Source organism: Nyctereutes procyonoides, unplaced genomic scaffold, assembly GCF_905146905.1.
Source record: "Nyctereutes procyonoides isolate TBG_1078 unplaced genomic scaffold, NYPRO_anot_genome, whole genome shotgun sequence".
Classification (NCBI taxonomy): domain Eukaryota; kingdom Metazoa; phylum Chordata; class Mammalia; order Carnivora; family Canidae; genus Nyctereutes; species Nyctereutes procyonoides.
Window position 1 is genome coordinate 42,893,044 of NW_026575146.1, and position 288,358 is coordinate 43,181,401.

The following is a 288,358-nucleotide window of genomic DNA, read 5'->3' on the forward strand; positions in this document are numbered from 1 at the left end:
TGCAAGCCCATCCAGAGGAAAGAGTTGGGAGGGTTCTATAGAAAAATACAAAATCTAGCCAGTTTTGACAGGAATTGTACGTGTGCTATCAGCCTCCTTTTTCATGTCTTCAGTGTGGTACTGAGTTCCTGAAACAAAAGGTTAAGGAAGGAGGAAGAGACGAAAAAGGTTATTTTAAAATCAGATTTCATGAAGTATTAGTGTAGCCATTTGGATTTTTGTTCAACTTTATGCTTTTAAGCAGTTTCATTATTATTCCCATTTTCCGCATGAGGAAATCTAAGGCATACAGAGGTTACATACATCTTCCCAGGGGTCATGCAGCTTGTGGCAGAGCTAGGACTTGAACCCTGGCAGCCTGACTCCAAGGAGCATGATATTAAGACTACATTATGCTGCTTCTTAAAGACATACTAGCAGAGAGCAAGTCCAACAGATCTGGCCATTATCGAGGGTTGACTGCTAAGGTCATGATGGTGGTGGAAGTATATGAAGGGGAGGGAATTTAAGACAATTCAGTGAAGATTTCTTACAAAGAGTTACCTCCACTTTAACATTCTGGTTCACCATATCATTCAGTATACTTGACACTTTCCATAGTGTAATTCTCTTCCACAGAGAAATTTTTATTATCTACCTCTAACATGAACTGCCCGGATAATCAGTACAGGGTGTTGAGTCACAACATGCTGTAGAGATTCATCACAACTCAAAAGAGGTGGCTATCCAGTGACCGTGCACATGAGATGGGAAATTTAGCAAAGCTTGACATGGTTTCCTACATAATTCAACAAACCAAAGCTCTTCCAGGCTTCCTTTGAGGTATTTTAAATAAAAACAAACAAACAAACAAACAAATAAATAAAACATACATACATACATACATATATACATACATAAATTAAAAAATCTGGCCACTCACCCTTATATGTTGTAAAATTCACACAAGAAGTGTCTAAGAATAACCTCTTAACTCTCAAATTGCTCCATTTGACTCTCTTCTTACTGGAGGAAGGATAGTTGTATACGATCCATTTTCAGAGGCTCACATACCTTGTGGGCCAGACAATTGTTGAAGGCCAGGAAGCACAGGCAAAATGATGCCTTTTACTTGTGTACTGTGTTGCAATTTATATATAAGCCATTTTCCACACGGAATTTCATTTACACCTAGGCCAATGCTAGGGTATAGGAAATATTTTCACCTGACCTATGGAGAGCTCAGGCTCAATGAGGTTTAGAGAATTAACAGTTGTTACTCATGCTCAGCTTGTCAGACTCTTAAACCCAGATCTGCTCATGATAAGCCCAGGACTGCATGGCTCCTCCCCTGATTCTTCCCTTTTTATTCCCAGGGAAAAGTGCCCTGTATCTCTAGCTGCCTGCAGGCAGAGCAAGCCAGCGTGTTGTGCCTTTAACCTCTATGGTCCTATTCTACACTCACACACCATACAGTAGATTATAAAGCTTTGGCTTTATAAAGCCAAAGAATCATGTTCAGGTTTCCTTTTGCAGTAGATGACTCATTCAAGATTTCGTCCCTATATGAAAATTGTATAAATCTCAAAAGTTGCATGCCATGCATTTTGATATCCATCTATTGCTATTCTTTTTATTTATTCATTCACTCATTCATTCGTTCATTCATTCGAGACACACAGAGAGAGAGAGAGAGGCAGAGACATAGATAAAGGGAGAAGCAGGGGATCTCTGGGTGGTGCAGCGGCCACCCAGATAAAGGGAGAAACGGGATCTCTGGGTGGCGCATGCCTTTGGCCCAGGGTGCGATCCTGGAGTCCTGGGATCGAGTCCGGCATCCGGTTCCTGGCATGGAGCCTGCTTCTCCCTCTGCCTGTGTCTCTGCCTCTCTCTCTCTCCCTCTCTCTCTCCCTCTATGTCTATCATAAATAAATAAATAAATCTTAAAAAAATAAATAAATAAAGGGAGAAGCAGGCTCCTCTCGGGTAGCCTGATGTGGGACTTGATCCCTGAACCGGGATCACAACCTGAGCCAAAGGCAGACCCTCAACCATTGAGCCAACCAGGCGTCCCCTATCTATTGCTATTAATATTAAAGGGGCAAGGTGGGCTTCCAAAGAACATACTATTGGGCCGGCGGGATCAAGGGGGATCGGGAGGCACCAACAAAATGACAGACGCCCCACCTTGTCACCTTGTTACCCCCTCCTCAGAACTTTCCCACCATCAGCAGACCGCCGGAGGACAGGTCATCAGGGGAGACTGGACCTACGCAGGAAACCTGAACCGCACCTTACCCAGACCCCATATAAGGGCATGGGCAGTTATCGCCCCAGGCCAATTTCCCCAGTAATATGCCTAATACCTATCACCCCGTACAGACACACAACCCCTTACCCGTCCCCCCCTTAAAAAAGCCTGCTTGCCCTCCCCTGGGCGCGACTTCCCGGCTCTCTCCCTCCCCTGCGGAACCTGGCCCGAGAGCGTGTCCCATTAAAAACTTGTTACGATCAACTTTGCCTGGCCTCTCTATTCCATTTCAGTACCGATCAGATTAAACCTGACACATACGAAAAAATTCTTTGTGGCATTTGAGCTTGACCACATCAATCTTATTTAATTGCCAGACACTTATATTCTCATGTTGCAACTTGTATCTTGCCTGTGCTAGATGCAGAGGAAAAAAATGATAAAGACATTGTTCTCATTTTCAAGTAGCTCATAATCTGAAACGAGAATATTACGGTCTTACAGTCTTACTCACATAGAATTGTTACCAAAATTGTAACCCAAAAGGTTAAACTCCTGTCTAAATTTCTTAACAGGATGATTAGGCTTTGCTGGATATTTTCTGTTTTTCTCTCTAGATCCACTCTCCATCCTCCCTCCACTCCCCCAATCACAGTCCTTGGGGCTGACATTTATTGACTGATCAATGGGCTCCCTTGCTTTCTGGCTTCTGGTTGGGTTTGCCATTGGGCAGAGACAGATAAAGCTATGTGTTCATTTTGCATTCCTCTTTGCTGGACTGTATCCCTTTTGATTGATATTGACTGTATCTTTCTACCTCAGCAGTATCCTTCTACCTCATTCTGGACGCACCTAGTTCTATAGCTATAGCAACTACTTTTCCTTTAGGTCTCTGAACCCCTCCATCCCCAGTCTCCTCCAGGGTGATAAGAACTCCCTCCTGTTGCTAGTCATAGAGTATTTCACTCTCTGTGAATTTCCCTTAATCCTGTCCACACCTCTGTTAATATCCCACCATTACACTTTCTTTGATTACCTTCTTTGAATTTGCAATCTGGCTCTTAAAAGAACCTCTAATCATTCAAGTGTCTCCATTATCTGGCTCTAAACTCTTTATCCAGCCACATTTGTCAGTATATCTCATTCACAATCTATATCCTCTCCTCAAAGGACTTCACAATGGAATCATATTCTGGAAGGGCCCTCTTATTAACAAATGTTACCCTGTTCATGAAGACTTACTATCCCATTCTACTGTCAAAATTTAACCCACCTTCCTCTCTGCTCTTAATACCAAATCAAATGCGGGACTATTGCTAATTTTATTCAACCTTCTCACCTCTTATTTGCATGCTTGTCATTTTTATCAGGCTGCATACTCCCTGACGTCAGGCAGGGCCTCCAAGTTTCTCATATCTGGAAATCGGTCCACAGTGAGTAGCAACTGTGTGTTCAATTGCTAAGAGTGGGCTTGCAGGAGGAATATGCAATTGTTGGTGGTTAATAGTATAATGTGGGAATAACTTAGATTCTTTGCTTTTATTTTCCTCACCACTCCTTTGCTGTAGAAGGAAGATTGGAAGAGAGGATTTGAAATGAATCAGTTGTGTTTATCATGAACAGTTTTGATTAAATCATATATTGAGAAGAGGGGATGAGACTTTTCAAGGATAACCATGGTTTGGGACTCTGTGTAGAAGATGAAGGACTCTTTCTTCAGCTGACAATGATTTTCAAGCCCTAACTCTTTTGCATAAATTCTATAATATTTGTGTTGTGAGGGGAAGTTTGGCTTATCTGGAATCGGTGGAAATGAAGAGTAAAAATGGAATTCTGGTTTGGGAGGACTTCTTTTACTAGGCAGTACCCAGTTTTCAGGAAAGACCTCTGGCATGTAAGACATAGGGTTAGGGGTATAGAATAGTTTGAAGGGGCCTCTTGTCTGTTGGGCCAACACAACTTGGTGTTTGGGTCAGTGTTACTTTCCTTTTCATTTCTCTTGCTTGCTTAGTCTGTGTTCCTTAGTCTGTGCTCCTAAGATAGGTGTCTGCTTTGTCCCAAAGTCAAATTTTTAGTAGTCAGATCTGTTCTTTCCTTTCATCCCAATGCTTTGCTTGGAGATTAACACTTAACTGTTTTATTGCCGGCACAGATTGCCCAACATGTGGGTTAGAAAGCAGCTGTTTACCCCTAGAGTCCATGGACATGAAGGCTCTCCTATTGGCTTTCTTTATTACTTGATCAGCACTGTCACTAATGCAAATCTATTCCCCCACATGAGGAGCGACATTAATTTTATGTTGTTTACGTACTCTTGCCATAAGGTTAAGCAATTCCTACTATTAAGCTTGATGAAATTGCATTACCTTAATGAAATGCACTTTACTGATAAAGAAGAATGTCACTTTCACAAGTGGAAGCACTGTTAGCAAATTTTTACGAGAGAATTCCCAAAATCATATCTTAATTGCTTGGACAGCTGTGTAGTTTACATAACGAGCAAACAATGCCAAGGTTTTTTATTTCCTTTGTCAGCTGTACTGGATGTTAGTATGCATGGTGGACCTTTTTTGGGCCTTTTATTACTTGATTGCAAATCATTCTTCATTGTTGCCCAAATTTATGGAAGGACATTGCTCCCTGAGGTGCCATTTCCTTTCAGGTCTGTAACTGAACATGACTGATGGCGCCACAGTAACAGTTGCTTATTACTGCGTTCACTGAGCTGTGATTGCTCCAATACTTTATGTTGGCAGATGTGTTTCCCTAGGAACAGCATCTCTGAGACAGAGGTCATTGATCAAACCCCCTCTGGCTGTTCCATTATGTGCAAATTATTGCTAAAAGCAGAGAGGTTGCGAGGGAGGTGGTGTGTACTCATTGCAGATATAGAGGAGGGAAGTACAAAAAAAGAAAGAAAGAAAAAAAGAAAAAGAGAGAGAGAAAAAAAAGAAAGACAGACAGGTGTAATGAAGTGAAAAGAATTCCACCTAAACTAGAACAATGTTTTTATAATGTGAATTAATAAGGAAAAGAAGGAAATTAAGGGGCTTTGAGAGACACAGAATGGGAAAGGAGTCAGATTTTATCATTCTGAGATAAACTCTGAATTTTGGGCTTGCTGACAACATCCTTGGCGGCTGTCCATGCCTAGAAGAGGGTATGTTTGTGGGTTGTACCCAGAGCACTGTTGTCCTAATAGGGTAAGGACTGAGGCGGTTAAGTGGCCAATGCACAGAACTCTCTTGTGTTCGTTTCTGGGCCAAATATTTAGGAAATGCTGGAGATGTACAGGGGACATATTCAGAGATCTCCTGGTCCCTCAGCTTCTCAGAGCTGGAATGGAAGCAATAATGGGTTGACTAATAAGTGGGAAGCACTTAAATTTAGACTGTCCTTTGCTCAGGCTTGACAGTGATACTTTCTCAGCTGCAGCAGTGGCTCTTCTCAGCAGATTTCCATTCCAGGAAAGACGGATGGCCCCCCATCCATGTCTGTCCCTTGCTAGCTTCAGTTAGACTATGGAATTGCTCAGGTAGAGCATGTGGCCTATACGTTCAGCAAGACTCCAGTGGCCTTCCTAGCCACACAGTGGTACCCCATTTCTCATACCAACTTGTCTTAAATTTAGTGTTTGCAAGATTCCCTTTCTTATTATTGCAATTCAGTTCTCTTTATTCATAAAATCTTTCCTCATATTGAATTAGATTTTCCCAGGGTCTAAGTCATTCCCTTGACACATATTAGAGGCTTCAGGAACAGTGTATGCTAATTCATGGAATATTGATGTAGTCTTTAGGGTATTGCTAGGGTCCTCCTAAATATTGTATTTACCCTCAGGGTAGCTTGATGTAATCCCTCCATAACCCCAGAGGAATGTTGAAGGGGAGTATAGGAGCTCCTTTACTTGCAAACAGAAGCCTAACTGAGGCTTAATGTTTGTAATTCCAGAGTGACTACTACTGTTCTCTGTGGGTGGCAGGCAGGTTTGACACCTTCTCTGATGGTAATTGCAGTCAGTGGTATAGGTACTTGTTAAAGAATGCTCTTCAAAAAGAAGTGAAAACATGACTCTCATATAAAATGAATATATCTTGAAGACTTTGTTTAGCTTACTAATTAAATGAGGGAACTAATAAGATGTTAGGACCAGTAAAAGGACAATCCAAAGAACAGATGTATTTACAGATCAGGTATATTGAAATGATTTGCAAATGGGTTCAAAATTGACTGAGGGGAGGAGGGATTTTAAGTGAATTTGCATGTCTATGGATAAGAATCCTTCACTTTGCTATTAATTTATAAAAGTTAAGAGTAATATTTTAGGGTTAGGAAGAGTTTAGTTTAGACTAAAAAGCTGTAATAATAAATACAATTTATTTGTTGCTGCTGTTAGAATTAAAAAAAAGTTAAGTTTCTTATATAACAACGTTTTGTTCAAATGCTAGTTAAGAACAAAGGGTGTTGGCTTTTTGAGAAATGTGTTTATCTATCTTCCTCTCCCATCCCAATCTACTCGCAGAACAACTAGAGATTAAAGATAAAATAGTTTACTAAGAATAGACAGACATTTAAGAGATAATTTAAGTAATAAAGTAAACCTTTGTAAGAAGGGAGTATAAAGGAGGATGAAAAAAGACATTTTTCCATTTTATGTCTCTATATTTTTCTTCTACCTTCATCAAATGATGAGCATGAGGAAAAGTAGAAGAGATGACTGGGAAATAGGCAGGGGCCTTATTGTAGAAGTCCTTGAATGACAGGTTGGAGAGTTTATAGTTAATTAGGATGACCCTGGGACACCTCTGACTCTTTAAATAGGAGAAATGGTATTATTAGAGCTGTACTTCAAAGAGATTAGTAGTCCAACAGAAGTATCTGGGATGACTTCGAGGAAAAAGGCTTGAGAAAGCAGAGGGCAGTTAGTTATTCCAGTAGTTACAATGTGAGGGAATAAGCATTTGAACTATAATATTAAGTGATCACAAGTATTACTTCAAATAGAGCTATAGAATTTGGAAGATATTGGCTGTTAGACTAGCCCAAATATGGAAGCAAAGGATGATGTATTGCTTGCCAACTACTTTGAGGTTTAGGATGATAAAGAATATTAACAAAGACAGAAAGTTCTGGAGAAAGGGGCAAATGGCAGGAATGAGGATATACTCAACTTTGCAACTAATGTTTTTGAGATACAAATGAATGTTCAAATGAAGATGCCTAGAAAACTAATGGAAATGTTAGGAGTGACACATGAATGAAGAAAAGGCTAGAAAGGGAGAGAATTTGTAGCTGCCTACACTTGGGGAGCAGGGGAAAATAGAGCTAAAAATGAGGCAGAGATTAATTAGAGTTTGATTGGTAGGAGGTGAGCCAGTATCAGTGGAAATGAGACAAGCTTCAATGAAGCTGGGGTTAGCAGTGCCAAATATTACAGAAAAGGGATTGAAAGTGGGCATTGAGATGTGGTCACTGAGAAGGGAAGGCTGGTAAGAGTTAAGTGGTTGGAGAACCAAAGATGAGAATGAAATTAGAATACTTGTTCCATAAATTGTTATTGAAAAGAGGGTAAAAAGGAGGAGGAGCGAGACTTGGAGGTAAGTGTTTTAGAACATGAGAAATTGAGAATGTTGCTTATTTTGGTTGAAAGAACCTGGAGAGAGAGATTGAAAATAAGAAACAAGGAGGGGAGAATTCTGAACCAAACCGGAGATGGAGTCAAGTGGCAAAATAGAGAAGTATTTTGAGAACAAGTAGAAGGAAGTTGAAAAAGTTCGTATCCTATTGAATTGATTTTGATAAGAATGAGTAAAATTGAGGGGTCCTGAGTAGGGCTGGAGGTAGGGGTTTAGGAGAATGAAGAAAAAAATCTGGTATCTGGTATCTCCCCAAACCTAGATAAGATTTTGTTTAAGAAATTTGAGAAATATTTAATAGGAAACAAAAGGATCCCCAGGCAGCATTAAGAGCTCACTTCAAGTTAATAAAATTGTTTTTATAGAAGTGTGCTTCATGAAGTATTTGGCAACTGATAATGGGGCCATATCATGAGGGAAAGCAAAAAGCTGGGGTATCTGTGAAGGTAAGGTAGTATAATGTGACCAGAGTAAAGGATTATTCTAAGGTTGTGATAAATGACTGGTCATTGGGTCCAGGCCTTTTAGAGGGTCAAATGAGGGTCCTTGCCTATCCAGCAGGCATGGGATTTAGGGGTCATAATGACTATAAAGAAGAGTTATGGGGAGTGTGGAAATTGGAAAAAAAATGGAAGAAGATGAGCTATGGTCAGAGAAAAGAAATGTCTGGAAGTCAGGACCTTGGAGGAGCACCATGTCTAGAAGTTATGGTGAATAATACCTGATCATGTAAGTAGGTGATATGTTGAAGTAGACCTGTGCCCTGGGAGCTGAGATGAGACAGGACTTTTGAGGTCTTTGCATTCCAAGATCCACCATCACATACAAGGGAAATGGCAAAGTTCTGAATGATTGATATGCGTGCTTGCAAAGGAAGAAGATAGCTAATTGCTTGGGAGGTCTATAAAGGATGAGAGGTCATTGTATGAAGGTAGAAGGCTTGGAAGTGGTTCCATCTATTGTATTTATGAGAAAAGTGTGGAAACATAGTTGGAAAAGGTTTTGGAGGCTGAGGATAATTCTTTAGATTAATCTCTGAGATTTTTAAAAATAGAAGTAGATGAATATAAATGAAAAATAGTTAAAGGCATGAATAATATTTTCCTTTTAAAGGTAAGAATGAACTTGATCTAAAACTATTAGTACAATAGAGTCTTTTTTTATAAATGGGAGGTGTATGCATGTGTGCATGCACGTGTGCTGGTACATATTCACATGTTTAAAACAAACGTATAGATGCAGATGGTTGTAAGGTATAGAGGTAAAGTTGTGTTAGGAGACCACGACCAGATATTTTCCCCTCATTTTCTTGCTAGTCTTGGGCCATTTCACTGCTAATCTACACATCCATCAAACAAACAGGAAGGCGAAATGGAGAGTTGAATTACAAATCTGTCAATTTTGTTTTTCTTGGCAGTTTAGTTTCAAGTTCTGGTGGGGGCCAAATTTGAAACAAATGACAAAAATTAGATTTCCTGATTGTGGGAACATTGTCATGGATTATGAGTCAACTTCTTGAAAAGCCACACACATATGCCAGATATATGGCTTCTCTGGGTGTTCTATGGAGTTGGAATGCATTTTTTTTTTCGGTGAAATCTAGTCACCAAACTTGCTTTTATTTAAGATTTTTATGCTTTTTTATAAGTTAGAAAGCAACAACAAAAAGCCATAGAGCATCTGAGAAAATAGTATAGTGAGCATGAATTTCATAGGCTGCAGACTCAGATGTGCAAAATATAAAACTTGGCTTCTGTTTCACACCTTTTTCGGGCTTAAAAGCAGAAAACGTAGTTTCCCTGATTCAAATAAAATCAACTTTATTTTTCAGGCATTTCAAGATAAACATGATCAAAACCAGTATTTTTACACTCTCACTCCTCCCCAGTGTAGCAGCTAAGTTCCCAGGGTCTTTTGGGCTGCATGATATTATCAAGGTAAGAGGGCACTTGATCCATGATTGCCCTCGGTCCCTTGCTGGGATCCACAGAGGTGTGTCTCATCTTGGCTAGTCATTTGCTCATTGTCCTCTATTACTAACTAGTATTCATTGTGACTCCCCATCTGCCATGGCCTCCGGTTAACATGTCAGGCCATATGTTTCCTTTTTGAACCACTCATGAGATCTTGCTGGGCAACGAGCCATCTGAGTCCCTCTTGTGGGGTCCTGCACATTTTCTGATGTATTGTTCACACTACCTGGGTTGCCTAAGACTTGAAAGTTTGCCCTCATCTGCCTGCCTGGACCTCCCACTTAACCTTTGACATTCTACAGTTTCAACACCCAGGACCTAGTGTTGCTCTACAGTAGGTAACAATGATGGGCTCAGGGTTCTTCCCTAAGGCCTGTAGTTACACTTTGCCTCTCCTCTGAGATAAGCACAGGAACCCTCTGATCTGGTATCTCCCCAAACCTAGATAAGATTTTTATTGTCCGGGGGGAGGGGCAAGATGGCGGAAGAGCAGGGTCCCCAAATCACCTGTCCCCACCAAATTACCTAGATAACCTTCAAATCATCCTGAAAATCTACGAATTCGGCCTGAGATTTAAAGAGAGACCAGCTGGAATGCTACAGTGAGGAGAGTCCGCGCTTCTATCAAGGTAGGAAGACGGGGAAAAAGAAATAAAGACACAAAAGGCCTCCGAGGGGGAGGGGCCCCACGAGGAGCCGGGCTGAGGCCGGGGCGAGTGTCCCCAGGACAGGAGAGCCCCGTCCCGGAGAAGCAGGAGCTGCACCAACCTTCCCGGGTGGAAAGGGGCTCGCAGGGAGTTAGAGCAAGACCCAGGAGAGCGGGGATGCCCTCGGGCTCCCGGGGACACTAACAGACACCTGCGAGCGCAGGAGAGTGCTCCGAGCTCCCTAAGGGCTGCAGCGCGCACGGCGGGGCCGGAGCAGCTCCGAGGGGCTCGGGCGGCTCCGCGGAGGGGGCTGCGGGGCGGGAGCGCGAATCCCACAGCGCAGGCCCCGGAGCACAGGGCGCCGGGACACAGCCCAGGATCCGGCCTCCCCCGGGACAGGCAGAGGCCGGGAGGGCCCAGGACAGCGAGGACGCTCCTGCCCGGAGCTAAGCAGATCAGCGGCCCCGCCCCGGAGCCTCCAGGCCCTGTAGACGGAGAACCGAGAGCCCCGAGCCCCGTAGTTCCTGCGGAGGCTGAATCCAGGCTTCCAGAGTTGCCATACCAACTGCGGCTGATCCTCCTGGGGCCCCACGGGGTAAACAACCCCCGCTGAGCCCTGCAGCAGGCAGGGGCAGAGCAGCTCCCCCAAGTGCTAACACCTGAAAATCAGCACAGCAGGCCCCTCCCCCAGAAGACCAGCTGGACGGACCAGTGATCCTGCCCCGTGTTCCAATACAGCTTGTTTTTGGCCACTCTGCACTGAGCAAAATGACTAGAAGGAAAACCTCACCTCAAAAGAAAGAATCAGAAACAGCCCTCTCTCCCACAGAGTTACAAAATCTGGATTACACTTCAATGTCAGAAAGCCAATTCAGAAGCACTATTCTACAGCTACTGGTGGCTCTAGAAAAAAGCATTAAGGATTCACGAGACTTCATGACTGCAGAATTTAGATCCAATCAGGCAGAAATTAAAAATCAATTGAATGAGATGCAATCCAAACTAGAAGTCCTAACGACGAGGGTTAACGAGGTGGAAGAACGAGTGAGTGACATAGAAGACAAGTTAATGGCAAAGAGGGAAACTGAGGAAAAAAGAGACAGTCAATTAAGGGACCATGAAAACAGATTAAGGCAAATAAATGACAGTCTAAGGAAGAAAAACCTACGTTTAATTGGGGTTCCCGAGGGCGCCGAAAGGGCCAGAGGGCCAGAATATGTATTTGAACAAATCCTAGCTGAAAACTTTCCCAATCTGGGAAGGGAAACAGGCATTCAGATCCAGGAAATAGAGAGATCCCCCCCTAAAATCAATAAAAACCGTTCAACACCTTGACATTTAATAGTGAAGCTTGCAAATTCCAAAGATAAAGAGAAGATCCTTAAAGCAGCAAGAGACAAGAAGTCCCTGACTTTCATGGGGAGGAATATTAGGGTAACAGCAGACCTCTCCACAGAGACGTGGCAGGCCAGAAAGGGCTGGCAGGATATATTCAGGGTCCTAAATGAGAAGAACATGCAACCAAGAATACTTTATCCAGCAAGGCTCTCATTCAAAATGGAAGGAGAGATAAAGAGCTTCCAAGACAGGCAGGAACTGAAAGAATATGTGACCTCCAAACCAGCTCTGCAAGAAATTTTAAGGGGGACTCTTAAAACTCCCCTTTAAGAAGAAGTCCAGTGGAACAATCCACAAAAACAAGGACTAAATAGATATCATGATGACACTAAACTCATATCTGTCAATAGTAACTCTGAACGTGAATGGGCTTAATGACCCCATCAAAGGCGCAGGGTTTCAGACTGGATAAAAAAGCAGGACCCATCTATTTGCTGTCTACAAGAGACTCATTTTAGACAGAAGGACACCTACAACCTGAAAATAAAAGGTTGGAGAACCATTTACCATTCAAATGGTTCTCAAAATATACCCTAAAAACTACAGAACACTTCTGAAAGAAATTGAGGAAGACACAAAGAGATGGAAAAATATTCCATGCTCATGGATTGGCAGAATTAATATTGTGAAAATGTCAATGTTACCCAGGGCAATTTACACGTATAATGCAATCAAAATACCATGGACTTTCTTCAGAGACTTAGAACAAATTATTTTAAGATTTGTGTGGAATCAGAAAAGACCCCGAACAGCCAGGGGAATTTTAAAAAAGAAAACCATATCTGGGGGCATCACAATGCCAGATTTCAGGTTGTACTACAAAGCTGTGGTCATCAAGACAGTGTGGTACTGGCACAAAAACAGACATATAGACCAATGGAACAGAACAGAGAACCCAGAAGTGGACCCTGAACTTTATGGTCAACTAATATTCGATAAAGGAGGAAAGACTATCCATTGGAAGAAAGACAGTCTCTTCAATAAATGGTGCTGGGAAAATTGGACATCCACATGCAGAAGAATGAAACTGGACCACTCTCTTGCACCATACACAGAGATAAACTCAAAATAGATGAAAGATCTAAATGTGAGACAAGATCCCATCAAAATCCCAGAGGAGAACTCAGGCAACACCCTTTTTGAACTTGGCCACAGTAACCGGAGAAGGACAAACAGTGTATGTTCTCATTCATTTGGGGAATATGAATAATAGTGAAAGGGAATATAAGGGAAGGGAGAAGAAATGTGTGAGAAATATCAGAAAGGGAGACAGAACATAAAGACTTCTAACTCTGGGAAATGAACTAGGGGTGGTGGAGGGGGAGGAGGGCGGGGGTGAATGGGTGACGGGCACTGAGGGGTACACTTGACGGGATGAGCACTGGGTGTTATTCTGTATGTTGGTAAATTGAACACCAATAAAAATTAATTTATATAAAAAAAAAGATTTTTATTGTCCTTAAACTAACTTTGGTCATGGTTTTGACTTTGTAGGTGGGGCTCAGCATCCTTTCTCAAAAATACCATTACACCCTCTTTCCCTCAACCCTCCTCCATTTTATCAGCTGCATTTTCTTCTGTGTCAGAAATCATGCTTTTATACCATCAAGTCTTCTTTCCAAATCCATTATATATTTGTACTACTAATTCTATATACTACAGTCATGTTAAAATCAGTATTTCAGGGTTTCAGATAATCTTTCTTACAGTGCCTACTTTGGGCAAACCGCACATCCATTGGCTTTACATATTTATTTATTTTCCTTATTATGAATGTAAAGATCAGAAATGAAGTGGACTTCTATGTTACTTTTTTCAGTTTCTTGCCTAGGTAACTGGGACATAAAAGATGAGCCATGGATAAGCCATAAAAAACTGCTTTCTCTTGGCTATAGCCTTCAAAGTCTAGATATAATAGTTAGATATTCCAGCTTAAACTAAAGATACCCTTTGACTAGGGTGATTATAAAATTTATCTTTCAAACCAGGGAAACTTTGAGAGTGAAACAGGAAGCTATTTATGATTATGCCAAGAAAATAGGCATAGGCTAGGATCATCCCCCCCAAAAAAAATGGATTATAGGATCATCTTACCTGTGATCCATGGAGACAAGCTAGGATCTAGTCAAAGATGTAATGGTCTATAGGGCATTTGATGTTTAAAATAACAGAATAGATTCAGATAATTAAATCTGAAACTGCATTATCTTTTTGTACATTCTTTTTTTCTTCAGAATCTTTAATGAAGCTGGGTTTAAGGATTTAAGCCTAGCCTTAGCTATTTTGAGTATGTGTGCATACACTTGTAGGGATGTGTGTGTGTGTGTGTGTGTGTGTGTGTTAGAGAGTGTGTGAGTGTGTGTGTGTGAGACAGAGAGAGAGAGAGAGAGAGAGAGAGAGAGAGAGAGAGAGAGAAAGAAAGAAAGAAAGAAAGAGAGAGATTGAAAGGGAGAGTAGACATAGAAATTCCACTTCAAGGCACTGCCTCCTAAGGGCTGGTGTAGAGGGGTGGCAGGAGCAAATACAAAAGGAAGGGAAGTTTTGAAAGATAGGAGTTGGAAATAAGATCCAGGCACTCTTTTGCATTGATGTCCTCCCTCCATTACCGACCAGAAAGGACCTGGGCCTGCTTAGATTAAGAAGGCATGACCTGCCATTGAGTTTCTGAGCAATGATTATTTCCTCTTGCTTCCTTTGATCTTGGGAAGCAAAGCTGTAATGAGATGGTAAGGCTGAGGTTGAGGTAAGGCTAAGGAAACCAGAGTCATTTCCAGCTATTTATATATAGCATTATGTTCAGCTTGCTTGCTGTTTATATTTTGAAAAATGTAACACCCAAAATATATAGCTAAATTGAAATTAGTTATAAATTAATGGTCAAAGTATAAATATCAATGTATTTCACATATAAATTTCTGCTTTCTTTTGACAAACAAGAACTGGCAGCTACCGGACAGCATCTCCCAGAAGCAAATATAGGCTAGAGCAATACCGATGGTTTCTACAAGACGTGGCATTCTCTCTGTAGTACATCACAGACCCCACCACTCCTTCCTATTGTATCCAGACCAGTTCACTGATTTATGTTGGTTATTGTCTACTGCAGACTTTCAGTGTTGTGATTTCTATATCATACCATACTGTATGTTGCTAATTTCCATAATAGGACTAAGTGTGGCAGATATATCAAGGTTCATGCTTTTCTAAGAAATCTCAACTGTGATTATTCAAACCAGTTAAAAGTATCTATTTTTAATATTTTGAGGTATAAGTAACATACAGTGAAATGCACAGGTATTAAACAGAGCATAATGAATTTTGACAAACATTATTCATTGCACTACTGACGCAGGAAGTAAGACTCTGAACATTCCCATTAGCCCAAATGATTTTCTTCCACTCCCTCCAGTCAGTACTCACTCCTTCCACCTATAGGTAAGCAGTGTGGCAAGTTCTATTGCCATAGATTAATTTGCCTATTTTAGAACTTTATATAATAATGTAGTAGGAACTTTTGTGTCCACCTATTTTCTTTTAGGATAATGTTTTCTAGATTCATTCATGTTATTGGAAGAAGCAATTATTTGTTCTTTTCTTTTATTTATTTTAGAGACAGAGAAAGAGAGGAAGTGGGGGGAGAGGCAGAGGGAAAGAGAAAGAGAGGCAGACTGACTGCTGAGTGAAGAGCCTGATGAGGGGCTTGATCCCAGGACCTTGAGACTACCATTTGAGCTGAAATCGAGAGTCAGATGCTTAACCAATTGAGCCACCTGGCGCCCCTATTTGTTCTTTCATATTACATAGTAGTTTTCCATGACACAAATTTATCATCGTTTGTTCATTCACCTCTTGATGGACATTTGGGTTTCTAGTTTTTGGTTATTTTGAATGAAGCAAGTAGAACAGTCTTGTATATGTCTTTTTGTGGATATATGTTTTAATTTCTTTAGGATAATCACCTGAGAGTAAAATAGTTCAATAACTGGGTAGATGTAAGTTTAACTTTATAAGAAATTGCCAACAGTTCCAGAGAGGTTGTACAATTTTATACTCTCACCAGCAATGAATGCAAATTCCAGTTACTTTACCTCCTTGGCAACAATCAATATTGCCAATCTTTTTAATTTTGTCTCTTCTAGTAGGTATGACTGGATATCATTATAGCTTTAATCTACATTTGCCTGATAATGATACTGAGCATTTTTCATGAACTTACTGGCTTTTCATTTTTTTTTTTTTTTGTTGTTGTTGAGTAACTACATTTTTTGGTCCACTTTTATTATAACATTTTTTTTTAGTTGTGTGATTTTTAAAATATTCTGTATATAAATCCTGTGCCTTAAATGTATAGTCTTATAGTCTAAACATCTAATTTAGATGATTCCATCTTAGACATTATTTAAAAAGCCATATGTAGAACCAGTGTGTAAATAAATCATGTCACTCTAAAATACCTAAAGTGATAGCAATGTGGCTATAAATTGCTGACTAGACTGAGGAAATGGCACAACTGCCTTCTGTAATGATGAGCATAAAGCTTAGAATTTGCCCCTTTAATAACAAGATAGTCATAGTAAAAGCCTTATGGTTTTGTGTCTCTGTGTGTGTGTTTGTATACATTTTCTTTTTCAAAGAGGGAGCCTCTAAAGTTTTGCCACTAAATACAAGGAGCAAGTTCCTTGTGATTGCATAGCCATGTGATTGTACCTGCCCCTGGGGGCAGGCTGTTCTCCTCTGAGAGCTCTCCATCACCTTCCTGCCAGGTACAACTATAATTCACCTGAAGTGGTGTCAGCAAGACTCTTCACCCTGTGCCAGATAATAGTTTCTTCTTTCAGTGTTAAAAGATCACATCCTTCTGTGGTTCTTAGAAGGGAGAACTGGTCTGAGAATCATGCAGTGGGCTCTGCTCTGCTGAGTAAGAAAGCATAAACTGGGTTGGTTTGGAGCAATAATTGAGAAGCAGGTCTCACAGCCTAGCAGCCCTTTGTCTACTTAGTGAATTCAGACTGCTGCTCAACCCATTGTGGTGTCATGTTCTTGCTCAAAACTACCGGTGGTTCCTGCTATCCTGAGCATGGAGTTAAAAGTCATTCAATATTAAGTATGAACTGACCTCATTAGCTCTTAACCCACAAGTACAACCTCCAGACTAAACAGCATAGTAATCAGTGCTATCTATCAAATATTCCCTCTTTCTGGACACTTGGTAGCTAGGTGTGGCCATGAAAATTGCTTTGGTGAATAAAACATGAGGGGAAATGGCACCTGTCACTTTTGGCAAAAGTGTGATTCACTGGGTCCCTTTCATGGCACTGTAGTTTGGGACACAGTGTTTCCCAGGCCTCCTAAAGAAATGCGTATGTGTGCTTGTAGATACAAAGATAGTGAGAAAGATCAGGGGCTCAGAGTCAGTCAGGCAGCTAGAGAGTGAAATCTGTTCTCTACTCCTCCAATCTCCTGCCTCAATATCATTGACTATTGAGTTCCACATCTGTAAAAGGAGATATTTATATTTACCTTGTGTCTTAGTCTGCTCAGGCTGCTGTAACAAAAATACCATAGACTGGTGGCTTGAACAACTAACATTTACCTCTCACAGTTCTGGAGGCTAGGAAGTCTGGCAGATTAATCAAGGCACAGGCAGATTCAATGTCTGGTGAGAACCAGCTTCTTGGTTTTAGGTGGCAGTCTTTTCATTGTTTCTCCCATGGCAGAAAAGAAAAAGAGAACTCCCTGGAGTCTCTTTTATAAGGGCACTAATCCCATTTATGAGAGCTTCTCCCTCATGACTTCATCATTGCTCTCCCCCCCCCCACCCCGACCTCATCTCCTAACGCCATCAAATTGGGAACTAATTTCAACATGAATTTTAGTGGGACACAAACATTCAATCCATAGCACCTTGAAAGCACTAGAAACAATGTTGAGGAACTCTGACATAGCAGTCTTTGTGACATGCCTGTTTTGTTAGGCAAACTAGTCAAACATTAAATTGAATTGTTAAAATGAACAATAGGAGAAGCAGGTTGAGAAAATGTGCCTTTCTGGTTTTAGATTTGGTTGTTAGTCATGATAAGAATATTTATGAACTATCTTTGCATTTGAACATGAGACCTTTTTTATAAGAAGAATCCAACAAAATATTTTATTTATTGAAACCTAAACAAAAGCAAACAACATAATATTTCCTAACAAGTCATTTTTGATGCCAATAAGCTGGTAACCAATATAAACTGGGTATCAGTAGGATTTATTTTTTTCTTATTTTTATTTTTTGAAAGATTTATTAATTTATTTGAGAGAGAGATGGAGAGAGTGAGTAGGGGGAGGGACAGAAAGAATTTTCAAGCAGACTCCCTGCTGAGTGAGGAGCCCTACAAGGGGCTCTATCTCAGGACCCATGAGATCATGACCTGAGCCAAAACCAAGAGTCAGACACTTAACTGACTGAGCCGCCCAGGCACCTCTGGATATCAGTAGGATTTAGTAACCAATGTCTAGGTTCTGTATACTCCCTAAATTGTCCCCTAGTGACTGGAGTTGCCACCTCTCCAAATCTAGGTTACATTGGGAGAGTCACATTTAGACCTACACCATTTACAACTATCTTATCTTCAGCAATTTTATTAATAAAGACCATTCTTTTTATAGATTTTTATCTAAGAACCTTCAGTTTTTTAGTGGGATTTGATCACTAGGAAAAAATTTCAGTTATTTTTTTTTGTGAAGTGAAGCAAACTTGTTCTATTTTCCTAATGTCAGCAAGCAAAAAGAGATATAAAGAAGTACTGTGAATTTTTAGACATTTCCAATGTAAAATATAATTATTTTATTATGAGTGTTAATTATCATGCTGCTCATTGAGTTGACTCCCTTTTAGTAGTTTACAGATTTAGATTGTCAGGGAAATTACATACAGTTTGTTTTCTAAGTTAAATTATTAGACAGTGGAATGGCTTGTGCATCCAAAATTTAACTTGGAAAAGCATTTAATAATTAAATGCCAAAAAGTAAAATAAAATAAAATAAAATAAAATAAAATAAAATAAAATAAAATAAAATGCCAAGTGTAGGGGAAAGGGAAAACATCTCCCCACATCTTCAAATTATACTTGCTGGAAAAGTCAAATTTAAAAAGTTTAAGCTTACCAAGAGATACAATGAAGGGAGGGAAATGTCATGGCTAAAGACTCTTTCAGAAGTTTGACTCAGTATAAATCACTTATTTTTAGTATATAATTCAATCTTTATTGTTTGAGTTGGTATGTCCTGAAGTCTGATGTATTCCCAAATTTGTCATAATATTTGCAAAAACTGCTGACCTTTCAAAAGAAGAGTGCTAACAGCAATCATCTCATCCAATTCATTTGGAGGACTGGAGGCCCACATGCTTCATTGTCTTGCTCTACGTTGGACAATGGCAGAGGAAAGAGGGAACACCAAGTCTTATATTCCTCATCTGGGTCTCTTTCGGCTGCACTAGACTTAGTCATATCCTAGGCTGTCATATTTCTATAGTCCCAATGTTACAGAAATGAATAACGTAGTGCTGTATTCAGGGATCAACTGAACAGCTGGTTTACATAGTCTATATAGTCTCTCCTAATTGTAGATGGCATAATTTCTAGAAGATTCCTAGGATGAAGGCTACATAGATTTAGCAATTTCCATCTTCTCCAAAAAAAAAAAAAAAACAAAGGGAAGCAACGAAGAAAAGTGAAAACAAAAATGCAAACATTGTTTGTGAAACTAGAAAAAAGAATGTGAAGTAATTTGTTAGGGGTTTCAAAATAAGTTTAGTTTCATGGAAGAGACATTGGGATTGAGCCAAGAGAAGCAGAGGTGAGAAATGTTAGAGCAAGGGATAGAAATAGGAATAAGTCTAAAGATGAAGAAGTAGGGCAAGTGAGAGAGTGCACACACTGGAGAAGCAATGATGTTGAGAGAAGCAGAAGACACTGCTACAAGCAGAGGTCCACATACCAGTTATATTTGCAACAACAACAACAACAACCACAAAACAAAAACAAAAAAAAAATAGCCCAAACCTGCCTTGTTTTGTGGAAGCTGAAGAAGTCAGAACCTGCTGCAGTGTAAAAATCAGTTAGCTTGGAAAGCTACCTTTCCTTCACCCACCTATGGAAAGTTCTGGAAAATAGTTGGTCCATAAAATTCCAACTCATTTAATAATAAGCAATGCAAAAGGAATTTGCACAGCATCTATAGGAAGACAGAAGTATAAAGGAGGAATTCATAGTTACATTTATTGACAAACAATATTCTCCAGGAAAAATGTTGCCCTGAGACAGATGGAAATTGTGAATAAGAATTTTAACATGAACTAAAAACCTTATGATCCTATTGCTTCTTTAAAGTAAAACCACAAATAATCAAAACAAAAACTCAGGGAAGAGATGATGAGGTAATAAGAGGAAATAAAACATGAGCTAATGTAGCTCAGGGAATAGCAGATGAAAACAATAAACTATCGTGAAAGAAGACAACACTGGAAGAAGGCTAGTCTTACATGCATTGTAGAAAACATAGCAAGATGTATATTAGAACTGAGAAAATGAAAATAAATGAAATATAAATTAAAGAGAGTTCTAAAGAATTTAAAAATATGTAGACCTAGAGGACAGGAACAGGAGACCCAAAACAAACCTACATGTCATTATTAAGAAAATGATAAAACAAACAAAAAAGATGTAATTTAAAAAGTATTGCCTAAAATAAATTTGCACCTACATATTTATGTCTGTCTTATCCCCCAACCAGACACAAATAACATACAAAGAACACAATCAATAGAATAGGTATGATGGACTGAATCCTGTCTCCTCTAAGTTTGTATAAACTTAAACCCCCAAGTTTGTATAGTTTGTATAAACTTAAACCCCCAAGTTTGTATAGTTTGTATAAACTAACCCCCAAGATAACCATATTTGGACATTAGGGACATTAGGAGGTAATTAAAGTTAAATGAGGTTATAAGTGTGGGGCCCTAATACAACAGGATTCTACCATTTTCTTTTGATTCTTTCTTAGAGTGTTTATCTCTCTACTTATATTACATATTTGTTATTCTATGTTTTCCACCAGAGCCCTTAGCATATTAAACAGTTATTTTTAAATTTAATTAATTAATTTTAACTAATCTCTATACCCAATGTTGGGCTTGAACAAGGTGGGGGAAAGGAGAGAGTGGGAGAGGAAAAGAGAGAATTCTAAGAGTGGGGAAGGAAAGACAATCCTAAGCAGGCTCTGCACTCAGCATGGAACCCAATGTGGAGCTTGATATCATGACCCTGAAATCATGACCTGAGCTGAAATCAAGGTTTGGATGCCCAAATGACTGAGCCACCCAGGTACCCCTAAATAATAATAATCTAGATTATTATTCCATCAGTTTTTGCTTGATGTATTTTGGTGCTATGTGAGATTCATATACATTAACAACTGTTCTATATTCTTGGAGAATGACCTCTTTATCATTATGTAATTCTCCTCTTTATCCACTGTCTTATTCATTGTAACATTGCTGTCATTCATTTTACTTATTCATAAGCCATAATGACTTAATGCATTGTTGCTATTACTATTTTGAGCAGTTGTCTATTAGATTAGATAACAATAATAATTTTTTATTTTATTATATCACTTATTTTATTTTATTCCTTCTCTAACACTTCTCTTTCTTTGTGTAGATACAGATTTTTGACCTATACCATTTTTCTCCTTTCTGAAGAACTCTTTTTAACATTTCTTTCAAGCTCAGTCTACTGGACACAAATTTCCTCAGTTTTTGTTTGTCTGAGAAAGCCTATTTCTCCTTCACTTTTGAAGGTTAATGTCATTGTATACATAGTTCTATTTTGGTGATTTTTTTTTCTTTCAATGCTTTTCTTTTCACTTGTATTATTTATGAAGTTCAGTGTAAGTTGTATCCCGATTCTTCTCTAGGTAAGATTTTTTTTTCCTGTGTTATCTTTCAAGATTTTCTCTTTGTCTTTTTTAATGCAATTTGAATATTGACATGCCTAATGCCTTTTTTTTGATACTTATCATGCTTGGTGTTATGTGAGCTTCCTGGTTCTGTTATTTGTTTTCTGCCATTAATTCTGAAAAAATCTCAGCTTCCTTACTTCAAATATTTTTTTCTGCTTCTTTCTTTCTTCTCTCTGTGGTATTACCATTATACATATGGTATACCTTTTGTAATTATCTTACAGTTCCAGGATATTTTTGGATATTCTGTTCCACGTTTTCCTCTTTGTATTTCATTTTCAGAAGTTTCTTTTGATATGTATTTGGTTTCACTGGCTCTTTCCTCAACCTTGTCCAGTGTACTGATGAGTCCAGCAAAGGCATTTTTCATCTCTGTTAATGTGGTTTTTATTTCTAGCATTTCCTTTTGATTCATTCCTAGAGTTTTAATCTCTTCACTTGCATTACCTATCTGTTCTTTCATGTTTTCCACTTTTTCCATAAGAGCCCTTAGCATATTAAACATAGTTAAATACCAGTCTAGTAATTCCAAAATCTCTGACATATCTGAATCTGGTTCTGATGATTGCCTTGTCTCTCTAGGCTGTTTAAAATATATATATTCATGAGAGACAGAGAGAGAGAGAGAGAGAGGCAGAGACAGAGACAGGCTCCATGCAAGGAGCCCGACATGGACTTGATCCCGGATCCTGGGATCACACCCTGAGCCGATGGCAAACGCTCAACCACTGAGCCACCCCCAGGCATCCCCCTGGGCTGTTTTTTTCTTGTATTTTAGCATGCTTTTGTTGTTGAAAGCTACACTTGATGTATCAGATAATAGGAATTGAGGTAAATAGGCTTTAAATGTGAAGTTTTTTTATTATCTGGCTAGGACTTAGGTTGCGTTTAGTGCTTGAGGTAGTTACAGCTACAATTACAGTTACTATCCTGGAGCTGTGTTGATGTGGGTCAAGGTCCTGGGGAGGGTAAGCACGCTATAATTTTATGTCTCAGTCTGTGATTTGGGTGGACCAGAGTGCCCGGGCTATGACCTTCAGAAAGCTTAACAAGAGAGTTTCTTTGCTGTTTCTTTTTTCTTAATGTGCAATAGGATGGCTAGAGAGTCCTGCAGTTGACTAATCACCCTTCCCACAGGTCAGATTAGGCTTTGGCAAAGTAGTTTCTCTTGAGAGCAGACGTTTATTGCAGAAAACAGAAGCAAGAAGAGAATACTGCAGGTGTATTTGAAAATGGTTACTTTTGTCTTCCCTGTTGGAAGCATGAAGGGATTTTTATTTTTATTTTGGCCCAGTCTTTACCATTAGTACCTGGTGGGACTCCTGGAGACAAAACTCCTGGAAGTGTGTCCCCTCTACTGGAATTTCAGAGTTTTTAATTCTCAAACTAGTCTATAAGAGCCTCCAGCCATTCCTCAATTACATTTTAAGAATTTTTACCAGCACTGGCTCTAGTAGCTTCTCTTGCTGGTAAGGTGTGATTCTCTATTAGTCCATCTCTCCAGTTTTAGAGAAAGAGCTTTGCACTGTGACTTCTAGTCTGATGGACCTAAGAAAGTTGTTGATTTTCAGTTTGTTCAGTTTTTCCTTATTGTGAGGGTGAGCAATAACTCTAAGCTCTTTACATATCAGAGAAGAAATTTGAAGTCCCATCTTACTTTTGACAAAGGTGAAAAACCAATTCATTCAGTGGATAGCCTTTTGAACAAAAGGAGTTAGAGCCCTCAGGCAAGAAAATGAACCTCAGCTTCAGTCTCATTATTAGATAAAAGCTCATTCAACATGGATCATGGACTTAAATGTGAAATGCGGAACTATAAACTTTTAGAAAAATGAGATAGGAGAAAGCCTTTGGGGTCTAGGACGAGGTAAAATGTTCTTAAACTTGGCATCAAAGGCATGATCCATGAAAGGAAAAAATGCTAAACTGAACTTCACAATTAAATCCTTTGCTCTGTGAAAAACTCTGTTGAGAGGAGGACAAAACCAGCTATAGACAGGAGAAAATGTTTACAAACCACATACTTGACAAAGGACTAGTATCCAGAATATATAAGGAATTTTCAAAACTCAGCAACGAACAATTTAAATAGAAAATTGAAAAAAGACATAAAAAATTCTACTCTAGAGGGTATACAGATGGGAAATGAGTACATGAAGATTTTCAACATCACTGGCAATCAGGAAAATGCAAATTAAAAGTACAATAAGATGTCATTATGTATTTATCAGAATGGCTAAAATTTAAAAAAATAATGACAACATCAAATTCTGACAAAGATGTGGAGAAATTGGTCATCCATTGCAGGTAGGAATGTAAAATGATATGACCACTCTGGAGTTTGTTTCTTAGACAACTCAACATGCAGCTACCTTATGATCCAGTGACCTCTGATCCTTTATGCTCCCAAGTGAAGACTTATGGTTCACACAGAAATGTTTATAGAAGATCTATTTGTAGTAGCCCCAAACTGGAAGCAACCCAGATGTCTTTCAATGGGCGACTAGTTAAATAAATTATGGTATAATCATTCTATGGAATCCTTTTCAGATATAAAAAAGAATAAGCTGTGAATATGAGCAACAGCCTCGATGAAGCTCTGGAGAATTATTCTGAGTGAAAAGAGTCAATTACAGAAGGATATATACTGTATAAGTTCACTCATAAAACATTCTTTAAATGACAAAATTATAGGGATATAGAACAGCTTAGTGGTTGCCAGGAGGTTATGGGGAGAATGAGGATGGGAAGGAAGTAGATATGGCCATTCAGGGTCAATGTGATGGATTCTTTATCTTGACTGTATCAATGTCAATATCCTCATTGTGATACTGTGATAGAGTTTGGCAAGATGTTACTATTGGGGAACTGGGTAACGGGGACATGAGATCTCCTTATATTATTTTTTACAATTGCATGTGCGTGTATAATTGCCTCAAGATAAAAAAAAGTTAGCTAAACAATACCTAGGAATAAGCTGAATGATAAATACCCATCATTGATGAGAAGACATAAAACACCCCTGCAGCACCCTCTCTCCCCTGACTTAAATCGGTTTATAGGCATACTGTGTTCTTAGACATAAAATCCCAACAACAAAAACATTAATTCTCCTTGATTTAATTTTGTCATAACACAAGTGGAAATACCAATATGCAGACATCAATAATAGAAGAGCTGATTCTTAAATTTAATAAGGAAAGAAAAATAAGAACAGCTGAAGACTATAGAAGAAAAGCAAGGAGGGGAACCAGTGTTATCGCATACAAAGTAGACCATATTGCCCCAGGTATTAAAAACATGGTGACACTGGAAAACAAATAGTGAGGCAGACCAGTACTGTGAAATAGAAATCAAGAACTGGTCTCCATATGTATGATAAAACCTTTTATCTCAAATCAGTGTGGAGAAGCTGGACTAGAAAGGAAGTGTTATTGGAATGGGTGAGCATCTCTAGTATATTTCATAACATGCAGCATGAAAGTGCAGAATTGCTAAAGTGGGTATCAAAAGTGAAACCTTGGAATGCCTGGGTGGCTCAGGGGTTGAGCACCTGCCTTTGGCCCAGGTGGTGATCCTGGAGACCCGGGATCGAGTCCCACATCAGGCTCCCTGTTTGGGGCCTGCTTCTCCCTCTGCCTGTGTCTCTGCCTCTCTCTCTGTGTCTCTCATTAATAAATAAATAAAATCTTAAAAAAAAAAAAGTGAAACCTCTAAGAGTAGAAATAAAGCAAGGGACAATTCTATTTAATTAAGAATGGGTAGGTCCTTCCTAGCTGGCACAAAATTAAAAAGCCATAAAAAATCTGTAAATAGGAGTGTATAAAACGGGACACCTGGTGGTTCAGCAGTTGAGCATCTGCCTTTGGCTTGGGGTATGATTCTAGCCCCGGGATCAAGTCCTGCATCAGGCTCCCTGCGAGGAGCCTGCTTTTCCCTCTGCCTATGTCTCTGCCTCTCTTCTCTCTTCTCTCTCTCTTTCTCTCTCTGTCTCTCATGAATAGATAAATAAAATCTTTAAAAAAATGGAGTATATAGAACTCACAACATGATATTATATCTCTTTCCCTTTTTCTAAGTGGAATGGCAAAAAATGCTGTAAATTAAAATACAAATGACAAACCAAGTAATATTTACAAATCACATCACTGAAAAGTGACTAATTTCCCAAATATAAAAAGGGTTTCTGGAAATTGGCAGAAAAAAGATCAAAAAGCCAAAAGAAAAACAAAGGAGAACAGAAAGTTCACAGAGGACAGCATTCAGATGGCTTTTATACATATGCAGTGACGCTCAATCTCATTCATAAAAACAAAAATAAAAAATAGGCATACTTTCTTTTCCTATATTATTGGCAAAATCTAAAAATTTAATATCACAAGGTGCTGGTGAGGAGTGGGTAAAACATACATTTGTTACTAGTGGAGATGTAAATTATTACAACTATGGTAGAGGCCAATTTGGCCATATATATCAAAATTACAAATGTATTTACCCTGTCACCCAGATTCCACTTCTCAGCGTATATCCCATGGATATATGCATGCAGTTTGAAGTGGCACATGTATAAGATTATTCACAGCAGTTTTATTTGTAAAGCAGAAAGGTAAAAATATCTTAATGCCATCAAAGAACTTATTAATCATGCTTCATACCTGTAATGGAATATTATGTTGCTATAACTGTATGAAAAAGCTCTCTACAAATTAATACAGAAAGATCACTAGTATATGTTGTCAAGGGAAAAAAGTATGGGAGAAAAATATACAAATATACATACATATATACATACATATATATGTCCATGTATATAGAATGCTATTTGTCTAAATCAGTACAAAAGCTATAAATATACAGGTGTGTGTGAAAATGTGTCTGTGTGGTATGTAGAAATTTTACATTCAAATATTAATTTAAAGCCTGTATGGAAATAGAAATAACACTGTGGTGAGGAGGGGAACTGAGTAAATGGAAAATGGGGGGAGGAAGGGATACGCTTTATTGAATAACATTTTATATTTTTGGTGTTTGAAATGTGAAATACATTACATCACAAAAAAATAGATTTTTTAAAAATCTTCAGAATAGAATTAAGTTATAGCATAAGCTTTCTGTCCTTCAGTTTACTCTTAGACTTTGGTATTGGCATTAATAGCAATGTTTTTCACATGGTTTTCTGTGAAGCCTTAGTGCTTTTGAGTCCATCAAGTGATCCGGGTAAGCTGGAACTCTAGACTTTTCCTTATCATTTTTGACAAAAGTAGCATAGTGTATGCTTCTGTTTAAAAAAATGGCTCTGACATAAGGCAACCTAAATTGACAACCTAAGTAGAATGAAAATTTTCCCAGATCAGTAGATCAATCCATCTATTGCCATAGACATATAGAAAATGTTTTTAAAGATGTACCATGTACAAAGGTATCTGAACCTGATTGTGTCTATATCTCTTAGGACACTTTCACCTCAGGTATTAGAAACCCTGACTCAAACAAGCTTAAATGATAGGGACATTTTTTATTTCATCTAACAGGAAATGCAAGGGTAGGAATGCCTTCAAGGTTGTTTCAGGCAGGATTTAATGGTGCCATGCTTCCTGTGTCTGCGTGTTGTGCCAGCCTCATGTTCAGTTTCACCCTAAGATTGGTGATCATCAGATCTTGAGAGAGCTATCAGCTGTGGTCAGGATGCTGTGCTTTGTTATTATGTCCAGCAGAAAAGGGACAGGCCTGCTCCCTAACCACAACAATGGCAGCAGTTGTGGTTGCAGTGAAGTTAGCTGCTGGCATGTGTATTGGGTGTAGTAATATTCCTTGGGCCAGGTCTGCAGCATGAGTTGGATATCCTTCCTTGAAACTCAGCCTTGAGTCTGTTTCACCCCCCACCCCAACCTCACAAATACATGAGACAGCTAACATTTATTAACATCTTTTCTGCTTAAATTAACCACAGTGGACACACAAAAGATAACAAGCAAAATTAACGACAAATTATAGATGAGAACTAACTTGGAACATACATAACAGGGCTAATATCTATCATGTGCAATGGGCTTTTACAAATTGGTGAAAACAAACAAAAGAGACAAACAGTATAATAGAAAAATAGATTAAAAATGAATAAGTAATCCACAGATGAACAAATACAAATGGCCAATAAATATATGAAAATATGCTCATGTTCACTAGCAGTGAGTAAAATATAAATTACAGCAGCCATTAACTTTCCCTTTATACCTATCAGATTGTCAAAAATTAAAATGAATGAGAATAATAATTTTAGGTAAGAAAGCAGGGAAAAAAATGTATTCTCATAAACTTCTGGTGAAATACAAATTGCTGTGGACTGTTTTGGAAAGTAACTTGACAGAATGTCCTAAAATTAAAGCCACAGTGTTAGAGTCTATTGCTGCTCACACAGTGGGTAACTTTTGCCAGTCCCTGTTGGCTCCTGAGAAGGCCAGGCTGGGAGGGTACAAGTGTTAGAGCAAAGTGGGGCAGGAAACCCAAGGAAATACCAGGATTAAAATTGGGGGATATGACCGCACCTTATATCCTTTCATAGTATGATGGTTGGTTATCATTTTGAGTGGGTCTGAACATTTATCAACCCTCTGCTCTGTGCCAGGTATCCTGCTCAGTTTTAGGGATAGAGGTCCAAGGAGAAACTGCCCTCCCCTCCCCCATCCCCAGAGTTGTGACACTTTGGAGCAATGACATCATTTGGAGTAACCCAAGTGAGCCTTCATTTTTATCATACCAAACTTGGTATCAGGTATTTGAGTTTAGTAAAACTTATTTAGAATGACATTCCTTTGTATTTCCCTCTTCTGCTCCTAAAACTGCTTATCATTTTTACTGACCCATCTTAAAAACATTTTTGAACTCTACCAGTAAAAAGATCCCATAAAATTATTTTTAAAATGCTTGCTTCCCAGTAGATTCTCACCCTCAGTATGTTACTCCTAATGACAAAATCGTTATCTTTTAGCATATATTTCTTTCTATAGCCAGTCCTGTCTTTCAAAAATATGTATCTCTGCAGAAGTATTGAACAAAATAGGTGCTGACCCATGGGTGGTTGCACCTGAGAAATAACTTGTTATTTTTATAGGTCCCCTGACAAGCATCTGTACTCTGAAGTAATTTCAGAGAGATGCAGGATCATATACCTTATTTTCTGGATATGGATGAAGAAAGGAGACTAGAAACTCAGCAGTAGACTAAGCACATTGTGCTGAAGTGACTTTTCCAGGTATCTTTGGGCTTTGCAGGTTGATATTGTCTTTAGGGAATGGTTTGGATTTGATTTAACATTTTCTAAATTGGTTCACCACCCTTGAGTTTGGAGGATGTATTGCTTCATGTTCCCTCAGATTAATGTACTGCCAGCAGGTCTGATGCTCACATCTCAGGAAATTCATTAACACGTTGGGAAATCCCGGACCAGGTGTGGCACTGAAAGGTTAATCTATCCTCCTTCCTTCTTCATAGCGACTTCATAGTGAATTACACTCCAGTCGTTTAAAGTGAACAAATGAAGGCAATATGCCTTCTCACTGGCCTTAAAGTGAGAGTCACACGCTTTTGGGTTTTGGTTAGGATGCACAAACATTGTGTGTGTTTATTTCTGTCTTGCACACATCCCTCAATCCCTAAACACCTTAATATGTTTGCATTGTGGTGTACTCTTCTGCTTCGGCTCATGAGTAAGAAGAAATCTGCAAGCACCGCTGCAGACGTACAGACTCTACAGGCCATTCCAATGTGCACAGAAAGAAAGAAACCCTCGGAGCTTGACAAAGACAATAGGCTTTGCTTCGATGCTTCTGTTTGGGGTCAACTTATAGCATCTTCACTTGGTCTTGAGTTTCTGGCTGCCCTACTTCTCATTCTCTTAAAGATGGTTACCACTTCCTTCTTGCTTTCTTTTTAGCATATTTTCCATCTGCACCTGCCTTCTTCCATCTAAGGAAGGGGTGAATCTCTTGACCATGGTTTTCTATGGTTTCTTGTTTCCTCCACTGAAGTAAACGTTGGTTCAGTACAACACAAAGCTCCTGGCTGACTTAAGCCCTCGCAGACTCAGACTTATTGCCAAGAAATTGGAATGCTTTACTTTCCCTCCCCTTTATCTATTCCCTTCCTTACCTCCTTCAAGCATGCTCTCCCCCAACCAATTCCCCCAGCCATGCCGCCCAGCCTAACTTTATCTCAGAGAATATCAGGTTTACTTTTCGATTTTACTGCTTTCCATTCAAATTTTGCCCATAAAACCACTTTACTATAACAGAATGAAATATTATTTTCATTACTTTCCTATCCTAAATATGCATAGCAATAACACACTTGTGATGTATAGCAAGTCCTGGATTAAATACATGATAATACATAATAAGAATGTATCATTTTAATGAAATATTTTATTTCTTCTTTTGTTACTTATTGTAATTTGGTTTAATTTGGCTCTACTAACCTTTTTCCCCACATCTAACTCTTACAACACGTTTTTATGAATATTGCATATTAAAAAAGAAAGAATGGAAGAAAGAAAAAAGCTACTCACCATCAACTAAATATCAAGGTGAACATAAGGTCAGGTTCAAGTTTGGGGAAAAAAAGTACAAAAGAATTTAATAGAAAAATCTCATTGAGGAAATGAGCACAGCATCTTTGGCAAAAATGTTTTCACTAAGAGTATTATCAGTGATCTCAGTATGCAACTTATGTTTCCAAATTCTGTTCTTGCTAAGGTTAGAGGAAGAAAGGAACATTCAAAGACCCATGAATGAGGTAATTTATCTATTATTTATTAATTAATTAGTTTATTGTCTTAGTTTGCACTGTGTCCTCATAACTTAACACCTATAGCATATTAAACTCCCAGTAGAGGACTAAATGACGAATGAACAAATGAATGAACCAGCAAACTGGGCATTCAATATGCCGCTGAATACACTGAATGTATAATTATGCACAAATGAAAACCTGTAACTTCGGAAGGACGTGTGGCAGTGTGAGTGTGAGCGGCAGCCATGCTGTGGGACAGAGATCACCAGGACAACAGGAGTCCAGAAACGGGGCTGGCCAATGAGAAGCAGTAACAATTGGTTGTACACAGCATTCCAAATGACCTCAGCAGCTATTAGTAATAACTTGTTCCCTATACTTTTCATATATTTTATTGTGAACACAATTAACAATATTATTCTTTTCCGCGGTTTTAGTTCTTCCATTATTTTTAGGTCTTAGGCTTTTGTCACAGCATGGGAGAAGCATCTGAGAAAAGACCTCTCAGCCAGCCTATCTGGACAGCCACGCTGGTTTCTTTTCTTCTCAGCCTAATCATTAAAGTGAAAAATGCTCATGTGGCAGACCAACTCCACAGGCCTGGCTTGTTTAATAGATTCTTAGTAAATTATATTAGCTCTTGAATTCCATCCAGGTTCTTAATGATGATATTTCTGAAAGTGACAAGCTTCAGTAGCTTGGAAAAGTTCATTGCAGTCTCTGGTGGTTGTGATTTTACCCTAATGAAATTATCATTTGTACATAGGTCTTTTAGCTGTGGTCTAATACTTTCAGACTCTGAAACCTGGGACTATAATAATGCAGTGCAGGGTAACCTGGGGACCAAGCCCTTGGCAAGTGCTGAGCTCTACAGTGCTGACTGCCAGACTTCAGTGTGGTCAGCAGCACCTGCACGGGGTGTTAAACATAGTTGTTGAAGATGTCTCTATTCTACCCCTTGGACGAAATGTGTGAATATGCATGCAAAGTGGATTTAAAGTTGCAGATGGAATTAAGGTTGCTAATCAGTTGACTTTAAAATAGGGAGATTATCTTGGGTTATCTGGGTGGGCCCAATCGAATCACAAGGGGCCTTAAAAGTAGAAGAGAGGAGGTCAGGGTGATGCCATGTCAGAAGGATCTAACTCGCTGCTGCTGGCTTTGAAGATGTGGAAGGGGCCAGATGTGAAAGAGAACAGGTGGCTTCTAGAAGATGAAGAAAGCAGGGAAATGAGTTCTGCCCTGGAGTCCCCAGAAAGGAACTCAGCTCTGCTAACAGCTTGATGTTAGCCAACTGAGACTTGTGTTGGACTTCTAACCTACAGAACTGTGAGATAACAAATCCGTGTTGTTTTATGACAAAAAAAAAAATTAAATTTTAAAACTCGTTTACTGAATGAATGTACCCTTGGGGTTTCTGAGTTTCTGGTCTGGGGTAGGCCCAAGAATGTGCATTTTTTTTAATTTTTTTTTTATTTATTTATGATAGTCACAAAGAGAGAGAGAGAGAGGCGCAGAGACATAGGCAGAGGGAGAAGCAGGCTCCATGCACCGGGAGCCCGACGTGGGATTCGATCCCGGGTCTCCGGGATCGCGCCCTGGGCCAAAGGCAGGCGCCAAACCGCTGCGCCACCCAGGGATCCCAAGAATGTGCATTTTTAACAGATTTCCAGGTGAATATGATGCTTATGCTGTCAATATGAGGCCATGTTTTAAGAACCTGGGGGAGAAAATATCCAGCTAGTCTGAAGATTGAAGAGTAAGGGATCTCACTGAAGATCTGTGCATACCAGCTAGTTAGCTACTTACTACTTACTGCTCCAAGAAGAAGCAGTTACCTCTTGCTAGAGTTTCTGTGTAGTTCTGTGCTAATAACAGAGCAACTGTCCACCCTCTTCCCGTAATGCAAGTTTTGGTCCATTTCTCTTTTCCATTCTGTGGCTTTCTCTTTTGGTTCTAATAGTTGTTTCTAAGTCATTCTGTCTTGAATTTTAATTCTGACTCAACGCAGCCATTTACGAGTTACATAGCTTCAGGAATCTATTAGAACTGTCTGAACATCAGTTTCCTTATTGATAAAACAGTAACACCTGTTCCTAAGGTGGTTGTTTAAGTACAAGAGTCCTTATGCCCTAAAGCCTTGGTGCAGTACCAGGTAAATTGTAGTTCTGGTGCAGTACCAGGTAGATTGTAGTTCGTACACAATAAATATTCCTCACCCTTGTTTTTTATTGCCTAAAAATATCTTTCTTCTCTCTGACTCTTTTTAATACTCTGGCACTGTGCTTCCATGCTTCTTCTTCTCTATCTATTCACCTTTTCCTCCAAGCTCCTTGAACTAGTGGTGATATTCATGGAATGTCATACGCTCCATCAGATCTAAGCTAAGCGCCTAGCAGAGGCCATGTGAAGTTCTGAAGGGGCAGATTTCTCCTTTAGGACTTTTGCTTTCAGCTTCCCCAAGATCACCTCATCAGGCTATGCAGGAATTTGCATAGTAATTCAGTGAAGGTGTGCAGCAATTTGCAATGGGAATTACAATGCAAGGGGTCAAGATTAAAGTTCTTGTTAAATATGCCTTACCAGGGAGTCCAAAGGGAGCTGCTTAAGAGATCAAGCCATTTGTTAACCTGCTTCTCTGATCCAAGGTTTTTGCCGTTGTCTTTAAAAGAGTTTTCTTCTCATCTCCTGACAATTTTAACACACCTTCCTGGGGTCCTAATGCCAAAACCCACAGGATACTAAATACTTGGAAATATTTCTTATTTAAATCTAGGTTAATTGGTCTAGACTTTGGGAGACAAGATCAATGGTGCCTATAAACTCTTAACTATTCACAGAGGAGGGGATGAGTGGAAGTAAGAGACACGTGATGCTGGACTGCAAGGGTCCCCAGATTAGAGATCCCCCAGGGGTCCAGGGCTCCTCCAGCCTGAGCTGCAAGAATATCTGTTTCTTTGAAATTAAATACATATGTTCACACCTCTCCTAAGAACAGATATTCATTCTCTATGACAATTCAGTCTAAACTCATATTGAAAAAAGGAAATATATCTATACAGCCCTATAACTCTTAAGCAGGAAATAACATTCTACTCCCATGAAACCAATGGGTCATATTAATGTTCTGAATAGTATTTGCTTCTCCTGTGCTTCCAGTTGGGTGCCTACTTATTCTAGTAGACGCTGTTACACTTTAGTATCTTCTTCCTTCTTTAAATTTAAAATGCCTATTCTACCGATGGCTGGATTGAGTTCTGGGAAATGGTCTTTATTCTCATCAGTCTTTATCTGGGAATGGAGATTCATTATTGTAGTAACAGAAACATTATCCTTTCCCTAAACAAAGAGAGATCAACTATGTTACATCCTATAGTATGTACCACATAATATTTCTCCTTCTACTCTTGCCCTCTATTTTTCATATAATTGCTAGAGTGATTCTTTTTAATTTTTAAAGTTTATTTTTTAACCATTATGGCATTAAAAACCACTGTGTTGTGTTAATGACAATATATTAAGTTCACACGTAGATTAAATTATGTATTTTAACCCATTGTGTGATAGTCAAAGTACAGAATACAGCATTCAGGAAGTATTCTTGTACTGATATAATGATCCAGGAGTAGTGATTTCCATAATTTTCAGGCCTGAGGTGATGTTGGCAGACTGAATCCGAGAACCCAGGGGAGGGTACCACAGGACCAGCCAAGATGGTCCTTGGCTTCATGCAGGCTAGATATATCAAATGTGACCTAGAGAAAGTGAAAACAAGTTTCTTGAATTGGGTGAATGACAGAGAATAGCAGAAGGGGTGTCTGGGAGGACTCAGAAAGGAAGGGAGAGTGAGTCTCCTGCCTAGCGGTAAGGGTTTATATTGACTGGGAAAGGGAGTAAGGTATGTTTTCCTTCAGTAATCCATGGTAGAGTCCAATCAAAGGCAAGTGTCAGGTGAACAATGGGTGTTATTTCATAAATTACTAAGGTAGGGGTATTGATGCCAGCATCAGCTGAGGTTTGTTTGAAGCTAATGTCCCGGAATGTGTTTGGGATCTGGCTCCTCCGAGATGTTATTAGGTGTTTGGGACCTAAAACAAAAGTCAGAGAATGATTAACTTCCTTGCTTCCCCCTTGAACAGAGAACAAAGTTTCTTTGGCTTGTTCAGAGGCAAAATACGGAAAATGAGTAATGGGGCCTACCAAAAAAACAGCAGAGATAGAGCCTTTCTAAAATGATGTCATTGGGATGCCCTAGTGGTTCAGCGGTTGAGCCTCTGCCGTTGGCTGGGGGCGTGATCCCGGATTCCTTGGTTCGAGTACCACATCAGGTTTCCTGCATGGAGCCTGCTTCTCCCTCTGCCTGTGTCTCTGCCTGTGTCTCTGCTTCTCATGAATAAATAAATAAAATATTTTTTAAAAAATAAAAAAAATGATGTCACTGCAGCTTTCCTGCTTCAGAGGTAATTAGTTAAAAATGTGGATGTAAAAAAAAATGTGGATGTACAATTTTATGCCTTTTTAGGGAAGTGTTAGCTATCTCTTTCTGATACCTGTGAAGATTTTTTCCATTTCAACCACATCAATTAATGCTATCTAACTATTGCTATTATAAAGATACATCAGTATTATACTGGACTGCCACCTCTTTTTCTTTAAAGACAAATTGGTAAAGCATTTTATTTATGAAATTAAGAACCTTATTTAGTCTTACTAAATGCAGGAGAATGATGCCCTAAATACCTACTTCATGTTATACAAACAGCATCTCCATTGAATTTTTTTCCATATACTATGTATTATCCTGTACTTAATCTTCCTTGAACAATTAAATATGCATGATTTTTACCTGGTGAAGAAGGGCATTTCATATTTTTGGTGCAGCAAAAATCAACCACATGATTTCCCACACTCACTAGGAATAAATGAATTTTCCAAAATGATTTGAGAGTAGAAATACATTAGTATTTGCTAATCACAAATCTCAATAAGGGTCATTGCAAAAAAGCATATGTTGAAATTAATTACACCTGTCCAAAAATCCATCCCCTTTATCTTTGGAAGCATACTAGCAAATTCCTTAAGTGTTTAATATTGCATTATTCCCTATAATAAATACTCTGATTTAAAGTAATGTCTGAAAAGAGATACTGACTTACTGCTTTCTACTATGAATTCTTCTGTGACATTTATTTACATTTGATTTTCAATTAAATACTTTCCTGTATTTTTATAACTTCAAAGTTACTTTCCTTTATGTACTGTCTGGTAGTTTCTAAGGTGTATATGTAAAGCAAAGGACTTTTCTCATTCATTACATTTGCAGGGTATGAATCCAGTGTGCGTTTTGGAATAACGAATAAGGCTTGAATACCAGTTAAAGGCTTTGACACTTTCTTTACATCTGTATGGTCTCTCTAGTATGAATTCTGTGATGTTAAATAAAGTGTGAGCACTGAATAAAGGACCTACCACATTCTTTACATTTGTAAGGTTTTTCTCCATCATGAATTCTGTGATGTTGAGTAAGGGAGTGATTTTTTTTTAAAATGAGCTTTCTTGAGCTATAATTTAAATACGTATATGTACTTTAAATGAATAGGTTGGTGAGTTTTGACAAATGTACAACACCTGGTTTATCACCGTGTTACTTGTGACATACATTTCTATTGTTCCAGAAAGTTCCCTTGTGTCCCTTTGCAGCCAGTCCCTATTAGCACCAAACAACCATTGATTCCTTTTGATCAACATATGTTTTAGAAAACCATCCATTTTCCTACGAAATAGTAATTTTTTTAATTGACTGTAATGCTAATAATGAATGACCATTTAATGATGTTTTTATTCATTCCCCTGTTAATGTACTTTTTAATTATTCTCAATTCTGGGTTTATTTTGTTTTTCTTTTATAAACAAAGCCTTTGGGATCCCTGGGTGGCGCAGCGGTTTGGCGCCTGCCTTTGGCCCAGGGCGTGATCCTGGAGACCCGGGATCGGGTCCCACGTCGGGCTCCCGGTGCATGGAGCCTGCTTCTCCCTCTGCCTGTGTCTCTGCCTCTCTCTCTCTCTCTCTCTCACTGTGTGCCTATCATAATAAATAAATAAATAAATAAATAAATAAATAAATAAATAATTGTTATATAAACAAAGCCGTTATGAACATTTTTGATCTTTTTTTTTTCTTTTGTAGACATATACTTTCATTCCTCTTGGGACATACCTGGAAGTGGAACTGTCAAATCATGTGATAAGTGTATTTTAACTTTATAAAAGCTTCCAAACTCCTTTCCAAAGGATTGCACCCTTTTACTTATTTATTTATTTTAATTTTTTAAAAAAGATTTTATATTCATTCATGGGAGACACACATAGAGAGGCAAAGACATAGGCAGAAGGATGAGCAGGCTCCCTGTGGGGAGCCTGATGTGATATTCAGTCTCAGGACCATGGGATCATGACCTGAGCCAAAGGCAGATGCTTCACCTCTGAGCCACCCAGATGCCCCGATTGCACCATTTTATAATCCTACCAGAAACATATGAAAGTTGAGTTGTTCTGTATCTTTGTAAACACATAGAATTTCATGCTTTTAATTGTTGTCACTCTAGGGAATGTGAAATGGTATCTCACTTGATTCTAATGTGCATCTCCATGAGGACTAATGATTGTGCATCATTTCATATGCTTATTATCTGTGTTGTATCTTCTTTTGTGAAATATCTGTAGGAGTCTCTTCTTTATATTTTATTGGGTTATTCCAGGGGGTATGGTATGACTTTTTATTTGCTCAATTTCTCTTGAAGATAAGAAGTCTTGAATTTTGATGATAATCAGTTGATAACTGATTTTCAGATACTGATCTTGTATCCTGTGATCTTGCTAGTGTCACTTATTAATTCCAGTAAATTTTTTTGTGAATACCTTGGCATCTTCAACAAGATAACTATGTCCTCTGACTTAACAGTGTTAATTCTTTTCAGTCTTTAAGATTTTCCTTCCTTCCTTCCTTTTTCCTTTTTTTTTTTTTTTGTCTCATTGCACTGGCTAGACCTCCAGTATAATATTAAGTAGAAACCACCAAAGCAGATATTCTTGCCTTACTTGTGCTCTTAGTCAATATCTGATCATTATGATTGGCTGTAAATTGTTTTATGTATGTCCTTTATTAGGAAATTTCTCTTCAGGTCATCTGGGTGGCATGTCCTGAGATCAGCTACGTGGGGCTCTGCGCTCCTCCTGGCATCTGCTTCTGATTGGGATTTTCTCCCTTCCTCTCCCCCACCACCAGGCCTCTCCCCACTCATTCTCTCTCTCTCTCTCTCTCTCTCTCAGATAAATAAATAAAATCTTTAAAAAAAATTTCTCTTATGTTCCTGGATTGCTGAGTTTTTATTATAAATAAGAGTTTGAATTTTGTTCATTGCCTTTTCTGAAAGTATTGAGATGTCCATTTGATTGTTCTCCTTGGTACTGATCATCACTGACTGATTTCTGAAGATTTAAATAACCTTGCATTCATGTGATAAAATTCACTAAGTTATGAAGTGTTATTTTTGGTATATATTGCTGAATTTTGTTTGCTAAGATTTTGTTGAGAATTTTTGCAAATATGTGTACAATGGATAGTAGCCTGTAATATTATTTTTTTGCATTAACTTTGGTTTTATTATCAGTTATGCTACCTTCATAAAATGAATTGAGAAGCATTCTCTTTTCTAGTATCTGAAAGATCTTATATAAAATTGGTACTATTTCCTCCTATTAAAGGATAATATTAAATATTAAATATTAATATTAAATTTGATATAATTCACTAGTAAAACCATCTAGCCCTGGAGATTTATTTATTGGAAGAATTTTTCATTTCATTATGAATATAATATCCTTAATAAATATATGACTATTTGCCATTCTATTTTTGAACTTACTATAATCAATAATACTTTTCAAAGAATTTACTCATTTCATCTAAGTTATCAAGTTTATTGGTATAAGTCGTTCACTTCATTTATTATTCTTTATTCTTTTAGTCAAATTAGGATCTACAGTGATATCTCATCTTTCATTACTGATACTGAAAATTTGTTTTCTTTTTTCTTGATTAGTATTTTAAAGTTTTTATCAATTTCCTTACCATTTTCAAAGAACTAGCTTTGCCTCTGTTATTTCCTCTATTTGTAGTTTTTTCATTTCACTGATTTCTGTTCTTATATTTACTATCTTCTTCCTTCTAATTATTTTTGGTTTAATTTGCTTTTATTTTTCCAGCTTCCTAAGGTATAAATGTAAATAATTTATTTTGAACTTCGTATTTCTAATATAGCCTTTAAGACTATAAGTATTCTCTTGCACAGTATTTTAGCTTCATTTCCACAAATTTTAATGTGTTTTATTCTCTTGCACAGTATTTTAGCTTCATTTCCACAAATTTTGATGTGTTTTATTGTTATTTTGTATGTAATATTTTCTAATTTCTCTAATGATTTCCTTTGTGATCCATGGTTTATTCTCAGACCTGTTTTTATGGACATCACTATGTACTTTGTTGTTGATTTTGAAATTCTATTGTGGTCATAAGACATTGCAAAATTTTCTTCTTTGGAGCTTACTGAGACTTATTTAATGAACTAGCATATGGAACATTCCATGGACACTTGATAATGATGTTTATTTTGTAGGTACTGGGGGTTATGTTCCATAAATGTTAGGTCAGGTTAGCTGATACTGTGGTTCAGATTGTCTACATCCTTACTGAATTTTTGTTTACTTGTTCTATCAATTACTAAAAATAAAGGTGTTAAATAGCTACAAGTATGATTTTGGATACTTTGATTTTTCCCTTTAGTTCTGTCAGGTATTTTCCCCATATATTTAGAAGCTCATTATTTAGGTGTGTACACATTTAGGACTGATAATTTGCCCTTTTCATGATTGTGAAATGTTCTTCCTTATCTAGTAATATTCTTGATCTTGGAGTTTAGTCCATCCTATATTAATATAACCATACCAGCCTTTTTTATACATCCTGATTTCATGTTAAATCTTTTTCCATCCTTTTACTTTTACCCTCTGTCTTTATATTTAAAATGTATTTTTCTGTAGGAAGCATGTAGTTGGGCCTTGCTTTGTTATCCAGTCTGGAAATTTCTCTAGCTCAAGTTTAGTACATTTACATTTAATGCCATTTTTGATATAGATGAGTTTAAGTGTACCATCTAACTAGTTGTTTTCCATTCATCCGTTTTGTTTTTGTTTCTCTGATCATCCTGACATATTTTGGGTTCATCAGAAAAATTTTTGGTATTCTGGTTTCTGTCCCCCTATGGTTTTATATGTATAACTCTGTAGGTATAATTTAGATTATTTTCTTTAGAGGTTACACCTAGTCCTAACAATATACATTTTTAACTTATCAAGACCTGTTTAGTGTTAATGTTGTAAACTTTTACATTTCACACCTCTCACTTTCCATTTCTACTTTTAAATTCACACTTCATGGTCTATAATGTAATATCCTAACATAGGGTAGGTTATGTTATACCTGATTCAGTTATTTGCCCCTCCTTTGTGTGCTTGTTGTCATATCTTTTATTTCCATAGGCAATATCAGTTATAACTTAAAATATTACTTTTGTTTTGGACAATCCTTTAAGGAAATTTCAAGAATGAAAGAAACACATTGTTTGTTTATTTATTTTTTTCACATTGTTTAAAAAAATTTTTTTAACCTCTTATTTATTAGCTTTTCTTGTTCTCTTCCTTAATTCCCATAGGTTAAGTTTCCTTCTGGAGTTTATTCTCTTAAACTAGAAGAATATAGAATATCCTTTGGCTTTGTTGTTATTGTTGTTGTTGTTGTTGCCATTGTGCTGGTGTTTTGGTAACAAATGAAGTATATTTTGTTCCTATGTAGTGCTCTGGGTTGACACATTCATTGTAATTGGAAGTAGTAGTCCATATACCACATTTCTATGTTTGTTGTTAGCCCACACCCAGTTTTAAATTATTGAAATAGAAAATGATTTTTTTGCAGCATACATAAAAAGATTCACACAGTCAGCCAACTAAGGTGCCTTAGTAATCGAAACCTTGGTGAAGCTGTTCCAGATAGAAGCTAGTTCTTAGAGAAAGTAAGTCACAAGTCATAGTTTTACTTGGCTGTACTGAAAAGTCCCAGACTGCATAAAATGGGATAGGAGAAAAGCAATATAATTTTTTTTTTTTCTAAAGGTCTGTGAGCAAATGATTAAGCTTTTGGCATTGCAGTTAGAAGACATTGTGCTCTCTCCTGTGTTTTGTCACCAGGAACAACTGGGTAGTAAGGCTTTTCTTTTTCTCAAGTTCTTAATTTAAATTCCACTCAGTTAATAATATACAATATAATATTAGTTTCAGGTGTAGAATTTAATGATTCTTAAATACATCACCTGGTGCTCATCACAAGTGCCCTCCTCAATCCCCATCACCTATTTAACCTATCCTCCCACCCACCTCCTCTCTGATAACCATCAGTTTGTTCTCTATAGTTAAGCATCTGTTTCCTGGTTTTCCTCCCCCACCCCTTGTTTTTTTGTTTGTTTGTTTGTTTCTTACATTCCACATATAATGAAATTATATGGTATTTGTCTTTCTCTGACTGATTTCTTTCGCTTAGCATAATACTCTCTAGCTCCCTAGTGGGGAGGGGCAAGATGGCGGAAGAGCAGGGTCCCCAAATCACCTGTCCCCACCAAATTACCTAGATAACCTTCAAATCATCCTGAAAATCTACGAATTCGGCCTGAGATTTAAAGAGAGACCAGCTGGAATGCTACAGTGAGAAGAGTTCACGCTTCTATCAAGGTAGGAAGACGGGGAAAAAGAAATAAAGGAACAAAAGGCCTCCGAGGGGGAGGGGCCCCGCGAGGAGCCGGGCTGAGGCCGGGGCGAGTGTCCCCAGGACAGGAGAGCCCCGTCCCGGAGGAGCAGGAGCTGCACCAACCTTCCCGGGCGGGCGGAAAGGGGCTCGCAGGGAGTTGGAGCAGGACCCAGGAGAGCGGGGATGCCCTCAGGCTCCCGGGGACACTAACAGACACCTGCGAGCGCAGGAGAGTGCTCCGAGCTCCCTAAGGGCTGCAGCGCGCACGGAGGGACCGACCGGAGCAGCTCGGAGGGGCTCGGGAGCGGCTCCAGGGAGGGAGCTGCGGGGCGGGAGCGCGAATCCAACAGCGCAGGCCCCGGAGCACAGGGCGCCGGGACACAGCCCAGGATCCGGCCTCCCCCGGGACAGGCAGAGGCCGGGAGGGCCCGAGACAGCGAGGACGCTCCTGCCCCGAGCTGAGCAGATCAGCGGCCCCGCCCCGGAGCCTCCAGGCCCTGCGGACGGAGAGCCGAGAGCCCCGAGCCCCATAGTTCCTGCGGAGGCTGAATCCAGGCTTCCAGAGTTGCAATAGCAACTGCGGCTGTTCCTCCTGGGGCCTGGCGGGGTAAACAACCCCCGCAGAGCCCTGCAGCAGGCAGGGGCAGAGCAGCTCCCCCAAGTGCTAACACCTGAAAATCAACGCAACAGGCCCCTCCCCCAGAAGACCAGCTAGAGGGGCCAGTGATACTCCCCCGTGTTCCAATACAACTTGTTTCTGGCCACTCTGCACTGAGCAAAATGACTAGAAGGAAAACCTCAACTCAAAAGAAAGAATCAGAAACAGCCCTCTCTCCCACAGAGTTACAAAATCTGGATTACACTTCAATGTCAGAAAGCCAATTCAGAAGCACTATTCTACAGCTACTGGTGGCTCTAGAAAAAAGCATTAAGGCCTCACGAGACTTCATGACTGCAGAATTTAGATCCAATCAGGCAGAAATTAAAAATCAATTGAATGAGATGCAATCCAAACTAGAAGTCCTAACGACGAGGGTTAACGAGGTGGAAGAACGAGTGAGTGACATAGAAGACAAGTTAATGGCAAAGAGGGAAACTGAGGAAAAAAGAGATAAACAATTGAAGGACCATGAAGACAGATTAAGGCAAATAAACGACAGCCTGAGGCAGAAAAACCTACGTTTAATTGGGGTTCCCGAGGGCGCCGAAAGGGACAGAGGGCCAGAATATGTATTTGAACAAATCCTAGCTGAAAACTTTCCCAATCTGGGAAGGGAAACAGGCATTCAGATCCAGGAAATAGAGAGATCCCCCCCTAAAATCAATAAAAACCGTTCAACACCTCGACATCTAATAGTGAAGCTTCCAAATTCCAAAGATAAAGAGAAGATCCTTAAAGCAGCAAGAGACAAGAAGTCCCTGACTTTCATGGGGAGGAATATTAGGGTAACAGCAGACCTCTCCACAGAGACCTGGCAGGCCAGAAAGGGCTGGCAGGATATATTCAGGGTCCTAAATGAGAAGAACATGCAACCAAGAATACTTTATCCAGCAAGGCTCTCATTCAAAATGGAAGGAGAGATAAAGAGCTTCCAAGACAGGCAGGAACTGAAAGAATATGTGACCTCCAAACCAGCTCTGCAAGAAATTTTAAGGGGGACTCTTAAAACTCCCCTTTAAGAAGAAGTTCAAGTAACTCTGAACGTGAATGGGCTTAATGACCCCATCAAAAGGCGCAGAGTTTCAGACTGGATAAAAAAACAGGACCCATCTATTTGCTGTCTACAAGAGACTCATTTTAGACAGAAGGACACCTACAACCTGAAAATAAAAGGTTGGAGAACCATTTACCATTCAAATGGTTCTCAAAATATACCCTAAAAACTACAGAACACTTCTGAAAGAAATTGAGGAAGACACAAAGAGATGGAAAAATATTCCATGCTCATGGATTGGCAGAATTAATATTGTGAAAATGTCAATGTTACCCAGGGCAATTTACACGTATAATGCAATCCCTATCAAAATACCATGGACTTTCTTCAGAGACTTAGAACAAATTATTTTAAGATTTGTGTGGAATCAGAAAAGACCCCAAACAGCCAGGGGAATTTTAAAAAAAGAAAACCATATCTGGGGGCATCGCAATGCCAGATTTCAGGTTGTACTACAAAGCTGTGTTCATCAAGGCAGTGTGGTACTGGCACAAAAACAGACATATAGATCAATGGAACAGAACAGAGAACCCAGAAGTGGACCCTGAACTTTATGCTCAACTAATATGCGATAAAGGAGGAAAGACGATCCACTAGAAGAAAGACAGTCTCTTCAATAAATGGTGCTGGGAAAATTGGACATCCACATGCAGAAGAATGAAACTGGACCACTCTCTTGCACCATACACAAAGATAAACTCAAAATAGATGAAAGATCTAAATGTGAGACAAGATTCCATCAAAATCCCAGAGGAGAACTCAGGCAACACCCTTTTTGAACTTGGCCACAGTAACCGGAGAAGGACAAACGGTGTATGTTCTCATTCATTTGGGGAATATGAATAATAGCGAAAGGGAATATAAGGGAAGGGAGAAGAAATGTGTGAGAAATATCAGAAAGGGAGACAGAACATAAAGACTTCTAACTCTGGGAAATGAACTAGGGGTGGTGGAGGGGGAGGAGGGTGGGGGGTGGGGGTGAATGGGTGACGGGCACTGGGGGGTACACTTGACGGGATGAGCACTGGGTGTTATTCTGTATGTTGGTAAATTGAACACCAATAAAAATTAATTTATAAAAAAAAAAAAATACTCTCTAGCTCCATCCATGTTATTGCAAATGGCAAGATTTCATTCTTTTTTGATGGCTGAGTAATATTCCATGCTGTGTGTGTGTGTGTGTGTGTGTGTGTGTGTGTATGTATCCATGTGGTGTATCCATACCACATCCATTCATCAGTGATGGACATTTTGGACTCTTTCCATAATTCGGCTATTGTTGATAATGTTGCTATAAACATCCTGGAACAGTATCCCTTTGAATTAGTATTTTTGTATCCTTTGGGCAAATACCTAGCAGTGCAATTGCTGGATCATAGGATAGTTTTATTTTTAACTTTACAAGGAATCTCCACATTGTTTTCCAGAATAGCTGCACCAGTCTGCATCCCACCAACAGTGTAAGAGGGTTCCTCTTTCTCTGCATCCTCACCAACACCTATGTTTCCTGTGTTGTTAATTTTAGTCATTCTGGCTGGTGTGAAGTGATATTTCATGGTAGTTTTGATTTGTATTTCTCTGATAATGAATGCTGTTAGCATCTTTTCATGGGTCTGTTGGCCATCTGTGTACCTTCTTTGGAAAAATGTCTATTCATGTCTTCTGCTGGTTTTTAAACTGGATTATTTGTTTTTTTTGGGTGTTAAGTTTGATAAGTTCTTTATAGATTTTGAGTACTAACCCTTTATCAGATATGTCATTTGCAAATATCTTTTCCCATTCTGTAGGTTGTGGATAGTAAGGCTTTTATTATCTGAGATAAAAGGACCAATCCATAAATTCATAAAATATACAGTGTCATTTTGAGGACTGCTGTAAGGATGTTGGTGTTGCTCAGTTTACAGTGATAAAAGCTCTTGCTGTGTTGATGATTAGAAGGAAATGCAATTGCATTCTTTTTTTTTTTTTTTTTTAGCTCAGAACTAATAAATACTACTCAGAATTTAATTGCACTGAACCATTTGTTTCTTCAACTAGATGCCTTTACCTTTTCTCCCTTGGAACACCCACAGTAATACATTCTGTCACAGTCCTAATAGCCTCTTTGGTTTGCAGCAACTTTATTAAAAAATTTTTTTTAAAAAATTTTTGGCTAGGTAACTGACTGGCAGGATTCTTTGAGGTTCTTCTAAATAATCTAATCTAATCCACATTTTCTATAATTTATTTACTAAAACAAACTGAAAATTAATTTACTTAAAGAACTGTATGAACTTTGCTGGATGAGAGATTCAAAGATTAATTAGACTAGGCCTTTACCTCAATATTTTAATGTCTAGTAGAGGAATTATATAATTTTATCAGGCATTTTCTATAGAATAATGCCATATAACAATCCACTACAAACATTTCAGTGGCAAAAACATTAAGCAATTGTGGTTTATGTATTTAGGATCAGTTGGTGGTTTGGCTAGGCAACTAGGCTGATCTTGACTGGGCTTGTTAACCTGTCTGGGTGATCCCTGGCTATCAGGTGATTCATGCTAGACTTAGCCAGGAAGTCTGAGGCAATGCAGTCCTGCTCCATGTGTTTCTCATGATAGCTAGCAGGCTAGCCGACACTTGTTTTTGTGCTTATAGTAGAGACACAAAACAGCAAACCTCAATTAGTAAGCTCTTTTCTAGCTGATTCAGCAAGTTAAATGATTGAGCCCACTGAAAAGGCAGATCACCCCATATATGGAGTTTAGGTACTGTAGATATTCAGCAAAATGTAAGACTACATGGTGGGTAAAGAATGAAAACCCCATCAATACAATCTATCACTGTCTGCTCCTGTGACCACAAATATTCTCTAACTCATCCAAATGCAAAATATCGTCATCCCTCAAAAGTATCCAAGGTATTGAGCTCAAAATCTAGGTAGGATATCATGATATACATATCATGTCCAGATGTGGCATGGATTCAGAAATCTTTGAGTTAAAAACATAAGTCATCTATCATCACACCTCCAACACAAAATAATAAAATAGGAAAAAGATAACTGGGTAAACCCTTACATTTGAAAAAGGGAAAATTGTGAGGAACCTAACAAACACTAATCCATAGCAATTTTGAAATTCCACTGGTCAAATATTGCCAGGTCTTTTGTTTTGGAATGAAGAATGCTTCTTAATTAGGCTCCTCTATTTCACTGGAACAGAACTCAACCTATTGGCAATCTTACCTCTCCAGAACTGAACTCAGAGCAATTAAAATAGATGACTCAAAACCCATACAATATCACTCTTTCACAAAATGTGTCAGTGTTTTTACTTAGAGCCTATTCACATTTACTTTACAAACATCTTTAGCAAGTCAGATTGCACAGTTACCACAGCCACACATGTTAATAGGAGTGAAATAGAGAGCAGGAAAAGGGCTGTTATAGATAGACACACTCCACAATAAGTAGGCTGAAAGTGAAAGGGGAAACAGCAAAATTTTAAGAAATATACACACACATACACACACAAATACAAATATCCTAGAGGTCTCGGGCTATTTAATTTAAAGCCACATAATAATGAATGCATTAATAAATCCTGAAAACATCACTTTATTTAAAACATGGCATATTTATAATAAGTTAACTAAAATTCTAAATTTTATTTTTATTTTAAAAGGGAAATGATCAAAGTTAACATATTTGTGAGCTTAAATAGGTAAAACTATAACCATCCTAAATGTCAAGAATGCTTTATTTCTCTAAGTATTTTTGTATAGCCAATCTTTACATTTTTTCTTCATATTGCTCACAATAATAATTCTTATTGTTCACTAATTGTAGATGACATTAAATAAATACTTACTGAATTGAATTCAATACATATATCAAATTACCTCCATGTCATCATCATCCCTTCCTCAAATTGTGCCTACTACTCTCATCTACACACAGGAAATTAAAACAAAAAACAAAAAAGAAATATCAACTGTTGGCTTATTTTTTCTGACAGCTTTGCAATGTCAGAGTTTTAAAAATAATCTTATTTTATGATTACTAATAAATTACATGTGTACAAACATCACTATTAAAGTATAACTATTTACATATATTAATATCTGAGAGAAGACTCCCACCAGATTTTCCTAAGTATAGGATTTTCTCATAAGTTGTACTATTCTCTCCAAATAGATTTCCTCAAATCACTTGGAATTAGGGGATCCCTGGGTGGCTCAGCAGTTTAGCACCTGCCTTTGGCCCAGGATGTGGTCCTGGAGTCCCCAGATCAAGTCCCACATCAGGCTCCCTGCATTGGGACTGCTTCTCCCTCTGCCTGTGTCTCTGCCTCTCTCTCTGTCTCTCATGAATAAATAAAGTCTTTTTTAAAAAATAACTTGGAACTAGGACAACAAATTTTGTTAAAAGTTCATGTTATGAAGGAATATGTCCCTCATTTTTATGGTAAGAAGACTGTTTCTTAATAAACAGATTAAAAATATTTGGTGGTAAATCTGTCTAAATTCATCAAGTTAAAATAGAATGCATTATAAGAAATAGAAAACCAGAAGTGACTTGTTCATCTCTCAAACAAAGTCAAAGAAGAAAACTTCCCAGGTGGGTGGGAATCATGTTTTGACCACTGAGTTTTCTATAATAGGAAAAGTGTAGCTTTATTTTTTCCAGGTCAACAAAGTTGGTTAAATCCATAGGAATCATCTCCAGATTTCATGAGACAATTTCACGTATCCAGAGAATCTAGTCAGATCCACTTCTTAGAAAATGATTCAGTCCACTGGATTTGGGTCTTTACCAAGGCATTAAAGATGTAAATTATCCAAATATAAATTAAGAGAAGAAATATGTACCCTTCTGATATTTAAAGGACATACTTATATATAAGTTGCAAACTTGAGTGCTATATCATCCTGTTTTATTTAAAAAGTTACTGTATCTGGGAAACTATTTTAGCTACTTCTTGGTATGAATATATAGACACTGAATTTTTCATTGATTTATATATATATATTTCCCCTCTATGAAATAAGCTATGAACAAGGTCCATCAAAGTGCAATTTACAAAGAACCAATTATCAAGTACAATTTTACTAAGCACTAGAGAATTTTATTAGTGAACTTCCAGATCTAGAGCAATTCTATTAGCTAATGAGTTTTTAAAACCTCATGAGATTCTATGAACTCATACAAAAATGAATACTCTAATATTCCAGCTTATGAAACTGTTTTCTAGTATTATTGGAATAAATTTAGAATAATGGGAGATCTGTTAAATATATTTCTGATTTTTATTAATATCATGAAGGTAAATAAATAGAATTGCCATCTCCATTGTTCCCATTGATTTTTTTCCCCATTGATTTTTAAAGTTAGAGTCCTCTCTCCCTGTTCTTCTCTGTCTCTACACATACGTTCATGTACACACACACACACACACACACACACACACACACACACTTAGAGATTAGATAAAATCTAGAAATCTGACTCTTACTTTAGCTGCGGAGAGCTTTTCATTTCCTTTGTCTCAGATACCCAGTTAGATAATTATTCACAACCTTAAGTGTCCAGGAAACTGTAGTGCATTCCTTATGAAAGTTATTGCAAAATGTGCTGAATGTGCTTATGATGAGGCCCAATAAATTTGATTTTCCTATCTTTAAGCATTACTAAAATGTTTCTAGTTTATAGTCACTTGCCCTGGGCCAGTATATATAATTTTTTTGGAAGTGGGTTTGGTGAAATTTAATTTGTAATTGGCTGCAATTCAACTTGCTTCATAATTTCTGTGGAACAATGAGCAATTATCTAACAGTTGAACAAATCAGAGTTCAAATAAAAAAATCAGAGTTCAAACTCTAAACTCTCTTTTCCCCTATGACTTAGTCAAAATATTGGCTCAACTTCATTCCACAAAAATGTTCAACAAGGAATCTTTGAGGACCTATACAGTTTCTCTAGTGTACATACTAGGCTGATAAATTGATATTTATCTCTGAAGAAGGAAATTGCATGGGATATAAGAGTCTGCTATGTTGTTTCTTAGATCACCTTTCCTTCATTTTTCTCTAAAATAGATTTTGACCCTTTCAAGTCATGCAATGAGAAAGACAGGTTTGCCAGAACCATGGTACTTGGTGTAATTTAAAAAACAAAAATATATAAAGTGTTTCAGTAATTTAAGGTGACTATAAAATGGTGCTTTCTCCTCTGTCTTTTGTTATTAATATATTACTAAGCACTTTTTAGAAATCAGTTGGTTTCAATGTGATGGATACACATGCTTTCTCTCCTTCCTCCCATTGTGGGCCAAACTTTCCCATATTTTTCACATTGTGAACATTTTATACATGTAATACTGGCATCTTCAACTTGCAGTGATGACTTGTTTGATATTTGTACTTGCTAACATTTATATTTGCCTTTGTATGTTCTATATTTATATTTGCTAGTATTTATTAATCATCTTAAATGCTTCTAGAACTTTGCAGTCTAATTTGTTGCCCTGTGATTATGTGTGATTGAGGTCTCTCTAGAATATATTCACTATAGTGTTAACTTTACTAAATTTCATTTGTAAATTGGGATTATCTACTCTACCTGCTTTGGTGGAGTTGTTACACTTGTTAATGAAATGATACGTGTAAAAGTGCCATAACGGTAATGCACATAAAGATAATGACATAAAGGGGATCAAATTGGAAAGGGGCATCAAGAGCTAAGTAGTTATGTCACAGACACAGCTTCTCATTTTCACTTGGTCTGCAGCTGGAGAGCCATTGTTCTTCCTTTTCTTCCTTGTGTTAGAGAGGGATGTGTAAATACTGAGTCAGGATGGGAGCAAAGAATTTGCTTTCTTCCTAGACTCACCCCCTTGAGACTTCCTATGGCATTTTGTTCATGAAGATTTCATACCTGATAATGCAGATAATTCAGTTTAGGTGGGACTATGAAGGGGATAAATTTGTCTTCTGCATTCTCCCTTTCATTCCTTGGTGTGCTCCTTTCCAGTGTTCTGCCTCTTGAGCTCCTAAAAGCCTCCCTGAAATGTTGCATTCGTGATTTTTCTATGCCATCCTCCGAACCTTCTCTTTCATTTTCCTTATCAAAGTCTGTCTGTACTTCATTCATACCATTCTTTGGGTAAGCATAGGCAAATAGTTTTTTGATCTATATAGAAATACTGAAGTAAAAAGATTAAATATGATGTGTTTTTCTGTCTTTTTAAAGGTAGAGGTTTAGGTCACACCGGGAGTATCTGAAGAGGATAAAGAAGATTTTCCTTAATGTATTTGACCACACATCTCTTTTTTTTCCCTTCCAAGAGCTCTATTAACATTTTTGCTGAACTTAGAACAAAGCCAAATTCTTAGCCTTGGCCTTCGTAGTCTCTCTGATCTGGAGGCAGGAAACCCCGTCTGCGTACTCCATGTGTAGGAAACTGAACTGCATGTGTTGTTGCCTGAACAGCTTTCAAACATTTATAGCTTTTCATTTCTCTTCCTTCTTTTTCCTCAAAACTACCCTCCTTGTCCATGCCTGAGCAGAACTTGCACGTACTTCAGGGTTCATTTCATGTGTGATACCCTCCCCGTAGCTATCTCTAATTCCTCCTAGCTGGAAACAATCTCTCCCACTTCTTAAAGCATATTATTTTTTTTTCTATGGCAGCAGTCACCTTTCTACATGTTTACAAAAACATGTCTACTCAGTTTGCAATACATAATATAATAATTGAAGGGAAACACCAAGAAAAAAAGCAAAGATCACTCATAAGTTTATCACCAGGAATAAATACTGTTAAACTATATTGCATCTTTCCTATTATTTTATACCTACATACATTTATTTAAGTTTTTTTTAAGAATTGAAGTCATGGGCAGCCTGGGTGGCTCAGCAGTTTAGCGCTGCCTTCGGCCCAGGGCCTGATCCTGGAGACCCAGGATCGAGTCCCGAGTCGGGCTCCCTGCATGGAGGCTGCTTCTCCCTCTGCCTGTGTCTCTGCCTCACTCTCATTCTCTCTGTGTCTCTCATGAATGAATAAATTAAAAAACAAAATAAAAAAAAAAGAATTGAAGTCATCCACTATATATTATTTCATTACTATTTTTTTCTGGTTTAACAATAAATTGTGAATATTTTCTTATAGCAAAATAGTTTTTTAATTAATTTATTTGAAAGAGAACGAGGGTGCACAGGTGGGGAGACGGGAGGTAGGAAGAGCAGAGGGAAAGAATCTCAAGCCGACTCCCTACTGATGTGGAGCCTAATGTGGGGCTCGATCCCATGACTCTGAGATCTGACCTGAACTGAAAGCAAGAGTGGTTGCCCAACCAACTGAGACTCCCAGGCGCCCTACAAAATATTATTTTACAACATGACTTTAATTCTTACATACTGTTTTATTGTTACAATACTATTTTATGATGAGTTCTTACTATTACACTCTGTGATACATAGTATTTCTAAATTACATGATTTGATTCAGTCATGTGTGTTTTTTTTTTATAAGTTAGGTGTTTTCTCCATTTTACAGTTGAGGAAATAGTGGTTAAGAAGTTAAGCATCTTGCCCATGATTGAGCAGCAAGTTAAGAATGGAGTTATAATTCTAATCCTGCTATTAATGGTTCCAAAGCCTTGCTCTTAACTCATCATTGACTCTGTTTTATAATGAAATTACTTTAAACAATTTCCTATTTTGGGAAATTGGGTTATAACCAATTTTTTTCTTTACTGATGTCATTCAAAAGGAACAAAACTGTGATTAATGTTCTGATAGAAAAAACTTTGTGGTACCTATGATTATTTCTTTTGAATAAGTTCCTAGTGGTGGAATTGTGTAGTTATCAGTGCTTCATGTCTATCGATACCTAATGAAAATTTGCCTTCTAAATGTTTTGTTTGTTTGTTTTTGCGATCCCCATAACAACTAGCTAGAGCCAGGCAAGTAGAGCTGCTGATACAATATGTGAGACCTTAACTTAGGTCTAGTGGTGGGGATCTTAGGAGAACTGAAGTTGATGGGTGAGTATTTCTGAACCTTGAAATTGCCCAAATAGTTGGGCAAAACAGTATTTGCCTTTGCTTACCCTAAGAATGGTATGAATGAAGTACAGACAGCCTTTGATAAGGTGAAATAGCAGTTGCTTGCTGGTCAAGCAGTTGGAAGCTGGAATCCTAATTCATTGTAGCCACTTTGGTAAAGAAGTGGTTAAACTTGAATAATGATATGTTTCTGGATAAATATATCTTGCATTAGCAATAAAATTTTTATGCAGAGAAACTTTTTTGTTTTTGTTTTTAAGTTTTTATTTTTATTTTTTTTATTTATGGTAGTCATACAGAGAGAGAGAGAGAGGCAGAGACATAGGCAGAGGGAGAAGCAGGCTCCATGCACCGGGAGCTTGATGTGGGATTCGATCCCGGGTCTCCAGGATCGCGCCCTGGGCCAAAGGCAGGCACCAAACCGCTGCGCCACCCAGGGATCCCTAGAGAAACTTTTTTGAATCTCTTTACTACTAAATTTTCTGTGTGCTATAAACAGAGGCAGGTAGTAATTTTCATAAGAATTAGTGTGTAGCATTGGCAGATTACAGAACTAAAAATTATCAAGATTCAACCAAACTGATACTTGGAGTTTCAAGACTTGCTTTCTTCTACATCCTCTCTTAGATTAGAGGCCTTTGTGGCAGCTTCTGCCCTGGGCATTCTTCAAAGAGCAATATTATAGAAACCAGAGTTCCCAAGGAGCCATTGCGACCATGGACTCACCTGTACATCTCCTTCCCAGTAACGCCCAATCTAAGGAATCCTCCTGGAGATTTAAGCAATCACTTACCATTTTAATTAAAAGTATTTTGGATCAGCATATTTCAAATAAGTTATTTTAAGATTTCTTTCATAAGTATTTAATAAAGATGACTTAGTGATAGATTTAAACTTTATCATGTTTAACAAGTGATACATACTATTTAACATAACCATGTTTGCCAGGGAATATAGAATAAACCTCAAGTCTCAGTGAATGCACCAAAGGTTTACTTATTGATAAGACTACATGGCTAAAAAAGGCCCACAGAAGGCTCTGCTAATCTTAAATTCTTGAAATTCATAGTTTTTCCAATTTTAGACTGATGATATAACATATCTTAACATAGCACCCCCAGAGAAGTCTGGGAAGCACCTGATTATCAAGCATATTGCTATTTCTTTATTGAAAGATAGTCACAAAAATAGATAATCAGAAATGAGGAAAAGAGCTTATGTAAATGAAATTAGAATTAAAAGTTTATGCTTTTGGAGGAGGAGCAGGAGTTGTTTCTGGATCAACCTCATTAAAAAAAAAAAAGTGAAATCTAGAAGGAAACAGTCTCCATAGATGAACTAAAGGCACAAAGGAACCTAGCATGTGTTTAAAGGGGGGTAATTTCCAGCAGTTTTTGTTGTCAGAAGGCTCCTGACGGGGCAGTTCAGGAGCTGTATTCTATAATTTTCAGAACTCATTGCCCCCAGCACCTAAGAAGTAAGTTTGTTTTTTATGAGAGAGGACACATTGGCTTTTACAGACCTCCAGATTCAACTGAAACAGTTACTGCCTGGGGTCAGTGAGTCCCCCCACTCATGCCATGATCTTTTACAGAAATGGTTGTTCCTTCCACCCTAGTGGCCTCTTGGTGGCCTTCTGGGTGGATGATATGCTCACCAACTTCTGTCCTGCAGCATTTGCTCAGCTAGGTACAATTTAAAGTGAAAAATGTTTCTCCTGAGAGTTTCCTGTTCACCTAAAGCTATATTTGGGAGCTGATGTCAATCTGAGGCTATGAACTAGGACTGTAGCATGACCAGAGACTTAGTGTTCTATAAAGGGTAAGAAGGATAATGTTATCTATTTCTATTAGTAGCCACCAGGAGTATTCAGTGTTTGCCATCAGTTTCTTCCAAATACATACACATGCAGATGTCCTTTATAAATAAAATAAGGAGCATATGTTAAGGGGGATTGAAATGAATGACACTATAAACACTTCTCTTTGAAGTTGTAGATAAAATCAATACATCTTTTTCTAACACAGTGAAGATTACTAGGCAAAAATTGGAGTTAAAGGGAAAGTATCACACCAGTATCAGGAACGTACTTTTTTTTTTTATTTTAAAGAATAGGTTTTGAGATCACTTATAAGTCAGATATGTTGATACCAAGACATTGGGGTTATTTTAGATGTGGGTCTCTTGAAAAAAGGAAATAATAACCAAGCTAAACAATGTACTATTATTATTATTTTCAGACTCCAAGAGCTCACTGGATGTCAGGCTCATAGCTTGTGCAGAAATTGAACTTAGTCTCTCTGAATAGAAATTGATATAATTGTGCTGTATATTATTGATGTGCCCAAATTCCAGCTCTGCCAAGAATTAATAAATACTCTACAAAGAAATAAATGATTTTAAAATGGTAGGGTAAACATATTACTGTCATGCTTTAATATACGTTTCATTTGACTTTCTATAGATACTTCATATAAAATGCTACATATAAGGCAACATACACACATGTTCTAAAATAATAGTTACTGATTGAAATAACCACATGAAATCTATTTACAGACTGTTATGAACATGTTGCTAGATATTTGTGGTACAACAAACCTGAAATGAATGAATTTGGCATGGGAAGATAAAAAAATATATATTGCAAGCTACATAGAAATTAAGTCTTGGAAGATACAATGACACAATTTCAAATCCTCAGCCTGTGGTTAAGGATTCATTAATTGAACAAGACAGAGGAATGAGTAAGTACCAGGAACTTGAATTTTGATTTCAGGAAAAGCCAGATTTTATATTGCAGCCACTTTTTCAAGCGTGATTTTAATCCATGCAAGCTGTTTCCATTTTCTAAAAGGGGTATTCAAATTCTGGGAAAACTCATTAGCCATTTTCTTGCCCCCTATATCCTGTCCTATTTAGTTAGAAATATTAAGTCTGATTTCCCACCAAGTCAGTGGAACTTGTTACATAAATTTCAAAATTGCCAACGTTGGTTGGAAATCTAAGAGGCCACACATTTGAAGTGAGATCTAAATTTGGCAATAACGCTTAATGAAATGAAAGAAGGCTGGATGAATATCATCCGTGCTGTTTTCATATTGCAGTAGGACCTAAAGGGGATCTGAGGAGCCCTTGAGAGCCACTGCTCAGAGCAGGTTCATTGATTGCGATGATCTTTTTTTTTGGTACTTCAGACCTTGGCCAGTCAGTTGAGATCAGGTAAGCAAATATTTTCTATCACTCTCTGATCTCTCTCAGGAACTTCTTGACAATACGGCACCTGATTTGACTGCTTTAATTTCTGCCACTTCATGTTGGGGTCTAGTCAACAGAGCAGTTTTGTTTATGAAGTTTCCCAGGTTGCAAGGAGCTTATGATACCCTAGAACTGAAATAGCAAAATTGCCTTCCCCGCAGCTGTATTTGATAACAGTTTAGCTTACTTGTATTGTGTGTGAATCTTTGGTGTTAATGAATCTCCCTTAATGACCTGTTATGTGTCCTTGAGTTGTAAAAATTATTTTCCATTCCTCCCTGCTGATTTTTGCTTTAGAGGCAATAGAAATATAACCCCCAATAACTGCAGGTTTATCAATTAACACAGGGACAAAGATAGATGAACGTTTTATATGAACAAATATTAAAAGAAAACTGCTACTGCTCTATTTTTCCTGAAAACACTTTATGCATTCAGGAGTTATTTGTTAAGTGCCTATTGTGGATTGACCTTCTAAGAAATGTATGGATATAGCAGTGAAGAAAACAGACAAGGTCCCTGCTCTAATAGAGCATCTAAAGGGGAATCTGGGCACAGGAGCTAAAAATCATCATGGACAGATCATAGAGAAGGAAATCAGTAAAATCAACACAATAATTCCAGTAAGTAATAAATTATTAAAAATATTTTAAAATGTAACATGTAGGGGTTTACTTCTGGGTAGGCCATTCTTTCCACTGTAATGCCTAGAAAGAAGTGTGTACATTTTAAAATATTTATTTAAAAAGACATTGTAGAGTTATGGAAGCATTCTTTCCCCTAAACTTCCCTAGGGGAAAGCACTCTCTGTTTTTTCTTTGTAGAGGTGAGATTCACAATAAATAAAAATGAACCATTTAAAAATGAACAGTTCAGTGGCATTTAGTACATTCTCACTCTTGCACAACCATCACCTATATTCAATTCCAACACATTTTTATCATCCCCCAAAGAACCCAAAGAAAACCCCATACCCATTAAGCAGTTGTTCCTCTTTCTTCTATTCCCTCAGCCCCTGGAAACCACCTATCTGTGTGTTCTGTCTCTATGGATAAACTTATTTTCAGTGTTTCATATAAATGGGTTATATACCATTTGTCCTTGTGTATTTGCCTTCTTTTACTTAGCATAATATTTTAATATTCACCTGCAGCATAGCATGTTAGTACTTAACTCTTTTTTAAGGCTGAATAATATGCCATTTTATGCATTTCCCATCATTTGTCTATCTATTCATCAGTTAATGGGGATTTGTGTTGATTCCATATTTTGTCTATTGTGAATAGTGCTACTCTGAACATGCATGTAAGTTATTTGAATGCCTGTTTTCAATTCTTGTGGATATATACTGAGGGGTGGAATTGCTGGTAATTCTATGTTTAATTTTTTGAGGAAACACCAAACTGTTTTTTACAGTGGTTAAGTCATTTTTCATCTCCACATGCCGTGTAAGAAGGCTCTAATTTCTCCACATCCTCACCACTTGTTATTTTCCCTTTTTAAAAAAAATTAGAACCATTTTAGGGGCATGAAGTAGTATCATACTATGATCTCAATTTGCAATTCTCTAATGACAAATGATATTGAGAATCTTTTCATGTGCCTGTTGGCTGTTTGTATATGTCTTTTTTGGAGATATGTCTATTGAAGTTCTTTGTCCCATTTTTTTAGTTGAAGTTCTCAAAGAACCCTTCTTTGATGAGCTGAGATGTGCATGCCTGGGGGCATTTACCAAGTGTGGGCAAAGGCTAAGGACTGGGCTTGCCATAAAGATAGAGATTCTTTTTTTTTTTTAATTTATTTATTTATGATAGTCACAGAGAGATAGAGAGAGGCACAGAGACAGAGGCAGAGGGAGAAGCAGGCTCCATGCACCGGGAGCCCGACGTGGGATTCGATCCGGATCTCCAGGATCGCGCCCTGGGCCAAAGGCAGGCGCCAAACCGCTGCGCCACCCAGGGATCCCAAAGATAGAGATTCTAATGGGAGAAAGAGAAACCAGCAAATATTTTAAAGTGGACTAGTATTATGAACTAGAATCTAAAGAATCCTTGAACATTTGACTTATTTTCTGTCTGGAAAATCTGCTTAGTTTTGAAGCATGATATGGTGCTGGATGGGAGACTAAATGGGCTGAGTCAAATATTCCACAGCCTTTTGGTCCTTTTTCAGCTCAGCATTTCACTAGATAAGCATCTTTTCATTCCATCTGCCCTTCTCTGGGGGAAGATAGCATCAACTCCAGTCTCCATGATTCCTTTATTCACAATTTCTTACATAGAAAAAAATGACTAGGTACAAAAAAGGGAGAAAAAATATGACTAAAAAAATCCAAGCAACAGAAGATGATTCAAGTCTTGGAGTTACCAGAAAAGTACTTAAAAATAACTATTAAATGTGTGTTAAAAAATAGAGGAAAACATGAACAAATGAACAAATATTTGGGAATTTGGAAAGAGAATTGGAATCTTTATTAAAAAATCAACTGTACATTAAAAACTGCAAAATATAATTTGTGAAATTAAGAACTTACTGGGTCAGTTTAAAAGCATACTGAACAGAGAAGACATTATTATCAAATTTAAAAAATAGGAGATATTCAAACTGAACTCCAGTAAGAAGAAAAGAATGGAAAGAATAGAACAAAATATAAGACTTGTGTACCACCCATACTAACAGAATGAGAAAAATCATAAAAGATAAAGAGATAGGTAAAATCATTTGTTAAAACATATAGCTAAAATCATATTGAATAATGAGAAATTGAACATATTCCCATGAGTTTATGAATAAGACAAGGATAGCCAATAATACCACATCTAATCAGTATTGTACTAGAGATCATAGCTAGTGCAATAAATTCAGAAAAGAAATAAAAACAAAATTTTGAAATAAAAATCAAATTATCATTATTCACAGATGATTAAAATATTAAAAATCTGAAATAAAGTAAAAATAACTATGATAGTGAATTTATTAGCAAGATTACTAGCTATAAAAATCAACTTACAAAAAAAGCTGTATTTTCCATACTTGCAATGAACAACTGGAAAATAAAATTTTAAAATGGTGTCATTAAAATAGCATCAATACCTAGAATACCTAGAAATCTAACAAAAATGTACAACAACTCTACACTGGAAAATACAAAACATCCAAGAGAAAACTTAAAAAATCTAAATAAATGGGGTTATATCCTATGTTTATTGGAAAACTCAATATTTTTTCATTAAACTTTTTGTTCTGAGATAACTATTGATTCATATGCAATTGTTTGAAATGATACAGATACCCTGTGTAACATTTACCTATGTTACCCCAATGGTGACGTCTTTTATGACTTGTAGTGCAACATCACAACCAGGAAATTGACATTAATACGACCTACTCACTCTATTCAGATTTCACCGGCTTTATATGCATTCATATGTGTGTTCCTATATTTAGTTCTGTGTAATTTTATGTATGTACATATGAATGTATGTATTTATGACTTTATTTTAGAGAGAGAGTATGGTGGAGAGGGGTAGAAGGAGGAGAGAGAATCCCAAGCAACTCCATGTTGAGTGTGGAGCCTGACCCAGGTCTTGATCTCATAACCCTGAGATCATAATCTAAGCTAAAACCAAGAATTGACCTTTACTACCCAGGCATCCCTAGTTCCATGTAATTTTACCACAAGAGAGAGTTATGTTATCACCCCCATAGTCAACATGTAGAATAGTTCCATTCCAACAAGGATTCTTTAGGCTTGTGCTAACTTTTTATAACACCCACCTCCTGCTCTTACTTCCCTTATATCTAATTCTTGGCAATCACTAACATGTTTTCCATCTTTATAATTTTGTAATTTCAAGGGTGTCATATTAATGGAACCATACATCATGTAACCTTTCAGATTGAGTTCTTTCACTCAGCATAATTTCCTTCATATCTATCCAAGTTATTGCATACATTAATAGCTCATTCCTTTTTGTTGCTTAAGTCCAATATTTTATTTTATTTATTTTATTTTATTATTTTATTTCCAATAAACTTTATTTACAAAAACAAGTGGAGAGCCAGTTTTGTCCTTTGGGCAATAGTTTGCTAACAGTGGAATAATAAAAAAAAATGTATATCTTTTGGTCTCAGCCACCGGTTTCTGGCACAGAGCTCATACAACCCTGGTAATGTCCTAAGTTATAATAGCACTAGGAGCATCTTCTGTTCTAATATCTGACCTTTGCCCTCAGTTCCTGACACAAAACCCCTAAATCCCTTGGAATTTCATGGGTGATAGGAAGGTATTTTGTTCTGTTTTTTCAATGGGAGTTCGATTTGCCAACATAAAGTATAACACCCAGTGCTCATCCCGTCAAGTGCTCCCCTCACCATCCCCCCGCCCACCTCCCCTTCCACTACCCCTTGTTCATTTCCCAGAGTTAAATGTCTCTCATGTTTTGTCACTCTCTCTGATTTTTCCCACTCATTTTCTCTCCTTTCCCCTATAATCCTTTTCACTATATTTTATATTCCCTGTATGAGTGAAACCATATAATGTTCATCCTTCTCTGATTGACTTACTTCACTCAGCATAATACCCTCCAGTTCCATCCACGTCGAAGCAAATGGTGGGTATTCATCATTTCTAAAGGCTGAGTAATACTCCATATTCTGCTGTGCAGAAATATATATATATATATATATATATATATATATATATATACCACATCTTTATCCATTCATCTTTTGATGGACACCAAGGCTCCTTCTGAAGTTTGGCTATTGTGGACATTGCTGCTATAAACATTGGGGTGCAGATGTCTCGGTCTTTCACTTCATCTGTATCTTTGGGGTAAATCCCCAGTAGTGCAGTTGCTAGGTTGTAGGGTAGCTCTATTTTTAACTCTTTGAGGAACCTCTACACTGTTTTCCAGAGTAGCTGTACCAGTTCACATTCCTACCAAGAGTGCAAGAGGGTTCCTCTTTCTCCACATCCTCTCCAACATTTGTTGTTTCCTGTCTTGTTAATTTTCACCATTCTTACTGGTGTGAGGTGGTATCTAATTGTGGTTTTGATTTGTATTTCCTAGATGGCAAGTGATGTGGAGCATTTTCTCATGTGCTTGTTGGCCATATGTATGTCTTCTTTGTTGAAATTTCTGTTCATCTCTTTTGCTCATTTCATGTTTGTGTCTTTGCTGTTGAGTTTAATAAGTTATTTATAGATCTTGGATACTAGCCCTTCAGCTGATAGGTCATTTGCAAATATCTTCTTCCATTCTGTAGGTTGTCTTTTAGTTTTGTTAACTGTTTCTTTTGCTGTGCAGAAGCTTTTTATCTTAAGTCCCAGTAGTTCATTTTTTGCTTTTGTTTCCCTTTCCTTCATAGATGTATTTTGCAAGAAGTTGCTTTGGCAAAGTTTGAAAAGGGTGTTGCCTGTGTTCTCCTCAAGGATTTTGATGGATTCTTGTCTCACATTTAGATCTTTCATCCATTTTGAGTTTATCCTTGTGTAAGATAAACACATTCTTCTGCATGTGGCTGTCCAATTTTGCAAGCACCACTTATTGAAGAGACTGTCCTTTCTGTGGATAGTCTTTCCTGCTTTGTCGAATATTAGTTGACCATAGAGTTGAGGGCCTATTTCTGGGTTCTCTATTCTGTTCCATTGATCTAGATGTTTGTTTTTGTGCCAGTACCACAGTGTCTTGATGATCACAGCTTTGTAGTACAACTTGAAATCCAGCATTGTGATGCCCCCAGCTCTGGTTTCTTTTTTCAATATTACCCTGGTTATTTGGGGTCTTTTCTGATTCCAGATAAATCTTAAGATTATTTGCTCCAACTCTCTGAAGAAAGTCCATGGTATTTTGATAGGGATTGTACTGAATGTGTAAATTGCCCTGGGTAGCATAGATATTTTATCAATATTAATCTTCCAATCCATGAGCATGGAATATTTTTTCCATCTCTGTGTCTTCCTCAATTTTGTTCAGAAGTGTTCTGTAGTTTTTAGGGTATAGATCCTTTACCTCTTTGGTTAGGTTTATTCCTAGGTATCTTATGCTTTTGGGTGCAATTGTAAATGGGATTGTAAAGTCCAATATTTTAAAGAACCACTATAAAGCTACAGTGTTTAAGATAGTGTGGGGTTGATATGGAGACAGAAAAGTAGACCAGTGGAACAGAATAGTGTGTCTAGAAATAGACCCACACATATATATGGGCACTTAAGGTAAGACATAGTTGAAACTGCTAAATACAGGATGGAGCAAGGACATATCCTTATGGAAAAAATGTGCCTTGACATTTGCCTCATGCTGCATATAAAAATTAATTTGAAATATATCATTGCCCTAAAATGGAAAGGCAAAAACATTTTTGGTAGAAAACATCAATTAAAATCCTTATGCCTTTAGATAGGCAAAGGTTTCTGAAACAAAATGTCAAAGTACTGACCTAAATAAATAAATAAAATGGCCTTTCTTATGAAAAGATACCAGTAGGAGAACAAAAAGGTAAATTAGGAGAAGAAATTTCCAATACATAGATTCAGCAAGGCATTCATATATAGAAATAGAAAGAACAGCAAGTTCATTAGAAGATGACAACTCAAAAATAAAATGGGCAAAAGACTTGCACAGGTTCCTAACCAAATAGTATATCCAAATGAGCAATAAGTATGTGAAAAGATGCTCACTGTCATTAAATGTAAGGGAAAAATCAAACTAGAACTAGAAAGAGATGTCTTCATTCTTAGAACTTCTGAGAAATAGAATTGTAATGGCAAAGTTCCTAAGACCAAAATGAACTTGATGTGTTTAAGAAACACAGAGGCCAGTGTGGGAGATGAGTGAAAGGGGACTGAAGGAGGTTGAGGGCACAAAGGAGGGCAAGGCCATTAGGGTTGTGGAATTTGATTTTTCAAATTATTACTAAAGGTAAATTAGAAGTTTTAGATTGCAACTCTGGTGATAGTTTTCTATGCAGTATGTAATAAATGGATAGTTCTATTCTATTCTATTCTATTCATTCTAATGTTGTGCTGGGCTGTGCCATGCTGTTCATTAAAATACAATGTCAGGGGATCCCTGGGTGGCACAGCGGTTTAGCGCCTGCCTTTGGCCCAGGGCGCGATCCTGGAGACCCGGGATCGAATCCCACGTTGGGCTCCCGGTGCTTCTCCCTCTGCCTATGTCTCTGCCTCTCTCTCTCTCTCTCTGTGTGACTATCATAAATAAATAAAAAAAATTTTAAAAAAATACAATGTCAGTTATAATTCACTAAGTTAATTTTATCTTCAGTCTGAAAAAAATGAATGTACTATCTTGTAGGGCATGGAAATCATTTTAAATTTTATTTTACTTTAATAGAAAATCACAGGAAGAGATGAACTGAATTAACATAAAACTTCCATAGTGATCTTGAACCAAGTTAACACACTTTTGGGGGATTTTAATTTGAATGATGCAAAAATGATTAGACAGATTATAAAAATGAGTGGGATTCCACCCCAGGGAATAAGGACACTCATAATTTGTCTAATGTTGTCTAGAAAGACTAAAAGCAAATAAGTTCTCCAAATAATCTTCAAGAAGAAGAGAAGATGCAGAAAGCAAACACATACTTTATTAAAGACCATGATCTTCTTTCATAGAAGAGAAATGAATATTTTAAGTCAAGAGCACAAAATCTCCTAAGAAGCCTCATCATTCTTTGCAGAAGTGATTACTGGAATCTACTGTGTACAAATACGAGAAGGTGCTTTGATTCTCTAGAATCAGTTATAAAAATATTGGTTACAGCCTGTGGCATGATTCAGGTATGTGATAAGGAAGACCATTGAATTAGGAATTAACCCACAAAGAAATACTTAGTGAGCATGTCTTCTTCAACTTTTACTAAATATTTCTAATCTTGGCTAAATATATAAAGTGAATGAACAATAGAGGATTGAGTTGATGCAATTGGCATATGGGATGATGATTTAATTTAGACAAGGGGCTCCTGAATCACTCTGGCCCTACTGCATCCTCTCTATGGGGCAAGGAGTCCAAGGGGCCACGAGGATGCATACCCAGTCAGAACCCATTTTCTTTCTTGGTGCAATAGGTTTCATATGAGAACGGCTAAATTTTCAGGAATTTTATGAACTGGGTATTCCACTAGTAGTTTAAAATTAATCATGGTGGAATATTTACATTATGGAAAATGGCAAATGCTACAAATCAGGGCTCCCTCCTCAAGAACTGGCTCTTAAGCATTTACCAGTACACCACCGATAATGATCTGAATCCTAATCTAAACTTAATTTTTTTTAAAAGCTTTGAATCAAAAAGTGGTAGAAATGACAATAAATTAATGCCCCATTAAAAAAATTATATTTAGATCTTTTTCTGTAGTACTGATCCAGCATGCTACACATAAGTAATATATCATTTCACTGAGACATATTATTCATGGGGTTATTAAAAAACTTATTATTGAAATAATTATGGGCTCATAGGGAGTTGCAAAAATAGTACACAGAGTCCCATGTGTCCTTTTCTCAAATGGTGACATCTTATATAACCGTAGTACAATATCAAATGAGGAAATTGACATTAAACCCTGTTAACTAGATTCCAGATCTTATTCATTTTCACTAGTCTTTATATGCACTCATTTACTGTGTGCTTGTGTGTACATGTGTTCATGGGCATATGTGTGTGTGTGTTTTGTTCTATGCAACTTGATCCATCAGTTACTTTTTATTTTTTTTTAAGGATTTTATTTATTTATTCATGAGAGACACAGAGAGAAAGAGAGGCACAGGCAGAGGGAGAAGCAGGCTCCATGTAGGAAGCCTGACGTGGGACTCGATCCCAGGACCCCAAGATTACACCCTGGCTGAAGGCGGCGCTAAACCGCTAAACTGCTGAGCCACCTGGGCTGCCCCATCAGTTACTTTTTAAATGCAATCTGTAGACAGCTCCAGGGCATCAGATCATTGCTAATTAGCTGATGCCTTTAGGACCTTGAACTCAGCTGACCCTATAATTTAAAGTTTTTGTGTTTTTTTTTTTTTTAAGAGGAAACCCATATCTTTGTCTAAATTACCTGAATTTTCTGGGTAAATAGTCCCCAAAGTATCAGGTAACTGTTTGATCTGATAAACTCTGACCTCTTAAGGGTGATCTGACATATCCCTATGTGAAATGCATTTATTCTTTTTGAAGTGCATTTATTCTTTTTGAAGAAATATGGGTATCCCTGCAGGTGATTGAACATGAAAACAAGTTATATAGTCAATATATGGTAATCATAATATATAGTATTAAAATAATATTGAATTGTGTTTTTTTTAAGTAAGCTTTATGCCCAAGGTGGAGTTTGAACTCACAAACCCAAGATAAAAGAGTTGCATGCTCTGCTAACTGAGCCAGCCATGTCCCCCAAATTGTTACTTTTATGATATAAGCATTGAACAAGCTGGCACTTTAATTATTAGAGGCAATTGTTGATGGCCAAAAATGGTTGAAAACCTTTTTTCATTAATATTTTATTTTTAACTAATAATATAAACCATAAGTCAATTTATCACAATCTAAATCTTGATAGAAAAGTTCAGTATTGTTAATAGATTTCACTCTGAGTAATTTAATGGCTCTATTTTTTTGTATTTTGTTACTATATTCCAGAAATATGGTTACTAAAACATAACACTGTGTTTATATGGGATGTATTATATTTAATTACAAAGCATTCTGTTATCAATTATCTGCTGGCATATAAATTACAGCATATCTGTTTTCAATGTATTTATATTGCCACTTGATCTGCTTTCTTTCTGTCTTTTCTGGGCATAAGTTTGATGATTCTTTGAGGACAGATCAAAGGGAGAACTGTTTAAATTAATCCACCTAGTTTTATATTGACTTCTGACCAGTAGAGAAGTGGTTACTAATCAATCTAGGAGAGAAGCCAGGTTCATTTTAGGCTAGTGCTATGGATTAGCCATACCATGTTTTCTGTCCTATTATAGAAGAGGATGCTGAGCAGTGAGCTGGGAAAAACAATACGAAATTGCATCTGTTTTACCAATTTTCCTTAATTGGACATTTTCAGCACATTTCATTATCTAGTTGTAATGTCATAAATATACCAAAATGAGTTGCTCCCAGAATTTACATTCAAATAAAGAGCAAAGTACTCATATATTTAATATAAATTGTTTTGATGATATATTCTTCTGAGTTACTCATGCCAATGCTTTCATCCATTAAAACAACTTTGACTTGATTGAAATGATAAACATTTACTGAATACTTAATGACTTTAATCTTACATTATTCAAATATATTGATTAGATATTATTTCATTACTTTATCTTTTCTTGGTGTAGCTTCTGAATTCCAGCATTTTTGACACTTAGGATCATAATATTAGTGTACTTTTGTTTTTATAAGAGAAAGTAACATTTATTTTTCACACTCCTCAGTGAGATTCCAAAATTATACAAATGAGTTCCCAATATATTTTTGTGGAAATTAAATACATGCAGCTTTTTGTATGTTTGTGGCTACTGACATTAACATTTTTAAAATGAGAAAATTAAATAAAACAGATTATTGGCTTTTCAAGGAGAGGTTTCTATTTACATTACTCATGACTGCACTGTTCATAGCTGATTTCTTCTAAAAGTGTACATTATATTTCACATGAAAAAGTTACTGCTTGGGAAGTAGTGGAAACTAATCAAAGTACAGTTATAGGAAGCAATACACCAATAAATTAAAATGTCAAACTTTTAAGTTGTTTCGTTAAAAGCCTTAAAATCATCTGTGATTTTTGGAATTGACAATGTCACTTTAGCACCCACTTTTAAAGATCATTTGGAAGCATGAGTTATTTGTCAGGTATGATTTATTTAAGACAATAGACTTAGATTATTGAGTTGAACAAATAACTATTTGGATGCCTGCCAAGCATTTAGAGCGAATGACTGAATATAATGAGACTGGATCACTCGGAGGGATGAATAATCAAAAGCCATAGAATGAAATTAACACTGTTCAAAAGATAGATCTCTTCCCTCCCTCTTTTGTGAATATTGAGCAATGGGAGAGTAAAAAGCATGATGGGAAGTACTGTCCTTGCATTCCAATACAACAGCAGTAAATATACCTTATATTTGCATAATGCATTCTAGCTCATATGTATTATTTCATATTCCATTAGAAATATGCTTCAAAGTAGTTATAATTGCAACATTACAAAGAATCTAGCAGATTAAGTGATTTGCTCAGGCTGCATAGACAGTCAAGAGCAGAGCTAGAATTTGAACCTTACAAACTATTCAGATGACCCAAAAGGGGTTAGAAGAAAAGTGAGGATGTAGAATCAGCTATATCCTCTTTGATCTCAGTTCTGCCACTGACTAGCTTCTCTTTGATAAGTTACTTAATATTCCTGACTTCAGTTACCTCACTTGTAAATTCTGAATGATAGTATCTACTTTCTTGGACCAGGAGATGGTATATACAGAAGACAGAGTTTTATAGTAGTCAGGGTCATTGGTTTTGGAAGTCAACTGCCTGGTTTCCAATCCTACCTCTAATTCTTGGTGTCTGATCCTGGGAGAATCACATAACCATAACCTCTTTTATCTTATTTTCATCATCTGCAAAATAATACCTATTTCATAGGGTTGTTGGGATGATTACATGAGCTGATACATGGGAAATGGTGCCCATGAGGGCTGGCACTTAGTAAAGCTCTCATTACTACTGTAAGAATCCCTTGGGAGCTTGGAACACCCATTGCTTCTGAACTAGAAAATGTGGTTCCAGTCCTCTTATGCCATAGCCTATGGAAGTCCAAATTCCCCATTCCTTCTTCTAAGAGTCTAATTTTCAAGATTCTTCATGCTCTCAAAATTCCTACTTATCCTCCAGTTTTTGTGGTTTTTTTTTTTGTTTGTTTGTTTGTTTGTTTTTGCATTAGTAGCTGCAATTCTGTGACATAGAGATCCGGAGTGGCACTCTACTTTTTTTTCTTGTGAGTTTCACAAACACCCAATTACACAGATCTTGTCAATAATCTTGAAGATTGAAAAAATAATCTTATTGTACACCTCAAAGTTTGTTTCCTGAATCTTCTCTCCCTTTTCTTCTTGCTCTATCCTTCCTGAATTACTCCTCACACATCAAATTCTTCTCCCCCTTCATGTAGTACGGTTGTGCTCATTTCAGATTTACGTTCAGTTTTGCTTCCTCAAACCCCCCAACTAGTCCACAAAAACAAAGAGCCATTCTGCTTTGTGGCTGGCCCTGAAAAGTAAGCCAGTCGCTAGTTCTCACAACTGACATGAAGAGAACAAAGACATTGTTCTCTTATGTAAAATAGAAATGTTGGCTAAATTATGGATGGAATGTCTAATTTGGCAATGGCTAAGGTGAGGATTGTGAAGACATTCACAAACACTAGATATAGAAATAAGAAATCAAGATAGGGAAACAGTTTCATCATATCTGTTCTAGAAATAGGTTTGGTAAAAGGCAGTGAAAAGCATTTTGATGTGGGTTTTCAATGGTCTCTCATCTTTTCCTCATGCATCTGAGTCTAGGCGGGGACCCTTCACTTTCATTTTGCACAAGACCCTGAGAGTTACATAGCCAGTCCTGAATGGAGGGATACTATACTTGAGCTTTATTTTTATTGAGGAGTATTCATTAAAAAAAGCAAAAATGCTTCTTAATTCTTAGGAATGGGTTTTATGTGCTATGAGTGGATTATAGGAAGACCTCATGTTTATTACATGGAATTTAGCCCTTCCTTGCTATTAGGACAAAGTCCCTTAATAACTAACATTTCCTTCAGCTAGCTTCCTGGAGATATTTGGCCAGGAAATTTATTTTTTTTCTTTTCCAACTGCCTCATTCGGTTTACAAGATAGTAAACGTGTAAACACTACAATTTTGGCTGCCACTACAAAGCCAACAGGATGTTTGTTTGCTGTTTGTGGCACAGGAAAATAGGATTTAAGACATAACATGTGACCTATAGGAGATTACAAAATATGTACTACAGTTTAGTCAGCAGATGGGCAACTAGAGTGTATGGTTTCTGAACCTGGCAAGGGCAACTTTTGAGAGGGCTCAGACAGCAAACATCTTCCTGCTGAGCAGAAGAGCTTTTTATCATTCAGATTTCCACTCAGCAGTTGGCCTATGATTATTTATATATCATTGGATCCAATTTAAGGCTATAAAAATCTCTTTATATATTATAATTCAGGGGCAGGAGACTGGTTCTCAGGTTCTCTCATGACCAGACTTTAGTAGCTCTAAGAAGATCAAAAGGAAAGGTAACTAAAAGTTGAACTTCTAGAGTGAGCATCTGTGTTGAGAAGTACTCTGTCTCCAACATGCTAGTCCCTGACTTGACTTCAGGGAACTCTTCACTGTGTTATGTGTGGCTCAGGTTATAGCTTCTATACTAAGTATGAAGGGAAAATTCGTTTTGTCAGGTGTAAAATGATTTGTACCACAAGCGTCTTGCTAAATATTTACCTAATCAGGAAAGGTGGTAGGAGATAGTAGGTTTAACCCACCATTTTAAAATAGAGAATTTCTTCAAACTTATGCTTTTATGGCAACTCAGTGTATTAAACAGAAGAGAGTTGAACTGCTCTTTCTGGAGCTGGGGTGAGGTTCCTGGAGTCTCCATCTTCTCACTCTAATTTCTCCAATTCCTACCTCCCAACCCCATGCCCTCCTGAACACAGTTTGTAAAGCTCATCTGAAAACTCTGGAAGGCTCCAGGTCTTCTAAGACCCCCAATAGGAAACTACTGGTATAACAAGGCATCCTTAGTCCATTAGTCAAAGTAATAAATAGTGGAAAGGAAATGGGATAAATCTGTATCATTTGTTCATACTTCAATGACAGGGCACAAAAGAAACAAGTACTAGAAGTATTGTTAATGTTAAAATACAATGGGAGTGGAGTGATACTGGATTCTTTAATGTGGAGGTCTCTAAGTGAACAGTGTCATCTCCTCTGTCCAGATTCTAAACAATCGAGAAATAAGATGGAGGTCAAAATATCATCTTTATTTTTCTTTTAAGATTTTTAAATATGTTTGAGAGAGAGGAGAGAGAGCATGAACAGGAAGGGGCAGAGGGAGAAAGTATCTTAAGGAGATTCCACACTGAGCACAGAGCCAATGTGTGGCTTGATCTCATGACCCTGAGATCATGACCTGACCTGAAACCAAGAGTCAGATGCTTAACCGACTGTGCCAGCCAGGTGCCCCACCCCCTGCCCCTGCCAAATATCATCTTTATTACCAATAATGACCAGACTAGTTTGGTCAGTAAACTCAGAATTAGGCAGCCTACCCCCAGTGGTTGCAGGTCTTCCTGGTAGAGGTGGCTGGCCAGGAGAGTTTCGTGGTACAAAGGAGCAGAAAGGAGTTTTGCTCTCTGCCAATCGGCTCACCAACATGAGGAAGAAGAAACAGTGCTGAGCTGAGAAGATTACCCAGATATTATTTCCAAATGCATCCATCATTGTAGTGACCTTCAACTTCTTCCAATGGTGGAATGAGGAAAGGACAGAGAAGGCAAGGAATTCCACTATGTGAACTTTTTTGTGTGTGGGGGAAACATAAGATAAGAACTATTTCCTCCCAACATACAGTTTTTAAGGGAGGATTTGGAAAATAAGGATATTCCTGTGTGCTCACCATCTACTCCCTCTGCCAAAAGGATAGTTTTATTTATTATGTAATACATTGTACTTACACTGTCTTTGTAAAAAAATTAGTTATTCCAATAATTGGAATAGAATTCCTTATATTTGGGAGTTGATTGTTACGATATATACTTTGGTTTTGCACTAATAAATTATACAATTCAGAAATTGTTTCATTTAATTGCCCACCTTTTAGGAAAACAAAATTATACAGCATGGGGACTTTTCTTCTCTTAATAGATCTGAAGCTAACAGACTCCCACACTGCAAAAAATGCCCCACAAGCATTTGTGTTTGAGAAGCAAGCTAATTTGTTAGTTTGAACACTGTTGAGCACTGTTCAAATTGCAAATGTGTTTATAGTCAGGGTAGAGAATTCAATAAAAAACAAATAATGGAGATAATCTGTATAATGTGGTATATTTTAAAAATATGCTTCTGGTATGATTTTTTCTTAGAAAATAATTATTCATATAATAAGGAACAGCTGCTTGAAAATAAACTTGGAATGCTAAATTTATTAATTGAAATACTATTGCCATCAACATCACATTTTAGGGATTTTATAAACAGCACTGAATTAATGAGTAAAATATCACTGATGACACTATAATGTTTACTCATGGGAACATGAGATTCCGTTTTTTTCCTGAGCTATGGGAGTCTCCATGAGGGGTCTATATACACATATCATCATAGACACCAAACTGGTGCCCAGGCAGGATTTTAAAATTTTAGAATCTTTTACTATTCCTCATGAGTTCAGAGTTAGCAGAATATTGGTGTTTGAGGATTTTATATGCCACTGTTATCTATATACTGTTTTATTAAATCTTTTGTGTCTTCATTTTGATGCTTTGACATCTTGGAGCCTTGCTTACCCTGGAGAGACTGCTATTCTCAGGATTAGCTAATTCCTAGAAATAGGGAAGAACTCACCTGAGAGTGTTTTTTTCATATGCAAACAAACATCTAGAGCCCATACCCCCAACCACTTCCTTTATTGGGTTCTCATGCTGTGGACCACTGTCCACTTGCCCTAATCACACCAGGGCCAGGTACCAGACAACTAGGGACAGACTCTATACCCCAGAGCCCACTGAAATGATTTAGACTAGCCAATCTCCTAAACTTGCTTACCCAACATCACTCATTTCTTCCTGGAGAAACCATCCTAAGGGCTCTTGCCCAGATTCTCCCTTCACTCCCTCTGCCACTTGATGGAACTTGGTGTTTCCCCATGCTATGTTGCTATGCCTTCAGTTTCTCAGAATCTGTGAATGTAAACAACTTCTTTTTCATGAAGCCATTTGTATGTGTGTGTTTCTTACCGTACCTGATAAAACAAATTCCAGTTTCCCTTAAAAATTGACCTCTTTATAGTTAATGAAGTGCTTTCACATATATTCATTTCCTTGACCATAATTCTATGAAACAGACATTATTATTCTCATCTGACAGGTCAAATAATTGAGGCTTAGTGATGGCAGAGCCAGTTCGGACTAAGCTCCACTGTGCCAAACAGAAGATGTATAGGTTTTGGAGCTAGAAAATACATGTCTAAGTCTTTTTATGTTTTTGTTCATTTATAAAATGAGGCCAAGAATATCTACCTCGGAGGTGTTTTAAAGATTAGGAAGAATGCTCTCAGAGTTTCAAATTTCCTTTCAATTTCTGCCATGACCACATTTGTCAGGGTCTGTTCCATCTTTCCCAGTTTATTTTCTTTTATCCTGTAGCAAATAACAAGTTTATTATAACATAACAGTCTCTTGCTTAGGGACCTATAGATCTGAGAATTCTATATCCAAGTAAAATATATTAGTTTTCTGTAAGCCAACAATCTTTTAAAGAATAAATAGAAGAGGCAAATAAAATGCAAAAATATTGGATATAAAGGCACCAGTGAGATTTTGAAGAAATTAGGCTAAAGAATCCAAGAGTCCAGAGAGAGGTGAATCGTGGAGAGGTGAGCAAACAATCTGTAACCAGTGTTACCAGAATTCATTATTAGGTTCTGACATGGCAAGAGGCCAAAAACAGATGAGCTTTGCCCAGGCAAAGGAACACTTTGGAGGACAGAGACATTATACCATTTGGCAATCTAAAATGACTGAAGACACAAAACTAGAATCTTGAGTATTTTCAAACACATACCAGTTTTGTTCCCAAGACATTTACCAAATACTGAAGCTACACTATGCTACAAATTAAATCTGAAAATAACTAAAATGTAGATTAGAAATTTCCAGTGTCACACAACACAGAGGTTAGATTTCAGGCCTGCCAGGGTTTGGGGGCCTGGTGAATCAATCAAGTTCTCAACGGAAAGTCTCAGCACACTAAACTTTAAGAATAACACAAGCCACAAATATACTGAGTATTGCTTAAGAGCAGTGCAACCTTAATTTGGCTCACTCCCTGATTGGATTAAGAGAAATCACCCTCACTCTGTCCAGCAAAGAAGAGATGGAACTCTGCTGGGAAAATGATAACATCATCCAGAACTTTTATAGTTGCTAATAATAATGCCTAGCACTCAATACAAAGCTACTAGGATTGTTAAATAATAGGGTTATACAGGGAAAATCCAAGACAAGAACAATAATGACAACAAAACAGACAATGTAAACAATCTCACAGGTGAACTAGATATTGGAATTATTAATGACGTGAGAATGAGTATGATTGGAATGTCCAAGAAAACAGAAGATGGATAATTTTATTGGAGAATTGGAATCTATGCAAAATAATCAAGTGGAACTTGCTGAATTGAAAAATACAATATCCTCAACTAAGATCTCAATAAATGGATTTAATAAGCAGATTAAATACCAGAAGGTAGGACTGGTAAACTAAAAGGTCATGACAAAAGATTTAAACTGAAGCACAGAGGAAAAACAGAAGGGAAAATAAAACAGTTAAATACCTGTGAGGCAGAGTAAAAAGTCCAATTTACATGTAATTAGAGTCCCAGAAGGAAAGGAGAAAGAAGTTTTGGCAGAAGTGGAGATAATGGTCAATAATTTTCCAAAACTGACTGAAGACTTCAACTGATATTTTAAAAAGTCTAAAAATATGCACCTGGGTGGCACAGTTAAACATCTGACTCTTGGTTTCGGCTCAGGTTATGGTCTTGGGTTGTGAGATCAAGCCCCCACTCTGTGCCAAGCGTGGAGCCTGCTTAAGATTCTCTCTCCCTCTCCCTCTGCCCCTCCCCCCATTGACACTCATGCTCTCCAAAATAAAATTTTAAAAAATACTAAGAAAAGCCCGTAAATATCAAGCTAGATAAATATGAAAAAACTACATTACCTCCAAAGCATCAAGGACAACATATTGATAACTTCCTAACAGAAAAACAGCAATTAGGATATAATGGAATAGTATGTTTAAACTACTGGAAGAAAAAAAAAAGCCAACCTAGAATTCAAAACCCAGTATTCTTCCCAAATAAAGGAGAAATAACGATCATATGATCTCCAAGTGTATGACTTGAATTCCTTAGTGTGACTGTTAGGAAACTTCACATCTAGTCCTGTGACAACTCTCAAAATATTATTTTTTGTTATAGCTAAGTTTATGTTTATGCCTGCCCCTGGATGTATCAGACTTGATCTCATTCTGGATATGTGCTTATAATCTTTGTCTTGCCTGGAACACTTTCACCTTTACTTCTGCTTTTTTTTTTTTTTTAAAGATTTTATTTATTCATGAGAGACACAGAGAGAGGCAGAGACATAGGCAGAGGGAGAAGCAGACTCCCTGTGGGGAGCCTGATGCGGGACTCGATCCCAGGACCTGGCGATCATGACCTGAGCCAAAGGCAGACACTCAACTGCTGAGCCACCCAGGCGTCCCTTACTTCTACTTTTAAATTCCAACTTGTCTTTATCACAAAACTCAGCTCCTGCTTTCATTTGAAAGCTTTCCTAGGCTTCCGTCAAAGTTCTGCACTCTCTAAACCATTCATTTTGGTTTTGATGCAAACTGCCTTGCATCACCATTTACAGTTTTCTAAGTACCATATTTCATCAGATTTCAGATAACATTGATTTCTGAGACAACATTATTTTATATGTCATGTAGAAAGAAGAAAATGCTTCCACTTAAACCATGCATTCTATAATTCTTTAACAATAGTCATGGTAGCATCCTGCTGTTTTGAAATTTCTCTCATCTATTTTAAGGGATTTGGCAATATCTCCTGCTCTTATTTGCATTGCCTGGTATAAAATAGGCAATCCTTTATACACACACACACAAATACATTACCTTTTTGGGCATATTTTCCTTTTTCAGAGGTGCCATAACATATTTATGTTTTCACTTTATAATAAAATATGGAATTGTAAAAAGGTATGAAAATTTCCCCCAAACAATTATTTGCTTAATTTCTGTAAAATTTATGTCTGGTTTCAGTGCATTTTTATGCATTGCAGAGATTTTTCATTTTAATGCTATAACACATGGTAATATTTTTAAGATATTCTAAGTGTAATTAGACTCACTCCATGTAGCACCAACCATGCATGTGATTTAACTGAAATGATGACAATATGAATAATGAGGACCAAGTGTTGAACACATTTAGGCAATGACAACTACATCCTGAGTTTAACCTGGTCGATAGCAACAACCGTACAACATATCTTAAAATTTGAGATGGCAACATTGAAAAATGTAATCTTAATTTGATTACAAAAAATGTAACCTTAGAATCAACAAAATATTGTATTACTTGCCTCCTGCAGTCAATTCTAAGGTTCCAGAGGGCCTGAAGAACTTCTTTCATATTGTCTCGTACAAGTCTAGCACACTGTACACATAGAAAACATGAATATAAACAATATAATAGTAAACAAATTTAATAAAAAATAGGGGAAAAAACTTGTTGAATTAAAGTGGAGAAGAATAATGCGTCATTTTACCAACTGAAATTTCCCTTTGTCAACATTAGATAAGATTTACTTTTAGGCATATCATATGCAATATTCTTTGGTCTTTTAAGAGGTCTGTGAATATTTATGAGAAGTTCATGTAAACCCAAAATACAGTATCCTGGAGCATAGTATGTTCAATTTATCTGGACAAATTTTCTCAACACCCTACTTTCTCCTATCAACAAACAAATCTTTATTTAATTTAATGAGAGTTAAGTCCAAGATCTTTCTGTCTGAAATCATAGTTTGCAAACTAGCAAAGTGATTGCAGAAATCAGAGAATTATGATTGTTACTAATCCTCTTCTATATTTGTGGATGTTGAAACTTATTTATGGGTCAGAAGCATTGTTGCCGTTACTCTATTCAGGGTCATATGCCTTGAATGGATTATATAAAGCACTATAATTCTTGTGGTTGATATGAATACCCTCACTAATTTGGATTGGATAATTCAGAAAATGTATTAATTTGAACCTTGTCAAATGCTTTTAAGTGTACCCTACATGTCTGGGGAATAGGAGAAGGAGAATATTTGAAAAGATAATTCATAGTGCATAAAACTTGTGGGAAAATGTCTTACTTAAGAAACAAATTGTTTTCAATATCCCCAAAGCATTTGTTTTATACTAAAATGTAATGTTTAATTCAAATAATTTTTATCTGTTAATCAAAACAAGTTCTTGAACTCTAGTGGCCATTAAAAGCATTCCTCCATGTTCTTTACAATAACAAAGCTGGTATGACACAGTGACAATCTTTTAGTTTTTGGAATCAAAGATAAACCAGCTTTAGTCATGGGGTGACATAGGGCAGTGTACTTAATTACTCCTTGTTCTAGTTCCTCATAGGAGAACAGGGGTGTGGAATACCCCCTAAGGTGTTTGTAAAAAGTAAATGAGCTGTGTGAACATTCCTTGCCACATTTTTGGATTTAAATAAATATTTATTGGATTAATCCATTATTTAATGAGTAAATTAAATTAAATTTAAACTTCTTCAATCCATACTTTTAACTCATCTTATTGTCAATTAGGATAGTTTTTTTTTTTTTTAGGATAGTTTTTATGTACATAGGTTGCACTAATATTTCCAGTTCCCCATTTCCTTTTTTTTTTTTTTTAAGATTTGTTTATTTATTTTAGAGGGAGGGAGGGAGAGAGAAAGAGAGAAAGCATAGAGGCATGAGCAGCGGAGGAGCAGAAGGAGAGGGAGAGAATCTCAAGCAGTCTCCCTGCTTATCATGGAACCTGAGCTGGGGTTTATCTCAGGACCCTGAGATCAGAACCCTGAGACCATGACCTGAGCTGAAATCAAGAGTTGGATGCTTAACCAACTAAGTCACCCAGGTGCCCCTCCAGTTCCTCATTTCTAAATGAGGGATTGGTATACCTTTTCATTTAAGGGCTAGATAGTAAATATTTCAGTTTGGTCCTCGTCTCATATTCTTCTGTGTTTTTTTTTTTTAAACAACTATTTAAAAATGTAAAAACCATTCCCAACTGATGGACTATATAGAAAGAAGCAGTACCACATTTGGCCTGTGACTATAGTTTGCTACCTCTTGATCTAAACTTTCTTCATTTAATCTATTTTATTTCTTCACTTACAATGCACATTACTGTGTTCCTGAGGTTTAGAAAGATAAGAAACCCAAATTTAGATTTCTTGGAAAAAATTTAGAGTACTCTTAATTACTATTTTTGAGAAAGTAAACTATGCTTCAGGGATAGTTTAGCAGTTTCCAGAAAACTACAAAGAAAATAAAAGAGACAGTAATTTTTTTTCCTTCTGTCTCTGAAACAAATCAGACTTTTATGAGCTTGTGCACATGTCAGGAAACAAGGGAGTTTGTATTTTTTTATTAGAAAATATGAATTCTTCAAAGGTACATCTGTTAGTCTCATAGGTATTCACATTGATTAAGATTTCTTATTAACATACAATCATCTCCAAATGTTTCCATTTAATTGCTTTTTATTTCAGTTAAGTACCAATGTTCTTTATTCTCATACGTAGTTTAATTAGCATGGAAGGTCACTGAGAGGTGGTAAGGCACAAACTTGCCCAGAGGAAGTAGTTGATGCCTGGCTGGCTTCTAATTATAGAGGATCCTAAAACTGCACAGTAAAGGGGAGTTTGGAGGCAAGAACAATAATGAAAGAACAAAAAAAAAAAAAAAAAAAAAGATCAAGAAGCGTCCCTGCTCACAGGAAGAACAAATGCCGAGCTCCTGTTCTTATGTTCAGGTCACAACTGCATATGTTACCAGTAGGACATAAAATACAATGTACAGTAGATTATAGATTATTTAACATTTGTTAAATGTCCATTATGTACAAACATTGGGGTGGATGCTTGTAGGGACTACTAATGTGTTGAGAAAAATACAAATATGTAATGACTAAATAACATAATTGTATGTGAAACTGGAAGATGATATTCCTTATTAAACAAAGTTTCATTACCAATAATATATTTGATTTTACTAAATTCTTGCCAAAATTACATTAAAATCAGGCTATTTGGGCACATAATCCATAGTATTAACCATGCAAAGACATTCCTAGAACTGTTGCTCTCAGCCAATAACAATGCACTCCTGTATGTAGGTTGAGTCTCTTAAAACTATTTGTTTATTTATTTATTTATTTATTTTTTATGATAGTCACACAGAGAGAGAGAGAGAGAGAGAGAGGCAGAGACATACACAGTGGGAGAAGCAGGGTCCATGCACCGGGAGCCCAACGTGGGATTCGATCCCAGGTCTCCGGGATCACGCCCTGGGCCAAAGGCAGGCGCCAAACCACTGCGCCACCCAGGGATCCCTATTTATTAAAATCCAGTAATAAATCAGAGGGTAGCTATAAGTGCTACAAAATTATTTTTTAATTCCATCAAGTAATTTATGCGTACTTTGCTGTAAACAAGAGGTGCCTTAATAGCATTAAAATAGAATTCAGCATATAACACTTTAGTTTAGTTACAGCTTTTGAGAATGGCACCCAAGGGATAAGTCCAGGTATCCCTGTATTTTGTATTAGTGCATTTCAAGATGATAACTCTTTTAAAAGCAAACTGTGTCTTAGACTAGCGTGGATGATAATAGTGCCAGGCAGTTTCAGGAGCTTGCTGAACATTATCCAATTTAATGCTATACCAATCCTAAGAGGAAAGTAGTATTGTCATCTCCACTTTACATGCAAGGAAGCTGAGGCAAGAAAAGGTGATTTGCCTGAGTCATGCTTGGAAGTCGGAAGGTTGGGCATTAAATCTGGTCCCTGCGATTCTAGCATCTTTTGCTAGTAATTCAGCCTAAATGTTAGTGTATGTATATCATAAAATATGGAGTAGTATGATTGATTCATCTCTCCACAGCATGAGTGAGTAAACAGCATCACATGTTCCTTTTGTACATTTAATAAGGAGGATTATTTTGGTGAGGAAAGTTGAGCGGATACTTCTCTGCTCCTCACTTCCACTTTCCTGGGCCTCAGTTCCTTCACATATGAAACATGGGGACTGAGGCTAGACTCTGTTTCAATATTATTCTTTAAAGTATTTTTTTAATTGTAAAATCATCTCTCTCATACAAATACAAAATGAACACGTGTCAAAGAATCTATTTAACTCATTAAGTAATGAGAGAACCAGTAAGATGTTAAAACTGGTTCAATGAAGATGAATTATCACACTTTGATTGTTGGATCAGGAATGTGGAAATTAATTTACAAAAAGATGCAAAACTGTCCTTTTTTAGGGGAGAGTGGATCAATTGTCCCTCCTGGACAGAATTTGCATGTCTGTGGACAAGGACCATTTGCAGTGCTCTCAACTATCTACAAATTATAAAGTAGATCAGAGACAAGGAAAGGCCCAAAGTCCTAATAGAATCAGATAGCTCAGAAAGTGTGTTAGACAACACCTTGTTTTTATTTAATTATTTTTCTAAAGATTTTATTTGAGAGAGAGAGTGAGAGAGAGCAAGAGCAGGGGTGGGTGGAGAAGGAGAAGCAAACTCTCCATTGAGCAGGAACCCCTGGGATCATGACCTGAGCTGAAGGCAGACCCTTAACTGTCTCAGCCACCTGGGTGCCCCAACATCCTGTTTTTAACTGAGGATGCCCAGTGATTTTTTTGGTCCACTTCAGTGTCTTTCAGTTTGCCTGCACACCTCAAACCAAGTCCTATGGGAAGTCCGACCTGTAGAACAGGTGCAGTATGTTTGCTTTGATGGAAGAAGTGGGAGCCCCAAGAGCTCCTGTCAGTTTGCTCACTCACTCACCCAAATTCCAAAAAGTTTCCCTGCAACTGCCCTTGAGGCAGCTCATAGGGCTGTGACGGCTGTGTGATCTCTGGTAGCTTCCAGGACTTCTGCAATTTCCTGATTCTCCTTGTTGGAGGCAAGAGCCTGAGCTGTCAGAGATAAATGCATTATTGCTATCATCTCACAGTAGCTGTGCATTCAGTCCCCATGAAACCAGAAGCATCCTTCTGGATCTGGAGGCTGGGATTCCATCTGATTAATTCTCAGATTCTCCTAGGCTCAAAAGCTTGAAATATGCAGAAAATGTCATGTCTGGTACAAAGTCTTCTCTGATGATTGTGTCTGTTAAACCCCGGGATGATCTTCAGGGAGGACCTGGAAGCCCTTCTTCCATCCTAAGGGGCCTTTAACCAGAGGCATTCATAACACTATTAGATATGTGTGGACATCCATTGGATATTTCATTAACAGAGTTCCCAGATATGGGCATAAGAAGGGGCTGGTCTGGCAGGGTTTGTCTAATTAGACTGGAAAAGTCCATAGTGAGTCAGAACGAATTTGTAGGCAACTCTATGAGACCAAGGCTATGTTGAAGAGCTTCATGTTGACACAAATTTAAATTAACATATGCAGTGTTTCTTCTGTGGTCATCATTATTGGAAATATTTTTGACCAAGAGCCTCAGATAAAGGGTACAAAGTGAGTTGCTGTTTTCTTTGGCCATTTTAGCTCTATATCAATGCTATTTTAAATATTCTGAGAAAGAAATTTTGCCATAGACTGATTTGGGGGTGTGGTTGAAGTTATACACTTCATAACTATACCATGTCTCTTCCAAATTGCCTGCAGTTTGCAACTCTCTTCTGGTCACTTTTCTTTCTCACCAACCAAACCAGTAGCACCTGCTATCAATCTGCCTTTCTTCCTTTATTTAGGTTTCACCTATTTTATTAATATACTTAAATTTAATTAAAATATATTTATTGAGCAAGTAGTGGAACAAAGCTGACATTTTTTATGAGAAAAATCGACTGTGTCACTTCAAAAACAGTCATTATTTACTCCTGTTTTTTTTAAAAAACTCTTTTCTATTCCTTGCCAGTAAACTCACATATTTTTAAGATACAATCATTGTGCAGATGTAACTCTGATTTTTTTCTCATCAGTATCATAAACATTTTTCCAGTTGCTATATGGCATTCATAATTGTCTTTGTTCTTATTTTTTATTTACATGAATGATTTTTATTATAACAGACAAAGATACGCCGTAAACTTTAATAAAATATGATCCAGGAAGGTACAAAAGAGACGTTAAAAATCATCTGAAATCCCACCAACTAGCGGTAATAATTGCTATTTCAATAAACATTCTTTCATTCATCTTTTTATGCATATATGTAACAGATAGCTTTCAATACGTAATTTTGCATGAATGGGTTCACATATACACGTAGATACAACCCAACTTTTTTATTTCCTCAGTAATATGACTTGGACCTTTTTTCCATGTCAATGAATATAGATATGCATCATCATTTTAGGTGCCTGGAAAGTACTGCATTGTAAGTCTTTTCCACCACCTTTTATCTAGCCTCCTCTTGCTGTACAGATGGAGTGGTTCCAGATTTCTGGTGGTATAAACAATGCTGCAGCACTCTTCTGGGATTATCTCCTTGCCATAAATTTCAAGTACTAATTGTTACATGAAATGCGAAGCTCTTTTAAACTTTAAGACATATTTGAAAAACTGTTTCCAAAGTTGTGACATCTGACACCTATCACCAGCATGACTGTCTTTTTCACCTCACTCTCTCTGGTCCCTGGGTTTTGGTCCTTCTTCTAAAATTTTAGTGTTATGGGAAAAGCTAGAAATACTGCCTTATCATTTTTAAGGTTCTAAAAAATATATATACATATTTGTATTTTTTATTAAAAAATGAAATGATAAACCATAAATATAGAGGTTGCCTATGGGGGAAGAAGAGAATAAGTAAAGGAGACAGGATACGAGCTCTCTGAGTATACCTTGCTGTAGCCTGCCTAACTTGGAGCCTTGTAAATGTTTACTAGTAAAAATACAAAATAAAATAAAGCCATCCCTAAAAATCAGAAGTAAAATAAAACAAATGAACTGCATACCTGGGTGGTGGCATAAGCAGACAGAGGGGAACTCTTCTAAGCGACCTTAAGACACAGCAACGTGATTGGACATCCCTGACGGGTTTTACATCCACACCCTGCCCTAAAGGTGAAAAGAACTCTAAACAAACAACCAAAGTGTCTTCAGTCATTACCTTGTGGGAACAGTGGTGACAGCATCATTCTGCATACTGTGGGATTCACCAAAGGAACAAATACAGTGGGCAGTGGTTCACGAGGACTTGCCATGCAGTTGAAAGCAGATAGGAGCAGAGACAGAGGAGGTCAATGCCCTGCAGCCCTGAATGGGTTCCATCCTTATCACCTCACGATGGATTTTACCTTTACAGAAACACAGCCTTCCCAACTGTCTCTGAAGAGGCCTAAAAACAATGGACAGCAAGCAGCTCTAGCACCCAGACTGTAGTCTCTAAACATCAGGGGTCCTTAGAGAAACGGTGCAACCAGATCGAGGTCAAGAAACGCACAAGATGAGCCTGGAACACCAGAAGGCCATCAACGTCCCAGGGTCATGTGAAAGGGGCTTGGCAGTCAACCTGGATTAATCCGCCCCCCCCACCCCCAGCACAAATAGATAGAAACGCACCATATATGTCTGCATCCATGATGCGTAAATGATATTTTGTAAAAAGTCGCTTCTGGAAGACCGAGGGATCATCTTATTGAAAACCTTCCCATTCTGCCTTTCTTATACAATGTACTTGGGAACAATGAAATGCGGTATAAGCTTCTCTTCACTGAAGCAGTCCAGTTAATGTACGAAGGAGCAAAGGACAGAAACAGAATGCTGCCATTTGGCAGTCCCCCATGATTCAAAGGGCTACTGACATCATAGAGAGAGAAAAAGAAATTACACAATCTCAATGGAAGTCTTCCACCGCCTATGAGGAAGTCTTGTTTCTTCCCAAACAAGCAAAAACAAAACAAAACCCTCACAAACCCCACACTAGAATCTGACAAAACCTGACATCCTAATTACCAGTTGGCAGGAATCATGAAGGTCAGCCTGACACAGTAAACAATAAAAGGGGATAAAATCATCAAAATTCAGGCCGTGGGAAGCTATAGGTGAAATGGTCCAACGCCTTCAACAAAAAATTAGGGAAAAATAAAAAAGAAGGAACCTTAAGAGGACTTATGGACCCAGAGAAGCTTAACAGATCCATCAACTGCAATGTATAGGCCACATGTCGGATCTGACCCAAATGACCTGGAAAATATGCAAATCCTTAGACATAAATGTATATGGATAGGTATTTGCATATGTTTCTCTGCATACGTGTGATAATAGGAGAAATATGGCATGCCTTCATATTTGATGATACTAAGGAATCACTGTTAAGGTTTTTTAAGGAATGCAATGGTATTGTGGTTTTCTTTCCTTTTTTTCCTAAGGAACTTCGAACTATACACTGAACAGTTTATAGGAGAAGTGCTACGATGCCCACGACGCTGTCATAAACGATAAATCAAACAACTGGCAAGAAACTAGTTACACCGGGAGCTGAGTGATGGATACATTTGAGTTCATTAGAATGTTCTCTTTATTTTATATATATATATATATATATATATATATATGTTTTCCGTAATACAAGCTTTTCATTAAAATTGGCAATTTTTGCTAAAGAAAAAGGCAGTTGGGGTAAAGATTTTTTTTTCCCAAAAGGTAAAAGTCTGAGCTATCAAGCCACGAAGAGATGTAGAGGAACCTTAAATGCAGCATGTTAGTAGGTGAAAGCTGTCAGTGTGAAAAGGTAGCATACGGTAGCATATGGTAGCATAGGGCATGACACTCTGGAAAGATCAGTGGTTGCCACAGGTTGAGGTGCAGGGGATGAACAGGAGGAACACTGAGGATTTTAAAGGCAGTAAACATACTCTATGGCACCATAATAATGGATACATGTCATTATACATTTGTCCAGATCCACAGAGTGTACAACTCCATGAGTGAACCCTGACATAAACCATAGACTTTGGGTGACTGTAATGTATCAACGTTGATTCAGCCTCGATCATGAATGTACCACTCTGGGGGGGTGGGGGGGGTGGAATGTGGTTAGTGCAGGAGGACCTGCATGCGTTTGGGGGTGGTGGGTATAGGGGAACTCGGACTTCTGCTCAACTGTGCTGCAAACCCAAAATTGCTTTGAAAATTAAAACCGATTTAAAAAAGTAAAAACCAGGACGACTGGGTGGCTCAGTGGATTAAGTGTCTGCCTTCAGCTCAGGTCACGATCCCAGGGTCCTGGGATGGAGCCCCACATCGGGCACCCTGCTCAGAGGGGGCCTGCTTCTCCCTCTCCCTCTGCTGTTCCCCCTGCTTGTGCTGTCAAATAAATAAAATCTAAAAAAAAAAAAAAAAAAGTAAAAACCAGTTAAGTGCACACCAACTATTTCATGACTTCAACTTATGTCATTACCAAAGTATGTTTGTACCCATCACTCTGAGATGAGATAGCAACACACAAACCACAGGTAAGGAGTACGGTGGTGAGGACTCACCCTCCCCAGAACGCACAGGTCACAAACACACGCGAGCCCTAATCTGAGCCATCGGCAACTGCAAGAAAGCACAAGTCGCCCACCGCGAGCAGCTCTGAGTCTTCCTTTCGAGAAGGCAGCACAGAGAATTCCCAAGGCGGGACGACAGGGCCAAAGAAAGGCCTTTCAGGAGGCTGCCGGGCAGGGAAGCGCGGTGGGATGGAGCCAGGCGCGGCGGGTGCAGTGATGGCCGCGACCCTGAGGTCTCCGCCCTCCGTGAGCTCCACTCGGACGGGCAGCGCAGCGGAGACGGAGAACGAGCAACTGGCAAGCCCGCCCACCTGAGACAATCTTCCAAGGAAGTCCTACAGATTTCTATTGTGCCGTTACTTGCTGGAAGGCACTGCCTGCCCGAAGCCGCCCCGGTTTGCTGCGCCGGTTTGCTGCGCCGGCCCTTCCGCCGGGGGCGAGCCAGGGGACCGGGGCCAACGCGGGCGAGGCCCTCTGCGGCCGCCGTGCCCCCCCAGCCTCGGCGCCGGCGGATGCCCTTCCCGGGCGTCCCCTTGCACAGCTGCATCCTCCCTGTCGGGCCAGGCCGAGGCTCACGCAGTCCTCCGGGGCCCGCCGGGGGAACTCCCGTCTCCGCGCCCTCGACGATGGGCCGCTTCTCCTCGCCCGCCGGGTCGTAGTTGTTGGGGGTGCACTGCGTGGTCGGGGCCGGGCCCAGGAGCGGCTGGTGGTCCTGCGCTTGACCGAGGTGATGCAGGCCGCCACGCAGAACGGGGCCCCGCTCACGCGGTTCTCGCCCAAGGCCCACGCCGCGGCCCTGAGACGCGTCACCGGCTGCCGGAGGCCCGGGTGTCGGCGCAGCAGCTCGCTGGCGGAGAACATGGCGGCCCCCGCGGGCAGCGCCTGCTCCTCCAACCGGAAGTGGTAAGCCACGGTGCCCACGTGCACGCGCTCCCTGGGCACCCGCCCCGCGCCGCCCGCCTGCGCCGCCTCCATTTTTAAGTTTTCATTTCCTCGATTGCCTGGGGGTTGGACACCTTGATGTGGATCTATGCATGTATGTGTCTGTGTATATGGAGAGAGAATATAGATATTCTCATCCTTCGTGTGTCTTTATGACGTGATGATTTGCCCAAATTTCTACTGAAGTGGTCATCTTTTTTTTTTTTTCTGAGTTTTCCTTACAAAATACTAGACTTTGTTACATTAAAAAAAAGGTACCTCATTTTTCATTCGGAATCACTTAGCTTTTATGCTAAAACGTATTGTGTGTTGAGGCAGTTTTTTGGTTGGTGCTTTTGCTAGTGCCATTCATGTATTTAATGGTTACACAGTCGAATTTGTCAGTATTTTCCTTTATTTTTAGTGTCTGTATCACAAAGGCCTTTCTCTAGATTATAAGAATATTATTTCCTTTATTCGTCTAATAACTGGCTTTTTGTTCTTTTTTAGTATTCAGATTGATATATCTAGCGCTTGTTTTAAGGTACCGAAGGATGTGAAAATCCAAAATCTTTCACTCAAAGGGTAGTCGTTTTGTTGGTCTCCGTAGAACATTGGAAAAATAAAGACAGGTGGACATTCAGGTATTATTTGGACTGAACAATATGATTAGACTGTGTGGATGATACTACATTTGAATAGAACATGCCAAAGGAAATTGAGGACCAACATCATCACTGAAATTGTAAGCATGATTTTCCCGGGTAGTGGGGACTCTATTAGTATATGATACTTATTATTATATTAGGTATATATGCTCATGAATAGAGGAATAGTCAGAGAGAAGAGATCAAATTTAGATATCATAAAATGTTAATGAGATTAATGAAATGCAGAACATGTTTTGTATGGAATATAATGACTATTTCAGCACTATGGGGAAGAAGTGAAGGACCACAGACAGAAGGATTCGGATGTATGAGGGTAAAATGTAAGTTTGTAAGTTTCATAGAGCATTGTGCCAAGTGAGGCATAAATTCCATCTTCATTCAAAATATATGAACTGTGAGGGTGATAAGAGGATTGGCCTTATGGGTAGGACTCTGAGGAATTGAAATGTTAACAGACAATAAGTTAGCAGAATGCCTCAGGCAATTACAATTAACGAGAAAACAGGGTGGAGACGAACTTCATTGAAGATGGGACCAAGGGATTATAAAATCATAAAGGCACATTGTGTTAGTGGACCTGCCTGCTAGATGGCTCTATATCAGGGGCAAGCCTTCTGAGAAAAACAGAGAAAGTGCCTCCACCTCAAACTCTAAGACCCTGGTTAGCACCACAGGGAGACCAGAGTGAACACAGGTAATTAGAAATGAGACCTTTATTTCACACTGTATTTTAATTTATTCTCACATCTATTCTCTTTCATCGATTGATCTGCCTATTCCTGCACTCTCTCAATTGTTGTAACTTTATAGTATATTTTAATATCTAAAATATCACAAGCTTGCTTTTTACCCGTCTTTTCCAAAATTTTACTAAATGATTCCTTATGCTTATTTTATATTTACATTCTATAATTACTTTGTCCGTAGCCCATCCTCATAATATCTGTCACTAGGACTTGCCTTAGTCATGAATGAGTAGTCTAACTAGGGTAGCAAACAACTTCCAGATCCCAGTGCGTTAACACGACACAAGTTTATTTCTTACTTCGAATATATATGCCCCACATGGGCTGGTGTGAGAGGGACAGGCGAAAGGATTTGCTCCATAGATTGACTTAGGCACCAAGCTACCTGAGGCTCTAACGCTTCATAGCTCCACTACCTCAGTTCCCTGGTCCCCTGAGTGAAAGGAGAGCAGCTGGAGAATTGTGGATGAGCTACAGAGACATGTTTTCCCCACTCACAATTCATTGTCTAGAACAACACTGTCCAACAGAACTTTCTATGATAGTGGAAATGTTCTATATTCTACACTATCCAATACGGTAACCATTAGCCACTTGTAGCTAATGAAATGTGAGCCCTTGAAGTGTTGTTAATATGACTGAGAAACTGAATTTTAAGTTTTAGGAAAAGATAAGTTAACTAGGTAATTTATACAATCACACGTGACTAGTAGCTATGACATGGGACAGCCCAGGTCTAGAATCAGTCACCTAGTCCTGCCTAAGTGTAGGAGCGTTGGATGTATAAAGGAGTATATGAAATACTCTGTTACTTTCTCTGTCTTCACTCACAAAGCAGAATACCACCAGGCACACACACACAAACACACACACACACACACACACACTTCCACTGGAAAGTTAAGTGTGACTATAGCAAAATGATATTTTAATCTTTTAAATAAATATTTAAATCTTTTAAATTACTTTTCAAGACCAAGGTGTAACTTTCCATCTGTTCTGGTAGTCTTTTGTTTTAAGATATTTTGTCTCTTGATTTTTTCTTCATATACAAATCCTGTATTTCTTTTAGGACTAACTTTTGAGCCAGACAGACTAGCATTAGAATTTTAGCTCTGCAACTTATCTTACACTAATGTAATCTCACTTATGTTAAAATAATTATGTAAATTCTTTAAGTGTCAGTTCCCTCACCAATATAATTAGTAGAATAACAGTACCTACCCACCCAATACTATCACTACCACCAGTATTGTTACCACTGTTATTCCTCATCCTATTACTATTCTTTCATGATGATAATAATAATTAATTTATTATTAGGTAACAAGCTCTTTAGTAGTATTTAGTTTACAAAGAACCAAATGAGCTTAATGCATTTAAACCTCATGAGGTGGGACGCCTGGGTGGCTCAGTGGTTGAGCATCTGCCTTTGGCTCAGGGTGTGATCCCAGGGTCCTGGGATTGAGTCCCCCATTGGGCTCCGAGCAGGGAGTCTGCTTCTCCCTCTGCCTATGTCTCTGCCTCTCTGTGTGTCTCTCAAGAATAAATAAAGTCTTCAGAAAAAAAATGAGGTTAGCAAAGTGACTGGTCCTTGCTAAATATGCAGTATATTTAGCTGTTGTTGGTACTGTCAATATCATCATCATCTCATTATCAGCATTATCATTATAGTATCATCATCAGTATATCATCGTCATCATCATCAACTGTGGGTCTCTTCTTTTTTTTCTTTATAGTTTATTTTTTTAGTAATCTTTACACCCAACGTGGAGCTTGAACTCATGACCCCAAGACCAAGAGTCACAGGCTCTTCTGACCTAATCAGCCAGGTGCCTCCTGTGGTTATCATTTTATTTTATTTTATTTTATTTTATTTTATTTTATTTTATTTTATTTTATTTTATTTATTTATTTTTTGGTTATCATTTTAATATCTCTTCCACCCTACCCCATTATGAATGAGCAGGTTTGGTTGGGATTTTGCCTGTCTCCAACTCCAAAGGTGAATAATTCCATCCCATTGCTACAATGACAGGTTCAGGATGGCCACATAATCTAGGCCAAAGCCAATTAATATATGGAATGCCCTTCATCGTAATGACTTGTTGATAGATTTGTGACCTAAGGTTAGCCAATTAGAAACAAACCCTGGTCATTCATTTGGTGGTTAGATGAGAGATGATCTCTCCTGCAGGACATAAAAGAAAAGGGGAGACTGACAGAAACGGGATATTTATTAACACTGTGTCATCATATTGAACAGCATATAAAGCCTGTTCTACCTCTGGACATTTTGGGTATGTGAGTCAAAAAATTCTCATTATTATTTAAAATTTTTAAAAATCTTTCACCTACTATTAAATTCTGATTGAAATAATGATCCTCCTCATAACTAATGGGTGTTTTCCATATTTTGGGAACCTATATATAGTGATTATATAATCTTTTTTGTAATTTTATATAATCTTATCAAATTCTTACTGTTTGTATAACTTTTTTGAATGATTCTTTTGGGGATTTCTATGCATTACACTATATAATCATGTAATTTGAAAATAATATAATCCTTGTGTTCTCTTCTAAAATTAACTAACTTTTTCTTTCTTAATTAATTGTATTGGCTAGCAATTCTAGAAATATGTGAAGTGATGATGATGATGATGATAGCTAACATCTTTCCCTTACTCTTGCTATTAATGGCCCTTTTTTGAGGTATATCAACTTGAAGAAATATTCTTATTTTCCTATTTGTTAGATTTTTGGTAGCAACTAGCAGGTCCAGCAAAAGTGTAATTCTTTCAAAGATGACTGATCAGAAAATAAGGACAGAGAAACATATGAAAGCTCCTACAGAGAAGAGACAACAGAATAAAATATAAAGGAACTGAAAGTAAGGGGAAATATCATCATCATAGAACTTAAAAATGAATTCGAGTATAAGTTAGAGGAGTATAAGGCTCTATATGACAGAAATCTAAATCAGCCAAGAAGGAACAAGCTTAAGAGACTCTGGAAGAAAAGCAGGAAGAAGATAAAGAAATACAAGAAATTTCAGAGGAAATTGTAGATTATAAGAAACAAAATGCAGAAATCCAACTTAGGTCTATTTGGTGTGTCTGAAAAAGAAAAGGACCAATGGTGGGCCAAAAATATTAGAGAAAAAGTGTTGGATTAATAATGGGAGAATGAATCTTCAGATAAAAATGCTTACAATTTATATAACAAATAATAACATATTTAAACAAGAAAAATAAACCTTGTGGAATGGTATGTTGAAATTTCATTCAAAGGAAAAAAAATTCTGTCATTCTCATTTACTTTGTTCCACTGCTCCGGAATTGGTTGGCAATTTTGGTAATGATTTGAGTTGGATTGAGGCCCGAAAGCTTTTGAGCTTTTCATTTTGTGCTTGAGCTTTTTAGTCACCTCTGGTATGCAGCTGCAAATTATATTCATTTCCGGGCCCTACCCTTCAGTTGAAAACCCAATTGTGAGGGCTGAAACAGGGCACGGGGCTGTCTGCTGTGGGTTTTTTCTTCTTCCCTCCCTGTCTTAACTACCACTGAGATGGGGTTGGCAGAAACGCCTAATTGGTTTTTCTCCATCAGGTTTGCAGCATCTACACAGCAATGGGCTCTGTCTCATCCCACCTGCAACTGAGAGGATCTCTGCCCTGGGGTATGAAGACATGAAGGCAAATGTGAAACACACATAAAGGACTTTCTTCTTCAATTTGTGTCCTGCTCCATTGCTTTCTACAACAAAGGGAGAAAGATCTGAGAAGTTTCTGGAGTTTCTTCTCTATTTTATTTAATTTGCATAGCAATAAGCCAATGGTTTCAAAAGTTGTAGCAGAAGGATGGGACCATTTTGAGTTTCTGCATGAATAGTTTTCCTCTGGGAAAGATAATTTATAAATATGTATTTATATTTATAATAGTTTCCTTGCATCTTAGTCCTTAAGCCCAGGACAAATTGTATCCTTTTAATTTTTTCCCTTGGTCCAATACCTAGTAAAGACTTTGAACAGACTCCTCAGTGTGCTCTTCCCTCTGATGTACCTCTCACTATGTTCCTGTGGTCCTATTATGATATACCCTTTATAGTGAATAGTAAATATTATAATGCTCTGTGTCCCCATTCGATAAGAAGAAGATAGCAAATGTGAACAGCTCAGCATCAGTCAGTGCCATGTTAGGAAAACAGAATCTCCACCAGATAATTCATCACGTAGACTTTAATATAGGGGAATTAGTAACAAAAGTGTTAAAATCGATGAAAGAGCCAATAGGAGGGATTAGCAACTACAGGGAGGGATTCCTGGATGGCTCAGCAGTTGGGCATCTGCTTTCGACTCAGGGTGTGATCCTGGAGTCCTGGAATCGAGTCTCACACCGGGCTCCCTGCATGGAGCCTGCTTCTCCCTCTGCCAGTATCTCTGCCTCTCTCTCTGTGTGAATAAATAAGTAAAACCTTAAAAAAAAAAAAAAAACTACAGGGAATTGCTCTTACTGCTAGAGATGGGAAGACAAAGAGAGGGGGAAGTGGTGTTATCCTAGTTGGTGCCCCGGGGGGCTCTCACCCCTGGAGAGCTGGAAACACCAAGGGGCACTGCTCAGGGAGAGCAAGGAATGTGGAGGAAATGCAGCTACCACTGGATACATTGCCCAAAGCAGAGAGGAAAAGAAAGGGAAATACCCTGGCATTTTCTTTCTCCCTTGCATATATCTTGCCCAAGTGCCTGCCATTGGCTGAACCCAATGGAAAATGTGGTTTCTTGGTATCAGCTTCCTAGAGTTCAGACCAGAGCAGGGGAAGACAGAGGATGGATCTGAGGGCAAAGAGGCAAATGTGACACACAGAAATGAGTTCATGCAAACACAAAGGCTCACCAGAAACTTGAGGAAACTTAAAAATGAAAGACCCAAGTCTTGCTTTGATCAAGGGACTGGAGTATTATACCTGGTGAGTATGGGGAAAGCGGAGAAGATGCTTCTTTCATGAAGCTACCCCACCCTCTCTTTGAAGCTTGAAATCCCTTTCATAGGAAGTGAAACTTTGGTTCCTCAGATACCAAGCAGAGTAACACTGACTCCTGGGAGAGAGAACACTTCTATCTTTCCTATTCTTTCTGTTCCTTTCTTTGTGGAAGAACAGGTCTCTGTTACTCAATGAACACTTTTCTAGGCTCCAGAGATAAAAACTTGCATTAAAACAAAGTTCCCACTATCAAGTAGCACCCAGCTTATTGGCACATTTATGTCAATAGCTATAATTCTGTGTATTTTGAGCCAAAATACACTTTATAAACTTCATAAAGAGGAAAGAATAACTGATGCAGGAGCATTTTTGCTGAGTCTTGAAGAGTGAACAGGAGTTGATCATTTAAGGGAAGATACTAGGAAGCAGAAAGACTCAGGTATCATCAGAGAATACTAAGGAATTCAGAGGGCCTAACATGTATATAGAAGAGGAAGAAAATCTAAACTGTGTTACTGCTGCAGTGGCCCTTCTGTGACCTCCCCGTCAAAGGCGCGTGCACACACAAACTCATGAAAGGCATTATTTGCAGTTCCCATACATTTTCCAAATGAGCCTAGACACAGCCTCAGAATCCTCCACACAGAGCTGCTGACATCTGTTAATAATTGGCCAATGATTGTACTATGCAATAAACCACTCCGTTCTCCTTATACCAGTTTGGCATTGATGGGTAGTGTGTTTTATATGGTGAGAGGAACAGATAAATAATGGAGAAGAGGAAGGCAGATCATGAAGCAGAGGAAAAGGACACAAACTGACAGCACTGCTATCTCACAATTTAGTGTGGCCTGAGAGCAACCTGTGATCGAAACAAAGATGATGCATTCCTTGTAGTGACTTCAGGTAGTGAACTTCCAGCTGACTGTATAACTTCTTCCATGACCCTTTCGAAGTTCTGTCTGAGTCTGTGAGTGCTGATGGCCTAGGGGAAATAGTGTCTGCCTGAAAGGTTAGTATGATATTTTAGATCTTTCCATTCTGAGGAATACTACTCCATGGGAATATCTACAACAAAATGGGGTGACTAGATATATTCTGGGTTTCCTCCTACTCTTACAACTGCCCCTTCTTGGGCTCCTTTGCTGCTATATTTTCTTCCAGGCTTCTAAATGTGGATATACTCCAATGAAGCAAATCAGAGTAGTGCTTTTGCACAGTAAAGAGAACAGGTTGAATTTTAGGGTGAATTTTTCTTAATTGCAAGTGGATTTTCTCCTGGGGTATAAGGCCACAGAAACTTTAGGTTGTGGCTTAGGTTGAGGTTTGCAGTACTTTTGTGCTTAATATATAGTCCTGCATCAGTAAATCAGTGTCTTGGCACTGAAAATATTAGACAGATATAATGAATAGAGCATTTCAAGTTACACATTTAGTACTGGTCTTTCAGAAGCTTTAATGTATATTTACATTAACTGGAAATTAGTTGAAAAATTCTTAACAGATACTATCACAAGAAAAATGGCTTATTGCCACCCCAAGCATTTCCAGCTGACTTCTAGCAGCTTCTAGTGCTAAACAAAAAGATGCATAAAGAACTCCAGTGAAAACAAGGAGATTCTAAATGTATAGTGATAACCATTTTATGAGCCATCCATTCCTTCCTATAGTGTTATGAAGAATTTCCCCAGGTGCCTTGTACTTCTTAGATGTTGAAATTTGTGTTAACTGTTTTTTTCCCACATGAGGGCATCAGCGCTCTAAGCAGCTTTGGAATTCACCCTCCTAAGTCTGACTTTAAGAGCTCTATTTGGAGAAAATGAAAACACTTTACAAGCCTCATACATCTTAGACTACATAAAATTAACATTTGGTTTATCTTCCTGGGCAAGTCATTCATTCTTTTCTTTCATTCATTTATCAGTATAATTGTACCTTCTTACGTGGGGGAGGAAAAGATGACACATCTGTGATTGCCACTCCCAGTGCCAATTTGTGCCTTCACAGTCAGCTGGGGTCAATTAGTTTCTGTTGTATTAAAATGACTTGTAGAATTTAGCTGAACAGTAATCCTGTAACACATATCCATTTGAAATGAAAATTAATCCATTTAAAAAACTTGAATGTAGGTTCATATTCTGCAGATTTATTTTCAAGGTTAGGATGCTGCCATCACACACTGCCCTTGGTGAATTCCAGATTTTACATTTTTGGTTGTGAGTTCAAGGTAATAATATAGATAAAACTAATATAGATGGGTCCCAGGTATATTACTCTCAGTCTAGTTATTGACATAAGGACTAGAGTTTGTCAGTGAGAACTTTCAATGGCTTGACTTTTCCTTACCAACTAAGAATAAATTAATCACTTCAGCATTGATATCATCCACAATAAGCCCTCGCCTGCTTTTCTAGCCTTATCTCTGCCTATTCCATTCACAGATGGCAAATGAGTTCCAAAAGAACTGATAATTCACACACTACTCTCAGCACAGGGCCAAGGTATCTACACTTTATTGCCTTTTCTCATTCTGTCCATTCTGCCTGAAATAGCATCCTTAGTCCCCATCTGCATCTATAGAATCCATGCCCCCTTTTGTGGCCTATGATGGATCCCAGGTCCTCTGACTCTCATTCTGATTTCATCTTGTCCATCACTCGGGGTATGAACTCTCTCTAACAAGAATGCCAGTGGCATATTGTGGCACATTGTCTTTGATTCAGTGCAACTAATTGTCCCCATTTTATTATGCACACATGTATCTGATGTCTCTTAACATCTTAGTGCAGAAATGATATCGGACTCAACTTTTTGTTTCTTTAAAGCAGAAGTACTTTGCCTTTCACTCAAAAGGGTAGAATAAGGAATTCCCTTCTGGTATTTTGTGAGGTCTTTCTTTTGCCTCTTCTGTGAGTTTGCCTCCCCCACACCCAATATTTTATGTGTGATGTGGCTTTATAACCTTTAACATCCTGACAGTCACAGTTGGCAGGTTTTACTTGGAGTGAATGTTGTAGACTCAGCTTGCTCAGCCCTGAGTTCTGAGCCCCCTTCCATCTAATTCCTTCTTTTGACATTTCTCTCATGTGGTTGGGGTGGAGATGAAGGGGGTGGGGGTCACCAATTTTACTTTACAGATGAGAAGTCAAGTTCAGGGAGGTTACATAGCTGGTCTAGTGCCAAGAGAAAGCAGAGGAGGAATGGAACAAAGAATATAGTTGCAGGCCTCAGAAATCACATCTCTGGGCTTTACTGATACTGGAGAGTTTTGAACCCGTGATTTTTCTCCTCTCCTTGCTGGGGTAGACTTTTCCCTTTTATTTATTTATTTTTTAAAGATTTTATTTATTTATTCATGAGAGACACACAAAGAGAGAGAGTGAGTCAGAGACACAGGCAGAGGGAGAAGCAGGCTCCATGCAGAGAGCCCGATGTGGGACTTGATCCCAGGACTCTAGGATCACACCCTGGGCTGAAGGCAGGCACCAAACCGCTGAGCCACCCAGGGATCCCAAGTTTTCCCTTTTAATCTAGAAATAGGACAGTTTTGTTTGTTTGTTTTTTTACTAGAAGATAATAAAAATAGCAAAGAAAGCTTCTGAAATCACTGTGGTTCTTTACTACACACACAGCTTACAACTACAATAATGAGTCCTTCCCTTTATAACTTTGTAGTTCAGTTATTCAGTTATTGTGTACCTATCAGATGCCAGGTCCCCAATTGTCCTTGCCTGCAGAAAGCTTACATTACCAAGCCAACTTTTATTCTAAATTTAACCTTTTCCAGAACGTTTCTTTCTAGTAAAATAAGTTATTCAAAGTCCTGGAAGAACAGTTCTTTGAACAGTTCTTTTCTATTTAAAAAAAGAAAACACACACACATGTATACACAAATCATACATATATGTATGCATGTATATATGTGTGTATACACACATATATACATGCACGAATCACACACGTGTGAATATATATGCACAGTATGTATACAGTATATGTATGTATTATGTGTGTACATACATACATATGTATGTGATTTATGTATGTATATGTATACTGTATATATTATGTATAAGTACTATTTTGAAAAAAGCAGCATTGAAAATTAGTCTTAACTTCTTGTTAAAAATGACAAATATGGATGGTTAAGCCAACCTAATCATTTACCATTTCTACCAGTTAGGGTCTGGGACCCGTTGTTCTGCTCAATACTTTCATCTCAACTACTTTTTGTGTGGCATGAAAGCCTTCCTCAGTTCTCACATTTTCTGACTCAATGTGACTGAGTTTTTCCTAGGAACTTTTCTTCCTTCTTTTTGAAGTTCTTTCAAAGATTTTGAAAAATGCTCTGGTCTATTTAGGAATAGTCATACATGAAGATGAGCTGTCTTTGTTCTATGGCTGAACAACTTCCCTTCTTGGAACACCTCAAGGGGAACATATTCAACTGATGCCATCATTGGCTTGGCTTGTTTCTCTTCATTTTCCTCACTTTCCTGGTGAGCTGCATGACTCAGTATTTCCCAAATACTCTGGTGGTATTATTTCCCTATAACTGCATGTGGATCTTTAAAAAGTGGCCAAAATCAAGAAAAAAAAAAGATAACAACCAAATGTTATGTGTGTGGTCTTCATTGTATCCTATTTTTTTTTCTTTATTTTCCTAATTGATCCTTCAGCTGAGCTAGAATTTAGGTCTGTCCACAAACAATGAGCTTCAAGAATTCCAAGATGCAGGCAAAGAACTTATTATACTCAGTAGAAAATAACAAAGATGGATTTTATAATTCCAGAACCCTGGGTGTTAAATGGTGGTAGTTGTGTTGGAGGGGTACTTAAAGCCTGGGGTTAGGTTTATACTGGTCAAACCAAATAATAAAGCAAATTCTCAACACAGCACATGCAAAATTATTTCCATCTTTGCCTTAACTACCATCCTGAGTGGGTTCTTAATATGAATTTTTATAATACTTCTCATCTCTTTCCTTTTTGTTCTGTCTTTGAGACCTGGCATTTAGGTCATATGGTTTTCTGTTCTATACTTTGTCAGTCTGATCTATTTGGTCATAATGAACTGATGCCTTCAACACAGTTCATTTTTAAGGGCTATGTCTCATTTCCTTCTCCATCTCACTGCTCACTTGTTTAATAATTTCATTACCAAATTTACTGCTATTTTGGTTTCTCAGAGCCAATACTTTTTTTAAGTATTATTTTCTCCTGAAGCTAATGTGTTCTCTCTCTCTTCCTGAACTTTTATTCATGTTTTCATTCCTTCTCTTCTTTTCTTCACTTTCTTCCCTTACCTGGCCATCCTCATAGGAGCACAGTCCAAGGTCTCTTGCATGGACGTAGTGCTTGATCTATCTACCCAACTATTGGCCTATAAAATCTTTGAAGCAAGAGTAAGAAAAAAAAATCACTGTTTCCATAATTAACAATAATATTATGCTCTTCAAAAACCTCAAGTACTCAAGGAGCTTAAAGACTCATGAGGGTCCTCGAATCAATAGGCAATAGAGAAAAAAAAATATTTATATACCTATGATAGGTTGGATTTTTGAAGAGATGCATTATTCAGCTCTTATTAATGACAGTAGTGAATTCATTTCTTAACTTTGGCCGGGAGGTCCCCTTTCACTAAATAGTGATTCGGAAATATTAGTTTATATCACCAGAGGCAGTTGGACATTCATCTACAACTGTCTTAGGCACAACTTCTTGTCTGATATGATTTGTTTCCACCAGACTGAAGGCAGGCCACAGAAGACATTTTCTACAGATAATGATTATTGGTGGCAAGGAAAACACAGATGCTGTATCACAAGCCTTGCTAATGAGAATATACCCTGGTTAGTAGCACTATGTTTGATGAAAAATGGTGTGTACTAAGAGTTTATGAAGAACCTACCATGGCTAGTTACTGTGTAAAGTACTAGGAGTACATCTGTGTACCAGTCAGGATGGACTGAGTAATGCAACAATAACAAATTGCCTCAAAATCAGGAGCATAAATCAACATAGGTTTATATGTCATTTATTCTGTGTGCCCATAAGGGACCAGTGGAGGGCCCTGCTCATTGTAGTCCGATAACCACTATCTTGAGTATTGCCATCTGCTAAAGGAAAAAAATGAATCAAACCAGCAACTAAATACTCTGTCCTAAAAGTTGACTCTTTTGATGATTCCTGATCAAATGATCACACAGGCCCGCTCTACTCACAAGGTGACAGTCAGGAAGTACAATCCCATCACGTGCCCAGAAGGGCAAGTAAATGGGAATATTTGGTGAGCAGCATCAATAAGTATCACAAGCTGTAAAAATCTAGATCTCCTCTCAGCAAGTTTATAGTCAGCAGTGTGCAGATCATGAGGGGAAGGAGAGGCAAAGTGGTGGGAAAATAGATTCAGACACGTGTACAGAAAATAAAGAGCCATGTAATAAAGGAAATAAAATATCTAATGGGAGTACATAGGTGGAGAACCTGGCCCAGGGTTGTGGATCATTAAAGGCTTCCTAGAAAAATCTGAGAACTGAGGAGGAGTATGAGTCAGGCTAGTGGCAAAGTCTAATACATTCAATCCTCTCGACAACCTTAAAATGTAGGAATGAATAATCCTCTTTTATAAACAGTGAACTTGAGGCCCAGACAGATCATGCAGAATGAGCTCAGAGTAGAATCTAAGTCCAGCTCCCTCCAAAGCCTCTGCTTTTAAACACTCAGCTAGATCTGAAGGAGGAGACTTTCCCTGTAGACTTTTTGAAAGGAAAAGGAATAGCAGTTATGTTTTACTTTAAAGAAACCAGGTTAAAAATATCTCAAAAGAACACCTGTGATCTCAATCTAGGTTAATTTTGTATTGCAGAAATTATAACACAATTCCAAAATACTAATTGCTACATGAGGCATTACATCTATCTTGGGGGGGATAATCCAGTGGTGCTAATTAAAGAGTATATTTCTCTAAAAGCAATCATTGAGGCTGGGAATGGAACAAACAATTCTGGGATTTTACTGTTCATAAACCTAAGTGAATGAATACAACAATGGTTTATTTATGTAGTGCTGAAGCTGTACGCTACACAGCACCTTACAAGGCTGGGAATAGACTGAATACAAATACAGGAAACTGACTGTATATTTCTTCAGTTGGCTGTGAGTTACTAGTGTTTATAAAAGGATAGTGTCACCAAAAAAAATTTACACAGGAAGGTTGATTCAAGTCCCCATATGCAGGAGTTTATGAACACAGAAAGCTCCGTACATCAATAAACGTATCCATCCCCCAAACAGCACTAAAAGATTGCTGGGTTGTGCAAGCAGGCCATAAAATCAAGGCAACACACAATTAAGGGTAAAAAATGTTATATATCCTCCAACACCTAAGAGGGCAGCCACATAACAACTTCCAAAACACGGTATTTGAAGTAGTAGATAGTGCTGGCAGGAATTCGTCATTTTAGCAGTTTGGGAGGAGGGGAGGAGGACAAAACAATATCTTTCCATTTTAATATTTTAAGAAATGTATGCAAATCTTTTGTTTTTGAAGCTTTCTGATGGTATTAAAAGCAGTTTTATTGCTTCTACATTGTTACCTACATTTTCACAGATCAATTTCATCTTTTCATTTCTCTTTGCAAATCTTCAGAGTCAGCCAGCCCAGAAGTGGGGCATCTGCTCAGTGCTTTGAGGCCTGAAGAGGATGCCTGTGTTGCCATTCAGATATTATAACTGGCAGCCTCAACTAAAGACCCCCAATTCCCCTGAGTCTCTGCAGAGGCAACCACCTATTGATTTCCTAATTTTTCATCACCAGAAGGCATGGATTTCCTTTTTTACTAATTATATACTTAATTTGAAATCAGGAAAGGGCAATGGGTAATGCAGATTGTGTGTGGGTTAACCTCCTTCAGTTAACCTTCTCAGGTCCCTCTTCATGTTGGATATAGGGATAGAAAATTAAAAAGTACACAGAGGGAGGCAATTTCTATCCCTAAGACCAACCAAGAAAAGACTCTGATGAGCTTCAGGAAGGAGCACAGAGGTCTTTTTTCCTCCTTTCAGTTTTGGGATTTGACCCTGATGGAATGTTTATGATTTCAGGACCTTTGCTCTGATCTATGCCCAAAGCCTCTGGATGGAACTGAATTATTCTCTTATGGAATCATGGAAGCATTAGGGTAGCATTAGGAATAAATGTTACTCTCTGGATCTAAAAATTGATTTTACAGTTGAACACTATGTCTTGAGCTAAGAGAATATGTTCATAGTAATGAAAGGGAGTATTCTAATCTGAAGGGGGGTGAAACGGCATTATTTCTCCTAAGAATTATTATTATATAGGATCCCATATAGTTTCTGGGCAAAATGTCAGAGCTATTAAAATCAAGGAGGAGGCCATTCCCGTGCCTGCACTCACATGTTTTCTTTTTGGGTTTTGTGAGTGAGAGGGAATGAAAGAAGTTTTATTCTATTGGGTAATTTGAATATTTCCTATTCAAAGGGAAAGGATATGGTGCAGAGGTTAAGTTTTCTGAGTTTTAGAGTTTTAGGAGCATTATTTGAATATACTCAAGACTGTGATAACAGAATCATTTTCATGACAGTCGTCTTACTACCTTTACTTGCTATAGTTTCAGACTTATTTTGTATTTGTTATTATTTTTGACTTAAGTCATTAGTTTCATGTAAAGTGAAACTAGAGTAAACTTTTTATTTTACTTGTGCTCCAAGAATTATTTGTCCCATTTTCCTTTCCATTTGGCTTTCTGTGGTTTTGAACTGCAGAATTTTGGCTATTACTTAAAAATTGTGTCAGGCATTCAAACTTTGAAATTTTTAACAAATTTACAGAACACAGCTCAAGCAAATGTCATAAGATGTTAAGTTTGAAAACTTTCAAGACTTTCCCATTCTTTTCTCTTTTTCATTTTCACTACTTCTTTCAATAGCTATCCAGATTTATCTCCTTAACACATTGTTAAGCTGGCCACCTGCCAGGATTTGGGTCATCTAGGGAAACATTAGTCATTCAGTCTCTTCTTTACTGGGATCTGCTGTCACTGGTCATAGATGAGACATATGAGAGTTTAGCACCAGTACTGGATTTGTGCCTACATGCAAGATTATTGTGCCTATTTAGTGGGGTTTTTGTTCCAACATTCTTCCATGTTGCCTGAAGGGTATCTTTAAAAATAAATTTGATTCAATTATGTTTAAATAGGTATTTAGAAATTGATGTCTCTCGGTTTTCTATGCCAAAACAAATTACAGATTCAGTGGTTTAAATAGTAGAAATTTATCATCTTCTGAAGGTCAAAGTTTGGCATGGGGCTCACTGGACTAAAATTCAAAGTGTTTGCAGGGCTCATTACTTTCTCTAAGGCTCTAGGTAAGATGATTTCCATGCCTTTTCCATCTTCAAGAGGTTTCTGTATTCCTTGACTTATGGTCCCTTCTTCCATCTTCAAAGAGAGTCCTGGCAAGCTGAGTCCTCAAATCCTATCACATCAGTTTGACCTCTCCTCTTCCTCCTGCCACGTTTAAGGACCATGGATTACATTTGGGTCCCATAAATAATCCAGGATATTATCCAACCCTGTATTGAAATCAGCTCACTAACAATCTTAATTCCATCTGCAATTGAAAACTCCTTTTGACAAGTAAGATAAGACATTCAAAGTTTCCAGGGATTGGGATGTTGACAGGTTGGGGAAATATTTTCCTGCCTACCACATCCAGCTAGTTTTTTTTTTTAAGATTAAAAAAAATATTAAGTTAAAACATAGACACTAAGATGCACATAAATGATAAGCAAACAGCTCAATGAATTTTTACAAAGTGAATATACTCGGGTAACTTTGTAACAAGGACTCAGCTCAAGAAACAAAGCATCCCTGTCTTCCCAGAGGCCTTCTTGAGTGACCTTCAAGCCACCTCTCTTGATTTTTAACATTATGGATTAGTTTAATCTATTTTAATAACAGATTTATTGAGATATAATTCACATACCATATAATCTATTGATTTGAAGTATACAATTCAGTGGCTTTTAGTATAAAGAGTTGTGTGACCATCACCTCAATCAATTTTAGAACATTTTCATTATTCCAAAAAGAAACCCCCTACTCTTTAACCATTACTTCCCAACATCCTCTTCTACTCCTACCCAGAACCCTAGGTAACCATTAATTTACTCTTTGTCTCTATAGATTTACTTTTTCTGGACATTTCATATAAAAGGAATCGTACAATATGTGTTCTTTGTGACTGGCTTCTTTTATTCAGCAGAATATTTTCAAGGTTTATCCATATTATAGCATGTATCAATGTTTCATTTATTTTTATTGCTTCATAATATTCCACCATATGGATAGATCACACTTTATTTATGTATTTATTTGCAAATGAATATTTGAGCTTTTTCCATATTTTGGATTTATAAATAATGCTGCTGTAAATATTCATGTACCAGTTTTTGTATAGACATACGTTTTCATTTCTCTTGGGTATATTCCTAGGAGTAGAAGTGCTAGATGATATGGTAACCTATTTGAGGAACTACCAAACTGTTTTCCAAAGCAGGGGCACCATTTTACTTTCCCACTGATGGTGTATAAGAATTCTGATTTCTCCACATCATTGTCTGCACTTATTATTGTCTGTTTTTTCAGTTATAGCCATCTTACTGGGTGTGAAATGGTAACTCATTGTGGTTTTGATTTGCATTTCCCTGATTCATAATGATGTTGAACATCTTTTCAAGCTCTTACTGGCCATCTGCTTTAGAGAATTGCCTATTCACTTTGACCATGTTTTATTTGGATTATCTTTTTATTATTGATTATGGAGTTGTAATAGTTCATTATGTATTCTATATACAAGTTGCTGTGCTTTTGATATCACACATAAAAATTGCCTAATCCAAGATCATGAATATTTATGCATGTATTTTGATCTTTAATTCATTTTAATGTAATTTTTACATATGGTATGAGGTAGGAGTCCAAATTTATTCTTTTGCATGTGGGTATCTAGTTGTTCTAGTATAATTTGTTGAAAAAATAATTCCCAAGTCACCCATTTTTAATGTACTCCTCTAGTATGTACATTTTTTTGCTGGCTTCTTTCTCTCAAAATTGTATTGGAGATTCATCCATATCTTTGCATGTAGGGTTTCTTTATTCTCATGTACTTCTAATGTCTTGCTACATGAATATATCATATTTTATTCATTAGTCTACCTTTATTGGAAAATTGGGTAGTGTCTAGCTTGGGGCTATTATGAGTAGTATTGACATGAACATTCTAACATGTCTTTTAGTGAGTATCTGGATGCACTTCCATTTGGATTTTTAGGTACTTGAAATCTTATGCTCCAACCTTAGCATAAGGACAATTATTGGTTATCACATACTACAAAAGAAAATCTTGAAGAATTCAACTAGAAATTTTGCAACTTAATCATTAATCTTGAAATCTTTCTTATCCTAGAGACGTGTTTTATGCCTTGCGCCATCCACATTACAGTTTTCTTGGAGAATATCTAGATTTGATAAAACAGAAAAGAATAATAATGAGCTAATGTTGGGTCTGCCTTGTTAGAATTTTTTTCCAAAAAATATTCTTTTGAGTCCTTGTGTATTCAAAGTTTTGTGCCAGGCACTGTGAAGATGCCAGTGTAGGTGATAAACATGTTTAACATGTTAATAGGAAATGATTATATGACTTGGTGAATTCTCTGGTATTCAGTGTGCAACTGGCATGCACAGTATTATAACCTTTCCCAGAACCTGGGAGTCAGTGCAGGATCCCAGAATAAATGGTGAATTATATAAGCTGAGATTTGAATGATGGGTAGGATTCCCCAGGTATGGGGTGCTGGTTGCTAGAGTCAGAAAATGATGGCTACTATCTAAACTAGGTAGATACATTCCATGCCATGGATGAGGTGAATCATGGGTAAAAGAAGTTTACTATTTTCTTAGCTGGGTGGATCATTAGCATTCTTCTGTACTGGCAGGTTTACTTCAAAGCTTCCTGGAATATAGAAAGATAGAGGCTATTGGCTTTAAATTTTGCTTTTTGGCTCTCCAACCTCTACTTATGCAGGGCTCCAAGAGGAGAAATGACAGACTTGAAAAAACAGAGAAAGAGAAGCAGAGACAGCAAAGTTCTTAAAAAAAAAAAAAAAAAAAAAAAAAAACCTTGACAATTTGGTTTCCTTTGCACACACATGTACTTTATTTATGTATTTTACTTTATGAGTGTAATAACCTCATTCTGATAAGTGATCTGTAGTCATAAGTAGACTGCCAAAAGAGTCCACAGCACAAAAAGGTTAAAAATCCCTAGCTTAGAATACAAATTCAAAACCTAATTATGCTAATAGAGTCAAATGCATTATTTCTGTCTAAAGTAAGCTACCCCTGAAAACTGCTTATGAGTGTGGGTTGATCTACAAAATCAATTCTTCCTTACCACTGTCTGGAAAAGATCATAAGCAGGACTGATGCCAATGAATTTCTACAAGTGGAAGCAGCTGCAGAGAGGAGCATCTCAGTGAGGGAATGTATCAATGGTTGGGTTTACTTCTGGGTAACTAAGTCTTCAAACACTACATTATCACTGGTCTGCAGTCCCTTGATAATAACTCTTACATGCACTCCAGTTCCTCTGAGTCATAGTTTAATTTTCTTCTCTTCAGGTGAAACTAAACCCTGAATAGAGAATAGATTTTTTTCCTTATAAGGTCGCATAGTAACCTCTATCCTGATTTCTCTGAAAACCATAACCTATAAACTTCTAATCAGTATAAATCCAGTTTCATCAAGAAATTGCCTGGACAAAAGAAAGTGGATGTGGGCAGATACATAATCTGCTAGTTGTGTGTTTTTCCAAGATCATCTTCTCCTTTAAGCAGATGTCAAATTGGAGCCTTCCAGCAGGATTACCAGGGAGTCTCTGACACAGGAAGTTTGTCTTTGTGTATCACATTAGGAAATCAAATTAGCTTTTTCCTGTTACTTTTAATCAAAATATACAGATTCTGATTATTGAACATAATTAGATTTCCTTACTTAGCATACACTTTGCTCTGAGTTACTGATTATTGCTGAAAACCAAATGAAACCTGGAGTTCAATCAGCAGCACTCTACAAAAGCTGCCTCAGTGCTACATTTTGGTGACCAACCTATCTTACTTAGAGAAGGAGTCAATTTTGTACTTTGGCTGTGATTAAAGAATTAGTCCATTATTGTCCAGATAAATAAGAGTTTAATTGTGGAAAGTAGTCTTCCTTTGAACTTTTTAGATTTTTGAGACTTCTACTTCTTTATCTAGACCAAGGATAGGCAGACTACAACCTATGGGCCAAATATGGCCCCCATCTGTTTTTACAGATAAAGTTTTATTAGAGCACGGCCCCTCCCATTTGTTTACATAGTGTCTGTGACAGCTTTTGCACAACAGTAGAGTTGAGTAGTTAAGACAGATCATATGGCTCACAAAGCCTAAAATATTTTATATTTGGTTCTTTTTTTTTTTTAAAAAAAGACTATATTTATTTAAGATAGAAAGCACAAGAGAGGGCATGACAGAGAGTACAAGTAGGAGGAGGGCAGAGGAAGAGGGGGAAACAGGCTCCCCACTGAGCAGGGAGCTGAATGTGGGGCTGGATCCCAGGACCCTGGGATTATGATCTGAGCCAAAAGCAGATGTTTAACTGACAGCCACCCAAGCACCCCTACAATTTTGTTCTTTAACAGAAAAACTTTGCTGACTTCTAGCCTAGACTACAGAATGTCTTTTGTATTCATTTGCTTATGAGAAAAGAATGTTTAATGACTTAAGAAAATCACTAGTATTCAGTGGTTCCAATTCTAGTCTGATTTGCTCAAGAACTCTTGAGGCCACTTGATACTTCCAGTTGCCCCCATAACTCATAAGGGACTACCTATAAACTATCTGAGATTAGGGACAGTTGTGCTAGGCAAGTCTCTGGCCTCTGTCTATACAGAAGAAGCATGAATTAACCAAAAACACAACTAAAAATATGGTACAATCAGAGCCCGGCATCAGACTGACACCTAGGAAGGCTAATCACTTTTTGTCCCTTCAAATTTATATTATTTTACCATTTTTTTTCAGTCTGTATTTATCAGAGAGATTGCATGCTGTGTGGTGGAAACAGGACAACCCCATGAAGAATCTTGACAGTGGTACTTAAATTTTTGCTGAGATTATGACTAAATAACTTGGTAAAAACAAAAAACAAACCCAGTATCATTATGTATATTTTTGTCTTTGTGCCATTGTACAAATAAAAAATTAATGTGACATGGCAAATACCCTTTGGCATTTATAATAAATACAATGAAATGCAATGTATAAAACAGATTGAGGAAGAAAGTGAATCAGCCTATTGGTGGATTTTTAGGGAAGGTCAGCAGGTTAAAAAAGAAGAAAGTGTTCTCTGGAAGTCAAAATTGAGGATTTGGGGATCTAAAGGAATCTTACATGATGAGGTCAGGCGGGGTTGAACTGAGAAAACAAATTTAGGCTGACAGAAAGAAGGATGTGTCAACAACTGTAAAGCTAGGAAGGGGGGGCAGAATTGAAATAATTTATTACCATGACGTGCTATACTGTTTAACTTCTTTCTGTGTTTGATATGTCTTCTTACACATGAACAACAGGTGATGTAGGCTTTCATATAGCTCTGCTTTCTGCGACTTATCAGAAACTTTAGTGAGAAGTAGCAGAGAAGTAGAGGTTATAGAGACATGGCACAGGAGGAGAACAATGACTCAGTTGGCGTCTGAAGACAGTGTAAGGGATATACTTATGTTTCATTTATATAACAAAGGCATATAGTTAACGCTTTGTTAAAAGAGTATCAATATCTGCTGCATTCATTCAACTGACATTTATCTATTAAGTGCCTACTATTGAAAGATCCTGCGTGGGTACAGAATACAGGTGGGAATACAGAAATGGAAGAAAAAAAATATCTGCTCCTTGCCCTTTGACACCCATAGTGGGAAAGAAGACTTAGTTATAACAGGCATGATGACAGGATGTGTGATCAATGCTATTTTTGTTAGAGGAGAGCGTTATGCTAAGGGTGCTTGGAATAGGGGTACCTAAGGTAGCTCTAGGAGTTTGGTATGGAGGGTGACCTGGGGAGTCTTTCTAGAGCAACTATGAAATGAATCTTGAATTGTAAACAGAAATAAATCAAAGGGATTCAGGGGGAGGAGAGGCAGCCCTAGTGTGTGTGCATTTTAGACATGTAAGGGAGTTAATGCCACTTAAGAATTGGGTAAGAATTGGGGAAATTCTTAACCAATAGAAGATGGAAGTTGATGGATAAATGCTCTTCATTGTTGTCCTCTGGGTAGAGAAATCTGGCAGATTTCTCAGGAGGTACCAGTGAATTGAATCCCTTGGCTCACACTAGTAACTGTAATAAGGCACCATACATTGCCTCTTCTTCCTTCCTTCTTTCACATTTTCTGCTTACCTACTCATATTCCCTTCCAACCACAACAAATAGCTGTCTGAAGGCATTGAGACCAGAGGTAATACTATGTACCCCCAAACTTCCAGGAAATCACTGTGGCTAGAGAGCAGGTACCTGTGGATACGACAAGAGGTCAGCTGTTGAGGAAAGCAAAAGCTGGATCAGAAAAGGCCTCTGTGCCATCCTAAGGGGTTAGAGCTTTATTCTGAAGGCACGGGTCAGGGGAGCTGTGGAATTTTCAGCCATGGAATGACATGATAACATTCCTATTTAAGTACTTTTGCCAATCAAATACTATATATAACATGCCCTATACAACCTTGTCCACCTATTGTAAAGTTTGCTAGCAAAAGGCTTCATGTGTCTCAGGGCAACTTCTAGTACACCTGCATTACACCCAAAATTGACCCACCATTATATATAAAATACACTTGGAAAATACAATTTAAAATATTTTAATAACTTTATACTAGTAAAGGAAATATATACTCATAATAGCAAATTTAGGAAATAAAGCAAAGCAATAAAATTAAAATTAGGCATAATTCTATTGCTAGCAGGCATATTGTTAAAATGTTGATATAGTGTTAATGTTTCAATATATTTTTCTCCAGTTGTTAATTTATGTATGTATATTTTGTTACATACTGTATTGCATATCAAATTTGTATCTTTTTTTCATTTAACATTATGCATGAACACTTCCTGAGGACATTAAATATTTTTGAAGGCATGAATTATGATAAACACAAAATAGTCCATTATATGGATGTGCCATAATTTAATGAATCTCCAATTGTTGGACATTCCGTTCACTTCCAATTGCATGCTATTATAAATAATGAGGCATTATTTCCTTGTGCCCTAAATCTTTGTCTGAATTTATGACTATTTCCTTAGGAAATGCTTTCTGGAAGTCTCAAAGTAGTAATTTGAATACTTTCCTGGGTACGGCAAGAACCAAATAAGTAAATTAATTAGAAGCTTTAGAATCTAAGAATGTAAACTTAGGGATTTTTAGAATATTCTTGATATGTATTATTGATACAAATTAATGAATAGGAAAGTTTACTGGTTTATACTTCCAATGATATTATTGCATAGAACTAATTTGTCACCCTTTCAATATTGTGAATATTATTATTCCTTAAAAATCTTGATTGTTCAAAAGATGAACATTTCAATCTAATTAAAATGTATATTGCACTTTCAACTTCTAATGAGGCTTAGGAAAATAATTTTTATTTTATCATGGTTTGTTTCTAATGTAGATGAATATCTATCACTGAGCTAATAATGATGATTAAACATCCATCATGGCTAAGACAAAATAAAAAAACTTTATAGGTTCTGGATTGTCTGCACTTCCATCAGTATTAATCAGGGTAACCTAGACACATCAGCAAAACAAAACAAAAGGCCTAAAATTCAGACACTTGCCACAATAAAAGCTTATTTTTCACTCATGTGTTCAGTGTTGGTGGGTTGGTAGGGGAGGGAGAGCTCTGCTCCACGTCTTTCAGCAGACACATCGTGGCCCCCAGCTACATCCTTTGGGCCTTGCTTCTTTTTGCCAACTATGACAAGTATGAACAATTCTTGCTGGCCGCATTTCACTTCTAGCATTATAGCATGTTCTTTGTCCTCGTTCTCTTCCTGGAGATTCTTGAACTCTGTGTCCTCAGGAAGATGTGGGAGCTCACTCAACCCCAGACTTGTGCAGCTTAGAACAGCAAGGGGGTTAATAACGTTGAAGGCAGCCCTTGGCTGATAGGAAGATGACAGATGACAGCTGATGCTCAGGTGCTCCTACCTCCCAAACTTTGGGCAGATAATCCTGGGGTGCAGTTTACAGGCCTCTCAGGAAATATCAGGAAATACACTCCTTTTGCTCATGTCAATGATCTGAATAATTCACACTTTAAATAACTTCCTTCATCCACCATCTCACTATCTCTGCCTCCTCATCCTGCTTTCTGGGATCACTGTTACAATAAATGATTTAAACCTGAGTCATTTGTTTTCAGGGGAACCCCAACTAATATATGCAAGGATATAAGTTCTTTCCATCTTATGGGTCTTGCAAGAAATCTTCCAAGAAAGTGCAAGAATGTGTAAGACTCTATGGAAGATGTCCATGGGTCGGACCTGGAAATGGTAGATACCCTGCTGCCCATATTCTGTTGGCCAGAATCCATTCAAAGAGGGTGCTGAGGCTGTGTTCCCATGAAGTAAAGGAAACCAAATTGAGGAACACATCACATTCTCTGCCACACTGTCTTAGTAAATTTTAAAACTCATTTCAGTGTCCCAAGAAGGGAAACAGAACTTGTCTCTTGTCGGTGATGGATAGAGGCCAAAGATAATTGCTTTGCCTCAGACATTTTGGGAATTAGGACTGCATTTTCTACTTTATTCTGGGAATATAAAACATGTTTTAATTCTTTCTCCTTGAAACTCTGGCTTCCAGTTTCTTTCAAAGAAGTTTGCATACATCAGTGACTTACACTGTTTATCTCTTGTGACTGTAGTTTTTCTTATTGTCCTTAAGTGCTCACTGAGTTACAGAAGTGATGGTCTTGATTGCAATACCCTGGGGCAGGTATAAATTCATCTGTATTGGGTATATATTTAGTCAGTTAATATTTTGAGCATCTACAGCGGACTTTGTGTCCAGCCATTCAGTTAGGAATAAGCAAAACTTATGTGGATTGGAGTCCTAACCTGGTTCTTCAACTTTATTAAGAACATGGACAAATCAATGGACTGCTCGGAGACTCAATTCCATCCTATGTAAAAATGAGAATAGTAACGTTAATCTTGAATTTTAATTTTCAGTTATTTACTTACATGAAAGCAATGAAATATATAGCATGCACTCCCAAAATATGAATGTTCCTTCTGGAGTGCCTTGACATTATCACTAACTTATGTGAGAGAGAAAAAAATCAAAATTATTATTTATTAGCTAACTCTCCTTTTAATGTGCCCTTTTTTATTTTTATTATTTATTTATCTATCTATCTACTTATTTGTTTGTTTTACTGAATTCGGTACTCAAACTGAGGGAAGAACTAAGTTGACAAAAGGGCATTTGAAGAGACTATAGAGAAAGAGGGAGAAGCAAGTCAGAATGGATGACAAAGGGGAAGGATCTCTGGGAAAACAAAGATATCTAATAAAATTGTTCTCGGTTATGGCCATCTGGTGTGTGATATGAATTCTCTCCAACAACATAAAAAATTAGTAAAATTAGCATCAGCTTGCCAGTGCTTTTAGAGTTGGATTTGTTTGTTCTGGGATGTTCTTGTTGTCTGGCCTCAAAATGGATTTGAGTAGTCTAAACGAAGACTACTCAAATGGGTTGGCACATTTGACATATTCTTTACTTCTCTGAAGAATTTTTTGCACTTTTGAGTTTGGAAAGTCTAAGTCATATAGACTCACTAAAATTCAGATGAGAGGTAAAACCTAGAACTTCACCTCTAGAGATGAGGTGTAGAGTGGTAGAACTGAATGGGATTTGTTACATCCTTTGGTCCAAAGACTTTACAGTTTGCAAATTCATATGAAGCTTGCTAGAAAAACTAACATTATTTTCTGGAAGCCAGTGCCATATAAGAGCCTGGGATTTGGAGGTAATATGACCTGGATTTGAACCCCAGTTCCAACACTTATTATCCTGAGTGACATTGGACAGGATATGTGAACTCTTATCTCAAATTCCTCATCTATAAAACATGGATAGAGAAACCTACATTACAGGGTTTAGAGTGAGGGTTAAGTAAATAAATATGTAGAGTGCACTTGTCACAGACTTTGGCATACAGTAAGTAAAGCTTATTATTAATAATAAGTGATAATAAGTTTAATACTACAGTACATCGAGTCCTACTATGTTGCATTAATATGATGCTGGACAATGGGTGGATTCTATCCCTACTTGCAAGAGTAACTGTAGTTATCTATTGACACTGAATTTATTCTACCACACAAATGTATAACAAGGCAATTCTGCAGATAAATCCTTTTTGCGTGGCAAACTTTGGTATCACAATTATTCTTGGAGGCATCAATCTGAAAAGCATATTCATTAACTATAAAAATGAGAAATCTGATGCATTCGCACCTACCCTGTGTGTGCACTTGTTGTCATGGTCAAGGTTCTGAGGAGACATAGGAGAAGGTTAGCATTAAACACACAGTGCCTTCATAAATGGACTGTAATTCATTATTTGGTCATCAAAGTGATGCAGTTCAATGGATCGCAGCACAGAAAAATGCCAGAGTGTTTTACATAATGTCAATGTGTGCTTGGTAATTATCTATCATTTACCTAGTGCTTTGTGTTTTCAATATGCATTGCACTCATTTAAAGTGGGCAGGTAATGTTCTTCCTCCTGGAAGGCTTTGGAAAATAAATACTGTAAGAACTAGGACTGATTCTTAGCTCTTCCTGTTTCATAGTTGAGGAGACCTGGCAAATAAGGTGTAGAAGTGATAACGTCTGATGATCAATATAAAGTTCTTGTCATCACAAAAGATGCCTTATTCTTATTTATCTCCTCTAATTAGAGAGATTTCTGTGGATCAGGGTTTCATGGCCCTTTGTGCTCTAATTCCCAAATGAAGATAGGGAATTGGCATCTGCAAAACTAGGTGGGAGTGAGCATACTTTCTTGATGAAGACTTAAATTTACATAATAGGGGATCCCTGGGTGGCTCAGTGATTTAGCTCCTGCCTTCAGCCCAGGGCGTGATCCTGGAGTCACAGGATCGAGTCCCACGTCGGGCTCCCTGCGTGGAGCCTGCTTCTTCCTCTGCCTGTGTCTCTGCCTTTCTCTCTGTGTCTCTCATGAATAAATAAATAAATAAATAATCTTTAAAAAATTTACATAATAGCCTGTATTTTCTATAGCAGTCTTACATGTATTATCACTTGACCCCTACCACACTGTGAGAGTCATAAAGGGCAAGAATTATTATCTCTATTCAGCAGATGAAGAAACTCCATCACAGAGAATTAAGTGTCTTGTCTAGGGCAACTTAGCTAGTAAGTATCAGGTGCCAGTCTCAAATAAAGGATTTCCAACTTTAAGGTCAACATACTTTTGATTCAAATACAAAATTTCTGTGCTAGCAATCTTGGTTTTTTTGAGTAATCATAGTAGAAGCTATAGTGCCAACTTCTGGTTCTGTTGGTAGACAAAGCTACCATTATTCCATAGGGAAAATGTGGAAAAAGCACCCTTTCCTTTGACTGGAAATAACCCTGTTCTAGACAAGGTAAGTGGTTTGGCAAGTGGAGCATGACCTGGATTTCAACCCTCATTTACCCACTTAGCCAGACATGCTTGTGAAACACTAATGGTAGATGGGATAAAAGGAGGAAAGCTGTGGTAACTGGCCTCCAAAGCTAGTTGTCAACATTTGCTCCCATTTCTGTATGCTCATGATATACTTCCATTGAGAACCAAAGTTTATTTCTCCTTCCTTTAAATATGAGTTGATCTTCTGACTTTTTTGACTGATAGAATTCTGTCAAATTTAGTCTAATATTTCTAAGGCCAGGCCTTCAAAGAACTGTACTTCAAAGAACTTTCCTCTTGAGATGCTCCTTGTTGGAATCAAGTCACCATGCTGTAAGGAAGCCCAAACAACTACAAGGAGAGGCTCACACAGTGGAGAACCATGGTCCCCAGCCAAAGCCCTATTTGAACTTCAGCCAATAGCCAGTACCAACTGGCAGCCATTAAAGTTATTCGGATTTTCCAATCATCCTAGTGCCCCAGCTGACATGAAGTAAAATCAAAACCCATGTAGTCAACTCCCAGAATCATTAGATAATATTATTTAAGACATTAAGTTGTGGGTTGATTTGTTACATATAGTAGACAACTAAAAAGAAATTCATATGGATTAGTGAGAACTGGGGCACACCAGAGCTGTTATTAGCCTCACAACTGAATCAGCTACAATAATGAGGTGATGACAGTGTAGTGGACTGGTTGGTGGCCCTGAAAAAGGTATGTTCATATCCTATTCTTCAGAACTTGTGAATGTCAAATTTGGAAAAGAGGTCTTTGCAAATATAATTAAGTAATTTGAGATGAGGGGATCATCGTAGTAGGCTCTAAATCTGATGACAGGTGTGACCATAGAGGCAGAGTTTGGAGTGATGTGACTACAAGTTAAGAAATGCTTGGAGCCACCAGAAACTGGAAGAGGCAAGAAATGGATTCTCCCCAAGATCCCCAGAGGAAGCACGACCCTGCTCGGTTTTAAATTTCTAGTGTCTAGAACTGTAAGAGAATAGAGAATATATTACTGTAGTTTTAAGCCATCTAGTTTGTGGTAAATTTGTTCAGCAGCTGCAGGAAATACAGATTTTGGTACTAGGAGTAGGATGTTATTGTAAATAAACCTAAAACACAGAAGTGGCTTTGGAATTGGGTAATGGGTAGAGATTAGGAAAATCTTGATAAAATAAATCAATTGCCTTGTATAGACTGTTGGAAGACATTTGGATGTTAAAGACTGTGAGGGCTAAGAAGAAATAGGAACATGTTATTGGAAATTGGAGGAAAGGCAATCCTGGTTATATATTGACAGAAAATGTACTGACCTGTGTTCTATACTTGTGTAGAACATAGACTTTTTCCCCCATCATGATAAGTGTATCTTTTAATCTTTATCACATATTTCCCTCATCCTCCCAGTCACCTCCTCTCTGGTTACTATTTTTATTCTCTATAGTTGAGTCTGTTTCTTGGGTTGTCTCTCTCTCTCTCTCTTTTTTTTCCTTGCTGCTTTCCTTTTTCTTTTTCTTAAATTCCACATATGAATGAGATCATATGGTATTTGACTTTCTCTGACTGACTTATTTTGCTTAACATTATGCTCTCTAGGTCTATTCATGTTGTTGTAGATGACAAGATGCCATTCTTTTTATAACTTAATAATATTCCAGTGTGTGTGTGTGTGTGTGTGTGTGCCACATCTTATCCATTCATCTATCAATAGACTCTCGAGCTGCTTCCATAGTTTGGTTATTGTAGTTTATGTTGCAATAAACATAGGAATGCATGTAACCCTTTGAATTAGTGTTTTTGTATTTGGGGGGTAAATATCCAGTAGTGTGATTTCTGGATTATGGGGTAGTTCTATTTTTAATTTTTTGAGGAATCTTCATACTGTTTTCCACAGTGGCTGTATCAGTTTGCATTCCTATCAACAGTGCAAGGGGATTCTTTTTTTTCTCCACATCCTTGTCAACACACCTTGTATTTTTTATTTCCTTGTATTTTTTATTTTAGCCATTCTGACAGGTATGAGGTGCTTATTGTAGTTTTGATTTGCATTTCCCTGATGATGAGAGATGTTGAGCATCTTTTTGAGTGTCTGTTGGCCATCTGTATGTCTTCTTTAGGTAAATGTCTATTCATGTCTTCTGTCCATTTTTATTTGGATTAGTTGTTTTCTGGCCTGATTGAGCTGTATCAGTTCTTTATATATTTTGGGTGCTAACCCTTTATTGGATTTGCCATTTGCAAATATCCTCTCCCATTCAGTAGATTTCCTCTTAGGTTTGTTGATTATTTCCTTTGCTGTGCAGAAACTTTTTATTTTGATGTAGTCCCAATAGCTTATTTTTGTTTTTGTTTCCCTTGCCTCAAAAGACATATCTAGAAAAATATTGCTATGGCTGATGTCAGAGAAATTATTGCCTATGCTCTCTGCATGGATGTTTATGGTTTCAGGTTTCACATTTAGGTCTCCAATCCATTTTGAGTTTATTTTTGTGTATGGTGTAAGAAGGTGGCCCCAGTTTCATTCTTTTGCATGGAGCTGTCCAGTTTTCCGAGCACCATTTGTTGAAGAGACTTTTTCTCTTTGCATATTCGTTCCTCCTTTATTGAAGAGTAATTGACTGTATAATTGTGGGTTTATTTCTGAGTTTTCTATTCTATTCCATTGATCTATGTGTCTGTTTTTAAACAGTACCATACTGTTTTAATTTTTAACAGTACCATACTGTTTCAATTACTACCACTTTGTAATGTAACTTGAAGTCTAGAATTGTGATACCTCCAGTTTTGTTTTTCTTTTTCAAGATTGCTTTAGCTGAAAAAAAAAAAGATTGCTTTGGCTGTTCAGGGTCTTTGTGATTCCATAAGACTTTTAAGATTATTCATTTTAGTTCTGTGAAAAATATTGTTAGCATTTTGATAGGGATTGCATTAAATCTGTAGAACATAGACTTTTAATCTATGAACTTGGATACTTTGCTGAGGAGTTTTCCAAGCAAGTGTGGAAGGTATGGCTCATTTTCTTCTTACTGCTTATAGTAAAATGAAAGGGGAAAGAGATAAGTTGAGGAAGAAACTCTTAAGCAAAAAGGAGGTAGATCTTGATTATTTGGGAAACTCTCAGCATATTCTGATTGCAAAAGATGCTAAACTTGGGGAGATTCACTGTTAGGAAAATGCATCCTGGAAAGAAGGCCAAGGATGTGTCTGAACAATCTTTTGCTGAGGAGATTGGGCATGTGACTCACAGATACAATCATCTCAGCAGAATCCAGTAATAGAAATGAGATTTTCCAGGAAAGATGTGTAGGGAACTCTCTTGTCTAATGGTGTGGATCCTTGTGACATACTCAGAAGACTCAAAAGATTTTTGAGAATGTTGTATCAGCAGAAACACTGCTAGGTTGGATGGAAGGGGACAGAGACAGGACAAAGTGAAAGTGGTCTGATGGGCTCACAAAAGTCTATAGCAAAGAAACAAGCTGATAGAACTACTTAGTTTATAGTGATTAGTCTGTGCTACTCTTCAAACAAAATAAAACAAAAATAAAAAGCAGAATGACTTGAAGACATTGATAGGTTAAGAGGCACAGGCCTACGGAGCTCTGCAGTTGCAGAAGTCAACTGAGCTGCCACAGGTCTATAGGGCAGAGCCTCTGGCCCAGAGCATAGAGCCTTGAGCTATAGATAATTATTTCCAGTCTTGAAACCTAATGGAATTTGCCCTTCTGGATTTTAAAATCTCTTGGGACTAGTGACTCCTTTATCTTTTTTATTCTTTTTGGAGTGGTAATGTTTATAAACTATTATATACTATGTCTGTCCTACCATTGGATTTTGGAAGCAGGTAACTTGTGGTCTCATTTCACAGATCCACAGATAGAGAGGAACTTTGTGCCAGCATGGATCATACTGAGTCTCACCCATACATGATTCAGATTATTTTTATGTAATTTTTAACTTTTGAGTTAATGATATACAATGAGAAATTAAATTTGAGTTGAGGGATGCCTGGGTGGCTCAGCAGTTGAGCGTCTGCCTTTGGCTCAGGACGTGATCCTGGAGTCCTGGGATCGAGTCCCACATCGGGCTCCCTGCATGGAGCCTGCTTCTCCCTCTGCCTGTGTCTCTGCCTCTCTCTCTGTATCTCTTATGAATAAATAAATAAAATCTTTAAAAAAATTTTGAGTTGATGCCTATAATGAATTGAGACTTTTGGGGATCTTGAGATGTGCTTACTTTGAGTAGGACCAGATGCTAGGTGGCAGTGGGCTGAATAGTGACCTCTGAAAAGATATGTCTATTCCTAATCCCAGAGCCTGTGAATCTTACTTTATTTTGCAGATATAATTAAGTTAAAGATTCTGGGATTAGAATATTATCCTGGATCCTCCAAGCGGGCCCTAAATTCAATGACAAATATAAGAGACAGAAGAGGAAGGTTTTAGGATTCTGTCCTCCAGAATTGTGGGAAAATAAATATATCTCTTTAAAATCCCCTGTGTTGATGGTATTTACTACAGCAGTCTTAAGAAATTAATATATCAAGGAAGTTCATTCTGTGGTTGGAAGGAACAAGTTTTCTCAGTTTTATTATAATCTATCGAGAGTGGTTTTTGGCATAAATAAGATACCTCCAACACTCCTATGATCCATAGAGCACAGGACATTCAGCTTTGTCCACACCCACAAATAGGAATTGAGTACCTCAGTTGTTTAACCCTGCCAGTTCTAAGCCCTTTGAATTATTACAGTGTAGCTCCTCCCATTAAAAGGTAGAATTCCCATCCTTTGATTCTAGAATTAATTTTTTGGCTACTAAAATGGGACAAAAGTGAGAGCATGCAAGTTCCAAGCCTATGCCTTAACCTCTTGTATATTTCCACTCTCTCCCACAACCCTGTCACCAGCCTGTGAACAAGCTTATGCTAGTCTACTGGAAGATCAGAGACCCTGGGAAGGGAAGCCTAATTATCTGAACTAAGGCCTTACCCAGCCAACTTAGGGCCAGCAGACACCCAAAAATGTGAGCAAACCTAGCCTACCCATTGATAGGTGACCGAAGCTCATGAGTAAGCTCAGCTGACATATAGATTTCTGAGTTTTAATTAAGCATCTAAATGAAGCAATCATTAACTAATGCAGTATGCAAGATGACTTTTCCTTTTTTTTTTTTAAAGTTCTTTTTTTTTATTATTTTTTTTTATTTTTTTTATTTTTTATTTACTTAGGATAGTCACAGAGAGAGAGAGGGAGGCAGAGACACAGGCAGAGGGAGAAGCAGGCTCCATGCACCGGGAGCCCGATGTGGGATTCGATCCCGGGTCTCCAGGATCGCGCCCCGGGCCAAAGGCAGGCGCCAAACCGCTGCGCCACCCAGGGATCCCCAAGATGACTTTTCCTAAAGGTTATTGAGAAGACTTTAATTTCCTTGTGATAAAATAAATTCCAGTTGGGAAACTCTAGTGTCAGGTATGGCTCCAATATTTCCATATAGGAAGATGTCATATAAATATTTGAAACTGTATGGAATAAGGAAGCAAGAGAATTTGCATTGAAGCTGTGTTGCGTAGCAAGCATACTTTTTTTTCTTTGATATACTTATCTGGGGATGGGAATAAGGGACAATTTTCTTGAGGAATTGACATTAACTACAAACTCCAAATGTGTTGGCCAAGGCAACAGGATATAGGAGGACAGGAGAACTATCAGCTTGAGCAAAGGCCCAGAGGCCTTTGTTGGTGCTCGGTATATTTTTAATAAATAAGCAAGTGTTCAGGTACCTCTAAGTGCTTTGCTTCATTACTGCCTTTGGAACAACCCCCAAGATGCCTACTATGCCAGCTGTCAGCCTCCCCCTCACTTCCTTTCCCCTTCCTTTCACCTACAAAAACACTGCCTGCTGATGAGTTGTAAGTCATTTTGCAGAGGAAATTGGGTGTGCAAATCCTGTGATTAGACAAACATCCCTCATTAAAAGTTGTAATCCACTGGCCCTTTGTGTTGACACCTTAATTCTGAACTCTTAACAGCCTGAGCACACTCAATGGCCTGAACAACTCCACCTTATTCATCTCTTTCCCAGCCCCCTCCCCTCCTTGCCTGAGTCTCCACTAGAAAATGACATAGTCTTCCAGATGGGGTAACATGGCCTTCTCTTACTTGCAGTGATAATAATGTTTTCTCAGTTTTATTACAGTCTCTTGAGAATGGGGCTGATTTGCATATTCCCTAACACTTAATTAACGATGTCACCTTCCCAGTGCCTTGAAAACAGTTTGCATTTTTTCTTCCTCCCCGGGCAGACCTCCAACAGTTACCTCCCACATTTTCTGCTGCAGTCCTAATGACAAATAATTGGACAGATTCTGAGTAATGAGGGTGAGAGCCAAAGGACTGTTGCAAGGGAGACGGCTGCGTGTTACAAGACACTTTTAGTGGTCTCTAAATCAGACAGACAAGTAGAGTAATGATCATCTTGCCGTAATGAGACACAATTAAGAATCACTGCGGCAAATGACAGAGCAGTTCATTGAACAGTAACCTCCTTCTTCACGTTCTCTCTCCCCCCTTTTTTTCCAAAGGAGATCGAAGCTTAATTATAGCATCGCCATTTGCAATGCTATCATTAAGATTGTGTCAGCACTTCCAATATAAATCGCATATTTTCAAGAGTTTATTACTTAAACATAAAAACTAGCTCCATTTTGAAATTTAGGGAGTCAGCTCTTCATTTAAGAGTATCAGAAAATATATAGATTCTCTGATAGAAAAGGTCGTACAGGTGCTTGATTTTTTTCTGATGTCTGAATGCTAGAATACATTTAATGCATCGGGTTCCTTTTGCAGATTTCTAAGGGATGACCCTTTTTTCCAATGTTTCTCAAATGTCAGCATGCATAATGACCACAGGCAGGACTTGTTAATAACAAATTGCCTTGCCCTACCTAAGTATTTATTCAATAGGTGGGGTAGGGACAACTTTACATTTCTAAAAACTCCCCAAGTGATTCTCTGCTGCTGGTCCAGGTAACCACACTTTGACAACCATGACATATTAAGGATCAATAACAAAACTCCAAATCAACAAACCACATATCTCAGAGGTTAGTAACATTGATTTGTACTTAAGACACTAATTCAAGTCATGCAGAAAACAAAGTGTCCTCTTCATAAATCCACTCCATGACTCCTCTCCACTCTAAGTGGCAGTTAGTCTTTTTCCAGTCAGTTCCTTCAAAATAAAAGAGAAATTTTTTTATTTTTTAATTTTTTTATTGGAGTTCAATTTTCCAACATATAGCATAACACCCAGTGCTCATCCTGCCAAGTGCCACCTTCAGTGCCCATCACCCAGTCACCCCAACCCCCCACCCACCTCCACTACCTCTACCCCTTGTTCATTTCCCAGAGTTAGGTGTCTTTCATATTTTGTCACCCTCACTGATATTTTCACTCATTTTCTTTCCTTTCCCTTTATTCCCTTTCACTAATTTTTAATTTCCCCAAATGAATGAGACCATATACTGTTTGTCCTTTCAGCATAATACCATCCAGTTCCATCCACGTCGAAGCAAATGGTGGGTATTTGTCGTTTCCAATGCCTGAGTAATATTCCATTGTATACATAGACTACATCTTCTTTATCCATTCATCTTTCGATGGACACCGAGGCTCCTTCTGAAGTTTGGCTATTGTGGACATTGCTGCTAGAAACATCGGGGTGCAGGTGTCCTGGCGTTTCATTGCATCTGAATCTTTGGGGTAAATCCCTAACAGTGCAATTGCTGGGTCGTAGGGCAGGTCTATTTTTAACTCTTTGAGGAACCTCCACACAGTTTTCCAGAGTGGCTGCACCAGTTCACATTCCCACCAACAGTGTAAGGGGTTTCCCTTTTCTCCGCATCCTCTCCAACATTTGTGGTTTCCTGCCTTGTTAATTTTCCCCATTCTCACTGGTGTGAGGTGGTATCTCATTGTGGTTTTGATTTGTATTTCCCTGATGTCCAGGGATGCGGAGCATTTTTTCATGTGCTTGTTGACCATGTCTATGTCTTCTTTGGTGAAATTTCTGTTCATGTCTTTTGCCCATTTCATGATTGGATTGTTTGTTTCTTTGCTGTTGAGTTTAATAAGTTCTTTATAGATCTTGGATACTAGCCCTTTAGCTGCTAGATCATTTGCAAATATCTTCTCCCATTCTGTAGGTTGTCTTTTAGTTTTGTTGACTGTTTCTTTGCTGTGCAGAAGCTTTTTATCTTGATGAATTCCCAATAATTCATTTTTGCTTTTGTTTCTTTTGCCTTGATGGATGTATCTTGCAAGAAGTTGCTGTGGCCAAGTTCAAAAAGGGTGTTGCCTGTGTTCTCCTCTAGGATTTTGATGGGATCTTGTCTCATATTTAGATCTTTCATCCATTTTAAGTTTATCTTTGTGTATGGTGTAAGAGAATGGTCTAGTTTCATTCTTCTGCATGTGGATGTCCAATTTTCCCAGCACCATTTATTGAAGAGACTGTCCTTTTTCCAGTGGATAGTCTTTCCTGCCTTGTCAAATATTAGTTGACCATAAAGTTCAGGGTCCACTTCTGGATTCTCTATTCTGATCCATTGATCTATGTGTTTTTGTGCCAGTACCACACTGTCTTGATGACCACAGCTTTGTAGTACAACCTGAAATCTGGCATTGTGATGCCCCCAGATATGGTTTTCTTTTTTAATATTCCCCTGGCTATTCGGGGTCTTTTCTGATTCCACACAAATTTTAAGATGATTTGTTCCAACTCTCTGAAGAATGTCTATGGTATTTTGATAGAGATTGCATTAAATGTGTAAATTGCCCTGGGTAACATTGATATTTTCACAATATTAATTCTTCCAATCCATGAGCATGGAATATTTTTCCATCTCTTTGTGTCTTCCTCAATTTCTTTCAGAAGTGTTCTGTAGTTTTTAGGGTATAGATCCTTTACCTCTTTGGTTAGGTTTATTCCTAGGTATCTTATGCTTTTAGGTGCAATTGTAAATGGGATTGACTCCTTAATTTCTCTTTCTTCAGTCTCATTGTTAGTGTATAGAAATGCCACTGATTTCTGGGCATTGATTTTGTATCCTGCCACGCTGCCGAATTGCTGTATGAGTTCTAGCAATCTTGGGGTGGAGTCTTTTGGGTTTTCTGCCTACAGTATCATGTCATCTGTGAAGAGAGAGAGTTTGACTTCTTCTTTGCCAATTTGAATGCCTTTTATTTCTTTTTGTTGCCTGATTTCTGAGGCTAGGACTTCTAGTACTATGTTGAATAGCAGTGGTAAGAGTGGACATCCCTGTCTTGTTCCTGATCTTAGGGGAAAGGCTCCCAGTGTTTCCCTATTGAGAATGATATTTGCTGTGGGCTTTTTGTAGATGGCTTTTAAGATACTGAGCAATGTTCCCTCTATCCCTACACTCTGAAGAGTTTTGATCAGGAACGGATGCTGTTCTGCATCTATTGAGAGGATCATATTCTTGTTTTTTCTCTTGCTGATATGATCAATCACATTGATTGCTTTATGAGTGTTGAACCAGCCTTGTATCCCAGGGATAAATCCCACTTGGTCATGGTGAATAATCTTCTTAATGTATTGTTGGATCCTATTGGCTAGTATCTTGTTGAGAATTTTTGCATCTGTGTTCATCAGGGATATTGGTCTATAATTCTCCTTTTTGGTGGGGTCTCTGTCTGGTTTTGGAATTAAGGTGATGCTGGCCTCATAGAACGAGTTTGGAAGTACTCCATTTTTTTCTATCTTTTCGAACAGCTTTAGTAGAATAGGTATGGTTTCTTCTTTAAACGTTTGATAGAATTCGCCTGGGAAGCCATCTGGCCCTGGAAGTTTGTGTCTTGGGAGGTTTTTGATGACTGCTTCAATTTCCTCCCAGGTTATCAGCCTGTTCAGGTTTTCTGTTTCTTCCTGTTCCAGTTTTGGTAGTTTGTGGTTTTCCAGAAATGCATCCATTTCTTCTAGATTGCCTAATTTATTGGTGTATAGCTGCTCATAAGAAGTTTTTAAAATCGTTCGTGTTTCCTTGGTATTGGTGGTGATCTCTCTTTTCTCATTCATGATTTTATTAATTTGAGTCTTCTCTCTCTTCTTTTTAATAAGGCTGGCTAATGGTTTATCTATTTTATTAATTCTTTCAAAGAACCAACTCCTGGTTTTGTTGATCTGTTCCACAGTTCTTCTGGTCTCTATTTCATTGAGTTCTGCTCAAATCTTTGTTAACTCTCTTCTTCTGCTGGGTGTAGGATCTATTTGCTGTTTATTTCTCCAGCTCCTTTAGGTGCAAGGTTAGCTTTTGTATTTGAGTTCTTTCCAGTTTTTGGATGGATGCTTGTATTGCGTTGTATTTCCCTCTCAGGACTGATTTTGCTGTATCCCAAAGATTTTGAACAGTTGTATCTTCATTCTCATTAGCTTCCATGAATCTTTTTAATTCTTCTTTAATTTCCTGGTTGACTCTTTCATCTTTTAGCAGGATGGTCCTTAACCTCCACGTGTTTGAAATCCTTCCAAACTTCTTCTTGTGATTCATTTCTAATTTCAAAGCATTATGGTCTGAAAATATGCAGGGGACGATCCCGATTTTTTGGTATCGGTTAAGACCTGATTTGTGACCCAGTATATGGTCTATTCTGGAGAAAGTTCCATGTGCACTTGAAAAGAATGTGTATTCAGTTGCGTTTGGATGTAAAGTTCTGTAAATATCTGTGAAATCCATCTGGTCCAGTGTATCATTTAAAGCTCTCGTTTCTTTGGAGATGTTGTGCTTAGAAGATCTGTCGATTGTAGAAAGCGCTACATTCAAGTCACCAAGTATAAGTGTATTATCTAAGTATGTCTTAACTTTGGTTATTAATTGATTGATATACTTGGCAGCTCCCACATTCGGGGCATAAATATTCATGATTGTTAGGTCCTTTTGTTGGATAGATCCTTTACGTATGATATAGTGTCCCTCTTCATCTCTTACTACAGTCTTTGGGATAAACTTTAATTTGTCTGATATGAGGATTGCTACCCCAGCTTTCTTTTGAGGACTATTTGAATGGTAAATTGTTCTCCAACCTTTTATTTTCAGGCTGTAGGTGTCTTTACGTCTAAAATGAGTCTCTTATAGACAGCAAATAGATGGGTCTTGCTTTTTTATTCAGTCTGAAACCCTGAGTCTTTTTTTTTAATTTTTATTTATTTATGATAGTCACAGAGAGAGAGAGAGAGAGAGAGGCAGAGACACAGGCAGAGGGAGAAGCAGGCTCCATGCACCGGGAGCCCAATGTGGGATTCGATCCCGGGTCTCCAGGATCGCGCCCTGGACCAAAGGCAGGCGCCAAACTGCTGCGCCACCCAGGGATCCCACCCTGAGTCTTTTGATGGGGTCATTGAGTCTCTTATAGACAGCAAATAGATGGGTCTTGCTTTTTTATTCAGTCTGAAACCCTGAGTCTTTTGATGGGGTCATTAAGCCCATTTACGTTCAGAGTTACTATTGAAAGATATGAATTTAGTGTCATCATGATACCTATTCAATTCCTGTTTTTGTGGATTGTTTCTTTGGACTTCCTCTTTCTTTTAAAGAGTCCCCTTAATATTTCTTGCAGAGCTGGTTTGGTGATCACATATTCTTTAAGTTTCTGCCTATCTTGGAAGCTCTTTATCTCTCCTTCTATTCTGAATGAGAGCCTTGCTGGATAAAGTATTCTTGGCTGCAGGTTCTTCTCATTTAGGAGCCTGAATATATCCTGCCAGCCCTTCTGGCCTGCCAGATCTCTGTGGAGAGGGCTGCTGTTAACCTAGTACTTCTCCCCATAAAGGTTAGGGATCCCTTGTCTCTTGCTGCTTTAAAGATCTTCTCTTTATCTTTGGAATTTGCAAGTTTCACTATTAAATGCTGAGGTGTTGAATGATTTTTATTGATTTTTAGGGGGGGGGGCGGAATCTTTCTATCTCCTGGATCTGAATGGCTGTTTCCCTTCCCAAGTTAGGGAAGCTCTCAGCTATGATTTGTTCAAATATACTTTCTGGTCCTCTGTCCCTTTCGGCACCCCCAGGAACCCCAATTAAAGGCAGATGTTTCCTTCTGAGGCTGTCATTTATTTCCCTTAACCTATCCTCATGATATTTTAATTGTTTGTCTCTTTTTTCCTCAGCTTCCTTCCTTGCCATCAACTTGTCTTCTATGTCACTCACTCGTTCTTCTACCTCGTTAACCCTTATCGTTAGGACCTCCAGTTTGGACTGCATCTCACTTAATTGATTTTTAATTTCAGCCTGATTAGATCTAAAATTTGCAGTCATGAAGTCTCTTGAATCCTTTATGCTTTTTTCTAGAGCCACCAGTAGCTTTATAATTGTGCTTCTTAACTGGCTTTCTGACACTAAATTGTAATCCAAATTTTTTAACTCTATGGGAGAGAGGACTGTTTCTGATTCTTTCTTTTGAGGTGAGTTTTTCCTTCTAGTCATTTCGCTCAGTGCAGAGTGGCCAAAAACAAGTTGTATTGGGAAAAGGAGAAAAAGAAAAAAAAAAAAGAAGAAGAAGAAAAAAGGGGGGGGAGGGACAAACAGAAAACAAAAAAAAAAAAAACAAAACAAAGGGAGTATCCTCTGATTCTATATACTGTAAATCCCTCGACTTCCCCTGGAACTTTCCAGTGCTGCTTGGTCAAGAACTTGCTCTTCTCCTGTCCTTCCAGCTGGTCTCCTGGGAGAGGGGCCTGCTGTGCTGATTCTCAGGTGTGTGCACCTAGGGGAGCTGCCCAGCACCCCTGCCAGGTGCACAGCTCTGTGGGAGCTGTTTATCCTGTGAGGCCCCTGCTCAGTCCGAGGCACAAGGTGACACCAAAGGAACAACAACAGTGGTGGCGGCCAGCTTCCCAGCCCTGGAGTCCACTCCGGCAATAACTGCTACAGTCTCCCAGTCCGCAGGGGCCTGGATGCTCCGGGGGCGGGGGCGCTGACCTGCACAGCTCGGCCACCCCGTGGCAGGAGTGTCCTCGCCGCCCTGTGTCCTCCCGGCCTCTGCCTGTCCCGGGGGGAGCGACGGATCCTGAGCTGTGTCACACGGTGCCCTGGGCTCCAGGGCCTGTGCCGCTGGAATCGTGCTCCCGGGCCACGCAGTCCCCTCCACGTGGAGCCGCTGCCCAAGCGGTCGCTTGGGCTCCTCCCGGGGCCCCGCCGGGTGGGCGCTCCAGCCCTTTCTGGTGCCAGCAGTGTGGCACGCTCTCCCCCGGGGAGCAGGTCCTCTGTTAGTTCCCCTGGGAGTCTGAGAGCATCCCTGTCCCTCCTGGGATCGTGCCCAAGCTCCCTGCGAGCACTAAAAGAGAAATTAAAAACCAACTATATACTTGATGAACCACTGCAATTTAAATTAAATACTCTTGGGGCACCTGGGTGGCTCAGTTGGGTAAAGCATCTAACTTTAGCTCAGGTCACAATCTCAGGGTCCTGAGATCCAGCCCTGCATCAGACTCCTCGCTCAGTGGAGTCTGCTTGTCCCTCTGCCCCTCCCCCTGTGCATGCTCTCTCTGTCTCTTTCTCAAATAAATATTTTTTTAAAAAAATAAAATAAATTAAATATTTATTTTTTAATTTTCCTTTGTAAGTCTCTTTTCTAATGAGCTGAGTGCCCTTTGGAATGTTTTCTTACTCTCAATAAACATTCCCTTTCCCCAAGTCTGTCTCTCCCAATATAGTATGTTTGGAATGGCCAACATTCCCAATTTCATAGACATGAAAATGGCAATAGACTATAAATAATTGCCCAAAGTTGTGGAGATTTTGTGGTAATGGGAGGTATATTTGTGGGTGCTCATTCTGTGGATTTATAATCCATATTTTATAATAAAAATGGACACACCCGTTCTTATACTTAATTCTGTCCCTTTTGTGAGTGGTTCATAGCAATGCAGTTTGCTATGGAATAAGACCAATTAAGGAAATGGAGAATAATTTGGCATTTGTGTCTCAAATCCTTTTAGAAGAATGTGGGATCATAAATAAATACAATGAAGTAATCTCCAGCTTCTTGTCTTAGAAAGTATATTGCAATTAGCCAGGTGCATTATAGTACATATTTTATAAACAATATAAACTAAATTTGGGATAGTGTAAAAATTCAGTAGTGACTCTAAACATGTCTGGGGAAGCATACTCCTGAGTGAAGGAAAGTTATTTTTTTCTGAATTTACTAAACCAATCAATTTTTCTAACATTGTTAAAATGCAGCTTAAAGACAAGTTAGTGAATTGAATGATTTGAATAATACCCAAAAAAAAGTTTTCTTGGTGAATAACATGTATGAGCTTCTGATACCTAAAGTTTAACATCAGCGGAACTCTGTGGTTGTGTCATACGTAGGAACATAGAAACCTCTGACAATTACCTCAGTGATTATACTAGTCAGGATAGGCTGAGTTATGCTGTGGTAACAAAAATCAATAAACAAACTCAAAGTGTCATAGATGTTTATTTTCTGTTCACAGAAAATCTATTGTGGGTCCCAGTGACTCTCCAGGACAATGTTCCTCATTTACTCACCTCATGTACCCAGGTGACTTGGATCTTTGTCTCCACCATCTCACCTGAGGCTTCCTCAGTCACACACTAGGTACTATGTGTACCTAGTTACACATAGGTAAAGGAAATGCAGGAGGGCTTTTCATTGGTTATTAGAGCCTTGGCCTCATAGAGTCAGATATCACTTCTGCTAACAGACAGTTGTCCCACAACTAGTTACATAGCTCTGCCAAGTTCCAAAGTGTTAGAAAATGGTAATCTTCTCACATTTCCAGGAGGAGAGAGAATAATAAATGTGAGGACTAGAAGGCCTACCTGCTGCTACGGTGATTCAGACAAAATTTCCTTTCTTTAGAGGTCTACACAAAATTACCATTACTACCTAGCATCCATCTTTTCTTTCTAATTGCATGGTGGGAGGTTTTAATTTGCTGTATCTGGTTAATTTTTTCTGTTCTGTATTTTTATCATTGAAACATAAACTAAGGCCTAATTGTGTTGAACATACATGGTTTACAAAGTACTTTTACATATATTATCTCAGTTAATATAATCCTGAAATAATGTGTATAGAAAGGTAGCATTGCTTTCAGGAAATAAGCTTAGCAAATCCTAGAAACTTCAGTTTTTTTCTAGTCAAGTAAATGCTGAAGATAAGACTAAAACCCAGATCTGACTAACATCTTATATTCATTCTACTATATCATATTACTGTCTTTGTTGGAGCTCTTTGTTCTTATTCCTCTCAAATAAGTAGATTAAAATTACTGTTGTGCCCTTAAACATGGAGGATTCTGTATCTGGTTTGCCTTAGAGTTCCAGACTTAGCTCAGTGTTTATGACATCTGGAGTTGTTTTGTCATAAGGTTGCTGCAGAAATCATTAGTCCATGATTTCCTTAAAAGTCTAAAATGAACTCTGCTTTTATTCCATTTTATTTGATTTTCACATGTGCTTTTAAAATTTTGAAGAAAAAAAATTTGGATTATTGGCCATTAAATTAATTTTATTAAATATCTGTAATTATAGGGTCTTGGCTAACAAAGCTCTGATATGTGCTATTTGTACTACTTTACCAGTAAATTGAGATCTGTCAACTTTTATGGTGTCATTTTATAGTTCCTCTTACCCCAGAACTTTAATACTTTTTACAGAAACTAAACTCCTTGAAATTAGGTGTTTTCCTTTTTACCAAGGGAGAAAGTGAAGCCCACTAGGAGCTGTAATGCAAATTCTCAACTCCAGCCCAGTTGTTCTCCTCATGGCTCTGGTGGTGTACATAGCAACATTCTGAATTGATTTTCCCATATCAAAGTGAACTATGAATGTAATTGTAAGGTATATAAATGTTCATCCACAAAATCCAGTCCACAAAATCCAGAAATGTAACTTTATTTCCCTTTAGGTAATGCTGGCTAAATATCTCTTGCAAGTCCCTGCTCCACTGAGTGCTAGAAACCTAATTTCATGATGTTTAGGATGCCTACTGGTAAATCCTACCATATCCCCTTGGCATTCACCATTCCCATATATACCGATAGTGTCTTACTACCAACTTCTGCAACTCTCTACCTGAGGACTCTCTCACCGACATAGAGGGGAAAATGGAGTAACCCTCAGCCAATTATAAATGAGAGTTGAAAACTAAGTACATTAGCTTCCTAGCCCCTCAGGTAGAAAACTCTGCGATGTGTTTCATAATCTCTCCATAGGTTCCTATTGGAATTGATCTAGAGTTGCCCACAGCAGTAACCTGTTCATTAGTCCATGTGTATTGATTTTCTTCTCTCTCTTGTTTCATTTCCCTGCTCCTCTATGAGGGCTTCCTATAATTACCACCCAAATAAGCCCTTACATTTGGACCCTTATCTCAAATTCTGTTTTGGAGGTATCAATCTAAGATCTTACTTCCCAGTTTCCCTTACATCTAAATAATGGCTAAATATTGACTCTTAGAATGTTGAGACACAAGTGGAGGGGTGACTATTATATGGTCCTGAGTCCCAAATAGGTAGATTACATGGATCTGGGAACCAAAAGGTAGAAGTAGAAAAGGTCCTGCTCTTCATTACTCCCAGAGACTTTATGGGGGGATTCTTGCTTTCCATCCTCACAATTTGAGATTGTCAGTCTAGTGGTTCCAGTTCCTGGATGGGGAGACACTTCCACTAGAAAACACAGAGTCTCACTCAATTTAAATTAAGGTTATCACTCTGTGCTTCTGTGCTAGTAGACTAGTAGGCACAGAAAAAGAGTTACCACACTGGCATAGGTAATTATATCTGAATATCATAAGTAGTAGGAATGCTGCCATATACTGGAATAGGAAAGAATATGTGTGGTATTAAGATAATCAACCAGGGCATGTCTTGGTATTCCAATGTTCAGTAAATTGGCAACCATGGCCTTATTAAGGCCTGAGATACCTTAGTGATGAGGATCTGGGTCATCCCATCAGACAAAACACTCAGAGTATCAGAATTATGAACTAAGAGTGAGAAAAATCTAGAATTGATAGTAAAGGATGGAAATAGTAATATCAACATGGGTTTTTTGTTTTGTTTTGTTTTTTTGAAATTCTTTTTTTTTTAGATTTATTTATTTATTCATAGAGATGCAGAGGGAGAGAGAGAGAGAGGCAGAGACACAGGCAGAGGGAGAAGCAGGCTTCATGCAGAGAGCCCGACATGGGACTCGATCCCGGGACTCCAGGATCATGCCCTGGGCTGCAGGTGGCACTAAACCACTGCACCACCAGGGCTGCCCTCAACATGGGTTTAAATGCAACACCACATATGGTAGTTTGACCCACAAATTCCCTTTTGTAAATCTCCCTAGGAACTATGGCCATAGAATTCTGGAGTAGCTGTACCTGGATGGTGGATTGAGTAAGCAGAATGTGAGAAAAAAGTGCATTTGAGTAATACAAGGGGTGGACTGTATTAGACATTGTTTTGTTGCCCCACTCAATCCTCTTTAGCAGGATGCTGTAAATGCTCACAGATGACTTTTTACTTTGTAGAAATTGCTTTTATTTGGTGGGTCCTTAACTTTCATCCAGCATCCCAAGGAAGGGCTATAGCCAAAGGATGACTGATAGGAGAGTACAAAAGGTAAGCTCCTGCTTCACAGTGCTGTGGTACAATTTATGCTCCAGAGCACTTATGGGTGTGAGACCACACCCTTGCTCAGTTCTTACCCCTTCTGTATCTTGATTCACTTCCTCCTTTATAAGACTTTTTCTCAAGAGCACTACCTCAGTTCATTGTGCAACTTCAAATCCCTGTCACTGAATATGCTTCAAGGGAATTTGACCTATGGCACTCAACTACACAAGGTAGGTTATTTCCTAAGATTTACATGGTTTTAGAGTAAAAAAGGCATTTTCTCATTTTCTTAAAGACTGGGCAAGTCAAAATTATGACTTACAGGAGTTTTTTCATACCATATTTTATAATCAGTCATATTCAAAATCATATTTGAGGATTCTTGTTTTCTTCTCTAACTGTAACCCTGCCATATGAAAACTTCAGCCAAAATAATTTTCCAGAATAATTTTACATCTGAAAGGTGGGCCTGAGCCTATCTTAGCTGAAGAATTGGAAATAGTCAAAGACTGTGGATGCACCCTGCAGGTGTTAGCAAATAAAGGAATACAAATTGAAGCATTTAAAAATCTTTCGAGTGCAAAAAAATGCCTTCAGTCTACCTATCTGTCTATCTATCTGTCTGTCATCTAGTTTAGTTTCTCTAGTTTTGCATGTATTTACACCCACAGAGGCTCTTTTTTTATTAGGCTAACATAACTATTGCTAGTGAGAAAGCAACACAATAATACACTGTGAAAAAAACACCAGGTTAGAAACTTTAAGAGAGTGCCTAAGTATCATAGTTTAGAGGTGGTGGTTAGGACAATATTGATTGAGTGGGCTGCTCCTTCTCAATTCTTATTCATAAACAATAACTTGGTGTTATTCTGTTGCACTTATTGGGCCAATTAATTCTTGGTCATAACAACCTCTCTAGTCCCATTCCTCGGCACTGTTCCTTTGTATGCCATGCTCCATTCATTTTTGAAAATTTGTCAATACAGTTCTCAGAAAGTGCCATACTATTTCATCTCTGTACCTCACACAGGTTCACAGGATCCCTCTGCCCCACCTCACATTTTTATATTGCCAAACTCTACTCACTCATCAAATATCCCACCCACTAGGAAATTGCTGATTCCCATTGCATCGTATTTGCCTAGATCTTTGCCTTTTATATGAATTGCTTTAAGTTGTTTGGTTGATATTAAACAATATATAGTCTGTTTTGTACCCATACTGTCTAAAAACCAGCTTAATGGATAGTCATTGTTCAAAAATGGCACATATTATTATTAAAAGTAGACATAGAGCACATACCTGAATTTTAATTAAGTTCTGACAGTTTCAAAAACTCGCGCATAAAACGCCTTTATTGCTCAATACTGATGTAAAACCACACCTATCACATCAATTTTTTTGTCTTTTATTCATCAGAACATATTCTGATGTGGATCAGGGGTTCACAATACAATGCAGATCAATGTAATTTACCACATGGGGAAATTGCGAATTACCTTGCAAACCATACAGGATTTCATAGAATTAATGAAAGTGATGTTGGAGGACTACTAGATTCTATGTGAAGCTGTTGGAAAGCATGGCTATCCAAATGAAGACTGAAGAAGATAAGAAGCAAAGACAGCTTGACTGATGCTTCAAATAGAAGTAATTAGTATACTAATAAGGATTAAGAGAACCCCTTGGGAAAATGGTTGAAACCTTTGAGTATTTTGCAAAAATTACCCACTTTGTAGTAATATTATAAAAATAAGATATGACATAATAAATGTTCTATCAATAGTTTATATCTGATTTTTTGCCCCTTAAGGGAACTAACTATAGAAATTAACATATAGATACATTTATTACCTAAATTCCATTAGTGGCACAATATAAACACACTTCTTTTCTATAGCGTTAAGCTTTATTTTCAAAGTACTGGCCCAATCAAACATTTTTTTCACTTTTCACCATGAAATTTGGTTCTCATTTAAAGTAGATTGACTTTAGGTGGGCTTCTTTTGGGAGTACTATGATTATCTTCATTTATTGGGAACTTTCTATACTTTCAGGGATGAAACTAGAACTAAAATATGACAGTTGTAGGCAGATGACCAGGAAACTTTTGAGAATGAAAGGGATGATACTTAATAGTTGTATTAGAATGATAGGTATAAACTGGAACTGCTCTGGGCAAACCAAAACACCTAGCCACCCTTATTTTAGGGTGTTGCATGTGTTGAAATATTTACGAAATATTTTCTGATGGTATGAGTAATCTACTACTATTGTGACTTCCCTGCCATTGGAAGTATTCAATCAGACTATCTGTCAGCAATGATATTGTTGACATCTGAGGACTAATTTCCAATCTCCAGGAGCACTGCCCTTTGATATACACCTAAAGTCATTACAGCATTCCAAAGTCTTGTTCGGGGATCCCTGGGTGGCGCAGCGGTTTGGCGCCTGCCTTTGGCCCAGGGCGCGATCCTGGAGACCCAGGATGGAATCCCACGTCAGGCTCCCGGTGCATGGAGCCTGCTTCTCCCTCTGCCTGTGTCTGTGCCTCTCTCTCTCTCTCTCTCTGTATGACTATCGTAAGAAAAAAAAAAAAAAAAAAAAAAAAAAAAGGTAGATTTCCTTAAAAAAACAAAACAAAACAAAACAAAACAAAAAAACAAAGTCTTGTTCGGAGGTAAGAAGCCCTTTCATTACAGCAACAACAAAGACATCACATTTTTGTGTTTTGTCTGCCCTATAAACCTACCTAATGGATATGTTTTTTGGTGCTTGATAATCTTATTCCTGGCCTTTTTCAGGTTTCATCACATTCCGTACCTGAAGCCCTATTCTGCCTTTGGTTGAGGCTTCAGTAGCCTCAGCTGTCCATCCCAAGCACACCCCAGCCTTATGGAATTAGAATCACAAAAGAGAGAGTAGCAGGGGGACCTTAAGATCAGAGATTAAAGGTAAAGTTTTAAGTATCATGTTATTTATATTTGAAAAAGTAGGATAATTTGCCAATTGGTTTATGCTTTAAAATCAGAGAAATGTTTCCTACTTTTGCTATAAAGAGAAAAAGTGAATGAAAACTCTATCATTCTCTTCAGGCATTGGGGTAAATCAATATTTCCTAAGAGAAATTTAATAACATATTCTACTAGACTTTGATTCAAAATAGCAACCTGAAAACATGAGTATATAACTAGGAGACAGCCATTTAATATCTGGATATCTATAAAACTATAATGAAGTAGAATTTTTTCTTGAATCTAGCTACTAAGCTGCTCTGAGTTCTGTCAATCATATTTTCACCTTACTTTGAGAAGATCTTATCTGAAAATAAAACAAAACAGAAAACAGTAAGGGAAGAGGTAGAAAAAGTGGATGACTGCAAATGTAGAACTTGAAATAATCCCTTGCTTTCATTACCACTTCTCACTGCTCCTTTCCATCTTACTTGCTGTGGCTCACACCTCTCACTTTCCTTCTGATCAGCAGATTTCCTCGTGTATACTCCAGGGGCAGCATCTCTGCTCCATTCTTTGAGTTTTAAAGTAGCCTTCTGTCCTTCGGAAAGTTGTTAGTAGTATTTCATGTACTGATGGTTTGCTCTTTGCCTATACATTATAAAGTGAAGTAGACAAGCCCCACTCACTTACATGGAGCTTCTTTTCAGGATGCCTGATACTCCATACTGAATATGAATAGAAAAGTAAGAATCACTACACAGCTAAGAAATCCTGAAGTACAGAAGAGGAAAGACAAAAATAAACAAGTAATTAGGAAAATTTATAAGTAACAGAATGGAACTTTAAACAATAAGATTGAAGACTTCCAGTCTGGACAGGATAGCACAGACCCCCTTACTCTAATACAAAAGCCAGAAACAGTACAAAACATGGTAAACTATAGACTGATATCCCTTCTGAATTTAAATGCAAATATCCTCAACAAATTTGAATCTATTAATATATAAAAAGAATTATACACCATGACTAAGTTGGGTATAGTTCAGGTATGGAAGACTGGTTCAACATTCAAAAATTAATCAATGTAATCCATCACACCAACAAGTTAAATGAGAATAAAAGCATATGATCACCTTAATTGTGGCAGAAAAAACATTTGACAAAATTCAACACACATTAAAGATGCAAAAATTTCAGCAAGTTAGGAGTTGAGGCAAATTAGCTCAACTTGATAAGGAGCATTTACCAAAAAATACACAGTTAGTATCATGGTGAGAGATGGAATGCCTTCCTTCCTTGTTCCAAGAACAAGGTGGACTTGATGGGATGAGCACTGGGTGTTATACTATATGCTGGCAAATCGAAGTTCAAAAAAAAAAAAAAAAAAAGAACAAGGTGGGACGCCTGGGTGGCTGAGTGGTTGAGCATCTGCCTTAGGCTCAGGTCTTGATCCCTGGGGTTTTGGGATTGACTTCTCATCAGGCTCCCTGCAGAGAGTCTGCTTCTCCTTCTGCCTGTGTCTCTGGCTCTTTCTCTGTGTCTCTCATGAATGAATAAATAAAATCTTAAAAAAAAAAATAACAAGGCAAGGATGTCCTTTCTCACCATTCTTACTCAACAATACTGAAAATTCTAGCTACTGAAATGAAGAAAATGAAGTAAAAAGCATACAGATTAGAAAGGAAGAGATAAAATTGTCTCTTTCACAGATTCTACCTATATATTAAATTTCAAAGAATCTGTAAAAGAACATCTAGAACAAATATGTTCAGCAAGGTCATAATATACAAGATAAACATGCAAAAATATCAATTCCATTTCTGTATACTACAATGAACATGTGGAAACCAAAATAGAAAGCACAATATCATTTATAATCACTCCAAAGAAATGGAAATACTTGGGTATACAGTTAACAAAACATATATAGGATCTGTATGCTGAAAATTACAAAATGCTGATGAAAGAAATCAAGGAAGGCCTAAATAAATGGAGAAACATGTAGTGTTCATGAATTGGAAGGTTCGACATGATAAAGATGTCAGTTTTCCCCAAACTGATCTGTTGACTTAATGCAATTCCTATCAAAATCCCAGCAAATATTTCTAGACACATAGATATAAGCTTGTTCTAAAATTTATATGGAAAGGCACAAGCCCTAGAACAGCTAACAACCTTGACAAAGAAGGATAAAGTAGAAAGAGTCACTCTATCACATAGTAATGCTTACTATATAGCAACTGTAATCAAGACAGTATGATATTGACAGAGGGATAGATACAAAGATCAATGGAACAGAAAAGAGCACCCAGAAATAGATCCACACAAATATGCCAAATTGATTTGGGCAAAGGTCCAAAAGTAATTCACTAAAGGAAGCACAGCCTTTTCAACAAGTGGTGTTGGAACAATTGGACATGCATACATTAAAAAACGAAATCTCACACTTATACAAAAATTAATTCAAAATAGATCATAGATTTAAATGTAAAATGTAAATTTATAAAAATTTTAGAAAATAAAATCATAGGAAAAAAATCTTTGGGACCTAAAGATAGGCAGACATTTCAAAGCCTTGACACTAAAAGCATGAAAAAATATGGGAGGGAAAAGGAAAAGTTGATAAATTGAACCTCATCAAAATTTAAAACTTTTGTACTATAAACACTTGTATAATAAAGAGGCTGACAAGGCAGGCTACAGACTGGAAGAAAATTTTCAAAAACTATCTACACAATAAAGTATGGATAATCTGTAATATATAAAGTACTCTCAAAACTGAGCAGGGAAGAACCCAAAGAACCCAGTTAGAAAATGGGCAAAATACATGTAATGACATTTCACTAAGGAGGATATACAGATAGCAAATAAGCATATGAAAAGATATTCATCATTAGTCATCAAGCTAATGAAAATTAAAAAAGCATAATGAGATATGACTATACAACTATCAGAGCAGCTAAAATAAGAAAAAATTGAAAACACAGAATTCTGGCAAAGATATGGAAAAACCAGCTCACTCATACATTATTGGTGGGAATGTTCAATGTGCAAAAGAGTTCAACAGTTTCTTATGAAACTAATGTGCAATTACCATATGACCCAGGGATCGTGCTCTTGTGTAATTTATACCAGAGGTATAAACAGGTATGTTCACACAAAACCTATACATGAAATACATGAATGTTTCATAGAAGTTTTACTCATAATGGCCCCCAATTGGAAACAGCCCAAATGTCCTTCAGCTGGTGAATGGTTAAACTGTGTTACATAAATGTCATAGAATACTACTCAAAAATTAAAAAAAAAACACAAGAGATAAATAAAAATACCACTTGGATGAATTTCTAGGTAATTCATGTTGAGTGGAAAAAGAAAAAAGTTACATATTATATGATTTAATTTATATAGCATTTTAAAATGACAACATTATTGAGATGGGAGAACAAATTATTGGTTATCTAGTAGATGAAGGGAGTAGGAAAGGAAGTGAAAGATAAAAAGGAGACATGATGGATCCTTGTGATAGAACTAGTCAATACCTTGACTGTGGTAACAGATTCACAAACCTGGTACATGTGATAAAATCATATAGAACTAAACACACACATGCACACACAAAGAAGTCTAAGCAAATCTGGAGAAATTGAATGGATTGTCATTATCGTGGTTGTGATATTATACTATAGTTTCACAAATGTTTTTAGGGGAAACTAAATAAGGTTTACTTGGGATCTCTGTATATTATTCTTACAACTGCATGTGAATCCCAAAGATCTCAACAAACATTTCAATTAACAAATAACTTTCTGAAAAGAATGTGATTGGGATTCTGAGTCAAAATGGAATGTTGCCTATAAAACAAGAACAGGTTGGATACAAATGATCAGAGAAGACATAATCCTCTTGGAAATTGAAAACATGGTTGTCAGAATAACAAATTTAGTAGAAAATTTGGAAGATTTTAGAATGTAGAGCAAAAAGACAAAGAAAATGCTAGGTGAATAATAAATAATAAAAGATTATGGAGGACCAGTCCAGAAGTTCAAACCTCTATCTAATAGGATATCCAGAGAGAGAGAAAGCAGAAACAATATAGAGGAGGCAAATATAAAAGAAATAAGAGAACAAAAAACCCAAAGCTATGGAGAACAAGAAATCTTTGTAATAAAAGAAATCAGTAACCAATAAGCAGGATGAGTTTAAAAAAAAAAAACAAAGCCCAACCAAACAAAAAACCCCAACCCACATCAAATCACAATCTGAGTAAAACAAAATCATTCCAAATATTCAAGAATTCAAGGAGTTTACTTCTTATTCACCATATCTGAGGAAATTATTGAGGATATATACTCCAGCACACAAAGGAGGGAACTTACTGACATTACACATCCAATAAAATAAAATTCTAAGAGAGTAGTTAAGTAGTAAGCTTACAAAAGTCCAAATTAGAACATAGATTAGTGGGATCCAAGGGAAATATCTTTAAAAGATAGGGATGTATATCAAGTGAAAGAGAATGAGAGCCTGCAAAACAGTTGGTGCATGATGAATGGATGTAATTCTTTCAACAAGAAAGAAAGAAAGAAAGAAAGAAAGAAAGAAAGAAAGAAAGAAAGAAAGAAAGAAAGAAAAAAGGGAAAGAAAGAAAAGGGAAGGGAAGGGAAGGGAAGGGAAGGGAAGGGAAAAGAGATACAATAAGAGATGCCCTCCAAAAAGAAAAAAATACAGCTCATGGCCCCAGTACAAAACAACTGGCATGGTTTTGGTTTATTGGTAGAGGGAAAGAAAGGAGAAATTTTACCAGTGACTTTGATTTTGACTACAGCCAGTGAGCCAGTGACTTTGTTACTAGGAATATTGTGATTTAAATGACGGAGGGAGGGGTGATGTCAGAAGGAACTGCAGACAATGGAGTTATATCTAGGTGCTCTGACTTCACAATAAGCAGTATTTATATAGTTACAGTCATGCTTGTAAACTTTTGTAACCAACCTGTAGTCAAAATGAGAGCTATAATTAAATTTTTAAAATAGATTAGGAGGGTGGCATGGATGGCATGGAGAGAGAGGGAAGGTTAGACACCTTTAAAATTATTTTTTTTTAAATTTTTATTATTATTTATTTATGATAGTCACACACACACACAGAAAGAGAGGCAGAGACACAGGCAGAGGGAGAAGCAGGCTCCATGCACCGGGAGCCCGACGTGGGACTCGGTCCCCGGTCTCCAGGATCGCGCCCCGGGCCAAAGGCAGGCGCCAAACCGCTGCGCCACCCAGGGATCCCCTAAAATTCTTATTTTACAAATTTGCTCTTGGGAAGATTCATTCTATATTTTCAAAATTGTAAGGAGCATGAAATCAGGGGCTATGTATTTCAGTTCCAGTTTCAAAGATAACTTTTAGAAGCACTGAAAATAGTGATATAACTATTTAAGAGTTGAGAAAAGTGGAAAAGGATGAGGAAGGTAATACTAAGAGGATCCTTTTCAATCATAGCAGGGAGTTAGACTGAAAATATACAAAGTTTGTACTTCAAAAATTAGCCCTAAAAACAAGTTACTCAGATCCATGTCTAAGTCTCAAAAGAAGGAGAAACAGAAATAAACATGATTGCACTTGGAGAGTGGAGTGGGAAGTTGGGAATTGACAGGCACTCCCTGTATTTTAAAAGCCAGTCTATTCTACTTGATTTTCTACTACATGCATACATTACATTGATCAAGGAAAAAATTTTTATACACGATTCACTAGCTGTAATCTCATGGGATGCCCCGGCCCAAAATCGTTCTGCAAAAGAATGTAAAGTAATACAAGGGGTGCACACTTAGGAAACATCTGCCACTGCCGTGAAATGTTGAGAAAGGAACAATAAAAGCCACAAATGAAAAATCACAACCCAAACACCACATGTAGGAACATCTGTGTTAATTCTGACAAATTCTGCTGGTCACAGTTTGACCTCATCCATCACTGAAAAACACATAACTCGATCAGGGGAAAAAACAACCTTGCCTTTGAGATATTAATTCCATCTTATCAATATAGGTTCACACATATATTGAAGGTGTGATGGAGATTAGATATTGCTGGGGTAATTTCGGTGTGATTGCTTTGACAATCCCAGAGCACTTTATGTTTATAATGGCTAGTTATCTGTTTACGTCCTATAATCAACTCTCATGAGAGCCTGGCTTCAATGATTTCTGCTCTGATGCATATACAAGTTGAATTAGATTTCCAGAACACAGTCATTTGTTCTTACTCATCTTTTAAGTGCATGCCTCTAGTTATATTTGCAGATTTGATCTCTATCCATTGCCTTCAACTCTCACTTCCTGTGAGAAGTTGTGAGAGAACCAGCCCGGTGAATCTGATCTTGGCAGCCTCTCTGATGGCTCTTTCGCTGAGTGCGGTTCACACAGCCTTGGGCCCCTGGGGAGCAGAGTGGCGCCTGGGTTCTGGGCTGGCTGGGCTCCGGGGTTTAAGGCAACCTCCCGAAGCACAGTAGGTGGAGCTCAGGTGCCACAGTGCATCCTGCCTTTGGAGAGATTTGCTGCCGCTTTGAACCAGTCTCCTCCATTGACCCTTTCCAAGCAGAGAGCCTGCTTCTGAGCTGAAATGCACACAGATTTGAATAATTATGAGGCGAGAATAATTCTTGGGGGAAGACTTTTGGCCCATCCTGTCAGAAGAAGATAGGCAAGGGCTTCTTTGGAAGCTTGTTCCTGGGAGGATTTTAGGGTCATCTGGGGGAAACTACATAAGTGAAAACGGGTTTCTGACAGCACTTGCCATACCCTCTTCTTTCTCAGGAATGGAAGTTTATACTGTATTTTGATTAATCTGCCAAGTTATAGATCTGCAAGCTTTGTGTCTTTAGGAAGGCCTTTTGTTTTAAATGCATTTGCTCTGGAGTCAAACTTCCCAGGCTTAACTGCTGGCTCAACCACTTATGAGATACATAACCTTTTACATCTGAGTTAACTTCTCTGTGTACCAGCTGCCACATCTGCTAAATGGGGAAAATGATAATAATGACCACCCTACAGGATTAATGCAAGTACCCGAGGTAACCTGTGTACTGGGTACTAGTAAATACTCAAGAATTAATAGTGATTATTATCTTTTCCCAAAACTCACACCAGGCACAGGAAGTGTGACAAGAATGGGGGCCTGAAAATGGGAGAATAGCGAGGAAATAGATTCTAACATGAATCCTTGGGGTTTTCTTTCTGGACTTTTCTATACATGACATTTTCCACTATCTACCATTTACATTCCTCAAGGTGAATTAGAGTGGTAGGATAATAAAAAGAGAGCAAAGCAGTTAACATTCCATCTTGAACTTCCACAATAAGTTTGTGCTGTCAGCCTCAGAAACCTATCTTTGATACTTACACTCTCATTTGCAAGAATTGATTTTGTGAAGGGGGCGGGGGGAAAGGCTCTTAAGAATCCAAGCTTAGGACCCCATAAGGAACAAGGAATTAGCTTTGTGCTGTAACAGCAGATTGCAAGGGAAGACTGGGGCCCCAGACAATGACCTCCTTTGCAAGCCTGGACAAGATTAGGGTGACATCATTACTAAATGCCCAAACAGGTCAAAGTTGAGGATGAAAGGAAGCATTATTATTTATTATGCTGGGACCAAATGAGCATATGAAGACATGACTCAGACAAATCAGGGCACGCGGCCACCCAGCCAAGGTATCCTGGTCTGGGAAGGGGGAATAGGAGCTGGATGAGGGAGGAAACTGAGATCTAGGGTACCATGCAGAGGAAAGCCAGATCAGTGGGAATAGCCCAACACCATCTCTTGCTGCCCTGGAGATCTGTGGGGACCAGTGAAGACACCATCTACCAGCATGAGAGCAGACCCCACTCATCACCTGCTTGAGGAGCCATGTGGCCTTCTGGGAAGAGCCTTCCATCTACATCTGCCAGCATAACCAGCAGAAGTGATGTCTTTTCCTCCCACATACTTTGCTGAGTCTCACCTAGACTCCCCTACAAGAACTCTTTTGCAATGCCCCAGGATATTCAGAAGCCTCCAGGAGCTGAGAGAAAGATGGGTGGGGGAGTTACCAGCATCCACAGTTTGTGGAATCAGTGTTGGAACCCACCTCTTGTTAACAATAGATTATAGCTAAATTTCTTCAGTGATGGAAAATAGCCTCTGGGGAGATGATGGTGGAGGACAGAAAGATACCAGCTTAAAGACCAGGAGGCTTTGAGATCTACTAGAAAAATCTTGATGCGAGCTTTCCCAGTAGCTAGCCTTAAAAACAAGTTTGTCTTGCAGATCCAAAGTAGACAAAGGAAAACAGACATATGAAAATAATCATGACAGGCTTTTAGGTTGTAGAGAAGGGCTTTTTTTGGAGGTTAATTTTCCTAGGTAATTTACTATCCTTCATAATTTCCCAGAGATGAACACAAAAGTTACATGTTGGTGGTTTTACTCTGGTATCAACATTGTGAAAGTCTTATTTGACCTTAAGGGTATTTCTTACTGGCTTCAGACTGTTAATATTCACTGTCACCCACTCTTGTAGCTACCAGGAACCTTTTGGGAAACATTTCTTGGGGTGAATTATGTATTTATATGTAAAATACCAGCAAACATCCTTATGGCCATAACTTTTGGATATTTTCAAACCAGATTATAGTAAGACAATGTATTTTATTCAGCAGATTTGTTTTAATCTAATTATGTAGGTGAATAAAAATTACTGCATGCTGGTGCATCTAATGTAAGTTATCTATTATTCACACCACATTTACTTTTAATATTCATGCAGATTCCCTTTGACATAACCTACTGTGTCACAGTTAATCCAATAAAGATAAAATATAGCTCAGCAAAACACCAGTCGATTCCAGCTTTCTGGTAATTATTAAAGACTATTTCACACTGGTTCTTTCAATCAATGTATTTCCCCTTGGATATGATGGTGCTCCTCTTTGAAGCTTTCAATCCTCCCAATGGATTCAGAGGAACACTCAGGCCCCTTTTCAGTCTCTGGGTCTCAGAGGTAGTTCAAAGAGCACAACAAGGCTTCACAGGTTTATCCTCAAAGGCTGACACTGTCTGTTTGATGTATGGTGACTTAAAAAGTCATCTCTGGCAAAGCATGTGTTTGCTACCAGTCTATCGAATCAGCCATTTATCAACTTATCTGTATTCACCCAGTGCACCTGCTAACCGCTCAAAGGAGAACACTCACTGTCTCCTGCTGGACTGACTATTGATTTGATTCCCTCCTCTAATTTTATATTGTTTTGCTGCCCTGTGGATGAGGCAACTCCTTTACTGGATGAAATGAACATGGAACCCATGAACTGATGGCCTTTTGTTGTTGTGTTCAAGAGCCCAGAGGGCAACAGACTCTTCACAGGTTGAGGACAGCTTGGCTGGCAGAGTGGCTTTCCTGTCCCAGCATGCCTTGCTTTTCACTTTTATCCACATTGCAGGCATTTCATGATAGGGATCCTGCTAGGAAACTACAGGGAGATCACTCAGAACTCCTAACATCATCATCAAAAGCTGGAAATAACCAGTGTTTACCAATTCATGCAGATAGAACCCTGGATTGAAGATAGGGATACCCCAGTTGCCTCTCAGTCTAACCATCTCACCTTAACCACCTCTATGCACCAAGGAAAGTCTCCTTTACTCTTTGTAAGTCCTGAGCACATGATTCCAGCTGAAAATTTTTCCTTCCCACTTCTCTGTCATTATTGGTTTTTAATTAAAATGAGGCTATCTTACTGCATCATGAAAATTATTATCACTTAGGAGTGCCTTCCTCATCAATTAATCTCTGGTGTGATCATATAATTTGATTAACATCATAGATAATGCTTCAACTATAGAAAACACTATTTTAATGAATTCTTTTAGGAAAGAACAAAGACAAGGTCAATATTTTTTTCTATGCAACATTATGTATTTTAAGTAGAGCAGCTGTTATGTAGAGATGGCAATTGTTCTATTATTGTAGAGTAAGTTGTAATGTGAGGTGGATCTAAGATTATTGTTTGTTCTCGATTCCCTCTTCACTTCTAAAATAAGTCATTCTCTTTCTCTCTCTCATCTCTCATTTCACAAATGTTGAAATTCACCAAGATTCTACCACAGTACTCTTTTCTTCTTGCTTTGTACACATTTGCTGGATGATCTGATTTAATCATAGCTCCAATTATTATCTAAATGTAGAAAACTCCCCAAAACCTATTTCTTTTTTTTTAAGATTTTATTTATTTATTCATGAGACACACACAGAGAGAGAGAGAGAGAGAGAGAGAGAGAGAGAGGTAGAGACACAGGCAGAGAGAGCAGCAGGCTCCATGCAGGGAGCCTGACATGGGACTCAACCCTGAGTCTCCAGGATCACACCCTGGGCTGAAGGCAGCACTAAACTGCTGAGTCACCCGGGCTGCCCACTAGCTTTGATTTCTCTGCTGAGCACCAACCCTTCTTTCTCTCTGATAAATGTTCCCATTTAGATAGGTTGCAGGCAACTTTATCTCAACTTACTCAATACTCATCCCATTATCTTTATACATAACTTCTCCTGAATTCTTTGTCAGTAGTATTGGCTAGGTACCATGTCCCTCATTATTGGAGTCAACACTCCAGGTATAATTAATCTCCAGTAGCATCCATTAAGTCTTTTTTAACTCTGCCACCTTAGCTAGACCACCATTGTCACAGGTCCATCTCAGGGTCCTAACCACTTCAATAAACTCCAGATTCACCACCCATATTCTTTATGATTATTAGTATATTTATTTAAAATAAAACTTAACCATGTTGTTCTCACCTAACTTCTTTATTAGAAATCAATTAAAAAATCTAATTGCTTGCCTAAATTGTTTTACTGACTCCTATTTGCCTTCAGGATAAAGTTCAAAATTACCTAGCAATGCATAGCAAACTAATTAATTCATATAGTGAATCCTAGGTTCTTTAAAGTGAGGCATTGGTAGTTTCAGTGGTTAGAGGCAGATGGAAGCCACCCTTACAACCTCCCTACCAGGTGGCACATGCCAATCAAAATCAGACTGAGGTCAAACTCTGCCAGACTCACAATCTCAAAGAACAAAATTCAAGGACTTACACTATCAGATAGTTATAATAAAGCTGTAGTCATTAGCAGCGTAAGGATAGAGAACTAGACCCCGTGGAACAAGTAGTCCAAACATAAACTCACATACATATGGCTGCTGACTGATTAAAATTTGACACTGCAGAGCCGTGGAGAAAGGACAGTCTTACCAATAAACAATGCTGGGTCAGTTGGATATCCAGACAGAAAAAAAAGAGTGATTCTTCATCACTCCTTCATACCATAACCTAAACCAATTGAGGAAGATTATACAATTTAAATGTGAAACATTTTTTTTAAAAATGAAGCCTCTGGAAGAGAAATTCCACTTGTGAAAAGGATTTGCTGTGTTATTTCCGGTTCTGAGATGGTGGGGGCCATGTAGACAATTAAAGAGAGATCTCAGGGGCTAAAGACAACTTCCAGTTGACAGCCAACAAGGAAACAGGGACTTCAGTCGTATGATGACAATGAACCAACTTCTACCAACTACCAGAGTGAGCTGGGAAGCAATTTCTTTCCCAGAGCTTCTGGATAAGATCCCAGGCCCAGTGATACTTTGGTTTCAGCCTTGTGAGACCTGGAGGAGAGGAATTAATCCAACCCACCCAGACTTTGATCTATAGAAGTGAGAGATAGTAAATTTGTGTTGCTTTAGGCTGCTTAATTTGTGATAATTTGTTACATCAGCAATAGAAAACTAATATATTCATTAAGAAGGAAATAGATAAATAAATTGTAATAAATACTTACAATGGATTGCAATACAGAAGGACTTAGTAAACTATCACCTTGCTTTTGCAAATAAAGTTTAATTGGAACACAGCCAGGTCTATTTGTGTCTTGATTGTCTAGGGCTGTCTTGATGCTGCTTCAGCAGCAGTGTTGGGTAGTTTCGATAGAGTCTATGTAGTCAAAACGGAAACTATTTACTATTTGGCTCTTTAAAGAAAATTTTGCCGAACCCTAGTACAGAGGAACAAAACATAATCAACTACATACTATAATGTGGCTGAATATCACAAACATAATGGTGAATGAAGCCGGAAACAAGAGTACTTACCACACAACTTTGTTTTCTAAAGTTTACAAGAGGTAAACCCAATCTTGCTTACAGGAGTCAGGATGGTGGTTGCCTTTGAGAAGGGGGAGGAGAAGAGTAGTGATTTAGATGTAGGTGTGAGGAGGCTTCAGGGATGCTGGTAATATGCTCTTTTTTTTTTCAGTCTGGACGGTGGTTAAATGGCTTTGTAAAAAATCCATAAAGCATGATTTCCTCATTTTTTACATATGCAATTTACTTCCACAAAAAACTCTGAAACTTTTTGATTTTATCCAGATGTTTAAAAAATATATACTTTTGAGGTCCTTAGTAACACTGAACTAAAACTCAAACTATCTTGTATTTAGAATGTCTTCTAGAGTCCATATGAGGACTTCCACTTGTTTCTAACGTCTTGGACCAGCAACATTGACATCACCTAGGAGCTTGTTAGAAATGCAGACTCTTGACTCCATCCTGGATCTGATGAACCAGAAACTATATTTTCAGATCCCAGCTAATTCCTTTATACATTAGAGTTTGAGAAGTAGTACTGCTATAGACTTACTATTCCATTGCTGCTTATTTTTCACAAAACATATTTCTATGCAGTCAAAAATATGTTCTGAGCAAGTCATACTTCCCAGACTTCACACATGCATTGGGTAGGACTGTTCTGGAAGGAAGCATGGTTGCTCATGCTTCTTGGGTTAGAGCTCTCTGGTTTCTGCAGTACTCAGGCATCAGAAGACAGAGGGGCCCACCCACATTTCCCTCATTTGCATCTGGATAGGCAAATGGACCTCAGATTTATCTTTTTTATAGTATAGGGAATAAACATGAGAAATTTATTCGTAATACATATGCCGCCTCTTTCTGCACCTTACAATCTAGACCCCAGGGGAAATAAAAACGTACCTGTGGATTATTTTTATAATCTCAAAGGGTTAATTTTTCATCTTCAGAGAGTTGAATAGAATGAGAAAGGCTGTCTCTGCGAGAATAAGATCTCCATCATGTAGGTAATAAAATAATCTTTTCTTAGAAAATCAAAGAAAGGTCATGTATCACAAAATTAGATGTGGAAAAAATACTAATGTACTGTTCCAACATAAGAAGAAAAGAATATTGAAATGACCCTTCTTGGATAATAGTTCTTAATGTAAAAGACTCAGAGATTGAAAGTTAGAAAATGTGTATTAGGGATTTCTAGATAATCGTCCTGTGATCTGAACGCCCCTGGTACTGCTTTCTCACACATAATCTGGCTTTAAAATAGCCATTGTATTGAATATATTTGCTGTTTGTTGTTCCTTCCAATTGTGAAAAGTCTTGTGTTACTGGAAAAACCAAACCACCCAATGGTGCAAAATTTGAAAGCACCGAGGTTGAAGGAAGAGAGACTTTGAAGGACAGTATTGAACTGTGGCTCTACAAAATAATGTAATTAATATGTAATAACTCCACTGTGGGAGAGGACCAATAAGCAACCAGATGTGAGACCTCAGTCTGCGTGGCAGAATGGCCAAAATAAGTAGTTTTCTTTTTAAATTTTAAAGTTTTGTTTTGGGAAGTATAAACATCTCAATTTTGCCAAACCTTCAGTAAACATATTGAATGAGTGAGTGAATGAGTGAATGAATAAGTGAATGAGTGAGTGAGTGAATGAATGAGTGACTAAGAAAATGCAGGTGGGCATATTCTGAAAATTAGTGAAAGGAGCTGACTTCCATATTAGGATCAGGTGATGAGAAAAGTTTTGGGACGCAGGGGAGGGTGAGACCTATAAGTTGAACCACAGTGAGTCCAGGAATACAGCTTCATGTACCAGCAAGAGCCTAAAGGGACATAAAACTGTAAGTCCCTTTGGGAGTTTACAGCAGTTTTATGGAGGACAACAGAGTTTCCTTGGCCTTTGGAATTGGGAATTGAGCCACAACTAGAAATTAGGAATCAAAGTGACTCTTATTGACTTCTGTTCCCTGATTCCCTGAACGGAAAAGACAAGCATGAATACTGATGCTCAAAACATTGTATAGGTCATATCACAGGGTATGAAATTTCTTGGAGTTACTGGGTTGGGTTTATATGAAAAATAGGCAATTATGTCTTTTATATTCTCTCCCACTCAAGAAGAAGAAAATATTAAATATATTTAATGTATGTATTGGAATGCATGTTGCTTGCCAATTATTAAAATAATTATTTTTAAAGAGAAAAGGAGAGTATTTTAATATGGTTCATCATTTATGTTATGTTGTTTGTTACATACTATAAAATACTCAACACAAAGCTAGTATAGCATAAACATGTGTGCTGATTTTACTGCCCAAGGGGCAGTCAATTATTATAAATAGGAATCCACACCTCAGGGGTGGTCATCAAACATTATCAATGAAAGCTACACTTCAGAGCTATTAAAGGCATAGTTTTTATCCCTATGTCTTATCCACACCACTAGTTTTGTTAACTGGCATAATGAATATTAGAAATAAATGCTTTTTGAAGAAACTGGCAACTTCTAGTCAGCATACTGGATATTAAAAATGGACTCTCATTAGTGAAATGAATAGTAATTAAGATACGTGAACTGGCTAAAGTATTCAGGAATCCTTGGAAGAACAGGGTTAGGACTTCTTCAAGTTTACAGGGCAAGTTGTATGAGCTTAGTGCCAGCTTGCTAATGTATGTTTGTTTACAGAGGCCTTGAACTATTTTGCTGACGTGTGTTTGTTTAGTAGTTGTGTGTGTGTATGGCAGTTTTGGCGGACATTGGTTTGAGGATGATGAGGAGGAAGTACCCATCACCTTCCTTCAGCATTTGGCAGCTGCCATCTTTCAGAAACTAAGAGTTTTTTATAACTAAGAGTTGTTCATGACCAACTTGCTAAAATCAGTTTTCAATAATTTGTTAAAACTTTATTTATATACATTTTTCATTTTGATCAGCATTCTTTCACCAGTCTATTTGTATCTGCAGGGAAAAAAGTGTTCAGACATTGGAGCTGGGGGCCATGAGTGACATCCATTTTTGGCAATTCCCTGGGTGACAATAGCTATCATTTCCCAATTTGGTCTCCTGATGCACTTCTGCCTACTTAGGCCTATCCCATTAGTCTCCATCTGTGGGGATATGAAGATTAACCTTGCTCAGTGTTATGTTGGAGATTTGAATTGGAGATCAATTTTCTTTAGGGAAGAGACTATCAATCAATGACAACCTTTTATTTATTCAACGCCCACTGTATGCACCGTATTGTTCTAAGTCCTTGGAGAATTATCAAAATTGTATATGTATTGTAGACCACGATCCCCAGAACTCATGATCTACAGGGGCACAGAAGATAAAAGGTGCATTTAATTTCAGTATCTGAAAATAACCTTCAGTGGCAGCTGTTTATAGACTCACTGCTGAGGGCTCTAACTTGTGGTGGGTTTCATGTCCTTTAACATTTCTGTCTTTTTCTTTCATTCTTTTCTCCCTCCTTCCTTTTTTCTATCTCTCTGTCTTTTCCTTTTCTCCTTCATTTTACCCCTTTCTTCCTCCCTTTCACTGTTGCTTTTCTCTTTCTTTTTTACATCTTCCTTTCTTTCCTTCCTTCTTCCCCCCTCCCTTTTTTTTCTTTTTTGCTTGAATAGTTTGAGCATTTCCTCCAAGATTGTAAGGCTTTTAATCTACTGTTTTGTTCTCCTTGTCTTCCTATCCTGAAATTTAAGTGGCTTTATTTAAAAACAAGTGCTCTCTCCTCTCCCAGAATGTGACTGTAGGATGCTGGATTTGAGTATTTCCTTTTGACAGCCATGCTAAGGGAGACTGGCCCTATGCCTTCACTGTGCTTTAGTAAATTTCCCAATAGCCTAGATTCACCTGAACTGTCCTGCTTATGAAGGCTCCTTGCCTTTATCTTGCTAGCTGAGGACCCAGACATTTGAAGTTTGGATCTTCGTTCTGCCACATTCTGACTCTGGTATTGGGTGACTTGTCTAAATTTTCTCAACCTCAATTTCTTCATCCACAAAGTAGAATACAAAATGTTTACAGAATAATACTCAGAACATTCTCTCCAACTTTGGTTATGGTCATAAATTTTTACCCTAATTCTTGACATCTGATCTTACCGGACCTTGGACCTTCTCCACTGCACTAGGTTGACTTGCTTGTGTTTATCCAACAGTTATCAGACCCAGGTGTGTCTTCTGACCTCAGCACCCCTGTTTCCACCAGAGCACTTCAACTCCCTTCCTACACCTACACACACACACACACACACACACACATACACACACAATGTTGGAATGCTCACAGAGGCTCCTGCTTGGTTCTTCCCTTAAACTATACCTGCATACTTGGCAGCTGCATATCCCAGGAAGATTCATTTTAATTAGGAATACTAATAATTCTTCCTTTATTTTCTGTCAACAGTTATACATGTATATAATTCACTTTCCAGGATATATTTAAGCTCCAGATTGATATCTACCTATGTGGAAAGATTTAGAAATCCTAGTCATCAAAGTGCTTAAGAATTTAGGGCCTGGAGTCAGAAAAACAGGCTTCAAATCCTGGCTTTGCTATTTAGTAGCAATTTCAGCAAATGTCTTAACAGCTGTAGGCCTTTGTTCCATCCCCACCTATTTATCTAAAGATGGCAGATTCATACAGTGGAAGAAGCACGGTCTGGGGCAGCAGAGACATAGTTTTAAATCTTGTTTCTATCATTTAAGGAATGAACAATTTGAGAAAAATCTCTTTTTGCTTCTGTTTCTCATGTATAAAAAGAGATAATGATGTATAGTAAAGGACTGTGGTAAAGATGAAATGAGGTCATCTCTTTTTCAGGGCATCTTGAAGATGATCAGCTCTTTCAGGATTAAGTTGTAAATCTCCTTCCCAGTTACCAGCTGCCAGAAATTCACTAAAGTGGGGGATGAATGCAAACTTCATACCTTTATGAGAAAAGTATGGACACAGAATTTGCTGCTGGTGCTCTGGTGAAGAGTGGAAAGAATGTATGGTCCAGATCAGCAAACCTGGTTTCCCCATAAAGTAGGCCATCTTGACCATAGCTATATCTGCTTGTCACTATTATAGACCAAGGAGAACTGGAGAAAGCATAAATCTGTTCAAGGTTTCATTGTAGATACCAATCTGAGTGTTCTCAACTTGGTTATAGTGTTTAAAAGAAAAAAAAAGGAGAAAAAATATCCCTGGACTGACCTATACTATGATATACTGAGCCTCTCACTGGGGGCCCAAAAGAACAAGCAGAATTTGCAAATTCTCAATCTTTCTAAAGAAGATGATGCCCTTTGGTGTGTTGTAAGAAAGCTCCTAAATAATGAAGGTAAGAAACTCAGAACTAAAGTGTTCAAGATTCAGTGTTTTGTTACTCCACTTGTCCTTACAACACAAACATCAGTGAATTGCCCTGAAGAAATGGTGTGCTAAGAAAAATAAGGATGGGGCTGCAGAACTTGATAAATTTTTGGACAAGAGAATGAAGGAGGGCAAAGAAAAATACCAGGAACAGATTGCCAAGAGACATAGCTATTCTTTTCAAGAGCTTTTATATCTGAGTCCAGCCAAAAATAGGATTTTCTCAAAGTAACAAAAAATAAGATCAGACATTTTAAAAAGGTTAAATGAGATAAAAATGTATGAATATATTTAACTACAAAAGACTTTGCAAATGTTATTTCAAGCCCCAGTAAGGATGCCCTCACCTAAGGGTACTTTTCAGTGTTCAAATGGGTCAAAGAAGGAAAGATGGATAGAATCTCTTTCTTTAGCAGTTTTTCATGGTTCTTCTGGCTTTCCTGGGTTTCTCACTTTCTATAGTTCTCATGCTCTCTTTTATGTATTCCTCTTGGGACTCTCTTTTTTTTCTCCTTTGTGTCTTCTAGGGCAGCTGCCCAGCCCAAACCAATAACAATAACAAAATAACCCATCTTTAAATCTCTCAACTTCTGCCACAGAATTCTTGTCTGCTGTTTTATTTCCATGTTCTGACAACTTTTCTCTGAGATACTCTTCTGAGAGATACCCCTCAAAGAGCTTTTTATCATTGTGGTAAAGTGTGCTGGAACAGAGCAGGCCTGAAAGCCCACTCGTCAATGTAGCTGGACCCAAAGACAAGCTGTTTTCAGTGGTAGGGTAGCTGGTTGGATATGATTCTTTTGATGAAACAACCAATGGATGGTGGAAGCTGCATGGGAAGAAAAGGAAGAAAAGCTGTGTTTCTATTCAGGATAAGTTCCCAAGTGGTCCCCAAACAGGGTGCTGTTAATGCCATACAACTTTCAACCCTGAAGAGAACATCCCTACATGGAAACCTGGGGCACTGGTGACTCAGAAGGCATTCCCTTCTGACTGTCAATAAAGAGTGTGAAGAATAGATTTAATATGCTAGACAAAAGTCATAGTAAGAAATTCTCCCCAAACTTAAACACTGCCAAACAGAGATGGTTTGAAGAGCAATACTGGGAGTGAGTTTGAATTGGGAGTATAACCTATCTCAATTTAGAATTTCAGAATGTTGTAGCTGGACACTCTAGTTTGGGGTTTCAAGCTCAGTTAGAAGGCAAGCACATAGCCTAAATGACAGAAGTTGCCTGGTGGGAAGTGTGGCCTTAGGAAAGGGTAGACATCTAATGGGGGAAATGCCGCTCTACTCCTCGTAATTGTTGTCTTGATGTGTGTTGTTGTCAGAGTCTCCCGTTTACTGAGAGAAACTGAATTTTAATGTGAAATCCTTTAAAATATTTGCAACTAATTAAACAAATAAAACACTATTTGGGGCAGGTGGTTGCTATAATTGCCAATCTAGTTAGAAGATTTATTTTTTTATGGAAACTAAGGCTCACTATAAAGTGACTGCTTCATAGTATGTTGTCTAGACAATTATTCCAAATATGCTTGTTGGTAAGTCCCTAGCCTGAAGTACATTTATTAAGACAAAGTGCATGGCCAGTCAACCCCTAAAAATATACTGATAGAACTTAAGTGGGGTAGATCAAATAATTAATGTAATTTTCACTGCCCTTTAAATAGTATTGTATATTCACACCATTACCATGGCTGTGGTTGGTAGAGTATATTTAATCATCATTGACTTTGTGCTTGATTTTGTGGCTCGATTTTGTTAATGGGATGTTAGTAGACATGACTCAAGAAGAGGCTTCAACACATGAATTTTAGAGGGACACAATTCAGCCTGTAACATGTAGGTTACCATTTGATGGGTGACCACTTCTTGTCCAAACCCAAACACAATGAGAGTGCTAAAATGTCAAGCTGTACCAGATGCTGGGACAATTTGTGTAAATTAGGACTGGATATATGGCTATGCCATTCTGGCGGTGCTGCTGATAGAAGTATTCAGCCTTCTTCACTGGGAATCAGGCTGTTTTTAGCAGTTCTTACTGCTGTTATAAAAGCTTGTTTCAGCTCTCAGGTGGACTAAGGAAGCCTTTGGCTGACCAAGATGAAGGAGATTTAATTAACCTCTTAACACCATGCCCCAGCTTTGTGTGCTTTTTCACTTCTACCTGTTGATCCCCCATTACCTGTCCTTAAAATTTTGTTTTGCACAGGGGAGCCCGGGTGGCTCAGCCCATTAAACATCTAACTCTTGATTTTGGCTCAGGTCATGATCTCAGGGTATTGAGATAAAATCCTCCATCAGGCTCTGTGCTTAGCACAGAGTCTGCTTGAAATTCTCTCTCTCCCTCTTCCTCTGCCCCTCTCCAGTTCATGTTCTCTCTGTCTCTCAAATAAATAAATGAATAAAATCTTTAAAAAAATTTTATGCATATATTCCTGGTTCTTTGTACAATCTTTCTTTTGGGGGCAGACCCGGTGTCACAGTGGTTTGGCGCCGCCTGCAGCCTGGGGTGTGATCCTGGAGAACCGGGATCGCGTCCCACGTTGGGCTCCCTGCATGGAGCCTGCTTCTCCCTCTGCCTGTCTCTCTCTCTCTGTGTGTGTGTGTGTGTCTCTATGAATAAATAAATAAAATTTTTAAAAAAATCTTTCTTTTTATGCAGCACAAGCCTTAAAGTCAGGCTTAGGAGCACATTGCTTTTGCCATTAATGCATTTGTGAGCTTTATCAATTCTACTAAATATTACCCTCACTCACCCCACTGGTGAACACAGCATAATAAAATTACTGTAAATTATTCTCTTTCCTCCTTTCTGACTAGTTTTACCTCTTACACTTTGACACCTTCCTAAATTGTATGTCCAGCAAGTGAATTTGCCCATTAGGTGCCACTCTCCCTGGGAGTCTAGCTAGTCTTTCTTCCTTCCCTACAGAGAGCCCACAAGGCCAGCCAGTCTTCTCTCTATGTGGGAAGCTAGGACACGGAAGAGAAAGGCAATTATTAATGGACCCTGGGCACAACTCAGGGAGAATGCTTGACATCACTAGGACACTTGTCAGTGTATTAGTGAGCACATAGCAATGGTAAGAGGAGAATGAATATTGGGTAGAAAGCTAAAACTAGAACATCAGGATTATCTAGGCACCTTTCTTGGTACTCCAGAACGACTCATTGGCAGGACTTTCTCTTGGTCAGTGTGGATACACTAGTGTTTATAGTTCTTGAGGGGAGGTATGTTTGGTTGCTGATCCTGCTGTTGAAGGTGATGCCCAGTGTAACCCTGCTCAGACTGTTGGATTGCCAGAAACAACCAACAACTGTTTGTGCCCTTTTTAGTAATGGCAGTTCTCACAATGGGCTGCACTTTAGAATGACGTAGGAAGCTTTTTTTTTTTTTTAAACATAGGAAGCTTTTAAAAACACTGAAGCTCACACTGCACCCCTGACTACTTAAATCAGAATCATTGGAGGTGAAACCCAAGTGTTAGTACTTTGTATAACTCTGCTGGATACCCCATTGTGTGGGCCAAGTTTGAGAACTAACTCTCTAGATCCTGTCTATTTAAAGTGTGGTCAGTGAGTCAACAGCATTGGTATCCCCCCAGAGAAATGCAGAAACCCGACCTCCATCTCAGACCTATGGAATCAGAATCTGTGTTTTAACAAGATCCCCAGGTGATACCTAGATATATTAATGTCTGAGGAACCCTGTGCTAGATCAGTTGTTCTCACCTTTGGCTGCATATTAGTAACATGTGGGGAGCTTTAAAATGCTCATGCTTTGGTGGCACATCCCAATTCAGTTACGAGCATGGGGGTGAGGACCAGCAACCAAGATCTTTTTCAGATCTCTGCCGGTGATTCAAATTGTGAACCACTGCTTTAGGATCTGTTATTTATCTCTGTTTGAAACAAATTTTCCCAACACTCATATGCCAAAGGCTTAATGGATCTGTGAGGCCTGGTGTCTCCCACTGCCACAGCATGGGTTAGAAGTGATACCTCATCAGAGGAGTTGTAGAATAGTTGCAATGTGGAATACTCAGCCGCATTGGTGCTGGCTCATTTGTAGGGTCACTGTGGCTGGTGGGCCTGGATGGCCTTGAAATGAATCTAAGAGGATCAGAATGAAGGTCCAGATATTTTATTAGGAACCTTGAGGAAAAGTTCTGCCAGAAAGAAATCCAGACCTATTCTCTCCCACAGTTAGCTTGAGGTGGGCTGGACTATGCCATATTTGTAAGCCGTCACCCCAAGCTGTGTAGGCATAAAACAGCTGGAAATGACATAAGGACACTCTCATGTTCTACAGCGCTGTTGAATTTTCTCAGTCATACTCTGCAAATATTATTATTATTGTTTTTTAACATTATATTACATTCATAACAATGCAAATGATATAGGTTGATTGTGTCCCCCCACAAAAGATACGCTGAAGTCCTAACTCCCTGTATCTCAGAATGCAACCTTATTTGGAAATAGGATCTTTATAGAGGTAATCAAGTCACTATGATTGGCCCTAATTCAATATGACTGGCACCCTTATAAAGAGGGAGATTTTGGATACAGAGATAGTGGTTCACAGAGAGAAGACCACATAAAGATACATAGGAGGAAGATGGCCATATGACCTACTGAGCTATCCACAAGTAAAGAAACGCCAAGGATTTCTGGAAAACACCAGAAGCCAGAAAATATAAGGAAGGGTCATCTCCTAGAGCCATCAAAGAGCATGGCCCTGCAGTTACCTTGGATTTTAAGCTTTTAGGACTGTGAGATGTAGTTTTCCATTGTTTTAAACCACGTAGTTTTTGGTACTTTGTTACAACAGCTTGGGATTAATCTTACAAAAAGTAAGATTAAAAATGAATTAAAATGACATTCTCCAAAATGAACCTAAAGGAAAAAAACTGGAAGAGGAAATTCTAAAACCGAGTAGCTCTTTTGGAAGATTCTTTTTGCTGATAAATGTAAGTACACAGATGCCTAAAATAAAAAGCTGAAGAGCTCTTTGCTTAAAGATGTCATATTTTCCAGAATGCAATGAATGGAACTTAACTTAGAGCCATTTGTGGAAATGTGTTTTCCCCTTTGAAATCATTAAAACATACATTGTTGCTCTTTATGTTAGTTTTATGATGCATGTCGGAATTCCAAATTAAATATTGTTTAGATGCTTATGCACCAAGAATTGTTTCTCAAGGAGACATAAGGCCGTGTGGAAGAATATCTTTTTATACCGAGGCAATGAATCCTTAGGCAATGGTCAAAATGAACTTTACAGTAGGATTTTATTACAATATCAAAATATTTTGATAGGCAAAAGACTATGAATACAGAAAGACCTCTGTGTTCCACAAACCCTAATAGCAAGCACATTTGCCAAGAAATTAGACACCGTCTTTTAAAATAGGCTCATGTCTTTTGTTTCTTTTTTTGCTCTTACGGCCATAGACCTGGCAGTGCTAAATCCAAGGGACCTGAAAACGTTTTCATATTTCCCCTCCCAGTAGCCCCAGATGAAAGTACACATGCTAACTTTGCTGAGCTTTTTCATCAGCTCCTGAAGTTTCTACAAAAGCGTGTTGCTGACCAGGAAACTGGGTCAGGCAATTGTTCTGCAATAAAGATGATCTTTTGAAGTGTCTCAGCAGCTGCCTACCTTGAACAGGAGTCCCGTGGATCATGCTCTTCACAAATTGAGCCTCAGGCCTCAGATATTATTTCTCCTACTTTAATAACAATAAAAAAAAATTGAAAAAAAAATGCCCTTTTTTTTTTCACCTGCCTTTGGGCTTTCTGATTGATGAACCTATTCACTTAAACAGAGAATTTTAAAAGTTGCTTTAAAAAATACAACCACTTTCTGAAATATATTTGCAAAGCTTGAAACTCTATGAAGCTAGTACACAAGAAATACTGCCATATTACCATAGGACACTCGCCACTGACTTGGGCATAATCTCTAAGAGGCAGTTTGATTGTGATTTGTACAAGATTTGATCTTTCAGAGTCAGAGGTATTTTCCAGGCCTTGGGATTTCCCACCCACCTCCAACAGAGGCATTTTCTCTCTTAATTCCCTAGTCAAGAAAGAAATAAGTTGTAGTTTTATTTTGATATAAACTGATATCATTAGCATATTCAGAGTGAAATATATATGACTCATCAGATCAGATACCCTTTAACGGGGACATGAATTATGAATCAATGAAAGAAGCTGTCACCAGCTATGTTACCTTGATATTAATAGCACAAACAGTCAATGTTGGAAGTATCTGGGGCACATTTGCCATTAAACCCATCTTGTCTTTCAAGACTGAGATAGAGGAGGGAGAGTGGGAAGAAGAATCCCCAGGTCATGCAGGTTCACTCAGATCCTGCAACCAGAGCAATGAGACATCACCACTAGATTGTCTACAACAATGGCCTGAGAGCAAAATAGGCTTTTATATTTTTAAATAGTTGAAAAAAAAATCAAAAGAGGAATATTATTGTGCAACACATGAAAATTATATGAAATCCAGATTTCAGTGTCCATAAATAAAGCTTTATTAGAACACAGCCATGACTCTTTCTTCGGATAATGTCTATGGATGGTTTCCCACTATGATGGTGGAGTTGACTAATTGTGATGAATACTGTATGACCTAGAAAGCCTAAAATATTGACTGTTTGTCCCTATGTAGAAAAAAAGCTCACTGACTCCCTGTATATTCAAATACATGCAATTATATATGCACATATATGTGTATATATAAGTATAAATATCTATCTATCTAACCATCTATCATCTTAAATCTCCTTCCAAACAAAAACAAACCTTTCCTGGCAGCTTTTCTGTCTTCTAATCAAAGTAATACAAGCCCTGAAGAATACTAGCTGTACATCTCTGTCCTCATTCCATTTTCATTGATAAAAACAATGCAAAGAAATGTTTTATTCTACTATGTGCTTATGTTGATAAAACTCAAAGTGCTTGATACTTACTCTGGCCATCAGGGTTGTATATTCACCCAGAATCTGACCGTAAAGGTATCTGGTATCCTTACAACAGCAACTTCAGAGGTGATATAAAAATGTTAGTAGTAAATATACTAAAGCCTTAAACGCCCATCTGGGGTGGCAGGATTCATGTCCTATCATCTCAGTCAAAAAGGGACTTAAATTCAGGCTTTCAACTGGGGGTTATTTAAACTGTGTTTTAAATGAATATTCAAAGAAGAGCTTAAAAACCATTACTTCCAATGGGAGCTTTAATCCTAGAATTGAAGACCCTTTCATTTAATCTTTGTAAAGCGACTAACAGGAACTTGGAAGTAGCCAACCCAGCTCAGTTTGGCAAATGTGTCTCAGAGGGTGTGAAATAATGAAGAAGATATCAGTCTTTGTCTCTGCTTCCTGTTACAGAGTTTCAAAAACTCTTGGAATTTTTCTGATAGGAGTGCCTTACATTATTCCTAAGCAGCCCCTTCCCACCACACTTGAGTTTATGCTAACAAGGTGACTGAAGGTGAGCCCAGGGATCTTTCAAGGGAGGGCGTAGCCATTCCTGAAAGACTAAGCACTGGTTTAGGGGATTGAAATTTTTAGCTCCATACCTTGAGGGAGAGAAGAGGGACTGGAGATTGAATTCAAATAGTTGGCCAGTGATTTTTATTAGTCATGCCCATCTAGTGAAACCTCAATAAAAACTCAAACAGGAGATCTCAGAGAACTTCCAGATTGGTGAACATGTTGATCAATATACCAGGAAAAGTGGCACACTCCAAGTCCACAGAGGTGGAAGCTCTGTACTCCTCTTTGCCAGACCTTGTCCTGTTCATCTCTACAATTTGGCTGTTCTTAAGTTTATAACAAATGCTAATTTTAAGGGTAATACCTTCACTGAGCTCCATAAATCACTAGTGAATTATTAAACCTGAAGGGTGTTGTGAGAACACTCGAATTTGTACCGGATGGGAAGCAGTGCAGGTATGTTATAGACACCAGAGACTTGACTGGCACCTGAGATTGGGGCAGTCTTATGGGATGGAGCTCTTAACCTGTGGGGTCTGTATGAACCCTGAGTAGCTAGTGTCAGAATTTAATTAAATTGTAGAACATCCCATGGGTGTCAGAGATTTGTTGCTGGAATGCACGTGACTGCCATGGTGTAGGTTCAATGCCCGGTGCTGAGGATAGAAAGATGGTTAAGACAGTTCTTGTTCCCAAAGTACTAACAATCTGGCTGGGTAACTTTTTAACATTCTCACAATGTGATCTTAGCATTAGGGAGTAAACCTTGTCCCTTAGGAAGGAAGTGGGGAGGTAAAATGTGAGGAGGAAGCAGAAGGCCCTTGATGTTTGCCTGTATGAATAAACACATTGTAAATTGTGAAAAGCTGTGTCTGTATTCCTCTGGTCACCCGCAGTTTTATGTGTGGCAGTCATCACTAGCTATCTGTGATTGAGTTTGTTTTCTTGGAATATCCTTTAGGTTCATATTTTTGGTGTGTTCTTCTCTAAGGGATTTGTAGTGGGTGAAATTATTTCACACTGTGAAAGGGGGATAATTTTTCCCAAAGTGAGTATATCCAAAAGCCCTCCCTGGGGTAAGGTATTCATTCCCCAGGGGCTCAGTGAATGTATGCAAACTGTTTGTAAAGAGCAGTGTCCTTCCTAATGAGAAGCTGAACCTTTGGGCTAGAAAGCAAATTGAGTGCCATGGGTTATAGCCTTGAGGAGAGAACTGAGAGCCTAGAGGTATGGCCCTGGACTCCTATCTGGAGAAATACAACGTCATTAAGTCAGTTTCTCGTACAGGATGCATAGGGTTGAGGAGAAAAGAAGGGGATCCAGGAAGGGGGAAGATGTTGGCTAGAAAACAAGACCACAGCAACAATAAAGCTGCAAGGAAAAGCTGCCAAGGGGATTGTATTGTACTATTCTAGTTATTTTAAGCAGAAAAGAATTTAATCTGGGGAATTAGATGCTTACAAAAATATAGTTGGGCTGAAGGAAGTGGGTTTCCTACAGGGCCCCTAGTAATGACTCTCAACAAAATGTTGCAGAAATAACACTGTTTTGCTGCCATTAGAGAGCCAGGGACTTAGAACACCACTGGCCCCAGTGCTGGCTTCTTGGCCTGAGTCAGCTTTAACCTTTCAGACAAAATGGACACTGGCCAAGCCATTCCCTCTGTCTACCCTTTCTCCACTGAATTCAATGGGAGTGGTTGGAGAACCCAAGTCTTATCTGTAACCCAGAGGCAACAGCATTTGGGAAACATAATTCATATCTTCCTAACTTCTGCAGTGTATATACAAATTAGAGCAGATACTGAATGAAATAACCAATTGATCACAGCTTCCATGGGATGGAAAAGGGTACTAGGACATTAGGACTTCTTAGTTCTATTATCATAAATCTGTGCTTGAGAAACTTGGGCATTTTCATGTTCTTTGTAGTTTTGGACAGCTGTTATGAGTGTGCAAAGAATGATATTTCTTTTTTTTTTAAGAATGATATTTCAGTGTATATCTGAGGTCAGCATTTACAAGAGATAGTGGGGTAGTGGGGTTTTGAGGTTGGGGAGCCCTTACATGCTAGTTGGTAGCAACAGAAACAATCTCACATAGAGCAGGGAAAAGGGGAAAAGAATTGGGGATCAGGATCATAATGACCTCTTTTTGTCTAGAGACTCTAATCTAAAGCTGTTTTCTGCTTCTAATCAGATAGATATATACTGTTTTGATAAAGAGACCACTTTCTCATGATCACTTGTTATGGATGTGATCTATATATAGCTTATCAAGTCAAAGTTCCACCAGGTAAGCACTCCTTTGGAGAATTTTAAAGACTCCTATACACGTTTAACACAATAGTTAACTGATTGGCATATTTAAGCATGGGCATCTTATTCATTCATTGGTCACCTTCATTACTTTAATTTTCACTCATTTAATAGGCATTTATGGAGCACCTACTATGTGCTAAGCACAAGGGAAAACTGAGACAAAAGATTAGTGACCTCAAATTGCTCACAGTTTAATGAGAGATAGGACAATAAATATGCTAAAATAATGTAGTGTTACTGATCTGGGATTATTAGTATTTATGGAGAACTTATAATGAGTCAGGTGTTGTGCTAAGTTCTTTATGTTATCATTTAATCTTTTACAATAATCTTTGAGTATGGCCCTATTAATATCCATCTTCTAGACAAGAAAACTGAGGTACAGAGACGTCAATAACTTGCTTTAGGTTGACTCAGGAATTGAGGGGTAAGGGTTCAAACCCTGCTGTATGACTGCAGAATGAGTTATTGACCACCTGCTGGGCTGTAGACCCTGATGAGAACACTAGCCCATGAATTTCATTGAGTCTGAGTAAGACCATTCAGAGACTTGACCCAGGAAATACAAATTGATATTTTAGGTTGAGTTGGTGGAATTGGCCAGGTAAACAAATAGGGAACCATTTTGGGAGCAGAAGGATCAGTATGGCTGCACGCCCACAAGGGGCAGAGGGTGAGGCATGTTTTGGGACTTGCAAATACTTTTACATGGTACAAAGTGTAAAGGATTGGGGAGAGGCAGGCTTTGTGGACTTCACAAGGACTTTAAAGTCAGAAGGCATGAAGGATTTTAAGCAAATGAGAGGTAAGACCCTTTAGAAGGGACTCTGGTAAAATATGCAGGACCCTGATCTTAGGACAAGAACTCCCAAAACAAAAGTAAAATCATTACCTTCCTTGACAAGGATTCAATACCATGAATTTTAAATGAATTGAATGTTAATACAACACACCCTGATTTTGAAAACTCATTAAAGAACTCAATCTCCCATTGACTACTTCTAGCACTCATCAAAAATTAACTGAGATCCAGGAAAATCTGAGAAGGGTGATATAACAAGCGTGTCTCTCCAGTCTCCAATATCTACCCACTCCTATATCAATTAAATAAGGCTGGCTGTTAGGATTTCTCTCTCGTATGGAAATTGAGGTTTGCCGATCTGGGATAGGCTATACTCTGCACCCATTCTCAGTACCTGTTGTGTCCAAGTCTGCTAGTGTGATAGCCTCTGTCTTCTAAAATCCATAGATTGAGAAAACCCTCCTGCCAGGCATATTGATTCCAGATGGCTGTTAAGGCAGCTTTGGAAGTAAACAGTCCTCTCTTGTAGTCTCTGTTCCACTTCTGCAGATAAAGCAAATAAAGCACATGAAATCTGGGATTTAAACAATGGAGGAGGAGGGCCTATTAAAAGGCAGTTCTGGGGGGGATCCCTGGGTGGCGCAGCGGTTTGGCGCCTGCCTTTGGCCCAGAGCGCGATCCTGGAGACCTGGGATCGAATCCCACGTCGGGCTCCCGGTGCATGGAGCCTGCTTCTCCCTCTGCCTGTGTCTCTGCCTCTCTCTCTCTCTCTCTCTTCTCTCTCTCTCTCTCTGTGACTATCATAAATAAAAAATAAAAAAATAAAAAAAAATAAAAGGCAGTTCTATGCAGAGATTAAGCATGTAACCTCTGGATTCAGCAGTACATGAATTCAAATATTGGCTTCAGCAGTTAGTAGCTGTGTGACATACTTACCTTACCTCTAAAACTCAGTTTCTTTCTTTCGTTTTTTTTTTTTAGATGTTATTTATTTATTCATGAGAGACACACACACACGCAGAGGCAGAGACATAGGCAAAGGGAGAAGTAGGCTCCATGCAGGGACCCCAATGTGGGACTCCATTCCGGGACTCCAGAATCATGCCCTGAGCCAAAGGCAGACATTCAACCGCTGAGCCACCCAGGTGTCCCATAAAGTTCAGTTTCTTTATCTGTATGAGGTAAAAATGCTTCCTCTTTCACAACATTTGGGAAAGTAAAGGGATAATCCACATAAATGTTATCATAGTTCTGATCACAAAGTAACTTCTCAATAAAAGATTTTTTTATTATTGTTGTTGTGGACAGAATAGGAAATGACACAAAGTGGCCAAATTTCTGTTCTCTTACAGGAAGGATTTTAAGCAGATGAGATGACCTCAGTATCCTGGCATTCTCTTCCCTAGAACAAATGTGGATAGCAATGGGACTACTTTGGGGGATATCCCTCCAGCCATTTCTTGACTAGCTTTGTCTAATTCCACTCCTGTCTATTTAAAGAAAAATGAGTTACAAAGAGATCTATCTACAGATTAAATGCAATCCCTATGAAAACTCCAATGGCAGTTTTCACAAAAATAGGAAAAACTGTCCTAAGATTTATATGGAATCACACAAGACCCTGAATAACCAAGGCAATATTGAGAAAGAAGAATATAGTCAGGGGCTTAATACTTCTTAGTCTCAAACTATATTACAAAGTTGTGATAATCAAAACAGTACAGCACTGTAATAAGCACAGGCTCACAGATCAATGGAACATAATAGAGATCCCAGAAATAAACCCAGATATATATGGTTAACTCATCTCTGGCAAGGGAGCTAAGAACACACAATGAGGAGAGAATCATATGTTCAGTAAATGGTGCTAGAAAAACTGGATATCCATATGCAAAATAATAGAATCAGAAACCTATCTTACACCATACAAAAATCAACTCAGAATGGTTTAAAAACTTAAACATAAGACCTGAAGCATAAAATGCCTAGAAAAAAACATAGGAGTAAATATTCTTTGACACTGGTCTTGGCACTGATTTTTTTGGGAGTGACACCAAAGTATAGGCAACAAAAGCAAAAATAGCCAAGTGGGACTACACAAACTAAAGATTTATATACAGCAAAGGAAACCAACAAAATGAAAAGTCAACCTATTAAATGGGAGAAAATATTTGCAAACCACACATCGAATAAGTGGTTAATATTCAAAATATGCAAGGAACTCATACAATTCAACAGCAAAAACACAATCTGATTAAAAAATGGGCAAGGACTTGAATAAACATTTTTCTAAAGAAGACATACAAATGGTCAACAGTACGTGAAAAGATGTTCAGTATCACTAATCATCAGATAAATGCAAATCAAACCCACAATGACATATCAGTTCATACCTGTTTAGATATTTATAGTAAAAAAAAAAAGATGAGGTAACAAACGCTGGTAAAAGTATGGAGAAAAGAGAACCCTGGTGCACTGTTGGTGGAAATGTAAACTGATACAGCTACTATGGAAAACAAATAAATAATAGAACTACCTGATGATCCAGCAATACCAGTTCTGAGTACATATTCAAAGGAAATGGGGAATCCCTGGGTGGCTTAGTGGTTTTAGCACCTGCCTTTGGCCCAGGGTGTGATCCTGGGGTCCCGGGATAAAGTCCCACATCGGGCTCCCTGCATGGAGCCTGCTTCTCCCTCTGCCTGTGTCTCTGCCTCTCTCTCTCTCTCTGTGTCTCTCACCAATAAATAAATAAAATCTTAAAAAAAAATAAAAAGAAAAGAAAAGAAAACAAAGGAAATGGAAAAAAAAAACCCACAAAGGAAATGGAATCATTATCTCAAAGAGATATATGTACTCCAGTGTTCATTGCCGAACTACTCACAGTAACCAAGATATGGAAGCAAGATAGGTGTCAGTCACTAGGTGAATGGATATATATAAACATATACATGTACACACACAGGTATACTATTCAACTTTAAAAAGGAAAGAAATCCTGCCATTCGTGACAACATGGATGAATCTGGAAGGCATTATGCTAAGTGAACTAAACCAGAAAGATAACAAATAATGCATGGTATCATTTATATGAGGAATATAAAAAAATCAAACTCATATAAAAAATTGTAGATTGGTGGTTGTCAGGCCTAGTGGCTGGGGAAAATGGGGAGAGGTTGTAAAGGGGTTTAAACATTCAGTTACAAGATGAATAAGCTCAGGATCTAATGTATCACATGGTGACTATAGTTGATATTTTACTGTATAAATGAAATTTGCTAAGAGTAGATGGTAACTGTCTAATTACATGAAAAAAATAGGTCACTGTGAACTGATTAACTTGATTGTTATCGTTTCACAAGGCATAATATTATATCAAACCATCATGTTGCCCACCTTAAATATATACATTTTTTGTTTGTCAATAATACCTCAATGAACCTGGGGGGGGGAAGTAACCAGAGTTAAAGAAAAATAAACAATTACAATGGTGGCAGAAAAACACCACCAACAAACAAACAAACAAAAATAAAAAGACAAATGGATAGTGGGGTCTCAGCACATCCTCTGAGAGGGGGTTGCTGCATACAGCAATTCCTCTCACCCCCTAATATAAGGTGTGTTTCTTTAAAAAAAAAAAGATTTAAAAAAATTTATTCATGAGAGACAGAGAGAGAGAGAGAGAGAGAGAGGCAGAGACACAGGCAGAGGGAGAAGCAGGCTCCACACAGGGAACCCGAAGCGGAACTCGACCCTGGGACTCCAGGATCAGACCCCGGGCTGAAGGTGGCACTAAACCGCTGAGCCACCCGGGCTACCCTAAGGTGTGTTTCTTAATTAATGTCAGGAAGTGTCCTCTTCTCTCCCCTTCTGCACCTGCTCCCCACCTGTCCCGATCAAAACACAGTTAGCTCCCCATTGATGCATTGGAAATGATGCTTTATTGTATTGGTTTATCTACTCCTAAAGCCCCTGAAAGAAGATGGCACCTAATTAATGGACCACCTTCTTTAACTTGATTAAATCATATTAGATTAAATAGTAAAGATTAAATTGTATTAGATTTTTTTTGAAAATGCCAAACTGGCATGTGCTGATCTGAATCAAATTATTTTTACCTCTAATAAGTACTATACACACTAAATAAAATATACTCAATGTCTAAACCTACACATATTATGAGTAACCTCTACTTCCCTTTTGAAGGTGAGATGATCATAAATAATATTTCTAGAACTCCCTCCTCCCCACCAGCACCATCACAAACACACCGAGGCTCATATCTGTACTTCTTTCTTTTCTCAAGGATAAGATGGTCAGAAATAAAACTTTAGGAAATCTAAACTCACCCATGTAGAACACAGAGGAAGAAATGTCAAGGAAATAAGCTAGCACACGAGAGGGCAGTAAGCGGAGATCAGTTAACAGTTCTATCAGCAAAAGCTAAGGTAAGGAGAGCCAGCTTTCTACAAGTACACTACATTATTTGTTTCCTTCTTGTGCTCTATCAAGTTCAGCAAGTATAAAGACCAATGATATGCTAGGTATGTTGGGAATTTCAAAGACATGAATTCATTTCTTTAAAGAGTTTACCAACCGACATTTTGTGCCTTCACACACTATTAAAATTGACCAGTCCTGTTCTTCTGTATCTCAAGGTGACAATAAGCTAATCCAAAAACATCCTAATACGTGGGTGATCTGACATCTTCACAATTTGCAGTATAATTAAAAACTGAATAAACTGTGATAATGTCTTAGTTCCAAAGAATGCCTCTAAAGGATGGTGTCAGGCTTGTGGGCAGACATTTTTGAGTAAATCCTGACTTGGAGCTGCAGGTTAGGATGACTGGGGCTTAGGGAAGTGGTGGGGTTAGCTCTTTCTGATCAGTGCACGAAAGCCCAATTTCAGACACTGCACAGATCTATAAATGTTAAGTTCTTTTGGGTATTTATGAATTCCTGGGAACTAAAACACTGAATTATGCTAACTTAAAAATTGACAGAAGTGACTCTTTAGCAGTAGTGTTGAAGGCTGATGGTGAAAGTCAGTCACTAAGCCTCTTTTTGGGCGGAACTTTATTACTACAATCAACAATTGTTCTTTTTATTTTCAAAAAAAAAAAACAGAAAGAAGCAAACAACAATAAGATGCAGTGGAAAGGGAGTGGATTACAGATTGCAAAGCAAGTGAACACTTGAATTTGCAGAAGATGATAGTAAAAAAAAACTATATCATAGACTTTGTGATGCTAATCTGAGTCAGGAATTACAATGTGTGATTTTAACATGAAATGAAACCCAGGGCATGTGTTTTTTTTTTTTTTTTTAAAGATTTTATTTATTTATTTGACAGAGAGAGAGAGAGAGAGAACAAGCAGAGGGAGTGGCAGGCAAGAGGAGAGGGAGAAGAAGGCTACCTGCTGAGCAGGGAGCCCAATGCAGGACTCCATCCCAGGACCCTGGGATTATGACCTGAGCCAAAGGCAGATGCCTAACCCACTGAGCCACCCAGACACCCAGGGCATGTGCCTTTTGATAAACTGCATTTTGAGATCTTTTAAGGGAAGTCACTGACATCTACATTGTTATCTGCATGGCAGCCTGCATGGGGACTTGAAGACGTGTATATGAGAGGAGTGGAGATAAATCATTTCCTGAAATATTGGGTATAAAATGTAGAGCAGGAAAGATTTAGTAGATTACCAATTCTATAAAGGGAGTTGTATGGCTGGAATTACATGGTGATATTTTATATCGTGTCACATGTTGGAAGGCTTGGGTTTTTTTTTTTTTTTTTTTTTTTAGCAAATTCCTTCTCAAATACATCTGAGTAAACTTAGTCATTTGCATTTTTAAACAAACTCCCACAGTAAAATGGGTGCAGACTCTTTGGGCCACATTCTGAGAAGCAGACATGAGATTTGCGACAACGTTCGTGATAATCAGCGTTGCCTGCTGTCACATTACTGAGTAGGTCAGTAGTGTAGAAATGTTTCTAAACTCTGCACACTTTCCTTCTGATCAATAGGCAAGGAGAAAAAAAATAGGCAAGGAGAGTTCTGCCTTTCTCAAGTACCTTCTGTGAGGTTGAAATTTGATACGGTTTCCTTCCAGCTTAAAAATTAAACCAAATTGGAATTTGACAATTACTTAGAATGTGATTGTGATAGAATGGACACAAACACACACAGATGACGATTTGGGAATAATAAAATTTTAGAGTTTAATTTAGTCGTAGCAAGAAAGACATCAATGTCGCTTTTCAATTTGACTCCCACTTTTGGTTTAGTCCAAGATTTCTGTGAGTGCTCACACATTCTTTCTCACCCATTTTAACGACCTGTCCTGTACGCTTTCAGTTTTGAAAGGCTGAGTCGCTTTCAACAAAATAAGAAATGAAAGTTCAAGGAATAACTGATTTTCCGTATAATCCTCTGCATTCTCTAAAACTTCTGAGACCTGAAATTTGAATCCCCTACTTTAAAATGTCCTCAATGGAAGACCATAAATTTTGGAAAGCTAGAAGTTGTAAAAGCAAAGATTTTGACAGTTTTCACACTGATTATCTGCAAGGTAAAGATAATGATATAAGCTGAGTAAAAAATATAATTGCATGGAACTCTTAAACTCAGTTTTCTATGAGCACTCAAAATATTGTTCTTATTTCAATGAGAAATCCCTTTGCCTTGAAGTGATAAGAGTAGTTTAATGAAAGCCAGCTATTAATAAAATAACGGAGGGAAAACATATTAATAAGACCCCTGGCCTAGTGCAGTTGCAAGGGTGTAAGACAGGGGACAAAGGTCATGTTGCTGATGTCAGTATCACTGCCAAAGCCTGAGGAATAGACATTGAAGGTCAACAACTGCATCTGTGCAGAATAAAAATGAGCAAGAATACATGGTATTCTTATACAATATAACTAAGTCACGCAACAAGGGAAATAAAAACCAAGCTACCACAATGGCGAAGATTAAAAAAAAAAGAAGAAGAAGGTGTAAACAGAGCCTTTCTTTTCTACCTCTTGCTGCTGTAGGTCCTGTATCCCTAGCTCTGGAGGGTGATTCAGAGCTGCTGTGATGTAGGACATAAAAATTAGCTCCATCTTCCTTAACACCAGTATAAGTGGAAGAATGGTATATGTTTTCTTGAGTTTGTTCCAAACCCTTGACCTTGAAAATCATTTTTTTACATTAGAATTTCCTTCCAAAAACGAATGTTCAAATAGAACATTCCTTCTATTACCAGCATGTTCAATAGAACTTCCTTCTATTACCAGCATTTTTATGTTAGGTTTTCTAGGTCCTTCCATGTTTCTGTTTAAAATTTGACTTAAAGTAACTGAGATTCCTGAAGACAGAAATGCCATAGTAATTATGGGAGGACATATAATGGGTGTGGTTTCTAAGGGCAGGCTCCAGTACTAGAGGGAGTTTCACATCCTTTCTATTGGAGGAAAGAGAAGACAAAAACTATTCTTCAAATGTCTGGAAGTCTCTCATAGGAAATGAGTATTGCATTCATTCTGGATGGCCTTAAAGGATCATACCGATCCATTGAAGTTATACATAGAGATTTTTTAACTCAGTGTTAGGGAAAATTTTCTAAATGTTAGAATGTTTTAGAGTCGTCACGACTCTTCTTAGGAGAGAATATTTAGCCATGCAGGATACCTATTCATTGGTATGTTTTAGCAGGAAGTTGAAAGGCACTGGATGGAAAATCGGAAAAATGACTATGGTCTCTTCAACCCTGGGATTATATGATTACATACTATGGGTCTAATAGACAACAAATATCCTGATTGCATAGACATTTCTCTGGATTTACAGATGATTAAAACTTTATCACTTTTTTCTCAGCCACTTACTGTTTTAAAAAATGACAAGAATCCCAATAATTTTATTTTGATTTCATACTATTCTATAGTAAACCATGGATAATCATTAAGATATCTTCAAAAGTTCTATAACATTATTATTATTATCATCATCATCATTATTATTAGCATTGGATGTTCACCTGGAAACATCCTCATGGCCTAAGACACCAACATGTTTAGGCTGTTACTACATGGAAGATCATATATTAATTCCTGTATCTTTATGATATATTCTTGCAATATTTATTCAATGAAAAAATAGGACAATATCCATTGTTATAAGTTGTTTACAACAATGGACTTCTTCAGAGAGTGTGAAAAATAAATAAAAATTAAATTATAAACAAAACTTATTTGAGTTAGAAATGATAACCTCCAATCTTCACTAATCAGTCAACAAATATTAGTATATACTACATAGAGCATATTGTACGATGTCATGAGAAGTATAAAGTATGTATGTGATATGAGTCTGGTGTCAAGAACCTTATAATTTAATTCAGAAAATATATTTAGAATTATAAAGCAAAGGATGCTAAGTGTGAAATTAGTGACTGAATATGAAGCAGAGTTATTAGCAAATGAATAGGAGAGATTTTTCTTTTTTCATAAAAATATACAAGTACGTTAATAAAATACAGAAAGACTTAGAATAGTCATTTAAAAGGACCCCAAGAGAGGCAGCCGCAGTGGCGCAGCGGTTTAGCGCCGCCTACAGCCCAGGGCATGATCCTGGAGACCCTGGATCGAGTCCCACGTCAGGTTCTCTGTATGATGCCTGCTTCTCCCTCTGCCTGTGTCTCTGCCTCTCTCTCTGTCTCTATGAATAAATAAATAAAATCTTTAAAAAAAAAAAAGGACCCCAAGATCCATTCTCCAGAGTCAACTATTTCTGCTTCTTTAAAATAAACTTTTTAATGGGTGACGGGCACGGAGGGGGACACTTGACGGGATGAGCACTGGGTGTTATTCTGTATGTTGGTAAATTGAACACCAATAAAAATTAATTTATAAAAAAAAAATAAAGTCCTCCAGTGAAACAGAACAAGAAGATATCCGGTTGTTAAGAGAAAAAAAAATAAACTTTTTAAAGATTTATTATTTTTATTTATTTATTTATTTATTTATTTATTTATTTTAGAGAGAGAAAGAGAGAGAGAGAGCATGACTGAGCAAGAGTGGAGGACAAGGAGGGACAGGGGTAGAGAATCTCAGGCAGACTTCCTGCTGAGCACCAAGTCCAACAGAGGGCTCTATCTCAGGACCCATGAGATAATGACCTAAGCTGAAACCAAGAGTCAGATGCTTAACCAGCTGAGTCTCCCAGGCGCCTCTTCTTATTTTTTTAAGTGTTAATAGTATAACCTAAATTCATGCGTATACACAATTGATTTATTAGCTTTAGACTTTAAAAAAAATTACATCCTGCTATACAGATGATAATCTACCTCAATTACAATACCAGGTCTCAGCAGTTGTATAAAGAACAAGTATAGACTTGATATTGGAGCACTTTATATTGAAAAGTGAGTGAGATACTCTATGCATTGATTTCTATCATTCCATATGTATGGGCTTGTGGTCTATTTCCCAACATATCCTTTCTAGTAAAGCATTACTGATGAACATGAAATATAACCTCTTCATTCTTGCATTTATTTATTCATTCACTCAATAAATCTTTACTCAGTGCCTACTACATGCCAGGAACTAGGCTAGGTATTGGGAATAAAGTCCAGACCCATATTTTCCCTCATAGAGCTTATTTTTATTCTGAGCTGACAGCCTCTTTACTTTTATCTGTAGTCTAGTCATTGAGGCAGGTATTGAATAGTGCTATGTGTTATGTAGAAGCTTGGGTAACTTGCAAATCTAACAAAGGTGCACCTACAAGTTACCCTGAAGGTCACAGTATTTATAGATGATGAAACCTTTATTGCTTTCTCTCAGCGTCATGCTTAAAGGACTGTGAGGTACATGTCCTAGCTCCCCCTTCATGGACAGCCATACTTCTGCACCCACTCCACAAATGGATTTGTTATTTTATTGTAGATTAATCCAAATATCTAAATAATGAAAGTCATCTAACTTGAGAGCTGAAACAAGGCTGCTCTCAGAACGTGTGCTGGAGCAGAAACAATCATGTGCCATTCGGAATTCAATCAATGCTTTTTCACGTCCTTCTGCATGTCATATGTGGGATCCAAGAACTGGGAGAGCACTGAGTGAGCATGAAAGGAGCACTTTTAAAGACTGGGTCCCTGCCTTGCCCTGCATCCCCCAGCATTGTGGAAGCACAGATGAGAGAGGAGACTGGTTTGAGCGTGAGTACCAATATAGCACTTTTAAGTGTTATTTCCCCTTTTAAGCATCAGTGAATCTAAGAGCTGAGAAAAAGGAGAGAGTGCAGGTGTGTAACTCTCCACTTGTTCTCTCTCCAAAAACCCTCTGCAGTGCCTTCTTCTCCCTCCTTCCTTCTGATTTCATATTTAATGTATGACGAGGTAGAAAGAAGAGAAAAGGCTGTCAGCCTGGGATAAAAATAAGCTAGTTCTATCTGCCTACTTCTATTTTCTTGGGAAAATTCTGGCATTTGTTATTAGATCAAGCATCCACATGGAGAAAGACGCATACCAAGGAGTTGATGGGACTGTGTGGCATGATGGTTATGGGCAAAATGGGGCCGTGTGGTTATAAGGCATAGGATATCATACAAAAACAGGGACTTGTGCTATATGTTTACAGTTAAAATGCTTTATTTCCCTATATTGCTTCACTAAATCCATATATCAGCTGATGGTTATTTGGTATTAGTCAATAGTTAATCATATTTATGCAGGTGAATTTCTTAAATTTTTATCTAATATGAATTTAATGAAATAGAGTGAAAGGAGGTTTACTCATAATGTCTGAGAAATGCTTAATCTCCCAGTTAATGACATTTCTGGAGTTCAGCTATCGTAAGTCTAAAGCCTAATTTAAAATTTTTGTAGTCACATTAAAAATGTAAAAATAAATAAAGTTAATTTTAAGAATATGTTTTATTTCTTTCCGTTAAGCCAAACCATGTCATTATCATTTCAACCATTCAAACCATTATTTCAACATGTCATCAGTATTAAAAAAATGATTGAGATATTTTACATTTTTTTCATACTAAGTGTTCAAAATCTGATCTGTCTTTTACAATTAATATATATCTCAGATTAAATGCTAAACTTTCATTGAAATATTTTATCTGTTTTTAAACTTCATAGAATTTAGAGTTGAAAAAGTAGATTCATATGGACAAAGGACAAAGATCAGTGGTTGCCGGGGGTTGAAGGGAAGGGAGGATACATAAGCAGAGCAGAGAGAATTTTTAAGGTGTGAAACTATTCTGTATGCTACTAGAATGGTGGGTACATGTCATTATACATTTGTCAGAACCCCCAGAATACAGAAAACCAAGAGTGAACCATGATGTAAATGATAAAATTTGGGTAATAATCAAATATCATGTAGGTTCAACTGGTAGGTAACAAATGTCCTGCTCTGGTGTGGGATGTTGATGGCTAGGGAGGTTGTGTGGGTATGGAGGATGGGTAGGGGCAAGAAGTATATGGGAACTCCCTGTAATTGGTGTTCACTTTTCCTCACAACAAAACCTAAAACTGCTCTAAAAAAAAAGGTCTATTAAAAATTAAATAATGAATTTACCAGTGAATTTTCCGCCTCAGACTTTCATTTTAACTTAATATCTCTTCTGAGAAATTTGATAATTGTTCTATTTGATACAGCATACAGTTCAGCATTTTCACAGTATTTTGTAATTTTAAAAATTCTTTCTCCCCTTTTAGTCTTATCAACTACTATGCAGTAGAACTTTGCAAATGCCAGAATTTTGTTTCATATACCTGTGTTCATATATTATACTTATTACACTGCAATTTACCTTCCAATCTACTATTGTTAGAACTAAGTGAACATATACATACACACATGAAACCATCACTACATCAAGGAATAAACATCACAGTTCCTAGCTCCTGAACCTAAGAAGAGTAGCAGTAAAAGTTATTTTCTCTTTTATACTTGCTTTTGTGATTACAAAGGCATATACTTTAAAATGGATCACCTAAAAATATCCCTTAATAAAAAATTTTGGCTTTTAGGAGCTTATGGTATTGAGATTCCTGAGTAGAATCCTATTGCTGTAACATAAAGTGGTATTGCTCCTTTATCTGAGCTCATCACCTCTCAGAGTCTGTAGAGTGTAAGCAGGGATAGATTTTCCATAGCATTCCTTAGAGAATTAACATTTGTAATTCCTCATAGTTTTACTTGGGGAAGTAGGTGAGAAAACGTAAGTTTAAGAGAAGAAAATGCTTTGCAAAATAAGTGCATTATTACACACTTGCCTCAGGGATTAGCAATACCCCACTACAGACAAATTGGATACCTGGATCGATAGCATAAACACTGTGAAGCCAAGTGCTAAGTGAGGGCTGCTTTCTGGATCCTTCTGTTCTGTTACAGTGATTTCAAATACCATGGCATCTCCTATCAGGATTCCTCAGACTTGGGCTGGACAGAGCAATAAATATCAGGTTCATTCAGTTCATTTCAGAGAGCACTGATTGGAAACACAAGACATTGATTTGTGGGCAGTACAGAATAAAAAGTAGTCCTTAACTTCAAAGAGCATTGCTCGTCTGGCAGTTGAGTCCCCTAATGAAGATAGGACATTACCAGTATACTTTTATATTAATAGCTTCAAATCCTAGGCCCCGGGGAGAATTCCTTTTTGTACTTCTCTTCCTTAAAATGAGAAATGGAAAGTAAAATACTACCTGATGTTCTAGCACATTATCTTCCATTTCTCATGTCCTAGAAATTCTAGGCAGAATTGGATTGGAAAAGCCCTTTCAACATCCATTATCTCTTGAGTTTAAATCCTGTCTTTGCTGGCGTGTCTAAGGGAACTAACTAGATCTCCCCTGTGTATCTTGCCAGCTTCATCTCTCCTTGGCTGTATTTCTCTCCAGCCACATCGATCTCTTACACTTCTTCAAACACACCAAAGGGCTCAGGACCTTTGGACTTGCTCTTCTCCCTGTCTAGAATGTTCTCTTCAGTTACTCCTCATCAGTCAGTTTTGTTCTGATATGACATTTCTTCAAGGAGGCTTTCTCTTACTAACTTGTCCAAAATAACCTTCCTCATGCTGTTTCTCTCTAAACTCTTTCCTTTAAAAATTTTCTTTACAGGGCTTATCACTGTCTTTATTCATTTATTTCTTGTCTCCCCTACTGGAATATAAGGCCTGTGATGGAAAAGGCTTAGATTTATCCAGTCAACAACAAGTAGTAGGTATCTGATATTGGATGCTCAACAAATATTTGTTGAGTTAATGAATGTTTAGCTTATCCTTTCACTTCTCATGGGGCCCTGGACATCTTGTAATAGTTTCTTTATTCATGGAATTTAATAAGATAATACCTATGAAAAAATAATGAAAATCATTAAATATAATACAAATGTAAATAAGTATTGTTATTTTTCCTACTGAGATTGCCTGGACTTCCAAAGAGCTGTCAAACCCCCCAAGATTCAAAGCAGAAAACCTGAGCATCTGCTTTGCGCAGCAAAATGAGCTGGTCGTTGTCTTCACTTCAGCCAGCAAGTGGAAGTATTTGTGGGGGCATGCCATGAGGGTTTCCACCTCCATATAACCACAGCAAATGAGTTCTTTGAAGAAGAAGCGACTAGAATGTTGTAGGATGGTGATTTATCCACAGGGATGTCATGTGAGTGTTTGTGAGTGTTTCTGTTGGGAAGGCTAAAAAAAAACCCAAAACCTAAAACCCAAAAAATTTGTTGGCATTCCTATATGCCATTCTCAAGTACTTTCTGTCCACAAAATTATTCTGTATTTAGCCACTACATTTTTGTCAGCTGGGCATTTTCAGCTTCTGAAAGGTACATGTAAGAAAATTGAAAATGAATGGGCAGCCAGCTACCACTTTTTAGATAATGATAGTAATGATGTGGTAAATTGGTATATTCTTCAAGGAAATATGCAGGGAGAATCATTTCAAACAAGCCATCTTGTATTAAATAGGATCTACTTAAAATAATCATGCAGCTCAGGTGGACGTGCATTAGGGCAAACTAATAGCTCTGTAGAAACACTCCAGAGTCAGGATGGCTAAATTCTACCTTTGAATCTCCACAATGTTCATATTATATACAGGAAAGAAAATAAGGGAGTAGATTATTAGATGACAGTGCGTATTAATCGCAGTCACTAAATACCTTTTCATGCACTTGAACTGATGGTGGTACAAAGCCACATGCTAATAAACAGAGGAGAAGCAGCTTGCTGTGTATAGTTACTCCTTAGGTTAACAAACTACATTAACCATTCACTCATCTGGAACTCATAATTAATCACTCCTTGAAAATTACATTGTATAATAAATGAGGACAGACATGATTCATTAAAACTTCTAATTAATTCTATTTAATACTATTTCATAGTTCATTGATAAGTGCTGAGAGAAGGATTACACTGTAGGATATTTGATGCATTGCTGCTGAAGAAGTAAATAGAGGGAATATTATCTAAAATGAAACATGAATACTTGCAAATGAAAATGTCAGATGTTTATCACCACAGTTCCTGATTCTGCACTCGAGGGTCTCTTGGCATCACCAGTGGGAAACTCCATTTTCTGGGCTGTATCAATTTGTTATAAAAGCCTTTCTGAGTTCAACCTTGATGCTCAGCATCTCAGGATGGAAATGAGCTGAGTCCACTTTGTTTTTCTAATAAATGTTCATGCTTGTTTTGTGGGCTAATTATAAGACTATTGTGAAGCAGGTATTTCCACATTTGAAGAGCTATCCATTTACATAAGACAAACATTTAACTGGCAATTATGGTTTGGGGTCATTGAACTGCATTGTGTGTGTATGCTTGTGTTTATGTGTGTGCGCATGTGTTTATTAAATTAGACATTAAAATAGCAGGGATATTAGTGTCAAGAAAAACCCTCTGTGTTAACTGTAATATACTATTTTTCAGAGAAGAAGAATCAGACTACGAAGTGCATAACTTATAGCCTAGAATGAAGAGAAGATAATCATTACTAATAAGTGTATAATGCATATTTTAAAATTAAATTGTGGAATAATACATTGTAACCTTTTTTGTTGGCCCATTTGCCATCTACATACTATGCCTCAAAAACAGGCTCTAGGGACAATTAATGGTTCCATGGGGCAAATGATGAGAACTCAGAATGGGAGAAAATATTCACAAAACACATACCTAAAAAAGAACTTGTATCATGAATTTATAAAAGAAAATCTTACAACTCTATAAGAAGACAACCAACTCAGCAATAGATTTGAACACATGCTTCAAAAAAGAAGTACAATGACCAACAAACACAGGAAAAGTTAATCATTGAGGAAATGATAATTAAGACCAGAAGGTACTAATATACAATCATTAAATTTGTTAAAAAATTAATAAGACTGGGGATCCCTGGGTGGCTCAGTGGTTTGGCACCTGCCTTTGGCCCAGGGTGTGATCCTGGAGTCCCAGGATTGAGTCCCGCGTCGGGCTCCTGGCATGGAACCTGCTTCTCCCTCTGCCTGTGTCTCTGCCTCTCTCTCTCTCTATGTCTATCATAAATGAATAAATAAATAAATCGTTAAAAAAATTAATAAGACTGGTAATAGCAAGTGTTAGCAAAGATGTGGAGCAATTGAAATGCTCATATATCACTGATAGAATATAAAATGGAAAACCACTTTGGAAAACATTTTGCTAGTTTTCTTCAATAGTAAGCATATGTCTACCACACAACCCTTCAACTCCTAGATATTTACAGAAGAGTAATGAAACACTTGTCCGTATAAATCCTTGTATGTGAATGTTCAGGGAAGCTATGTTAATAATGGCCCCAAATTATAAACAAACCAATGCCCATCAATAATTGATTGGATAAGCCAAAGGTGGTATATTCATATAATGGGATACCACTCAGCACACACACACACACACACACACACACACACGCACACAAAAGAACTGTCAACATGGATGAAAAAAATTAGACACAAAAGACTTCAGAGTATATGAAAATCTAGAAAAAAATTAATCTACAGAGCAAACCAAACCTTGCCTGGAGCTATGAGGTAAGGGAAGGATAAATTACAAAGGAGTCTGAGGAATTTTTTGAAGGTAATGAATATGTTGAATGAATATCATGATAATGGTGGTGGTTTATTGGTTTATCACTGTCAAAACTCATCAAATTTTATTCTTTAAATGGAGGCAGTTTATTATAAGCAAATTTAATGAAGCTGAATATTTATTTATTTAAAGATTTTATTTATTTATTCAAGAGAGAGAGAAATAACGACAGAGAGCACAAGTGGGGAGGAGAGGGAGAAATAGGCTCCCCACTGAGCCCCACATGCAGGGCTCATTCCAGGACCCTGAAATCATAACCTCAGCCAAAGGCAGATGCTCAACTAACTGAGCCATCCAGTTGCCCCTGAAGCTGAATTTTTAAAATAAATTATAAATTTGGTTGATTCATCTCCTAATCAAAATAAATGGGACTCTTTCATGAAACAAGTTCTTTGAAGCTTCGACTAAATTATATCTACCTAAGAAGCAGATAGGATGGAGGAGGATAGTGATATAGGAGACAAAGAAAGTTCTGAAGAGTAGTACATAGCTCCTTTCTGGTCCTGAACTGGTGGGTACCTAGTCAACATGTTTTATTCTTCAGGGAAAATAATTCTGCAACTTTTCCTAAAAATCAATGACTTTTGAAAATGTTGAAGTAAATCATGGCCCCTGAACATTAGTCTTTCCCACATTTAAAGAGGAAGTGGTTGAAGGATTCCCTGCAGTCCAAGCCAAAGCATGGCAGTTTAAGCATAAGACCTGTGTACTATACCACTTCTGCCTGGGGAAAACTTGTGTGATTTCAGGCTTTGACATGCTTGGGTACATTTCCCCATCTGAAGAAAAAGGATTGGACTAGTTAATGATTATGACCTGTTTCTTGAAACCTGAAGATTATGTGGAGGTGTGTGTGTATAAACTCATCGGGGTCTGTGCATGGGGATGAGAACAGGGGCTTGCAGAGTGTCATTTAAGGTACTAGGACTCCAAATTCTGCTTTTTAAGGTGTCTACTGTTGGGAAATAAATTTTTTAAAGTAGAAAATCATAGGACTTGATTCTCTCTAGCCCAACATCATGCAACTCAAAAAGGGGAGAGATTCATTAATATTTTTTATTATATGTTGGGATTATGTTTGACTATGCACTATTTCAACTAATACCATTTTTAATAATACAAAATTCAATTAACATTTTTATAGAAGAAAAGTAGATAGCCTCAGAGTTCTTCAGTGGTTTACTTCACAGAATACTTTATAGGTAAGATCTTTCCAATTCTCAAACCAGAGCCAGTACTCACAAAAGACTAGTATAAATGTGTAGAAAATAAGAAAGGTAGTAAATCTTACATGAGGCTAAATTATTAACTTGACCTATTTTTCTCTTCGTACAGGATTGACATTTTAGTGAACTGGATTATCCACTCATTTTCAATTAAGTTTCCATATGGCAAATTGAAGCTGACCCTGTTACAATTAGAAAGCTACATGGAAGAAAGGAGGCCATAAATAATGTGAGAGAAATTATATTTCATGCATTATGTACTTAGACTCACTGAAAAAGAAGGGAAGAAAGGGAGAGTTGTTATAATACACTGGACAAAATAGGCAGTTTATTATCTAAATAATTATTAACTCCTCTCCTACCATAGGTCTTGTTTATTCCACTTGCCTGGATAATTGAGGTAATTTCCCTGTGTAGGCTGTGAAGATATTTTATTTAGATGTTAAATAAGTATTTCAACAAGTTTTAATTATTATTATGAGGCAACAAAACAGAAAAAATAGGAGCCTCAAAGGAGATAAACCAACCTGTCTGATGGGTTCTGAGACTTACTAATGTGGGCAAGTCATTATCCTTCTTAGACTCAGTTTTCTTATCTTTAAAATGGGAATGATAACACCTCTGTTTCTGGAGAGTCGTCAGGATTAAAGGATACAGTATATGTGATAGCCCCTGAAACTAATATGATACTATTAATTTTGGCATCTGTGATGAAATAATTTCTCATATACCCCTTCCTATATTTCTACTCCTTTAAAGTATTTGAGATAGCCTGGGGGGGATCCAGACCAGATGGTGACATAGGAGGCTCCTCAATTTCCTCCCCTCCTGATTGCACTGACTACAACCACACAAAGCATTTCCCTGCAAGAGAAATCCAAAAATGAGTTGAGGGACTCCTACACATCAGATAACAAGAAATGCATATTTTAAAACAGGAAAGACTGAGACACTCTCACCATAAACTACCTCTGGTACAGTGCCATACAGTCAGGAGGAAATCCCCAATTCCCAGCTTCTCCTTCAGGAGTCAAGGGTTTAGACCACAGTTTCTTTTGTGCCCCAATGTGGGCTCCCTCTCATAGGACAGGTGTCCAAACCATCTAGCTCTGAAAGGGAAAGGGGTTTGCATTTATAAGTCCCACAGAACTATAGCAAACAAAGAAGCACTTGTTGAAAGGCTCATAAACACTTGCCACAGCTATCCTATCAGGGTTTAGCACAGAATTAGCAGGCAAAAGCTCCAGTCTCCCAGTCTTTCCCTACAAGGGATTTGACTATATACCTCACAAACTGCTGCCTGAGGGTACCAGATGGACCTATCGGAAATGTATAGAACATTCCATCCACCAGCAGCAGAATATACATTCTTTGTAAGTGCACATGCAATATTTTCCAAGATAGATCATATGTTAGGCCACAGAGCAAATCTTAGAAATTTAAGAAGACTGAAATCATATCAAACATTTTTTTCTAACCACAATGGTATTAAACTAAAAAGCAATTATGAGAGGAAAACTAGAAAATTAGCAAGTATGTGGAGACTAAGCAATCAATGAATCAAATAAAAAAAGATTTAAGAAAATATCTTGGGACAAATGAAAATAAATACACAACATTCCAGAATTTCTGGGCTGTAGCAAAAGCAGTTCTACAAGGGAACTTTATAGTGATGTATGTATACATTAGGAAAAAAAAAACTCAAATAAACAACCTAATTTTATACCTCAAGGGATTGGAAAAAGAGCAAACTAACCCCCAAATTAGAAGAAAGTAAATAAAATGAAATGAATGAAATAGAGACTATAAAGACAATGGAAAGATCAATGAAAGTAAGAGCTAGTGGTTTGAAAAGATAAATAAATTAGACAATCCTTTAGCTAGACTAAGAAAAAAAAGAAAAATATCAGAAACGAGAGATAAAATATTGCAACTGATACTATAGAAATACCAAGAAGCCTATGAAACTACTATGAAAATTGTATGTTAACAAAGTGGATAACCTTTAAGAAATGGGTAAGTTCCTAGAGACACACAACCTACGAAGACTGAATTGTGAAGAAATGGAAAATCTGAACAAAGTAGTTACTACTAAGGAGATTTAATTAACTATCAAAAACTTCCCAACAAAGAAAAGTCCAGAACCAAATGGGCTTCACTGGTGAATTCAACTAAACATTTAAATAAAAATTGATACCAATCCTTCTCAAATTCCTCCAAAAAAGAGAAGTGGAGGGAACACTTCCAAATTCATTTTACAAGTTCAGCATTACTTTGAAACCTCAGCCAGACAAGTATACCACAAGAAAACTACAGGCCAATGTCCCTGATGAACATAGATGCAAAACTCCTGGGGAAAATATCAGCAAGCCAAGTTCAACAGTACATTCAAAGGAAAATACACCACGATCAAGTGGGATTTATTCCTGGGATGCGAGGATGGTTCAATATATGCCAACCAATAAATGTAATATACCATATGAACAAAATAAAGGACAAAAACCACATGGCCACCTCAATAGATGCAGAAGAAGCATTTGACAAAATTTAACATTATTTCATGATAAAAAACCTTTGGACACAATAGATATAGAAGGAATGTACCTCAACATAATAAAGGCCACATGTAATAAGCCCATAGCTGACATCGTACTCAATTATGAAAAGGTGAAACCTTTTCCTTTAAGATCAGGAAAAAGATAAGAATGTGCACCCTCACCAGTTTTATTCAATATAATAATGGAAATTGTAGCCTGAACGATTAGGGAGGAAAAAGAAATAAAAGGCATCCAAATCCGAGAGGAAGAAGTAAAATTGTTTGCTGAAGACCTTATATTATATATAGAAAACCCCAATGATTCCACCAGAAACTGTTAGAACTAAAATTCAGTAGAGTTGCAGGATCTAAAATAAATATTCAAAAATCCGCTGTGTTTCTATACACTAACAACAAACTACTTAGAAAAAGAAATTAAGAAAAAAGTTCTATTTACAATAGCATCAAAAGAATAAAATATTTAGGAATAAATTTAAGAAAATGAAAGATCTGTATACTGAAACTGCAAAACATTGATGAAAGAAACTGAAGACACAAAACAAATGGAAAGATATTCATGTTCATGGATTGGAAAATTAATATGGTCAAATGTCCATACTACCCAAAGCTACAGATTCAATGCACTCCCTATCAAATTTCCAATGTTATTTTTCACCGATAGAAAAATGAATCCTAAAATTCATATAGAATCATGAAAGACCTCAAATAGCCAAAACAATGTGGAGAAAGAAGAACAAAGCTATAGGCATCACACTTCCTTCTTTCAAACTATATTACCAAGCTATAGGAAGCAATACAGTATGGTACTGGCTTAGAAACAGACATTTGGACCAATGAAACAGAATAGAGAACCCAGAAATAAACCCATACACACACAGTCAATTGATTTTTGACGAGGTTCTACGAATACATAATGGGAAAAGGAGAGTTTCTTCAATAAGTGATTCTGCAAAAACTGGATATCCATATGTAAAACAATGAAATTGGAGCCTTATTTTATATCATAAACAAAAATCAACTCAAAATAGATTAAAGATTTGAACATAGACCTGACACCATAAGAGTCCTAGAAGAAAACATAGGGAGTAAGCTCCCTAACACTGGTCTTGGCAATGATTTTTTTGGGTTTGACACCAAAAGCATAGGCAACAAAAGCAAAAATAGAAAGTGGGACTATATCAAACTAAAAGCTTCTGTACACAAGGGAAACCATCAGCAAAATGAAAAGGCAACCTATAGAGTGAGAGAAAATATTTGCAAATCATGCATTTGATAAGGGTTTAATATCTAAAATATACAAGGAACTCATGTAACTCAATAGCAAAAAAACAAACAACCCAGTTGAAAAATGGACAAAGGACCTGAAGAGAAATTTTTTTCCAAAGAAAACATATAAATGGCCAATAGGAAATGTATTCAACATCATTAATCATCAGGGAAATGAGAATTGAAACCACAAGAAGGTAGCACCTCACACTCGTTAGGTTGTCTATTATAAAAAATATAAGAGATGACAAATGCTGCTAAGGATGTGGAGAAAAGGAAACCTTGCACACTGTTGGTGGGAATGTTAAGCTGATACAGCCACAATGAAAAACATTATGGAGTTTCCTCAAGAAATTTAAAATAGAATTACCATCTGATCTAGCAATGCCACTTCTGAGTACATATCCCAAAGAAACAAAATCATTATCTTGAAGAGATATCTGTATTCCCATGCTCACTGCATCATTATTCATAATAACCAGGTATGGAAACAACCTATGTGTTGATCAATGGATGAATGAATAAAGAATATATGGTGTGTATACACAACAGAGTATTATTCAGGCTTAAAAAAGGAGATCTTGCCACTTGCAACAACCAATATGGATGAAATGGGGGGCACTGTTCTAAGTGAATTAAGCCAGACAGAAAAAGACAAATACTGCATGGTATCACTTATGTGTGAAATTAAAAAAAAAAAAAAGTGAGCTCCTAGAAACAGAGTAGAATGGGGGTTACCAGGGGCTGGAGGATGGGATAAATAGAAAGAGGTTGTTAAAAGGGTATACTCTATCTAAAATAAGATGAATAATCTTTGAGTATCTCATGTGTAACATGGTGACTACAGTAGATAATACTATATTGTGTGATTGAAATTTGCTGAGAGACTAAACTTGAGAGTTTTCACCACCACCATCAACAAAAAGGTAAAAGCAATAAAAAATAAAGAGTTTGAGAAGTATCTGATAAAGACAGATATGGAGAGCAGGGTATTTCCTAAGGGTAATGCCTTGGATGTGCATCTGGTAAAATGGTATGTATCTTGGCCTAGTCACCCTCTCCAGCCTGTGGCAGGATTAGACCAAATCTATACAGCTCTCAACTTCATCCTGTCCTTTAATAAATTAGGGGAATAGCCCCAGGGAAAAGGTTTTCTCCTTTCCCCTAAACATCTCCTTCACTAGTAAGTCATAAAAAATTCATTTCCCATCATTTTGTGAAATGCTTTGTGTGTCACTATACACGTGAAGTTGAAAGACAATATGGTATATTGATACAGGTGTCCTGAAACAACAGGGGTCAGCAAGTGACCAGACTATACTGATAACTAGCCTTAATCAGAAGTTTCATTGTCTGTAATCAGGCCCTCTTGCTTCTCTGTGTGAAATGCATGGGTTTATACTCATACAAAAAACCCTTTGGATGGCATAGTGTCACAACATAAGAAATAGAATATTGTGACAAGTGTTTTGAAATGCAGACAATTTCTTAAAAAACAAAGAAAAAGAACACTTATCTGGCTTTCTATTTCATTGGCTGATTTTTTACAAGTAGAATTTTGGAAATAGCTTTGTTATAAAATTTGAGAGGATTTGGGGTTTAACTTCTCTGGGTTACATTTCACGTATTTCCTTGAATTAAACAATTAGGATTATTATTCTTCTTTTCAGTAAATCATATAAAACTAGCTGGACCACTTACTAGTTTACTGCCTCTCAACTTCAAATACACTCTTTGGATGTAATGTGTTAGCTCATGCAGCTGTAGGTAGCTCTCAGAGCTTATTGGTTGGTGGACAGAAACTCAGATTCCATGGTGGTCTACAGTTTAAGAGATTGAGATTCCTGAGCTTCTTGTGTCATGTAATGAAGGAGAGAATCCAAAGGCTCTGGAGAGAATCCAAATGGTAGATTGGATTTGTCATTGGTGATCTGCACACTCATCCCCCAACTTTGACCCATAACAAAGCCCAGAAGGCCTTCCCTTCACTAAAGCATTTAGAAATGCACTAGTGGAGGGACATCTGGATCCTTGAAAAGTCTTATGGCTACTCTTTTGGAGAACAAATATAACCATATACAGGAAGATTAGACTCTGAAAATTATTGACATTCCCTAATCATTATCATAGAACAATTTAAGTCAATGTAGGACAAGGTTTAAACTAATTAAGATGTTTAAGTAAATGTTGAATTGATTTTACTACTAATGTGTACCTTATCAATTGCTGCTTAGCTTGACTTAGACTTCCTTACTGTCGAGCAAACTTTTGCTATTTAGAATCTTTTTAGCTATGGGGGATTCATGAAAACCAACCAGCTAACCTTAGAACTCCATCTGTGTTTACTTCCTGGTAAACAGGTATAGCAAAGATCCAAAGCCCCTAGTGGGATACAGACCAGCTGCTGGTATTGTGAAGTTTTTAACGGCTTCCTCAAGCCAGTGCATGGTGATTAAGCCACAAAGGCTGCCTGCCAAGGCTGAAATCACAAGACTGGCTCACATATATAGGGTCATTTTATAGCCTTGGACCCTAGAGAAAGCTGCTTAATCTCTCAGCCCTTCAGTTTCCTTATCAATGAAGAAATGGGAAAATAATAGTAATTACCTCATAGAGTTGTTGAGAATAAGAAATGGAAATTACAGGTAAAGCAGTTAAAGTGGTACCTGTTGTATATTAAGCACCCAGTAAATGATACTTAAGTTACTTTCCCTTTAATTTTTAGCTGATTTTTTAACACTGGTAAACCTTAAATTACCCCCCCCCATCACTCCCTAGTCCCATAGCTTTTTCCTATTCCTGTAGAAATAGAAACATTGAAGAACCACACAATTTTCAGCTCCTTCTTGTGTATTCTGGAAGGATGTGATCCTTCAAGCACCTGAAGAAATTTATTTCTAATCAGAAAAAAATTATAATGGCAATCAACTACCAAATTTAGCTAACTCAATGACCACTACATCATTTCTTTGTTAAATACGGAGTTTTGCTTCAAAATTTGTGCCAGCCCTCCAACCACTACTTGCACACATAAAGATCAATTTCAATATAATAAGATATGCACCTTAAAAACTGTTAATGGTAGCTGCCTCATGGAATATCAGCTACTGCTGGAGGAGGGAAATAATGGAATGGAGCACAATCTAGAGGGGGGGCTTGTAGGGAAACAAGGGGATAAGGGGCAACCAAAAAGGGCTGAAAGGCTAAAAATTTGGTCTATTTATTAATTTCTGTACAGTCACCCCTTGAAGCTTTCCTTTGAAAAAGTTAGTACACAAGGAAGAAATATTGTGAAGCTGAAAAACCTCTGTGTCTCTTATTTATACTGGAAGCTTTTGGGGGTGGGAGAGAGCAGGCCTTGTAATCATGGATAAAGCATATCCAAGGAAGGTACTTCATCGAAAACATGCATCCTCAAATCAGAGCATTTATGCTCCTGCTGTCGACTAGAACTTTTTGTGATGATAGAAATTTCTATAATCTGCATTGTCCTGTATGGTAGCACCAGCCATGTGTGGTTATTAAGCACCTGAAATACGGCTAACAAAACTGAAAACCAGTTTTAATTGTACCTAACTGTAATTAATTAAAATTTAAACGTGAATGGCCACACATGATTAGTGACTACTCTACTTGCACAGTGCTGTTCTAAATCCCGCAGATAAGTTGAACAAAAAGATCTCTTTACAAAGTTTATAAAGGCTGTGAAAGTAGTAGGGCATGTTGTATGTTGTGTTTGCCCCCCGCAAACACATTCTGCCTTTCTCTCACTGTACAACAGTTTGTGGTTTGGGTAGAATTGCCCCCACCCACGCATTCTCTGTTTCCTGCAGATAATCCATGTCCAGACTAATTAGCACATGGCATCCTGGCCTTGAGAATTGGCTCAGGGATGGTCCCATGAACATAAACCTCAGTTTGGGACTCCACCCCCACTCTCCTCTTCCTCAATTAGAAACAAGAAACATGGGGGGATCCCTGGGTGGTGCAGCGGTTTGGCGCCTGCCTTTGGCCCAGGGCGCGATCCTGGAGACACGGGATGGAATCCCACGTCGGGCTCCCGGTGCATGGAGCCTGCTTCTCCCTCTGCCTTTGTCTCTGCCTCTCTCTCTCTCTCTCTCTCTCTCTCTATCATAAATAAATAAATAAAGAAAAAAAAAAGAAACAAGAAACATGAAGCTCTGTTGATACAGGCAGCCGTCTTGCAGATGAAGAGGAAGCCAGCCTTAAAGTTCAGCTCACAGAGTCAGGGAAAGTAGCAGGAATTATAGCAAAGTAAGAGACGTGTTCTGGTCACCTTGAAGCTCATTCCCACTGCTTTTCTGCATTTCCAACTGTGTGCTGTCATCAAATTTCCTTCTCTGAATGGTCCAGTGCCACCCCGTCCCTCATTCAACCAAGAATGTTCTTTATGTGAAGATCAAATGGATTTTCTTTTTTTTTTAACTGTACACATTGCTCAGAATCATGCTGAAATTCAGATTCATATTGGCACTACACTTTTCTTGTACAGCATTTTCCTCCCCTGGAGTTTCTGAGTGCTTTGCTTTTTTTTTTTCAGGAGATCATACATATACCTTTCTCATCATATCCCTCATAACCTCATTTCTTATTCATTTTGTATTTTCTTAAAATCCTTTAGTTTTTATTGAAGATATTTCAGTTGGAGCCTACTGACTTACTCATCTAATGTCATGATTAACTTGCCAAATATTTAAATCATTGAATAGTTGATTTTTTTTGTTCCCTTTATGAAAGATTAATATTTGGTCTTTTTTTTTTTTTGTCACCACTATCCTGCCCCTGGTTTCACTTATCATCTTATAAAGGAACAAGTAAATGGGCTTCCCTTAACACTTTTTACTGGCCTATTTGTTTGAACTCATGTCCTGTCCGTGCCCCTACTGTGGCAAAACTGCCGTGACAAAGTATTTCAGACCAAGGCAGTAGGAGGGGAAGAGCATAAGTCATCAAAACACCCCAGGGGACAGCATTTAAAGGAAAGCTTCTCCAACCAAAGCTTTGTGGTGGTTGGAGTGAAACAAAAGCTTCAAAAGAAGAAATCCTAACTTTTGCAACAACATGAATGGGCTGGGAAAATATTATGCTAAATGAAATAAGTCAGTCACAGAAGGACAAATACTCAAATACTGCCTGATTTATTTCTCTCTGTCTCCTTTTTTTTTTTTTTTAAGATTTCATTTATTTATTTGAGGAAGAGACAGCAATAGAGAGAGAACATGAGCTGGCAATAGGACAGACGGAAAGGGAGAAGCAGACTCCTCACTGAACAGGGAGCCTAATATGGAGCTTGATCCAAGAACCTGGGGATCTTGACCTGAGCTGAAGACAAGACAATTGACTGAGGTACCCAGGCACCCTGTTTTTTGTTTGTTTGTTTAAAAATACTGCCTGATTTCACATATAGAAGATACCTAAAATAGTCAAGAAGCAGAGAATAGCCTGGTGGCTTCCAGGGGATGAGGAGAGAAGGAATTGGGGCATTGTTGTTTAGTGGATGTAAAGTTATAGCTGTACAAGATGAATGAGTTCTAGAGATCTGCTGTGTAACACCGTGTCTGTAGTTGACAATATGGTGTTTTTGTGTTGTACACTAAGAAACCTAAGAGGGTAGATCTCATGGGAAGTGTTCTTACCTCACACACACATGGACACATACAAACCATCACAAAGCAATGGGACACGAGAAATCCTTGGGAGGTGATGGATATGTTCATTACTTTTTTGTGGTAATGATATCACAGGAATGTGCATCAAAATGTAAACACTAAATGTGTAACTTTTTGCATATTAAGTACACCTACAAAAAGTTGACAAAAATGTTAAAAAACTGAGAGTTAAAAGAAAAAAAACCCTTTTGACAATTCAACTCTTTGGTGATTTTGTCTGTTTCTACTTTCAACTGGACTGATTATCGCCAGGCCACCCTTCTTGGGCTTTCTCTTCATGAGACTCCTTGTCTCATCTGCTTCTTGATCACATTTCCTCCTTGGAATGTTCATACCCAGGGCCCCCTGGAGTTCAAGAACTCTGACGTGTCTTCCTCAAAAAGCAGTTCATAAGAAGTAACTTTTTAAGATACTGTCTTACCGAAAAAAACTTCATTCTGCCCTCTCAATCACCTTAAAAATTGTCCAGGTTTGGAATTATAGGTTTGAAATCATTTTACTTTCAAAGGGTGAAGGACAGAACTGCTGCCTTTTAACATTCTCATTCCGATGAAAAATCTGATGCCAGTCTGATTCAAGTTTCTAGTGGTCCCTTTCTCCAAAATTTCTTTAGTCTCTCATCTGCTGACATCTCCATCCTGGCTCCTGTAACTCTCAGGAGTTGCTGTGGCAGATTCAGGGGAAAGACAGAAGACAATGCATGGGCTTAGCCTACGTTCTTTTTTTTTTTTTTTTTTTAAGGCAACTTCTCCTGATTTTCCATAATTAAGTCAAGTCCTTTGGTTTAAATACTGTATAATCGTGTATACATGTTTGTGTTCAACAATAGATTATGTGACATAGGAGGGAAAATTAGGTGGCTTTGGATCAATTTTAAGTTAGATTGTCTTGAGAGAAAAACTGAAGCAAAAAGGAACTCCGAAATGAAGCAGATTAGCTGGTGCATCAGGAGAGAGACTAAGGACCAGGAAGTTGAAGAGAGGCCAAGCCAAGCAGTCATCTTGCGGGGTTCCTGTTTGATCAATATTTATGTTAGTCTTTGGCTGAGAGATAATTGTATTGGCCCATAAGGGGAAGAGAAAGAGAAATAAGGAAGAAGTGGAAGTCTACTCTAAGTTATTTCTTTTTTCATAAATGGCTCCATCCGGAAAATCGGCTTGGTTTGAGCTCCTGCCAGACTGAATGCAAATGAATTGTAGCGCAAGTAAACTGAGAAAGACAAGTCCTGAGTTTACGAAAAAGCACCTGTTCGGCAATAATTTGTGAACTCTCTCTCAGCAGTCCAGACCTGGTGTCTCTGCATTATTTAAAAATTTTCCACTTCAAAATAAAAAGAGGGTACAGTATCCCCTGATGCAACATTATATCCTGAGTTCTAGAAACACTTCCCTTCTATTTTCCAGTAAAGGCCCATCTGCATTGATTAATTAAAAGAGAGACGTTTCTTTTGGCAATGGAAACCCTGGATCACTCTTTATTTAGTGTCTTATTAATAAGAAATACTAGGCATGAGATACACATTAGCAGAACAACATTTCAGCATTAGGGCAAGGCTTTTGGCCTCATGCCTTCCAACTGCTGCCTTCTACGTTCTAACTGGCTCTCTTCCTATGACTCAGGGGCATCTCTGAGATTCTGGAGGAATCAGTGGCAAGGGAAGGACCTTCCTTCGTGGTTAATACACTAGAAGATTGAAGAGTATCTGATGGGAAGAAAAAGAGAACCTGAGACTATGTTGGGAAGGTTAGGCCAGAAATGAACCATCAGCTGGAAAGTTGCATGAGAAAAAAATGTTAAGTAAAGCGAGAAGGGAAAAAGGATACCTGAAAAAGCTTTTGCAGCATAGGAGAAAAAACAAAATCAACTACCAACTCCCACAGCTTCCCAAGTATAACAGCCATGAGAACCATTGTTCAGACAGAAGACATGGTTGAAGTCTCTTCTCAAAGAAATCAAAGAGGCAGTGACCTTTCAACAAGAATTGGGCAGGCTGAAAGAAGCACAAATGTCTGGGCCAGAGCCGTAATGATTGCACCGGAATCTAGCTGGAAACAGTAAAGCGTGGAATGGACAGAACAGAAAGAGAGACTATTTATGAGCTCCAAGGCCAGGAACAGCATGTGTTGTTGGAGCTGGAGCCTCTTCTCACCCCTGGGTCATTGCTATTGTTTACAGCAGAAGGAACACGGTTTTTGTTTTGCTTGTTCTGACCAGGGTCATATGTGAGGCACAGACATACATATTCAAAAGGTACAACTGCCATGCCTTGAAACTAGCACCATCCTGCCTGCCTTCCATCCAGTATTTTTGTGGAAAGAACACTAAAACTGCATTAAGTACTTTTTATCACCACTTTAAAAAGATACTTAGATTTTACAGTTGACACTATCAAATATCACCTCATATTAACATAGTTTTACTTAGTAAAAAAATAATTACAAGTAATTTGAATATTCAATGTGTTATAATCCACGTCAATCATGGTTTTACAATAATACAATAAGGAATTTACTTTGTCACCTAGAAGAATCTTTAGAGAGAGAGCTTATAGACTCAGTCTTTTAAATGATACATTAAAAAAACAGTATAACAAAGTGCATGTAAATCACACTCTCAAATATATGAAAACATGTAGAAAAATGTACCAATGTTACTGTAAAAACAGATGGCTTTAAATTTTTAAAACTTCTCAATTTCCTGTGGTGAGCTTCTAATACTTTTATGGTTAAAAAAAAACAAAAAAAAAACAAAACAACTTCATTTCATCTATAACCCTAGGATTCTAGCACAAATTATACTGGTTCTATTTTGCCTATTTCTTTTCAGAAGAACACGTAGTTCTTATTCATCAGCTCTGCCTCATCAGATATTCTTAGGCCTTAGAAAGCAGATAACTCAGTAGATAAGAATCATTAATTCTGAATGCCAGTTCTGAGTTCATAATGGGCTGGTTAGTTTCATTCCATGCCACAGACACAGAATTCATCCTTAATTCTGACCAGATATTCCAAACAAGGGAAGAAAGCAAAAATGTGTGAGAATTCAAACAAATCTTTCCCATTCTGTCAGCATCTTCGTTTTTGTACATGGTGAAAATTTTATAAGCATAAAGACTTTGATGCCAGAATTGACATGATGCAGAATCACCTTGAGAAACTAACTGGACAGTATCTTTGATCCTTCAGATGAAATGTGATCAGTTTAAAGGCAATAGGGTAGCATTCAGTACTGATAACATCAGAGGGCAAATGTATCTGATGGGGTCATGAATCTTCTGAAAGGGTTAATTTACTTTTCTTTTTGTATAAAAGCAGAATAAGTAAAAGAGAATATGAAAAGAAATTTGGGGAGGAAAATTTCTTCCTTTGAGTATTTGTTTCATAATCAACCCAAAAACTCCCCTCTTCCAGATGTTTGTGGGAATGCTAGCAGGACTTAACGGAAGGTCACAGATACTCTGGCTGTACCCAGTCACTACAGATGGGATGGTGCTGCTCAGGTAAGAGTCATAGGAGTGAGAATTACCTTAAAAATGCTAATCTGAGCGATACTTGGGTGGCTTAGTCATTAAGCATCTGGGTCCTGGGATCCAGCCCTAAGTTGGGCTCCCTGCTCAGCAGTGAGTCTGCTTCTCCCTCTTCCTCTGCCCCTCCCCCCTCCTTGTGGAGTCTCTCTTTTAAATAATAAATAAATAAATAAATAAATAAATAAATAAATAAATAAATAAATGCAAGATTTAAAAAATGGTAATCTCTAATTCCACACTCTAATTCCCACCTAGGTAAAGACAGAATATCTTCTCCTGCTTCTGTTCACCTTCCCCAGGTGAGCACCACCATTGTGTCACCTCACTGCCAAACTCTCCTTGATGCCATTTCCCCCAAGATTGTGGCTTTTTGTTTGACATCATGGAAAACAAAAGCTCCAAGCCTTCTTCATTTTTCTTCCTGAACCACAGTGTTAAGCTCTTCTTGGTCCCATGAGGGGATAGAAAGATGTAAGATGGGGATGGTAAGATGTACTTTAGAGAAGAATTTCTGTAAGATTTGAGAGTGGAGTATCTCCAAGTTGTCTGAGGTCTTCTTGTGCTTTTGGACCTAAAAACAAGTGCCATGCTTTCGTTCCTTGTTATATGTGAAGCATAAAGCCTTCTTTAAGATTCTTGGGAGCCCCATGAGGTACTACTATCCCCTATCAGTTCTAATTATTGTGTCTGATGTCTGTCTTCTACACTGACTCCATTCTGACTTGTAGAACTTGAACCCTTCAGCTCCTGGGTTGGGAAGTTGATGAGGCTTTATACCTCCCTATGGCTTGGTAAACTCTGGTTCCTTATATTTCCCTCTCACTCCATTTTTCTGAGCCTCTCAAACTTGGCTCCTCTGGGAAGATATTTAGCTAAGATTAAGATAATTAGCTAAGATTATCTTAGCTTATTATCCTTCCTTAACCACTTAAGTGGAGGCCTATAGTACTTACTCAAGGATTCACTAAACAAGTCTTAATTTTTTGCCACTCTAGAAGAGAATTTGAAATGTCAGTCTTTCCATGTCCTCTCCATTACCAGTATTTGAAAGAAGAAAGCAAAAGTAGAGATTCACCCACCTTCCCATAATATGAAATAAGCCACCCCTCTGAGAAGGCAGAGATGGTAAATTGATATGTGTTTTGAATAATGGTCTATTGGCTCCATTAGACCAATAAAGCCCATGGAAGGAAGGCCCTTGGAGAATCTCATAGTCCGTGGGAAGTGCTCAGTAAATGGCATTTATGATGATTATTTCTCTTTACCACACTTCATAATCACCCTTCTGTGGTTAGTGCTTAACACTGATACCAAATTTCTCTTCTTAAATTTTTACTTAAAATCACCTCCTGCTACAGGGAACTTTCTGGTTTATTACAGACATGGTCAATGAAAAAAATAGATGTTGCAACATGAATGAATCCCTTTGGATTCTAAGCCCCACATTTTGTAGATTAGGAAACCTTAAGACCAAAAAATGTCCAACCTGTCCAGATGCATGAGTAGTTGATGACCATTTCAATGAGAGGCTTGGACTTTTAGCTGACCCTATTTGGGTCTGCTAGTCAAAGCATAAGACACAGTGGATATTTTGAATCAAGATGCATGAGTTGTGTGATTTCTGTTAATAAGATCATCATGTATCAAAGCCCCTCCTATTATCTAATATACTCCCATTTACAAATAAATTGGGTTATTATGTTTTGGTGAAATCTATAAAAATTTCCCATTTTGCCAGGATCATATGCCTCTGCACACAAATTAATTATATAGGAGTTTTAAAGTTTTAAAATTTTATGTTTGTAAGATGCCAGTCAACTTTGTTTGTGGGAAGGGAAAAATGATGAACAAAATATTGAAATTTAAAAAAAATTCAGCTTATGTAGAGAACAAGGTAACTAGCATAAGACCGTTTAACATGAGGACAGGCCAGCTGGTTTGTGGCTTCAGCTTCAGACTTCAGATCATAGACTTTAAGAGGGTGTCTATCTAAGGTATAAGCTATAGTTTGCACCTCTCTTCACTGTAAGCCAGCGTTAGTGGTTTGGAAAACTGCCTGGAATTTCTCCATCTTAGGGAGCTTGCAAGTGCACTCATAGCCACTTCTATGCATCTGGAGATCCCTGGGGCCAACTCTCCTTGTTTCTCGGGTTGTTTTCTGTCAAATGGTGTTCACAAGTCTGGTTGTCTGGCCACACAGCTCAATCAGTTTACCTTCCATTCCTTGACTATTTCAAGTAGAGGCTCATGGGATCCAATTATTATTGTTTCTTCTACCCTGATAGAGTTGTTAGACCTATGAGCTGTGGGCATCCTCCCTCCACAGGATGCTTAGGGAATGTTTGAGTTCAAAGACTAGAATTCAGTTTCCCATCCAGGAATGAGGTAAAAGGACATTATTGGAAGAGAAAGGCTTGAGCTGCCTCTTAAAGTGTCAGAACCCCTAGCTAACATTGGTGAAGAGAGATAGCGCACTCTAGATTTTTGTTCTAGAATTTCCCACTTAAACCAATCATTTCCTTCCTCATTTACTCTAGGGCTAATCCCTTTTAAAATCATTTAGATAACTGCTTTTTAAAACTTTGAAACATAAATGTTACATCCTTTTTCTTTTTGATATACAGTATATGAAAAAATGAACATGCCACTGTGTTGTAGTTTATTTGTTTCTGCATGAAAGGACAGTTGGTGTTTGTCCAATGAAAACATCTGTTGTAATCTCTGAAGCCTCTTCTCTACCTGAGCATGACTTGGAGCTTGGGAACTGGGCATTCCTAAGTTGTTAGGCCCCACTTGTTCTAAGGCTAGACTTGGAAATGTAAGGAACTGACCATACTTAAAATAGAATCATACCAAAGCATGAATTTCTCTATGTAAATTAGGACCTGAGATACTGATTCACTTTATTATTTCTAGTTAGGCTGCCCTAGTTTAAGTTGGCTAACTGGTTATGTGAGCTTTATGCAGGGTCCTGGAACTTGAATTAATTCCTAGCAGTTGCAAGTGGGAATTGGATGATACCCACTAAAATAATGACAAAATGGTCCAATCAAGGACTTCTTGAGGCTTTCACTGGTAATTTTAATGCTTTTTTCAGTAAGAAAGGCCCTGCCAGTTAGCCACCTAATTAAGCAAAATGACTTGTCTGATAAATTCAATCCTCTTAATGACGACCAGATGCCCACCAAGGCCACTTGAGATTTTATGAGTAATGATTATTAAAAACTCTTATTAACTATTTCACACTAGGATTTTCTGTTCTCTGTGATAACTAGGATTACATTTTAAAATAAAAGGAGCAAATAGAAAAATAATCTTTTAAAAAACTGCAGACTTGCATGATAGAGGAGATAACCTCCCCCCCCCCCCACCTGCCCCAAACAGAAAACCTTTGGGTTTCCCATGAGGCTCAGTTGGTGAAACTGCTGGCTATTGGTTTCAGCTCAGGTCATGATCTCATGGTCCTGGGATAAAGTCCTACATCCTACATCTGGCTGAAGTAGCAGAGGAGTCTGCTGGAGATTCTTTCTCTCCCTCAGCCCCTCCCCATTCTCTCTCTCTCTCTAAGAGAAATAAATAAATCTTTAAAACAAAATAAAACAAAACCAAAAAAAAAAAAAACACCCTCAAAACCTGGTGAGCACTGTGTGTGTGGTGAAACGTGGATGTTTTGATGCAGCAAAAGGCAATACCTCCAAGTCCTCATATTCAATGCTAGTCTCCCTGCAAAGAGGTATTGTTTCAAAGCAGGAGATTCCTCTAAGAGGACTTGCCACATAAATGGTGCCTCAGCTTCCCAGTGTGTACAGTAGAGTAATAATTCTTACATTATCTATGGACATTTTGCAGAAGGGGAAGCACTCGGAGTTCTGTAGCACATTAGGATCTCATGGAAATGATGCAGGACTAGAAAGAGATTCTCTCAATCTGACATGGTTTCCTATGGCATGAATGACTTAGGTGATTAAATAGATAGTTTTGCATTATGTGTGGTCTGAATTCACATCCAGAAAACCTGGTGCAATCTCTTTGCTGAGCAAACCTAAAGAGTAGTGTAACTATCCACTTATACTTATTCACTTAGCTAATTACATTCAAGCGTACTGGCCATGTACTTTTTATTTTTTCTTAGGGTGGTAGAAGGGTGGGTGCAGAAAACAGTCAGTTACCATGATGCTTTATAACACAAAAGGCTCCACATGCACAGGCTCCCTGTAGAGGGGGACACACCGTGTCCTCTCCAAGTGATCATCCCCTTCCTTCACAGTCAGGTTAGCACAGGCCAAGGTATCCACTCTGTGTGCTCTTTCTCTGTCTCTGTTTCTGCCTATGTTTGTCTGTCTCTGTCTCTCTGAAATAGGGCTGGGTATTTTTACCTGGAAGGATTATTTTCTTATTTTCTAGATTTTCATATTAGTTCCCTAATATGCCTCCATTAGGCCAGGAAGATAATAGACAAATCATGTTAGTTTTTCTGAGAAAAGCTAAGTCACCCTTGGCTAACCTGGGTGAATACTGGTTCTCAGTAAACATGATTTGTGACATGTAGTCCATACTGTTGCTGCATCCTTTTTCCCAGCTCTGTGCACCCATTGACCTCTTCTCCAGGCTCTGCTGCTAATGATCGGCACCTGTGACTTCCAGAGGTGGCGTTGGAACCAAACCCCCATTGCAGAGGTCAAAATGCCTGGGACTTTAGCTCCTATCCCCCATCACTAATGTCTGTGTCTGTGTCTGTGTCTGTGTGTCTGGGGTGAGGGGTGTGTAACAGCCCAGCTCCCTTGACCTGAGGAAGGACAACTGGGGTGTAATGTATGCTCCTGAGCCTCTAGGGCTTTCTCCTGAAATCACGTCTTTGTTTGGCTTCTTCCTCATCCCTATCTTGCTTCCCATGGTTTCTTGGGGAGAACTTCCATAACAAATCACTTGCATTCAGTTCCTTGTCTCAGAATCTACTTCACAGGGAAATTTACCAAAAAGGTGAGGGGAACAGGGATTAGAGGAGGACAGCTGGAAAGAGGAAAGTCCTGTCTTTAATTCTACTAAGTGAACATAGTGGGGGTGGTGATCAACAAAAATCAGAACTCTTGTCCTTGCCAACCAAGAATATACTGATAGTGCCTTTAAATATTTCTTCATACTTCATTATTTAAAGATTCAGGAACTGCATGCTATACATGATGATATGCTGGGTACACACATGGATGGGTTTGCTTAATTAAGGACAAAATTCCATGGCAAAGTGAGAACTAGGACAAATACCCCCTGACTTTTTGGCCAGTGATTTCCACTTGACTTGGAGTTAGAGCAGAGTTTAAAACTCAAAATCAGCTACTCATTGTTTTTGTAAACAGTGGTGTTCGGGTAAATGTTTACCAACCAGCTTTTGGGGGAGTAGTGTTTTTGATCTGTAGTGTTTGCTAATTTTCATGGTATAAATACTTTCATGGTGGCAGATGCCAAGCTTCCATGTGGTGTCCCTGACTACAAAGTTGGGAGAGATGTATATATAACTAGCTCTCTGAGGCTGCTCCAATTCAGCTCCTAAACAATCCTCTCTGCAACCTCTTTCTAAACCCCCCTTTTTTCTCCTATGCCTTCATCTACTAAATTGATACAATTATAACTATTCAATCATATCTTATGAGGATTAATGTTGGGATATATCATTGCCCAAACTGGTTATTATAATCACGCATACTAAAAATGATATAAAATCGGACAAATGTTTATCATTGTTTGTCAGATTTTATTGTACATTTGTTAGATTGTGATCACAAATTACACAGCCAATGCTTCATTCTTACATATTTGAGGGAAAAAAATGTAGAGGAAGGAAAGGGAGAAACAAATGATACTAAACAAAAACAGCAATGCCTTCCATGGTTTTACACTCAGTCACTTGAGAGACTTGAGAATATTACATAAACTGGCCTTTCGTTTCAGGGGTCACACTTGGCTTAAGTCTCTGTGTCTCTGGAATACGCAATTGTCATTTTGGTAAGCTGTGCATTGACACAGACGTATAAAGCAGTATTCTTCTTCCTGAGAGCAAATGGTAGCAACTACCAGCTTGTCACTATTAGTGGGATTTCCAATGTAGCCAAATCAGTTTGTATTACAGCCCCTGGGAATAATTACCTCAAAATATCAAGGAAGATATGGGATTCTTTTTCATCACTGTCAAGAGACAGAAATACCAAGAGGCAGGAAACAAATGTAGGGCACTGTAGTGAAACTTGTTTGTTGCGTTAATAGAAGCCATTATGTGAACATCATACCAGTGATTAGAAAATTGTTAACACATATAAAGTGCATAAGAGCGGCTCATGGAGATATGCTTGTATTTCGTAAGCGTATTTGCCAGAGAAGAGAATAAGACAGTAGGTCTTTAAGAGCTGGGCACACCTGATAGGAATCCTATTCATCTTCCCTTCCACATGAGCTGGATCAGAGTTGCTGATTAAATACTTAGCTGTATTTGCACGAGTGTTATCTCTTTCTCTAGTGCTGTGGAATTTGGCTTTATGCATTTCCAAGGAACCTTCTTCCATCTTGATTTACTGCATATAAACTTTGATTAAAGTTTGCCCTCAAGTTAGGCAGCAAAAAGAAGGGAGCCTAGCAGAGCTGAGAAGATGATACAAAGAATGTGAGAGTAATGGTGGCCCAAGAAGGCATCTATTCATCAAAATATTTGCTGAGAGGAAAGAAATGTTTTGCCTGAATCGTGTCCACTGCTATTTATTTTTTGGTGCAATCATGTTCCATGATCACCATCCTACTCACAACTGGTTGTCCATACTTTGGACATGATTTCAATAAGAGTTCAAAGAAGAAAAGGTAGAAAAGGCAAAAAGAAGATAATGAGGTAGTGTGGTGATTCGAAGAAAGTCAGTAGCGCTTATCAGAAGTAATGTGTAAAGGCAGCCTCTCCCTTTAGGCAGAAAAATCTTGTTGAAATCCCATTCAGTAATAGAAATTGGTTGCTGAGGAAAAGTGACCTTTCTCTTCTTAATGAAAATGTGTATTTTTAAGGTATACCACATGATGTTTTGATATACATAGAAACAGTGAAGTGATTCCTATAGACAAACCAATTAACATATTCATCCCCTCACATAGTTCCATTTTCCTGTGTATGTGTGGTGAAAGCACCTGAGGTCCAGTCTCTTTGCAAACTTCTAGTATTCAATGCTAGAAGTATTAAATTATCTATAGTCATCATGCTATTCTTTAGGTTTCCACACTTTTCATCTCATACAACTGAAATTTTGTACCCTTTGACCAACATCTTCCCATTTTCTCCAACCCCCAGCTCCTGGTAACCATTATTCTATCCTCTAGTTCTATGAGTTGGACTTTTTAAGATTCTGAATACAAGTGAGATCATGCAGTATTTTTCTATGACTGGCTTATTTCACTTCCAGGTTCATCCACGTTGTTGCAAATGATAGTATCTCCTTTGTTAATGCTGAATAGTATCCCACTGTGTGTACATATCTATACAGAGACCTATAAATATATATCTATAAATATATAATATTATATATATTTAACACATTTCCTTTATCTATTCACTTATCAACAGACACAATAGGAACTCTTATACATTGAAGGTAGAAATGTAAATTGGTATAGAGGATTAGGTTCCTCAAAAAAAAAAAAATCAAAAATAGAACTACCAGGTGATCCAGCATTCTCACTTCTGGGTATATATCCAGGTAAATAAAATCAGTGCCTCAAGGAGATTATCTGTGCTCCCATGTTCATTTCAGCATTATTCACAATAGATAAGATGTGGAAAAGTGGCCTTTTGATTGGTCTCTTCAAAGTGCTTCATAAATGAAAACAACTATTTATATCAACTCTTTCTAAGAGTTGGAGGTAGCTGTTATTATATGAAAATAAAGAGAAAGGAGCCAGGCATCGGTGCCTCAGCCTACATTTCCATCCACTGGGGTCCATATACATACAGAGGGATGGCTGTTGTCAGTTTTCTTAGGAGTAGATGCTATAAACAAAACCAAAGTAAAAAATCTTTACTTGTTCTCTCTCTCTTACCCTCTTGTCCCTGTTTGGGTGCTGGAATGTTTTCCTTCCACTTTTCATGGGTATAGTGAGGGATTCAGACTCCCTCGGGCATCCTCCAATGGGCAGAGCAGTGAGCCAGGCTGTCTGTCTCTCTGTCATGGCCCATCTCTTCCAGTGGCAGGAGGCTGCTGTCTGCTTCTCAGTGGTATATCTCCTCACAGACTGTCCAGAGGCTCTCATCTCTGCAAAGAAGGAGTGGGGCCAGTGACCTCAGTTCACAGCTGACTCATCTTCACCCAGCAAGGTTGAGAAAACAAGAAGCATTTTTCCTTAGTAGCTCTGAGTTTTGGTGGAGGCCTGTCCCTTGAATTTGTAGGTCAAGAAACTTAGAGGTGAGCTCTTTAATCTACTACATGTATCCCCTGCATTGCATAACCAATGTGTATTGAATATGGAGCATAGCAGGCACTGCTAGGTGTCGGGGAGCAACATAGGGAAAGTCTGGCCCTGACTCCCAAGGAGCAACTTACAGACTAGAGAGGAAACAAGTCTGCTGTAGATGGTGTGGCAATATAAGTGCAGATTATGTAAAAATAGCATGCAAGGGCATTCAGGAAAGCCCCTGAATGATACTGATCGAATATAACAAGAGGTTGCCCAGGCCATGTATGGGCAGGGCACTTGGGCAGTATGTTTCCTACAAAGAGATCTCTCTTCTTTACCCAGCCTGCCCTAAGGACTATACCTTACACACAGGGTGCTTACTTGAGGTGAAAGAGAAAATGTGTTCTATAGCCTCTTCTCCTGGTCCCATCCCCATGGCCCATGCCCAGCTGTCATATTATGCCTATCTCCTTCTCTGGCCAGGACTTTGTCCTGGCCTTTTCTGTGTTAGTTTCAATCTCAGGCAGACCCTTTCCACATGAGAGCTTCAGCCTCAGCAGTACTAGAGCCCAAAGTCCCAGTGAAAAATTCCAAACTCTGATTAGACCCAGAGATCATAGAGCCATTCCTGAAATAAGCCTTGAAGCAAAGTAATATGTGGATTGGTCCATTCTAGGACAATCTTACCTGAACACAGAGACTGAGACAGTTCCCTGAAGGAGATTCAGATTTCTGTCAACAAAAGCAAGAGAAATAGATGATAGGCAGACCAAAGTCAAGACTGTATGCTACTTGTATTCACCTCTGTGCTTCTTTTTCTCTATCCATTAGTTTAGGTAAAAACACTCTTTTTAGAGAATATAGACAGAAGAAAAGGACAGGAACTGGAAAGAAAGCAAAAAGTTGGAGAAAAGGGAATAATCACATTGATAAAGCTCAATGAAGCCAGCAACCTTGTGACTGTTGAGATGTCTCAGACGTGTTCAAAACTTTCTTTTTAATTTGACTCACAAGTCAAAACTCATTTGTTCAGAGTCCCTAATATATGCTAGGCACAGTTCTAGATGCTGTCGAGGAGCAAGCTCCATGCTCTCAGGAAATGTCCACTCTAATGGGGAGAGATAGGTAGACAGAGGGGTAGATGGAAGGATGGATAGATAGGTAGGTAGGTAGGTAGAGAGATAGGTGCATATATAGATGTCACTAAATGTGGGAAGAGACCGAGGAAGACAAAGTAGAGGCATTATCCTTGGCCTTAGGGAATTTATACTTTTAGGGAGAAACTAAACACAGCATAGCACCTGGAGACATTAGCCCAACACTATATAAAAGTATATGAAAGTACACTAGATATACTTAGAGGCGGAAAAACTTTAGAAAAGAGCAGATTGAATTGAAAAAGGCTTAGTGGTATTATTCTCCAGCCTTGCAGCTTTGTTTGGTGAAGTTGAAAAACATCCAAGCATTTCAAGAAGAAGGGAACAAACATAGTCTAGTGTTTCCCAAACTTGCTTGACAATACGATTCATCTCTAGTGTTTTTTTTTTTTTAATCAAATTCCTGGGTTCTATCCGGACCTTCTGATTCATATCTTCCCCAGGCTAGAATGGGTAATCTGTATTTTAACCAACATCCTGATTGCTTATTATCATCATCAGGAAAAGCATGGGGATTCATGTCTAGAGGGCTGCAGGTGCCAAGGAGGTGGAGACCATCATGTGGGATGTCATAAGGCCCTCATTCATTCTTGAGCTACTTCTATTGTCTATTCCTGGCAAGGACTGCAGAACTATTGCTAAAGACCATCTTCTCTCCAGTTTACAGAAAGTGAGGATGCAAGGGGATAAGAGATGGCCACTGGATCTAGTAGAAGGTGCAGAGAATAAATCCCAAATGCTAGCAGATCATGTGAAAGTCGAGAGGTTTTCTCTGGCAAGCGGAAAGAGGGCTGTAAAGACTACAGACTGCAATATCCAGAGTGTATGCTTCTAATTCAATTAAATCCCTGAGTTTTGCAGGCAGCCCGGTTCCCCAGTGCTCTGCTAGCATATGCTGCTGCATTAACAATGCCTCGTGGACGTAAGGCCCTCCCCGCTGTGGGAGAGGACAGCTGCTTAACAGTCGCTGTGTGCCGCAGGGCAGAAGGTGAAGAACAAGCCCAGGGTACAGCGGGGGAGGCCCTAGGTAGACCGCAGGGATGATTCCTGACAAGACAGAAACCAGAGCGGAAATTCTACTAAGACTATTACTGTACTCCACATCCATAATCTGTCAGGAAATGGCTTGGGTGTTTGCAACTATAAATAGCTAAGACCTTAGGGCTTCCTAACTAAGCTTGTGGGAATTAATAGCATCACTACTTGCTGCTGCAGGTGGGGTCTTACTTTGAAACACGTTTCCTGATCTCTGCGTAGTTCATGAGATTCAAGGCAGCTAAAGGAAGATATCGCTGCTAACCATGAGCCATAATAGATGGGTAGACATTAGCGTTGTTCACAGAAAGATTTCTGGTTTTGACTGGACATGTGGTAGGACTACACTTCTCTACTCCCCAGAAATTGGGTGGAACCATATGATTTACTTTGGCCGATGAAATGCCACGTTCCACTCCAGATAGATTCTTTAGAAGCTGCTATATGGCTGGATGCTATCTCTTCCCCTCTACTAAGGTGAAAGGCAAGTGGTGGCAGGTGGTGGCTGTGATTTCAGCCTGATCCTGGGGCCAAGCTCTCGAGCAGTGCTGACCCTCAGCTGAACCACGAGAGACGCGTAGTATGAGTGACGTGTGGTTTTAAGTCACTGAGACTGGGGGCTGTTGCTGCCGCACGGTCTAATCTAGGGTGATCGGTGCTTCCCCCTCATTCAGATGTAGCAATCAGAGGATCACGCATCATCAGTTTGCTTTGTCAGATGGGTAGGAAGAATCTGCTCTAACAAGTCCATGGCATTGTAAATCTCACGTACATTTGGTTAAAAGCAGGGCAAATCTTTGTTCTTTGCCAGTGGAAATGTGACTTTTCATTAAAATTAAACTAATAAGTTTCTACTTATGTTAATATTTTCATTAGTTTCTCTAACTTAACGTTTGGCTCCTCTTGCCAGTTTTCTTTGCTGGTTTGCGGAGTCAGTTCACTATCATTTCTTGCCTAGTTACTATCCTAGCAACCTACCTCCTGGCCTCTGTGACTTTTCTCTTCGTACCATTTCCGGGGTGTTTCATTGTTAATTTCAATATCAGACTTGAACAGTTTTCATTTCTGCTTCAAACTTCACTATTGCTGCCCATTGCCTAGAAGATAAAATGTTTGTGATATACAAAGAATGAGATAGATTTAATTTCATTTTTTCTTATAAATGACCTGATTTTCTTGGTTGGCAACCAAACACACACACACACACAACCACATGGAGGGGCTGAACCATCTATCTGTAAAGTATTTCTCTAAAGACTCGTAACTTTCTCCCAAGTCCCTAAGAAATGTCTCAGAGCCAGAGGAACCTCAACCCAGACCCAAGCTCCAAGTACCCTGTACTGTGTGCCAGCCTGAAATTTGGGACAACTAAAAAGTCTAGCAACTTTAATGTCTTATGTGTTCTTACAATAAACTACCATACTTATAGCCTTAGGAAGCCTCTTTTTGTAGCTGGAAGAGCCTCAATAACACATCCAGTGACTTATACTTACTGTTTGGGGTACTGAAAAGCAGGGTGTTTTTTGAACTATATAACCTTGTTATGAGTAGACACTGGGTGCAAACTGATTAATTCAGCTCTTCAACAAATGGATGGCATGTTATGCCCTAGGGTATGTATGTAAGTCACCAAATACTCTGTACTCTTTAAATTTCCTGACTTTATTCAAAACAGAGTTTGTGATTTTTTTTACTATTTTTAACTATTTTTTATTACTAATCAAGTAAAAGATCAAATATATTTATTATAAAAATTGGAAATTATATAGCTATAGAGAAAAAGGAAAACATAAATCATATGCAGTCTGACTACCAAAAGAAAGCCTTTAGTATTTTTTTGGATGTGGAGTATTTCCTTTTCTTTCCTTCTATTCATGGGAAGCCCACCCCATCCTAATTTTCACCTTCCAGACTATGGACAAACTGCAAATCCAAGTCGCCTCCTGAAAAACTAGCAATCTTCACGGGTCTCAGTGAATGGTTTATAGGACCATTCCCTAATCTCCTTTACCTGCCAGGGTTCAGTCAAGGAATCCAAGCCTCATGAGTATTATGAGAATAGGAGATTTATTATGGAAATTAGACTCTATACAAATGTGGCCCCCTGCTGGGAATGTACAAGTTGAAGGATCAGGGAAAGAATTATTAATACAGCCTCTGGATGCCCACTGTCAAGCTTCTGAAGTCAGTGTGAAATACAAGCCCAGTGTATCCTACCAGCAAATTAGGACAAGAAAAGGGGAGCCTAAGGAGATATCAATGGAAGGCTGTTGTCCCTGTTAGCTACAGCCTCTGTGGATGCACAGTCGGCAACCGGTAGTGGACCTGGAGCAGGCGCTAGAGCCTTGTTGAGTGGAAATTCAAGTTTCTGAGTCCCTGCATAACCTCCATCCCCGCTGATGTGGCCACTAATTTATTAGCTTGATGGGTAAGGACAAGGGTTGCTCAGAAAAGAAACTGACCAATATCCACAGAATTGGTCATTTTACTCCCCTGATCATTCAGCTTCTCTTTTGTGAGACAAAAAAAAATCCTTTCCTATTTTGCTTCTTCTGAAAGGTCTATCCACAGGCTCCTCCCGGGACCTCTTTGCCACCAGTTTTTAAGTGGTGTTCTTCCAAGTCCCTGACCATCCAACCAAACCTTAGTCAGTGCCTTTGAATTGATGTAAGTCCATGTGCTGCACTCTGTCCTTCTAGACAAAAATGAATAACCAGGTGCACTGCTTAGAAGTTCTTCCTGATGGCAGGATGTCCTCTCACCAGACTGTCCTTTGGGCCACCTCCAAGTGGAGCTATGGCATAACAGCCACCTACTTTCAGATACTGCCGGCTTATTTATGTAGAACCATTTTTAAAGCAAGCTTGATTTTTTTATGTCTTAGTCAGCTGGTTTAAGGGAACTCCCAGTAAGTCCTAGAAGTGGGTTGAAATAAGGGAGGGAATGTAGCAAAAGTAGGAACCATGAAAATCTGAGACACGTGCTCATGGGGAGTCTCATATGTAGCATTCCCACTTGATGATGGGGTACTGCCCTGCTCGTCCAACTTTATGGCTTGGTGTGTCAGCACACCGTTTATGAGTTCCCTGTCAGAAGTACTGCTTTGTGGGATGCCATACTGGTGACCAGGTGTTCTCTAAGTCTACGGAGTGCAGCCTATCATCAAGCATTCAGTCTCAGGGCTGAGCCAGTAGTTGTTTCTCAAAACATTTGGTAACTGCAGAGGATGGCCTCACTTTGCTCTTTAAAAAAAAAAAAATTTTTTTTTAAAGATTTTATCTATTTATTAGAGAGAGACAGAGAGAGAGAGAGAGAGAGAGAGAGAGAGGCAGAGACACAGGCAGAGGGAGAAGCAGACTCCACGCAGGGAGCCCGATGTGGGACTTGATCTTACGACCGCAGGATCACGCCCTGGGCTGAAGGGGGCGCTAAACCGCTAAGTCACCAGGGCTCACCACCCGTGCCCCCACTTTGCTCTTAAACCTTAAAAGTTTGCATTGTGTTTACCTAGAGAAGAGCAAAGGCTCCATACACTTTCCCCATCTGCCACTGAAGCTCCAATTGTTTTCAAACTATATAAAAGAATGTACCTTTCCAAACTTTCTTCTTTGTGCAATACTATCTGTAGAACTTTATTGCTTTCATTGTGCCACCTACTTCCAAAGGGGAACTGTTTCCCATTCCTCTGCCATTACATAATGGGAAAACCACTCGGGAAAACCATGCAGTAGAGTGAAGCTGCAAGATCACACTTTGCTAGGATAGACAGGGGAGGAGGAAGCAGGGAAATAGTTTTTCTTAACATAGAGTCCTCTAGAATCCCTAAGGCCTCTGCCTATAAAAAAAGCAGCTTTGACTCCTGTGATTTGGTCCTCAAAAGCAGGAGTGGGAGGGATGGTATCTATAAATCCCGCCTTTAGACTGGCAGGCAAGACTCAAAAGAAAACATGATTCAGAAGCCAAGGTCACAAAGGACTTCTAAAGATCATCAAACATTCAATAAAGTGGAAAGAGTTTGAGCCCAGGGAGAAAAAAATCTATGTTTGTCCCAGGTCTGCTGTTAACCAGATGATAGAGATCTGGTGGATCTGACCTGATCATCTTGAAATGCACGTGAGGGAAGCTCACTCCTCCAACATCTTTTTGGGGGAGACATAGCAACAGAGTCCAGGAAGCTGGGCCCAGAACTCCACATTCCAAGGTGTTACCTCCCCATCACCTGTCTTAGTGAAGTGTGGCAATAATGCCCAATTTCTTTGCTCTGATTGAAATTCAACTTCCACTGAGCCCAGTCAAAAGGAATGGGGGGACATCTGGGTTTGGAGGAGATAAAGAGTGGTTTCTTACTAATGAAGTGATTCAGTCTCTGTGAAAATCCTGCGTTTAGCTCAAATGTTGACTCCTCTGGGAAACCTCTCTATGTGCCTTAGTTGGAAAGTGCAGTTCCTTTCTGAGTCCCCCACAATCCCTTGCTGTTTCTGCTAAACCCCCTTCACTCTGCTTTGGATTGCTGTTAATACCTGGATTGCTGTTAATACTAGGATGTTAGCATGCTCCTTTCACTAGGCCAGTTGTTCTCATCTGGGACATCAAAACCCAGGAGGTGGTGATCAGCAGTGAAGTGTGTTGTAAATTATTTATAACTAATGGTAGGTAAAATAACAACACACAAATGATTTAGGGTGACATCTACGATATGTCTCAAATTTGTTAGTGCTGCTTTGACTCACTAGCTTTCAAGTGCCATTTCTTGGGTATAGGAGACATGGGCAGAGAAGGAGCAAATTCACTAAGAATTGTTCATAACTCCAAATTTACTCTTGAGCACTGAGTGTTATACTATATGTTGGCAAATCAAACTTCAATTAAAAAAACAAAAAACAAAAAACAAATTTACTCTTCAGAGTGCCTTGCATATATTAATGTCATCCATTTAGTAAGTCTAGATAAAAGATACTGAGAACTGCTATGTTAGAATGAGAGTTTCCTAAGAGCAAGTTCTCTGGTTCATTCATCATTAACCATGCCATCCAGTGCAAGTGTTATGTACTTAATAATAATATGTGGGACAAAATAAAGAAACTTAAGAAAATTCAAAGATCAAAGTAAATAAAATATATCTGGGTGAGGAGTGGGATAAGGAAAAAAAAGTAGTCATAATTCCCTGATGGGATATGAGTCAGTTATTTATGTGACTTGTTTAACAGTAGACATGGATTGCTTATGTGCCTAGGGGCAGCTGGGTTTCGGCTAGGTGGCTCTGCTGATCTTGGCTGGGCTTTTCTTGTGTGTCTCAGGGTCATCTGGCTGTTAGCTAGTCTCTCTGGCCTTGACTGGGACAATTAGGGCAGCCTGGAGCTGCTTTACCTTCTAGCAGGCTAGCCTGACACATTCCCATGATGACAGCAAGAGTGTAAGAGAGGTCAAGTGATAACATGCAAAGACATTGGAGATGTGGGCTTAAAACTGGCTCACCATCACTCTGCACATTCTATGAGCCAAGGAAGTGATAAATACCAGCTTATTCCAAAAAATGAAGAAAGAGACTCTGCCTTTTTAATGAAGAGCCACAAATTCACATGAGAACAGCTGAATACAAGGACTAAGAAAAGCTGGGACCATAACTGTAACTGACTGTAGAATTCAAGAAGATTTTGTCCACACAGGAGGATGGGAGCCCAGGTCTGAGGACTCTTCATTTAATAAGATTTCCTCATTTCCAAAACTCTTCAGGCCCAACTTCTGGGATTGGAATGTTCCTCAGCTGTGGGTACACAGGGATACAAGTGCTCTGAACAGATTATATCACTGAGCAGCAAAAGATAGTCATTCTTCTATGTTAGACTTTATATCTGCAAGGACCTAACAAGCAAATCTTGTGATGAGAAAAGGACATGGTTCCTGGAGCCTGTCCCTTTTCTGAGCACAGACCACTGCCCATGACTACTCCTGCCTCTGGCAAAAGGACCGCAACCAGAGATCTGCTGCCATTTCTGGTTCATTGTTCCTCTTAAGGGCTCCTGGGGGGAGTCAGGGAAATAAATCAGGATATATAAGATAGTCAGTCCCTCCAGCAGCTCTTGGGTAGCAAATATGTATAGCAGTGGAAATGCTCCTGATTGCTCTCCATTTATTTCTGCAGCTACAAGTTTCCCCTCTTGCTTGTTGTAAAGTTTAAAACAACATCAATTTTTAAGGACTTGAAAGTGCTTTTCTATTTAAAATCAAACAAGACAAGCATCATTTTCATTCTGGGACCGTGCTTTGCTTCTTGAAGTGTGCGGAATATATAGACACCCACTGAAAAATAATAATAATAAAAAAGCTAAGTGATGGAAATGAGTAATTGCTTGGCAGTGAGTCTGCAGGGAGAGCACTGACACTGCACGGCACATATTTCATGAATAATGAGAGGAGTCGCAGAGCTCTGCAATCACTGCCTATTGGGTCAGAAATTTCACATTAGTGGATTCATCAGAGCAGATCAGTGTCATAAAGACACTCTTTCCTGTGGTAAACACACCTTTTCCTTCACTGAAGTGTCATCTCTCAGTTGTATAGTAGATGCAGCTAAGACCTTCCGAGAGAGAAGATGGACATAATTGGATTAGGAGTAGTTTATATCCATATCATTCTACTTGCTTATTTGGAAAGAAAGAAACTGTTTTTTTGTTTTGTTTTGTTTTGTTTGTTTGTTTGTTTTGTTTTGTTTTGTTTTGTTTTGTTTTTTTAGCACAGGTAAGCTAGTAAATCTGTGGTTAACCAAGAGTTTAATGAAGCATTAAAGAAATAGAATCAAAATGCATACCCAGTGCTATGAAATTTCACTTAGAAGTAATTGCAACTGAGAGAATTCAAATGCTGCAAAAGAGACTTTAGATCTTTTGTTCTGGGAATACCTTTGGTGTGGTAGTCACTAGTGCTTTTCACTAAACATTTCTGTTCTCCTTGGCTCATTGTACAATTTTACTTTCTGTCCTTTTGGACTTGAGTCGGGCAGTGGAATATGAACAGAAGTGTTGTGTTCTCTTCTGGATGAAGCTTTAAGAGCCAGCATAAAACACGCTACTCTTTCTTTTGTCAATACCCTGGGACTACAGTCCAGAGGGTAACTGCCCCATCAGCCCTGGTGTGTCGTGGAGAGAGAATAGCACAGAGCAGCACCCCCAGATAATTCCTCATGAACATGTAACATGATTGGGAAAGAAATGTTTTAAGCCAGTAAAACTGTGGATTATTTGTTGTTGGTGCATACCTTCGCCTATCCTGTCTGATCCACTAGTTACTTTCTTTACTGTTTTTGATGAACATATACTGGATATGGCATGATGGATACAAACATGGTACTCAGAATTAGATCTGAAATCTGGTTTTAAGTGACTCAGTACATGTAAAATAAAAACTGATAATTTTGTTAGGATTAAATAAGATAATGCTTTTAAGATCTTTAGTATAGTGTCTACAGAGTAATCTTCCAATCACCATTAATAAATGCTTTTAGATAAGACAAAGGCAGCATGAAACCAGGAGGTCAGTATGCCCCTCAAAAGTAAGTGATGTTCTTTAATTCAAGAGTATACATTCCATAATCCCCAAACCTCTACTTTTTCTTCTGGAACCACAGAATATTGAGATCAAGAGCACCATAGTTGCAATCTCATTTAAACTCTTGAAAAACTAAAGTTCAGATTGGTGAGGAATTTACCCAGGGACACATACACCGCTGAGTGAGGAAGCAGAGTTAAGGTTAATGCAACCATATAATTTATAATCCCAAAAGGACACTTTTGAAAGTGAAGGGAGAACATTGTTAGTAACTATGCCAGAAGAACAGGTGGAAACTTGGACTTTCCCAGGCGAATCAGAACATATGGTCATCCTAATTAGAATGTACTTTTCCTGACTCTATGCCTGGTGTCACTTTCCTTCCCAGCAGACATCTTAATCCTATTGGTGTAAGAAACTCTTCATCATTCTATCTAATGACATAAGGAAGGAAGGAAGAAACCAAAAAACCCAATGTGTTTTCTCTTTTGACATTCTTTATAAATCACCTCCTACTTTTATTCTTTTCCCTTCCTGCCTTCTTTGGTTTACCTTCTTTGTTACATAGAAATTTAACTATTTACCTCAGTAACTGCCTTACTCAAGCATTTAATGCTACTTGTTGTAATAATGATCCTGCATTTGAAAAATGTTTCCAATGCATGGCAGAGCCCAGAGGCTAGATTTACTGGGGAAAAAAAGAAAAAAACAAAAACAGATACCTTCAGATAATAAGCAACATAGAGGAGAACATAGCCTAAGCAAGAAATGATCAGTGGAACGTTTCCAGAAGCACTCACACTTATCCATATTCAGACAAGTTCCTAGAGGAAAACTGCTTTGCCCTTTTCTGTGTCCAGAAGACAAACCATGTTTTTAGAGGTATTGGAAATAAACTTATGAGAAAAACCAAAGGCCTAGAAAACATATACTGGTGTTCTATGTTAAATAACAAAATCCAATGAAGTAAATGTTAAAGATCCAATGACCTTATTCAGTGAACTCATGAATAGGGCAGCATCCCATTGGGCAAGAAGAGGGGAACTCTAAGGAGGTGGACAAAATGGAAGATTTTTACTGGGCAAGAAAGTTATTAGCAAAAGAAAAAGACTATTTCAGGAAAGGCCACTTTCTAAGGGGAAGAACAAGGGGTCTTATCATGCAGATTACCCTATCTTCTTTTGAGAGATGAGGAGGGCCCCGGAGGCAGACTCCTCAGGGCTGATTGAAAAATTCTTGACGGATCAATTAACAACACTTGGTGGGGGATGGTGGGGGCGGGGAGGTTGAAACTGCAATTAGATCTGGTATTAAGCATAGCTTGGGGACTTGGTCTAAGTGACACCACTTGGGGCCTGTGGTCTTCTTCTTAACGTTTCTCAGTTCCAACCTAAAGGTGAAAATACACCAGGGAGAAGAAAGAGAGCATGTGAGCAGTTTAGGTACCAGGGGTCCTTCTCCATTCCTGAACAACAGTGTACTTCCCTCCCCTTCATGTGCAGATGGGCTGCATATGCTTCTGGCCAATTAGTCTATTGTGTCCCTTTTGGAAATGTGACCTTCCTGTCCTATAGTGGAGCCTCAAGAGAATGCGTTGGTAAAACATGGCCTTTTAAGCCTTTCACTATCAAAACTGTAAGAAAAAATGCAAATATACTGGATAACAAAGAGAATGGCAGAGAAGGTGTACCCTGGGCAGCTTCACTGTGGCTTCACTGCATCCCTTCATATCACTTAATGAGCTTGCTCTGTCATTTCCATCTGTTGAATTATGATGCATGGTTAGCATGTGAAGACTGGCTTCAACAAGACGTTGAACTTTCCATGGCAATGTACTTTTTCTCATTATTTGGAGTCCGGAGATCTGGTAGTGAGTACCATCACAAAGCCCTGTGGCCTGCTCTGCTCCCTGCCTTCCTCTCCAGTCTCAGTCTTTGCCATCCACACTCGCCAACCTCCAGCCACACCACCCTTCTTCATGCTCCTCACACATACCACATGCCTCGTCAGGCTTCCAGGGCCTTTGCATTGGTTTTTGTCCCTGCCTGGGATGCCTTCTTTGCTAACCCTCTCATGGTTGGCTCTTCTTTATCATTTAAAATTCAGAGACTTTCCTTGACTGGGGTCTAAGTGAGCTATGGATATTTCTAGAAGACTTTCTGGAATCAAATAGGTACTCAGTAAATATTTCTTGAAAAACTGTATTAATGAATGAAAGAGAGAATGAGTGAATTACATATTAGTTCTGAAATCAAATACCTATAGAGCTTATTCTTCAAGGCCATTTGAGAGCTAGTAGAAGTCTTCCTTCTCTACCATGGTATATCCCTTATTTCTAAGGATTCTACACAGAATGCAGTAGACCCAAAAGCACTGAGAATGCTTTAAAAAGAAGATGATTCAGAGTTTCTTTTGCATCTACTCAAGGTCATCTCTGTCTCCTTCCAGCTCTGTTCACTTCCCTACCTGCTCTCTTCTCAGCCCTCAAGTTACCAAGTGCATCCTTACTTTTGATCTCTTTCTTGAGACCAAATGTTTTTGAAAATGCCCTTCATCTCTAAGCCACTTAACATGATTCTTTAAAGTGATGTTTTTCTAGAGCTGATTGACTCTCAAAACAAACAAACAAAAAATCTACAGTCTTTCTAGCTTTCTGGCCAGAGGCTTTTCTTTGCTTATCTTTTAGGAAAAGGACATCACATTTTTCTCTTCCCTCTTGACCAAAATAAAAAAGCTCCAACCCAGTGATGTTCAAATTGGGTTGAACACGTGGAATGAGTAGGCTCTGAATGATGTATACATTTCACCAAAAGTGTTTTAGTATAATGAGCTCTCAATCACGTTCAAGTTTAGGAAGAGATGTGTAACTCCGAGTTCCAAAGAATGGCAATCTTTGTCTTCTGTGCCATTACCTACTTGGAAAGGGTAGGGGAAAGATGATGGAGCTACTCTATTATCATGCTTTAGGTCATTAATTCCATGCTAGGAAAGGTCTATGATATCAAGAAGTTCAAAGTTTTCATTTTATGGGTGACCAAACCTGAGAGGTGATGAAGTGCGTTTAGTAAAGGATATGCAATGATTTAAAGGATGAGTTAAATTTTCTTGACCCCATTATACTATTCAAATTCTCCTCTTTTCCTTCTCTGTGTCCCCCTACCCCCAACTGGTCTAGTCTATAAGGTCCTAAAATGCATAGATGTGCTCTTTTGATTTGTCTTTACTTTGCTCTACACACATTGAAAGGCACCATAGATGGAGAAGTGCTGACTATCAGATCAGTCAGGAAATAGGCTGTTTTTCTTCTGTTTGCTCCTCCAGATTCAATTTCCACCTTTTTCTACCTTCATCTCTGCCACAGGCACCTGACCTTAAATCAACAGACCTCTTGCCTAGCATTTAATTGGTTTCAGAGAAAGGAACCCCTGACAAAGGGGGATATTTATCCTGTTTTCATCTTGCCAGGTCATCACGGATGGCTGGGACCTTCTATAGAAGGCTTCCGTCGGGGACACCTGGGTGGCTCAGTCAGTTAAGTGTCTGCCTTCTGCTCAGGTCATGATCCCGGGATCCTGGGATTGAGCCCCACACAGGCTCCCTGCTCAGTGGGGAGTCTGCTTCTCCCTTTGCCCTTCCCGCCTGCTCATGCTCTCTCTTTCTCTCAAATAAATAAATAAGAGAAGAAGAAGAAGAAGAAGAAGAAGAAGAAGAAGAAGAAGAAGAAGGAGGAGGAGGAGGAGGAGGAGGAGGAGGAGGAGGAGGAGGCCTCTGTCAGGCAGAAAACCACTGGTCCTAAATAGCTGGCTTCTTCCTATTATCCTTTCAATCTTAGAGAAGATAAGTGATCCTGCTGTTATTGGTACCAAGGCATATAACAGTCTCTTATTGGTTTGCTAAACCCTACCAGTACCTATGGAGCTGCTTCCTTGATTTAACTTTCTTAGAATTACCAAATTTGGCAAGTGCACTCAGTTTCCTGCCTTGTCTCTGGTCAAAAAATCAATGGGTAGATGGAGGCAGCTATTTGTCTCTAGCCTGAAGTGAGCATTTGCTGGGTGCCAGGCCTTTGTTAGGACCTCTCCACGCATACTGTTTTTAAAACTTGCAATAACAGTCCGACTCAGATATTATTGAATCTATTCTACAGATCAGAGAACTGAGTCCAGAAAGGTCATATATGACATTCAGGATCACACAGCTGATAGTTAGAGAATATCCTGAGATCCCCAGAGAAGCCCGTCTGACAGGCTGTTACAGTGATTCTATGTGCACTGCAAATATTGCCTCACAGATAGGGAGAGAGTAGAAATGGGGGCAAAATAATGAACCCAAGGAATGAGGGACATGTTGGGGAGACTGACCTATCCGTTCTTCCGGAAGCCAGCAGCAAAGTGAAGGAACAAAGGCTGTGGCCTCTTCCATTGACAATGGTGATAGACCAGTAAGTGCTGGGGGCCTGCACTGGGCACCAGCATTTCAGGATGGTTGGGAGTCTTTGAGATGGTTCCTGCTGCCTCTTTGGCCCTAAACCTCACTGGTCACCTTCTGGAGACAAGCCTCTATGTGCCTTTCTACCCCCCTGAAGGCTGCATAGTCTGGGACAGAAGCACATCTCCTCAGCCCCCCATCTAATCCTGGTAATCAGCGCCTTAGTGCTTTGCCTCCTCCCTGAGAGCGGACAGCCAGGCGCAGCCTGAAATTCCCGGCTCTGATGGAGAGCTCTGAATTATTCATCAAGCCGATAATGGCAGGTGATGAGATCTTTTCCCGATGTGTCCCTGTCAGTAGGTGTTTATTAATCTGTTTCACCAGGCGCCCCGCTCTGACTGTGGGGCCAGAAGAACCCCACGCGCTGCCTGACATGTATCGGCAGAGACAGCACTTTAAAGACTCCCTTTTGCCTGGGAGGTCATCTGAAGGTTATTAGGAACAAATTATTTCTTCATTTCCGCTGACTGAGTAGATAGCCTTAATGATCTGTCACCTAGCAATAGCCTGCCTGTTCAAACATAAAGAATGGCAGGCTGATGGGCTTATAACTGGAATCAGTTCATTTTAGCTATTCTCTTGTCAAGCATGTTTCCAAGATACATATAGTATTTACATATTCATGAGCCTCTGCCGACACTGATGCTGTGAGGGGGCCTGTCTGATAATGTGATACAAGTTTGTACTGTGTCCTCAGGCACTTAAAGTCTATTAAGTGAATAAAGTCTACCCAGGGCCTCTCTTCTCAGAGGTGTTCTCCATTTTAAACTCAGGGGATGCTATCCCAATTTCACGTGCTTATTTCCCTCTCTCTCCCCCTTTCTCTGCCCCCCAACACCCACCAGAATCTGTGCCCCCCTCACTGCTTCTTGAAAGGAAGCTTGGGTTTAAAGAAGACTAAGAGGACAATGGGAGTTTCTCCCTCCGCCCAGCCAGGCAAATCCATCCATGAGATGCTTGCTTTAGTTCCTTTAGGCTTTGTGTAGGTAGCTCAAATGACATTGCATAAAACAAAGTGAAGCTGTAGCTGGCTTTGCGAATTTTTGGACTTTGACAGCATTTCCCAGTCTCCTTGGGCTACTTGTAGCTAATTACTATTTCATGCCTTTGACTTCGTGATGGCCTATGGTCTTGTCTCAATCTATCTAGTTGAGGATGGTGCCCCAGGCATAAATCTTGCTATGAAACTAAATCACCTAGGGAGGACCTGAGATTTGTCATTTGGAGAGAGATACTTATTATTTCATTTCTAATCTCCCATCTCTTGCTCCACCCAGATCATTCCTCCTTCCCCTACTGTGATTCTTAAAAGGAAAAAATGCAATTAGTATATGTGTTGCTATGCCTATTTGGACATTGCTCTGCTTCATTAATTTATTAATTTATTAATTTAGCGCCCTGTGAGTTGTGCCACAAAACCCTGAGAAGTCTAGGAGCATCAACTGCCATATAATGCTAGGATGTTTGAGACCAGTTTGGGTTTGTCTCATTTCATATAGGGTCCAGTTTCATCCTCATGAATGGCTAATGCCAAAGAAAGCAAATTGCTTTTTAAAGTGCTGCTGAGGCATCCTTGACTGTAGAAATCTTAATGATTACAGAGAATATCAAGTGCTAACATTGATATTACCTCCCACAAGGGAGTTGTCTGCGGAGGCTTCAGCAAACCATTCACTTCCTTTGAGTCAGTTTTTCTGCAAGTGAAATGGGAATAATAACTGGAGTCCTTTTTTCCTGCTCACAAAGTCTTTATGAGGATTAATGAGATAATAAGTTGGTGAGTGTACTTGGAATCCCTTGAGAAGCTGGCATTAAATAGACTCAAAGCATAATTATTTGGAAGATATATAATGATTCCATCAAGCTAACTGTGTGCCATTCATCTGAAAATGTGTCAGAACACTTGAATTTATCTTTCTCAGGAGTTTTAGGGATGTCGCAATATGGACATGGATTCCAGTTGGCAGATAAATCATAATATCAAATGAAAGCTCAAGGTAATCGAGGGGATCTGCTTTGGTAGAAAAGGATGGGGTTCTAGGAACCTCATACTCTGGTCTCCCTGTCTTCTCCCCTACTGAAGGAATTCTAGTTTCAAGAAGGAAACATTGAAAATCTAGGCCTTTGAGGACTAATGTGGTACCTAATAACATGAATTACAATTTACCTGTAAGTTATAATTAATTAGAATAAAATAAGATAAAAAATTCAGTTTCTCAGGCAGAGTAGCCATGTCTCACATGCTCCATAGCCACATGTGCCTGATTGTTACTGTGCTGGACAGTACAGATATAGAACATTTCCATCATCTCAAAGAGTTCTACTAGACAGTGCTAGTCTAGATCATCCTCAAACTTGAGCATGCATAAGAATAGTTCAAGAAGCTGCTTCTAATTCAAATTTCTGAGACTCACTCAGAAATTCTGATTCAGTAGGTAGCAGGGGAATCATGGGAGTCTGAATATTTAAAAAGTTCCCTAGATAATTCTGATGGAGATGGTTGGTGACAAAATCTGGCTTTATTAATGCTACTCAAAGTGTGTTCCATAGACCAGCCATGTTAGCACCACTTGGGATCTTGTCTGAAAGGCAAATTCAAGAGTTTTGGAGTGGGACTCAGAAATCTATAAACAAGCCTTCTGCATGATTATTATGTATGTTTTACTTGGAGAACCACAAGTCTAGACAGTAGAGAAATGCAACTGTAGCCTAAAATTTTATTGAAATTTACATATAAATATTCACAGTTTAAGATGATATATTGCAATTTACTCACACTTACATAGAATCCACTTATTTAAAATTCATCCATCCATCCTTCCATCCTTTTATTCATTCACAGCTTTTAGGTTATCTATTATGTACCAGACATTGTGATAAGAATTGGTAATATATCAATGAACAAAATTGTCACAATCATTGCTTTTATGACATGTGTTGCTAACCCAATTTTCATTATTTTTCAACCAGTTTTTAGTGGGAAGGAGTAAAGATGAGGTTACTTATTCAAATAGGGGCTAGTTCATTGCACTGGTAAGACTTCCAATTGTTTGCATAGCACAGAGCAGTAGGTGGATTGTTCAAGTTAACACAGATAGATATTCAGAGGCATATAAGACCAGAAGTCAGTTTTCCAGGCTCCAAGACAATGCCAGCAGTATTTGAGGGAAAAAAATTGAGTAATAAAATTTGCTGACTCATTCATAGCAAAATGTTCCAAGTGCTACTTTAGTGGCTTTAGCTACTGAATATTTTCGGTAGCAATTTGTATTAAACAAAATTTTATCATAGCATTGTTAAATATCCTGATATTTGTAAATTTCTCTTTCATATTCAGTTTCCTCAAAGTACATTTTAACATATTTTATATAATTTTTTTTTTAATTCATTATGGAAAATTGTAAACACATAGGGAAGTACAAAAAATTATAATAAATTTACATGTACCACCACATAGATTTCATATTTCTTTTTAATTTATGGCTAATCTTTTTACATCTCTCTTCTTTCATCAAATTCCCCCCTCCACATTATTTTGAAGCAAATCCCAGATACTATTTCATCTCTCAATTGTTCCATATGTATCTCTAAAACAGAAAGACTGTGTTAAACATACACGTAGACATAATATCATTATGATCACAGTAAACTTAAAAACTTGAAAAAATTTGTAATTTTATCAAATATCCAGCCAGTGTTCCAATTTCCAAATTTTCATTTTTATAACATAAAAACTGTAACATTGAAAATTTGCATTGTCTATTTACCACCAACCATTTTATATTTCAGTAGCCTTTTTATATTGAGATAGAATTCACATACCATAAAATTCACCTCTTTAAATTCAGTGGCATTTAGATTTATATTTACAAGGTATATATTTATATTTAAGGTTTAATTATATTATTTAAGGTTTATATTTACTGTCTAATTTCAGAATATTTTCATCATCCTTCCCCCTAGAAAACCTATACCTAATAGCAGTTACTCCCTATTCCTTTTCCCCTTCCCCTGACAACTACTAATCTACCTTCTATCTCTATGGATTTGTCTATTCTGTACATTTCACATGAATCCTTACATTTATGGCCTGTGCATACAAAGCTTTTAAATTCAGAGCTATTTTTTCCACCAGAGTTTGGGAGTTATTTCTTCCCAGGCAATAATCTCTACCTGCATGTCTATTCTGTCTTGCAGAGAGCACAGTGGTCCATGTTGTATAGCTTTGGCTTTCATCTTTTGAATCAATGCTACTTAATAGCTAATATCTATCACTCTTCTCTCATTCTGCCTTCCTTTTCTACTGCTTGGATTATAAAGACATGAATTCCCTTTACTCACCTTGACTGATGAGAAAAATCATGTCTCTGCAGCCTGATCAAATAACTCTTCAATTGGTCAAACTCAGGGTGTTTCAATGTCCTCATGTTTGAGATACTTACAAAGTTTTCCTGGAAAGCTTTAATGCCTCTACTATCCATGTTATTGTTCATGTATTCTTTTATTAAAGAATGCTTGCATCCCTACTATGTACCGGGTAGTACGTTTTGGGGAAACAGTAATGCTGTTAAAGCAGTAGTTGACAGTCTAAAGAAGTCATACAAGAAAACAGGCAATTGCCAAAGAGCATGATAAGGGCTACAACAGAAAATAGCATGAGGTACTTTGAAAGCTCTTGAAGGACCTCCAGCTCAGAATCAGAGGGTTGCAGAAAGCTTTCTTGAAAAAATGTTATCTAAGCCCAAACCTTACAAGTGAGTGGGAGATAAGTGATAAGGGAGAATAAGGATAGAGGTGAAGATAATTCAACAAATATTTCCTTAGATTTTAGGTGTATTCACCTAATAAAGTTAATTTTCCACCACTCTGAGTAAAGTCCTATGAGGGCATAAAGATAAATGTTAGTATATGGAATTACATATAAAGTTAATATTAAAGATCTTTTTTTTTTTTTTTTTTACTTATTCAGGAGAGCCACAGAGAGAGAGACAGAGACATAGGCAGAGGGAGAAGCAGGCTCCCCACAGAGATCCTGATGCGGGACTCTATCCCAGGACCCCAGGAACATGACCTGAGCCAAAAGCAGATGCTCAACTACTGAGCCACCCAGGCATCCCTAAAGTTAATACTTTTTAATGAATAAATACATCTCAGCCTATGACATGAAGGATTTGGGGACCTAATACAGGAGATACAACATGTTGCCCCCTTTTACCCTCGGCGCTTAACAAAAAAACCAAAATAAATCAAGACTTCAGTATTAGTTTGGTAATAATTGTGACAGTGATAAAAATGAAAACTGGCTCTTGAAAAAAGAATCTGTAAACAAAGGAAGAGATTTATATATTTAGGGTGCGAGAAGATGAAGGCTCTACATTAGTCAGGCTAATGTCACCTAATGCTTCTAGAACAAATGAATTCTGAAATGTCAGGGATTTCATGCAACAGGAGTTTATTACTTGCTCATAACACAATCTGATGTGAATTGGGAAGATTTCCTTTACATCTTTCCAACTAGCGGAGAATTGTGAATCTTAGAAGACTGTTTCCAGTTTGTTTTTTTGTGGCATAATTGTTACATAAAATTGTGATATATTTAAAATGTACAATGTGCTTATTTGATACATGCATATATTGTGGAAGGACTCCCATCATTGACTTAACTAACACAGTCATCACCTCACACAGTTACCTTTTTGGAGAGGTAAGTAAGTTCTACTTTCTTAGCAAATTTCAATTATTCAATAAAATACTGTCAACTATAGTCACCATGTTGTACATTAGGTCCTCAGACATTATTCGTCTCATAACTGGACACATGTGCCCTTTTACCAGCCTCTCCCTATTTGTTATGCATACCCCCTCACCTAAGTTCAAACTTTTTTTTTTTTTAGATCTCACATATATGTAATACCATACAGTATTTGTCTCTGTCTGGCTTAATTTACTTTGTGTTATGTTCTCCATGTTCATCCACATTTCAAAGGCAGGATTTCCATTTATAAGGCTAATATTTCATTGCATATATGTATATGTGTAAAAAATGATATATATGTATATGTATTAGTTATATATTATATAGATACATATAATATATAACATATAATATGTATTACTCATGTATAATAAATACATAATATATTAGTTATACATAGTTATTTTATTTTTAATTTATGTATATAATATGTGTATTAGTTATAATATTATCTAAATACATATGTGTGTTACATATGTGTACACACATACGGAGTAGTTCTTTTTAAAAATTTAAAAATATATACATATATGTACACATGTATGTATACATGCATATGTATACGTATGTGTGTATACACATATATACTGTATATATACACATATATACTGTATATATATATATATACACACAGTAGTTCTTTTTAAAATTTTTTAAAAAATTTCTTGAGGAGCCTCCATACCATTTTCCATAGTGGCTATACCAGTTTTCATCCCCTCCAGCAGCATGCAGAGTTCCCTTTCTCCATCTCCTTGCCATCATTTTGTTATCTCTTTTTTTTTTTTCATTTTGTTATCTCTTATCTTTTTAACAGTACATATCCTAAAGTTGTGAGGTGATATCTCTTTGTAATTTTGATTTGCATTTCCCTGATGATTATTGATGTTGGGAACATTTTCTATTAGCCATTTGTATGTCTTTTCAGGAAAATGTCTATTCAGGTCCTTTGCCCATTTTAAATTAGATTGTTTCTTTGCTATTGATCTGTATGACTTCTTTTTATGTTTAGATATTAATCTCTTAACAGATGGGTGTTTTGAAAATATTTTCTCCCACTTCACAGATTGCCTTTCACTTTGTTGATGGTTTCCTTTACTATGCAGAAGCTTTTTAGCTTGATGTAGTTTCCTTTGTTACTTTTTGCTTTTATTGCCTTTGCTTTTGGTATTGTATCCAATGAATCTTTGCTGAGGTGTCTTCTAGGAGTCTATAGATTTTTTGTTTTTGTTTTTAAAGATTTTATTTATTTATGCATGAGAGACTCATGAGAGAGAGAGAGAGAGAGAGAGAGAGAGAGAGAGAGAGAGAGAGGCAAAGACACAGGCAGAGGGAGAAGCAGGCTCCATGCAGGGAGCCCGATGTGGGACTCGATCCCAGGACTCCAGGACCATGCCTCTGGCCGAAGGCAGGCGCTAAACTGCTGAGCCACCCAGGGATCCCCCAGTCTATAGTTTTAGGTTTTTACATTCAAGACTTTATTTTGAGTTGATTTTTATGTATGGTGTAAGATATAGGTCCAGTTTCATTCTTTTGCATGTAGATGTTCAGTTTTCCCAAAGCCCGTTTGTTGAAGAAGTTATTCTTTTTCCATTGTATACTCTAAACTCTATTGAAAGTTAATTTGAAGAAAGAAAAAAAAAGTTAATTTGATATATATATGCATGGGTTTGTTTTGGGGCTCTCTCTGTTCTATTCCATTGATCTATGTGTCTGTGTTTATGCCAATACCATACTGTTTTGATTACTCTAACTTTATAATATAGTTAATAATCAGGAAATGTGGTACCTACAGATTTGTTCTTCTTTTCAGTTTTATTTTTGCTATTTGGGTATTTTATGGTACTATATGAGATTTTGGGATAGTTTTAACTCTTCCTGTAAAAAATACCATTGGAGTTTGATAAAAAGTACACTGAATCTGTAGGTTCTTTGAGTAGTATGGACATTTTAACAATATTAATTTTTCCAATTCATGAGCACAGAGTATCTTTTCATTTATTTGTGACTTCCTTCATTTCTTTCAATATTTCAGTTTGCAAAGTACAGATCTTTTACCTCCTTGGTTAAATTTATTTCTAAGTTGTTTTTTTTTTTCATTTTGATGCTATTTTAAGTGGTATTCAACTATGTTTTCACTTATCTCTCTTAGTTATTTTAACACATATGTTGAATAGGAATAATCTTCACTTTTACATATAAGAAAACTTGTATAAAATATCAGTCATTCGATTCGGGTGATGAAAGTAAGTTTTCTATCTTCTTGGTGGGTATTTTTGCACCTGCACAGCCTTACCAGATGCTTTTTTTGGAGGAGGGATCTTCAAGGAGTTCAGGGATTCTCTTTCTGCAACCAAGTCCCTCGTGGAATGTTGATATTCTCAGTGTAAATGCGGTGTTTCATTCAGGCTGCTTCCATCTTGTAGTTGTACCATCTGGGACACATGACCTTGAGGATCACAATGTGTGGTAGACAGCCTCTAGAGCGGATTTCAATGATCCCCATATTGAGGTATTAACATCCTGTATTCCCCTTTCTTTGAGTGTGGAGTGCATCTAAGTACTCACTTCTGTTAACTAGAATATTGAAAATGATAGGAAGTCACTTGAGTGATTAGGTAATAAAAAAACTAACTTCTGTCTTGCTTATCCTCTTCTTTCCTTCTCTCCTTCTCTCTCCCTCTCACTGTTTCTCTCATTCTCTCTTCTCTTGGAATCCTCACTCTGACAGAATCAAGCTGTCATAATGTGGGTGGCAGCCCTGTAGAGAGGCCCACATAACAAAGAACTGATGTTTCCATCCAAAGTTCAAGGATCCGAGTCCTGCCAACAGGTACATGAATGAACTGGAAGCAGATCTTCCTCAAATTAAGAGTCTTAAAATTACAGCAGCCCCCTGAGATCTTGAACATAATCTGAGAGACTCTGTTCAAGAGGCAGCCAGCTAAGTTATACCTAGATTCCTGGTCCACAGAAACTAAGAATAAATCACTAAGTTCAGCAATAATCCTTTGTACAACATTCATAACCAATACACCAATTGGAAGATCAATCGAAAAAATTTTCTGAGTCCAGGCCTGGAAATGGCTTTCATCACTTTCGCTTACATCTATTGGCTTCAGCACAATTCCCTTGCCCCAATCTAACTGCAAGGGAGGCTAATAATTATAGAGCAAAGCATGGATATTTGATACTACATTTGCTGTGAAAGGTTTAGTAGTGATTTGTAATTGTAACCTTGTCTAATTGTAACCTTGAAACGGGATTCAGCGTTACAAGAAGTCATCAGACATTTAAGTGGGAATTTCTTGTTGCAACTGAATTCCTAAATGACATCAAGCAAGCGGTTGCTAATTCAAAACACCTTGGTATCAATCAATTGACCAAAGCAATAATACATTTAGAAAAAAATGAACTATGCTTGTACATTGCACAAGTGACTAAAAATCTTCATTTAGTAGGCAGCATTCAAACCACTGACTCTTCCAGTATGAAAACATTAGAGAAATCATCTACCTTAGCTTCCAGAATACAAAGAAATTGTTCTAATCTCCCTGCACCCTATTCTATCACACTTCAAACTCCTGGAAATTCACAAAGAAGAAAGATCTGAAATTGTCAAAATATTTTGTGCATGAAGCTGGCATGAAATGATGACTCAGAATTAGTGATGTAGTTTTAAAGTTTCAGTCCAACTAATATGTAATCCACATAAGACTAAATGTTAAGCATTGTAATGTTTTTTTAAAGATATATTTTATTTATTTTAGAGAAAGAGAGAGAGAAAAAGAGAGCTTGTTCATGAATAGGGGAGGGGCTGAAGGAGAGGGAGAAGAGAAGCAGAAGTCCCCCTGATTGTGGAGCCTGATACTGATGTGGGGCTGGATCCCACCACCCCAAAATCATGAGGGAAACCAACAGACCAATGCTTGACCAACTGAGCCAACCAGGCACCCATATTGTTTTAACTATAGAGAAAACTAAACAAGAATTCCTAGCTCTTAACTTTCTTGGCATACTGCAGACCTAATCTAGTTACCTCATTATGATAAAAAATATAGACTCATTTATAAAAAATTACTCTCTTTATTGAGTTTTGGAAAGATTAAACTTTGGATAGCAAAAGAGAAAGCCTGAGTTTCCAAACACTGTACTATAGCAATGATAATCTCTTTCAAATGTAGTTAAGTAACAATTCTGCTGAGTGATATGGTTTTGACATATACCAGCCATTTGTCACATTGGAGGAGATTAAAGGGTAAATGGGGCTAAGGATGGTTGATAATTTGGGAAATAAAAATGATTAATTATCCATAATACTCAGGATGAGAAACATTTGGACTGTGGTGTGTGTGTGTGTGTGTGTGTGTGTGTGTGTGTGTGCATATGTCAAATTGCCCCTAGGGATACTACAAGCACCAGTTAGCTTCTGAGGGCAGCAAGCTTTCTCCTCCCTCTTTTCCACCCTGCCATCCTAGAAAAACCGATGAATGGGCTATGCTTATAAAAACAGCAGCAGCTTGAGTTTCTAAGAAAAGTCTTTGATGTTATTAACTTTTGAGCTTTATGAAGGACTTTGAGGTTATGTTGGCAGATACTAAATGAAAGAAGAAAGTGAGGCAATTATCAGGTAATGCAAGTAATAAATCCAATATTTTTCCATAATTAACTAGATGTTTTCAAGAATAGAAGCTAATTTGCCTCAAATAACTAGATAATTGCTGAAATCCTCCACTTATCTTGAGAATATACATTTGGCCTTAATTAAAAATTCACACCATACAACAGATCAGTTAATTTAAATTCACATTGCAATAAGATGGTTGTCTTTTGGAAGATTCCTTTAATAAATATATTAGATTTTGAAATTTTCCCTTTTCCAATGGATTCTGTTATTTTGAGTGCTTTGATAGGAACAATATCTTAAAATAACTTTATATTTTATTCAAAACATATCCACTTCCTCCATTTTGTTGGTATACCCTTGATAGAAATATGACATTAACATAGAATTTTACATAACTGTGAAAGTAGAAATGAAATCACTCCAATCCCCTTGCCCCACATAATGTCCCTTTAGAAGAATTCTGACTTCAACCAACTTACTCATAATTAACCTAAAAATCTTTGGTAGCTATTTAGTAAGATGATTAGAAATCATGGTTTTGTAACCTGACTCAGCTCTCTCTTCTTTCTTCTCTCCCTCTCTCTCTCTCTCTCTCTCTCTCTCTCTCACTTTCTTTTTCTCTGGTAACACTAGTCTTGCCTCTCTATCATGCATCCTCTATATGATATAGTCTTTCTAAATCACCAACCTGACTTGTCTCTCTCATGCATATTACTCTTACATGGCTCTCCATTGCCCTCAGATAGGATGATAGAATACAAACTTCTTGCCAGAGCCCAGAAGGTAATTGGTGATCTGCCCCAGTTTCTCTCTCCAGGCTGTCTCTCACCTCTCTGCTTGCTGCACAGAGTGTTGGACATATATTGAACTACAGTCTCTCTTTCACAACTCCAGGCCTTTGAACATTTAGATCCTTCTCCCAGAAATCTTCCATTCTTACTTACATTTAATGTTCTACTTAAACTCTACTTCTTCAAGGGGGCCTTCCTTAACCTCTCAAATTGAGGTACAATGTTTTCTTAGAATTTTCTACTTAGACTTATAACACTTTGGAGCTGTATTAATTTTCTACCACCAAAATTTCATTTCCTGATGAGGCAGTTATTATTTTATCCATATGTTTTAAAAAGCATTACTGAGTGGATGTGTATTAAGTAGGAATATCCTGAGTGATTACTTTATAAACAACTAACTCCTTAGAAGTATAATATATCTAATAGACTGCTAGCTACCGCTTAGTAAACTTTGTCAGAGAGGCTATTACCCTTTTTTATTCCCCAGTACATCTCTTTTAAACAATTATTTTTTTATTCATGAGAGACACAGAGAGAGGCAGAGACATAGACATAGACATAGACATAAGGGAGAAGTAGGCTCCCTGTAGGGATCCTGATGCAGGACTCGATTCCAGGACCCCGGGATCACAACCTAAGTCAAAGGCAGACACTCAACCACTAAGCCACCCAGGTGCCCCTCCTCAGTACTTCTCTTACTTCTAGATTCCACACTCAACCATGATTTGGCTAGATTCCTGACTTCCCAGGTAGAGACTGTATTTCCCAGCCTCCTTTGCAACTAAGTTGCATGTAAATTCAGATTAATGAGATACAAGCAGATTCTGAGTAATGACTTTACAAATAAGGTTCACTCATAAGATAAATACAGTTTAACACTACATTGGGATACTATTTCTCACCTATCAGAGGTGTGTCTGTGGGAAAATAGGCACTCTTACACATTGCTGGTGGAAATAGAAATTGAAGGGAAATTTGGCAATTACTAAGAAAACTACATATGTGTTTGCTTTTTGACTCAGCAATCCATTTCTATGAATTTGCCCTGAAGATACCACTCCAACAATACAAAAATACATATGCGCAAGATCATTCATTGTGGCACCACTAATAGTTGCGAATTAGTGGGAATGTCTTAAACACCTAACATAGGAGATTAGTTCAATAAACTATGGTTTATCCAGAAAATGGAGTAATGTTCAGACATAAAAAAAAAATGACGTTCTCTCTGAACTGGTATGAAGTAATTTCCGGGATATATTGGTAAGTGAAAAAATTAATGAGCAAAAAAGATACATGCTTTTGTGTTAAAAATAAATAAATAAATAAACATCTATCTACTTATCTTTATAAAATGAAACAGATTAAGCATAAATTAACGTGACTGTTCGAAGGGACGTATATGAATGGGGTGAAAATGATATGGCGTGACATTTCCCTGAGTATAACTTTTGATAGAGAATTAATGGACTCACGTTAATGTTTCACACATTCATGGCAAACAAACAAACAACAAAAGAAACAAAACTAAATAAAGATGAAGGAAAACATAAAATATAAATGGCAAAAAATAAACCTAACTGTATTTCCTGTGATAACATAAGCATTCCAAAGGAAAAGAAAAATACTCAAGTAATTTTTAAGGACAAAGTTTTGAACTGCATATACCCAGCCCACAAATAAAAAAGAACTATAGAAACATATTTAACTCTATTGAATAAATTTGTTTTCGCACAAAGGAGAAACACAAATAAGTGGTATAGGCTAGCAATTCTGAAATTATTTTCTGCGTGTTGTAGCACTGGACCAGTGCTGAAAATAAAGTAGTTGTTCAGTAATCATATACTGTTTAACCATTAATTTTTCCTCTTTTTTTAAAGATTTATTTATGTTAGAGAGAGAGAGAGAGAGAGCATGTGAGTGAGTGGGGGTAGGGGCAGAGGGAGAGAGAGGGTGTGTGCTGAGTTAGGAACCAGATATGGGGCTCATCTTATGACCCTGAGATCATGACCTGAGCTGAAATCAAGAGTTGGATGCCTAACCGAGTGAGCCACCCAGGTATCCTAATCATTATTTCTTCTAAATATTGATCACATCATTATTCTGACACCCGTTTACATCTCATTGACAGATCTAGGATGATGGAAAAACTTGAGATCAAGTTAACCAGACTATTAGAATAACTAAAAAACCCTGCTAACTACAAAAAGGATTCTATTCCTTTCTTTCTCTTCAACATATCACAACTCAAATGGATTTAAATTTGTAATTTAATCACAATATATGGGTTGGTTAACCTCTAGTACTTTCCTGTCTGTGCTATTTTATGTGGAGATATTTAAAACAGATTTAAAACATGGAAAGAACCCAAACTAATGTATAAATTCTAATCAAATTCAAATACCAACAGGGTTGTTTTGTCAAAGTTGAAAAATCAATACTTAAATTCATGTAGGAGTGTGTGAGTCCAAGAACAGCTAAGACATTAAAAAAGAAAAAAAAAAGGAAGGTAATTGCCTTACATGATTTTCTTTTTTTTTTAAATTTTTATTTATTTATGATAGTCACACAGAGAGAGAGAGAGAGAAGCAGAGACACAGGCTGAGGGAGAAGCAGTCTCCATGCACCAGGAGCCCGATGTGGGATTCCATCCTGGATCTCCAGGATCGCGCCCTGGGCCAAAGGCAGGCGCTAAACCGCTGCGCCACCCAGGGATCCCTTACATGATTTTCAAGACTTGAAATGAAACAATAGTACTTAGGTAATGTGAAAATGACATAGTGTCATCAAGTTTGATTTAATTCAACAAGAAAGAAGCAAGACCTCAGAAAGACTCAGGGATATTTGAGAATTTTTAGATGGTGAAAATGGCATTTCAAATCAGAGCAAAGGAGAGCACTGTTCCATAACTAAAATTAGGACATGTTGCTTTCTATATGGAAGAAAAAAAATCGGATTACTATATCACTTCACACATAAAAATCAATTCCAGGTGGAATAAAGATCTAAATTGGAAAAATAAAATCACTGGGAATCAAATTTTGGAGATTATCTTCATGACCAAAACATAGGAAATAATTTCTTAAGCAACACGAATAAGCCATCACCCTTGAAAGTAAAACTGATAGATATGATTGTGTGAAAATAAGAGCCAGAGTAGAAGTAAAAACATTGCTTTAAGATGTTTAAAATGTAGATGATGTGCAAACAGGTTAGTATCCAGAGAAGACAGAAAAAGCTTACAAATCAACTAGAAAAGGACCAACATAAAATAATGCATGGGGAAAAACATGTGAAATGATGAATTAAAACAACCATGGAATTATATTTCACACCATTAGCTGGGCAAAAAATTTAAGGAGATTCACAATAGCAAGGGTTAGAGAGAAGGCGGTAATTTGAATTCTCATCTTCTCATGGAAGGCATGTTCATTAGTACAACCCCTTTGTGGGGCAACCTGGTAGTTTCTAGCGATATGAAAAACACTTATAATATGGCCTACTAATTTCCCATTGAAGTAAATACCCAAGAGATATTCTTTCCCTTATGGACAATGCTATATGCCCAAAGGTGTTCATTGTAGGGGTAGAAGAGTGAGTCAGTAAAGTTTGATGCAATTATATGATATACTATTATACAACTGTTAAGATAACTGAAAAAGTTTAGGTGTATCAATATTGTATGTTTTTTAAAAAGAAAATATTTACCTTTATTGTTTACTTTCATATATGAATGTAGATAAGCTAAAAATAGTAATAAAACAGTAAATAAAACATGAACAGGAAGATGGACACCAAATTCAGAAAGACTATAAACTTTGTGGGGAAAGGAAGTTGATTAGGGTTGAGAAGGGAACACTAGTGAACATCATTTTTTCTGTAACGATTTGTTTATTTAAAACCACATAAAATGTGAAACAGTATTAGTGTATTTAAAAATTGGGTAGTGATGATGGGGCAACTTTTGTTTATTTTATGTATTTATTTAAAAGATTTTATTTATGTATTTGAGATAGAAAGCAAGAGCAAGCAGTAGCATGGTGGGGGGGAGCAGAGGGAAAGGGAGAAGCAGACTCCCCACTGAGCAGGAAGCTCTGATGTGGGGTTCAATTTCAGAACCTTGGCATCATGACTTCAGCCAGAGGCAGACACTTAACTGGCTGAGCCCCCAGGCATTCTGGGGCAAATCTTATATTATTTACTTTACTTTTATGTGCCTAAAACTTCTCTAAAATATTAGAAAAGAAGTATATATATATTTTTAAGATTTTATTTATTTATTCATGAGAGACACACAGAGGGAGAGAGAGAGGCAGAGACACAGGCAGAGGGAGAAGTAGGCTCCATGCAGGGAGCCTGATGTGGGACTCGATCCCAGGTCTCCAGGATCAGACCCTGGGCTGAAGGTGGCGCTAAACCACTGAGCCATTGGGGCTGTCAATATATTCACAAATATATAAATAAAGTGGAGAAAATGTGGTGCTTTGGGAAAGATTATACATATATAATCTTATATATCAAGATTTACCAATTTGTCTTCATTAGAGTATTTCCGTAGAGTCAAGTTCCATGGATTAAACCATACTTCCTTAAGAGTTTTATTTAAAAAGTTCACAGAATTATGGGTAAACTACAGAAGAAAGGCAATCAAAATTGGTGGGTGGTAGTCCTGTCTTGACAACCTTGCTAAAACCTTGCCACTACATTTAAATGCCATGGAATTCCGGATTATAAACACCTTTGCCTTAGAAACATTGTGCCGAGTTACTGGGAAGTATCTTATGTTCTTTAAATTTTTTTCTTTATAAACTTAAAATATAAACCAGATCAGGATCACTCCTTGTGTTTGTTTGCCAATGTCTTTTAAAAATTGTTATTGTGGGATCCCTGGGTGGCGCAGAGGTTTAGCGCCTGCCTTTGGCCCAGGGCGCGATCCTGGAGACCCGGGATCGAGTCCCACGTCGGGCTCCCAGTGTATGAAGCCTGCTTCTCCCTCTGCCTGTGTCTCTGCCTCTCTCTCTCTAACTGTGTGCCTATCATAAATAAGTAAAAAAAAAAAAAAAAAAAAACAAAAAAAAAAAAACAAAAAAAAAAATTGTTATTGCTGTTTTGCCCCTTTCATTTTAAGCGTTTTGACTCTTTATCTTATGTCAGCCTCAAGTTTTTACTCTCCATGTATTTTCAGCCTTGAAAATTCTCTCCATCCAGTTAGGGAAGTTCCCTCCCATCCTACCTCTTAGATTCAAAGAACATCTGGGTTCATTTTGAGGATGCTTCTGCTTCTTCTTGGAAAAATGGTGGTAATTATGTTTGACAAACAGCTCCCTGTACCCCACAAAATGATCTCACCAAATGACAGTAACTTCTCTTATATTTCATGAAGTATTTATTGATTTATATTTGCATACTATATCTTCAGTTTATAGAGCACAAGAGTCCCGATAAATTCGCTTTATGCAATGCCCAATGGCTGCATCTGCACTGGTGTTCCGCTGCATGTAGAAGGCACTGAACTTAAAACACAGGAGAAACACAGTACCTGATCCAGGGTTCTATTAATGATGTCACAGACACAATTTCTTCTCATTGATTTTAGGCAGGACAGAGAAGACACAATGGCAGAGGCAGCTCAACAATGACTACATAGGAGGCACTTAGACTTGGCAATCAGTTTGGTAGTTGAAAATAGGCTAATGCTGTTTTTTGTGGACTTGCATAGGTTAAGCAAAGTCAAATATTTGTATCAAGAAGGGGAAGGCTGAGGTAAATGATCAAAGAGGTTAACGCCATCTCCCCACCACCGAAAGCCACCCCATGGCCTTCTGCTACCTGCCTGATTGCATAGCAGAGGTGCTGCAGTTGAATGCTTGGGAAAATATTTGTTGCAGAATCTGCTTAAATGGGAGAATTGAAAATGAGAGCTGGAAAAGTGCCCAAGAAAACTGTTGGCTTTTTAAAATGTTATAGGGTCTATCCACCCCTGTTAAGGAGAAAAACACCTTTTCTTGTCTTTCTCCCTATCCTTGTTCTCTCTAAGAAATGTGTTGGAACATTGCTTTTAACAGATGTTTAGTCACCAATTATATCAATCATGATCTGGGAAAGAAACAATAAACCAAGACAGCTCAAATGAAAAGACTCTAATGAGGCTTTAGTTACAGAAGGGTGGGCAGGCTTAAGGAAAAAAAGAAAAAAAGATGGTGAAGCATGCACAGACAAACATCACAGGAAGATGTTACCACCTTCTTACATTCAAGGGGCCCAAGAGGGAAATAGTGTTAATGAAATGCAGGTAAATTGGGACAGCAGAAGACAGTCTTCCAGACTGGGACTTAAGAAGGGAGGCACCTGCCCTGCAATGGAGGAGAAAAAAAAAAAAACCTCTCCCACAGCTTCCTTTGTCTCCTTTCTCTTGTCCTCTAATCTCAAATTTAGCTTAACTGCCCAAGAAATGGGCAATTGCCCCAGTACTGGGAGTTGGGCAGAAAAATGTAGAGAATGAATCTAGGGAGGCAGAGAACAATCAGCACACAAGTATAATAAAGTCCCATTGTATCTTAGTAAAATTTTGTGTTAAATTCAAATAACATATTTACTTACATTCATTTTATATCTTCGTAGGTGTTAATAAAAATATAACCATGTTTATTCTTAGCATATAAGGCAGATATCATTAAGAAAATAAGAAATTGAGACGGTCTGAGGTGTAAATAGTTCCCAATGTCTTCAGGACTAAAAGTGACTGGGTCAGGATTTAAACTAATGTCCATCTAACACAAAGCCCATGTTCTTGCTACTTCACCATAGTGATTTACATGAAAAAGGATGAGTCATGTACTATCACAGGCAGTGTGGAGGCAAGCACCCTAGTTTATGAGGAAATAATCTATGTGCAAAGGGATGATTTCTCAGCAGAGTTGGGATGAGATCTCTTGTCTCTTGAGCTCCCACTCGGGTGTTGTTGTTTATTTGTCTTTCCATCACATCAATTTTAACAGGTATCAGTAACTTCTCTTAACACTTTTTTTGGGGGAGCACATTTACACTTGTTGCAAAAGCTTCTGGTTTAAGATAGCAGACTGAGTAACTGCATTTATCCCTTCAACCTCACAAGATCTCAATAGAATAAAACTAAAAGAATAACACTGGTATAAACCAAAAATAATAAAAATAATAGGTCAGGTACTGGGCATAATATAAAATAAAAAACCCCATCAAATTTTTAGAAGATATAAAGAGGATGGAATTTTCAACTGATGAAGCTGAGAAGTGGAAACCAAAGCCTAAATTATACAGACAAAAGTCTGAGAATACGGCAGCTGATTTTTCCTAGCAGAACTTTGATAAAGCTTCTAACTCAAATTTGCAAGTCCAATGGAGCATGAGTGAAAGATGGATCTAAAACCATAGGGGATAATTAATCAGAAGTCTACACAGAACAATAAACCACCCCATATTGAGTTACAGTGGGCTGACAGCTAGATATTTAAATCTCAGACCAAATGAACCTCAGATATTTTTCCTCCCAAATGAGTTGAACAAATTGCCTTGAATGATTTTGGAGTAGCTGGTGTGGATGATTGTGCCCCCAGAATAAAATCCTTCATTTCTGATCACTTGCAGAGCCAATCCTACCTTCCTTATCTTAAAACTAGCACTGGCAGTTATAAAATCTCTCCAATAACACAAATCCCAGCCATTCTTTTTATTGTTTTATACTTATATATGACAGGATAACCAATTCTAATCAGACATTTGAGAACAGCCTAAATCTAGGAAAATACAGATCATAAACTAATAGAAGGACTGACCTTTGATGAAAACAGATTATCAACAAATAGAAAATTGACCCTTGGGCAGCCTGGGTGCCTCAGCGGTTTAGCGCTGCCTTCAGCCCAGGGCCTGATCGTGGAGACTGGGGGTTGAGTCCCTGCATGGAGCCTGCTTCTCCCTCTGCCTGTGTCTCTGCCTCTCTCTTTCTCTGTGTCTCTCATTAATAAATAAATAAAATCTGAAAAAAAAAAAAAAGAAAATTGACCCTTGATTTAGGACACAAAAAATGAACTTAAGCAGACAAACAAGAACAACAACTGAACATGAACACCCCTCTTATTACTGTACTCAAGAAAATGACAGTATATGAACCCTCAAAACAAGGAAATGATATGAAAATGGAACAATTAAGTGATAAGAGATCTTAAAAAATAAAAATATGGTTACTAAAATAAAGTGTCACTAAAGATAAAGTACATAAATTTCCCTAAAATGTAGAACACAAAGATAAAAGGTGAAAGAAGGTCAATACAAAAGATAGGACATCTGAATGACTTCTAGATTGTGAAAGAAAGCTCTGAGTGCTGAGTAGGATAATAAAACTTCATTATTTTACACATAATGTGACATTTCAATACAGAAAAAAAAAAAAAAAAAAAAAAAACAACTTCCAAACAGCAAAAACTGGTCACCTCAAAGAATCAAGACTGAAAGTATCAAAATTCTTCGTGGCAAAATTGGATCAATGGCTTTTAATTTATAACAGAAAAATGATTTTTAACTTTATTTCTCTACTTAAGCAAATCATCATCACCACCACCATCATCATCATCATCATCATCTTCCTCATTATTTTGAGATCAGAATAAAGGCAGTTTTCAGAAAAGGATAAAAATTTTACTCATATTCCTCCCAAAGCACACTTTTCTGTGAGGGTACTTAAGGAAGTGTTCCAGCAAAGCAGTAAGTAACCCTAGAAGGAGGAAGTTATAGGATCCAAGAAACAGGTTAATCCACATTAGGAGAGCAATAATAAATGCCCCAGTAGGCCTAGAAAAAAATCAATTCAAATTTGAGAACAGAAGGCTCTTAAAAAATGAATCAGTGGAATAAGTTTAAAATGTGATAAAGAGGGAACAAAAGAAAATAAGACAATTAGATACTTAAGAAAGAACAATATATTGTGCAAAAAAAGTCATAGTCAAAATTACTGTGGAAAGTTAGTGGGCTTTAATCAAAACAGCTCAATGGATTCTACCAGTAGGAAAATGTTTTAACTTTAGATAAGATAAAGGTATGGTGACTATTATGCATGTGTCATCTTCATGGAAAGAAATAATATCAGTAAGAAACATTGCAAATAAGGAATAAAATTGCTTGAGAAAAGTATGGTTCAAATACACAGCAAAATACAGCATCCTTTTGAGTACTTATTGACATATTAGAAATGGGAAACTTTTGGATATTTTTCTGTGAGTAGTGCAGAAGATTATGTATTTAACTGAGAAGAAGGAAATGTAATCATAGCACAATTTACAATTTTCCAATGAATAATATTACATAACCATTGTGTTGTAAATATAAAATTTAGATTCAATCTAGGCAAAGTATAGGACACTGTTTCAGAATTACAATTTTTGAGCACAAATGTTGTCATCATTATCAACATAAATAAATAGCTAACTTTACAAAAGAGGTAGAAAAAAGTATAAATAATCAACTAAGAGATGAAATTAAATGGAATCATAAAAATGCTCAACATAAAAAAAGCAAAAAACAGAAAAAAAGAACACATAAAAAACTGTTAGCTTGGTGATAGATGTTGATCCAACCATATAAAAAATGTTTTAATGTGCATGATCTAAATACATCACAAATTGTGAGAATGGATAAAAGCAAGACTGACCTAAATGTTATCTACAAAAATTCACTTAAATATGAAACCATAGATGTTTTAAAAGGTTGGAGAAAGGTATATTATACAAATACTAACTAAAAGAAAGGTGGAATCGCTAATTTTAGGCAAGGAACAATTTGGAACAAGGGACATGACATAATGATAAAAGGGCAATTTTTCAAAACACCTACAAATTCTAATTGTATTTGCATGTTACAACAGAGTTTCACAATACACAAAGCAAAAACTATTAGATTTGAAAGAAGAAATAGACAATCCAACTATAGTTGGAGACTTCAATAATCTCTTCTCGGTAATTGATGATAAAAGTAGAAAATAATTCATGCTATAGATGACTAGAACAATACTGTCAGCCAGTGTGATTTAATTGACACTTATGGAATCCTTAACCATATCAGAATACACATTATTTTTGAGTGCACATAAAACATTCACCAGGATGGACCATATCCTGACCCATAAAAGCAAATTTAACAAATATAAAAGAACTTAAGTAATATAAAGTGTCTTCTTGGTTCATAACCAAGTTAAATATAGGACAAACAACAGAAAGATATAGAGAAAAGTAAAAATTACTTTGCAACTAAGCAATATGTTTCTAAATTACTTTTTTAAAAATATATTTTGCACTTGATTAAAATATATTAAAAATATATTTTGCACTTGATTAAAATGGAAATAAAATGTCAAAATTGGTATGATACAACTGGAACTATGCCCAGAGAGAGATTTATGGCATTAAATGCTTATATTGGAAAATAAAAAGATCTAAAAACCAGTAATCTAAGTTACCAAATTAAGAAGCTAAAGAAAGAAGACAAACCTAAAACAGCAGAAGGAAATAATAATAATAAAGATTAGCATAGAAATCAATGAAATTAAGAACACAAAAAAAAAAAAACAGAGAAAAATCAATGAAACCCAGACCTAGTTTTTAAGAAAATCATTACAATGAATAAATCTCTACCAGATTGGTCAAGAAATAAAAAAGCACAAAAATCCAATATCAGGAGAGAAAAGGGACATGACCACTGACCCAATAAAGGTTAAAAGAATAATAAGAGATTGCTAAAAATACAACTCTGCCCATAAATTCTACATGCTTAGTGAAATGAACCAGTTTTGTGAAAGACACAAACTATGAAAACTCACTTAAAAAGAAATAGATAACCTGAATAGTCCTATATGTACTAAATAAATTGAATAAGTAATTAAAATCTTCCACAAAGGGATACTCTGTGCCTAGACAGCTTCATTGGGCATTTCTTTGGGGAAATACAAGTTAAAACTATAATAAAATACAACTACATGAGTCTTAGAATAGTTAAAAGTAAAAACAGACAAAAGAAATCCCACTGAAACCCTGACAATACCAACCACTAGAGACAATGAGGAACAACAGGAACTCTCATTCCATTGCTGATAGAAATGCAGAGTGGTACAGTCATTTTGGAAAAGTCTAGCAATTTGTTAAAAACATACACTTACCATATGACTCAGCAGTCATGCTCCCAAGTGAATTCTAATTTTACGTCCTCATAAAAACCCGTATTCATAATTGTCAAAAACCGGAAATAACCCAGATGTCCTTCTAGTGAGTGATGGATAAACAAATTGGGTACATCCATACATTGGAATATTGCTTAGCAATAAAAAGAAATGAACTATTAATTCACTCAACAACATGGACAAAATAGAAATGTATTTTGCTAAGTGAAAGAAACCAGACCCCAAGGTCTATATATATTATGATTTACTCTATAGAGCAATGTGGAAAAGGCAAAACTATATAGGGATGGAAAACAGATTAGTGGTTCCCAGGAATTGGGAAGAGAGGAGGAGTAGACTATAAATGCAACTTTTTAGAGCAATGTAACCGTTCTACATGGTACTGTGATGGTGGATATATGACTTTGCCACAATCTATAATACTCTACATTGTGCTATCACAAATGAATGCAGTAAACTTGTTGAAGGGGATAGGGGAGAAAGAAGCCAAATATTCTTGAAAAATAGTAAGAGTAGATTTTCTAAGCCTAAAGAAAGAAGAACTGTACACAAACATTGTATTTTAGTTTATAAACTTTTTTCTTATAGGAATATGATTTAGCAACACTGAAAGTAATTGTATCCATACAGTAGTTTCAGTAAATAAGTAAATACATTGTAGATTATAAGAGCCCAGTCATTTTCACTTTCAGAGAAAGAAGTTACAAATAAGCAAGGTTGGAAATGCTAGGTTGAAATCTACGCCAGATAGAGTCAGAGATACCAGTATGAACTCATGTTTACACACACAGAGACACATGTACAGAAATCAACATAGATATGGATGTACACATGGTTTAGTATGGGGTATTTGGGAGAGATACTGAAGACAGAATCATGGTGATGAGTTTAGCAATAAAAGGGCTTCAGAGTGGTAGGAACTCATCTGAGCCACCAGTTAGAGGGCTATAGATCAGTTTCTCAGTTATGGTTTTCTTTTACTCCTCAAGGATTCAGAATGCATTTCCCCAACTGCTTTCTACTTTTTGGTAGTTGCTCCTAATGTTTCTGCAGTCAAATTAAGTTTGAGGAATGCTGGTAAAAATAATTATACAGCCATTTTAAGAAGAGAAGTAGACAGAGTAGATGCATGGTATAGTTAACTAAAAATCCCAGCCCATCAATGCAGATGGTTGAAAGTTAATTTCAAAAGTTGATAACTCAGTAAATAACTCTTTAAGTGAGTGATAGAAAAAAATTAGGTAATGACCAGAAAATCTTAAAACAGACTTGGTTAAAGGAAATTTCTTGCTGGTGTAGGAATATAGTGGCCAGAAATGGAAGTCAGACGGTGATGGTCATTGCCATTTCATCTGGAAATCTGATTTTGTAACCATATGCACATGTGATTTCAATACCAATTACAGAATAGCGTCACTTCATAAAGGGGATTCCTCAGTCAATTGATTTGGAATATATTTAATCTTTCCTCTCTTCTGGAAGAGTCACAACGCACATCTCTATATTAAAAACTCAGAGAAATAGTGAATTAAAAATAAAAGAAACAAACTTATGAAAACCAGCATTCCTCAAACTTAATTTGTTTATAAATCTCCAGTATCTGTCCCCAAGCCCCCAATAGTGTGGCACAATTTTGGTTCTTAGTTGCAGTGTCCTCATTGCTACTTAATCTTTTTGCTGGTCTGTACCAATCTCATTCTGATTCTTGAAATATGTAAATGACCCTTGAAGCATACATAATTCTCATATTATTTCCTGTAGTGAGAGAGTAAGATGAGCTCTGGGATTCCTCTGTTGGATGTCACCTCTCCTATACGGGGACAAGGATCACACTCTTCCTTGAAACTCAGTAATCAAAAAGATAGGCTTCTGTTTGCTGGGTCCTTCAAAGCCTCTAGTGCTGTAGGGGAATATGAAGCTCTCTGCCTTCCCTGGATTTTGATCCTAATGGGATGATATCTGGGAGCCCAGGCAAAAATCTGACTGTAGCTGTTGTAACTTACATGATCCCAAATCAAGGCAGGTGGATTATGTATTCTCTTTGTTTTCACTCTGGATTTATGGGAAGGAAGTGTTATTTTTCCCCTTGTCCAAATATCTTAAATCATTCAAAGGCAGCATTAGACTTTAAGCAGAAAAATGCAAATGTAACTGGGACACTCACAATGACCTAAATGCATGCTGATTACCTTTTCTGTTATTTTCTGCCCTTAAATAAAGAAAATAAAATAAATGTCAGCAGTAAGAAAAATGAAAGTAGGTCAGACTACAGAACCATTAGATCAAAAGCAGTTAGAGCCAAACACACCTTTCCCAAGTGGGAAGCAAGAAATCAACATGTAAATGAAAAGCATTTGAAGAGCTGTAGCAGTTCCTCTATTAGCCTTGGCAATTAGCAGGAGGGCATTAAATTATTCTGGCGACTGCATCTTGTAACTGGAACAAAGTGAAAATGCTGGTAATGTTACTGAAAGAGATGAGTCACTCCAAAACAGGACTTCCATTGGGTGAGACTCATATTATTTAGAAAATGAGGAGAAGAATGGACAATGAAGGATGTTCCTTGCGGATATCATGGGAAAGGGATCTGATTTTGCATTTAGTGTGTGTTTGTAAAGATCTGCTGATTCTTTTCTTTTTAAAGCCCAACACTAACACCACCATGTGACAATATAAAATGTCTACTGCATGACCTTGGTCTTCTATTGAAGGCATACTGACTGTACTTGTTCCTGTAAATGATTGTTATTCTATTCCTTGCTGAAAATTTGCTTTTAATGTCTCATTATATGGGGTCAAGTTAACATAGCTATCATTGCCCTATAAAGTTTAACAGAGTTGACACAGGTATGAAGGAAAGAGAGACAGCTAAATAAATGTGGAATGTGCCTGTTAATGAAAAGCTGTTCACAAAGATGTTTTTAGGATGAGGTAATCCTCTGAAAGAAGGAATGGGAAGAATTCTGTCAATGTAAATAGGCTCTAGGAAAGCTCTAAGAACTAATGGAATTTTGTAGAGTTAACAATGAATGGTTTAATCCACCATTTGCATTAATTCTTCCAAGAATTTGAACCCATATCTGGGCTTAATACAGATAGTCCACATGATATGTTTGTTTTCTAAAGTTGCCCAAGTTCTTCAAATCTACAGAGAAACTGGAGTTTTTATCTGAGAAGCTAAAGGCATTAAATCAAGAAGACCCAAAAGATTTTGAGTTTTAGAGAAAGCTATATCTCAAATTTCCTTCTGCTTAATCTGTGGGAGGAAAAAAGTCCTATTTTTACTACTAGTTGTTAGCCTTTGAAATGTACTATTTTCCATATTGTTCAAGAAAAATGGAGGAAACATAGCAGGGCCCACAATTTTATATATTCTGTAGTATGACAGACATTGCTTCTGTGCTTCTTTGTCTTGGCCTGACAAATGACACTTGCAAGTAGCAAGGAGAACCTTATCTTTCTTTAGCAATATAGCTTATAATACAGGGGCTCTGAAAATGGTCATTTGAGTTTGTGACAAATGAATCATTTTTGTTTTTAAATGACCAACATGATGTTTACTCTTTTAAATGTAAAAGTGGAAATACATGCTCTCATGTTGGTTTAGTAATCTTTAGACTCTATAGGTTCTATCCTGAGTTTACACACACACACACACACACACACACACACACACACACACACACAAAACTCTTTGACAAGTTTATAGAGAAAGGAAAAGACCCAGGATAACCAAAATAAAAGGCAAAGACCCAGAATAACCAACATAATATTGAAGAAGAACAAAGTTAGAGAACTGACACTATCTGACTTCAAAACTTAATGTAAATCTACAGCAATCAAAACAGTGTAGTATTGGCTAAAGAATAGACAAATAGATCAATGTGAAGAAACCTCCCCCCTTGTAAGTAGGGCCAGCCCTAATCCAGAGGCAGCCCATCCAGTCTTCTTCCTGAAATTTTAGCAACTAAAAGCATTCTGTTTACAATAAGAAAACCGTTTTCCCCCCCCCACACCCTGATTGGAATGTCCCTGAATAGGTTCATGTTGACCCTCCCCAAAATCAACCTGGATGCTACGCGACTCCCGCGGTTCTTTTGTCTTTAGGCAGTTTCTTTCCTTTTGCCTTTTAAAAGATCCCTGTAATTGCTAATCGGGGCTCTTTTCCTCCTCGGAGGCGGAGAGCCCGTTTGCGCAAACGTTCAATAAACCCTCTTGCTAATTGCATCTGCCTGTCTGGGGTCTGGGTCTCTGGGGTGTCCACCGGGCCACGTTGGCACCCGTGAGCCAGGGTCCAACATTTGGGGGCTCGTCCGGGATCTGAGACGCCCCAGACTCAATCCTAAAACCGGTAGGAGGTAAGACCGAGCTCGCTAAATGTCATATCTGTCTCGTCCGTTTGTCTGACTGGCCGGGTCTGTTTTGTGCCGGGTCTGTATTGTGCCTGCAGGACGCTGTACTCTGTATTCTGTATTTGGACCAGCGGGGGAGGCAGACGTGCCCGAGACCCCTGGTCCCCCTCCGGAGTCGGACTCCGGAGTGGTCTGGAAGAGGAACGGAGCCCCGGCACTCCCTCCTCTTCGGGGAGGGTCGTGGTTCGCGACCGCTCCCATCTGAATCTGCCGCGCCAGTCCTGTCGTTCGTGTGCGTCTGTTCGTTCCGTGTTTTTCTTCCTCTCCTGTCCTCCTCCTCACCGCTCACCCCTTCTCTACACCCATGGGGCAGACTGTAACCACCCCTTTAAGCCTCACTCTAGATCACTGGAAAGAAGTCGCCGGCCGGGCACACAATCTCTCGGTCGAAGTCAGAAGACGAAGATGGGTCACCTTCTGCTCCTCAGAGTGGCCGGCTTTCAACGTCGGGTGGCCCAGGAACGGAACTTTTAATATTGACATTATCTTGCAGGTGAAGGCCCTGGTCTTCCAGCCAGGACCCAATGGACACCTCGATCAGGTGCCGTACATCATAGTATGGGAGGATCTCGCTAAGAATCCCCCCCCCCTGGATAAAATGCTTTATCCCTTCTCAAGGGGGACCGAGCCCGAGACCCTCACTCCCTCCCTGCCACACTCCCCCAATTCCCCGTCCCTCCTCTCCATCCACCCTTTGCCCCCTAAAATTTCCTGAATCAAAACCTAAGGAGCCGCCTGTGCTCCCAGGGGACCAGGACAGTCTCCTTCTCTTGGACTCCTCCCCTCCCCCTTATGCCCAACCCCCAACGCCCCGCTCGGAGGCCCCTACCTCTCCTTCCGCTCCCTCAGCTCCGTCCCCCGACTCTACGGGGGCAGAGGGGCAACCCCTCGCTTCACCCCCGCTCGCCAGTCGCCTCCGCTTGCGGCGAGAGCGCGGGGGAGAGTCGGAGGACGTCTGGACCTCCCAGGCATTTCCCCTCCGGTCAGCAGGCGGCCAGATGCAATATTGGCCGTTCTCTGCCTCTGACCTTTACAACTGGAAAACTCATAACCCCTCCTTCTCCCAAGACCCCCAGGCGCTAACCGGATTAATTGAGTCAATTCTGTTGACCCACCAGCCGACCTGGGATGACTGCCAACAGCTCCCGCAGACTCCCTCACCACGGAGGAGAGACAGCGTGCGTACCTCGAAGCTCAGAAAAACGTCCCGGGGGCGGATGGGAGGCGACCCAGCTGCCTAATGAGATTGCGGATGTTTTCCCCTTGGTTCGCCCGACCTGGGACTACGACACTGTTGCTGGTAGGGAGCGGCTCCGTCTCTATCGCCAGGTACTCCTAGCGGGTCTCAAAGGGGCAGGGCGTCGCCCCACCAATTTGGCAAAGGTACGTGCTATAGTGCAGGGAAAAGAGGAGACGCCGGCAGGTTTTCTGCAGAGGTTAATAGAAGGCTATACTGGCCACCGTAGTACAGGGCTCAGGGCAGAGTAAGTCAGGACAGAGTAGTGACCTGGGAGACAAAAGAGGACCACGGGTTGAACGAGACCAGTGTGCCTACTGCAAGGAAAAAGGACATTGGGTTAAAGATTGCCCAAGGAAGGGCCAAACGCAGGGACCTAAAAAGAAGCCCATTCCTGTTTTGTCCCTAGAAGATGAAGATTAGGGGTGTCAGGGCCAGGAACCCCCCCCCCCGAGCCTCGGATAACCCTTAAAGTGGGGGGACAGCCGGTGACCTTCCTGGTCGATACGGGAGCTCAACATTCAGTTTTAACTGAGGCAAAAGGACCCTTGAGCTCTAAAACGTCTTGGGTTCAGGGGGCAACTGGAGGCAAGTTATATCGATGGACAACCGAACGGAAGGTCCACCTGAGCACTGGGCAAGTAACGCATTCCTTCTTACTGGTCCCAGACGGCCCTTACCCTCTCCTAGGCAGAGACCTTCTTTCAAAAGTAGGGGCCCAGATACATTTTCAGCAAAAAGGGGCCACTATTACTGGCGCGGGAGGGCAGCCCCTCCAGGTACTGACCTTGCGCCTAGAGGATGAACACCGGCTGCACGAGGACTCTCCACCGGCCGTGCAGCCCCTAGATTCTGAATGGCTCACTAACTACCCTCAGGCCTGGGTGGAAACAGCCGGAATGGGACTAGCTGTAAACCAGCCGCCCATAATTATAAACTTAAAACCCTCGGCCACCCCCATATCGATCCGGCAATATTCAATGAGCAAAGAGGCCAAAGAAGGCATTCGGCCACATATACAGAGACTGTTACAATTGGGCATTTTAATACCTTGCCAGTCGCCCTGGAATACTCCTCTATTACCCGTAAAAAAACCCGGCACAGGAGATTACCGGCCGGTACAAGATTTACGAGAGGTTAACTGGAGGACAGAGGACATACATCCCACGGTGCCGAATCCCTACAACTTGCTCAGCACCTTACCCCCAAGCCATGTCTGGTATACGGTGTTAGATCTAAAAGATGCATTCTTTTGCCTAAGGTTAAGCTCTCAAAGCCAGCCTATTTTTGCTTTTGAATGGAAAGATCCTGAGACGGGATTCTCAGGACAACTCACTTGGACAAGGCTGCCGCAGGGATTCAAAAACTCCCCTACTTTGTTCGATGAGGCCTTGCATCGGGATTTGGCAGATTTCCGAGTTGGCCATCCGGACCTCGTCCTTCTGCAGTACGTGGATGATTTGCTCCTGGCGGCTAGGACAGAACAGGATTGTGTAAAAGGTACAGGGGCCCTGCTTGAGAGACTGGGAGAACTGGGGTATAGGGCCTCCACCAAAAAGGCCCAAGTAGGCCAGACAATATCTGACCTATCTGGGATATCTCCTGGAAGGAGGCCAGAGGTGGCTGACGGAGAGCCGCAAAAAGGCTGTAGCCCTGATCCCAGCACCCACTAATGCCAAAGGACTACGAGAGTTCCTCAGCAGTGCTGGGTTCTGCCGCCTCTGGATACCCGGGTTTGCGGAGATGGTGGCTCCCCTATATCCTCTCACGAAATCCAACACCCCCTACCACTGGGGAAAGGAGCAGCAATTGGCTTTTGACAAAATAAAAAGGGCCTTATTGACCGCCCCTGCCCTGAGCCTCCCAGATGTAACCAAGCCTTTTACGCTATATGTTGATGAACATAATGGAATAGCCAAAGGGGTCCTAACTCAAAAACTGGGACCCTGGAAAAGGCCCGTGGCATACTTTTCAAAAAATTAGACAGCGTGGCTGCAGGATGGCCCTCATGTCTCCGAATAATAGCGGCTGTGGCAGTCCTGGTAAAAGACTCAGACAAGTTGACTTTTGGCCAACCCCTCACTGTGGTGGCCCCCCACGCCGTAGAGACAGTCATCCGCCAGCCCCCTGATCGATGGCTCTCAAACGCCCGGGTCACCCATTATCAGGCCATGTTACTGAATTCTGAGCGGATACAGTTTGGAACGGCTACATCTCTAAACCCGGCCACCTTGCTTCCAGAAACCGAGTCCCCCTCCCTAGTAATGCATGATTGCCACCAGATCCTAGCTGAAGTCCATGGCACCAGAGGGGACTTGACGGACCAGCCTTTGCCAGATGCTGAAGCAACCTGGTACACCGATGGGAGTAGCTTTCTACGAAATGGCTGGACAGAAGCTTTCCCCACCAAGCGAGAAACCGCCCAGGTGGTTGTCAAGAAAATCCTGGAAGAAATTTTCCCCCGGTTTGGACTGCCCAAGGTAATAGCGTCGGACAACAGCCCCGCCTTCGTCTCCCAGGTAAGTCAGTTGGTGGCCAGATTACTGGGGATAAATTGGAAATTACATTGTGCATACAGACCCCAGAGCTCAGGTCAGGTAGAAAGAATGAATAGAACAATTAAAGAGACCCTAACTAAATTGACATTGGAGACTGGCACTAGAGACTGGGTCCAACTCCTCCCTATGGTCCTGGTCCGAGTCCGGAACACTCCCGCGCGCCATGGGCTAACTCCTTACGAGATTCCCTATGGAGGTCCCCCACCAGTAACGGACTTACTAGATTCTGCTATTGACCCTCTTGCTAACACTCCCGGTTTACAGGACAGGCTAAAGGCGCTCCAGATTATCCAGCACCAGATCTGGAAACCCCTTGCGGCTGTCTACCGCCCCGGAGACACAACCGGCCCACACCCGTTCCAGATCGGTGACTCCGTCTACTTCAGGAGACATCAGTCCAGGACGCTTGAGCCCCGCTGGAAGGGCCCATATACTGTACTACTGACCACCCCAACCGCCTTAAAGGTAGACGGCATTGCTGCTTGGGTCCACGCCTCACACGTCCAGCGCGCCCCATCAACGAGCACCGCTGACGCCAGCCAGGACGGACCGGACGAGCCACTCCAATGGAAGCTCCACCGCACCCAAAACCCGCTCAAGATAAGACTTTCAAAAATTATTCAATGACAGTTGTTATATTCCTACCTCTCCTAGCGCTCTTCACCTCCGCCAAAGGTGACCCTCATGCCCTCAAAAGGTTAACCTGGCAGGTACTAACGTCTGGGGGTGACGAGGTCTGGTCTATAAGACCGCCCCCGTGGGAACCTGGTGGCCTAACCTATATCCGGACCTATGCAAGCTAACCATAGGGGCCCCTAGCCCATGGGACCTAGAGGGATACTTCGACACCTAGAGCCCCTAACCAAGAAAGCCCTCCAGGGCGACTGGGATTAGACCCATGGGGAGGATGTGGCACGCCTGATAGAAGGGCCATGCTAAGCACTCTTCCCTTTTATGTCTGTCCCGGGCACCACAGAGATCCCAGGCTAAATCCCACCTGTGGAGGAGGGGAATATTTCTATTGTGAAAATTGGGGGTGCGAAACTACTGGGGATACAGAATGGAGGCCCTCCTCCTCCTGGGATTATATCACTGTCAAGGCTAACTATACTCACCCGACATTTAGCAAATGGAAAACCCTTAATTATGGGCCCTGCCAAGGGTGGTGTCATCCCCTACGGATATCCTTCACGGAGCCCGGAAAAAGGGCTACTTACTGGGCCAATGGATATACGTGGGGACTCAGGTTATACAAAGAAAGAACAGATGATGGTTTTATATTCAGAATTAAACTAAAAATAGAATCCCCAGACCCCGTGGCGATCGGGCCTAACGCGGTCCTCGGGGAACAAAGAGCTGCCCCGGCCCTAGCCGCAGGGAGTCCCGCACCCACTAACTTCGCGGTCACTCCAACCCCTGGGTCGTCACCCGAGACGGGACAACGACTGTTTAATCTTATCATAGGGGCATTCCTGGCCCTTAATCGAACCAGCCCCGATGTAACTAAATCCTGCTGGCTCTGCCTTGCTTCCCCCCCACCCCTTATTATGAGGGAATTGCTACTTCAGGGACCTATAATAACATCACTAGCACTCAGGGATGCACACCCGACTCCCAACCACAATTCACCCTTACAGAAGTTACAGGACAGGGAACCTGCATAGGAACACCCCCCCGGGGCTACCAGAGACTCTGCAACACTACCACCCCGATTTTGGGGACTGATTCTTACCTGGAGCCCCAGCCGGGAACTTGGTGGGCATGCAACAAAGGCCTCACCCCCTGTGTGTCAGCTAAGGTTCTAAATAGCTCAAACGACTTCTGTGTCATGGTGCAGATCATACCCAGGGTGTTCTATCACCCTGCTGAAACTCTAGAAAATCAGTATGATAAACCTCCCACCCGTTTTCGGCGCGAACCTGTCTCCCTAACCTTAGCCGTTATGTTGGGACTAGGGGTCGCTGCTGGGGTGGGTACTGGCGCAGCTGCTCCGATCCAGGGCTCACGACGTTATCTAGAACTCCAAACAGCTGTAGATGAGGATCTACGGACACTAGAGCAGTCCGTTTCTAAGCTAGAACAGTCCCTCCCCTCACTTTCAGAAGTAGCACTTCAAAACAGGAGAGGCTTGGATTGACTATTCCTGAAAGAGGGAGGACTGTGTGCGGCCCTGGGAGAGGAATGCGGTTTCTATGCAGACCATTCTGGAGTCATCAGAGACTCCATGGCCAAACTCAGGGAAAGGTTAAATAAAAGACAAAGGGACCGGGAGGCCCAGCAGGGCTGGTTTGAAAGCTGGTTTAATCAGTCTCCCTGGTTGACCACCCTAATCTCTACCATTCTGGGCCCTCTAGTTATCCTGCTCCTGCTGCTAACTTTCGGCCCCTGCGTCCTCAACCGGCTGCTCCAGTTCATCCGAGAAAGATTGTCTATTACCCAAGCTCTGGTATTAACTCAGCAATGTCGGGCCCTCCAAACTGAAAAAAATAAATGTTCCCTAAGATTTTAAGGTTAAAATCAGCCCAAACAAGAGGAGGGAATGAAGAAACCTCCCCCCTTGTAAGTAGGGCCAGCCCTAATCCAGAGGCAGCCCATCCAGTCTTCTTCCTGAAATTTTAGCAACTAAAAGCATTCTGTTTACAATAAGAAAACCGTTCCCCCCCCCACACACCCTGATTGGAATGTCCCTGAATAGGTTCATGTTGACCCTCCCCGAAATCAACCTGGATGCCATGCGACTCCCGCGGTTCTTTTGTCTTTAGGCAGTTTCTTTCCTTTTGCCTTTTAAAAGATCCCTGTAATTGCTAATCGGGGCTCTTTTCCTCCTCGGAGGCGGAGAGCCCGTTTGCGCAAACGTTCAATAAACCCTCTTGCTAATTGCATCTGCCTGTCTGGGGTCTGGGTCTCTGGGGCGTCCACCGGGCCACGTTGGCACCCGTGAGCCAGGGTCCAACAAATGAAACAGAGTCCAGAAACAGATTATGTAAACGTAGTCAACCAATCTTTGATGAACAAACAATGCAAACCAATGAAGAAACAATAGTGTTTTCAACAAATGGTGCTTAAATAGCTGGACATCCACAGGAAAAAAACAAAGCAACCAAACCAAACAACAACAACAAAGTTAAAAAGAAATGACTCTATACATACACTTTACATCTTTCACAAAAATTTCTTAGAATGAATCATAGACCTAAATGTAAAACACAAAACTGCAAAACTTCCAGAAGATTACACAGTAGAAAATCTAGGTGACCTTGGCTGTGAGTTCTTAAGTACAATGCCAAAAGAACTATCCATGAAAGAAAAACTGATAAGTTGAACTCTATTAAAACAGAAAACTTCCTCTCTGCACAAGACACTGTTAAGAGAATGAAAATTAAGCAGCTACATTGGATAAAATATTTGCAAAAACACATATCCAATAAAAGACTTGCATCAAAAATATACAAAGAACCAACTAGAACTTTGGGTTCTAACCTATATTCTCTAAATACTCATAAGGAGAATGGTTGCCCCTGTGTCCTGCCCCTCAGATTTGACATCCCATTCAAGATTAAAGTAGGCAAGTTTAGGGATTTCTCCTTGTGACAAGTCACTAGGACTTATATCTATATATCTATCTTGCCATGTACATGTAAACACATTAAGTTCTAACTTCTCAAGATGGCTGACACATAGACAAAGACATGAGAAATTCTTGGGGAAGGGAACAATTGACAGCAGCTCCAAAACTAATTAGACAAGGCAGCAAATGGAACCAGTACTATTCTTGCTCCAGGGCACCCAGTAGAGCCTAGAACTTGAGGCTCAATGAATGAATTTGATCCTGGCACCATGGAGTGTTGGTTTGCATTTATATGTTTTAAATAGGAATATGTGTGTTTACATTTGGTGTCTTTTTTCTTGCCGGACTAAACTTACTATATAATAGGCCATGTCATTGCTACTGTTTACCTTACATCTTTTTTCATTAGGTAGCTCATTCAGTTATAACCAGTCCCTAGCATACTTTGCAACCCAAATCACTCCCTGAAGTGTTTCCATAAGCTCCAATTTGGCAAAAATACAAAGCTAGACTTGCTTTTGGAATTTAAGAGCGCTAAAAAAATGGAAGCCCTCCCCCATGCATCAAGCTTATTTACATTGTCACCATACCTACCCAAGAAATCAAAATGCTCCCCAGTTAGAGTCTTGCTAGGCTTAAATTGATGTTTTACTTAAAAGAATGTGAGGAGGGAAATATTCTATATGAGCTGTTTGTGAAAGAAAACATGAGAAAAAAACCATTCTGAAATGTTCATTGCAGTAATGATGCTTTGAAAGCAATTTTTAGAATGTCATATATGCAAGCATCATTTTTATTCCTGTTAGTATGAAAGGAACTTGAAATGATGATACTTAGCCAAACTTTCCAAGTGCTTCCCAGTTAGGCAGAGACAGAATATAATAAGGAAGCCAATCATGGTTTAGTCAACTGGCAAAATTCCTATTTTCAATGGAAATCAATTTTTTTTTGTGATAGCAATTTTTTTCCATTACATCTCTATTAAGTCTTCCAAAAGAACAAAGAGTGATGATGGCTTACTATCTTGTATGATTTTCAAGTTTACCAGAAAGCACCTCTCCTGGAACATGTGGAACTTCTCCACATGTTTTACACAATGTGGGGCTCCCTTAGCCAATGGAGGGAGGGGGGTGAATTAAGTATCATAATATACATTTATTTTTTGAGCTTTTTCCCTGGCAATCAGAAATTTAGAAAAATTTGGCTGTCTTCTTCCTACTGCTCTAAATGATTTCAGTTATACTGAGTCCTTTTTTTCCCCCAGTTTATAAATGCTCTTACTGAAGACTTCTGGCAGGGGATTTCTTTAGAAGCATTGAGGAAATCTGTCTTGCCATCTAATTTGGCTACTTTAAGTGGCTCATGCTTTGTTTATGAAAAATTAATTCTGATTCCCAATCTGACAGGATCTATGATTTTTTTTTCTTATGTTTGCAAAACTGCATGAAACTTTCCTATATTGCTGCCTTTGAAGTTTAATTCCGTAGGAACCATGTAGTCCTATAGAAGCCAGAAAAGGTAACAGAATACTATGAGAAAATGGTATTCATAGACTTCCCAGGGGAAAAAAGATAGGAAAGGAAGAGGAAAGAAAAGAGAAATCCTGCTGGTTCAGTACTCCCAGCCCCATGTCAGGATTTTTGTTTCAGACAACAAAGATAATCTGTGAATCTGCGGGCACATATCTAAAGTCACTTAGCCCTACACATTCTCTGATTGTCTCCGTCTGATTAAACAAGCCTCAAAGACATAATGAATAATTAATGATAAATCAATGTCCACATAGAATAAAAACACATTTAAAAGGATTGTTTTATGTCTAATTCCCAAGTGAATGCTAAGCTTGTCCCCTTTTGTGAGCTCTTTCATTACTACTGTCGAAGTTTTTTAGATTTTCAATTTCAGAAATAATTAAAAATAAGAAATAAATATTGAATAGCTCTTTTACAAGCTGCAGAAAATGTGTTTTGTATATTATCCTATTGAATCTTCACAACACTGTGGATAAGTTGGTTATCAGCATTGTGGTATTAAAGGTTTGAGCTCTGCAGATGAGTAAATGGAGATTTGGGATCTCATGTGACTCCACCAAATCTGCAAATCTGCCTTAAGTAACACTATTGGTCTCATCTCAAGTATCTGATAATCCAGCTTTGGGCCTTTTCCATTATATAAAACCTCATTTTTAAGAGAAATTTCCCAGGCTTAGGACAGACTCATGAATGGGTTGAGGAAGCTCTGCAGTCTTGAAGAACAAGAAGGGATCCACAGAAACCTTCCATTGCATGTTAGGTGGACAGAAAGGACCTTCACTACCTTGATTGTATTCTCTTGATATGATATGCCTGGGTCCTCACTATTATTTCTTTAATTTACTCCCAGATAGATATTTAGAAGAGAGTAAGTCCTAAACATCTAATGGTATCATAAGAATCTGTTTTATTGCCTCCTTCTCCTTCTGTATAATTTCAAATAATTTCAAAATTTATAATTGAAATTGTTATATTATTATTATATTATATATTATAATTTCCAATAATTTCAAATATTTATTTGTGATGTTAACATTGCCTCCTTTCTTTCCCTTCTATATTTTATCAGAAAGGAAGGGTAGGAAGTACATACAGCAGAAGCACTCAGGTATCTAAGCCTCATCATGTATAAGGCTGGTGAACTATAGCCACGAATTTCTGAATGTATCTTTCATTTCTAGTCTTTCTTGCATCTAAACTTCAAGCCTCTTTTTGTGGAGTTAAAAGTACTACTTTTCCTTGGCCTTTTATTTTCAAGATTTTCAATAGTTCATATGAACATTAAGCAGTAGCAGTGGCACCAACATTTCTTGGGCATCTGCCTTGGACAAAGCACTTGCGAGACGTGATATAACACAAAGTTAGGCTGCTTCAAGCAAGAGGCAATCCCTTCATTACACCACATCTCCCTGCTTCCCCATTCTGCTACAGACTTTCTGGAGGGAAAAGATATGGTCTTCTGACCACCAATAGGATTGTGCAGAATATATCAAGTCATCTTGAATAGTTTTGGTCCAATCAGAATTTGTTTGGTTTTAGTTAAAGAGTAATAGTGATCCCCACTTTATGGGATATTTTAAGGAAAAAGTGACACAATGTATGTTTAACCAAATAGTGCTTGAAACAGCATTTGGGAAATGGCAACAATTATAGCTGTATATGTTATTTAGTAATAACCCTGAAGAATTTTAGTAATAATCCTAAAGTTGGAATGATGAAGGTGGGAAGTAGGTTCAATGCAGATACTCCTGTTGAGAGCTTGGACTTGGAGAAATACAGGCACTTCTTCTTGAGCATACTGGCAGTTGTTAAGGGCTTTGTGATCAAAGATAACTTGGGATCTTGCTTTAAGGTGTCACTGGTGGTTTCTGATGGACTACTTGATCTCATACATAGGAATTTAACTGAGTGACTTCCTCCTGAATCCTTAACAAATTCTTTCAAATATAACATTTCAGAGACATTGAGGATTATTTGACGTGCTAAGCAACATGCATTATCTCTTCAGATGTCCAACAGTTACATATTTTGCATCTTTCAAATCAAGATACCCAAGAAAGTCAAATGGGAAGAATTACAGCAATGATAAAATTAAAGAACTTCAACTCAATCCCCAAATTCAACAAGAATATTTTCCAGGCAGAATGGAAGATAGAAAAATAAGAAAGGTACTCTCTTCTTGGACTTGGAAGGAACATAACACAAATAACTACAATACATGTTTTAGAGTAGAGACAGGGATAACTAGAATTTACATAAAGAAAAGAGATATTAATTCTGAGAGCAAGGGTATGGAAAGTAGCCAAGGAATAGTTGGCTTTGGAGTCTGGGTCTTGAAGGTTGGTTAGGAGGCTGGTAAATGGAAGAAGGAAAAGAGTACTTGAGACAGAAAGAACACATGAATAAAGGCACATAAGTGGGAAAAGGAGAAAATTACTGAAGAGAACTCCAGTTTAAATAAATTAATATGCTATTTGAGAAGTGTGACCAAAAGTAGATTCATGGTAACATTTCCTAACTAGAGGTGTGCTGCTGTCTTGATAAATGAGTAGTGATGTCTGAGAGTGGAAAATACCAGCTTTGCTTTGCCCTGTAGGGGATGCAAGTAATGATCTGCCCACCCAGCTACTGTTGATTACTGCAGCTCAGGGAGCTCCAATAGTTACAACAACAGAGAAAGGAAGCTGTATAATTGATTGACAGGTTCCTGGAAACTGAGTGTCTGCTCCCTTCATTATTTGTTCTCTCTTCACCATCACTTGGCAATTTATGGTATTTCGGTGTGGATGAAAGGAATGAGTTTGAGTTGTTTTACTGAAAAGAAAGTGTAAAGATCCATAGATTCAAATGCAATATAATAACTATGTGTTAATCCTTTCCCTGAAAGTCTGATTTAAGCCAACTGGAGTCAGAATTTTTATTATTTTTGTAATGCCACTATCATGCCTTTCCTCTAAGAAATTTGTAGGATTTTGTCAATTTAGATTGCTTACAGGGTCAGTTTATCCATTAGGCACAGTAGGCATATGGCTGATGACCCTCAACATATTAGGGTGCCACAATTTTTTTTAATTTCTTTTAACATCAGGAGAGGAAGCAAACTTTTTGAATTAAAGAAAAAGTCTCATTTTTTTTTAAATGAAAATTTTAGGGTCCTTGAAAACTCTATTAAATTTTGCCTAAGGTAGGAAAACAGCTGAAATATTTAAAGTTACATCAAAAGCTGGGGTGCCTGGTTGGCTCAGTAGGTAGATCTTGGGATACTAGATCTCAGGATTATGGATTTGGGCCCCATATTGGGTTAGATCACTTAAAAAAGAAAATCTTAAAAAATAAAAAATATATATATCAAAAGTAAGGTTTAAAATTAATATTGTTATGGAAGAAGAGGCTCATAAAGGCAAAAGTGCCCAAGACCTATGAAAGTCATAATATGGCCCCTCCGACACCTCAACAGAAGTTCTCTAACAAAAGAGCTTTTTTCCCATCTCACTAAAATTAATGGAAAAGTCACAGAATTTAAAATAAATGACTCAGATTTGAATACACTTTTACCACTTATTCTCTATGTGACCCTGAGCAACTTGTTAGCCTATCCAAACTTCTTTTTGCTCATCAGTTTATCACAACTATTATCTCTTCCTGTCTTTGGCCCTGCCATATTCAATAGCTCAGGCCTTTATGTTTACTGTTTTAGGAAAGGAAAAACATGAGTGAATACCCAAGGCTGAAATATCTGGATCATATAATAAACACGTATTTAATTTTATGAGAAAGCATCAAGTTGTTTTGTGTAGTGGTTGTATCATTTTGAAAATTTTATTTATTTATTTACCATTTTAAAAAATTTTAGATATATATATAGAGAGAGAACAGGATGAGGAGCAGAGGGGAAGGGAGAAGGATAAGCAGACTCTGCTCTGAGGGAGGAGCCCGATGAGGAGCTCAATCTCTTAATCCTGAGATCAAAATCAAGAGTTGGATGCTCAGTAGACTGAACCACTGAAGCATCAAATGGTTGTACCATTTTGTATTACCAAGATCAATGGATGAAAGTTCTAGGTGCCTTTCATCCTTGATAGCATTTGGTATTATTAGTATTACTTACTTTAACCATGCCAATAGATATGTAGGAATGCATCATTCTGGTTTTAATTTCAATTTCCCTAATGACTAATGATGCTGAATATATTTTAATGTATTTATTTTTCATCCATATACTCCCTTTGTTATCCAAGTCTTGAATATTTTTTATTGGGTTGCTTGTTTTCTTACTGTTGAAGTTTAAGAGCTTTTTATATATTCTAGATACAAATCCTTTGTCAGGTATGTGAACTGCAAATATTTTATCCTTGTCTGTTGCTTGTCTTTCCATTCTTATAATAGTGTTTTTGATAGAGTATAAATCTTTAATTTTTATACATCCAATTTATAAACTTTCTCTTTTATAGATCGTGCTTTTGGTGCCACATCTAAGAGCTCTCTGCCCACCTCTAGATCATGAAAATTTCTTTCTTTGGAGACATTATAAATGATTTTAAAATTTCAGTTTCTAACTGTATATTGTCAGCATATAGAAATACAAATAAATTCTTGTGTCTGTATTGACTATATGTATAGTCACTAAACTCACCTTTAATTTTCGAGTTTTGTTTTGCCTTTGTGGAGATTCTGCTAGATTTTCCACATAATCATGTCATCTATACGTAGGAGGTTTTAATTTTTCCTTTCTGATATGTGTAGCTTTTAAATATATCTTTTGCCTTTTGCAATGGCAAGACCTTCCAATATGATGTTAAATAGGAATATCGAGTGGACATCCTCACCTTGTTCCTAATCTTGGGGGGAAGCAGTCTTTCACTTTTACAAAATCTTTCACAAGATCATTAAATGTATCTTGGCTGTAGGTTTTTTATAGATGCCTTTTATCAGGTTGTACAAGTTCTTATATATTCTTCGTTTGCTGAAAATTTTTTCCAGAATGAACATTGAATTATGTCAAATGTTTCTTTTACATCTATTGATAGGATCATGTGGATTTTATTATCCTTTAGAATATTAATGTAATGGATTACCTTGATTGATTTTCAAATATTAAGCCAGTCTTACACTCCTGGAATAAATTCGGCTTGGTTATAGATGATGATGATGATGATGATGATGATGATGATGATGATGATTTTATTCCTGAACTCAATTTAGTAATATATTGTTGAGGATTTTTTGCATTTATGATAAAGAGAAGTATTGGTCTACAGGATTCTTTTCTTGAACTGTTTTGTTCGATTTGGGTGTCAGGATAATGCTAGACTAAAAAAGATTGTTTGCAAAATTTTTCTGGGTCTTCTATTTTCTGAAATATATTATTTAGAATTGGTGTTAATTCCTTTTAAATGTTTAATAGTATCCCCTAGTAAGATAATATGGGAGCGCAGATTACTTTTTCAGAGATTTTAAACTACAAATTTAAATTCTTTAATAGTTAAAAACTCTTATCTATTTTATCTTCAGAGTTTTACTCCTGTATGATTTCTGAGGAGTTTGTCCAATTCATCTAAATTGTTGAATTATTTGCGTAGAGTTGATTGTAATATTCCCTTATTATTCTTTTAAAGCCATCATGGTCTACAGTGACATCTCCTACATCATTCATGTTACTGGTAATCTGTGTTTCTCTTTTTTTAATTTGACTGTAGTGCTAGAAGTTTATCAATTTTATTATTTTTAAACAAAACAAGATTTCAGTTTCATTGATTTTTCTCTAATATTTTATTGTTTTAAATTTTATCGATTTCGGCTGCTAACGTTTTGTTTCTTTCCTTGTATTTTATTTGGTTTAGTTTACTTTTTTTGTGTCCAGTTTCTTTGTGTGTGTGTGTGTGTGTGTGTGTCTAGTTTCTTAAGATAGAAGCTTAGATTGTTGATTCAGAATCTTTATTCTTTTGTAATAAAAGTATTTAATGCTATTTGAAAATATCTTCTATGCAGTAAAATAGCTGCATTCTAAAAATATTTTATGCACTGCATTTTTATTTGTTATATTGTATCTATTCAGTTCAAAATATTTTTTCAATTTCCCTTGATACTTCTTTGACTCACAGATTGTTTAGAAGCTTTGTTCAACCACCAGTATGGAGACTTTTCTGCTATCTTTCTTCCTTAATTTCCAGTTTAATTCTATTATGATCAGAAAACACACTTTTTATGATTTCAATTCTTTGAAATGTATTAATGTTTGCTTTGTGACACATAATATGATCTTGGTGAATATTCCATGGACACTTAAAAGAATGTATACTCTGCTATTGCTTGGTGCATTTTATACTTGTAAATTTATAAGCACAATGACAGATTACAATATAAATGTCAATTACATCTACGTGGTTGATAATATTAATCTATAGCTTTACTGGTTTTCTGTTGACTAGTTTTATCCTTTACTAAAAGTGTTGAAGTCTGCAACTATAATTGTGGATTGTCCATTTCTCTTTTTAGTTCTGTCAGTTTTACTTTATATATTTTGGATTTATATTAGTTTGCTAGTGCAGTGCCACAAACCGAGGGTTAAACAATAGGAAAGTATTTTCTCACAGTTCTCTAGGCTAAGAGGCCAAGATCAAATGGTTGGCAGAGTTTTTCTTTTTGGGGTAGGTCTCTCTCCTGGCTTATGAATGGTTTATGGTTGTCTTAATCTCCTCTTCTTGTAAAGGCACCCATCATATTGGATTAGAGTTCATCCTAACGACCTCATTTAACTTTAATTATCTCTTTAAGAACCCTATCTCTAAATACACATTCTGAAGTACTGCACGTTAGGAGGTAGGAATTTGCGGAGTTCACAAGCCATAACACTCCTCCTTCTGGTTTCCTTAAATACATGGACTTCTCATGTGCAAAATGCATTCAATAGCTCTAAACATCTTAACACATTCCAGCATCAACCCTAAGCCCAAAATTTCATTTAAGTATCATCTGAATCAAGTATGAGTGAGATTCCAGATTTGATTCATCATAAGGCAAAATTCCTCTTCAGGCCCACCAGGATGACAGCCCACCCTTTTAGCTCTTTTGAGTATATGCACATTTTGGCTTGCTTATGTTTTCTTGGTGAATTTACTCTTTATTATTATTATAAGTCCATTATTGCTCATAGTTCTCTAATTCCTATGAAAGATACACTATTTACTTACTAGGTCCTCTTATTTACTAATTCTAAGGAGGTAAACTCAAGCCATACTTAGACCAGTTTTTCTCAAGGAATTAGACTGGATTAAGACCTTTTAGAAGCCCTGAGCATTGGGAAGATTAAGGTGCCTCTAATATTTATTTCACATTTATTTCATGATAAAACTATGTAATAAAGTAATATTAGACATTAAAATAAAAAGTACATGTAAACTAAAATTAAAACTAGATTCTTTCTAGAAATGAACACATTCATTGAAGCCAAACTTTCTTATTTGCTGGTACCCTAAGTAAATTCTTGGTCTTCCATTAGGTAATTAACCATTGCCAATGAGTGTTCCATAGAATGTAGCCAAAATTGTCCTTTGATCCAATAAATTTGGGAAATGTCAAATATAATATCTCTCCAAAAGATATTAGGCTCTTAAATGTTTTCAGAGGTCCAAATTTAATAAAACAATTTAAAATTATTGAACTCCATATATTATAATTAATTTCACCATAGAACTGCTTTTCCCATAATGCCAAATAATATCCCATAAAATATGTTTTCCTCTTAGCACATTTTGGAAAATACTACATAGTACTACATCGTTTTCTAAGCAGTTATTATGTGTTGTGTAAATATTCTAAAATATTACACATTTTACATTATTTATAACATGTCATATTTGGGACATCACTACTGATGCTATAAAGTAAATATTATTATCTTTTTTGGCAGATGAGGAAATTGATACAGCGAGTTCACATAGCTTTCAACAGTGGAGCTAGAACAGACTTCATTCACTCCTTTTCATAATTTACTCAGCATGGAACAGCAGCCCTTCATTTTTTCTTTCCTAGGAACGGGTTCCCTTCTCATCAACCTTGACTCAAACTCCGGAGGGCCCCCTCCTTTATTTACATACACTATTCTAGTAGACTTCTGCCCTCTGATCCATCAAAGATCCTTAATTCCCATGTGGCTCTGACTTTAAATTTATTCGGTTTTTCAAATGAGACTGATACTAGAGAAAATCACAGGGTTGTATATTTCACCTTTGGCCTGCCACAGTCCTCTTTCAGTCTCGTTAAAACCAGGAGGCCCTGAAAGACTAAAAATAGTTGCTATGGTGTTAGATAGCAAGAGGAAGGAAAAAAAACTAAACAGATGAAGTAGATGTCAGGAGAGAATGATATGTCAGGGGGCAGCCATTGATGAGTTGGATATACCCTATCCTCAGTTCTCAGTCTCCAAATTGAAGGAGAAAAGAATTTGATGGTATCAGAAAGGCATACTGTTAACCAGAAATCCTGTGCATCTCAAAATATTCAAGGGACTCCCAGCAAGTCTTTTTTCAAGGAGTGAGATATAATAGGGTTTGTTGACAACCTTGTAATAGGACTTTCATCAAAAAAAGTATAAAAATTAAATAATGATTTGTAGGGTATCCCTGGGTGGTTCAGTGGTTTGGCGCCTGCCTTTGGCCCAGGGCTCAATCCTGGAGTCCCGGGATCGAGTCCTGCATCGGGCTCCCGGCATGGAGTCTCTGCCTCTCTCTCTCTCTCTCTCTCTCTCTCTCTCTCTGTGTGTGTCTATCATAAATAAATAAATAAATCTTAAAAAAATAATAATAATGATTGTAAACTTCTATGTCTATAATGTATGTGTTTATTTGTATCAATACATCAATAAAAATGTGGTTTGGCACCCTTTCCTTGGCAAATTCCACAAATAATAAGTATAATTTATTTAATCACAACATGATTAAAACCACTGAATGGTGTTCAGCTCTGCTGAAATCAAATGATCCACTAATTCATTTATCATAAAATGCATTGTATGTCTTCTAAGCTATTGCTTCTAGCCGCTTAGTCAGCCACTAATTATTTCAAGTGCTTGAATATATAATTTGGAAGATGTTACAATCATATCAGAATTTGAGCTACTTTTCGGCCTCATGTTCACAGCAGGTAGGCTTTCTGTCATAGTAACTCTTCAGACAGCTGGCAAAGGTATGGGTAAATTTAAAAGTGAGTAAGGGAATACTAGAAATAAACTCAGCCAACCAACCAACAAGCCACATTAAAGAGGTCTGAAAAGGTGAGAACTGGACATGCTGCCTGACTTAGAGCACTGTGGGCTGAGGTCTCTGAGAGGTTTGTTTTTTCCTGGTAGGCCCTAAAATGTACAGAATGCAGTCTTGCTTGATTCTTATTTACACTGCTAATAAACTCGGTTGAGCAAACTCTCATCTGTTTACCCTCTGACAAGCTTCCTTGGCTATGTCTGGTTGGGAATGCACAAGCCTAGGAGCCTGTAGTCTTGCCTGTATTATGAAGGGAAAGATCAATGCCATAAGAGTAAATGAAATACCCACAATCCTGGGCCAGCGGATTGACAATCACTTTTAACTGGTCATCATTTTGAAAGGAAGTAGGTTTTGTATTTGAAAATGTCTCTTTAACAGGGAGACATAGGTGGGTGAACATGCAGACAAGATTACAAAGGTGCTGATTTGTGTGAATGCAATACTAGGGGAAGAGTATACCATTGGATTTTCAAGGTGCTGAAATAAAATCGGTGATTTTACTTTTACTTTATTTATTTGGTGGAGGGCAAAGGGAGAGAGAGAGAGAAAGATCCTTAAGTGCACTCCCTGCTGAGTGGGGAGCCCCATGTGGGGCTCAATCCCATGACCTTGAGATCACCACCTGAGGTGAAAACAAGAGTCAGATGCTTAACAAACTGAGCCCCCAGAGGCCCACAAAATCAATGATTTTTAGGGTTGTTTAGCTGGACAAAGGTATTTTTTAACAGCTTTATTGAATTATAATCAGCATACAATAAACTACAGATATTTAGAGGATATATGTTTAAGTTTTCCTATTTACAACTGGACTCATCATTACAATCATGACAGTGAATGAGGCAAAGTTTCCTCATGTCCTTTTGTAATCTTTTGTGTGCTCCCACTCCTTCATGTCCCACCCACCCCCATTCCCAGGTAATCACTGATCTGCTTCCTTTCACTCTAGATTAGTTTGCATTTTCTAGATTTTGTATCAATTGAACACTACATGTACTTTTTTGGTCTGGCTTCTAATTTCTATTCATTCATTCATTCATTCATTCACTCATTCATTCATGAGAGACACACAGAGAGAGAGAGAGAGAGGCAGAGAAACAGGCAGGAGATGCAGGCTCCCTCTGGGGAGCCTGATATGGGACTCAATCCCAGGACCCTGGGACCATGACTTGAGCCAAAGGCAGACGCTCAACCACTGAGACACCCTGGTGCCCTATTACTTATTATTTTGAGACTCATCTATATTGCAGTTCAATGGTTCATTCTTTTTTATTGCTGAATTATGTTCTACTGAACGATTCTTACCAGTTTGTTTATCCATTCACCTATTGATAGACAGCTGTATTTGTATTGGTTTTCTATTGTTGTATAACAAATGACCCCAAAACTTAGAAGTTTAAAAGAGTAAAACCTGTATTATCTACTTATAATCAGGAATCTGAGTGCAACTTGGCTGGGTACCTCTGGCTCAGAGTCTCTCAATAGGCTACAATATAGGTGTTAGCCAGGGCTACAGTAATCTCAAGACTCAACTGGAGGATTATCTACTTCCAGTCTCATTCACATGGCAGGCCATGCTGGTAGGCCTCAGGTTCCCTTGAGAGATAGGCCAAACTCCACTGTGGTGGCTGACAAAATCTAAAACCTCAATGGCTCAACATGATGAAGTTTATTTTTGACTCCCACCACAGTCCGTTGCAGGTCAGGTAGTACTTATGTGTCCACTCTAGCTATACTATCTGGAACACATGGTCTCCACAATTACAATAGAAGGGAAGGAATGATCATGCAGGATGTTTTCTGAGGGCCAAGCCTAGAGGTGCCTCACATTGCATCAATCTACATCCCATTGTCAGGTCCCAGTCCCATACCCCTAACCTAATTGTGAGAGAAATTAGGTAAATTTGTATTATTGAGTACTAAATGCCACATGCCGTTACTCTAGGATAAGCTTCTGAACCTTATTCAGGCCAAGAATTTGCCTTCCTTTTTCTTGGTTGAATCAGCAGTTCATATTCAGTTCCAGGCACATAACAGGTCCTCAATATATATTTGTGTTATCATTTCAAAACTTCTATGGGGCAATTCTCATTATTCCCATTGCGCATGAATAACCCGAGGATCAGAGAAGTTACATAATAGACCTAAATCCACACAATGTTTAGTCACTTAGTTAAGCCCTGATTTGTGCTTCCATGTTCCATGTGATACCACCGGTTTTTCTTAGCTGCTTTGGGTCTCTTGCTCGGCCCTGTATTAGGTGGATTCTAACATGACTTTACCTAGCCAGGGGGCACTGATGGTGACAAAACCCATTCTATCTATCACAAATTCTCTGCTTATTGGCTGGGAGTCCCCCAAGTCCTTCCTTTAGCTTTTGTCACAGAAGTCAGTGAGCCTGGAATCTGCCACCACCTTCAATGATCTTTTGTTCTCCTAGTTGCCAAGGTGCTGAGGTGATGCCCAGCATTAGTCCTGGCTCTTTTGCCTCTGTGCTACCCCAGTTGGGACTGTGGGCCCCCACATGCAATTTCCTAAAGACGTGCCCTCTAGCTCCTGGGCAAGTAGCCTCCCCAGAGGCTAAGCCACTGGATTTTCCAAAGTCACAAACTTTCTTCTCAGAGAAGATTAAACTACTCCATCATTCTTTGGACTATTACTGGTTTTCATTCTTTTTCTTCTGTATCAATGCCCCCTTCCATGGAGAGGTGAGTGTCACGCCTCTTTCATTATTCTCCCAAAGGCTCCAATACAGAGCTTCTCCTTTAAATTCCATTCCTTCAGATATTGATCCCAAAAGTCACACCTTCCTCCATCCCACTTTAATACACACACACACACACACACACACACACACACACACTCATTCTTCCTTGGAGCTAAGTCTTATGTTTCACTTTAAACTTCAGGCTACAGGAATATTTTTTGCTGGTCCCATCTGCATCAAGATGGATAGATTCTAAAGATCTGGAGCAACATTGCCAGTATCCATCCTCAGACTCTCCTCTGCTCTTTCCTCTCCTTTTTCTCTTCTTCTCACTTCCTCCACCCACCGTGACTTCTTTCTGCTGATCCAGTAATATTTGATTGCCATGCTCCATTAATGATGGTCATGGTTATTTAGTATTTCTAAAACTTTCTATTTTATATCACTTTACAGTCATCATTCTCTTAATTCTCAGAAACTGGGTCAGTGAATTTTCCATGTTATCATGTAATATGCAAAGAGGAATAGTAGCTCAATCTAGGGTCACCAGAAGGTCGGGTCCCTCTATAAGATGGGAAATTCTGACAGCCTACTTTTTGCTTACTGGAGGCTGACTGAATATATTGCAGACATCGCCTCCCTCTCTTCACTGGGCTATTTGTAATCACTTACAAGATGATATCATTGTAATAGCAAGAGTACACAGGAACACAGCACTGAGATAATTACAAGCAAATGGAAACCTGAAGGATGGGTGGTAAATGTAGTAAGATTTCATCACCAGGAACCAACTTCCTCAGAATCCTCTGAGAAAAGGGTTAATTTGAAAGCCTTCCCAGTCAAGGACAAGTTAGGATGGCAGCCAGAGAAATAAATATCTACCTGTAGTCCCTCACCGCCCAAGTGAGCACTACTTTATCAAAAGCTGGATGTGTGGTTCATGTTTCATTACCTGGGTCAGGAAGAGTATAAATTTGGAGGCCATATATTACAATTTTCTCCTGTCTTGAGCTGTTAACAGCATACCTCTGGCTTGAGTTGCAGCCTTGAAAATCTATGAGCTCTTTTCTACTTCGTTGGAGCATCGGAAGTGTGCTGACCCAAGAAATGCAAATGCAATTATGGAAATAACCATGCTTTGTTATACCATTCTGCAGAGACCCTCCTAAGTTTATATTGGAGGAAGAATTTTGCATACACTACCCTGCTCACCATAATTCAATCTGTGTTCTGAGACTCTTCCTTATAGTTGATGAATTGCCCTATAATTGAAATCGCCTTGGGTTTTCACTTTGTTCACTATAAATTGTATAATTCAGGCATTTAAAATTTGCTGACAGATTCACCATCAAACAAGATGGCCCAACTCTTTAAAGCTAAGGCTGCATTATAGGACCAGGAATTCTAAAGCATTTGTGTGTTTGGGATGTCAGCCAATTTAAGAAATAACCATTTTTGACTTATTGATTCTTTTATTTCTTTTATCCTAAGGTGGTGCCTTCTATTTTTCCCAAAAGCTATATGCCCTAGGCTGAATAGTTTCTTCCCAAAATTTGTATGTTGAAGCCCTAATCAACACCCTCTAACCCCCATGTCTCAGAATGTGTTTGGAGATAGGGCCTCTGAAGAGGTGATTATGGTAAAATGAGGCTGTTACTAAGGACTCTGATCCAATCTGACTGGTGACCTTATAGGAAGCGGAAATTTAGATACACAAGAAGACACCAGAAATGTGCATGCACAAAGAAAAAAAAATCCTGTGAAGATACAACAAGTAAAGAGCCATCTGCTAGCCGAGCAGAGAGGCTTCAGAAGGCCTTAGAACATCTTGTACTTCTAGCCTCCAAAACTATAAGGAAATAAATTTCTCTTAAGCCACCTGGACTGCATTTTTATTATGGCAGCCTTAGCAAACTAACATACTATACAAAGATCAAAGTCAGATTAAAACTCAACTAGCTTAAAAATCTAAAATTTGGGGCACCTGGGTGACTCAGTTGGTTAAGTATCTGCCTTTGGCTCAGGTCATAATCTCATGGTCCTAGGATTGAGCCCCATGTTGGGCTCCCTGTTCAGCTGGGAGTCTGTTTCTCCTTATTCTTCTGTCTCTCCCCCTGCTTGTGCTCTCTCTCTCCCAAATAAATAAATGAAATCCTTTTTTTAAATATAAAATTTTGTTATAGAAATGATTTGCATATTCAGATATGGTTTATTTATTTATTCATAAATATTTATTTATTTATTTATGATATACATAGAAAGAGAGAGGCAGAGACACAGGAGGAGGGAGAAGCAGGCTCCATGCCGGGAGCCCGATGCGGGACTCGATCCGGGGACTCCAGGATTGCGTCCTGGGCCAAAGGCAGGCGCCAAACTGCTTAGCCACCCAGGGATCCTCTAGATATGGTTTAAACTGGACTTTGCCCACCATTTCTAAATGTGCAATCCCATTCACTACACATCTAGAAATAGCTTAAAATGGACTTTTTCCATCAGGAATCAGTTATTCCATAAAATGATATTGTTATGTATACTTTTTATTCACTCGTTTAGCAAACTTTAAATCAGAACTTACTGTGAACCTTGCATGGTGGTAGGCACCAAAAAGGATTCAAATATACAATAAAATATATGACACATTTAAATGATTATAATATAAAGAAACAAAGAGTTCTAAGGGTAGTAGAAAACAGTGAAGTAGAAGTTAGAAATAGTGACAAAGAACTGGCAAGGTCAGTTTGGGATGTGATATTTGCAATAGCAGAAGTAAAGTTGGAAAGGTGATAGGCATTAGTAAACCAAGTAGCAAAAGAGCATTTTGGTAGGAATCTAAGATTCACAGACCAATGACTAAAGATAACATTGGAAGAGTGGTTCACTAGGGATAGATTACAGAAAGTCTTGAGTTCTAGATTTGGATGTGTGAATTAACTCACATGATTACATCCATCTCAACAAATTAGGAGTCAGTAAGATTTATGATCATGAAACAGTAAGATAACTAAGAGCCCTACCTTCAAAGTAGACAGACTTGGTTCTATTCTTAGCCTCTTCAACTATGACCTCATTTTATAGCTATGGTTAGTGTTACTTAACCTCTTTAGGTCTCAATTTCCACTTCTGTAAAAAAAAATGAAGATAATAATACTAGCCTACCTCATGGAATAGTTGTTAGAAATATATATATTTAGCTTTTACTTAGTGCCTGGTCAGGAGTAAGTGCTTAATTCAATTTTTATGATGATGAGAAGCGTGATTTAAATGTTCCTTTCAGGAAGACTAATCTTGAAGTGACATTATTAGGGAATACAAGGGCTTTTTTACTTATTAAATCCTCTAACTCATTTTAGATATTTTTTCTCCTAATTTTTTTCTTAAGATTATTTTTTTCCTTTGAAAATAAGAAAAAAAAGAGATAGGAAACCTAATGACTTGGTTCACCAAATAAATACATTAGAATTGCATAAAAATGAAAAATACTATCTATACAGTGCTAAACATTCAAATGGAAAAAAATTAATATATTTTTGGTCAGGAACAGGCTGGGTATAAAATCTCACCACCAAACAAGGAGACATTTAAGGTATAGGCAATCTAAACCCTATTTTCAAAATTTTGTTTTATTTCTTTTAGTTGTTTTAATTAAATTAAGTTTGTTTTAATTCAGGATGTTCAGTTTTTTTGGGCACACAGCCAGAGTGTTGAGTGAGGAGACTCTGTCATAGGCAGAAAGAGGATTAACATTTATGTAATTTCATAAAAGCCATTGTTCTCAGATTCAAACAAAATTCCAGATTGGGGTACATGTCACCCTTCAATGGAACATTTGACTACTTCCTAAGCTTGGCATTATTATTGTGTGTGTGTGTGTGTCTCTCTCTCTCTCTTTTGCCTCTTCATTTGGTTCATTTGGCAGATCCTGGTGATGGGGTCATACATTTCCCTTATCACAAGTCCAATGGCAAAGTGGAGCCTGAGAGGTCACTGTGCCTAAGCTTTCGGTATCTTCTTTCCTGGGAGAAATTCTGGAATGAGCACATCCTCTCATGACTGAAGCTGTTACTTATTAAAGCAGAGATGAATTGATGGATTCAGCAGCAGTGGACCAAAGTCGAGTTCTGCCACACAATGCTGAAGACCCTGTCAGATGTGTGCAGCCAGTAGACAGCTGTAAGGCAACCCTTGACCTGAGAGTGCTGACATGGTAATTAGTATTGCAAATAAGTCAAGCTCACCATGTGGCATATGCTCAAATCTAAAATAGCACCCTCCTCCATCACTTACCCTTGTGTTATGATGATTATGACTGCTGTCAGAGTGTGCTAAATGCATTCTTAAAGGGTTAACAAAGCAATAACAAAGAAACTAGCAACTGTCTCCCCAGCCCCCCATTTCCCTACCCCAGATGATTTCCCAAACCCATTTAAAATAGAGATGGATTCAAGTGAGTCTTCTATACCACAGCCTGATCTTTGGCTGTATAAGATTACTTTTCAACAATATAAGATGCATAAGTGCCTTTTCATCGTATGAAGAAAGCATGCCCACTGGCAAATGAATCATATTATAAAAATTGATTGTATCCCAAAAGGGAAAAATGTTATTGAAGATCCAATGGCCTGGGATGATACACCATTGATCATTGTAAGAAATACTTCCAGAAACTGTTTTTAATCTTTCCGCCAGAGCATTAGCAATTATTCTTTAGCCCATGGTGAGTAATGACTTGAGTTTCCCAGCTTCTCAATCGATAAAACATTTACCCTACCGCTACAAATGTGCTCTTCGCTTAGACAAGCAGAATTTTTCTTCCAATTACTCTTTTTTTAGTGTGACCTCATAAAATATTTTAAAACATATTTCAAGGCATTTTTTTAAGGGAAAGGAACAATACTCTGCCGTGTGCTTATTTTTTCTCCTTTCTTTTCTTTCTTTTGAGAAATAAGTCATGAAGATTTCACAGTTATTTGGATAGCTAAGGCTGCTTTTTTATCATCTCTTTCAAATTTAAGACATGGCTTGAGTCCAGCCAACTGCTACACTTTGGGGCTGGCCAATAATAAAACACTCCCCTTTCCACTTCAACTGAACAAAAGTGATTGTCTGAATTTCTTTGAAAGCCGACAACAGCAAAATGACACTCCCAAGGAGGTTGAGCTCCTCCTTCACTTTCTCTGCATGGCTCATAAAACTATAGCACTGACTAATGGAGAGAAGCCATAAAACACTCTGTTATCAGGGTAACAAATAGCTGAGCAGAAAATTAGAGATAAAGACAAATGTCCAGAACTGCCTTTTGATGACTGAAAAGTTAAGATTCCAGCAAGTTTTCCTTTCCAAAGAATACAATGACATATTTCCATTTGAAATTACAACTTCAGCTCAAGCAAAAGTGACTGCTACTATTTCTTAACACAGTTGCTCTCCATCTAGAATGAAGTCTACTTTGTGTTAAAGTTCTCACACAAAGGAATTTGCAATTCCTAAAAGAAAATTGATTCTTGCTGCATTTTTGCATGAAGGTTTGGTTTATAATCACAGACATTTTTTTCATTGGGTTGGGAAAATCCAATCCAGCACCAACAAAGTACATTCTTAGTTTTTTTTCTGACTAAAAGTAGCTTTAAACAGTGCATGCCTGAGCTGAGTAAACAAGGTAGAAAAGAGTAGACTTTCATCTGTTTTCATGGGGTTAAGATGCTGTTGGTAAGTGGGTGAGAGTTCAGATCCTCATTGGCTTAATGATCCCAGTGGTGAAAGACCCAAAGTGCCTTTGACTCTAAAGTGGAAAAGGAATTACTGAGATATACACCTTTTTGGTATTAACCTTTTTGGAATATGAGGTTTCTAAGTTGCTACTGTTCTCATCAGATTTTGCTCAGAATGAAGTTCTGTTTTATAAATGAGACATATCCGGGGCTGGAGTAAACAATTAAAAAAATATGCATTACATAGTCACCTTCATCAGGCCTGGCAAATTGATCAAATCAAGCTAATGATAACTTTTGGGTTAAAGTGTCAGGAACAATTGTATTTGAAAAATGCCCAGAATAAATATATATTTCATAAGTTTCCCAACATGCCATTGATCAAACCCAGCATCACTGAATTTGATTATTTTATACTGACTCTTGGTTTCTTCACTTTATTAATTCATTAATCTGCAAACATTATATGAGCATCTACAAAGTGCTAGGTGTTTTACTATCCCTGCCCACTTGCGACTCATTGTCTAGGAGGAAAGAGAGCACGTAAAACACATACTCTCAATGACTTATAACATGGTGATCTATAATTGACACATTAGGAAACAGAACAGACAGTACTGTCTGGGAAGACCTCGTGGTGAGTATGGTATATGAACTTGGTCTTGAAGGACAAGTGGGATTTTGTTCAATGTATGGAAATGGAGCCAATCGCTAAGGGGCAATAGGTACAAAAGCACACTTTTCTTGAGAGATGAAAGAGCTGTCTCTGATTAGTCCATTGTTCTCTTTTAGTAGCATGCTGAATGCAGCATAGACTGCTGAGAATCAAAGGGAACCATTGGCCTGGGCCTCATATTCACCAAAATGTCAAATTTCGGCTTTTGACTTAACAGCTAAATAATGTTGCATTTAACAGTAGGATGAAAGCATTTTCATAACGTCGATAGATTTTTTTTTCTTATTGTACATGGAGCTGCAGAAATAGAAGTGATCTTGTACTTTCTTTGATTCATGTTTTCAGGAGGTGTCTTTCCAAACTGCATGGTTTTATCTATCCCCTAACTGACCCAACATCCCCCTTCCCCACCCAAAGGTGTTCATTGTTTGTACCTAAAGAAAATGTTAAAGAAAAGGCCAGGGCAAGAATAAAGTGTACTGACAGCTAATGGGGATTTTTTTTTTTCTTAAACTCAGAAATACTCTTCAATTCTAACTCATTGACACAAAGGATAGTGGTGAAGATCAAACAAGGTGGTGTCCTTGAAGCATTATACACCTTATAAAGCACCATAGACATAACAGATTATCTTATTATAACAAATATTTTGAAGAAAATGAATGCCCAGTTTGGTGATGTTATTCCTCCAAAGGCTCACTTGCTATTATATGGACACAATCTTCATTTGTTACACTAAGTCAACACCCTGTGCTGTGACTTTCCTTGGATCCCCCTAGGAACGCCATATTTTAAAACTACTATTATACCATGTCATGTAGCTGCAGACCCCTGGCTGTCTTTCTTTCTCTACCTGGAGGGTTAATCAAACGTAAGCATTTCCTCATTCTGTAGCAGGCATCCTGGGGGCATACAATTTGGGATTAGTGACTGACCCTGCTGTTCATTCTGACAGCACACACTCCAGACCGCATTCTCCTTTTAATAAGCAGAGCTGGTAGGAGAAAAGGCAAGAGTCATTAACTAAAAGTTAGCTGAGGATTGAAACACAGCACCCTCTGCTTCTAAGAAGCTCTTCTGAAAAGAAATCTTTTGTCCCCAGGAGCCATGTAACAGTATCTATAAGGATTTCATGATAATTTGTCTTGACCTTTAGCAAAATGAAATCTTATACAATGGTTGGGTCACATATATTTTCTTGGTCACTTACCTGTTATTTTATTTCTGGCATTGTTGGAGAGAATAAGCTTAGGAGAGTGAGAATGGCTTATGCAATAAGCTTTTTTTATGGAGTACCATGACATACTCAAAATGTGAAGGATTAAGTATAACAGCCTAGCAGGCAGTTGTCAGTGATTCATATTTGAAACCTTCCTCGTTGGGCTTCATGTGCAATGGAAAAATATTCCCGGGAGAGCTCCCTTCCCTTCTGTTTATTGCATTCCTTGCCTTCTTGCCCAAGTGCCATGGGCTAACATGCACCCTCCCTCTTGCAGTCTTGGGTTCTTGTGGAAATGACTTCGTGTATGGGCACAAAGTTGAATGACTGGAGTTTATTTTTAAGCTTTTTTGCTACTCAAGTGTCTTACTTACTCCTTAGCTATTAAGATATGTTTTCCTTCACTTTTTTAGGCTGATTTGAATTAATCAGTGATTAATTTTATCGCAAGACATTAATGTGGGCAAACAATTTCATGTACAGTGTGAGCTAAAGAAAATATTTCCAAAGAATTCAGTTTAATTATGATCAGTAGCTAGAGGTATAGACAAATTTTGGGTTACTGTGTATGCTTTGAGCTTTGCACATTGAGCAACTTCAGAACATCCTCTGGAGTTGTGCAGTGTACTACCTGCATACGGTGCATAGATGTACCTGCACTGATATATCCTTGGGTAGTGAGTCTGTATCCTTGTTTGGTGGGAAAAGAAGGACATAAAAGAGAAATCCTGTGACTATGTCTCTATGTGTTTCATGGTCTTTCTGTCTTATGGTTTCATCAAACACCTTTTCATCAGAATGCTAAGACAACCATGATAACATATTACTACTACAGAGAAATGATTGGAAAAGTGTCATTTTGAAGAATGTGCTTTGAGGTAGTATGATAGGCCGAGTCACCAAAGATGACCATACCCTAATTCTTGGAATCTCTAAATGTTATCTTTCATAGAAATATGATTAAGTTAAAGGCATAGAGATGGGGAGATTTAGCTGGATTATCTGACTCTGGGTTGGCCTAATGTGATCACATGGGTCCTTAAAAGAGAATACTTCCCCTAACTGTGGTCAGAGGGATATGTGATGACAGCAGAGGAGTCTCTTGGACTGGTTTTAGTATATGTGCTGCCGAAGCGAGCACTCTTGGACTGGTTTTAAAATGGAGGAAGGGCCTTGAGCCAAAGAATGCTGGTGGCTTCCCAGAGGTGGAAAAGGAAGGGAAATGGATTCTCCCCTAGAACCTCCAAAAGGGATGCAGCTCTGATGATGTCTTGATTTTAGCCCAGTGGGGCCCCTTGTCAGACTTCAAACCTACAGAGCAGCAAGACAATAAATATGTGTTTGGGGGCAATTTGTAATGGCAGCAATAGGAGGGTAATACAGGTAGCTACCCTCTGTCTTTCTTGCCCTCTCATACCTCTTCCAGCCCTCCATAAGCTTCTGCCAATGACTAACGTAGTTTATATGTCTGAAACAAGAAAGATAGTGGTTTAGAGCAGGGGTCAGTGAACTGTAGGGGGCAGATAGTAATTCAGCCATTGTAGCAGGAAAACAGCTTTAGACATTATGTAAATGAATGTGTGTAGCTATGTTGCAATAAAACTGTATTCACAAACATGTGGGATTCACCCATGGAAGGTATGTAGTTTGTCAACTCCTGGTGTAGAGTCTTGATACGCAAAATGTGATCCCCACACCAGTAGGATCCCCAGGGAGCTTGTTAGAAATGTAGACTCTCAGGCCTCACTCCAGACCTACTGAATCAGACCTACTGAATTTTAATAAAATTCCCAGATAATTTCACATGCACATTCACACTTGCGTAGCATTGATTTAGAGATTTATTGTTCTAGGAATGAAGCAAAATTCTCAGACCAAGATTATTACCAATATCCTGTTTCCACCTGCAGAATACCACTACCATAAAGAAAGCATATTCAAGACTACAGAAATCATACAAGCATTTATAAGAACCTACTATGTGCAGGACACTTTCAATGTCATTCTGTTTAATCCTCACAAAATAACTTTTCATGTCATTTCCCCCAATTTTTATAGATGAGCAAATTGAAACTTGCCCAGGGTCTCCAATAAGTAAAAGAGATTAAAAAAAAAAAAAAACCCTCAAGTTTTTTTATACCATACTATATCAAAGTGTCTGTTTCCAGACTGTATTTAATACTTCCAACAAAAGTAATTTGGGGCTTTAAAAATTCCCAAAATGTGAGGTCTCGCCAAAAATGACATCACTGGAACTTTGGATAGGTATGGTGCACTTCAACCTATATTTATAAAAAAAGTTTCCAGATAGTACATGTTTTTTTGGTCTCTCTCATCATGAACTGAAAGACTCCTGGATGACATTCTATTGGACAGACTCGACCATTTAATTAGCATCAGTAAAGTAGGAACTCTTGTGGCCTGTGATTTTGAGGTTAACGATAATAGTTGTTATTTTTGATTTATAAAACATTCCCGTAGCTGAACTTCTGGGCACAGTTAACCAAATGGATATGCAGTTAATTAATTCCCAGCCACTTCAGTCCCAGCTCTGGACCCCTCCAGCCAGCCTCTTCACATCCATCAAAGGACTGTCTGATGGAACAGATGGCCTTAGCACACAGCCCTGTAGGACAGCTCTGGGGGAAAAGGACGGGGGAGGGATTTCCAAACTATGCACTTCCCATGGAAACACTAGAAACAATATGATCATCACTCTAATCTAAAATCTAAAATCTTAGGGATGGCTGCTTCTTCTAAACTGCAGGCACAATAAGCAAAGATGGTATCACATGTGCCCAGGATATAGAAACTTTGTGCTCAAGCAGAAAAATGGAAGCCAGGTTTGATTTTTATGAGGACTACCGAGATTGAATTCTCACACAAATGAAAAAGTTTCACTGCCCTGTAGAGGACTCCTTCCCTCCTGGCTCACGTTACAAGTTGGAAAATCCTAATTGGCCTGGAGCAGAGCAACTGGGACTGTTGGGAACAGCAAGTTAAAGAAGCCTGGCTCTTGCACCCGGGGGCAGAATCCTGCCCGCCCGCCCATTGTCCTTCTTCTCTCCTGTGGTCGCTTGGCTTTAGTAACTGGAGGACTTTCAGAACTGGACCACCTCTACCTCCTCGGTCCGGAATCTCTCCTTTCTCGGTTCGGTGGGTGTCTCCCGCCTTGCCAAAGCAAACTCAAGCTTATTTGGCGGATTGCTACTTTTTGTTAAAGAGCAAGCTCACTGAGGACCAGGATGTTGGAAATCAAACTCTGGTCTCTAGATGGCAGTCTAGTCCTGCTAAACTTGACTACTCCCCACTCTTGAGTGAATTGCTGAAACCACAGCTGAAAATGAAAACTGACCAAGGAAAACCTATGGAAAGGGCATAACAAGATTCCGATATTAATTTTTGGTTGATGTAAATAAATGGTTGCGTTTGAGCACCAGGTTGAAAAAATATGTCTAGGAAAATGCTAAAAATAATGTTTGGCAGTTCTAATTTGTGCCAAATTCAAAAGTGATGTATATGGGTGGCTTTACCATGGAATGAGTAGCTTACATATAGAGAAATGTCGGAAATAGTGTTCTATACCATAAAGGCACAAACCTGGCCATCACCAAATTACTGAGATCTCTTTACCTTTGCCTATTTATGTAGAAATCATTTAGTCAATAAAATCTCAATGGGATAGTTTGGTAAAGAACATTCCACAATTTCTTGAAAAAATGTCAAGAAGAAGAAATGGCCATGACATTAGTTATGAATACAACTTTTGTTGGAATCATCTTTCAAATAGTGGTACTAACCTTATGTAGACGGAACTGATGAGTTCAGTGTTGAGTTTGGGCTCTGGCTTAGCTGAGCATTATACAATTCTTATCTGGAAGAGACCTTAGGGGTCATTTTTGTCTCACCTTCTTACTGTACAGATAACAGAGCCAAGACCTAGACACTATACAAGCCCCAAGGAACTAATGGCTGAGCTGGCTTCCAAATGACTCCAAATGGAGATCTGTACTTGGGACAGAATATGGTCTTGTGTGCAGATTAATTCCAGTCTTATGGAACTGTTAGGTGTCCAAAGCAGCTCTCGACTGAGTATGAACAGTAATAATGTGTCCAAAAGTGATTTTTCATTTATTCTATTCATTTAAAATATGGTTTTGAGAATTTAAAAATATAGATGCTAGTAAGTGCTCTGTGTTTGTAATAGCTCTGACAAAAATCCATTCAGTGCCTTAGAAAAGGCAATGGAACAAGAAGATTGGAATAAATCAGGTTATTTATTGTGGTATGCTGGACTGGCTCTCCTTGTCTCAATATTCTCACCTGTAAAATGGTCATAGTAATGTCATTATTGCCAGCTTTATAAGATTGTTGTGAAGTTCAAATAATATGATATATGAGGGGAGTAAACACACTTTGTAGAGATCTGCACAAAGATACGGACACCCAAAATAAGGTACTTTGAACCACAAAGTAAAGCATGGTAAAAAAAAAAAAATAAACTATATAAAATAGAAACTATAAAATTTTGTTAAGTGAAAGAAGCCAGACACAAAAGGTCACATGCTATATTATTTCATTTATTTGAAATATCCAGAATAGGTAAATCAACTGAGACAAGAAGCAGATTGGTATTTGCCAGGGGCTGAGGGAACGACCTGGGGGAGTGTCTGCTTAATGCTGTGAGGTTTCCTCCTGGGGTGATGAGAATGCTTGGGAGCTAAATAAAGATGGTGGTGCTCAACACTGAATATACTAAATGCCTCTGAAATTTTCCCTTTAAAATGACTAATTTAACATTCTATGAGTTAAAAATCAAAAGACTTGGCTATTGGGGGGAAGTGGCAAGAAAGGGGATGGTGCCAGGACTGTTTGTTCAGATGATTTTGTAAATGAAATATCAGACTAATAGACTCCTTTAAAAAACATGTTTGTAAAGTTTACTTTTAGTTGTTGCTAGTGTTTTGGTATCTCCATGAAATGAAGTCCAGCAAATTCTGTCTGTACCATGCCATTGGGTAGTTGCCAAGGACAGCATGTTCAGTGAACCCCACAGATGCTTAGCCATATGCCCTTTGGCCTATAGGGTCCTCCAATCCTACTAACCAGTTGCTATGAGAATTGTTTAAGACAAGAGATTTGGGGAGGAAAGCATGGTCTTAGTTCTTTTCAGCCTACACTTGACAATTTACCACTGCTAGAAATTACACTTTTGCTTGAAATGGTTTCAGATGCTGATTTTTTTTCCATAGTTGGCAAATCTTGACTTTTGTGTATTTAACTTTTCTCAGTAGACCTTTTCTCTGAGCTTCAAAGAGAATTGCTGTTTCATGGTATCAATTTTCTCACTGTAGGACATTGCCTTCTGATCTTTATAAGGGCCCTGCTTCTATTCCAAACCTATGGGGTATTTTCAAAGGCTGTCAATATCAAGAAGATTTTTTGCCTTCATTTATAGTATAAATATTAAGAAGTGATTAGTTGATGTTTCTATTTGTACATGAATAATAGGGTGTTACATATATGACTCAAGGTACAACATTTCAAAGAAAGACTTATCTGATATTTTCCATGGATCATCTGTTAGAATGGGAAAAAATAGCTAAAGGAAAACAAAAAAACCCAAAAACCTATTTTATATTGGATACAATAGGATCACAGGATCCTAGAGCTCCATAAATAGACTTTTCTATGTATCATTTCAGCCAATCATGTTACATTTGAATATAACTCAACCAAGTCTCAAAAGACTGTTGTCTGTCCTAAGCTTGAAGCAACTATTTGAATCTTAGAAAATTCTTCCCTGGGATCCCTGGGTGGCGCAGCAGTTTGGCGCCTGCCTTTGGCCCAGGGCGCGATCCTGGAGACCTGGGATCGAATCCCACATCAGGCTCCCGATGCATGGAGCCTGCTTCTCCCTCTGCCTGTGTCTCTGCCTCTCTCTCTCTGTGACTATCATAAATAAATAAATAAAAATTAAAAAAAAAGTCTATACATTAAAAAAAAAAAAGAAAATTCTTCCCTAAATTGAGCCAAATTTTGCACTTTTACTACCTAGGGCTAGATGAATCACTTGGAACATTCGGGATAAGTCAAATTCATCCTCCGCATGATGGATTTTAAATCATAAGAAGCAGCTAAATGTTTTTCATGTTATTTTAGGCTAACGATATAGTTCTTCCAGCTGACTCTTAGATGCAAAGCTTGAAATTCTATTGTTATCTTGTTGTTATCCTCTGTTGTAGACTTAAGTTTACTTTTTATTCCTTATGAGAATTTGGTACCAGAACCAAATACAATCTCTCATGTGGATCTAAAGCATACAGAGGAGAGACAGTAGTCATGACCATCTTTCTAGACCACAGGCTTTTATGAATAAGCCAAGTTAACATTATATGTTTAATATGATTATGTCTAAATATTCATATTTTTGATATGGGGGAATTGTTTTGGGGGAATTGTTAATTGTATAATGCAACTGGCAAACTTGAGGTGTGAGAGATTTTAACATTTTTAATGATAGAAAAGGAAAAGGTGTTTTGGAGTGTAGCCATTTCAGCATAGGATCTGTTACACAGAAAGGAACAATTATATATATATATGCATTCAAATTAGTATATTTTGGAACACCTGGGTGGCTCAGTGGTTGAGCATCTGCCTTCGCTCAGTGTGTGATCCCGGGGTCCTGGGATCGAGTTTCACATCGGGCTCCCTGTGAGGAGTCTGCTTCTCCCTTTGCCTATGTCTCTGCCTTCTGTGTCTCTCATGAATAAATAAGTAAAATCTTTTAAAAAATTAGTATATTTCATTTTGTAAAATGATTGGTTCCCATTATGTATCCATCATTACAATATTTCTTGGTGGATGATTGCTAGGTGGTTGAAAAGGTCACAGGTCTTGAAAAATGTACAAAGCAACCAAACAAGCAAACAAACACCAATGCATGGTGTTATGGTGTTCTGCTGAGGAACGTTTTCTGACCAATAAGAGTGCTACTTATTTATTTATTTATTTATTTATTTATTTATTTATCTATTTATTTTAGTTCTGGATGAAGTTGACTGTCATTTAGGACACAGATAGCTTTCACCTTAAGTGGTTCCTAAACTGTGTACAGATCTCTAGCAAAATCTGAATATGTGGTAATCAATCTCTGCCTGGATGAAAATATCGCCTGGCAAGAAATGGAGTTCAGGGAAACAACTTGTAGACATGATAACCCTGGATGCTTTTGAGATAGACTGACTACTTCTCTCAGTGCAGGAGGAGGGCAGTGGCTTTAAAGGGGTCTAAAGTCTGGAGAAGACTGAGTTTTCTTGTCTCCAGAAGCCTGCCTCGTTTGATTCTGTTCCTGGAATCATCAGGCAGATTTGGCTCTTCAGAGTTGGATCTTCCAAATAACTTTCCATATGGATATTGATTTGCTGGACTCAGGCTCCCTCCACCTGATGGAATAGGTTTACTTCCTTTTTTCACTCCCTCTGAGAATTGTTTCTCCCCCAGAGAGAGACACTGAGGTAATGTTGTCTGGGAAAACTCCATAGAGGCTTTTGAATCAGGGTTTTCACTATATCACTAATTTAATTTGTTTTTATCCCACACCCTATTCACTTCCAAAAGCTATCTGAGCTCTCTAATGTTGGCAAAAATCTTATTTTACACAAGGGAAACAAAACGTAAAAATTCTGCAAACTCAAATACCCTTGATTCACTTTTCATTGCATCTTACTCTGAAAGCAGAGCTGTAAAACTTACATTTAAACCCTTCTTAGAAAATGTTAGGATTTTCTGATGTCGGGGGCAGGTCCTGCTCACTGTGATGCCCAGCCTTCAGGAAGCCCAGAGGATCCAAACTGGTTCAAATGAGATTCAAAATCTTTAAAAATAAATGAATAATTAAAGCTCGACCCAATATCTGCTTTTCCCTCTTCTTTCCCTTATTCTCTTTCCTTTACTTTACCACCTTTCACAGACAGATCATGATTTGAGAAAACAAATAATTGCAGCCTTGATCTGATCAACTGAAGAAATAACAGCTGATCTTGAAATCAGAGTGAATTTCTGAAGGCTGTGTCCTCGTCTGTGCAGGAGACCTCTTTTCTTCCGAAAGCAGCCAAGACTAGGTAGGTGTAGTTTGATCCGTGGGGGAGTCTGGGGCATTAAATCAAATGAAAATATTGAACACACATGCAGTAATAGGCAGATCCATTCTCCTCACATGGGCCCAACGGCGACAGCATTCCTATCACAGCTTCATCTTGAATTAGGCCCGGGTGGCTGTAATAGGCCTGTGCATCTGTTTAACATCAATAGAAAACAAACAAGTGCTGCCGTCTCTTCCAGTTTCAAATAGATAAAGACAGTTAATCCAGAAATGGCAGTCTCGTAAGTGCTTTCCTGTGGGGGGAAATCCTGAAGGAGTCTCTTTCTCTAGGAGCAGCTGGGAGGAGACTTTGAAGTAGGAACCCCGCCCCACCCCCACCCCTCACCCAGGTCCGTGTATTTTGGACACGCTACAGCAAATCCTCCTGGAGACATGTGCGGCTCATGTTTCATGGTGGAGCAAACACAGCTTCCATTTGTTTGGTGCTATTCCTCCCGACTGCTGACCCTTGGATTTGCACTGCCCTTTAAAAGAAAGAAAGAGACTCTGTAGGGTGATTTGTTTGTGTTTACTGGTGTGTGGCAAGGCTTGTTTCTGACCAGAAACCCACCCTGTTTGGACAGTAGGGCTTCCACTGAGTAAACCTGACCCCAGGCAGTGGAGTGTGTAGGTACGAATCTCCAGGACTAGGAGGCCTCCTGTGTCAGCCAGCCTTCCTGGGACAGTCCTGGGAAAGCTTCCTGGACTTGTTGCCAGAATGCCTGGAATGTCAGAAAGAATATGTTTATCTGTGACATGTTGGGTTATATATTAAGAAGTGGGTAGGAGAGCTAAAGCTGTTCTCTCCCGATCTCTACTCCAGGGCATTTGCTTGGCTTTCTGAGTGAGCAGGGTTAAGAGCTCCAGATGCTGCTCCTGGGGTGAACACAGTGACTTTAATCTCCGGGGAGGCTCAGGTGAGTTGCTTGTCTTCCAGGATAAATGTGCCTACCTACGGGCAAGGAAAGGCCATGTGCGGGGCGATGTGAGGATGCCCGATGCACAGCAGCTTCCTGCTCATACCACCCACCCTTTTGTGCTCCAGCTCACCTGAAGTTCAAGTCTGATTATAAAAAATAAGGAACGGGGGAAATAACATTTGTAATGGATAATAGCTGTTAATATATGAATAGGCTGTCTCACACCTTTGCTTACAGTACAGAGAGGAAGTGAGATGATGACACTAAATAAAATAGCATGTAAGTTGCAAGGTAGAGGGAAAAACTGAAGAAGCTATTGTTTGGCCATGAATTTCAGAAGTAGGAAACTGCTCATATACATATTGAATAGGATCTAATTCTGTTCTCTGGGCTGGTATAGGGAAAGTCCAAGGTCTGAAAAGCTTGTGGGGATCTACCTTTAAGTTTCTTATTCTGTCCAGGTGAGCCCTCATTATGTGGATGGTATGTTAATAGCATAGCCTCAAGTCAGGTAGAGCAAGCCATAAGTCAGAGGAAAATAGCCTGAATTAAGCTACATCAGCATGGAGACACTTTCATTGCTCTCTCTGTGTTTACGTGCTCTATGTCTAAGAACGCAGTGGGAAAGACCATGCATTTTTCATGGTGCTTCAGAGACTGCTATAGCCAAAGCTCTACCTGAAGCTAAATAAGCAAACATTCTAATTTCCTTTTTTTTTTTTTCAGCTCCAAACACAGTAGTTACTTCAGAGGGCACTGAGAAGGAAGGCAGGTAATTTCGCGTTATGCCTGTGGATCTGTTGCCAAGCACACCGTCTTGCCACCGACACAAGAGCCAGTTTTGCCTGGCAGCACAGACATCAAAGCTCCCTCATGGAAAAGCAGCCCCGAATTTGGAAGAGGCATTTTATAATTTCCAACCATTTCATTATGGCATTAAGGTGCATTAATTGCTTCACAGCCATGTGGATATAGGGTGGGTTATAGTCATTGACTTAAGTCGACAACTTCCGTTTTGCTAAAGCTAGTTAGGAAAAAGCACTGCAAATGGGTTCCTAATGATCTCATAAACACTGTATTTCTTCTGATTGCTAAGTAGCTTCCTCTCCTTTCTTCTCTTCTTAATTCTCAGCTTCCAGTTCCTCTTCATTATGGTTATGAACAGCTGAACTCAGGCTCTGAAGTGCTATTTTCCCAGTGTTCTCAGGAACATGAAGACTTTTCAGTGATCATGGACAGACGGATGAATTGTCGTGGAGCTGCAGGGAGCCAGAAACGACGTGTGCTCTGACTAGAATTGAAGCATTTCTTTTTGAACCAATGGCAGATCACTTCCGTAGTAAACACATCGACTGATGCTGTGTCCCAAAAGAAGTGGCGAAACAAAATTACTTGACAACTTCAAGTTTTTCATTTAATGACTATCTATTGTAAACCAGAAAGAAACTTAAACATTATATCCATATTAATAAAGGCATGTATTGGAAAGCCAATAAATATGGTGTTTTTAAATGCTGAATGGTAAATCAAGTTGACTACATTGATAATCTGACTAAGTGGGTAGAAAGCTACTGTTGAAGACTCTCTTTTTTAAAGTTTATTTTATTTATTTTAAAGAGAGAGAGCACCAGTGGGAGGGGCAGGGGGAGGCGGAGAGAATCTCAAGCAGACTCCACACTGAGCACAGAGCCCCATGTGGGGCTCAGTCCCACAACCATGAGATCATGACCTGAGGCAAAACCAAGACTTGGTTGCTTAACTGACTGTGCCACCCAGGCACCTCTAAAGCCTCTCTTGATGACATGGGGTGGGCGTACTGTTTGATCAGAATGGCAGATGAGTCTGTGGCCAGCATGATAGCATGGCCTCCTTGTACTGTCATATCTAAACAATCACCAAAAGCTAAGAGAATTAATGGCCACAGACAACCAAGTACGGCAAGATACCCTTACAATTCAGGAGGAGAGAGATGACCTTGATTAGAGGTCTGCCTACCAAAATAACTAGCAGGACAGTAAGTGTTAGAAAGCAAGGCCACTTCAACACCCTTATTTTTTTTTTCATTTTTCTTTGCAAATACAATTAAGAATGCAATTAGTGTAAAGATGATAGCATCCATTTTATTAAAGGTATTTCCCATGTATCTTTGTAAGAGGTTATTTTTCTAAAAATACACACTTTCTGCCAAATTTCTATGATATTTACACAGAACCTACTGAGGATTAAGTGTTTTCCAAGAACCTTAGCATTTCCTGTTGGAGTTTTAGACAATCCCTTCTAACAGCTGTGGACAGAAACCCAAGCCACAACTGCCATGAATGACCTCCAGTGTTTAGAACCTAAAGAGCAAACAAACACTTACTCCACTAAGAAATGCAGTTCTGGACAGAGCATGAGCTTTGCCATGTTTTACCTTCTCATAACAATTTACTGGAAATTAATTTGAGAGTCACCCAACCATTAGCTGTTCTAGAAAATATAAAAGTTATCCAACAAGCACTGCCCCCCACCCCCACCCACGCACACAATACTCTTGGATGCTAATAAAAGAGAGGAGGGGTAAGTTTAAATTTAAAATTATATACTTCATTTTTTTTCCTCCTGAATGTTTGTTTTACCTTTCAGGTCACTGGTTTCCATAAATTCCCTGTATCTTAGCAGTATAGAAGATATTTTTAAACATAGCTCTTATGCTGGAGTGTACATTAAATATTTGTTCAGCTGATTAAAACAGTTCTACATTTATTTAATGTTTGAACAGTAAACAGTTTATTGAAAACTGAAATGTCTTTTTATACATACACGTACGCTCACACAGACACACCTCTCAGAAGACAGGCTTCTGTTATGAGGTTTCTCAACTTATACTACTGAGTATAAACAGCCCTGGGATAAGACCCATTTTCAGACACAGTTATCTCCAGGGAGGGCTGTGTCCAGGAGGCGCTGGTCCAGGTCCAGGGTGGACAGTCGTATTGCATAGGCAGCAGCAGCAGTAATGGAGTAGTCAGTGGCTTAAAACCAAGAAAAGAGTGTTGTGCTGATAGAAACATTTATCTTAGGGGGGAAAATACATGGTCTCAGTTATTAAAGACAGTGCAGACACACCTCAGTAGTAGTGTTCCCTGCCCTCTACCCTGGTTTGTTAAAACAGAAGATATTTTGACCTCAGATAAACTGGGAAAAGTTGAGATTACTTTGAAGAATGACAAACAAATGGAAGATAAACCTCGTAGCAGTGCCTTTGTTTTGTCATCTATGAAGCCTGAGTGAACCAGAAAGGAAATAGTCACACTGTTTATGTTAGCTTCTTCAATCACCTGTCACTAGGAGATTGTACATGTTACTCTATTAATTCTCACCCTATCTCTGGCTAAGAAGGTATGTGTATATAATCTCAGTACATTCTGTTATCAAACATGGTGCTATGCAGTGCACTGGTTAAATAAGTCTGGCTGCTTCTACCATATATAAATTGCCAACTATGAGGGTTGTGATGTAATGGTTTAAAATTACTTAATATTATCAACTATATGAGAAAATTTTTTCAATTATTTATTCATTTATTCATTCATTCATTCATAAGAGACACAGAGAGAAGCAGATGGAGAAGCAGGCTCCCAGAAGGGAGCCCAATGTGGAGCTTGATCCCAGGACCCCGGGATCACACCCTGAGCCAAAGGCAGACGCTCAACCACTGAGCCACCCAGGCGTCCCTGAACTGAGCAAAATTTAATCTTCTCTGGTTACTCTGAGTATTTTCATATCATGTAACACTTCAGATTCTGTATTTTGAACATATTATTGTAACATTGGTTTGAAAATTTACAATTAAATGAGACTTTCCTTTTAGAAATAGACAAATACATATATCAGGATAATCATCAATTTATTACGTGATAGCACATTCTTAAAAACATAATTGAGCTAGAAGCCCATTAATGGAAAAATGGTTAAATTATGAGGTAAAAATAAAGTGGAATATCATTTTAAAAACATAAAAAAGTGGAATGTCATGCAGTGCTTAAAAGGAATGAAGTGGATCAGCATATACTTACATAAATGCATATTTAAGACAAATTTTTTTTATTGGAGTTCAATTTGCCAACATATAGTATAACACCCAGTGCTCATCCCATTGAGCGCTCCCCTCAGTGCCCGTTACCCAGTTACCCCCACTCCCCGCCCATCTCCCTTTCCACTACTCCTTGTTCGTTTCCCAGAGTTGGGATAAGACAAATTTTTAATGAAAAAAAAGCAAGTTGTAAAAGATTGTGTCTAGTAAATGCCACTTTTGCTAAAAAGGAGACAAATATCCATATGCTTACACAACCCCAGAGGCATGGGAATTTCTGGGAAGATACAGAAGAAACTATTTACCATAGTTACATATACAGAGTGAACATGTGGCAGGATGGAACTTTAAATTTTTGCTTCATTCCATCTAAGCTGTTGGCTTTATAATTTACAACTCATAAAATATATAAAATAAGACTCATCAAATTATTTTTAAGTAATTTATGTTTTTATAAACTTAAAAACCGAGTTCAAAAATAATTGAACAATAAATAGTTTACTTTGCACACTGAAATAAGCATTTCTCTTTAAAAATAAGTTAATTTGTTTAATTTTCAGGGTGCCTGGGTGACTCAGTTGGTTAGGTCTTCAACTCTTGGTTTTGGATCAGGTCATGATCTCATGGGTGGGGAGACTGAACCCCACATAGAGCTCTGTGCTCAGTGGGGAGTCTGCCTGAAGATTGTCTCTTTTTAGCTCTCCCCTCATTTGCAGGCGAATGCACACACACACACACACACTCTCTCTAAAATAAATAAATAAATCTTTAAAAATAAAGATATAAATAAAATACAAGTTAATTTTCAAGAAGGCCTTTGCACCTGAGTTCAAAGTGACATTATACAGGTGACCAACGCTGTATGTAGACTGTCAAGGCAGAGAGCCCATAGGAACTCTAAAAACAGATTTCTGTTTCTTTGGAGTTCTCTTAAAATTTTTATGCAAAGATGTTTACAGTTTGGCTTTCTTCTTTTCAGTATAAGTGAATAAAGTAACTGTTTCTTGAGTAGCCTTGACTCAGTGGGGATAATGACTTTAATTTTTCCAACCACTGCTTAACTATGTTCTATCCAAATGCCCCTGGACATCTGTTAATAGCATTTTGGGGGAACATTGGTGACTTTCCAAGCCCTTTCATCTAAGTCTGACCTACAATCCTCCTCTTATATTTCATTTTCATTTTATTTTCACCCCTAAACTCAGTGGTTCTATACACCCTAATCTAAATTTGAATTGCCCTTCTGTTATCGAGGTCAGATTCCTATGATGATGAAGAATAGGAAGGATGTGGGGGGAAAAATGGAAACCATCTCTTGACTTAACCGTCTTAATGATCCTTTTTCTGTGCATTGTGGTTGCTTCTCTGGGCAACACTTTGTGGCTATGGAAGTCCTCAGTGCATAGTCACCCAAATATAGAGGGTGCACATGTGAGTTTTCATAAGGTTCTTTGCACTTCGCCACCCCCCACCCCCACCCCCAGCATTTACCTACTATAATGGGCAGCCAATTTCACCTCCATCTCCATGTCTTCCTCCATCTCCACCCACCAACAAGCTCCTGCTGTAGATAGTACACCTTGCAGCTGGGAGTCCACTGTCTGGGATCCCACTGCGTGGCTGGCAGACTTCTTGCCTAGTGAGATGGCTCCAGTTCAGATACCTTGCTCAGTGCTCACTAAACCCACAGGAAATTCAGACTATCTCCAAGCCCAACAGTGGAAAGTCAGGCTGCTCCCCTATATCCATTTCTCTTCATCCTGTGACCACTCAATTCACTTCTATCTAGTTCACAGAAAAAAAGGGCAGAGCAGCAAGTCGGCTCTCTGACCCACGTCCAAAAGGAGAATGATGGGTTGAGTCTTGTTCTTGTTCTTGCAGGCACCCCCTTTTGTTACAAATGTTTCTCTTGAAGGCCCCTCATTTGGCTTTAAGGAAGTACAACAAAAAAAGTGACACAAAAACATTGTATGGCAACAAAGCTGTTACTACCACTCAGATTCTCAGAACTCTTCTCTGTTCCCTCCCCCAGCCTTCTGCTTCTATTGCATATAGGAGAATAAAAGCTGAGATGAAGGATGGGTAGCACCCAGTATTTTTAAGCTGATTTTTAATGAGTCCTGGTCAGTGGGTGGTGCAATTGTTGGTGGCTCTCTTTAAAATGTGGAATTGTTAGGGCTCTTGCTTGTCTCTAGTTTTGGACTCCAGATGTCAACTCCAAGATAACTGAAAAATGACATTAAACATGCTTTTGCACTCATCTATAGCAAGATACTTCCTCAGGATCAAGACAGTGGTCAAGATTTAAATGTCTGAACGTGACTGGGGTACCAGGACAGCTCAGTCAGTTAAGCATCCAGCTCTTGATTTCAGCTCAGATCAGGATCTCAGGGTCATGAGTAAAGCCCTGTGTTGGGCTCTGCACTGGGTTTGGAGCCTGCTTAAGATTCTCACTCTCTCTCTGCCCCTCCCCACTCTCTCTCTCCCTCTCCAAAAAAGAAAAAAAAAAAAGTCTGAACATGACTGGTATAGCCAACTCATGGTGATAGGAAGAGTTTTGTCTTTGATGCATAGCATTACTCACAACCATGAAAATGTGTAAATTAAATCCCAGAGACAGAGGAACTTGCACAGCTCTTTGTTCAATGAAGCACTACTGTTATGCTGGCCTCTGGGCATGCTGCAAGAGTTGGAGATGAGTGGAAGGGATAAAGTGAAACTATTTTTGTCCTTGGGATGTTTGATATCAAGACATCCATTCTCCACACAGTGTGCTGTTCTACAAAGCAAAGCAATAAATGCTGAGGGAATGCAGAGTCCAGGGGCAATATGAATCCACAGGTGTAGATGAATAGGACTTGAACTAAGGAAGTGAGTGTGTGGCTGGGGATCGAAGGCTACCAAAGAAAGATATTAGATTAGTGGTTTTCAAATGTGTTAGGCAGAACCTAAACCTTCACAGAAGTGACTCGAAATCACTACAAAATGGCAAGGAGAGCAAGGGGAACCTCAGGAGGCACAATTGAGAGCCATTCCTGTTTGAACACAACAGCTCTGCTTTGACCAGTTTTACATAATCAATTTCCATCTAAAATTCCATTTTCTGAGAGGATTTGCAGGTTTAAAAATGTGAAAACGACTGGGTTATGAAATAGATAGGCCTGAGATACATGGCAAAGGGCATACAGATGGATTAGTTGGACACTAAGCAGAGCTACCATGTTTGGGAGTAATGAGATGATGGGAAAAGCTAGGGTGGAGGACAGGTGTTGGGAATAAATTGAGAAAAAGTTGAATGAATAACTTGAAGGGTTTCGGTTTCAAAACTTATACCACTGGAAGGATTTGAACAAAAACTGTGAAAAGTAATGTTTAAGGAAGATTATTCTAGCTATACGTGATGTACGCATATTTAAATATACATCTGTGTGTGTGTGTGTGTGTGTGTGTGTGTGTGTGTGTGACAGGTCCAGGTGGTGACTCAGTCAGTAATCTTCCCATTAAAGCAGATGTTGGTGGGAAAAATCAGGAAATAAACCCCGTAGTTCACCTTTCTCTTGAGTATAGTCCATTACCAGGTGAATCCCAAAAGCTGCCTTGCTCCTATGTAATGCCCTTTAAAACAGGGTATCTCACCTTCCAGAACTTCTCAAGTGTGTCTGGGGTAAGGGTTCATTCCCCCTTCTGGAACAACAGTCCTCTTTTTCCCCATCCCGCCCCTTAGAAAGAAGACTATCTCATAAAAACAGGAAATCTTTTCAGACTGTAACCAAAATGAGCTGCTTAAAGTACTCTCAATGCTGCCAAATGTTCAGCAAAGCCTTGACAGTGTTTAGGAGAAACCTCGCTGAATCCCTCAAGTAATGAGTTGAAAACCACAGGATGCTGCAAGCTTCACCATGGGGAGCCTTCTGACACTTTTTAGCAGATGGCAATGTATACACTCTTTTATGTACAATGCTTTTCTAAATTAAAGATGATTTTTCAAAAACAATTCTCAGAGAGAGATGGAGTGAAGAAAAAAATTCACACATACTCAGCTGTGGATGGCCTCATATTTACATAAGCCATGAGGAAATTAAAAGTCATGGTACTACGGTATGTTTCTTATGAGTCCTATGAATGTTAAATACTAAGAAAAATTCAGTTTTCACATTCCACTGAGATGAGAATTCTTTGAGATCTCGTTAGGTAGAATTTTAACACCACCTTACATCATAAAAACTATGAAGTAGCCATCATCTCATTTTATCTGTAAATAAAATAGCTCAAGTATGTACTTATCATCTTTTTAAAATTACACACACTTTTTGTTCATGCTCAGAATTTGAAATAATAAGAAAATTGTGTTTAGGAATTTAGCTATGGCAATTAATCCAAAGGTTCAAAATAGAGCCTAGTGTGTGGGTATCCAAGAGCTGACTGGCAACTAATTCTTATAATGGTCAATTCCATCAGCAACCAACACAAAATATTGAAATTTTAAAATTGTTCCACTGAGTCAACCAGATTAATTGGCAGTTTGGTTTTCACAAATTCTTTTTTTTAGCATCTGTTCTTTTAAATTGAGATTCTGTCTTGTTTTTATTTTTTGAGAGCTTGTAGATCAATAAAGAAATACACGTCATTGTCCTCTGGAAGGTGCTCAGTCCCATAACTTGACCACTATCATTCTTGGACCTCCTCATTAGCATTTTGAAACATGATGCTTATTTCTCATAAACCTTACTAGGATATTCTGAGGAGATCATGGCTTTTAAGAGCCAAATATAAAAGCCATTAGTTTAAAATCTCCACCATTCATTTAACAAATGTATTTAGTGCAAAGCACTTTCCTAGAATCCCTAGAAAAGACACAAGTGCAGAAGATCTGATTCCCAGTCTAGGCAAATTAAGAATCTAGTGTTGAGGTGGGGGTGGAGACTGGGAGGTGGGGTGCGAGGTGGTGGTGATTATAGTGGTGGCTAAGATGGATAAACAGCTACATATAGAATTTAGGAGGGAAGTGGTGGGTGCTTTGATATAATACCAACAGTCAGCATTTATTGGATATTCTCTTTGGCTAGAAATTTAACTTGGTTAAATGTTTTATATGTATTATCTCATGTTATCACATCAACATCATCATGGTATTCATATTGTCTCCTCTGCTATCTACAGAGGAGAAAACCAAGGCTTAGAGAGACTAAAGAATTTTCCAGGTGTTACACAGCTGCAATAGTGAAAAAGAGAACCAGAATTTAAACTCAGCCATTTAGGACTTAAAAGCCTCTGCTCACAATCAGCATACTTTTATTTTTTTCCAATGTCTTTTTATAGGTGTAGATGCTATGAATATTCAGTAAAGGCTTCTTATACTTCAGACTTAGGAGAGGGTAGGAGATTAAAAAGTAGCATTGGGTCTGTGTTCTGCAAGACTGGTACAAAGGGAGAGGGAGGGAGAGAAATCTAGAAAGAAAAGAGAGTAGGAACAAAGATATGCAGTCAGGAATTTTAGAGACTTGCACAGGAAATCTGGACATGGTTATCTTTGAAGGAACGCTTCCCATCTCATTTAATTCATCTGATTGTAGCATCCTGAACTGTTCATCAATCATCTATCAATCAAAACTTCTCAGTTGCTCAGTTATACTGGTCACTGAGTGTGTGTGTGTGTGTGTGTGTGTGTGTGTGTGTACTCTGGATGGCTAACACATTTATCTGGAGAAGAACTGAAGTAGGAAGGGTTCACTTTTGCTAGCATGTGGTTTACAATATTTTGCTATCAATTCATATGCAGTGTGGCCATAATTTCCCAGGGAATGA